The sequence below is a fragment of the Bubalus kerabau genome, chromosome 5 (assembly GCF_029407905.1).
Source record: "Bubalus kerabau isolate K-KA32 ecotype Philippines breed swamp buffalo chromosome 5, PCC_UOA_SB_1v2, whole genome shotgun sequence".
Classification (NCBI taxonomy): Eukaryota; Metazoa; Chordata; class Mammalia; order Artiodactyla; family Bovidae; genus Bubalus; species Bubalus kerabau.
The window spans coordinates 128,505,161-128,790,817 of record NC_073628.1 but is presented as its reverse complement, the minus strand read 5'-3'; the positions used below and the strand labels follow the sequence as shown (position 1 = coordinate 128,790,817).

General features: G+C 47.2%; 7 protein-coding genes and 2 long non-coding RNA genes across 18 annotated transcripts; 6 read left to right on the top strand and 3 right to left on the bottom strand.

The window, feature by feature from the left end:
- The first annotated feature begins 42,973 nt into the window (after window positions 1-42,973).
- Window positions 42,974-63,210, top strand: CAMK1G (calcium/calmodulin dependent protein kinase IG). The gene is made up of 11 exons (XM_055583675.1): window positions 42,974-43,065; window positions 48,972-49,100; window positions 52,010-52,084; window positions 54,569-54,707; window positions 55,354-55,477; window positions 57,165-57,240; window positions 58,769-58,881; window positions 59,634-59,712; window positions 61,611-61,698; window positions 61,928-62,346; window positions 63,120-63,210. The coding sequence occupies exons 1-11, from the start codon at window positions 42,974-42,976 to the stop codon at window positions 63,208-63,210; spliced, it is 1,425 nt and encodes a 474-aa protein (XP_055439650.1).
- Window positions 63,211-65,173: 1,963 nt separating this feature from the next.
- Window positions 65,174-256,449, bottom strand: LAMB3 (laminin subunit beta 3). Its single transcript, XM_055583108.1, has 24 exons — window positions 256,312-256,449; window positions 108,555-109,005; window positions 107,099-107,163; window positions 105,880-106,034; window positions 91,670-91,784; window positions 91,084-91,157; window positions 86,528-86,719; window positions 85,961-86,024; window positions 85,414-85,607; window positions 83,430-83,550; window positions 82,497-82,685; window positions 80,155-80,310; window positions 79,631-79,827; window positions 79,320-79,431; window positions 78,325-78,703; window positions 76,806-76,966; window positions 76,447-76,667; window positions 75,966-76,163; window positions 75,269-75,413; window positions 71,350-71,557; window positions 69,908-70,049; window positions 69,337-69,513; window positions 68,203-68,356; window positions 65,174-65,650 (listed from the first exon to the last, which is right to left on the bottom strand). Exons 3-24 carry the CDS (start codon window positions 107,124-107,126, stop codon window positions 65,514-65,516), a joined length of 3,519 nt encoding a protein of 1,172 aa, XP_055439083.1. The 5' UTR covers window positions 107,127-107,163; window positions 108,555-109,005; window positions 256,312-256,449; the 3' UTR covers window positions 65,174-65,513.
- Window positions 135,612-137,424, top strand: G0S2 (G0/G1 switch 2). Its single transcript, XM_055583107.1, has 2 exons — window positions 135,612-135,705; window positions 135,853-137,424. Exon 2 carries the CDS (start codon window positions 135,886-135,888, stop codon window positions 136,180-136,182), a length of 297 nt encoding a protein of 98 aa, XP_055439082.1. The 5' UTR covers window positions 135,612-135,705; window positions 135,853-135,885; the 3' UTR covers window positions 136,183-137,424.
- Window positions 142,967-216,302, top strand: HSD11B1 (hydroxysteroid 11-beta dehydrogenase 1). 2 transcript variants are annotated; one of them, XM_055583102.1, is made up of 7 exons: window positions 142,969-143,110; window positions 170,963-171,076; window positions 171,831-171,961; window positions 172,670-172,781; window positions 172,907-173,092; window positions 213,492-213,635; window positions 215,700-216,302. In XM_055583102.1, the coding sequence occupies exons 1-7, from the start codon at window positions 142,999-143,001 to the stop codon at window positions 215,915-215,917; spliced, it is 1,017 nt and encodes a 338-aa protein (XP_055439077.1). In that variant the 5' UTR covers window positions 142,969-142,998; the 3' UTR covers window positions 215,918-216,302. The 2 variants fall into 2 exon arrangements, with proteins under 2 accessions (XP_055439078.1, XP_055439077.1); XM_055583103.1 differs by lacking the exon at window positions 213,492-213,635 and having other exon boundaries at window positions 142,967-143,110.
- TRAF3IP3 (TRAF3 interacting protein 3) lies at window positions 232,861-256,207 on the top strand. Of its 3 annotated transcripts, XM_055583093.1 has the most exons (16): window positions 232,862-232,997; window positions 236,832-237,237; window positions 239,180-239,327; window positions 239,473-239,536; window positions 239,798-239,822; window positions 240,078-240,107; window positions 240,200-240,295; window positions 246,795-246,866; window positions 249,116-249,256; window positions 249,378-249,515; window positions 250,641-250,776; window positions 251,626-251,688; window positions 253,321-253,380; window positions 254,446-254,582; window positions 255,353-255,466; window positions 256,070-256,207. In XM_055583093.1, exons 2-16 carry the CDS (start codon window positions 236,893-236,895, stop codon window positions 256,163-256,165), a joined length of 1,665 nt encoding a protein of 554 aa, XP_055439068.1. In that variant the 5' UTR covers window positions 232,862-232,997; window positions 236,832-236,892; the 3' UTR covers window positions 256,166-256,207. The 3 variants fall into 3 exon arrangements, with proteins under 3 accessions (XP_055439070.1, XP_055439069.1, XP_055439068.1); XM_055583095.1 differs by lacking the exon at window positions 251,626-251,688 and having other exon boundaries at window positions 232,861-232,997; XM_055583094.1 differs by lacking the exon at window positions 253,321-253,380 and having other exon boundaries at window positions 232,861-232,997.
- Window positions 254,745-258,639, bottom strand: C5H1orf74 (chromosome 5 C1orf74 homolog). 2 transcript variants are annotated; one of them, XM_055583105.1, is made up of 2 exons: window positions 258,378-258,639; window positions 254,745-257,412 (listed from the first exon to the last, which is right to left on the bottom strand). In XM_055583105.1, the coding sequence occupies exon 2, from the start codon at window positions 257,315-257,317 to the stop codon at window positions 256,526-256,528; it is 792 nt and encodes a 263-aa protein (XP_055439080.1). In that variant the 5' UTR covers window positions 257,318-257,412; window positions 258,378-258,639; the 3' UTR covers window positions 254,745-256,525. The 2 variants fall into 2 exon arrangements, with proteins under 2 accessions (XP_055439080.1, XP_055439079.1); XM_055583104.1 differs by having other exon boundaries at window positions 258,460-258,638.
- Window positions 258,640-258,783: 144 nt separating this feature from the next.
- LOC129653427 (uncharacterized) lies at window positions 258,784-260,758 on the top strand. 2 transcript variants are annotated; one of them, XR_008715118.1, is made up of 3 exons: window positions 258,784-259,127; window positions 259,205-259,784; window positions 260,144-260,758. It is a non-coding gene; the product is annotated as an uncharacterized LOC129653427 (long non-coding RNA). The 2 variants fall into 2 exon arrangements; XR_008715117.1 differs by having other exon boundaries at window positions 258,804-259,127; window positions 259,205-259,367.
- Window positions 260,759-262,328: 1,570 nt separating this feature from the next.
- IRF6 (interferon regulatory factor 6) lies at window positions 262,329-278,570 on the bottom strand. Of its 5 annotated transcripts, none has more exons than XM_055583096.1 (9): window positions 278,374-278,570; window positions 274,143-274,225; window positions 273,442-273,618; window positions 269,580-269,784; window positions 268,437-268,565; window positions 265,957-266,100; window positions 264,503-264,895; window positions 263,669-263,787; window positions 262,329-263,056 (listed from the first exon to the last, which is right to left on the bottom strand). In XM_055583096.1, exons 3-9 carry the CDS (start codon window positions 273,613-273,615, stop codon window positions 262,832-262,834), a joined length of 1,389 nt encoding a protein of 462 aa, XP_055439071.1. In that variant the 5' UTR covers window positions 273,616-273,618; window positions 274,143-274,225; window positions 278,374-278,570; the 3' UTR covers window positions 262,329-262,831. The 5 variants fall into 5 exon arrangements, with proteins under 5 accessions (XP_055439071.1, XP_055439075.1, XP_055439074.1 ...); XM_055583100.1 differs by having other exon boundaries at window positions 278,536-278,554; XM_055583099.1 differs by lacking the exon at window positions 278,374-278,570 and adding an exon at window positions 277,967-278,101.
- On the top strand, window positions 278,272-285,007 carry LOC129653428 (uncharacterized). Its single transcript, XR_008715119.1, has 4 exons — window positions 278,272-278,426; window positions 280,905-281,083; window positions 283,752-283,946; window positions 284,606-285,007. It is a non-coding gene; the product is annotated as an uncharacterized LOC129653428 (long non-coding RNA).
- Window positions 285,008-285,657: the final 650 nt, after the last annotated feature.

The window sequence follows — 285,657 nt, the reverse complement described above, 5'->3', positions numbered from 1 at the left end:
CTCTGCCGTGTGGTGGGGTGGTGGTGGTTTAGTCGCTCAGTCGTGTCTGACTCTTTGCGACCCCGTGGACAGCAGTCCACCAGGTTCCTCCATCCATGGGATTCTCCAGGCAGGAACACTGGAGTGGGTTGATATTTCCTTCTCCATGTGCTGTGTGACCTAACGCAATTAAAAGACCTCTCTGGGCCTGGTACCAACCTCTATACTTTGGGTGAGTGTAGGTGTGTGCGGATGTGTGTGAGTATGTAAGTCAGTGTGAGTGACTGTGAGTATATATGGACTTTTCTGCACTTGTGAGTCTGTGAGTCTATATGCGTGTGAGTACAAGAGTATGTGTAAGTGTGAAGGTGTGTGAGAGAATGTTTGGGAGTATACAGCGGATATGAGCTTGTAAGGCTGTGTGCGTGTGTATGTGTACATATGCATATAGATGTTGGAAAAAGACATTCAACATGTATGGATTTTCCTAGGAGTGAAAAAGTAACCAGATATGGTTACTTTTATCAGTTGCAAGTCCTCAAATTTCTGGTTCCCGTTTTTCATCCTCCCCCATTTTAATCACCCTTCTTTTGTTTTTACAAAAGAAAAGTGTTTCCTTCACCCATTCCCAACTCCATTATGGTGTTCTCTCCAGGATGTAAAATCCTGCATCACACCAAACAAAAAGGACAATTAAAGATATTATTTTGGTGAAGTAAGGCACAAGAACCTCGCCTCGGGACTTCCATTCCTTCCCTGTTTCATCCATTCTTTTTTTTTTTTTTTTTTCCAACTACAATTTTATTTTATTTTTAAACTTTACAAAATTGTATTAGTTTTGCCAAATATCAAAATGAATCCGCCACAGGTATACATGTGTTCCCCATCCTGAACCCTCCTCCCTCCTCCCTCCCCATACCATCCCTCTGGGTCATCCCCGTGCACTAGCCCCAAGCATCCAGTATCGTGCATTGAACCTGGACTGGCAACTCGTTTCATACATGATATTTTACATGTTGCAATGCCATTCTCCCAAATCTTCCCACCCTCTCCCTCTCCCACAGAGTCCATAAGACTGTTCTACACATCAGTGTCTCTTTTGCTGTCTCGTACACAGGGTTATTGTTACCATCTTTCTAAATTCCATATATATGTGTTAGTATACTGTATTGGTATTTTTCTTTCTGGCTTACTTCACTCTGTATAATAGGCTCCAGTTTCATCCACCTCATTAGAACTGATTCAAATATATTCTTTTTAATGGCTGAGTAATACTCCATTGTGTATATGTACCATAGCTTTCTTATCCATTCATCTGTTGATGGACATCTAGGTTGCTTCCATGTCCTGGCTATTATAAACTCAAAATGGATTAAAGATCTAAACATAAGACCAGAAACTATAAAACTCCTAGAGGAGAACATAGGCAAAACACTCTCTGACATACATCACAGCAGGATCCTCTATGACCCACCTCCCAGAATATTGGAAATAAAAACAAAAATAAACAAATGGGACCTAATTAACCTTAAAAGCTTCTGCACATCAAAGGAAACTATTAGCAAGGTGAAAAGACGGCCTTCAGAATGGGAGAAAATAATAGCAAATGAAGCAACTGACAAACAACCAATCTCAAAAATATACAAGCAACTCTCACAGCTCAACTCCAGAAAAATAAATGACCCAATCAAAAAATGGGCCAAAGAACTAAATAGACATTTCTCCAAAGAAGACATACAGATGGCTAACAAACACATGAAAAGATGCTCAACATCACTCATTATCAGAGAAATGCAAATCAAAACCACTATGAGGTACCATTTCACACCAGTCAGAATGGCTGCGATCCAAAAGTCTACAAGTAATAAATGCTGGAGAGGGTGTGGAGAAAAGGGAACCCTCTTCCACTGTTGGTGGGAATGCAAACTAGTACAGCCACTATGGAGAACAGTGTGGAGATTCCTTAAAAAACTGGAAATAGAACTGCCTTATGATCCAGCAATCCCACTGCTGGGCATACACACTGAGGAAACCAGAAGGGAAAGAGACACGTGTACCCCAATGTTCATTGCAGCACTGTTCATCCATTCTTTAGGTAAAAGAAAGCCACATCCTACATTATGGATCCTTAGAGAAGTGCCTTTTTAAAAAAAAATTTTATTGGAGGATAATTGCTTTACAATAACTATCGTGCTGGTTTCTGCCACACATCAACATGAATCAGCCACAGAAATACATATGTCCCCTTCCTCCTGAGCCTCCCTCCCACCTCCCACCACATCTCACCCCTCTAGGTTGTCACAGAGCACCAGTCTGAGCTCCCTGCGCCATACAGGCAACATGTATGTTTCCATGCTACTCTCTCAATTCGTCCCACCCTTTCTTTCCCCAACCGCATCCACAAGTCTGTTCTCTGTCTGTGTCTCTGGTGCTGCCTGCAGATAGGTTCATCAGTAGCATTCGTCAGATGTATTATGGAGTACACGCAGTGGGTATGTTGGCATTTGGGGTAAGGACAGCAGCTCTGCATTCCTTAAGTCTTGTCAAAACCGCATGGCTTTGACAGAGTCTGGGGAGAGTGAAGAAAAGACAACGTTGTAAGCACTAATGAGGGCTAAAATTGGCTTTCCCTCACCCACCATAGCAAAGAAAAGTGATCCTTCTCAACTTCTCTCAATACTCAATTCTAGGATGAGCCAAAACCAAAACAGCAAAGAACAACAAAACCTTTGAGCAGCTGCACCAGCACAGGTTTGTAAAACCGATTCTTTTAAACACAACTGAAGCTTTTTCCTGGAGAAGGAAAGGGCAACCCACTCCAGTATTCTTGCCTAGAGAATCCCAGGGACAGAGGAGCCTAGTGGGCTGCCGTCTATGGGGTCGCACAGAGTCGGACACGACTGAAGCGACTTAGCAGCAGCAGCAGAAGCTTTTTCCGGGGCTACTGAAGTTGGGAAGTTGTACTGGATATAACCCACAGATAAAAGTTTTATGTGATTTCTTTTGAATGCAGTGTGCATTATTTAGTAGGTTGTTAAAATCTATTTTATCAAGTAATATAGTGAGATATGTATTCCAATTACAATCAATCCTGAGATTACTTCATCTTATAAAATGTTTAAATATTTCCCTCCTACAACTCCTATTAATCAAGAAAGAAAATTAAACGCTAGCTGCTGGACAAACTCATTTTTAGCAATATATACTTTTTCCTCTCATTAAATGTGTTAGAAAATTTATCTCAATGTCTATGAAATTAAAGGAGTTATTTCTGTGTTTTCATGCAAGATTCTTATTTATTTCCAAAAATTAATTCTAAAGTTCAGTACATACAGAATTACTCAAAAAATGCCACACTTTTTTATCATGCTTTTTGTTTCATAAATAACTTAAATTTGGGCACAAATCATTGAATTACGACAAACCGATGAAAAACAGCGAATGGGTTTATTCTTGTTTCTACAACTTTTCAGGAAATAGGTTAATTATATTCTTCGTGACCTTCATCTTGTCTGCTTTTAATAATCATTTTTACAAGGTGAGAAGCAGTCTTTTTTATGGTAGGTTTCATAATATCCCCCAAAATGTACTCTAATGTTGATTTGAATTAAAAATTTGTCAGACTTTTTCTTAGAGAAAGTAAATCTCTTTTGCAAATTGGGTTGACAAGAAAGACTAGTGTTTCTTATGGAAAATGCATAATCTATTTAATTATATATCTATTTAGATTATGCATTTTCCATAAGTCAAAAGAGCTAAATCTGAGCTCTAAGGTTTTAACCAAAAGATATTTGAACATGTTATAAAATAGAAGTATTTTATTTCTTAAAATTACATTGGGAAAAGTGGATTGAAATTAATGATATTTTAATCTTCCAATTTTTATAAATAAGTTGAACTAGACAAGGTGAAAAAATAGCAGATGTAGTTCATAGTCATTTAATAAATTTTAGAAAAGTCTTTAGGATAGTCTCAGAAATTGAAAAAGTGAATGGTTCTAATGATGGATAACAAATGCCTTAGGAAGCTTTTTCTTTTTCAACAAAATTGAAGGAGAAAATAATTTTTGAAGATGGATCACTGTGTGATTTGGGGCATTTAACCCAAAAAGATTTCAAATAATTAATGAAGTTATCAAAATATCTCCTGTTCCTATCCACTTACTCGTGTTAGTAAGATATGTCAGTGTTCACATCTAAGAAAAACAAAGCAACTAGTCTTCAGAAAAGAATAGAATTTTTTTAAAAAATTAAAAAACATAGCGTTGATGTGGCTCCCTTTTTCATTCTAGCAATATGTAATATTTGTTATCCAACTAGGACAATCCCATTAACCTCATTAAGAAATGTAGCCACAATGAATTTTTATTATTTAATTTACTATTGACAAAATTTATGTTATATATACTATATTTTGATTTTTGGTACACTGATAATAATTATAATGATCACTCATTCAAGAAATAATTTTAATATTTAGAACTTTATGGAAATATTTTAATATTAAAAGCATTATATACAACAATGTGTATATATTTAACACTACTTAAAAATGGTTATGGCTGTAAGTTTTATGTGTTTTTTAACCACAATTAAAAATTTTTTTTTTCATTTCTGACACATATATAACAGATACATAGTATTATTTCAGAAGTGTATATTCAATAGTCAATAAAGGATTCAGATCAGATCAGATCAGTCACTCAGTCGTGTCCGACTCTTTGCAACCCCATGAATCGCAGCACACCAGGCCTCCCTGTCCATCACCAACTCCCGGAGTTCACTCAGACTCACGTCCATCGAGTCAGTGATGCCACCAGCCATCTCATCCTCTGTCGTCCCCTTCTCCTCCTGCCCCCAGTCCCTCCCAGCATCAGAGTCTTTTCCAATGAGTCAACTCTTCGCATGAGGTGGCCAAAGTACTGGAGTTTCAGCTTCAGCATCATTCCTTCCAAAGAACACCCAGGGCTGATCTCCTTCAGAATGGACTGGTTGGATCTCCTTGCAGTCCAAGGGACTCTCAAGAGTCTTCTCCAACACCACAGTTCAAAAGCATCAATTCTTCGGCACTCAGCCTTCTTCACAGTCCAACTCTCACATCCATACATGACCACAGGAAAAACCATAGCCTTGACTAGACGGACCTTTGTTGGCAAAGTAATGTCTCTGCTTTTGAATATGCTATCTAGGTTGGTCATAACTTTCCTTCCAAGGAGGAAGCGTCTTTTAATTTCATGGCTGCAGTCACCATCTGCAGTGATTTTGGAGCCCAGAAAAATAAAGTCTGACACTGTTTCCACTGTTTCCCCATCTATTTCCCATGAAGTGGTGGGACCGGATGCCATGATCTTCGTTTTCTGAATGTTGAGTTTTAAGCCAACTTTTTCACTCTCCACTTTCACTTTCATCAAGAGGCTTTTGAGTTCCTCTTCACTTTCTGCCATAAGGGTGGTGTCATCTGCATATCTGAGGTTATTGCTATTTCTCCCGGCAATCTTGATTCCAGCTTGTGTTTCTTCCAGTCCAGCGTTTCTCATGATGTACTCTGCATATAAGTCAAATAAGCAGGGTGACAATATACAGCCTTGATGTACTCCTTTTCCTATTTGGAACCAGTCTGTTGTTCCATGTCCAGTTCTAACTGTTGCTTCCTGACCTGCATACAAATTTCTCAAAAGGCAGATCAGGTGTTCTGGTATTCCCATCTCTTTCAGAATTTTCCACAGTTGATTGTGATCCACACAGTCAAAGGCTTTGGCATAGTCAATAAAGCAGAAATAGATGTTTTTTCTGGAACTCTCTTGCTTTTTCAATGATCCAGTGGATGTTGGCAATTTGATCTCTGGTTCCTCTGCCTTTTCTAAAACCAGCTTGAACATCAGGAAGTTCACGGTTCACATATTGCTGAAGCCTGGCTTGGAGAATTTTGAGCATTACTTTACTAGCGTGTGAGATGAGTGCAATTGTGCGGTAGTTTGAGCATTCTTTGGCATTGCCTTTCTTTGGGATTGGAATGTAAACTGACCTTTTCCAGTCCTGTGGCCACTGGATTATCCAATACAAAAACTTACTACATTAGAATAAAATTCTGAGAAAACAGAAAGACGAGTGTAAGAAGGAGAATGAAATAAAATTCTCACTGTTGAAAGTTTACTCACAGGCTTTTTAAATGGATGAAGGTGGATATCAAATCATCATGGTATTTAGAGTCCAAAGAATATATTTAACTAGTGATGATAGTTTCGTTTAAAGAGTCCATATTTATGATATGCTGGAATCATATCCGCTGAAATGCTTTCAACTTATGCAGAAAATTGTAAATATTTACTTAAGGATGTTGGAGGCACCACCTAGATTTTAGGATGCATTTTTGGAAGGCACGTGAGCAAAATGGAAGGGCACTGCCTCTGAGTCCAGGGGTGGGGAGGGTCCTGGCAGCAGAGGCCAGCTTTAGGTTTCCCGCAGAGTCGTGATTGGCTACCTTGTTCTTCTACCTGATTCCTTAAGGGCATTTCTTTTTTCTAAAGAAAGCAGTGACTCTGTGGACCAAGAGCTTTCAGAGGCTTGGGGCCCCTCTGGCTCTGTCCGCTATTACAGCAATCTTTCTGTTCAACTGGAAGCCCCTCTAAGCCAGGTTTTTCATGCATAGACTGATTTATTCATATAGGAAAGAGAGAATGTGGGGACTTTGATTTATTGAACATCTACCATGTGCCAGATACCATGCAGGATGTTTATATATATGTGATTTCATTTATTAATAGGAATAATTAGGGTTACGATATATAGTTATAGTTATTATGGTGAATACTTACTATGTACAAGACACTCAAGGGCTTCTCAGGTGGCACAGTGGTAAAGAATCTACCTGCTAATGCAGGAGACACTGGTTCGATCCCTGGATTGGGAAGATCCCCTGGAGTAGGAAATGGCAACCCACTCCAGTATTTTTGCCTGGGAAATTCCACAAGCAGAGGAGCCTGGTAGGCGACAGTCAATAGGTTTGCAGAGTTGGACATGATTGACACGCACACACCGACGCACACCAGACACTACATTGTAAACTTTACATGAGTGATCGTAATCAGTCTTTACAATAATCCTACAGGGCAAGAGTTATGATCATTCCAATTTTACAGATGAGAAAAATGAGGCTCAAATAAATCTTTCAATATTAATCAACAGCTAGTAAGTGAGAAAGCCTGATGATGACATCAAAGTCCACACTTCTGACCTTAAGTGTTGCCATACCCACTTAAAGCGAAGCTCAGAGGGGTTAAACTTGGGCAGATAGAAATCGAGAAGTCCCAGGTCAATCTGACTGATTGATTCACTCCCTATTTTGTTCCAGAAAAGCATCCAGGCACTTCCTGATAACTACAAATACTCATTTTTTTCTAGAATTCTCCAAGTACATTATTCATCCTGCATCTCCGCCAGTTTCATAATGTGGACAGAATTGATTTTATTATAATTATTCTTTTTTATAATTGATTTTTAAATATCATCATTCTATAATTACTACCCCTCACTTTCTGTTTTCTTCCTGCAAATGAGAAAAGTAAACCACCCAGAATCTTCCCTGAAACTTGCCCCGACCCCCAGCATCTGACAGACTCCAGATCTGACACATCTGAGGGCTGTGAAAACGAAGCCAAGGCAGCTGATGGAGCGGGGCCCCCCAGAGCACGCAGGGCTGCACCGTCGAGCCGGGCGGGAAGCCCTTCACACCCTCTGTGCTCTCAGACAGCAATGCAGGCGAGGGCTCCAAATTGACCCGGCACGTCGCCGGTGCCTGTCTGTCCACAGTCTCACTCAGTTTTAATCAGGGAGCCTTCCATCCCCAGGCCAAGAATGGATACAAAGGGGCGTGCCTACAGGTCTCGAGAAAAGAGAGGAGTGTGGGGTTCACCCCTCGCTGTCATTGCCTGAACAGGGGTACTTGGTTCTTCACTGGACTTTGCAAAAGGGCCTTTTTGGTTTTTTCCCACTAATTATGCCCCAGGCAATGGCTGGGAGGTGGGGGGCGGGAGGAACATTTAAACCTCATGTAATACTAGCAAAACACCAAACCCAGATTTGACCCTGGGGGAGCCCGAGCTGTGGACAGGCGTGCTCGCAAGACAGAGAGGGAGCAAGACTAGACTTCCCTGGGGTTTGCCTATGGATACTCCCAGAATTCCCCTGTCTACCTGGGAATGTGCATCACAGGGAGAAATAAATGGTCTCATACTGGTGCTTTTTTTTTTTTTTTTTAAGGATTAGAAGAGAAGAAATAGCTTTTGTTTTCTTTTTTCCCCAGTTGGCTAACCATGACATTCGACCTACAGGCTTAGAAAACAACTTGAGTAGCAGTGTGAGTGATTAGACAAGACAACAGCCTGGGGTATTCTCTTACGGAAGGGGGGAAGCCCAGGCTGTCTTTTCTTCTAAAGTGTGTGGCAATCATCAGAAAAGAGCAGCTGTCAAACTTGCCTCCTGCCCCAGTGGGGCTGCGAGGCTGCTGCCATCTTTATTTAATTGGTTTATTAATCTTATAACGCAATACAAACCTCTGTCTCTCTGCTTCCCTAGTTAACCAGGCTTGGGTTTTGTAAATATGTTCCAAACCCACAAGCCTTCTCTCCTCTTGGTTACAGTCTCCCACCAGGCCAGACCCCAGGCGGAACTGAAATGAATAAATGGCTGTCCCTCCCAGCCCATCTGCTCCCTTTTGGGGGTGGTGATGTGAGGGCAGGACGTTTGCAGGGAAGAAATGTCCTTCACCTCATCAGAAGTTTACTGTGCTCCTTGGCGGAAGGGCTGATGTTCTGTGCAGAAGCATGAATTAAGAAGTTAAGAGGAAGAGGAGAGAAAAGGACACCATTCAAACCTTTATATATAAATCACTCCTTCTTCCAACCTCCCGTACTTTTTGGGAAGGAGATCTAATTAACAAAGGAGCAGCCCTTTTGTAGGACTCTGTGAACTCCTGAAGACAATGCCCATCAGGGAAAGAAGAGGAAATGTGAGGCCAAAGGGAGATAGATAAACGGCGGGATTGTCCAGAGACGGATCTGGGTAAAAATGTGCATGCTTTACAACTAACTGTGTGTTAACAGCTGTGTGCACATCTGTCTCACCCGATACACTGTGAGGCCTAGCAGGCTCCGACTAGCACCAAGTACAATGCAAAGAACATAGTTTTGAAGGAGGAAAATAAGAAAGGAAGGCAGGAAGCATAAAAGGAGAGAGGAAAGAAAAGCAGGAATTGTGTGGATAGATGAAGGGATGGAGAGGGGATGAATGAGTAGAAGAGTGGACAGGTGGATGGATGGATGAGGTGATAAGGATTTGGATGAGAAACTACACTCTTTACAGCCTCTGTGGCTCCAGAAAACCAAGCAATGGTGTCTCTTTCTCAGGTTGTTCTATTGGAAGACTCTTTTCTAGGAGAATCCCCAGAAAGCGTGGTCAGAGACAGCTTAGGTGATATACAGCACCCAAACAATGTCAGCAAGAAGGAAAAAAATCCCCATCTGTCTCCCAGTTATTTTGAAAACAAGATGCTAAACAACTCACTGCTTGGCCTATAGAGGTTATCTTTACTTATTCACCTATTTGTTTTACTGAATTGTGTCCAAAGGGCTTCAAGCACCCAGAGTAAGCAAAACTGCAAAACTTAAATCTACCATCTGGACACTTCTAAACATCTGGATGTTTGGCATCACGCTGACCACAACTCAGAGTGTTATGGCTGTGGAGTTATAGCCCAGAGCAGCAGTAGGGGAAAGGAGGAAGTATAAATTAGAGTGTTTAGAGTGATCATCTGTACAGATGTGAGAGCTGGACCACAAAGAAGGCTGAGTGCCAAGGAATTGATGCTTTTGGACTGTGGTGTTGGAGAAGACTCTTGAGAGTTCCTTGGACTGCAAGGAGATCCAACCAGTCCATCTTACAGAAATCAGTCCTGAATATTCCTTGGAAGGACTGATGCTGAAGCTGAAACTCCAATACTTTGGCCACCTGATGAGAAGAACTGACTCCTTGGAAAAGACCCTGTTGCTGGGAAGGATTGAAGACAGGAGGAGAAGGGGAAGACAGAGGATGAGATGGTTGGATGGCATCACTGGCTCAACAGACATGAGTTTGATCAGGCTCTGAGAGTTGGTAACAGACAGGGAAGCCTGGCATGCTGCAGTCCATGGGGTCACAAAGAGTCAGACACAACTGATCGACTGAACAACAGCAACAGACTGATGACACATCCTAGGATGCCCATGAATGTCCAGATTTCAACTACTCTGAACCATGGTCAAACCATATCTCAACTTCCATTTGAAAAATGCAGCTGCACAGATAGAGGTGTGAAAGACAGAGCATGAGGGAGGAGGGAAGAAAGGACAGGGAAGGAAAGCGAGCGCTAGGAAAGGAGCTGGCTGCGGCACATCTCAGCAGTGAGATGCGGCAGCTGGGGACAGCACGGGGCGCATGAGGTGCTCCCGACGAGGCACTCTTTCCGGAGCTGGAGCTGTTCCCCCACCCCAGTTCCACGATCCGGATGGAAACAGCCGGAGCACCAGGTCTCCTGGAGTTTACCTCACCAGTGTCAGTCGCGGCCCTCCTCTTTCTCAGCCCAGCAATGTGGGCCTCCCCATTCTACAGGGAGAAAAACTAAGGCTCAGGAGGGAATAGCATCTGTCCAGCTACGAGCCAGACGGCAGAGGTAAAGGGAAGCTCCCTGCCTCCAGGGCATCTTCCCCAGAGGGAGGAGGGACAGAGAAGCCTTACCTGAAGTCCTCACTTCCCGCTGCCCACACATGCATCAGAGAAGAGGCCAGACAGTGGGGAGAGCTAGAGATCGCTTCAGTTCAGTTCAGTTCGACTCATGTTCAGTTCAGTCATGTCCGACTCTTTGAGACCCCATGGACTGCAGCACGCCAGGCCTCCCTGTCCATCACCAACTCCCAGAGTTCACTCAAACTCGTCATGTCCATTGAGTCAGTGATGCCATCCAACCATCTCATCCTCCGTCGTCCCCTTCTCCTCCCTCCTTCAATCTTTCCCAGCATCAGGATCTTTTCCAATGAGTCTGTCCTTCACATCAGGTGGCCAAAGTATGGAGTTTCAGCTTCGGCATCAGTCCTTCCATTGAATATTCAGGACTGATTTCCTTTGGGATGGACTGCTTAGAAGTCTGAAAAAGATCGTCACAGAAATACACACACACGCACACACCCGCACACACACACATGAACACGTATACCAAATGTCCTTAAGAGTCATTTTCCTTTAAACCCATTAAAAGAAAAATCTCCTCCCTGCCTGCCAACCTTGCCTGCTCTCAGCCATTCCCGGCTTGCTGTGATGTGTTTTTGTTTTCTGTCCAGGGTGATTGATTACAGAAGAGCAAATTAGCTCCCACTGCTTTTAAGATGCATTTCCTCTCTTAAAAAGAAGATGGTGTGAGTATCACTTCTCTCTCCCCTCTGCCTGCCTGGCTGCTGGCTGCGGTCACTGCAACACCAGGGAGGCTTTCTCAGCAGGGAGGAGGGGCACGGGCTCCCCGAGAATCCACAGCCCTCCCAAGTGCCCCGTCCTGCACCCACCCTGCCTCCCCCGTCTCCTCTTCTTAGCCCCCAGGGCATCACTCTGCTTACTCCAGGCTACTTTTACCTACCTCTGTGCTTAGACCTATGCATCCAGCTGCCTGGCACAGAGCGGACACTGTTGAATGAACAAATAAATGATGGGTGAAGAATAAACACTAAGATCTCAGCTTAATGAAATAAAGGCTCTCCCTCGCCCCCGCCCCCCTCCCCCAGCTGCTCTGGGCCATACTACTCAAAGTGCCCAACCTGGACCAAAAGCATCGGGAATCACCTGGGAGCAAGGTTTCCAGGATCCCAGGTCATCTAGACCCAGATCCGACCTTGAGAAGTGTTGCTACATGCTCCTAAGTGGAGGCGGGCTGGTGGACAAGATGACCCCTTAAAAACCCTCATTGCCTTCTGTGTGCCCCCAGTCAACATGGCAGATATCAGATGGCTATGGTCATGGAAGGCTTAGCTTGGGGTCGTAACAGCCAGAGCACTGGCCTAGGAGGGGAAAGGTGGAATTTCAGCTCTTCCTCTCTGTCTAGCCCTTCCTGCTGTTCTGCTCCTTTGGGGGTCCCAGCTGACAGATCCGAAGCACAGCATGGCTTTGCTCTAACTAATTGCCAACAGTTGGCTGTAGCTACATTCCTTATTCAAAAAGCCTCATTAATCTCCTAATGCCGGTGTAGCCACAGCTGCTAATGGTGCTCTCACCTCGCAGCACCCAGTTCCCGGGGGGCGGCAGCGGGACATCCTGGCTCCTTCTGGCAGCAGAACAGCAGGAAACCGCATCCTTCTCAGAGGCCTCAGCCCGTGCCTGGGGACAGGGAGCCAGGCTGGTGTGGAACCTGGCTGAGCCCTGCCTCTGGCTGGAGTGGCCCTAGGAGGCCTGCCCCAATTCTAGGCCATCCGTGGGTCAGGAGCCCTGGAGTGGTTCAGGTGGTGTAAGAGTGGATTCCATCAACCCTAGAGGAAGGGTATCTGCAACCTCTGGGGTGAGCTAAGCTGCCCTCTCACGGCCAAATTAAGAAGTCTTTCCCTTTATCCCTTGGGTATAGGGATAAGCTCTACCTTGGAAGACCTTGCAGGATGCTTGGAGACATGGCAGAGGTACATTCTTGGAAGTTCGTGGTGATGAAGACCTGAAGAAGTTCAGAGCCTCTTTCTAAGACTTGAGTCTGAGGCTCGAACTCAGACTTGAGTCTGAGGCTTCTCCTATGGCTCAGAGAACAGGATTTAAATGTTCTCCTGCTTCTCCTCCTCAAAGTTCTGCTCCTGTGGATTTGCCTTGCCAAGAATATAAATTCTTAAGGGAAAGGATCGGTTGTGTTTTTCACACCTGGTTCCCGGTACCTGGCCCTGCTACCCCATCAGCCATCTGCCTAGACTCACACCAGGGGTGAAGAAGAGAGTGCGAGGGAGGAAGAAGAGAAAGAAAGAAAAGACAGGGAAGGAAAGAGAGCAAGATAGCTCTTGGGGGGCAGGTCTCTGAGTGGCGAGAATATGATGAATGTTAAGAATAAGATGCTTAATGAAGGCCGATGCCAACACATCCATCCCACAGCTGTGGGACTGGTCCAGATGGGTGAGCTACTCACTAGCCATGGGACTGAGCTGGGCCAGCTTAGGGCTTTATCCTCTTTCTTCTTCTAATGTTTTAATGTGAAAATTTTCAAATAGAAATTTGAAAGAATTATACAAGCAATGCTAATTGCCTAATAATATGGTGGGTATATAGAATTTTTTTTTTTTTTTTTTTTTTTTTGCTGTTTTTGTTCTTTAAATGCACCCTCTGGCCTCTGTCAATTCCATCAGTATTGCCAGGGTGGATGCGAGCAGGCATCCTGCTCCCCACACAGTAGTTGTTAGAACAATACTGCTCTCTGCTGACCACAGGCTGTCATTTCTCTGAGACAGCTCTTCTGCAAAAGACTCGGGAAGTGTTGGATCAGATTGTTCCTGCTCAGTCATCTGCTTTGTCCCTCTTGTACTGTGCATTGCCAAGATGCCTCCTTAGTGCTGTTGGGACCCATCCAGGCACAGCGATGGGCACCAGGACTGAGATGCAGCTGAGCTCAGACAATTAAATAAATGTATTAGGCGAGCTAATGTCCTTGTATCTTTATTGTTACAGCCACTTGCTGAGCCCCTGATCACATGAGGCTGAGTGCCAGGGCTGTAGTGCAACGCTGTGACTCCATTCCGTGGACAAATAACTTGAACATGCTGAGCCTCATTTTCCTCCTTGGTGAAATGGGGACCACCAGACTCTGTCCTCCCTGGGGAAAGGAAGGACTGTGGAGCAGAGAGTGAGAAAGACAGCAATAAATCCCCAGGGTTTCAGACACACTTGAAAGAACTAGAAAGCCTTCACCTTCTTAAAGCAACAATGAACCCGTTGACTTCAAGTAAATGAAGAGATTTGTTGACGTCAAGTAAAACCCTGGGCCTTGATCTGTCTGATGTTAACTATCCTGAGATGTTGTTGTTCAGTCACTAAGGCATGTCTGACTCTTCACAAGCCCACAGACCGCAGCATGCCAGGCCTCCCTGTCTTTTGCTGTCTCCCAGAGTTTGCCCAAGTTCATGTCCATTGATTCGGTGATGCCATCCAACCATCTCTGAGATAGCCAATGCTTAAATATCTCTACCAGTGGGAAAGGGTGAAGCAGAAGGGATCATCCTAAACAGCGGCCACCTAGAGGGTCAAAGTACCTGTGTAACTGGGAGCTGAGAGAGCAGGCCTCCTTTTTCCCTGGCCTTTGCCTCTTGTGCTACTCAGGATCAGTCAGAGCAGTGGTTCTCAAACTTGACCTATGTCAGATTCACCTGGAGCAGCTGTTAAAACCCAGCCTCACCCTCGGCCTCTGATTCAGTATGTGTGCAGTGGAGCCTGAAAATTTGCATTTCTAACAGGATCCCAGGTGAGCAGACCAGACTGAGAACTCCCAGGCTGGGCTGTGCTGCAGTAACGACTCTCAAATCTCAGTAGCTTCACACCATGCAAGTTTATTTCTTGTTCATGCTGCATATGGAATACGAGTCAGCGCATCTCCGTTACACACAGTCACTGGAGGACTCAGGTCAACAGATGGCTCATCATCTTATAGCTGCAATTTCTGGAACATCTCACCTTCTAAGCTTCTGTGACAAAGGAAAAGAAAGTGAAGAATCACATTTGGGCTTTTAACTGTCTCAGCCCAGAAGTGAGGACACTAATTATGCGCATTCACATTTCACCAGCCACAACCACTCACAAAACCCTGCCCATGTTCCAGGTAGAAGCCTGCCATGTCCCTGGAAGGAGAGGGAGGTGGACTGGGTGCTGGGGGTCACCTGGACTGCAACCCTGCCCGTCCAGCACACGCGCTCACTCACAGGAACGTGTGCAACCTCGCCAACGTGGAACGGTGGTTATCAGGACACGCTTTCAGCTTCTTACATGCTGGTCATAGAGCAGTGATGGCGATGATGATGGTTACGATGATGGTAATGATGGGAAGATGATGGTGATGATGGTGGTGGTGGTGATGATAGTGGTGATGGTGGTGGTGGTGATGGTGGTGATGATAGTGATGATGGTGGTGGTGGTGATGGTGGTGGTGGTGATGATAGTGATGATGGTGGTGGTGGTGGTGGTGATGGTGGTGATAGTGGTGATGATATTGGTGACGGTGGTGGTGATGATGGTGGTGGTGGTGATGGTGGTGATGATATTGGTGACGGTGGTGGTGATGGTGATGGTGGTGGTGATGGTGATGGTGGTGATGGTGGTGATGATGGTGGTGATGGTGGTGATGGTGGTGATGATGGTGGTGATGGTGGTGCTGATGATGGTGATGGTGGTGCTGATGATGGTGATGGTGGTGATGATGATGGTGATGGTGGTGATGTTGGTGATGGTAGTGATGATGATGATGGTGGTGATGATGGTGATGGTGGTGATGATGGTGATGATGGTGGTGGTGATGATGGTGATGGTGGTGATGATGATGGTGATGGTGGTGATAATGATGGTGGTGATGGTGGTGGTGATGATGGTGGTGATGGTGGTGGTGATGATGGTGGTGGTGGTGGTGATGGTGGTGATGGTGGTGATGGTGGTGGTGTTGATGGTGGTGGTGATGGTGGTGCTGATGATGGTGATGGTGGTGATGATGATGGTGATGGTGGTGATAATGATGGTGGTGATGGTGGTGGTGATGATGGTGATGGTGGTGATGTTGGTGATGGTAGTGATGATGGTGATGGTGGTGATGATGGTGATGATGGTGGTGGTGATGATGGTAGGCAATAACCACTGAGTGCTTACTATGTACCAGGAGCTAAGTGCTTCCTGTGTATTAACTCACTTATCTCTCACAACAGCACTAATGGTAAGTACCATTTACGCTTCCATTTTACGAATGAGGAAATTGAAACAACGTGTGCTGATGTAGTTTTCCCAGGCCACACAGGTAGTGAGACACGCAGCTGGGATTGCCATCCAGCCAGTCCGACACTAGAGGCCATGTTTTCAATCACTGTTCTGCCCCATCACTGTGCAGTTAATTTTATTTTTGAAGAGAGAATAGAGGAGACTCTAGTGGGAAGGCCTAGTTTCTGGATAAGCTGATAGTTCAGACTATTCTAAATATAAACAGTTCTACAGAGAGCAACACCACACCAGTAACGCTACTGATATATGGAGTTGGCTCAAGCTGGATATATTAATATGGGATCCAGTTCCAACAGAGGGTCTTTAAGGCCCTCACTGATGCCCCACAATGTCCAGAAGGCCAAGGAAGTTCTCCTAGAAGAACACAGTCTTCCTAGTAGTTTTTCAGTGATCAAAAGGATGAGATAAGACATCTCGTGACTTTTCTTATAGAATTGCCTCCCAGATCATACAGGTCCTCCTAAAATGGGGACCCAGGGATGTCCTTACTCGCCCTCTGTCCCTCTTTACCCTCAATCCCTCCCCTTGGCCTGTTCCACCCAGAGGAACATGGCCAGCTGTGATGTGACCACCGAAGTCTCAGCACCTCCTCTCACTACTGTTGAGCTCGGCTCCTATCTGAAAGCATCGTAGGAGCAGGCTTTGAGTCTTAGCCTTGTTGAAGGGCAATCCCAGTGAGTAGTGACTAAAACAGCTCTTCAGGCTAGAATACCTACATGAAAAATGAGCCTTTCTCCCACTGATAGTGATAGGCTCTCAAAACGTCATGGGTGATGCCAGTGAAAACTGTTCCTCTATGGCGTCTTATCAAAGACCCACATTCGGGCTTCCCTGGCGGTCTGCTGGTTAGAATCCACCTGCCAATGTAGGGGACACGGGTTCAATTCCTGGTCCAGGAAGACCCCACATGCCACCGGAGCAACTAAGCCCGTGGACCACGACTACTGGGCCCGCACTCTAGAGCCTGTGAACCTCAGCTACTGAGCCCACAGGCAACAGTTCCTGAAGCCCGGATGCCTGGAGCCCATGCTTTGCAAGAGAAGCCGCCACTGTGAGAAGCCCATGCATTGCAATGAAGAGTCGTCCCCCTCACTCGCCACAACTAGAGAAAGTCCGCTCTCCGCAACGAAAATACAGCCCAGCCAAAAATAATAATAAATAAATAAATAAATCTTTAACCCTATGTAAATTTAAATCCCAATTTCACAAGAAATGGGGAACAGAGGAGCTACAAAAAAGTACATCTGGGAGACAGAAATCCAGAGAGTTTGGTTTTCCCTCACCAGCGGAGTAGGTCTCAGGTGCAGAGGGCCTTCGGCTGATCCAAGAATGGCCAGCAGAGGGCGCTAGTCTACTGCCTCAGCTCAGTTTAGTTCAGTCACAGTCGTGTCCGACTCGGCGACCCCATGAATCGCAGCACGCCAGGCCTCCCTGTCCATCACCAACTCCCGGAGTTCACTCAGACTCACGTCCATCGAGTCAGTGATGCCATCCAGCCATCTCATCCTCTGTCATCCCCTTCTCCTGGCCCCAATCACTCCCAACATCAGAGCCTTTTCCAATGAGTCAACTCTTCGCATGAAGTGGCCAAAGTACTGGAGTTTCAGCTTTAGCATCATTTCCGCCAAAGAACACCCAGGGCTGATCTCCTTCAGAATGGACTGGTTGGATCTCCTTGCAGTCCAAGGGACTCTCAAGAGTCTTCTCCAACACCACAGTTCAAAAGCATTAATTCTTCGGCGCTCAGCCTTCTTCACAGTCCAACTCTCACATCCATACATGACCACAGGAAAAACCATAGCCTTGACTAGACGGACCTTTGTTGGCAAAGTAATGTCTCTGCTTTTGAATATGCTATCTAGGTTGGTCATAACTTTCCTTCCAAGGAGTAAGTGTCTTTTAATTTCATGGCTGCAGTCACCATCTGTAGTGATTTTGGAGCCCAGAAAAATAAAGTCTGACACTGTTTCCACTGTTTCCCCATCTATTTCCCATGAAGTGATGGGACCAGATGCCATGATCTTCATTTTCTGAATGTTGAGTTTTAAGCCAACTTTTTCACTCTCCTCTTTCACCTTCATCAAGAGGCTTTTGAGTTCCTCTTCACTTTCTGCCATAAGGGTGGTGTCATCTGCATATCTGAGGTTATTGATATTTCTCCCGGCAATCTTGATTCCAGCTTGTGTTTCTTCCAGCCCAGCGTTTCTCATGATGTACTCTGCATATAAGTTAAAGAAGCAGGGTGACAATACACAGCCTTGATGTACTCCTTTTCCTATTTGGAACCAGTCTGTTGTTCCATGTCCAGTTCTAACTGTTGCTTCCTGACCTGCATACAAATTTCTCAAGAGGCAGGTCAGGTGGTCTGGTATTCCCATCTCTTTCAGAATTTTCCACAGCTGATTGTGATCCACACAGTCAAAGGCTTTGGCATAGTCAATAAAGCAGAAATAGATGTTTTTCTGGAATTCTCTTGCTTTTTTGATGATCAGAGCTTCAAATTCTGCACTTCAGTTTGGCCTTCTCTAGTCACTCCTGAAAAGGCACCCTGCTCCAGTACTCTTGCCTGGAAGATCCCATGGCTGGAAGAGCCTGGTGGGCTGCAGTCCATGGGGTAGCTAAGAGTCGGACACAACTGAGCGACTTCACTTTCACTTTTCACTTTCATGCATTGGAGAAGGAAACAGCAACCCACTCCAGTGTTCTTGCCTGGAGAATCCCAGGGATGGGGGAGCCTGGTGGGCTGCCGTCTATGGGGTCGCATAGAGACGGACACGACTGAAGCGACTTAGCAGCAGCAGCAGCAGCAGCAGTCCCTCCTGGTATTTCTAGGGTTACATCATCCAGAGGGATTTGTTAAACCCAACCACAGGATATTCAATGATCCTTGTTAGTGCATCAAAGGGAGTCAGTCTTTGGCCTCAAAATGTCAGATTTCTTCCCTGGGGTTTACAATTCTCTCATTTCCTGTTTTTCTTAATAAAAGTTCAAAATCTCCCTGGCAATGATTTTTGAAACACTACAGTTTTCAAGGCGATCTAAAAATACTGGCTATTTTGTTTAGACAGCTATCAAAGATCCAAGGCCAATTATTCCATCCATCTCCCTCTCTCTCACACACACTCACACTCAGAAACACACACACGCGCGCGTGCACACTCACTCAACAGACATCATTTTCTGCTAACAGTTGAAGCCTTTGTCTACAACCTGGGGTCTGACAGAAGACAGACGACTGAAAATCAACTAAGTGCTCCAATCAGCTACCCTGCCTTGAAGGCCTGCGCAGGGAGGGTCTCGGCCTGCCCGGGGGTGCGCTTGGCACTCCCAAGGCACAGCGCTATCAAGCAGTGACTAAAGTGATTCTCTCTGACTGAACCTCCAGGTGGTCAAAGGCGTGAGATCATGTCTTTCCTTTCTTGCAAGAGTCAGATGGGCTGGCAGGGGGAATGGTGCTGTGAAAAACAAGCGATAACCACTCACTTGTCAGCTAATTCTGACATGCAAAGCATGTTGCTTACACAGCTCCTGGAGGGCACCCCATGGGCTCTGACTCCAGACTGAGAATGAAAAAATGAGGATTGAGGATTTCACATTTTGAGAGAACAAACAACAGAGACAGACCTGGGACCTTCCCCCAGCTCGCATTCCTGCCCGTGTTGGGGGTGCGGGGAGGGTGGTAGGCAGGCGCATCCGGCACTGCCTTGCTTCATCTCTGCCCAGCTGCTCGAGCTTCCTACCCCCGGTTCAGCCCCATCTGTCCCTGTGAAGGTGCAGTAGTTTGCTGTGCTGTGCCTACTCGCTCAGTCGTGTCCGACTCTTTGCGACCCCATTGACTGAAGCCCGCTAGGCTCCTCTGTCCATGGTGATTCTCCAGGGCAGAACACTGGAGTGGGTAGCCGTTCCCCTCTCCAGGGGATCTTCCCAAGCCAGGGATCGAACCCAGGTCTCCCATATTGCAGGCGGATTCTTTACCATCTGAGCCACCAGGGAAGTCCATGGATACTGGAGTGGATAGCCTATCCCTTCTCCAGGGGGTCTTCCAGACCCAGGAATCAAACCAGGGTCTTCTGCATTGCAGGAGGATTCTTTACCAGCTGAGTTACCAGGGAATCTCATTAATTTTCTAGGGCTGCTGTAACAAAGGACCGCAGATGAGGGGCTTACATAACAGACTATCTGAGATAACTGTACTATCTCACAGTTCTGAAGGCTATGTGTTTAAAACCTCAATGAGTAGTAACGCAAATGTCCCTACCGCTTCCACTCCACCCCTCCAATTCACATCAAACTGAAAGCCTTCTGCATGGAGTTGGTGGGGTTGATTCCTTCAGGGAGTCACGAAGGAAGGTCTTTTCCTTGCCTCTGTCCTAGTTTTGCAGGTTTGCCAGCAATCTCTCGTGTTTCTTGGCTTATCCAGGCTTCCTCCCAATCTCCGCCCTCATCTTCACATGGTGTACTTTCTGTGTGCATATCTGTGTTCAAATGTTCCCTTTTATAAGGGCACCAGTCATATTGGATTAGCACCCACCCCAATGACTTCATGTTGACTAATTACATCTGCAGGGACTCTATTTCCAAGTAAAGTCACACTCTGAGTTACTGGCATTGGAGGGGGGCGGTGGTTGGTGATGTACGTTAGGAAATCTCAAAATCCATATATGAATTTGAGATAAATACAGTTCAACCCATAACAGGAGGGTATACCTTCCCGCAACCACCAACTCATCTGCCAGGCCAAATGGGGTACCCATGTCCAGGGGGTAAAGAGAAAAAGAAACTACCCATTAATTAGATTCTAGATTTAATTTCTCCAGCTTGCCAGCCTATCAGTACAGAGTGGAAATCCCCCTGAGTAATAACCCAAATGTCCCCCCCTTTTCAACTCCACCCCTCTAGTTCACATCAAACTGGAAGCCTTCTGCAAAGTTGCCCCAAGTATTACTGCAAATCTTCAGGGGCTGTTTCATGTCAGCCCTTGAGTGAGTCTCACTGCTGCTGCTCTGAGATGCCTGGGGACTCTGCACATGCCCCTCTGATCTCACCTGCTTTGAGCCACGTGGCTCCTCCCTGGTGACCATCACTGATCCATCACACACCGTCTCCAGTGTCCTGACCTTCTCAGTACCTATCCTGTTGTGCACGGCCAGTTTGAGAATGAAGAGGAGTCCGTCAGAAATGGCTCTTTCCCCTTCATGGAACACTGTTAAGAGGCTCTTTGTGCCTTAACAGCTTACAGAGTTTGCTGAAATGACACTTTCTGGGTTCAGTAAGAAGCGCTTTTTCTTCTGGAGAGCACATATTAGCACCAAGCCAAAGGTGATTCCCAGTGACCGCCACCAGTCTATACTCTTCCCATCTAACAAGCAGTGTCTTTCCCAGGAGCAAGCTGATCGTGCCTCAGAGTGCCTTCTCCTGGAGCATTCCTTGGCTGCCCTGCATGTGGGCTTCTATAGAACAGTCCTGGTTTCCTAAGATGTGGCCTCTTATATCTGGACCCCATCAGCAGACATACATTGAGGTGCTTTCTCAGAATCTACTCAACCTCCATGCAAGCAGACACTGGCAGGTCAACCACGTGAGGTTCCCTGATGAGCCCAGAAGCAGCTTTCCCACACTCACATCTTTCTCAGCACGGCTTAAGAATCTACTAAGTTCTATTCATGCACTAAGTAAGAACTAAGGCTACAAAGATGAGTGTGACACAGTCCCTGTTCTCAAAGGATTTGCAGTCCAGCTGAGGAGACAGTCATTAGGAAAATACTTTCAACACAAAATCATGTACTGAGTGATAAAGGCACGTAAATAGAGTGATAAAGTGTCAAAGACTTTTTTACCTAGTCCAAAGAAGGCTCTTCAAGGAGTGGAAGCCTGAGATGACTTTTAAAGGTGAAGAACACAGGACGGGTATCCTAGGCAAAAGGAGAGGTCCTGCACGAAAAAGTCCATGAAGCATGAAACATCAGGTACATGCAGGGAGTTGAGCCAAATCATTGCTGTGCCATAGAGCTTGGATTTGGTCCTGCAAGCAGTGGGGAGCTGTGGGCAGATCTTAATGAGTGATATGTTCAGGTTTGCCTTACAGATCAAGCACTCTAGCAGGGCTAGCAAAGAATGAGGATGGGAGAGAGACAAAACTAGAGGAAGTAAGACCAGTTCAGAGCTCTTATGATGATCCAGGCAAGAGGTGGTGGAGTCAAGTCATGAAGGAATAAGGAATAGAGAAGAAAGGGCAAATTCATAGGAAGTGAAATCAGCAAGACTAGGAGATTTATTGGATATGGAAGGGTGAGGGAGGTTGGGGGACCCCAGATGACTCAGGGGACCCAGTGGATAACCAAGAGGGTAACACAGGATGCAGGCAGAGGAACCTGTCTTTCCAGAGGTGGAAAGACAATGTCACGTTTAGTGTCCTGGCTCCCTATCACCCCTAACGCTTCCTACTCCTAACTTCACATTAGACATGATGAACTTAAGGGTGTGGGACCCCTGGGGGAGGTGTTCATGTCTTCCCTAAAGAATTTATATTCTAATAGAGAAAATAGACATGTGTGATCTAAATATGTGTAGACTCAATTACCTATAATTCCACCACCCAATTACAAAATCCACAAAACCCAGAAAATACAAAAGAAAATGTTTTTTTAAAAAATAAATCTGAAGCTCATTTAGCAACAAAACTAAACGTGATTGACTTGTACTCACCACTGTTACATCAACTGGGACCAAGGGTAGGTTCTACATGTTCACAATGGCTCCCATCGGAGCCATATGACAAGAAAATGAGAATTTCCCAGCAAAAAAAGGGGTATACCCAGAAAAGACAAAGAGGGCTGTGAAGACCCCACAGGAGCTGTATCCTCTATTCTCATAAGAACCTGAATGCAGGCAAGATTACTTCCAAGTACTTACAAGATTGGATATTCAATTGCTTCAGTCATGTCCGACTCTTTGCAACCCTGTGGACTGTGGCCCGCCAGGCTCCTCTGTCCTTGGGACTCTCCAGGCAGGAATAGCGAAGTGGGTACCATGCCCTCCTCCAGGGCATCTTCCTGACCCAGGGATCGAACCTGCATATCCTGTTTCTTCTGCATTGTTAGGTGGATTCTTTACCCACTGAGCCACCAGGGAAGCCCACTTATAAGATTACTTACAAAAATTACAAGATTATTTCTCCATTGTAGAGTTCAAGAAACTGAGGCTCAGATTTATCTGAAGTCACCCCACAAGGACTCAAACCTAGAATGAAAACCTCGTCTATGAGATGAGAATTTGCAAAGGGCTACTAGGACCTGAAATGTCTTCAAGACTAAACTTACATGACTTGTCCACTTCACTTTCTGGTTGCTTTGGTGATAATTAACCACCACCCACAGACATGTTTAGCACACCTGACTCTAATCCTCCCTTCTCTAATCTGGATTAGGAGCAAGATCTCTCCTAGGAGATTTTTCCTGGATCAAGAAATTGTGTGATGCTCCCCATGGAAAGAGAAAAGCCACAGAACTGTTACTGAATTTTAAAACTAGATGTAGGCTCTGCAGAAAACACAGACAGGGAGTAGGTGTGGACGGTGCGTCCGTGTCTCTGCAGGTGTGGTTTCCATATGCTGCACGTGGCATGTCTAATATCCGAGGGAGCAGGGGTCAGTTCTCCAGGGATCCCATCGGCTGTGCCAGTGTTCCCCTGCTCTAGGCTGGAGGGCTGGCAATGGATACCTGCGTTCCCTCTGTGGAGAAGAGAGGAAAAAGCCATGGTCCAGGACTCTGCTTTGTTGATGCATCAGTCCTCCAACTGCAGCTGAGATCCGTTCAACCCTGAGCCCCCGGCGGCAGACTCAGACCCATCCCAGCTTGGACATCAGGACTGCCTTCCATTAAGGAGCCTAGAAGATCCTTTTGCTCAATGTTCCTGAAACTCAGTCAGCATCCAGCCTTTCTCGGGGCAAACATTCAACTCGGTGACTGAGTCCCTGTTTCATTCCTGCAGCAAATTCTCCTTCCTGGACCTCATTTCCAACCTGGATTCCTGTGCTGGAATCCCTGCATCAGAACTCTACCCAGTGTCCAGTTCCCGAGGGACAAGGACACTTCTTTGCTTTTGTTTCCACCCTCATCTTGGGTTTCCAGGTTTTGCCCTGATAGCCACCCCGTCAAATCTTACCCCCATGCTACCAGCCAGCTGACCTCCCTGAATCCTTATTTATGTTTGCTGAATGAATTAATAAATTACTAGCTGCTATATGGGAAGCACTTAAAGACCAAGTATCTACTCTAAGGGCTCAATATTTCATGAAATAACGTTCATCTAATAATTTAGCATTTTGAAAATGATAGCAAAAATGAATAAGAGATGGCCAAACACTGTGGAGAGAATGAATCACTTTGTCACAGAGGATCTCACAGAGGGGGTAAGATGTGAGCTGTTTTTAAAGCACAGTCAGTAATTAATCTTCCCATCAGGAAAGGAGAGGACACTCAGGCAAAGGAGGCGGCCCACACGAAGGCATATGGCAGGATGATCTCAGAAAACTGCCTGCTCCAGGACCCCAACTGCTGCACCCTGCACGCATGGCCTCTTGCGGGATATACCAGCTGTTACCCATCAGCTCCCTCTCTAGCTCTGCCTTGTTCCCTAATCCTCCCATTCTCAGCTGGTCACAGGCTGCCATGAGGTCAACCTTACCTTACAGAGAAATGTCCAAAATGACTGACATTGCCTTGTTTCAAAAAGCTTCCTGGGATTTTTCCTTCCTGGGGTTGTTCCTCCTAAAGCTTCCTAGGATTGGAAAAGGAACAAGGTCTGCCTTTGGTGCTACCCTTTCCTCCTGTACCCGGGATCTGCTGTGCCCTCGTCCAGGAGAGGAAGAGAAGAAATGCCTCCTCCCCAACCCCCTTCTCATCTTGCAGACCTGGGCCCCCAGCACGACCCTTTAGGCTCATTGAGGACTTCTGCAGCCCGAGATCAGTCAGTCATTTTCCAGTGCTACTGAGTACACTGGCCTTGCTACCACCACCAGAAGACAATCTCTTGTTCCGTCAGTAAGCTTCTAGTTTGGCTGCTTTGCCCAGAGTTTTGGAAAGCCCAGGCAGACCATTTCCTGCTTCCTCCCACCTGTAGGGGAGGTAGCAGTGCTGAAAGCTGAGTTCAAAACACCATATAACACGAAGCATCCGTGCCAGCCTGCTCCTCCCACCCCCGCCCCATGCTGCAGACTCGCCTCCAACCCGAGGTACAGAAACTAGCCTTGGATGTGGAATATATTGTCTGTTCCCAGTGCGGGACCCAGAGACAGAGACAAGGCCGGCCATTGTTCTCAGCCTGCAGACCTGGCCCTGGAGGCCTCCTGCCTGCATTCTCTCCCTCCACAAGATGCTTTCAGCGCATCTCCCAAGGTCAGATTTGGACCACAGCATTGTGAACAGTCGGACAAGAGATTCAGCATCTGAATCAACCAATGGTTTTCTTCCTCAGGACTAAACAATTTCTGCTGATTTCTATTTATCATCAGCTCTATTATTTAAGTGTTCTGCCTCAGGAACAATGGGAGATGAGAACATTTGGAGGGTGATGATGCCAGCAGCCTTGGGAGCACCTCCCTCTCTGAAACTTTGGATGCAGGGAGGACGAAGGGGCTCAGCTACCCTCGGCCGGGGTGGACAGAGGGCCGCGGAAGGCGAGCTTTTCTGTGGCGACTTTTGCGGTGGGCACTGGGGGTGGGTGTGTCCCCAGAACACTGTCCAGCTCTTAGGTCCTACCATCTACAAAGCACACTCACGTGGTCACACCTACCATCTACGAGGACACAGCCCCATCCCCGTCCGCCCAGCCTCTGATCCGCCCTCCTCTCTGTGGGGGTCCCTGCCCTGTCTCTCTCTCACTCACACCCCCAAAGGGTCCACGTCCTGAGTGCAGATCCTTTCCCAGGGAGTTCACGTACATTGTTTCATTTAATTCTTAGGACCCTCTAGCTGAGGAAGGTGGTTCCCTTGGGTGCATTTTGCATGAGAGAAACAGAAAGGTTAACAAATGTGCCTGGGACCACGCCACTCATAATCAGACACTTAAAAGGCAGTTTCAAGTCCGCTCTCCCGCCTGACGCCTAGTCTCCTCACTGTGACGCTCAAGGAGATGTACACATGTTAGAGAATTTCAGGGTGTATCCAGGAAGGCACTCCTGGAGGTGAACTTATGCATTCAGCAGACAAATTCTTCAACAGGTGGGTCCGTCCAGAGTGCCTCTCTGCTGGGCATCATGGGGATGGAGACGATCAGCAGGTCATCTCTTTGGTCCTGTCGGGTCCTTTCCAGGTCGGGGGGCCAGGGGACATGGCGGGAGGCTCAGTTATCACCCTGGCACCCCTGGAAAGTTTCCAGCAGGTTGACATCCTGCAGATGACTGGTGTGAGATCATCCACTCCTCAGAGAGACAGAACATGGGCAGGGGGAGAGGGGGAATCATCTCCATGCCTGGTACAGCCCACCCCCCATAGCAGACCCCTGACACAGCCCACCCCCATAGTAGACCCCTGACACAACCATCCCCATAGAAGACCCCTGACACAGCCCACCCCCATAGTAGACCCCTGACACAGCCCATCCCCATAGCAGACCCCTGACACTGCCCACCCCCATAGGAGACCCCTGACACAGCCCACCCCCATAGTAGACCCCTGACACTACCCACCCCCATAGCAGACCCCTGACACAGCCCATCCCCATAGGAGACCCCTGACACAGCCCACCCCCATAGAAGACTCCTGATACTGCCCACCTCCATAGCAGACCCCTGACACTGCCCACCCCATAGCAGACCCCTGACACACCCCACCCCCATAGCAGATCCCTGACACTGCCCACCCCCATAGGAGACCCCTGACACAGCCCACCCCCATAGCAGACCCCTGACACTGCCCACCCCCATAGCAGACCCCTGACACTGCCCACCCCCATAGCAGACCCCTGACACAGCCCACCCCCATAGCAGATCCCTGACACTGCCCACCCCCATAGCAGACCCCTGACACAGCCCACCCCCATAGCAGATCCCTGACACACCCCATCCCCATAGCAGACCCCTGACACAGCCCACCCCCATAGCAGACCCCTGACAGAGCCCACCCCCATAGCAGGCCCCTGACACAGCCCACCCCCATAGCAGGCCCCTGACACTGCCCACCCCCATAGCGGACCCCGGACACACATACTCGTCAGTTCCTAGAATAGCAAGGAAAAGAGCAGCGCTCACCCACCCAGAGCACACATACGGAGAATTTGAGGTGAGGATTTATTGATGAAGGATGGGTCAGAAACAGTCCTACCAGGAAAGAGGTCGGCTCCCCCCGTCAGCCAGAGGGCGGACACCACTGCTGTGCAGAAGGCTGCCGCTAGAGGGCAGTGGCGGCTCGCTCTGGGACAGAGGGGCCCGGCTACCCCACCTTCCTCTGGAGAAGCCAAGAGCAGCCCTGCTGTACCGAAACTGCCCAAGGCAGGGGACCTGGCGTCGGACACATTATTTCGACCGGAAATAGACACAGCATTACTTTTCATATTCCACACACATCGTTTCATGTCATTTGACCCTGACAGACTCATGGGGCAGACTGACACTGTTAGCCCAATTTCACAGAGCAGAACAGGAAGATCCTTGAAATTTCCACTAATCCCAGCTTGCTTAGATAGGAAAAAAAAAAAGAAGAAAAAATGCTTTGGGGACAAATGTTTGGTCACCTAATCCCCAGTCTGGGGCATCTCTGTTTGTAAACGTGGTGATGTGGGCTGAATTCTTCAGTGAAATTTTCACCATCATAATTTTTATACGCCAGTCTATTTGTCCATCCCCTGCAGGGTTAAGAAGAAACAGAAAAAGGAGATTAAAATCAAATTGCACAATAGGGTGCTTTGTAAGCAGCCTTAACAAAACTTTGAATCAGGCAAATGATACGCATGACTGCCTATCCACTACCCTCAACCCCGCCCCCTACTGTCTTTCAAGGTCACACTGGTGACCTTGGAGAGTCATGATCCATTCCACCAGCTATGGATACAGAAATGGAGTGGGGAATGGGGAAGTAGCCAGAGATGCTGACTGAATAAGCCACCCAACACCCAATTCTGTCGACCCTAAAGAAATTGCAAGATGCAACAAAATCAGAAGAAAAGAACTGTTTGGTATCTTCTTTTGATTCTGCATGTGCACCAGGCAGCTCATGGCAGCCTGTTACTAATGTACTGAACTCCATCATCAATGGTGTCAAACTCAGGACACACCAGAAAACTCTCCTTTTAGGTTTTACTCAGTGCTTTGATTTTGCAGACCTTTGTGGAACCGGTTCTCTGCCAGGCAATAGGGTCATTATAGAAGTCACTGAGGCAAGGCTCCTACCCCTAGAGAACTTGTCACTTATATGGGTCAAACTTGACATGTATCAGATGGAGCAAGCTGGATGCCCCTGCAGAGATGGGCTTTGGGAGAACAGAGAGGGTGGTCCCTTTTGCCTGTGGACCCAAAGAAAGGTGTTTAGATAAGGAGATTTTTTATAAGCCCACCTCAAATTGAAAAAAATGAGCACACCACAGGCTGCAGGAGCAATGCAGCCCATGCCTGTTCCTGGAAGCACTAGAAATCTGGCGTCTTATCTTTAAAACATAAATACTAAAGTAGCAGGTATCATACTGATTCACACCTGTGTGCCAGCCTGTCTCTGCTGTCCTATCATTTCCATTCCCTCCCTACATGCCCCCACCCCTCATGCCCACTTCTTGAACTCGTTCTGGTCTCTATTAACCAACTTCAGTGGGAATGTGTTATGACATCAGTGGGATTTGTTCCTTGGTGGCCCCACCCTGCTCATTATCCTTCCATCATACTTTGAAGATCTCACACAATTTCCTCCTTTTCGCCTTCACCAGCAGCAATTGGGGCTCCTCTCCCTCCTGCTCCCCCAGCCCAGCCACAATGTACTTCTCTGCTTTTCCAATAGGTATGGCTCCTTCCCACCCCAGAGCCTTTACATAGCTGTTCTTTTCTTTTAGCTCATTCTTCTTTCTTCTGACTCCAGTTTCAAAGTCCCTTCCTTGGGGCTAGTAAGATCCCCCTAACATACACTTTCTTAATGCCCTAAACTGTTCTTAGTACTTATCACAATTGTAATTGTCCATATCTGACGTTACTGCTGGAACACGGAATTCACAGAATTCATTAGGGGAGGCTGTGCCTATTGCGTTTATCACTGTATGCTCAGAGCCTAGCTTAATCGCCCAGGACTGAGGAGGAGCTCGCGAATATTCGCTTCATGAACAAATGGATGGAGGTTGTTTTCCCTTCCCTTTTCCTCCCTGGCACCTCATCATGTCTTGTCATTTGTTTTCCAGAAAGCGCAATCTGAGATATAATTAAATGTAAAAGGCAAATAGCAACGAACGGCCCCCACTATCTCATTTCTTGACCTTTACTGTTATTTCCTCTTTTTGAATTTATCTTTTTCCTTTATTTGCTGTATGATTCCTCTACCTACAATACTAAATTCATTTTGTGATTTGAGGCAGTTTAGTAACAGAGTTGGTGCAGTGCATGTTAACTCTTTAAGCAAAAATTAAAAATAGCCATTTTAGCATAAAAAATATAAAAGACAGCACAGACCAAGGGGAGGCAGGACTCTGCTGTTTGACAGGCAAAGGACTGCTCTGTCCTCACGAGTGCACCTCCCCTTTCTCCTCCTGACCCTAACCTCAGGAAGACCCCTTTGTTCATTTGAGGGATAAGTGTGGCCACGTGGAAGCAGCAGAGGTGAGGACCTGGGGATACACCTGACCGCTTCTCCTTTTGCCAAGGTCACTGTGAACTTAACAACTGCTTGATAAGCTAAGACCCACCAGCTATTGCGGGGTGAGAGGACACTCTGTGACTGACAAGGTCACCCCCTTCAGGCCAATTCCTCCTCCTCCCCACTCCCGCTCCCTCTTCTGGCCCCCATTGCCTCAGGTCTTGGTGACCACAAAGTTTCTCTGCTGGCTTTCCAGGCTCTCAACTCTCCCAGCATCAAGCACCTCGCCGCTGGGCTCCCATCAGTACCCTCGCTTCTGAACCTGTAGCGACGCTCTGCTGCCTTGGTGGGCAAGCCCAAAGCCCCTGCTGTTTCAACACCCTGCCCGGCCAATCTAATCTCCCGCTGCACCGCAGGCTGTCATCTCCAGCACGCGTCTTGTACGTTCCAAGCTCTGTGTTTTCCTAATCCCTCTCCCCCCACCACAGCTCCAAGATCTGGTCCTACTCGTCCTTAAGGCCCAGGCTGACTCCCATGAAACTTTTCCATGAAACCTGTCCTGACATCTCGAGCCCACAGCTGGCTCCCCATGGCCGCATCTCTGGTGACAATGGGAGTTAATAGCATCCTCGTCTCCAATTGTTGTCTGTGTTTTAGTTTATGCCTAATAAACATTTTGTTGAATTGCTGATTGGGGGAAACAGTGATAAGGCCTTACAAGAATCTGAAGGGGGTCTAACTGTAAGCGTGGATGTGTATGTGCACATGCATGCGTGTGTGTGCGTAAGTGTGCACGTGTTATCAGGCCCAAAGCTCTCTTCCACCTCCTTGGGAAACATTTTCTAGTCACCTCTGTCAGTACCAGAGCAGTGGATGCTCTGTGCCCGCTCTGACCTCTGATGTCTGGCGTGTGACCCAGTCGGTACCTGCCTTCTGAACTCGGCATAAAGAGGCGACACTGTGCCCCATGCAGTCTAACGCCTGCTGAACCTACTTGCGTTTGCACAGCTGAGAACTCAGTCCCAGCGCTGTGGCTCGCCAGCACCAGCAGCGTGCAGGTAGACTGGAGGGAATTGGCAGGAGGAGGCCAGCGGATGCTCACAGACAGGTCCTTGCCTGATTCAAAGTGGTATCAGAATGCAAAGTACTCTGCACCACAAAGCAACACATTCTGCATTACAAAGTACAGAACTGACTGGCTCCTGTTTGGACGGTAGAAGCTCTACGAGTGTGGATTCTGAGTCTGACTTCCATCTTCGATCCCTATTACAGAGTCAGCGCTTGATAAGTAGTTAAGGAGTGAGGGTACGTATATGCATGCTGGGGGAGACTTCAGAGAGGCAGAATTCAGCTCCCTACAGAACTGCTAACATTTTTGGTGCCCATGGAACTTACCGGACAATCTCATACAGTGATAAATTCCCTGGTTCCAGTGTCCAAGCAGGGAAAGGAGAGCTGCTCATCAGGGATGCTATACGCAGAGAACCTAAGCACTAAGCGGAAGCTAGACCCATAGCAATAATATGCTGTTATTCTCGTGACCAATACTGATGAGTTAGCATTTTTTGAGTACTGAGTAGTATACCTACCATGAGAAGTCCTATCTTATGTATTTGACTCTCAGAGGCATTTCCACTTCTGGTGGGACCTATCTGGTTCATCACTAAATACTGGCTGAGTGCCCGCCCTGTGCGGGACACAGGAGGGTTAGGGAAAGGAGGTCAAGAGGGTGGGAAGAGAGGCAAAACCACTCTGCTAAGAACTCTCTACCGGAGAAGGAAATGGCAACCCACTCCAGTATTCTTGCCTGGAGAATCCCAGGGACGGGGGAGCCTAGTGGACTGCCGTCTATGGGGTCGCACAGAGTCGGACACGACTGAAGCGACTTAGCAGCAGCAGCAGCAAAAACTGTCAGTCCCAGAAGGGAGACAGCAGTGGACACAGAGACTAGAATTCAAGGCAGAAAAAGAGTAAGAGAGAGAGCGGTAGACGAAAAGTTTTGGGAACCAGCACAGAGGAGGGAGTGATTATTTCTCAAGAGGTGAGGAAATAATAGAAGGTTTCATGGAGGAGATGGTATTTGATGTGAGCTTTTAAAATCTACAGCATTTCCATAGGCAGAGAATGAAGGGCCATTCTACCCTGATAGAGCTGCAGAAGCAAAGGTCAGGAGCTCTGGAAATCAGTGGCATGTTGAAATCAGTGTCTTCTATGATGTGGCTGGAGCATCGGCTGGGTGGATGGGGGGACTTGGGGTGGGGTGCGGGGTAGTATCGTGCCAGATCCTGTAATGCCTGCCATGATGGGATGAGGCGTTTGTATTTTATTCTGTAGGGAATGGATATTTTTGAGGTGATCATTCTACCAAAAATTAAAGTTGGAGAGAGAATAATAGCAGCTCACACTTACCTACAACCTACCAAGTGCCAGTCGTTGTTCTCAGCCTTCTGTCTTGCTCCACTCGACTAGTGCGTGAGACAAGTTCAGTGATCATCCCATTGACCAGATGAGAAAACTGAGGCACAGAGAGGTTAAGCCACTTGTCCAAGGTCACACACCCAGTTAATAGACAACCCAGGCATCCAACCTAGAAGCCTTCTCCAGAGCCTCTTTTAACTATCCCAATGGACTACTTCACCCAGGGACCAATTAGAATCTAGGTTATTACAACAGTAGCCAAGAGAGGAGAAGGGGGACCGGAATTAAGGTTGTGGAGATGAAAATAGATGTCCCCTTTTACATAAGAAAGGGGGGCAGGGGATATATATATTCTTTTGTTTGTATCTGCATGAAACGCTGGAGAGACACAGGAGAAACTGATAAAAGCGACCACTTGTAGAGGGCAGGTAGGGGGAAGGGGTGGGTGCGGAGTGCACGGGGTGAGACGCCTTTCTGTATGGCTTTCAATAGAATCCTGATTGCTGACCCATAGGAATGTGTTGTTTATTCAAAAAACCCAAGTGATAAAAACTGCAAAGGCACAATTTAAGAGCCTAGAGTTTCCGGAAGGAGGGGAATGGTCTCCTTGGGGGCCAACAGGTTAGGACTGAAAAGAGGATGGCAGACTTAGGGATCGGAGTGGTTTACTTCTAGAAACAGGGGACGTACCACCGATACCGGGTGAAGCCGTCCAGCGCTATGTCCCCCTGCGGGACACCCAGGTGCTTCTCCGCCCGTTCTGTAAGACCGGGGGGGCTCTGCTGTCTCTACCTGCAGCCAGTATAGATGTCTTATTGCTCAGGAAGGTATCTGAGACAACATATACCAGCTACGGAGTGGTTAAGAGGGAGACTGAGGCAAGCAGTCTCTGACTTTCTGTTACCGCCGCATTCAGGCCGATGGCAATCTTTGTCATTTTGTTTTGCCTTTGATTCCTCCCCTCTCTGCATCACACATGTCAACGCAAACACAATCACACACACAGCATAAAAGGGGCCCTGGGCAAAAGGATTTTTTCTGGATCTGTTCAGAGGGAAGGAAAGGCAGAGGAAACGAAGGAGACATGCAAGCCGCCCTAGCTCCTTTTCCTCCCCTTTAAGACTGCTTGGTTACGGTCCTGGGAAAGAAAATCTCTGCATTCCTCCCCTTTAATTCAGTGTATTGTTGAAGAGCTGGAGCCAGCTAAGCCTCCCAGACCTGTAGGAGCTGGAGTGGGAGGACCACGAGGACCATTCTCTTGGAGTCCCTGGGTAAGATGAACCTGCTTCTTTATTTGGTCCGGGGAGCCTTCTTCGCTTAGCCGGAGGCTGCTGGCACCAAGAGAGTGGGTTTGAACAGCCACTCTTGGAAACAACTTGGGTGTTTATTTCAGCCCCAGGTCCTGTCTTGCCTGACTCTGGAGGTGTCAGAAGGAAGTTGTAGCTGCCTGGGAAGATAAGTCTGAATGGAGGTCTGGGAGGGAATCTCTGGTGAGGGGGCAGACATCTGGCCATAACTTCAGGGCTGGTTTGAATGGGAACCTTCTGCCCTTCTGGGCAGAGAAAGGGGAGCAAAATATTCGTATGTGCCTCGCCTGCCATGCCCGCCTGCATTCCAGGGGCAGCCCTGTCGGCTCTGTGCCTGGAGGGGCCGTCCATGTGCAGGATGTCAGGACCGCCAGCATCCTCACCTCCCTCCCTCCTGCTCTGCCTGCATCTCTTAACCTCTGACCCATCTGTCAAATGCCCTGTTCTGGTCCTCCCTACCTGTTCGGTTGTTGTGAGGATTAGGAGAGCCAGTGTGGGGCGGGGGCGGGGAGGTGGGGAAAGGAGGTTAGTAAACAGCCTGTGGCTCCACAGACCCACGGAAGGCAGACCAGCCTCAGTCCCTCCTGGCCGGTCCCGGCTGCGTTAGGATGCAGAACCCTGCGGAGGCACCGCTGTCAGTCACGCGGCTCCTCCCTCGCCTTCACCGGGGGCGCCTCTGTCTGCCCTTCCGTCTTTCAACTTCCCTAGTTCAGTTCTCAAGTCAGGATGGTCACAGGAGGTCTGGACTCACCACCACCACCCCTGTCCGCACTGGGGCCCCTTCTCTCCACGTAACTTTGACGCACGAACATTAACCCTGAAGCTCCCGAAGGCAGTTGTCGGGGCTCTCTCACCGCTGCCCTGGCGGCACTGCATGGCTGGCCAGCTGCTTGTTCTGGAATCAGATCAACCGATGAAGAGGAAAATCTCTGAGAAGGGTCACGGGAGTCAAGAGGGTTCCCTCTTGGGTAAGGAGACCATCTTTCTCATATCAGAGGCTGGAGACAGTCCGACCCCCAGCAGTCCTACTTGACTGAAGCTTTATCTAGGATCAAAGACAAGACCCCACAGGCCATAGCACAAAGTGCTTAGTAATACCCGATATGGGGACCACACTTGACAGCGAGTAATGTGCTTTTAATTAATCATCTTTAAGACAAGCCCATGGGGTTGGGGGGGCGAATCGCATTTCTTCTGAGGCTCCACCAGGCAAAGCTGGATATGGTCGTATCCATTTGATGACAGCGGCGTTTGCGCCCAGATCTTCTGATATAATCAGAGACCTTTCCGTGATACTACACTGCAGACAGCTGTGGTGGGGGTGTGAGTGTTTGTATGTGTATTAAGAGCACTCTTTAGAAAGAGAGGGCAAAACTTTGGAAAGAAGCTCAAGGTTAGGGTGAGAAAAGGTTTGAGCTGGAGCCAGGAGTCACTTAGGCATTAGATAGATGTCCAGCCTCGGCGTAAATTTGAGAAAGCTGAGAGATCCAGGCTTCCCAGATAATGGGAGCCAGCCACATGTTCCAGGGGCAATCAGTCTGGTGGTGGGATTATAGGAGAGCACCCTGAGCATGAGGTTGGAGGTAAGTGAAATTCTGACAACCACCTCCAGGAAAGAGGCAACAGGTTCCATGTGGGGAGGGGTGGGGGTTGGACAGGGAGACTGCTGTGGGGGTCTGAAGGGCTGGGGCTTGTGCCCTGCTCTGTCCCTTCCTGTGTTAGAGTTAGGTCATTTTTCTTAATATCTCCACCTGTCAGTACCTCCACTACAAAATAGGGTTAACAATCCCTACCTTGAGAGACATTAAACAAGATAATGCAGATAAAGCGCCCAGCACAGGCATCACCCACCCAGAGGTTCAGTCTGCAGCAGTGAAAACCTGAGGGTCTTGGTGCAATTCCCGGCGGTGGCAACTGAGATGAATCCCCCTCTAGGAGGACAGCGCCTCCCTGACTCCCTGTCCCCCATTCACACACAGACACGCGGCCAGGAATAAATAAGCCTTGGGGCCCAGCCGCAGCCTGCCAGAGGCAGCAGAGTGAATGAGCTGCAGCATGAATGAGGGAGGGCGGCTGTCTGCAAACAGACTGCGAGCCGGGGCTACAACCGCATGGTCAAGGGTGAGGGGGCTGGGGCTGTGCAGCCGCCTGTGTGAAAGCGAGCTAGCGATGGGGTTGGGGGGTGGGCTAGCGATGGGGTTGGGGGGTGGGGTGGGGGCGCTGCCCAGGCTGTGGATGGTTGTCGGTGCCCCGGAGCAGGGAGGTGGGGAAGGGGAAGCATGGTATAACTCAGAGCTTCTCGAGTGGTGTAACCCACACCATCGTGAGCTCAAGATGGTCCTTCCTCCTGCTCCCACTCCCAGCAATCCATCCTCTCACCCTCCCAGGGGTGCAGTAGAGTGAGCCCCACTTGGGTACCAACGACGCCCCTCGCTCCCACCCCCCGCTTCCCCCACCTCCCTTGTGGAAATGGGTCTTAAAGGCAAAGTGTGGCAGACACAGTTAAGCCTAGGTGGGATGATGTGAGAGAATAGCATTGAAACTTGTATATTACCGTATGCAAAATAGATGACGAGTGCAAGTTCGGTGCATGAAGCAGGCCACCCAAAGCCGGTGCTCTGGGACAACCCAGAGGGATGGGGTGGGGAGGGAGGTGGGACGGGGGCTCCAGGATTGGGGGGACACGTGTATACCTGTCGCTGATTCATGTTGGTTATGTATGGCAAAAACCATCACAATATTGTAAAATAATTATCCGCCAATCAAAATTAATTAATTAATTAAAAAATAATGAGACCCTTGAGTGCCGCTTAGAACTAGAAGCCCCGATGGAGATCAGCCCACGGAGAAACCCAGCTCGGGCAGGGTTCCCTCTGTGCTCCAGTAGATCCCTTTTTGGGAGAGCAGCAGATAAAATCGTTGGTCTGCATTTCAGGACCATGATGTCTGAAGCATTATGTGTCCTCAAGCACTTTAGAATCACAGTGAGAAGGGGTCACAGTTGAGAGGCACGTGGGAGCTGAGACCCGCTGGAGAAACAGCAGACTCATGTCTCCTGCTGTGCGCTCACCCCCTATTTCAATTGTTTCCCCTCTCCCCCTACCCCCAGCGATTCATCCCCATGCCTATAAAGTGGGCTCACTTTATATGGCTTGAGAGGCTGCAGCATGCTTTTGTCCCCATTGATGTATGGGACACCCACAGGAATTCTGGGAAATGGAGACAGCAGGGATTATTAGTCCTATCCAGCAGAGGAGGAAACCGAACACATGAAGAGTAAGGAACACACCCAGCTCTCTCCAGTGACTCATGTGTCAACCCCTCAGCCACCAACCCAAACCCCTTATTTCCTCTTTATTTCCTCTGCAAGAGGCACACAATAAACCTTAAGCAGCTTGTGAATTCTGGCTTGTCAGTGCAGCAGGGTTTGATTAAACCTAAATGTGGGTTTGAGAGTGAAGTAAACCGCAGGAGGCAATTGAAAAACAACCTTCCTCAGTGACTGGGGGTGGGGGTGGGGGGGACAGAAGCTGGCGTGCAGAGATGGGTTTGGAGGCGCCAGATTAGGGGAAAGGCTGGGGACGCAGCTGGTGTTCCTGGGAGAGTCTGTCCATCAAGAAGTGTCCAGGGGCCTTTCGGGTCCAGGGCCCAGGCCCAAGCAAGCAGACCAGCCACTTGAGCTGCAGCCCATGGTTGGAGATAGGTTCTGACAGTGCGCACAAGGCCCGGCCACGTGCCCGCGCACCAAGAGGAGAGCAGGGCTGTGAGCGCTGACGGCACGCTGCTGGAAATGTCATATATTGCTCAAGCATGCGATCGCAGAGCATCAGGGCTGGCCCAGTCCCCACTTTCCCCAGCAGGCTCTGAGCAAGCCTAGATCTTCTGGATGCTCGTAGGAGTTGCATAAGGAAAGAATTTACAATTACAATCTAGTAAAGTTGGGAGACTCCAGCTTACAGAACATGAAGCAGGTGTCTTTAAAACTCTCAGAGCCTTTAATAAGCTAACATGGATCTTGACTCTCCAAGAAGGGGCGGATAGCAAATCCACTTTGGTTGCAGAGTCTCCTGGGACGAATATTCTTTAAAAAAAAAAAGTCAAGGAACCCCAATCTAGTTCATTTTCCTGTTTCTACTAAGGAAAAGGTGAAAGCCCAGAGATGTACAGAACTCTGCCTGGGGCTGCACAGCTCATTGGTGCCATGCCAAGACTGGAGCCGGAACCTGACCTCTTTCCAGTGCACTTCTCAGTCCAGGGGATGATGAGAAGTGCAATTTAGTCCAGGGAACTGTGGGGCCTGGGCCAGAAACTGTCCCAGCTTTGGTCTTTTAGCCCCTTTATGGCCAAACAATGTATATATTCCTCTGGTTCTGTGTGCCCCAGCCTGGAGACAGAGAGTACATTCTTATGAAAGATGAGCCAACTGATAACCTCCCTCCTAAGACCCACTGCCCTTTCTGAGTCATGCTCTCGAGGAGTGGAAAACCCCAGAGACTGTCTCAGGTGGGCTGATCCCTCTGAGGTCTATGAAAGAGCCGCACCTGCCCCACAGGAGGGCTCTGAGGCCTGCCCAGCATGTCCCCAAGGCCCGCCCAGCATGCCCCAGAGGCACACACACATCCTTGCTCAGAGGCCTCAGGTGAGACCCTGGGGAAGAAGGCGCTTCACAAAGACAGAGTTGAGAGCCATCATCCGTGAGTTTAGGTGGCAGACCTGCTGCTCAAAAATCCTCCCTTCCCTGTGTCCATCTCCCCCAGTTTACTCATGTCCAGCTTAGAAAGCTACTGTTGGTTTGGGAGATATACATTTGGATTGCATTGAATGCCTCTGGATTCTACCATGGTGCCCCTGAGATTTTGGGACATCCGATCAGGTGCGGTGACACTCTGAAGCAATTAGCCCTACTGATTCTTTTTTTTTTTTTTTTTAAGCACCTCGGAGCAGAGTCTTAAGTGGCTATGACTCAAAGTAGAAAACTTCAGCTAAAGAAGCCATGCAGATCAGGGCAGACAGGAATGAGGGTCCAGGGAGAGAGGGCCCAGGGCAGGGTGGGGTCATGAGGTGACTGGATCCCTTTGGGATACGGTGACGACAATGGTGAGGATGAGCTTCCTCCGCCTTCAAGTTCTGTCTGGGGCTAATACTGCCCACCTCCCCCAACCGCCCCCGGTGACCAGATGGAGCCTGGGAAGGAGAGAAGGACAGCAATGTTCCATGGAAGAAGTATGTGAAGCATGCCTGCCTCCCAGGCTCACAGCCTGAGCATCTCTCACCAGAATCTCATAAATAGCCATGCTGGATGCCACCAGCCCATTCCCAGAAGCTCAGAAAGGGTCACGATCCGGGGCAGAGCCCACCAGAAGGTTGTGCAGCCTTTAGGAAGAACTTTTCCATCCGTGGTCTTCCTGCCCTGCTCCCCCACTCTCCCAAGCTATGAAATTTTCTCCCAAGAGATCAGGAAGGGCATCAGTCTTGTGGAAGACCACACCACAGAGCAGGAACTAAAAGCCAGGCATTGTCCTGCAGGAATCACTTTAGAACCAAGTGAAAACAATATTGAAGTTTCAACCTCCTCAGAATTTGTTTTTTTTTTTTTTTTCCTCCACTGAAAGGGCCTCAATTACAGAAGTCGAGAGAGGAGGGGGAGGATTTCCAGGCAAAGAAGCAAGAGGCAGCAATAGCAGGCTGCCCCCGCCCTGCCCCAGCTCAGAGTCCAGTCAGGCCCCCAGCACACAGGGGCAGCGAGGTCCTGAGGTTTCTCCACAGTCAAGGAGGGAATGAAGTGGGACTTCAATGGGGTTTCAGACGGGGGCCCTGAGCTTTCCACGTGGCTTGGAAGATGGAACTGAATTGTTAGGATGGAGTGTATGGGAGGAGGGGTGGGCGGGAAAGATGTTTTCTTATAGCTGAGCTTAGGCTAAGAATACTGTGTTTTTAAGCTATTTAAGAGCATTGGGAAAGAAGGAACAGTGAGTACAGAGCTGCTAATGAGGCGGTGATGCCTCCTGGAGAGTGAGACCATCAATCCAAGGGGACTTCAGAAAGGGGAGTGATATGCGCCCCGTAGACGGATGGACGTGCACTGGAAAGAAGGCTCTGGGTTGGCTCCTTACCTGGAAAAGGGGTGTCTGAAGACCTGTTGTTCTATGGAGGGGGAGACACAGAGGGAGTCGCACAAACTAATGCTGTTGATTGGCTCCTTGTAAGATCCAAGCCTTGACCCTCATCCCCTACAGCCCTCAAGACTTCTCAGCTGTTGTGTGTCTAGACAGTAAGATGCATTTGGTCCAAGTCCAGCTGCCAATAACTCTGATAAGTGGAAGCTGCTAGATTTGGGGCTAAGAATCTGCAGAATAGTACCTGGCTAAAGATAGCCCTCTATTCTAATATCTCATCTTCCCCAAAGCAGTCTCTGCCAGTCAGCGTTCATTTGTCTCCACCTTGGCGACTGTGCTCTCAAAGTTGATCAGCCCATCACATTGCTGGTGGGACCTCCGCTGGCCAGTGCCTGGACCCTCAGCTGCTGTGGTCCCTCTTGGCTGCCATCCTGCCAAAAGGAACAAAGCAACCAATGGGCCTAGAGATATGAAGGAGGCGTACTCTGGGCCTACATCTGGCTGGACCCAATGCTAAAGAATGCTTATCATTGCCCACATGTGTCTTTCATAATAAGAGCCTCTATGGGGCTTCCCAGGTGGCGCTAGTGGTAAAGAACCCGCCTGCCAAGGTAGGCCTAGGCAACATAAGAGACGTGGGTTCAGTCCCTGGGTGGAGAAGGGCATGGCAACCCACTCCAGCATTCTTGCCTGGAGAATCCCACAGACAGAGGAGCCAGATGGGCTACAGCCCATAGGGTTGCACACAGTCAGACACGACTGAAGTGACTTGGCATGCATTATATAGTCAGGTTGCACATTTACACACTAGACTGAAATGTACAAAGGGAATGTAGCTTCTTTATTTCCTATGAAAGCTTCCCCATGGACTCCAGCCTTACCAGACAGCAAAAAGGGAAACTTTACATTTGCCTTGTCCATTATAACCTTGTCCGTAAACATATGACCTCATGTTTAATAAAGAGTCTCATTTAGCTGATCCAGTGTCTTTGAAGAAAACACACAGCCTTGCAACGACCTTTCCTCCCCCTGTTCTATTTCAAGGTGGCCTTCTGTGTTTAAGGTACTTACTTAGCCTGCTAGTGGCAGGGAGAAGGAGGCCCCAGACTTATCAGGGGCCTCGCATCATAGCTCTCGGGGATCTCGCCAGAGGCTGCCCAGTGGCCTCTGCAGTGCACTGGGCTCCATCTGGCCCCTAGGGTGTCATGCTGACACCTTCCACTAAAGCCCTGACCCCAGACATTTGCTTCCATCCGAGAAGCCCTGATTGTAGCTGTCTCTTCTTCTGGACTCTGGTTGACAGGCGCTCCGGTAGTTATATATCCCCTCTCCAGGGCCGTGGGCAGAGGTGAGCTGGTAGATGTTTACCATCTGGCTCTTGGGGGCTAAGAGAAGGAGTGGAAGAGAGGTCCCGATGGTAACATTTGCCTGTTTCCATTGTGTAAGTATTCCCATGGTGGCTGATTCCATGCTAACAACATGAGGCCACCGAGCATGGAGCATGGTTAGACATCATGAGCTTGTCCAGGCCAGCTGCAGCCCCCTCAGGCCCTGGGAAGCTTCTGGAGTACCTGCAGTCCATGTGACACTGCTTTACCACCCACCCCTGGCCGCCCAGAGGTGACTGTTCAATGGGGTTGCGGTCAGAGTTCCTCCTAGGCTTGCAGTCTCCCACCATCAGGGTCCTGGGGAGCCCACCCATCCACGTCCCTGATCTCCTCTGTTCCTGGATGGGTGCTTACTCCAAGAGGGTTAGAAACCAAGATGTGTGCTTCTGCCAACTACACCATCTGTCTTCCCATCTCCTTCTCAGGATCCACTTGGGCCAGAATTGTCGGTCTTTCCACGCCTCTTCCTCCTAGCAAGAACCATGCTTGGTCACATTCTTCTTATTTCCAGGGTCTTAAGCCTCCCAGGTATGACTTAAAGGCAGAGAAGAACCTAGAAGCTACTTTATGACATGAGTCCTCTTTGACCTTCACCTAAAGAAGACCAGGGAGACCTGATCGTCTCTGTAACAAGCTCAGGTTCTGTTCTTTCATGGTTTATCCAGGCTTTATCACTGTGTACATACTAGCTCACTTGCTTGGTTCCTGACTTCTCCAGTCTTCTGGCACTTTGAAAGCCAGAACCATCACCTGTGTTCTTCATCTGACCACTGGGTTATACACTGAGTACCATGAGCAACGTTACCTTACAGTGAAATGTAACAGGAACCCATTTGTCTAGAAACGCATTGAAAAACACCAAGTAAGACTGAACTGAACTGAAGACCATAGAACTAAGTGTCAAGAGGCTAGAATGCAGTATAATATAGTAGGAGATCCATAGCTTCTGTTCCTAAACTTGAATAAGAAATCTAGAATGCAAGTCATTAGCCCTATAATCTTGGCTACATGATCTGATCTTCGGATACATCCTGAATCATCCTTATAAAAGATTTGAGATCTGCTCTATCTACCACACTAGGATATAAGACCACTTCTCTGGTTCTCCAGTTCTCATTACGTCAGTCAGGAAAACAAACACACATTGACGGATGAAGAGGGTTTCCCAAAGGTACTATTTAGGGGGAGTGAGATAGGGTACATACAGCCCCTGGCACATCGTAGGTGTTGACCGTTGAATAATATACTGTTTAGTACTGAGAGAAGCCTAATATAAACTCAGGGCACATTTCAATTCAGATTTTAATGAGGAACTATTTTTACAGCACCGTGCTAAATGCTGTGGGAGTTGCAGAGGAAAAATGATGCTCATTCATCTACTATTCATTCATTTAACTCAGAATAGTAGGAGAGAAGTTAAGAATAGTAATGATTGGAGGAGGCAGCCAAGCTGTGATAATAGAAGTCCGGCTGACTCGGTAGTCTGAATCAATAAAAAAAACTTTGGGTTGTCATTTCCTTCTCCAGGGGATCTTCCCCACCTAGGGATCAAACCCGGGTCTCCAGCATTGCAGGCAGATTCTTTACTGTCTGAGCCACCAGGAGAGCTCTAGTGGTATCATAAACAGTTCAGATCCCTTTAAGGTGGATAGTCCCATGTTAATCTATTCGTAAATGTGTTATTGTCCTCAAAGACATTTGCACAAGGGGGAGTTTCCATTATGAGAGTCTAAACCCTGTGAGCATGGGACACACTCAATAGGCATGTAGTGGCCTGTCAATAAAATTTGTCATGGTCATGTAACCTATTTTTGCCAGTTATCCAGATTTTGCTCCCTGTCCTTACTCCTAGTTGTTACATGAAGGATGTGAGTATTATAGATCCTTTTTACAACTTGTTCTCATCCTATTGGAGAAATTACCTGATCAGATCCTTTCTTCCCTTCCTCAAACCAAGCATCCCCAGAAGCTTCAACTCTGGAGGCGATGGGTCGAAAGGAAGAGGATGACTGCAGTTCCTGGAAGAAACAGACCACCAACATCCGGAAAACTTTCATCTTCATGGAAGTGCTGGGATCGTGAGTCCAGGGGCCGAGGCTAGGGCGCGGGGCTGCCTGCTGGTTGGGGGCGGAGGGGTGGGGCGGGCGGGTTGGAGACAGCCGTCCTGGGCCAGCAGCAGATGATACACCATCTCAACAGGTCGCAGGAGCAGAGTAGGGGCTTCGAGGGGAGGTTCAGGGAAAGGTGCCCTGGGGTGATACAGAGGTCAATTCAGCCCTTTCCCCAAGGTTCTGCCTTCTCCCACCCCCCGAGACCCCTCCCTGCTTCCAGATCCATAACAACTTGTGAGTCCTGCCCTGGTTGCAGGGAAGAGGAGTTCTGGAGCACTTCCAGGGATCCAGTGACCTGAACCTTCCTGGGCCTCCTCACCTGGCTTCCTCATTCCACTCCCCTCACAGTGAACAGGTCAAACCCACTGTCTGCTGTCTACAGAAGGTGGTGCTTCTGAGGCTATGAAGCCAATGGGTTACACACACCTGAATTGCCTCCCACCATCACCATCCTCTAGGGCTTCCCTGGTAGCTCGGCTGGTAAAGAATCGGCATGCAATGAACGAGATCCCAGTTCAATTCCTGAGTCAGGAAGATTCCCCTGGAGAAGGGATAGGCCACCCACTCCAGTATTCTTGGACTTTCCTGGTGGCTCAGACAGTAAAGAATCTGTCTGCTGGGTTCGATGACTGGATTGGGAAGATCCCCTGGAGGAGGGCAAGGCAACCCACTCCAGGATTCTTGCCTGGAGAATCCCATGGACAGAGGAGCCTGGCGGGCTGCAGTCCATGGAGTTGCAAAGAGTCGGACACGACTGAGCACACGTGTGTGACCACCACCACCACCATCTTCTTGGCTCCATACTGAAGCACCATGTTGGAAAAATAAAGTCGAGTTATAGCCAAGCTCCCGCCCGCCTCTGGGGTGTCTGTGCCTGCCCCTGGACAGCTCTTGCACGCCTGGTGGAGCAGAGACAGCCTGCCTGGGGCTGACTCTCCACTTAGTCCTGCCTTGCCTCCAGGAGGCCGCGGCCTCTGACGCAGGCTGGCAGCGGCTCCGGGCCACCGGCTCTCATGGCCTCCAAACCCCTGCTGGTCAGCTAATTAATCTAGGCTAATTGGGCTGAGGATGCGAGGGGCCCTTCATGGGCTGTCCACGCAAGCCAGGTTTCCTTTGAGCCAACTCTGGCTAAGTTTAGCTCCCTCCACCTGGCTAGGAGGCAGTGACCTCAGGCAGTGATGCTGCCCACACAGTCTCTGAAACCAGAGAGGAGCCAGCTCGACCCTGAGAGGAGGCCTGTGGGCCCTCCCATCCCAGGCAGGGGTGGCACTCAGCACACAGGAGGGTCTCAGCGGCCACCCTGGGCCTTAGAACATCCGCTGTCCATGAAGGGCCTTTGCCAAGACAGGGGTGGTTAGCAGGGGCGTTTGGGCAGGAAAGGAGGACAACTCATGAGTGAATCAAAAATGCTTTGCTAAGCATCCCAAAAATCTCTGGATTTTTGAATCCAGAGAAAGAGGGAAAAAGAAGCCCAGGTTGACAAGAGTGTATTCACCGTCTACTCAGACTTGTGCTACAGGACATTCGGAGACAGAGGCATGCCACCCTCAAGGAGCTCAGTGAAGTCTGCCAAGCAGCTTCTAAACCCCAGGGGACAGGGGAGCCACCTGGGGAGCTTATTATGCCTCTAACACTTAACTATGAAAATGTTAAGTAAAAGGGAAATAATAGTACAATGAACTCTGCTATACCTATCACCTAAATCCAGTTGTTAGCATTTCACTATATTTGCTTTACACACACACACTTCACTTTTTTGTAATTTGTAAACAAGTTGCATATATCATGACACGTCACCTCTGGATCCTTCTGTCTGCACCACCTAAGAACAAAGGCATTTTCTCCTATATCCACAGTATCACTGTCAGAATCAAGAAAATGAATCATTTCCTAGTTTCATTTCAATCTAGGGAATTTTTGAAAAATACAGCTTCCTGGTCTCGGAATGCTAAACTGGAATTTAAAGGGGCTAGGACCGGGCGGCCAGCCATCTGTATTTTGTGTTGTTGGTGGCTCCCACGTACCCAGCCCAGCACTAACGTGAGGGGAGCAGACAGACAAGATGGGGGCAAGTCACAGCTGTGGCAGCAGCTAAGGCGAGCGGAAGCTCCGGAGAAGACACCCCTGCGGTGCTCAGGATGGGGACAGGCAACCCAGGCTGCAGACCCCGTGGCATTACCCAGGGCGGGTGATCTCAAAGAGGCAGAGAGGCAGCGCCGACTTGCCCTGTTCAGGAAGCGCCAGGATCTCATGATGAAGGCACCGTCCCCCTAGTCCTCAGCTCCCCTGGAACCACCCATCAGGGGAAAATAGGCTTTTGTGAAATCTGTCCAGACATTACCCACAATTCCAGGGCCCTGGGCAGCTTTAGGGACACTTGGCAAAACTCGTCCATTACACAGTGTATGTCTTCGAGCGCCACGCCTCCTTTTTTCAAGGCCCAGGAGGAGATTTTTCTTCTTGGTTCCTCCCTTCCTCTTCTAGCACCTCTGCTCCCAGCCAGAGCAGAAAGCTGTTCAGAGCAAATCAAGTTCTATCACGGCAAGTGCTTTAGCACTGAAGTTCGACCATCTTGCCTTCTGACCCATGCAACCTTGGCCACTCAAAACTAGCTCTCTGCTCCCCAGTCTGGCAGACAGCACAATTAAGTCCTCTAATCCCTCTCCTCTGCCCCTGCTCCACACACACACATAAACACACACACCATGCATAAAGCAGCCTGAGCAGAAGAGCAGTAATTACCACAACATTGCACAACCCTAGGAGATGCCACTCGCTGCAGGACAGATCCCCCAGGAAGCTCTTAGTTGGATCTCTTTTTCCAAGTGGACTCAGAGAGGGGGTCAGCTTTGAAATCAGGGAACCATCCTTGTGCGGTTCCAAAGATACAGGCAAAAGGAGAAATCTGAAGGCAAACCTGAGAACATCACAGGTGGGAGGAATCTTTAAGGCCATGTGGTTCGACTCTCCTTTTACAATAAGGAAAGCAAGGTCTTCCGATGACTGGAACACAGTGATAATCCCAGTCCAAACTTCCTATCCGTTCACCCATCCAACATCCCTCCCTCCATCCATCCATCACACAAACACATGAGCATTTTCCACCCAGAGCCAGGCATAGGACCCGGTGTCCCTCCACACCCATCTCCCCTGTTCTGTGCCTCATCCATAGCAAAGGGGCTGGACCACCCGCCAGCGGCCCCACCCCTCCCTTCTGTTCTGCACTTCCAGGCTTTTTAATCCTGCTTCTGCCTCACCCCCACTTGAAACATCACTTCCAACTTGTTTTTTCCCTGGGCTAACCCTCACTGATCCCTTAAAACTGAACTCAGCATGTTCTTAAGTCAGAGGGCCACGAATGATGTGATTCTCAGCCGATCCAAGAGGTCACTTTGTACACATTAGGGGGAAAAAAGGCCCTTTTCTCTAGCTCGTGGTCCAGAGTAAAAATGTTATCGTAATTATTGTATGAAAAGATACAGTGGCTCTGAGGTGACGGCCTCTGCTGGGGTTGTGCAGTGTGTGACCCACCCTCCCAAGCACAACCAAGGCCCTCTCTTAAGTGTCTGTTTCCTGTGGGGTCATAGCACTTCCTGTGGATCTGTCTGTGTCTTATTTCTGACACTAGATTCTAAGCCAGACCAGTACTAATCCCAGGGCCTGACACAGAGAGGTTCTGTCAGCTCAGCCAGCGTTCATGGAAAGCCTAACAGCATTTTTCAAAGTGAATGCTAATTGCTCATTTGTCTGGGCTCTTCAGTAATTTACAGGCTGCTTAAGAGCAGAATAAAAACTTTCCGTTTTATCTCTAGTGTCTAAGACTCAGTAGGTGCTCAATAAATCTTGATTGGAGGGATGGGTGAATGAATGAATGAATAGAGTAAGCTCTGAAAGCTCTAATTAACTTGGTTCCAAGTGCAGCTGAGGGAAGCAGGAAACAGACACCGGAAACACCAAGTGCTTTCTAATGCAGATTCTGGATGTCCTTCCGGAAGCTGGACTGCCACTGGGCCTCCATGCTAGAACCCCCAGATGGCAGGGAGAGGATGGCTCAGCTATTTCCCCCCCTAACTCGTCTCCTCTCATTACTAACCTGTGTTCTCCCTAAAATTGTACTTATAACGGTAATAGTATTTTACACGTGTAGTTAACTAGATGTCAGGTACACTTTCATGCACTTTACACCTACTAACTCACATACTCTCCTCAACATCCCTATGAATCAGATACTATTGACATTCTCATTTTTTGGATGAAGAAACTGGGTATATGACTTGTTACCCAAAATCTGAGGTTCTAACATCAGGCCCAGCCTCCACTGTTCACTAAATGTTGTTATAGCCTTGTCTTTCGAGGACCGCCTCCCCGCAACCGCCCCCGACACGGCCCTTAAACCAAGAAGCCTGCAGTTTGGAATCCTACCCTGTGTTCTCACTGGGTTCCAGCCTCTCCATCTTCAGACAGCCTGCCCAGAGCAGCTGGGCTCTGTTTTTCGTTCTCACAGATACTACTGAGCGAGCAGATGCTCAGCCCCCTTGCCGCTGATGGCTGGATCATAGTAGTCATCAGCGTCTAAAACTAACAGAGGAGTCTTTTCTCTCTCATGTTAAAGCCCCATTTCTCAGTGCTACTTCTAACTGCCAAGCAGTGACAACACCATGTTGAAAGTGAAAGTCGCTCAGTCGTGTCTGACTCTTTGTGACCCCATGGACTATACAGTCCGTGGAATTCCCCAGGCCAGAATACTGGAGTAGGTAGCCTTTTCCTTTTCCAGGCAATCTTCCCAACCCAGGGAGTGAACCCAGGTCTCCCACACTGCAAGTGAATTTCTCTACCTGTTGAGCCACAAGGGAAGCCCAAGAACAGGAGTGGGTAGCCTATCCCTTCTCCAGCAGACCCTCCTGACCCAGGAATCGAACCGGAGTCTCCTACATTTCAGGCAGATTCTTTCAGTTCAGTTCAGTTCAGTCACTCAGTCGTGTCCAACTCTTTGCGACCCCATGGACTGCAGCATGCTGGGCCTCCCTGTCCATCACCAACTCCCGGAGTTTACCCAAACTCATGTCCATTGAGTCAGTGATACCTCTCATCCTCTGTTGTCCCCTTCTCCTCCTGCCCTCAATCTTTCCCAGCATTAGGGTCTTTTCAAATGAATCAGTTCTTCACATTAGGTGGCTGAAGTATTGGACTTTCAGCTTCAACATCAGTCTTTCCAATGAATATTCAGGAGTAATTATTCCTATCAAGGAAGCCCACACCATGTTGGGAGAAGACAAGTAAATTGACTCTGTAGCTACCTCTCTCGTTCTCTCTTTTTTTTTTTTTTTTTTATTAAGTTTTCTCAGAATGCACAGTTGTAGCATTTGTTCACGCATCTTCACCAGCAGCTGGAGTGTCTCCACCATTGGTGTTTCTGGTGTAAATTACTTGAGCTCTGTGCTTTGAAAGCAGCTTAGTGAGTCCTTTACTAAGGAGCTCCTGAAGGCTGCCCTAACTGGGGAACCACAAAGCTTCAGCAGCTGGGGTTGTAAGCGTATAGTTGGGCACTTCTTTACAGAATTTGCCATATACTGCCTCTCTAAGATCAGCAGTGGCCTCTCCTTAATGGGTTTGCCAAGAGGAGAAATCTGCAGACCTAAAGCAGAGTTTCTGAGAATCATTTCCAAATCGTGGAACTAGGCCAGAGCAATCAGCCCTCTAGCCCCTGAGTCAAAAATACGATGGCATGTCAGATAGAATCCGCCATGGTGCCCACGATGACAATGAAACAAATTACCAGCCACACCTTCTTTCATCTGCCCTTTGCTTTTGTCTCCAGCAATGTTCCCTAGCCTGCCAGTACTAATGTTTATCTCTTGGTGTTTTCTACTCAGAGGAGCTTTCTCAGAAGTTTTCCTGGTGAAGCAAAGGGTAACTGGGAAGCTGTTTGCCCTGAAGTGCATCAAAAAGTCACCTGCCTTCCGGGACAGCAGCCTGGAGAATGAGATCGCTGTGCTGAGAAAGTGAGTGGGTCTTAGTGTTGGTCAAGGACAACCAGGGGATCACAACCTTTCCTTCACAAATGACCTTTGAGAGAGACTGAGGTGGGATTTCCACCCCCAAAGGTATGAACTCCCTTTGCTCGAGCTGATGAGTCAGTTTGATCCATCAGCTATATTAGCCAGACAGCTGTCTTGGCTGATTTTTTTTTTTTTTTTCATCAAAACAACTAGTGATCAACTGAGAGCAGAGCTGGTTTGTACACATAGACCACAAAGTGATTAGCTCAAAGGACCAAAAATCAATTGAAAGTCAACACCAGAAAGAAGTAACACTTAAGGAAGTAGTATAGAAATAGCAACCCACTCCAGTGTTCTTGCCTGGAGAATCCCAGGGACGGGGGAGCCTGGTGGGCAGCTGTCTCTGGGGTTGCACAGAGTTGGACACGACTGAAGTGACTTAGCAGCAGCAGCAGTACAAGATTTGGAAATGAGCCTCAATTTCTTCTAATGCAAATGTAGGTTCAGTGTTCCAACTACCACAATGGAGACAACACTAACAAATCATCAAATGTTTACAACAGGACTCATAAACCAAACCTCTATGGAACTCCTACAGTAATCCAAAAGTGATTAGGCATCAGGACCACAAAGATGAAGTCGAAAAAACTCTTTATCCTCAGGAACTCATATCTTTGTTAGCAGAGACAGAGGTGCCCATAACAAATGCCAGTCCCATTGGTTGTGAGCCACACTAGCAAAAGGCAGAGTGTAGAAGAGACAGAGATTCGTGTTGCCTGTGTGTGTGTCTTCGTGAGTATGAATGTTAGATACATTTTCAAAGACGACAGACCTTGATGGATGAGTAGAATTTTATGGAGGCAGGAAGGGCAGTGCAGAAAGAGAAGTCAGGTCAAGTGTAGCATAAATATTAACATAGGATCATGGAAGGGCAAGGGACATTAGGGGAGAGTTAGAACTGAAAAGCCCCTGAACTGAGAGTGGGTGCCGATGAAGGGACAGATGAAGCAGCGGTGAAGGGGACCTGAAAGGGTGTTGGATGCCATGAGAAAGAATATCGGCTTTATTCTATGGGCAGAGAAAAGTCATCAAGGGGTTTTAAGGCAAAATTTCCATGGTCGGTTTATATTTTAGAGCCATCCCTCTTAAGCATGGTGGTGGATGGATTGGAGGGTGCCAGCCTAGAGGGCAGAAGACCAACTGCCAAACTTTCTCAATCTTTGAGGCAAGGGATGAGGACCAGAGGTGGTGGCAAGATCACATGGCAGCAGGAAGACTGAGTCCTAGAGATATTTCAGAGAGAGAGGTGGTTGGGGTTGGCTGGAAGGAGTATAAAAGAAAAAAAGCATTAAAAAGACCTTGAGATGGAGCTGTTCTGTGGACAGTCATATCGTTCATTGCTTAGGACAGCAAATGGAAAGGATGTGTAGGCTGAGACGAAATAGCAATGGGTTGCAATATATTGAATATAAATATCCACCTACCTCTATACATATTGAATAAATATATCCAGCTATCTCTACATAGAAGTGTCTGGTAGAAGTGTTGGTCTGGGCTCCAGAGAGATTAGGGTAGAGAGAGACTATAGGTTCACTGGTCCTTCTTATCATTACATTGTATCCCAGTCCCTAACAGCATAGATATTCAATAAGTATTTGTTCAGTGAGTAAATCATCGATAAATTACTGTTAGCATCATCAGCTTATAAATGTAGATGAATCCATCACAGTCACTGCATGGAGTCTGTATTTTTTTTAACATCTTCAAGATGCTAGCTACTCCTGATTATGTGTTTACTATTCCCCAAGCGCTGTACTAAGCATTTTACATGTCTTATCACTTTTCATCCTGATATAATTCTATGGGAGGGATATACTGTATAGACAAGGAAAGCAAGGTTTTAAAGGTTTGAGTAAACCAGCCAAGATTAGCCAAGTAGCAAATGGACCTGAACTCAGGTCCAGCTGTCTCCAAGTTGAAGTTAATCCTTGTACTGCAGAGCCCTGGGTAAAACTACCTCTTCCCCTGGGTAGAGACTTTCCTCCTGGATGGGCATGCACAGAATTGCTGCTTACAAACCAACCCCTCAGCTAATATGATTATTCTGCTTGACTCAGCCTCTGAGTAATCCCAGACAAAGGTAGTCCAGGGCAGGGTTTCTTGGCCTAGGTGCTACTGACATTTTAGACCAATTAATTCTTTGTTGTGTTGAGGGCTCTCCTAAGCATTGCAGGGTGCTTAGCAACATTACTGTCTCTACGTACTGAATGCCAGGAACACATCCCCCGTCCCCAATTGTGACAAACAAAAACGTCAGTAGATATTGTCAAAGATCCCCTGAGGGACAAAAGAGCCCCCGCTTGAGAATCACTGATCTAAGGCATCCCACGGAACTGACCCTCAAAATGAGCATCTGTCTTACTCACAATATCCTGGAACAATCATCTTGCAATGCTTCCTTCTAGGTTATCCATGAGGAGGCTTAGCTAACCTACATCCCAGCTGTTGAGGGATCACACTTGATGGGATGTTTCTAAAGGAGACCTGGAGCCCCATTTTTCAAAATGAACTAATGATCACAGATCCCTCAGCTTCCCTCAGCTCTTTTAGCTTTCTCTCTCGGTAAAGTTTAAAGAGATTCCTGGAGTAACAGTGAGGTGTTTGTTCCTTGAAGTCAGGAGGATCAGTTACCCACTCATAAATGCGAATTGAATACCATGCTGGGAATCTTTTCTCTGGAATTTCTTTGTGACTGCCTACTTATCAGGAAGGCGTCACAAGGATCCTGTCTTCCTAAACATTGTCATCAGAAGTCTCTGAAAGAAATCCAAGTCCATCTAGGCTAGATCTGCTTTCTCTGTCTGGACCACGTGAACCATAGGTCACTCACGGTGACCCTCTCTCTTCCTCAGGATCAAGCACGAGAACATTGTGACCTTGGAGGACATCTATGAGAGCGCCACTCACTACTACCTGGTCATGCAGCTGTAAGTGCATGGCGACCCTCTTCCCCCACACAGGTCTGGTGGGGCCTTAGAAGCCTAGAAGAGGTTTGTCGGTGGTAAGGGAAGGAAGGTGATTAAAAGACAAATCAAGAATTAGTTCAAGAGGCTTTGACGTGCCAAGAGTTCTTTCTGGTTGTGGACGTGTTCTGAGTGGACCGAGGGTTAAAACTAGGGCTGATAATTGAGTCGGTATGAACCAGTGTAGCCTTACCACTTGTTGAAATGGCTGTAGCCCTAACTTGTCCACCCTTCCCTGCTTCCCTATGCCTCTCAGGCTTTCTGGACCGCCTCACAACACTACAGTTGAAAGGGTAGTGCCCAGCATAGCAGGAGGCCTCCAGAACCTTCCTCTGGCACTGTGGCTTGAGTCCATTTTGACCCATAAGTCCATGGTCCATAAAGAAAATGAAGTGAAAAGTGTTAGTCGCTCAGTTGTATCTGACTCTTTGCGACCCCGTGGACTGTGGCCCGCCAGGCTCCTCTGTCCATGGGATTCCCCAGGCAAGGATACTGGAGTGGGTAACCTTTCCCTTCTCCAGGGGAATCTTCCCAATGCAGGGATCAAGCCCAAGTCTCCAGCATTGCAGACTAATTCTTTACCATCTGAGCCACTAGGAAAGCCCCCCTTGTTCTCTAAACTGGGTATTAAATATTTTAGCATCACTCCAGGGTAAAATTACCATGGAAGTAGAAGCCATAAGTAGATAGATAGCAATTCAATAGAAAGAATGACTTTCTTAAAAGAGAGCCACCCAGTGTTAAAAATAAGCTGAGATTGTGCCTGTGTCCATGTATCGGATAGAAATGGTGCCACATTACAAAAGTGTCCATGTGATGGTAACATCCAGATAAGAGCTATGCCTGAGAGTGACTGATGTAGGGCTAGTCAGTGCCCCTGAGGGCTCATCCTTAGACTCAGAGATGCTTCTGTGTATAAGGTACACACACACACTCACACACTCACACGTACACATACACTAACCCTGCAATCTCAGCAAAGGTGGATGCAGTCTTTTTGACTGATAGGCTGATTCCCCAGGAATTTTATTGAGTCTACTCAGGCTGTTAACTCTTGGACTCACGTGAGGCTCAGTGAATAGTGGTAGCAAGCAGCCAAGGGAGTGAGCTTAGAGGGACCCAGAGCAGCACTAACAAGTGAGCAGGGATCACATGGCATCTTAATGAGACCAAGTCAACAGAATGAGCACACAGTCACCCAGGTGGGAGGGTGGGCAGGTTTAGATGTCACCAAAGTACTGTCAAGGGCTTCCCAGGTTGCTCAAGTGCTAAAGCGTCTGTCTGCCAGTGCAGGAGACACAGGTTCAATCCCTGGGTCCAGATGATCCCCTGGAGGAGGAAATGACAACCCACTCCAGTACTTTTGCTGGAAAAATCCCATGGACAGAGGAGCCTAGCAGGCTACAGGGTAAAGAGTCAGACGTGATCAAGCACTCACAGATGCACAAAGTCCTGCCAAGGCTTCTAGAGCACCAGCTCTAGGACCCAGGCTGCTGTGAGTCAGGAATCCACAGTCATGGACAAAGAGTATCTTTCTCATGAGCCTCCAGCTCCCACAACAGAGCCCAGAGCTTCAGGAAGAAACCAAAGGAACAGGATGGTGGTCATTTTGATTAGAGAAATCTCTGCTCCCTTATTGCTGCATGGTGCCTACGTGTGTGGATATCCACAAGCAATGTCACTTGTAGAAACTGCAGGGAGCCAAGTTCCATCATAATACATAGAAATATTAAGAAGATGACAAAAAATAAAACAACCTGTCTTAGGAGGGAGGGAGTTCTGTGCCACTGATGTGTTCCAGCACTGACAGAAAATTTGGCGAAAGTAGTTTAGAGAACATCAAGATGTGAGGGTTGGACCTGATCTTAAAGTGCCAGTGAACCCTCAGATGCTGTACCACGTGAGCCTAAAAACACTGCTATGACTCTACCTCATAATTTCAGCTTTTCCAAAATGAGGAAAGAAATCCTGGCAGAAGCCCAGTTAGCCTCATCTGGACTTCCTTCTCTTTCCTACTTTGTCTGATTTCAGCTTCACTTCTCCCTTTTATCATGGCTCCCTGTGTCCCAGGCCAGGAAAGAAGGCAGCTGTGAAATATGTCCACGGGAAGCAACAATTGGAATATAGCTGATTTACAATGGTATTAGTTGAAAATTGACTTCTTTTGAAACCCTAAACAGTGGTATTTTGCATTTTAAAAGAGAGTTTCCAAAGAGAGGTCAATGGTTGGTCAAAAGAAATGACTCCCTAGTGATAGCACTCCAGGTACTCAAAAGGATGTATCCTGAGATTGGAGTAATTCCCCGGGCACCCCTTGAATGGTGGTGGGTGGAAACCTGCCTTCTCCATCAAAGGGCCCTACGTCCCCAGAGCTCCAGAACAAAGCCATTCACATCCCTTTGATTTGAAATAAGGGCTGGATTCCTGCACTTGCGCCTGTGTCCACAGTGTTTCTGGTGGGGAGCTGTTTGACCGGATTCTGGAACGGGGTGTCTACACAGAGAAGGATGCCAGCCTGGTCATCCAGCAGGTGTTGTCAGCTGTGAAATACCTCCACGAGAACGGCATCGTCCACAGAGACTTAAAGGTGCTGAGATGGGGCCCTCCGGGAAACATGGAATGATTCTTTGGGAAGCTGCATGGATCGTGGGCAGTCTAAACTCTGTAAAATGAGAGAGTTGAACCAGATGATCCCTAAGGTCCCTTTCATGCTCGGATTCTAAAACAAATCTTGGGTGACTGAACAATCATTGTTAATTTGCACCTCAGCCTTTTTCTGATTTTCACTATCCTCACCCTATGAGGTTACCAAGAAAATCCATGCTACTCCTTGAACACAGCCTTGAATACAGTATTTAATAAATACTTATTGAGAGTCAGCATCACATCAGACACGTACCAGAGTTTAGAGAGATCAGACAAAATAAGGGTTGGTTTCCTCAAAAAACAAAACAATTTTGGGGTAGTTGGGGATGAGAAGAAGGAAGGGTTAGTACATCAATAGCTATAAAGCTAAGTAAAGTCAGGGCCAAAAGCAAAATACAAGGTGCTGAGTTATGGTGAATGAAGGTCAGGTAGGAAGAAGATAGGAAAAATGGAGGGAAATAAGTCTGGCCTTAAAGTCAGGAGCCCAGGATACAGCCTCCTAAGAAACTAGATAGGGGGGAAAGGAAATAAATGCATGTTTCAGGTGATTGCATCCTACGTTACATGATATTTCTCTTCCCTCACAGCCTGAAAACCTCCTGTACCTCACCCCCGAGGAGAATTCTAAGATCATGATCACAGACTTCGGTCTCTCCAAGATGGAGCAGAGTGGTGTCATGTCCACTGCCTGTGGGACCCCAGGCTACGTGGGTGAGTCTGGGGACAGAAGGGAGGTTGACCAGTTGGCTACATTCCTCCACGTGGCTATTACTCACAGAAAAAGACTGCTGTGAGGAGACAGCGGGATCCTAGTACAGCAGTCATGTGTGAGGTTTAGGGCCACCTGATCTCTCTGGTCTAAGGTTTGAGTAGCTCAGCTGGTAAAGAATCCGCCTGCCATGCAGGAGACCCCAGTTCGATTCCTGGAGCAGGAAGATCCGCTGGAGAAGGGATGGGCTACCCACTCCAGTATTCTTGGGCTTCCCTGGTGGCTCAGCTGGTAAAGAATCCACCTGCAATGCGGGAGACCTAGGTTTGATCCCTGGGTTGGGAAGATCCCCTGGAGAAAGGAACAGCTACCCACTCCAGTATTCTGGCCTGGAGAATTCCATGGACTGTATAGTCCATGGGGTCACAGAGAGTCAGACACGACTGAGCGGCTTTCACTTTCACTTTCAATCTAACTGAAACACCTCCGTCTGCTCCCAAACCCTACATCTTTTAAAGACATCCTAACCTGAGCCTTCCTACTGCCCTGTCTATACTTTGGCTCTCATTTTTGCAGCAAGGCTTCCTGCTTTTGTTTTTCCACCTAGACCAGGGACAGAAACAAGACCACAAACCCAGAGATCAGTAGATTGCAGAGGGGTTGGCCAGTAGCCCCCCTCTCCTTTCTCCCCATCTGGAGGAGACCTCAGCCCCCCGACTGCTGGCATCCTGGAGGTGCAATGTTGAGTTTGAATCTGAGGACTTAAATAGGGGCACCCAAATATACACCCAAGGACATACCCTAGGAAACTGGCAGAAGTGGGGCCCCCTGCTTCATAGCTCTGTAGGCTTCCAGGGCCCCCCAAAAGGTGCCAACAGGCAGGGTACCAGGAGACAGCACTCCTGGGCTCTTGGAAGGAGAAAGCCAAAGCTCAGAGCATCCACGTCTGCCCCTTCTCTCTTGGCCACTCATCAAGAGTGGTTGGGGCTGGAAGTAGGAAGTACAACCCTGACTCAACAGAGGGAATCTTCCCTCTCCCTGAAAGAGAGGTTGGTTACTTACCAATAGGTTTTGAGTCCACTGGATACAAATCACTGGTATCTGGGATAAATACCGAAGGCAGCTCACTACTGCCCCAGAGCTGCCAGTCAGAGGAAGACATGGCCCATTCCCTCATGGAGCTCTTGGGCTGATGGGGAAGATGAAGGCCTGCCCTTAGGAGGTAACAGAGACTGATGGGACAGTTCCTACCTGCCGTCTGGAAGTTCCTCAATTAATGGAACCTCTGTTTTCAGGGAGATCCCGATCTCGTGAGAGGAAAGAGTCCTTACCCTGCAGATTTCCCTGTCTAAGGATCCTTGCCCTGGGGGTCTCCCATCTGAGTGGAAAGCTACAGACCCTGCCTCCAGAGTACTCAGTCTAAACGAGGAAACCTAGCCCTGGAGATCCCCAGTCTGATGGAGGAGTCACGGGGCCTGTCATGGGGCCTCCCAGTGTATTGGAGAAAGATTTAGCCTGCTGGGAGAGACACTGTCCATGTTGAAGGAGAATGTTTAGCCTTAAACATCAACACATCCCAGGTGCTACCCTAACCCTCTTCTCTAAGCCTGTTGCTGACCTTTGACGCGCATCCTTCACCGTCTGCTCTTGCTCCTGCTCAGCCTGACTCTTCCTTTGGTTTTACTGCAGCTCCAGAAGTGCTGGCCCAGAAACCCTACAGCAAGGCTGTGGATTGCTGGTCCATCGGTGTCATCACTTACATATTGTGAGTAGAAGCTGGCGTTGGCCCAGCTCCTGAGGAGTCTCAGCGCCTGCTCACCCTCTCTTCTCTCCTCCCCATCTCAGCACCTCAAGCAGCATCCACCTCCAAAGCATGTGCACGTCCACGTGCATTCACACACACACACACACACACACACACTCATGCACACAGCTCCAGAGGATCTTGTCCTGATCGCCACTTGGTTATAAAAACAGAGTTCAGCGCGAACCCACTGTGCAGCCACACGGCACTCCTGCTTTCTGCATCCCACCCCCATTTACTGTATATAAATGTACCGAGTCCCACTCTATGGAATGAACAGTTAAAGAGGGAGGAGACATCCTAAACTTAGAAGCCAAGGGGGCACAATATTCGCGTCTCAGATTTCTCTCCTGATAACGTCAGCCCAAGGCAAAATGATGGCCTGGATGAACCTCATCACGGTTCCTTCTCACGTTCTCAGGCTCTCCTTTCCAAATCTGCTCACCACCCCCTGCCCAGTATCCCTTCTCACTGATAGCAAACTTTGCTCTTGGAAAATAACCTGAAATTAATCATTTCCTCCTCAGTATGGATGCATTTCTCTATTTCCTCAATGTATGTTGAATAACTCTTCTCTTCAATGATCTACTCAACAAATTGTCATTGGCTGTCTCCTCTGTGCCAATCAGTGGTTTAGGTTCTAAAGAATGAAGAACAGCCTAAAAAGAATCCCTTGGAAAGTTACATTCAAGTAGACATTTCTACCATCCTTCTTGAAGATAGTTTGTACGTCATCTAAAGAGTCAAAGTTCCCTGATGGCTCAGATGGTAAAGAATCTGCCTGCAACACAGGAGACTTGGGATCTATCCATGGGTTGGGAAGGTCCCCTGGAGAAGGGAATGGCAACCCACTCCAGTATTCTTGCCTGGAGAATCCCATGGACAGAGGAGCCTGGTGGGTAATGGTCCATGGGATCAAAAAGAGTTGGACATGACTGAGCAACTAACACTTTCACTTTTCAAGAGTCATGGGGGTTTCCCCAGTGACTCAGTGGTAAAGAATACCCCCACAATGTAGGAGCCACAGGAGATAAGGGCTTGATCCCTGCATCAGGAAGATTCCCTGGAGGAGGACATGGCAATCCACTCCAGTATTCCTGGGTGGAGAATCCTATGGACAGAGGAGCCTGGTGGATTCCAGTTCATAGGGTTCCAAAGAGTCCAACACAACTGAAGTGACTTTGCACCCATGCAGAGTCAGGGGAAGGGAGAAAGTGAGGGTTTGGGGGATATAATGTACAAAGGGCCACCTGTTCCAAACTTTGGTTCTGATGGAACCTGCGTCATTCCTGCATGAGTTGCACATGACTGAAGCAACTTAGCACATGCACGCATCATTCGTGAATCAGGGGCAGACCCATGTACTGGTCACACTGCTGACTGGAGACCCTTGTTGCCTGCCCGTGTATATAGTGGAGGCTGGGCAGAGGGGAGCGGCTGGCCCAGGACCAGGTCCTCCAGCAGCATATACCTTGCTGTTCCACTGCAGGCTGTGTGGGTATCCCCCCTTCTACGAAGAAACTGAGTCTAAGCTGTTTGAGAAGATCAAGGAAGGCTACTATGAGTTTGAATCTCCGTTCTGGGATGACATTTCTGAGTCAGGTAAGACCAGTCCGAGGGAAAGACAAAATAACAGGCTCAAGGCAGAGGCTGCCAAGAGAAGAGAGCTTAACCAAGGATGACAGGCCTGGCTCTTAACGGTCCCGGGGGAATCTGAAAGAACAGGCTGCCGAGGAAAGTGGAGAAATCTTCATCTGGTTCAAAGGCCAAATAAATGATTTGCATCTAAGGTTCCTGCTTTTGTTTTCCTGGAGGCAGAACCGTGGGATGCCTGGAAAAGCAGGGAGGTACTTCAGATGAGGGGCCAGGAGGGCAGAACAAGCCCAGGGGCATATTCCAAGCAGGAGGGGCAAAACCAAGGCTGAGTTTTGCCTTTCATCTGTCCAGCCGAGAGCCTGCAAGGTCTGTGTAAGTGAGGCCTTCAGTGTTTGTCCTTGGGTCCATTTAAGTGGGGATCAGAGCTAAGCCAGCATTCACGTGTGTGCCCATGTGCGGTGCTGGCCCCTGACTGGTGCAGGCGGGCACTGCGTGGCGTCAGGCACATGGGTGCCTCGTGACCAGAGATGTATCTGCAGTGCTGTGTGGGTGACACAGCTGTGTGGAGCCACACTGGTGGTTTTAGGTGGGCTGTTGCTCGGTGGTTTGGATTCTTTTTCTCTTTCAAGACTCTTAAAATTGCCTCTTTGGAAGATGAGCTAAAGATGCCTTCTGTGCCACCCACCAGCCTGGAAGTGACTCTCCATCAGTCATGAGATCTGGTCCTTAGCTGTTGTGTCTTTGGTTGCTCCCCACAGCCAAGGATTTTATTTGCCACTTGCTGGAGAAGGACCCGAATGAGCGGTACACCTGCGAGAAGGCCTTGAGGCACCCCTGGTGAGTGAGGCGCAGGTGGGCTCTACACCCTTGCTGTTGCTCCCCGGACACCACGCTGACTTTTTCACAATGCATTTCCCTGGAGTCTGCTTGCCCTGAGCTGTTTACTGGTATAGCACCCAAAGGGCACAGATCAGATCAAGCCAGAGATATAAACAGCATTTAATGAGGTAGATTCTGATACAACAGTAGCAGCTGGATCATCAAACTGGGAATCAGATGCAGCCAGATAGACAACTTTACTCTCCTTAAGAGCATCATCTTACTCTGGGATCAAAGCCTATTCCATGCGAGGTGCTTTGAGAACAATCACAAAGCAACCAATTGGTAAAGCAGGTAAGGGGCTTCCCAGGTGGTGCTAGTGGCAAAGAAACTGCCTGTTAATACAGGAGATGCAAGAGATGGGGGTTCGATCCCTGGGTCAGGAAGATCCCCTGGAGGAGGGCTTGGCAACCCACGTCAGTTTTCTTGCCTGGAGAGTTCCATGGACAGAGGAACCTGGCAGGTTACAGTCCATAGAGTCTCAAAGAGTTGAACATGACTGAAGCGGCTTCACACACACACACACACACACACACACACAAAGCAGGTAAAGAAAGTCTTGAAAACACTTCCTTTTTTGTGTGCTACCCCCCTGCTGGAAAATTTACAAGCTCCCCAGTTCCTACCGCAGCAAGCCGTGGTTTTCCCTAATCTGGCCTGGCCTGTCACCACCAACTTCATTTGTCAGGGTTCCCAACACACCTTCTCTATTCCAGAAAGGCCTAATGACTGTATTTTTCTCCTACCCTCTTCCATCCCAAGCTCTTTCCACATTTCACCTTGGGTGACACCATGTTCACCACCTCGAGGGCCCTGCCTTGGATGCGCATCCTTCAGGATCCAGAGCCGTCTGTGTCCTCCTCTGAAGCCCTGATTCCTGCAGTCCAGACAGACCTTCCCATCTCTCTTTAACAATCACACAGCTCACCATGAATTACTCTAGTTCATGGCATGAAACAAGGCTTCCAGCCTGCACTGTAAGCCCCCAGTGAGCAGGGCCACATCTGTTACTTCCCCGGGTCCCTTAGTACCTAGAAAATACTGTTCACACGGCAAGTGTCTGAGGACACCTAGAGATGGATGGATAAGAGGCTCAGGGGACAGGGAACAGGCAGCCTCTGTGGGGGTGGCCTCATAGAGGAAGGCTTCCGAGAGGAGGTGGCTTCTGTGCAAAGTTTAGAGTCAAAGGATAGTAACAGCCAAATGCCCTCTGACACTGGGCTGGGGGTGAGGGATGGGGTATCAGTAAACTTTTATTTCTGTAAAATGCCAGAGAGTAAATGTTTTAGGCTTCGCTGGCCATATTGTCTCCATGGCAACTGCTCACGCTCCCCTCGCAGCAAGGAAGCAGTATAGCCTATAGCTGAATGAATGGGCGTGTCTGTGTCACAGGAAGACCTTAGTTACAAAAGCAGCCAATGAGTAGGTTTGGTCCACAGTCTATAGGTTGCCCACCCAGCTCGAAAGCAAGTTTCTAAAGCGTAGTAATACTAGTGTTAGTTGCTCAGTCATATTTAACTTTCTGAGACCCCATAGACTGTAGCCCACCAGGCTCCTCTGTCATGGAATTCTCCAGGCAAGAATACTAGAGTGGGTAGCCATTTCCTTCTCCAGGGGGTCTTCCTGACCTGGGGATCAAACCCGGGTCTTCTGCCTTGCAGGCAGATTCTTTACCATCTGAGCCGCCTAGGAAGCCCTTCTAAACCATAGGCCCCCATGACCTGTCCAGGGGGTTCCAGCCCTTGTCCTGGGGAACTCCAGGCAGCTTACCCTGGATCTGCATGCCCAGCCCCTGCCCAACCCCTGACGGAGTCCCCGTCGCCACCACTAGCCAGGTGTCCCCTCCACATCCACAGGATTAATGGAAACACAGCCCTCCACCGGGACATCTACCCATCAGTCAGCCTCCAGATCCAGAAGAACTTCGCCAAGAGCAAGTGGAGGGTGAGTTGTCCTCTCCAGGAGGCGGGCAGGCCGTCTGGGCCCTGGAGGCTGGGCTGGGGCAGCTGGGGCGGGGGGCTTTCCTTGGGGTCTGCGGCAGACGCTGGAGCTCCCTGGACCCTTCTGTGAAATGAGAGGTGCGCACGTTGGTTTCAAGCGTCCATGGGGCAGAGGGAAGGCTGCAGGCCCTCTGGGGTGAAGACAGTCAGAGACGGGTCTCGTGTCTCCCCAGCAAGCCTTCAACGCAGCGGCCGTGGTCCACCACATGCGGAAGCTGCATATGAACCTGCAGAGCCCGGGGGTCCAGCCCGAGGCGGAGAACAGGCCGCCCGTCCCTGCAGCCTCGAGACCCACCTCCCCGGAGATCACCATCACTGAGACACCCGCCGTCCCGGGCCCGAGCGCGGCGGCCCCCGCACCGACCCGGCTGCCCTGCCGGCACGGCCCCCAGCCCGCGGCCCCCGGGGGCAGGTCCCTCAACTGCCTGGTCAATGGCTCCCTCCGCATCAGCAGCAGCTTGGTGCCCATGCAGCAGGGGCCCCTGGCCGTCGGGCCCTGCGGCTGCTGCTCCAGCTGCACAAACGTCGGGACCAAAGCGAACGCCTCCTACTGCTCCGAGCCCACGCTCCTCAAAAAGGCCAACAAAAAACAGTACGTATTTCCAGCTCCAGGCTTAGTCCTGCTCAACCTGGGGCTGAAAGAACTCAAGACAATGCAGCTAAAAAAAAATAGACCTGGGAGGCTCTCCCACTTGGAAGCAGCTCCGTGGTGTAGAAAAGCTCTGGAAAGGGTCGGGGGCGTCAATGGAGATGCCTCCAACCCAGTCCCCACCCCTCACCAGCTGTGTGGCCACCGACATGTCCATCTGTGTCTCTATTTCTAGTTTGCCCATCTGTAAAATGGTTTGATTGGATCACACCTGCTCAGTCTGCCCCACAGGAAAAGTTGAAAGTTGCTCAGTCGTGTCTGACTCTTTGTGACCTTGTGGACTATAGCCCAATGGGCTCCTCTGTCCATGGGATTCTCCAGGCCAGAATACCAGAGTAGGTACCCATTCTCTTCTCCAGGAGAATCTTCCCATCCTAGAATCGAACCCAGGTCTCCTGCATTGCAGTCAGATTCTTTGCCTTCTGAGCTACCAGGGAAGCCCTACAGTGTTGCTGTCAGAGTTTAGTGAGGCATCAGGGACTATAAACGCCTGCAGGAAAGTGTGTACCTGTGAGTGGCAGGGGTTAGATTCCAGGGACACTGTGTTTTGGGAGGACTAGGGGGCTTGGTTATCGCATCCGTCTTCTCTGTAAAGGCTTGTACTTTCTGCACCTCATGAAGGGAGGTCTGAGTGGCTGCCACAGGCACAGAGGGCTACCCCGGCCCTTCCTCCTTCTCCAAATACTCCACAGCCTGCCGCGACGTTTCCTTTCCAGGAACTTCAAATCAGAAGTCATGGTACCAGTGAAAGCCGGCGGCAGCTCCCACTGCCGGGTGGGGCAGACTGGAGTCTGTCTCATCATGTGATCCCCGGGGCCCATGTCTGTCTCACTACAGTTTTCAGGTGAGGGGACTAGAGGAAGGAAGGCCTCAAGCTCAGGGGGAGAGCCCTGTCCTGGAGTCTCCACAATGGGCTACAGAGGGTATTAGAGGCAGCAGCACCCCCCAACCCCAACCCTCAACCCCTTTCCTCTGCAGGAGAGATACTCAACTCTTCTTCACCCTTCCAGACCTGGAGTCTACCCTGCGGCAGGAGGGAGAGCGAGCAGACCAAGACCTGATTGGACGCAGCAGCCGGCTGCTGCCCAGGCCAGAGCCTCCCCGAAGGCCAGGGAGCGAGCCCCAGCCGCAGTGGAGCTTCGGGAAGCTGCAGGCAGGAGGAGTGGCATCCTCCCGGGCCTGCCTGCTCCGTGCCCCTAACCCCAACACATCCGCCCCTGCCGGGGTGGCTCTGTGCAGGGTGCGTAGACAGCTCGTGCCCAGGTCTGTGTCGTCGTGAAAAGCTTAACGGGCTGGCCCATCTGTGTTGCCATCTCTGAGCAAAGCCATATGGAGCAGCTACCCTGCCTCCCCACTCAGCACACACTCGCTCCTGCCTCTCCTTGACAGAGGGGCCTGCCCGTCTGCATGAGCGACAGGCAGCATCGCAGTCTGCCTGTGAGCTCGCCGAGTTCACCTCCCAACTGCCTAACTCCCAGATGATCCACTTCTGATCAGCCTACGCCTCCACCCCTGTCCAAAAGCAGTACTACACCCTCCAAGATGAAACAGAAACCCACCACTAGGTACTGTAAGCACTTTTTATCCTGGCCGGACACCCTACACACACACACACACACACACACACACACACACACACACACACACTCAATTAAGTAAAAATTGGAAGTCGACTGTTGTCCTTTCAGCCTGTCATTCAAATCCTGCTTCTGCTCCTTTCTCTCCCTGAAAATCAGGCTCATTGTTCTTGTCCCGCCCCTGTTTTCTTGTCCTCCGCCCCCTCCGGCTTCCTGCTCTGTGTTGTGCTGAATAAAATGGACATATTTTTCTCTATGAGGCTTCTTTTGGTCCTTCTCTAAGTCAGAAGCGGCTCAGGGGCTTCTGGGCTTTGCGGAGTGGAAGACGCATGGAGAGCTGGAGGTCAAGCAGGACCTGGCGAGGGCAGGAGCTCTGGGGGGGTGGGCCAGGCACCCAGTGTCATGAGCTATACACATCGACTCATTTTCCTCTCCAACAGCCCCTTGGAAGTAGGCACCATTGGAACCCAGACAGCCCGGCCCAGCATCCATCCTAATGCCTGTAACAGATGAACGTGGGTTTGAGGCTCAGCTCAGCCCTGCCTGCCACATCTGTGAGCCTTTGGGGCCTTGGTCTCCTCGCCTATCAAATGGGAACAGTGCCACCCATATCATGAAATAAAATGCACACGCTCCATAAATACTGTGATCAGTAACGACCAAGCAGTTAATGTAGATAAAACGATAGCATAATGCCTGAACCACGGTTAACACACAAATATTCGTGCCACTTGCATATCTGCCGACATGTACACACACACACACACACACACACACACACACACACGTTTATAGCTTCTTTTTAAAATCCCAAGAGACACAAAGTCTAGTCTTAGTTCTGCCTCTCGGAGCTGTGTGATTTCGAACAACTTCCTCCCCATGTCTGGGTTTCTATTTCTTCATCTACAAATGAGAAACTGGATAGTTGTTCAAAGATGAAAACAGCTCCTCTGGCCTCTCAAGGAAGGAATTCAGTCAGTTCCTGGAGCTAATGGGCCTCGTCTCCCTCAGTCTGGGTGGTGCGCCAGCTAGACTGGGCAGAGAGCGTCAGCCTATGCTTCATATGCCACCAGGCCTTGGGCTTGAGCAGGGGAGCACCCAGGGACCCCAGACCAGAGACAGAAACAGGCGAGAAAGGTTTATGTAACAGGGAGACAGAATATTTCCCCTCTTTGGACCTCCAGGCTCCTTTCTCAAGATTTTTATTGGACTTTTCCCTTGTGCAACGTTTTTAGTTACAATTCTGTGTGGGCCCAGGACTTCAGCCTCAGTGGAGGATGAAGGGCAAGGACACTGTCCAGCCAAGCGCCCTGCATTCAAGAGCTGCTGGTCATGGTGACACGGGCCCGCCTCCACGGTCACCGTCCCCCAGCTGTAGCTGCCCCACCGGCCCAGGCTCAGCTGCATCCTGGGGGTGGTCCCTGCTGTGCTTTAGGCTGTGTAAGAGTCTCCTGGAGCAGGAAAGTACCCCCAGCCAGCCAGGCCCCCGGGAGCCGAGAGGGCAGACGAGGGGGCGGCGGGCGAGGTCCCACCTCACTTGCAGGTGGCGTAGTAGAGCACGCGCCCGTTGATGTGGTTCCGAATCTGTTCCACGCGCTGCTCCAGCCCCGTCAGGTCCGCCGAGCGGAGCACGATGGCCTGGCTCCCCTGAAGCAGCTCTGACTCCATGTCTGAGGGCCGAAGGAACAGCCGGAGTGGTAAGAGGAGCCGGTGAGATGCACCGAGAGTCCCAACCCTTCCGTCCCCTCCCGCCCACCTGGAGCTGCACCTGCCTGAGAAACCACCTCCACCCCGAGGGGAGCCTGGCCCCCCAAGGCAGCTCTCCCCAGCCCCTTCTCCCACTTTTAGAGAAACCAGGCCAGGACTGGACCCGGGGGTCCCCTGCCCCTATGCTTCTCCTCAGCTCTAGGCGGAGCAGTCCCAGGCCGATGCTGGAGGCCCCTGGCACCAAGGTTAGACACTCACTGTGGTGGACCCGGTCAGCTGCCATCCCACCAGCGATCCTGGTGGGCACCAGGGCAAAAGAGCTGGAAGGCTGGATTCCTCCCCGTTTTCTCTCCCTGACACTCCAGATACACCTAGTCCTGCCCTGCTGGTCCATTACGCATCCCACCTCCCAGGTTATGTGTGGAGGATGTGAAGGACTCCAAAGGGATCTGGTCCAGCCTGTCCCTCCTGTTGTCCTAGGCAGCTCGGCATTCACAGGAGCTGGTACTCAGCCTCAGCCTCAATTTCCCAGAGCAGGGCGGCAGAGGGGGTCACTGCCTCACAAGGCTCCATCGTCAGGCAGTCCTCATTACAAAGTCTTCTCATTAAGCCAGAATCTGAGCATGTCTTGCTTCCACCCCGTGGTCCTGGGTCTGTCTCCTGGGCTGTTAAGACTCAATCTGCTATGCCTCCCACATGGCAGTCCTTCACATGTCTGAGCCTCGTCTTCCCCAGAGGAAACCGCCCTAGTTCCTTCCTCCATGCCTCACCTGATAGAATCTCTAGGCCTTCCCTACTTCCCAACTCTGCTCACCGCCGCCCTGACCCCTGATGTACACTGGTCCGTCAATATCTCTTCTGGAGATATACTGGCCCCCACTGAACCCCATCTCCCAGGTGAGACTATCAGTGGAGTGTAGCAGGGGTTATTACCAGGTTGACATTCAGTCAGTAGGCTCCCATATGGACCTATGGGCCATAATAAGTAGTGACGTTTTAATAGCTGCTCTTCTCCTCCTCTGTTCTCATTCCTAGGGGCTCCCTATGCATGATCTTCCCCATAACCCTGCAATTAAAGGTAAATTCCAGCAAGCAGGTAAATGCTTGCTTCACTGAGTTTTTTCCTGGCTGGTAGTAGGTGTAAGACACACCAGTTACTAAATATTTTTAATATCACCCTTGAGCCATTACTCCCCTTATTTTGGCTGCTTTGTGTTTATTAGCTCTTCTGTCAGGAGCAAGGCACTTCTGGCTTATATCAAAATTCCTGCATCTTTTTCAGGTGAGTAACAATTTGTAAGCATTTATCACTTACCAGTCATAAAGTTTTTAGCTACATTAGCCTCTGAGTAGCCGGGCCTTACCTGAGCTATACTTCTGAGTGCAGACAATGCCAGGTTGAGAGAGAATGTTTCTCTTCACTTAATTGTATCCTGTTAGCTTCAGCCCATCCTTCTGAGACTCAGAATGCTAGTTCTGTTACCCAGTGAATCTGCTACCTGCCATCCCCAGATTTGATTAGCACATTCTCTGTCTTCATATAGAACGCTGATGGACAAGGGCAGGGTAGGCACTGGCCCAGGACTGGGCTCCTCCAACTGGGTCAGCCCCTCGCACCTCCCACTTCAGGTGCGGCTGGCCACAGCCTCGAATCCACTCACTGTCGACTCACCAGCCCCCCCTTTCTCCATTCCATCCGTCTGGCTAGCCAAACAGAATTTTGTCAAAAGCTTTCTCCAAAATTCAAAGAAACTCTGGTCGTGGCATTCACAGGGCACCCCAGGGCCATGACCCCATCATCGCATCCTAAGAAACTGAGCCTGGAAGCCCCTGTTCGCCTTTCTGGGGAGCCTCAGAACGCTTTCAAAAGCTCCATTCATTACAACTTGCTGGATGGTTTCCTACTGCCTCCAGGGCTGTGTCTATCCCCCTCCTCCTGGCGTGCGGGTCGGCCATGGGCACCAGCCACGTGTCTCCTTGCTCCTTCGCTACCACTGGTTTTGTCCTCGTCAACCCTCCTCTCCAGGAGGGTGGTCCTGCCCACATCCTCTAGTTCCTCCCTAATCACCCTGTCCTGATGCCCCTCCTCCTCCTCACAGCCTCATCCTTCCAGGCCCACCTCAAATCTGATCTTTTTTTCTTTTTTGAACACTACCATCACTGAACATTTCTCTCTGACATTATGTATCCTCTGAGCCCCTCAAGCGCCTATTATTCAGGCTTTCATCACAGACCTCCTTGTACTGTTAAATGCAGTTTCATGAAGCTAATGGCCAACAGGAAAAAATGCCCCCCTCTTAATTGCAAGCTCCTCAAAGGCAGGCCTAGTTTTGCGAACATCACCACATTCCTCACAGCCCCATTCTAGGCCTTGTTCCTGTTAGGCACTCGGGAAATCCCAATTGCTCTCACTCCCCTAGCACTGCTAGCTCCAAAGGGTGGGCCTCAGAAACCCTGGGTTGGCAGCAGCCTTCAGGGATGCCCCGCGGTCCAAGGCCCTGGACCACTCCCTCACCTCTCATCCTGTCCATCATCGCCATGGTCTCCCCAAACAGTTCCTCCGCCTCCGTCTTGACGCTCAGAATCCGGCTGCCCTGTTCTCCCAGCATGGAGCTCTGATCCAACCTGTCCTTCAACTCAGCATATTTTTGCTTTACCCTCTCAAATCCCTGAAAAAAAGGTAAAACCGTTTCTGCATCACCATCATCACCATCGTCCAAAGTCCTAAAGGCCTTTGGCTAAAGGAGTTGATATCACCCACATCCGGACACGGAGATGAGGTGCCTTTTAATATCCCCCATGGGGTGGGTCTGCTCTATAAAAGCCCCTGGGCCACAAACCACACCTTAATTTCTGTACTTCCCTCCATCCGCAGAGCCTGTCACTTCCCAGCTCACTGCCAGCGCAGGGCCGGATACATGGCTGTCACGTAATAGCATGCCTGGCAGCTTGGCCATTGTACGAGGACCACCGGTACCCTGGAGATGTTGAGAATGGCTCTCTGACCTTCTCTCTGATCTAATTCTGACAGTGTTGGGGCTCAGGTTGTGCTGAATCAAGAGTGCCTGTCTGGGCTGGGAAGCCACAGACAGAGGATAAGCTCTGGGTCGGGTGTCAAGAGCCTTGCTTTGTAGACAAGCGTTGTGCCTGGACAAAATCCACTTTGTCTGTGAAAGGAGAGGAAATGGACCAGCTGTTTCCAACATCCCCAAAGTGGCTCCACCAAACACAGCCAAAGGTGTAAGAATCCAGAAGCTCCACATACCCCCCCACCCCAGGTATATTTCAGAGTAACTGGTACTTAAAGTGCTTTGGGCGGGGCGGGGTGGGGGGGATGCTTCCCAGGTGATGCTAAAAGTAAAAAACCCACCTGCCAATGCAGGAGACATAAGAGACAGGTTCGATCCCTGGGCCAGGAAGATCCCCTGGAGGAGGGCATGGCAACCCACTCCAATATTCTTGCCTGGAGAATTTCCATGGACAGAGGAGCCTGGCGGGCTACAGTCCATGGGATCACAAACAGCCGGACAGGACTGAAGCGACCATGCCCATGCAAAATGCTTTGGAGCCGTGGTCTTATCAAGTGTACAGAGCCCACTCCTGCTCCCACTGACAGTGCTTCCTCGGGCTCTCTCTGCCCTCTTCGTACCTCCTGGGCGCCCAGCACCTCCTTGCTGGCTTCCTCTGCCAGCTGTCGGGCCTGGGCTGCCTGTGCCTGCTGTTGCCTGGCCCGGCGGCCAAGCTCCTCCATCCGTGCTCGGAAGCCCCCCAGCTGCTGCGTCATGCTGGTCACCAGTCTTTCTGCTGGTCCCAGTACCTGCTGAACCTTGGTGGAAAAAGAGAGAATGGGGGTTTGGGGTGGGTCTCATAGGCAGCGACCTTCAGTCTTCTTTCCAGTTTTTGGGCCACAAAAACTGATGCCTCCAATCAGGGCATCACTATCACCCCCATCCAATCCCCTAACTGCCCCCAGCATGCAAGCCTCCCAGCCTTCACCGGCTCAGCTGACCATCCCCCCTTACTCCTGCTAGAGCTCAGAGGCCACCCCTGCTTCTGCATCAGCCACGAGGCCAGAAAACTAAAAGCTCGAAGCCAGGCCCAAGGCTTGTAGCTCCTGATTCTTTAGGGCCCCATCTCAGCTCCCAGCCAGGTCCCTTCCTGACATTGTCTCTGCCTCGCGCCCGGGTCTGAACATTCATTCCCCCACGTGGGACACTTACCTCAGCGACCCTGTCCTGGATGAGCCGCATGGAGCGGCGGGTGCCCCGCATGGTGTCCTGGGCCTCCTGCAGCGCCAGCGTGCCCTGCCTCAGGGCCCCCAGGACTTCCTCCACCTGGCCCTCCACCGCGTGGGCCCGGCTCCTGGGGCGGGACGGGCACAAGGGACAGCGGAGAATTCACTCAGGGGAGAGCTCTGAGTGAAGGTGCTCTCCAGTCCCGGACAGTACCTTCTCCAGCCAAGGAAAGAGGCCGAGAACTAACTCGGTAGTAGCTTTCCATTCCAGGACCCTAGCAAGCCCCCTCCCCGTGCCAGATGGAAGGATATTCCTGGAAGGTGGAAACCAAGCCTCTTTACTGCTGTCTCCTCTGGGGGCCAGCACAGCACACTGCAGGAGCCCAGGCCATGATTACGGCCGAGTTTAATAAAGCGCGCTTTCCCCAACCACGTGATGAAAGTGATGAACACCTCGTGATGAAAGTGAAAGAGGAGAGTCAAAAAGTTGATTTAAAGCTCAACATTCAGAAAACTAAGATCATGGCATCTGGTCCCATCACTTCATGGCAAATAGATGGGAAAACAGTGGAAACAGTGGCTAACTTTACTTCTTAGGGCTCCAAAATCACTGCAGATGATGACTGTAGCCGTGAAATTAAAAGATGCTTACTCCTTGGAAGAAAAGTTATGACCAACCTAGCAGCATATTAAAAAGCAGAGACATTACTTTGCCAACAAAGGTCCATCTAGTCAAGGCTATGGTTTTTCTAGTAGTCATGTATGGATGTGAGAGTTGGACTATAAAGAAAGCTGAGCGCCAAAGAATTGATGCTTTTGAACTGTGGTGTTGGAAAAGACTCTTGAGAGTCCCTTGGACTACAAGGAGATCCAACCAGTCCATCCTAAAGGAAATCAGTCCTGAATATTCATTGGAAGGACTGATGTTGAAGTTGAAACTCCAATACTTTAGCCACCTGATGTGAAGAGCTGACTTGTTGGAAAATACCCTGATCCTGGGAAAGATTGAAGGTGGGAGAAGGGGACGACAGAGGATGAGATGGTTGGATGGTATCACCGACTCAATGGACATGAGTTTGAGCAAGTTCCAGGAGTTGGTGATGGACAGGGAGGCCTGGTGTGCTGTGGTCCATGGGGTCCCAAAGAGATGGACACGACTGAGCAACTGAACTGAACTGAACTTCCCCAACCACAAGAGCTGAGGTGGCCCTTGGGGACGGTGTCCAGTATGGAAGGCGGGGCCATGCTGAGTGAACCTGAGCCTGGACGCTGGGTATCACCTGACCATCTGCCACCATAGTCAGCACCCCTCGTGTCTCCCAGGACCCCTCTGATTTATAGAGGTTCCTCTCTTGCTTCCAGCCACACAGCCAGGGAGCAAAACCCCAGCCCAGTCCTGGGAGAAGAGTTCAGGACGCCAGGCCATACCTGGCCTGCTCGGCCTCGGCCTGCAGCCTGCGAGCCCGAGCAACATCCTGCTTGGTCTGGGACAGCACCAGGTCCACGTTGGGGAGCCTGGCCGCGATGGCCTGGATCTCGTTCATCTTCTGCAGGACTGTGGCCGAGTCGGTGGGCAGCCACAGGGCCAGCACAGCCTCGCTGACCTCCTGGATGGTGGCCGTGTCGGTGTCGGGGTCTGGAAGACAAGCCGCCCATTGGACTTGGGGAGCCTAGCCACGTTCCCCCAAGGTCAGAGGCCTCCCCCAGGCCCAGCGGCACCCGTGGCATCTCCGTCTAGCCTGCCCACATAGCGGCCGCCCTCCCCTCCCAGGCACCCTGCTCTGAGAATTTCCGGGCACCTTGCTGTGGGAGGAGGGGTGCTGGCACAGCTGTGGCAACTATGTGGCACCACAGGAAGTTGCAGGCTGGAGAGAGGAGGCGGTGCCAGGCAGCTGGCCCCAAACAATGCCTGGAGCGCAGACGTAAGCGGCCCCGGAGTGGGGACACCAGCCAGGAACTGGAACTGCTTCCTTGGCAATAAGACCCCTGCCACGTGCCCCCTCCACCTCGGGCCAGAGTGCTCGTTTGTGCAAAGGCAGGTCAAGATCATCGGGGCTTTGCTCACATGTCACCTTCTGAGCGAGGTGGGCCCTGGCCATCTGATCGAGGGTGGTAATCTGCACCCTCTGCCAACGTTCCCTCTCCTCATACTCAGCTTCATCATTCTCCCGAACGTTTATCACCACCCACATGCTGAACAATTTACTCGTTTGTTGGATCTTCCGTCTGACTCCCCACTAGAACGTAAGCAACGTGAGGACAGGGGCTGCCATTCAGCCACGGCTATAGCCCAGCACGGTGCCTGGCACTCGGAGGTGCTCTGTATACAGCAAATGAGTGGCTGAAGGGGCTCCAGACCCAGGCTTCCCCTTTTCTACTCAAGCCACCTAGGCCAAGTTAGCTAGCTTCTCTGAGCTCAGTCTCCCGATCTGGGAAAGGAGCTGATAGGAAACAATTATCAGGAATTTCACAAACCACCTCCGGGTCAGAAAGTAAGATCAGACGTACAGAGATGGTTTTTCCTTCCCCATGGTCACTCTACAGATTCCACTGGTACCGCTGTGGGAAGGAAGGGGGCATCGCCTATCCAGATGGTTTGCCCCGTGACTGGGACTTTTCTGGGGGCCCCAGGTCTAGCCTTATTCTGCAATCAAAAGCTTCCTTACCAGGTGGCTACACAGGTCCCAGACTAAATTCCCTCCCCGTGCCAGGTGGAAGGACATTCCTGGAAGGTGGAAACCATGCCTCTTTGCTGCTGGGTTCTTACGGGGCCAGAGCAGCACATCACAGGAGCCCAGGGCATGACTGCAGCTGAGTTTAATCAAGTGAGATTTTCCCCAACCACCTGCTTTCACAAGGACCTCCCAGTAGAGACCATCAACTGCTCGCCTAACCCAGAGTCCTACTCTCAAAACGCGGCTTAGACACGCCTTCCTAGACAGCCACCCACGGCTAGCACACCCCCACCAAGCGCCTGCCCTTCCTCCATTCCGTTTCACTTCAGCTTCGCCTGAGGGCTTGGTCTGAGTCACACAGTTTCGTGGGCTTCTGAGTCTCAGGGTGGGCTCAGCAAACTTTCACTGCTCTGAGCAGCAGGACGTGGGGCGCAGAGGCTGCAAACCAGATTGGACTTGGTCCCTGCCCTCATGGAGCTTGGAATCTAGCGAGACAAGGGAGCACAACCCTGGGTGATGGGGCCAAGCACAGGGTCTGAGGGCGGCACCTGTGGAGGGGCATCTAACCACTTAGGTGCCCTTGGGGGGCGGCTAACCCGCTCTGACGGGTCCAGAGAGGCTTCCTGGAGACTGAGATACTTAGAGGATGCTTAGAGGGTGGATAGGAATTAGCAGGTGCAAGGCAGAGCAGGGGAGAGAAAGCAAGAAGATGAATATAAGCAAACACAAGGAAGCAAGTGTGTGTGTGTGTGTGTGGCGAGGTGGGGGGCCTCCATCTCAGAGTGCAGTGATCTAGAGTGTGGACCCTGGAGTTAGGCGAGCCCTACCCACACCCGCTCCAAGCTGGGTGCCCGTGGGCAGGCTTCTTAACGTCCCTGTGTCTGGCGTCCTCATCTACAAAGTGGCAGGCATGCAGGATTAAATAATGTAATACACGTGAAGCACTTTAGAACAGTGCCTGGCACTTAGTAAGAACTCCGTACACCTGATTTATTATTTTTGTCACTCCCATTAAAGACCTGGGAAAGACAGGGTCCCCTTCCTCCCCCGCTGGCCTCACGCTCTCCCGCCCTCGCTGGGTGACCCTGTGTGCCCACAGCAGCTGCTACGCATGCCGCTGCAGTAGGAGCCTGGACACGAGAACCCACGGCCTTGGAGACTGTAAGAACCGCCCTGGCTCCTTCCCGTCCTGGCTGAGGCCCCTCTTCTCCTCTCTGCCCTGCGTCCTGTCCCAGGACTCAATCTGAGTTGAGGGGGCAGCAGGCATCCCGCAGCCCGGCAGCTCCCTGCCCATTCACAGGAGCCGGGGCAGCACCCCAAGGAGAGGCTCCCGACCCCCTCTCATGTCCGGGGTCGATGCAGGAGGCGGGGGGAGGGGGGGACGGTCAGCCTTACTCGGCTTCACTTGGGGGCAAGGCCTCCTTATCTGGGAGGCTGAGCCCCAAACTCTGGCCTGCCCCTTCGTCCACTGTCAGGCCCCACTGGCCAGCATGCACACGGCACATCTCCATTCTGAGGATCTCCAGGGGGTGCTGACTGCAGCCTGCCCTGGGGCCACTCAGGGCACCTCGGGCGGATCCTTCCTGCTTCTCTCCAACCTGCCACATGCACTCAGGAGGGAGCTCTGGGCTCTTGGAGCCAAGGCACCCCAATAATAGCAGGAGGAAATACTGTTACACCAGGCCCTTGGCTCCCAGCCAAGCAAATACCCTGGCAGGGACCAGAAATATAGTAATATCGGTTCATATTCTTGAGGAACCTTTCATTTTTCAAAACACATTTTCCATCAGTTGCTTGATGCCCAGAATAAACTTGTAAAATACTCTCATCTCGGTTGGCAGAAGCGAACATGGAGGCAAAGAGAAAAGCAACTTGCCCAAAGTTCAACAAATTTCCTGAGCCCTGTGCTGGGATCTTTGCCACTCCCCAGGGCAGCTCGGGAGTGCCTCGGGCTCCTTTACTCATTCAACCAACACTGGGAGCTTTTTCAGGGACACAGTGAACAAGACACACAGCCATCCCTGGCCTCTTGGAGTTGCGAGTCGGGTGCGGAGACAAGCAACACACTCGTTGACAGAAGAATTCAACAACCACAGGCTCAGAGCGAGAAGGCTCAGAGCGGCGAAGGGCCGACTCCAGAGGGGGCTGGGGGAGGGGGATGACCAGAGAAGGTGATCAGGAAAGTCCCCTCGAGGGAGATATGTACACTCAGACCTGGAGGGCAAGAATCAGTCACCTTGGGGAGAGCATCCCAGGCGGAGAAAGAGAGAGAGCACCCCTGAGGTTAGCGAGAGCTGACCTGTTCAAGGACAGTTTGTGAGTCAAATAGAGAGCTGGCCTGTTCAAGGACAGTTCGTGAGTCAAATAGACAGGGTCCAAGCCACACCCAGGAATTGACAGAGGCCGTGGAATGAAGGACGTTAGGTGTGCGTGGAATGCCACCCCACCTGCACATGTTTCAAAGATGCTTCAGGCTGTTGGGTGGAGAACAGGCTGGAAGGAGATGGGAGAGGAAGCTGCCACCCAGGTGAAAACAGGGACTGGTCAAGGGTGAGGAGGCGCTGATGGAGGAATGGGAAGTGGAGGGTGGGGGATTGGGGGACAGCGAACAGGACCCTACGGGCCAGCAGGCGTGGACACATCAGCCCAAGGGAGGGTGAGGACCGGCTCACCTGAGAGGAACTCCCGCACCTGCCGGATAAGGAGCCGCGTGCGTCTGACATCCTCCTCCATCTGGGAGCGGCTGGCGCTCACCTGTGTCTCCAGGCGCTGAGTGTCCGACTGGACCTGCGAGGCGGCCTCCTCCGCTGCCCTGATCTGCGGACACACACTGTGGGTCAGCGGGGGTCAAAGCTCCCGAGGGAGCCTCTTGGCGGCCCCCATGGAGGGGGTGGGGGTCTGCAGGCATCGGCTACCCAGGATCCACCTGGGAGACGTGTAACTAGTTTTGTTTGGCCTCACAAGAAGTGATGTAGAAACACTGGCCTCCATCTCTCACTTGCCGTGATGCCTGCCGCCTGCTAAGTCACTTAGGTCATGTCCGAGTCTTTCGTGACTCCATGAACTGTAGCCCACCAGGCTCCTCTGTCCATGGGAATTCTCCATGCCAGAGTACTGGAGTGGGCTGCCATGCCCTCCTCCAGGGGAAACTGAACCTGAGTTCCTTATGTCTCCTGCACCAGCAGGCGGGTTCTTTACCACTGGAGTCACCTGAGATGCCCCACTGGCTGTGGGGCCATGCGGGCAAGTCAGCCGACACCTCTGGGATTGTGTCTCCTGGCTGCCAAACGGGAGCTCTGACTCGCCCGGGGGCTCTGTCCCCTCTGCCTCCCCCGACTACGGGTGCCCACCGCCACCCGCCACACCTACCATCTGCCTGGTCTGCTGGAGCTGGGCGCCGAAGGCCCGCAGCTGCTCGGCCACCTGCCCCGCCGTCCGCAAGGCCCCGCCTGCCCTGGGGAGGGCGCCTCTGCAGCGGGAGCCACAGGCCGTGCCGTTGTCTCGGGGACAGAGCTCCCCAGGGCAGGCTCCCGGGGTGCAAGGCATCTCCCTGGAGCCCCCACAGAGCTGCGGAGAGATGGGGGTGTCAAAAGGGGTCCCCGAGGCTCTGCAACAACCACTCCCATCCCACACCTGGGAAGCCAACAGACATCTCTGTGGCAACCAGGCCCCCAGAAACTGGTTGGCGTGGTTGCTGCTGAGCAGCCCATGCAGGGGCTGAGGGTCAGGATGGGTGGGGTGGCGGTGCAGGCTACACAGCCCCCATGGGAACGGCGGGGCAGCCGTTGGTGTGTGACAAGCCGGGCCAGGGGGCCAGAGGGGGAAAGTCGGGCTCTGCAACAGGCATCACCTGGTTGATGGTGGGCGTCAGATCAGGCACGGAGGCCATCTCCAGCCTCAGGGCCGCGAGCTGGGGACCACCGGCTCCTGGTCCTCCTACCACCTGCTGCTCCAGCCTCTCCGCCTCTCTCCGGCTATCCCTGAGCTGCAGCAACCGGCGGGAGCTGTCCGAGACCTGCTGAGCAGCCTGGGATGACCGCTGATGGGCTGCAGTCAGCATGCGGAAGGCTCCTGGTGCAGGAGGGGAAAGAACAGAGGTTCACTGAGCCAGCCCTGGACCCCCCAGGCCAGGAGGCGGAGGACCAGCGGGAGGGGAGCTGAAGCCTGGCCCGGCGTGGGGTCTCCATGCTCCCCCCTCACCCCGCTCACCTGAAGGGTCGGCACTGCTTATCTTTTCAAACTGCTCCCTCTTGCTCTGATATGTGACGAGGAGGCGATTGAAGCTCCTGTCCAGACTCCCCAGGTCTCCCGGGAGGGACAAGGTCTCCTCCTCCAGGGGCAAATCAAGCTGTAGGCCCTGAAGCGTCCGCCTAAGGTAGGGGGAGAAGTTTCCACTAAAATACAGGAGAGGGGCTGCCTCCCCAGACCCAGCCATGCCCCCGGAGAAACAGCTACCAAGTCAGGAGAAACAGAGGCCATCAGGGAAAGCTGCAGACGGGAGAGGATTCTGCCACGCTAAAGCCAGCATCATCTCCCTCCATCCATACGCAGGCAGATCCAGAAAAACCTCTCTCTCCTGGATGGGTGTGAGCCTAAGGCTCCCAGCTCTCCTCTGCGTCCCCACACCAGCTTCCACAAGGAGCTTCCCTGACCCTCTCCTCCTGGGGTCCCTACAGGCTGCCATCAGCCATGCCTAGACCCTGGGCACCCGGGTCTCTCCTCTCCCCACCAGGGCTCCCAGAGCTGCTGACCTGTCAGTCCATTTCTGCCCAAATGGGGTCAACTGCCCTGACCCATGGTCACTGAGTTTGCAGAGACTCCCCCCTCCCCGGCCCTCTGCAGCTCCACCTGACCAGTCCCTGCCACTAGCCTCCCTTTCTCCGTGGCCAGCCTCTGCTCCACGTGCACCATCCTTCAGGAGGCCCCTCCAGGCCGGCACGCCCAGCCCATTAGATACCCACAGGCTCCCTGCTCAGCTCTGAGACCGAGGCCAACCGCATACTGGGGTGGCTCGGGCCCCCCATGGTCAGCGAGTCAGCGAGGGCTCAGGGAAGGCAAAACTCATTTTGAAAACTTCGGAACCAAACCTCACTGAGAAGAGGCCTCTGCTGGTAGGAGGGGGCTGTGGGTGGGACCGCTCCCATTCCAAAGGCAAACACAAGTTATTTTCAGAGCCCTGCCTCTCGGATGCCCTCGACCAGGGTGACTCATCCAGAGCTGACGCCCGCAGGAGCACCAGGCGCTTGGGCTGGCGCCTGCACTCCTGGTCCCCCACTCTGCCCCTCTGTGGATAGCTGGTTCTGTCATGTCACCAAGCTGTGCCCATTCCCTCACTGGCAAGACCGACATAGTAACACCCATCCCACCAACCTCCCAGGACTGCAGTGACGATGAAAAAGAGAGGCGTCCAAGAAAAGGCTTGAAAGTGAGACGTGGAAGTTGCTCGGCCTTATCCGACTCTTTGTGACCCCATGGACCAGCCCTAGACAGACTAATCCTCTGTCCATGGGATTCTCCAGGCAAGACTACCAGAGTGGGTTGCCATTCCCTCCTCTAGGGGATCTTCCCGACCCAGGGATCGAACCTGGGTCTCCTGCATTGCAGGAAAGTTCTTTATCTTCTGAGTCACCAGGGAAGCCCTAGGAAAAGGCTTGGTAGATGGTAAAGGGCTGTAAGCAATATGGGCCCCTGCGTGGACTCCAACAGCTCGGTGGGGAGAGGGAATGACCTGATGGAGAAGACGGCATTGGCCACCTGGGCCACCTCCTCCTCCGTGACCAAGGCATCGCCGAGGGTGGCTTGGATCTGCTCCATCTTGCTCTTTGCGTCCAGCATCCGTGAGGCCAGGCCATGGTCCTCCAGGCCCGGCTGGGGCCACAGGCCGGCGGAGGCGTTGCGGAGGCCGGCCAGGCGGAGGGCCTGCTCCCGGAGGCCGCCGTCGTAGGTCTGGAAGCAGGGGTGGCAGGCCACGCACACCGGGGCGCGGTCGCAGTAGCCCCGCTGGCACTGGTCGCAGCGCGGCCCCGTCAAGCCGGGGCGGCAGAGGCAGCGGCCCGAGGCCTTGTCACAGCCTGGCCCCTCGGTGCCCCGGAAGTCGCAGTCACAGGCTGGGGCGGGAGAAAGGATGGTCAGGGGTCAGCGCTCCAGGCGCGCGTCTGCCGGGGAGCCACGGCGAGGGCAGCGGGGCTCACTCAGCAGCCCCTTCGTGCAGGCGCGGCCCCGAGCTTCGCTCCCCCAGCGCACGCGCACTCTGACCCGCACCCGCTCTGGCGGGGTGGGCACGCTTGCTCTCCCGCCATCACTGGCGCAAGCACCCGAGGCAGGGTGCCCCTTCCCAGGCGAGGAAGCCGAGGCCCAGAGACGGGGAGCAACCCCGCCGGGGGCAACAGGGCTGGGAACAGACTGGGGTCTGCTTGCTCTTGCCACCACTTGCCAAACTGACCACCGCGGGGCTCACTTTCTGCATCCGTGGAGAGGGAGGAGGGGGTTGCCCCACAGCTGGGAGACGCTTTCTCAGGGAAGAGAGGCGCAAAGCAGCCCTCCTGTCACCGGGACACGGGGACACGGGGACATGGGGATGGGCTAGCAGGGGACAAGTACTCTCACGGGCTGCCAGGGCCCAGCCCCCGTGGACCAGACACCACAGACCCACACGCCCCCCAGCACAAGCGCACCCGAGCACGCACCCCCCACGGGGTAGCCCCCGCCACTCAGACAGCGCACCTCGGCATCCCGCGGCTGCCTCTCCATAGGTCCTGTCGGGACACTGGCGGATGGCTGCGGCACGGCAGGTCAGGCCCCCGAAGCCTTCCCGACAGGCACACTGCCCTGTGAACTGCGGGGGAGAGCGGGTCAGCGAGCGGGACTCCCCGGCGCACCCGAGCCGCAGGGGCTCCCGCCAGGACACAAGCTCCGCAGTCAGACCCAGGACGGCCCCGCCGCAGGCGCACGTATTCGGGCCTGCCAAGGCCGAGAGCCACAGGGAGGGACGTTCCGGGGGCTCTCCAGGGGCGTGGGGGCCAGCCCGCAGGTACCTGGTTGCACTGGGGGCCGAGGGAGTTGTGCGGGTCGCAGGCACAGGGCTCGCAGCCCCGGCCGCTGGCCAGCTTCCAGTGGTGGGGGGCACATTGGTCACACTTGGGGCCCACCACGTGGGGCAGACACAGGCAGCGCCCAGTCTCCTCGTCACACGGCACGTCCCGCCGGGCGCCCAGGACACTGCAGTCACACCCTGCACAGGAGAGGGGCCGCTGAGCTGGGGGCGGGGCACCCAGATCTGTCCCCACCACCCCCCAGAGGACACGCATCAGGGAGGCGAACCCGGCGGGGCCGCTCCCCCGCAGAAAACCTGGAAAGCCAGGCCGCCACGCTTTCCCTCCAGTCCCAGCACCTGGCCACTTGGCCAGCCGCCCGCCTCCCCCGGGGCGGGCTCTGTCCCCCTTCCAGGCCAGGCCTGCAGGAGGCTGCTGGCACAGCCCCCGGCACACCGCGCACGGGGAGCAGGGCCGGCCCCAGGGCCGCTGCCCCGCCCCACGGCAGGCTGGGACCCTCTACTCACGGTGGCAGCCCTGCGGGTTGGAGAAGGTAAGCCCCGTGAACCCCGGCTTGCACAGATCACAGCGTTCCCCCTGCACGTGCTCCTTGCACACACACTGGCCAGTCAGGGGGTCACAGGGCGCTCCAGGCACTGCCCCGTCGGGATCACACTCGCAGGCTGCAAGACAAAGGCGGCACCAGGGAGGCAGAGAGGAAAAGCAGAGCATTGGGAGTGCATTCTGGTTCAAATTCTTATCCCCCCCACCCCACTTCCTGGCTTACGACCTGACCACCTTAGTCAAGTTATTTAAGGTCCCCTGTGCCTCAGTTTGCTCATCTATAAAATGGGGATAATTATATAACACTTATAGGGCCTCTTATGAGGAATAAAGCAGGTAGCACAGGGCTTGGCACGTGTTGCTGTGCTGTGCTGTGCTTAGTCGCTCAGTCGCTTCTGACTCTTTGGGACCCCGTGGACTGCAGCCCGCCAGCTTCCTCTGTCCTTGGGATTCTCCAGACAAGAATACTGGACTGTGTAGTCTATTCCTTCTCCAGGGGATCTTCCCAACCTAGGAATCAAACCGGGGTTTCCAGCATTGCAGGCAGAGTCTTTGGAACTCATTGCAATGTGGATTCTCCTGCATTGCTAGCTGAGCTACCAGGGAAGTCCTTGGCACACGTTATGTAGTACAAAAGTTTCAGTTGGCATGATATACTGAACAAACCACTCTGTGGCCAGCACTGAGCTGGGCACTCTTACGTGTTGCCTTATGTAATCCTATCACAACCCTGAGAATTGACCATGCTTATCCCTATTGTACAGATGAGGAAACTGAGGCTCAGAGATGTTCCAATAACATACTCAAGGTCATATGGCAAGTAGTGCTGGAAATAGAAGTCAAACTCAAGCTTTTCTCATTCTTTCCATAAGCAGATAATATCAACAGCAAGTGAACCAACTTTCTTTCACCCTAACACCAGGGCCCCTTTCACAGCTTTCAAAATAGAGACTCTTACTTCTGGAAAGTTTTGCCTGATTAATCCACCTGAATCAGAGTGCTTTCGATTCAAATTGTACAAACTCACTGGCCCTCGCTGCATGCGTACTAAGTCGCTTCAGTTGCGTCTGACTCTTTCAAACTCCACAAACTATAGCTTGCCAGGCCCCTCTGTCCATGAGATTCTCCAGGCAAGAATACTGGAGTGGGTTGCCATTTTCTTCTCCAGGGGGTCTTCCTGACCCAGGGATTGAACCTGCATCTCTTGGGGCCCCTGCATTGCAGGTGGGTTCTTTACCGCTGAGCCACCCAGGAAGCCCCACTGACCCCTGTGAATGTGTTTAGTCACTCCTGGGTCTCTTATGTTTCTTCAGTAAACATTTCTGGAGCATCAGTTATTCATCTGTCATTGTGCTAGGGCCCAAGGTTACAAGAATAATCCCTGCCATAGAGGAGTTCTTAATGCTGGCAGAAACAGAAAAATAAGCTAGCCACATTACAACCTGGTTCAGTTCAGTCGCTCAGTCATGTTCGACTCTTTGTGACCCCATGAATTGCAGCACGCCAGGCCTCCCTGTCCATCACCAACTCCCAGAGTTCACTCAGACTCACGTCCATCGAGTCAGTGATGCCATCCAGCCATCTCATCCTCTGTCATCCCCTTCTTCTCCTGCCCTCAATCCCTCCCAGCATCAGAGTCTTTTCCAATGAGTCAACTCTTCTCATGAGGTGGCCAAAGTACTGGAGTTTCAGCTTTAGCATCAGTCCTTCCAAAGAAATCCCAGGGCTGATCTCCTTCAGAATGGACTGGTTGGATCTGGTAAAGGCAAGTAAATGGGCCAAGTGCGCCTTCATTTTCCTGTGTGTATGGTTTCTACTACCAAACAGTCTGTGTGTTTCCTGACAGCAGCAACTGTATCTGATATTAACTTTTTTCTTTCCTATGTTCAAAAAGGGCTTCCCTGGTGGCTCAGATGACAAAGAATCTGCTTGCAATGCAGGAGACCCGGGTTCAATCCCTGGGTTGGGAAAATTCCCCTGGAGCAGGGCCTGGCAACCCACTCCAGTATTCTCACCTGGAGAATCCCAGGGACAGAGGAGCCTGGCAGGCTGCAGCCCATGGGGTCGCAGAGTCGGACACGACTGAAGTGACTAAGCAGCAGCATACTCAAAATAAGTTCTACGTAATGACTGACTGACCAATTGACTGACACCCAGAGAGGCTGGGTGACTCGCTTAGGAAGGCACGGCCAAGTCAAAACAATTGCCCCCAAGTCTTCATGCTTCCTGAGGGCATGTGAGTCCCCAGGGACGTGTGCTCTGTTGAGCCCAGAGCAGATTAATAGACAGATGAGCCCCTACTCACGGATACAGGTCTCCTGAATGGGAGCCCCAGGACGCCGGTTCCGGAAGTAGTGCAGCTGACAGCGTTCACAGTTCCTGCCCTCAGTGTGGTCCCGGCAGTTGTCACACACACCTCCATGCGCCCCCTGGCTGGCAGCAAACACGGCTGGGTCAAAGTGACATGTCTCTGAGTGTCCGTTGCAGTCACATCCTGAAAAAGGAGATTCCTGGGGTTGAACACTAGACCGGCATCGTTGGCATCTGCAAAGCATGCTCCATGCTAACTCGCTGGCATCCCCAGTGACTCTGTAAGATGCCCAGGTCTGAAAAACGGGAAACTGAGACCCAGGGAGGCTTGTCTAATTTATTTCAGTTCATACAGCCAGTAAGAAAGGAAAACGGAGAACATGGGCCTCCCGACTCCCAGTGTGGGGATTCATCCCAGGATGATATCCGTGTGGGGCCAAAGAGAGAGCTGTTCAAACATCCCATGCCAACCCTCCCCTACTGCCACCATGGGTCTCCTGCTGGGTCACTTTCCTTCTCTAGGCTGGGACCCTGGCTGTCCTCATTTATGGAGGGAAGGGCCCTGCCCCCAGGGGCCCATCTGAAAGAGAAAGAATGACAACAGGGAGACCAAGTGTGACCTACACAGGATAAAGCACTGGAGAGGCTGGAGGAAGGAGGACCTGGGTTAGCACAAACGGCCTGTGGCATCAGAAGTATGAACCCGCCCGTGGTCCCTGTGAGGTCTGGGCGGTGGGAGGATGTGACTCACAGGCCCTCTCCTCCCCAAAGAGCAAAGAGAGCTTTAGTTACGGGGCAATCGGTTTAGATTTAAGTATTAATAATAAAGACGAGATTCTCCCCGTGTCCCAGAGGAGGTCATCATGGCCCAGAGGGGCCAGCACCCCAGCCAGTGGTTGCAGGGGAGGTGGGGGTCCCAGGCTCATACTCTGGCATTCGTGGGGGTCCTGGTCTTCCGCGGGTCTCCAGGGCCGGTTGTTGTAGAAGGGCGCGCAGCGCTCACAGTTGGGGCCGGCGGTGTTGTGTTGGCAGACGCAGACCTCATGCACCTGGGGGCGGGGCCATCGGTCACCAGGAGGAACCATCACAGGAGCGTCCCAGGGACAGACCTGCCCTCTCCGCTCTGACCCTTCCGCTCGGCTTAGACCCCAGGGTCCAGCTCGGACCCCAGCTCCTCCAGCCTGCACTGAGCTCCTCTGACACTCCCAGAGGCCGGCTTGTGTGGTGCACATGTGCGTGTGTACGTACATGTGTGTTTGTATGCATGCACATCTACACTGCTCCTCCTGTTGGGTTTTTAAAAGCCCGGTCCTTGCATTTGGCCATCCCCATACCGCCCAATGCAAAACAGCGCCTGGAAGGTTGCTCCCACAGCCTTGTTGGTAAACTGCAATTCTTGTGGGCCCTCTGGAGATTTATATTCCAACAAGCTATGACTGCAGTTGTTTGGCTAATGAGACTGTGATGATGAATTGTTACTAGACTCATTAAGGTACAGAAATAGAATAGCAATTGTGTGCTAATCGTCCTCCAAATTAAGCTCACCACCCACTGGCTGGCATCGAGGACCTGCACTGTGCTTGCTCCATGCTCGCCCTCCACTTGCCCCTAAGAGCACAGCTGAGCTGACCTGGCTGCTCCCTGTACAAGCCCCACGTCTCCCCACCTTGTGGCCTGTACTGATGCTTTGCTTCCTTCCTAGAAGTCCCTTCCCCCTCTATTCACCAGCAAGATCCTTCCCAGCTGGAATGGCACATCCTTCATCAGGCCTGCCTGCTCCCTCTAACTCCATGGATTTCAACTCTGGATGCACTTAAGCATTATTTGAGGAGCTTTATATATATAAATGCCCAGGCCCAACTCCATCCAATCTCAGGGACAAGGCCCAGACATCAGTCCTTTATAAACTGGTGTTTCCATGGTGTAGCCAGAGTTGAGAACCACCGCGGCTGGGCAGGCCCTCGCCCTCCTCTACATTCTTATATGCCAGCGATCACACTCAGCCTGTGTTCTGGTCTTGTGTTTTGGGGCCCTAACGGCTGACACATCCGTGGTGCCAGTGTCCCTCTGGCCTCCTCTGCAGCCTGGGGGAAGCACTGGCCCAGAAAGTGGAAAGGAAAAGGCTGCACAATGTTCCTGTCCCCTTATTTTCCCTAGCAGGCCACCTGATAGGATTTCATCGTGTGCCTTTATCACTAGAACAAGTATCCTGCTCCTGATTGTTAATATTGTAGAAGCAGGAAAGTGAAATGACAGCTCCCTCTGCTTCTTGGTCCAAGGGTCTCTCTCCTCTGCTGATGGCTCTCAAGCCTGGCTTCCCAGCAAACGCCCCTGGGTCACTTGTTAAGCTGGAGCTTCCCTTTCTATCCCTGACACATCTGACTCAGCTGCTCGGGGGTAAACTTAGCATCCGTGTTAGCCGCTGTTCTCTCCTCCTGTCCCATATCTCACCTCTAAATGGGACTTCAAAGTCCCCCAAACCAGGGACTCTCAATCCTGGCAAGATGTTAGAATCACCGGGAGCTTTAAATAATAATAATACAATTAGAGTGTCTGAGGTAGGGATCCAAGTGATCTTTTTAGCTCCCCAGGAAATTATGATATATGATCAGGGCTAAGAATCAATGCCTTAAGCTCCCTGCAATACCCATGCATATACTTCTACTTACATGTATACTTATACTTACATCTATATTACTGAATAAAAATCATCTCAAATAATAAAGCAGGTCCAAAGAAATGCTACCAAATGGGACCTTGAAAACGATAACCATTTACACTCATCTTCGCCATCGCTAAAACAGTAAATACTCAAGTCTTCAATCTAGGGCCCCACCCCTCTCCAGGGGTCCCGAGGATGCCCACAGTCTGCCACGCCCACTCCCCTCTCCCTTCCCACCCTGGGCTGCCACCTGCACGGTGCTGGAGGGGCTGGCAGGAGTTCTGGAACTGGGGGCACAGCGGTCCGCATGGCCATGACAGAGGCAGCTCCCTTGCAGACGCAACTGGGACACAGCGTAGTAGGCGCTGGGAGGGTGGTAGCCCCTCTGGGGCACAGGCGCCAGCTTGGTGAAGTTGACCCTCAAGTTGGTGATCTCCCCCAGCTCTGCGGGGAACGAACAGCAAGGAGGGAGGGGGCAGGTATGGGGGGGAAAGGAAAAAAAAAAAAAAGAATTTAGACACAGAGTCTTCTAGGGCAGGACAATAAGGAAAGGAACTCTGGTCTCACTACCCATCTTCCCCAAGCCTCCTACAACAGAAAAGACCCCCCACAACACTGACTCAGGCCTTATGAGTGGTTGGCCAGCACCATACCCCTACGAGCTTAAGCAGGGCGGGTATTCAATCCAACCATGCTGACAGAGGCAGCAAAGACTAGGAAATGTCCATGATCTGAGCTACAAGCCTATTTTGTTCTCTATCCACAGTCCCACGGGCTAGAGGAGTAGCCACACTGACCTTGAATTTTTTGACTTTGTGTGGCTGGGATCCCAGAGGCTAAATCCATAAGGTTGAGCCGGACCTGCAGAGAGGTGGGGTAAGGGGAGACCCAGGAAGAGGTGAGCTGTGGCCAAGCCCAGAAGTCCTCTTTTCCATTTGATGCCCTGCCAAATGTCTTGAGGGTGTCCAGAGGGCTCCTTCCCAGGTGGCACAGGGGTAAACATATGCCTGCCTACGTGGAGCCGCAAGAGATGTGGGTTTGATCCCTGGGTTAGGAAGATCCCCTGGAGGAGGAAATGGCACCCCACTCCAGCATTCTTGCCTGGAGAATCCCATGGACAGAGGATCTTGGCGAGGACAGAGGACCCCTACAGTCCATGGGGTCGCAGCCAGACATGACTGAGCATGCACTCACACGTACTTCTCCTAGAGGGGCCACTGTTGGGGAGCTCAGGAAAGATAGCAAGGCTCTGCCCAAAGGAAGGGGAGGGTTCTCATGGATTCCCCAAAGCCTGGATGACCACGTGAGTGACGGAAAGTGGGAAACCTCTCCCCATGCCTATTTTTCAGGGTGCCCTCTCCTACCTTGGCCCCATTCAGGTGCCCGTTAGGCCTCTGGGGCAGAGTCTGGCACCGAGCATCCTGCCAGCCCTGGGGTTGGCCCTGGTGGACCCAGGGGAAGGCAGAGCCGCAGTCAGCAGCCAGGTACTGGTACACCTGCCAGGTCTTGCCGAAGTCCGAGGAGCGCTCGATCAGCAAGCCAGCAGGCACGGGACCCTGCAGGGACACACAGTCGGGGGGTGAGGGAGGCCTGAGTGATCCCGCCTGGGGGACACGGTCACAGAAAGACACTTTTAAGTGCTGGCGGCCCCTGAGAACCCCAGTGAGGAGGGAGAAGGAGGGCTGCACGGAGCAAGTGGGCTCAGGGGCACTGCGGTCTGATCCTGCTGGCAAACCACGGGCCCCAGCAGGTTTTCCCTGCTTCTGCAAACTAACAGAAAGCAGATCTGACTTCCAGAAGGCACGATCCCTACTCAGTCCACCACCCAGGCAGTGAGTCCAGAAAATTCTCCCACTGGGCTTCCTACAGCCAAACACTGATTCTGTCCTTTCCTCTTTTTTCTCCCACATCCATGGTCAGAGCTCAGGTCCCTGATCGTGCTCAGCCTGGATTCCTGCAACAGCCTAGAACTCAAGCCCAGCCTCAGCCTTTCCAAGCCACGCCCCCACACTTCACCTGCAGGGTTATCTGATCACATGGCTCCCTGCATGAGACCCTTCGACGGGTCTGCACTGGCCTACTTCTGCCCTCAGTGATTCCATCCATTTCTCATGGCTCTCCGTGTTGTCTTTATGCTGACAGCTCCCAGCTTGGAAAACTTCTTTCGGTTCAAAAACCCAGCCTCCACACAAAGAGAACTTCCTTTCTAAAATGTAAAACGGGCTATGACTCTTCTCTCCTCAAATCCTTCCAATGGCTTCCCCACTGTTTCTTTCCAAGCTTTATTGAGATATTATGGATGTGCAATATACGCCAGTTTAAGGTATATCAAATGTGATGATTTGATAGTCGTATATATTACAGAATGATTAATACAATAAAGTGAGTTAACATGTCTATCCTCTTACATAATAATCTTTTCCTGTGTCATGACAACATTTCAGGTCTACTCTCTTAACGACTTCCAGGTGTCTAGTACAGTGTTAATAATTATAATGCTCACCATGTTGTCCATCAGATCTTCAGAACTTATGCATCTTATACCTGGACCTTTATATCCTATGAGCAGCACCCCACACCCATTTCTTCCTCCCTCCAGCCCCTGGCAATCGCCATCTTCGTCTCTATGTTGATGAGTTCAGGTCTTTAAGATTCCCTATATAGGGCTTCCTTGGTGGCTCAGACGGTAAAGCGTCTGTCTGCAATGCAGGAGACCTAGGTTCGATTCCTGGGTTGGGAAGATCCCCTAGAGAAGGAAATGGCAGCCCACTCCAGTACTCTTGCCTGGAAAATCCCATGGACAGAGGAGCCTGGTAGGCTACAGTCCATGGGGTTGCAAAGTGTCAGTCACAATTGAGCGACTTCACTTTCACTTTCTTTCATATATGTGAAGACATGTGGTATTCATCTGTCTGTCTTAGTTCACTTAGCAGAATGCCCTCAAAATCCATTCATGTTGTCCCAAGATCTCCCTCCTTCTTCATGGCTGAATATTCTAGACTCCGTGTGTGTGTGTGTGTGTGTGTGTGTGTACACACATGTGTGTGTGTGTGTGTGTGTGTACATGACATTTTCTTTACCCATTCATCCATTGATAGACACTTAGGTTGTTTGCATCTCCTGGTTATTGTGAATAATACTGCGATGAACATGGGCGTTACAGACATCTCTTTGAGACAGTGACTTCATTTCCTTCCAGTATACAACCAGAAGTGGGATTGCAGGATCATATGGTAGACTTTTTTTCTAATAACCTTTTGAGGAACTTTCATGCTGCTTTCCACAGTGGCTGCACCAGTCTACATTCCCTCTAAGAGTAAACAAGTGTTCCCTTTTCTCCACACCCTCACCAACACTTACCTCATCTGTTTTACTTTGGCCGCACCACACGGCTTGCGGGATGTTCCCCGACTACAGGGATTAAACCCAGGCCATGGCAGTGAAAGCCTGGAATCCTACCTGCTAGGCCACCCTGATCTTGATGATAGCCATTCTGACAGGTGTGAAGTGCCAGCTCATTGTGGTTTCCACTTGCTTTTCCCTGATGGCTAACGATGCTGAGCATCTTTTCATGGACCCGTTGGCCCTCTGTACGCCCTCCTTTATCAGAGGCATTATCTATGAGGCATAGAGGATAGATAGAGGATTATCTATCCAAGTCCTCTGCTTGCTCTTCCTGAATAAATCTGAACTCCTGACCGTGCCACTGTGCACCTCCATCTCCTCACGCCCTCAGTCACAGCCCATTTGCTCCCTCCTCAGAGCCTTTGTTCACGTGGCTTCCTTGGCCTGGGATACTCCTCTCCCCTGGTGGGTTCTTTCTTTTGTTCTCAGCTAAATGTCACTTCCTCACAGAGATCTTTTTATACCCACCTAACCTGCGTTCTTCTGCCCACACTCTGCCCACCCACCGCATCATTTCCTATTCTGGGATCTCATCTGCTGCCGTCGTAAATGTCACCGCAATTTCCCATTACTTATCTGTTGGTTCCCTGGTTTTTTTTTTTTTTATTATTTTTCTCCCACCAGATCAGGGTTTCCCAACCTTGGCTTGGCACTGTTAATATCTGGAGTTGATTAATGCCTTGCCATGGGGACCAGCCTCGTCATTATAGGATGGTTAGCAGCACCCCTGACCTCCATGCACTAGATGTCAGTAGCTTGACCACAGCTGTGCCAACCACAAATGGGTCTATAAATGGCCAAATATAACCTGGTTGAGAGCCACGACAGTAAACCACAAGCACCCCGTCCAGCTGGTTCACAGTTGTGCCCCAGCATCTAGCACGTAGTAGTCATTCAGTACATTTGCTGAATGAATACACGAATCTTTCATCCACTCTCCTTCTCCCCATTCCCACCTGTAAACTCATCTCTCTTCAGTCTGTAGCCTCCCATATCCTTACCTCTCACCACCATATACACATTTGCCCTTCTAGACCCTGTGTGCATTCTTTTGCCCCCTCCCCCAATTATATACATTCTTGTCTCTTGCTTCTTGGTCTTTGTACTTTGCTATTCTCTTTGCCTGGAATGACCGTAACCTTCTCCTGGGCTATTACCGGCCTAAGAAGTTTCATCTTTCTGTGGGTGTATTCTCTGACCATCCCCACCAAAGAGAGATCAAGCTGGGTGCCCCCTTGCTAATGTCCCTAGTACTTCTTCCTACCAGCATCAGAGCACACGTCCCACTGTCTTGCTACTGGTTCTTTGTCTTCTATATATACCAAAGCAACTTGAGGATTGTGATCTAGTTTTATTCAGCTGTTTAGCAACATATAATCGATGTTCAATATGTGTGTAGCAAGAATGGACAAATAAACGAATGGGTGATGACAAAGCAATAAGACTATGAGTATCCATCCAAATGAATGTTGCCCTTCATAGTTGTCATCATTAGGGACTGGGCATTTATTCAAATGGCTCTAGCATTTCTCAAAATACTTGACACCTATTCTTGAGGCTTCTTTGGTGACTCAGAAGGTAAAGAATCTGCCTGCAATGCAGGAGACCCCTGCACTGGGCCAGGGGTCTTCCCTGGAGACCCTGCACCTTCCCTGGGTCAGGAAGATCCCCTGGAGAAGGGAATGCAACCCACCCAATATCCTTGCCTGGAGAATTCCATGGACAGAGGAACCTGGTGGGCTACAGTCTATGGAGTTGCAAAGAGTTGGACATGACTGAGCAACTAACACTTTCCCTTTTATCATTCTTGAGGTCAGGTTCTTACAGCAACTTCCTCAGTCATATAGGATATTAGGTCCTATTGCTTTATATTCACAGTTCAATATTACCTATCCTGATCATCTATTCTCATCAACCAAGATTTATCATTAAATATTTGAATATTCCTGTAGAAGGAATAAAATCAAATCTCTGTAAAGGAAAAGGAAAGACCCTGTCACTAATGAATGAAAATGTGCCCTCCAAAAGGCATATCTCCAAAGGCTAGACTCAAAGCAAAACCTGACAAGTAATGGCACTGAACGAGCTGATGGCTCTGAAAGCACATCTCACATGTGGCTTGGCCAGTTCCTTGCTGTTGGTTAAACTCCATCTCATCAGCAAAGTTATTAAAACAGAGTATACACAGAGTATACACAACCGTATACGCTGTCATTACACAACTGTATAAGTATAATTGGTCTTGGAAGAGCTGAATTAATTAGATGGGCTAAGGATGGGAGGTGCAGAAAGGTAGAGGATAACAGGGGGCCTGGAGGTGCCACTGATCTCCCGGAAGTGGTGCCTCTGCTATCACCATGATATAGGCTCAGAGTTAAGTGTTGCCCCAACCTGAGGAAGAGAGACCCACCCCGCATGTGGTACCATCACCTCCAGCCTGAGCTCCCCATGAGTCCAAGCCCACATGGCCCAGAGTCCCCCCTCTCTTATCCACTGCCATACCCAGGAAACACACCTTAAAATCCATCATGATGTCCTGAAGCTGGAATTTCCCGTCCAGGTCCAGCTGCAGAAAGACAGGGCTCACATCTGGAAAGACACAAAACCCAGGAACTTTAGAGCAGAGACTGTCTACCTTCTCAGGCTCCAGGAAATCTAACTCTGATTTTCCCATCTCCCTCTCAGAGAGGCGTGGTACCAGTACGTTTCTACCTATAGCACTTACTCAAGATCCCATGTCTTCTCGGCCAAATTTTCTTCCCACTGTCCCTTGATGTCTTTAAAACCTTTAGACTTTCAACTCCTCAGCCCAACACAGATCTGTTCCCAAAGCCCAGTTCCTTCAGCAAGCCCACTGTGACCAAGTAGGATGAAATGAAGGCATTTCTCTCTCTTCTCACCTTTTCATTAACCTCCAATAAATTCTTCTACCTACCACATCCGAAAGGCCTCAAATACAAAGACAGAAGGTTCTGCTCACCAGCCACCCATGTCCCACCACCATAAGAAAGACATGGGAAAACCCAAAGGGCCCCAGGGAACCCTGCACATCCTACAGGAGCCTCATGCATGGGCTCCTGGAGGTGGTGGCAGGCGCTTACCGTTCTGTGACTGCCACCAGCGCATGGGGCCCGAGGATGAAACCACGTTCTCCACTCGGTGACCGTTGTAATTGTGAGCCATCCTGGAGTCACACTTGCAGCATTTCATCTGCCACTGCGGAAGACATCAGAGACTCACAGGTGGGGCCTTTGTATACTGGGAATTCTCTCTGTGTATACTGAGAGCCCAGAACATTCTCTCCATGGAAATGCTCCCCTAAGGGATTCATAGATTTCATTAATACATTTAGAACGACCAACTTCTCAAAACAAGACTAACTGGTCATCTTTCCATTTAAGTCCTCTATGTCAGCCCCCAACACATAGCTAGGTAAATAGTAAATAGGTGCTGTGGTTGGGAGAGAGGTATGAGGCTGTAAAAACTTAATTTTTGTATATGACCTTGCCTCAGAGAGAAATGTGAAAAGAGTGCTAAGGGCGAAAAGAAGAAAGAAGGAGAAGCTCACGTTGATTTAGAAGCCCAGCAGGCTACAGTCCACGGGCTCAGACATGACTCAGTGACCAAACTACCACCACCACCATGTCCTAGGTGTAGGCTAGAGAGTTTTATCGCTCATCTCACTGAATCCTGGCAGCCTGGGGAAAGTGGAGTTTCTTAGGATTAGGAAAGGGGACAGCAAAAAGGACAAGGGAATTTGGGGTTCCAGTCCTAGCTCTCCTCTGTCAATTGAGTGGATATTGAAGTAGAGTCATTCAATCATTTGACAATATTCATTAAGGCCATACTACATCCTAGACCCTGCTCTGGGCTCTGGAGTTGTAATAGTGAACAAAATAAAGACCCAGCCATCAGGAAGCCAACATTCTAGTACCATTTAGATGATCTTAAAGGCCTTCCAGCACTTGACATCTGTGACTTTAGGATCTTTCCCAGTTTGGCATCCCCTACCCACAGGAGTCATGTATGGATGTGAGAGTTGGACTATAAAGAAAGCTGAGCACCGAAGAACTGATGCTTTTGAACTGTGGTGTTGGAGGAGACTCTTGAGAGTCCCCTGGACTCCAAGAAGATCCAATCAGTCAATCCTAAAGGAAATCAGTCCTGAATATTCATTGGAAGGACTGATGCTGAAGCTGAAACTCCAATAATTTGGCCACCTGATGTGAAGAACTGACTCACTGGAAAAGACCCTAATTCTGGAAAAGATTGAAGGCAGGAGGAGAAGGGGACAACAGAGGATAGATGGTTGGATGTCATCACTGACTCAATGGACATGAGTTTGAGTAAACTCTGGGAGTTGGTGATGGACAGGGAGGCTTGGGGCATTGCAGTCCATGGGGTCGCAAAGAGTCAGACATGACTGAGTGACTGAACTGAACTGAACTGACCCACAGGAGAGAAGCCCAGGATGTCCAACCAGATGGAGCTTTGTAGGCAGGTGTCCCAAGGTCAGGAAGGAGGAGGAAGTCTGCAGCCTTGGGGCTGAACGCAGGGTCTCTTCCCCATGAAGATCTGGGTTAAAGTGGGCAGCCAAGGAGGAAACAGCCTCACCAGGGATGTCCCCCCAAAACATAACCTTCCTTGGTCTGCCCATACCCTGGAGTGAGACAAGAGACTGAACTGAAGCCCATGGGCTCCAGAGCAGAGCAGAGGTCATCAAGGAAAAGAACACAGCCAGAGGATTGGCCCTTGTTCTTTTAGTTTGTCCATAATGTGTGAATGGGCATACATTTGCACATGTTTGCATGTGTTTGCCCTGGCTCATACACACACACACACACACCACTGAGACATCATGACCTTGCCTAGGTTCTTCACCCAACACACATACAACCTGTTTTCTCTGAGTACCCACAGTCCCAAACCTTGTGTCCAGCAGAAAGAACACTTTTCAGAGGGCTCCAGATTAACACGCATGTTAGAGCAAGGCTTGGACGAGAACCTCTCTGAATTGCAAGTCCTTCTGGGCAGAGGCGATTGTACCTCCCCACACCCCTTGCCTCTGTTTCCCCTAAGCCTCCACCCAGCAGAACCAGGAGAAAGCTCAGGCAGCCGTCTCTGAGGCTTTGCAGCCCCTGAACCTTGGTCCCATCCAGGGAAGGCCCTAAGCTGGGGAGGATGATCCATCAGAATGGGTGTTCTGGGATTCTGGGATTCTGAACACGTGGATCATCTGAACATGATCCACATGTTCAGCAGACACGCTGAACCTGTGAAGCTGACAGCTCAGTCCCGAAGAGAAGAGTTAACGTGCCAAGTCCGTGCCTTGAGTTACAGAAACTCCTCACCCAACATTGCTCTTCCCCCAGCGCCACTGAGCAAAGCCTGGAACAGTGGATGAAGCCTGGAGGGGAGCCAGGAGTCCTGGCTCTGTGAGCCTCTGCTTCCCACCCCATTTTCCAGCTCCCACCACCAATCTGCAAAACAAGAGGATTGTCCCCTTCCTGGAGCTTGGAGCTGTCCTCATCACTTCCCAAAGTGCTTTATTAAACTATAATTTTGGTATGATATAAATGAACCTATTTACAAAATGGAAACGGACTCAAAGACATAGGGAGTAGACTTATGGTTACCAAAGGGGAAAGGTGGGGGGAGGGGGTAGGAGGGTTAAATTAGGAGTTTGGGACTAGCAGATACAAACTATTACATAGAAAACAGATAAACAACAAGGTCCTGCTGTATAGCACAGGAAACTATAGTCAATATCCTATGATAAACTGTAATGAAAAAGAATTTTAAATGATTATGAAATACTTGAAATACTGTGGGGAGATGTTTAGTGCTCACTTAATGGCTGGCCGCATGCCTTATATAAAACAGCAGCCACTGTCCACCCTTTGCCGGGCTACATTCCTCTTCACAGTAAGATCTCTACTTGACACGCTGTTCATTTAGTGTCTGTGCGTTTGCTCCCAGTGTTTATTTGCCATCTGCCTCCCCCTGTTAGAATGTGGACTCCACAAGGGCAGAACTTACTTTCCTTTATGCTGTATTCCAGCTGCTCAGCAAAGTGCTCAGCACTTAGTAGGCCCTCTGTAAATACTTTTGGAATGAATAGTAAATGCTCACGGAGAAGGCGATGGCAACCCACTCCAGTGTTCTTGCCTGGAGGATCCCAGGGACGGGGGAGCCTGGTGGGCTGCCATCTATGGGGTCGCACAGAGTCAGACACGACTGAAGTGACTTAGCAGCAGCAGCAGCAGCAGGAAATGCTCAGGAAAGGCTCGCACTTTCATTTATATTATTGCTTGACCCTCCCTTCCTGAGTTTAAAGAGAGGGGTGAGAGAGTGAGGACATGACCAAAATCAACATGAAATGACTGGAGTGCCGACCACGTGCTAGGTACTGTATCAAGAGTTTCAGTGCAATAACCTATTTAAGCCTGACGACCACCCTACGTGTAATATTATTCCCATTGCAGGTGTGAGAAGACTGAGGCTCCAAGAGGCTCTGTGACTTTCCCGTTAACTGATGGCCAGTGCCGGCACCAGCGCCAGACAGGATCCCTCCGCACGCCCTTCTCTGCTCCTCCCCTCCTCTTCTTTCTCTCTCCTCCCCTCCATCCCTCCCTCTCTGCCATCCTCTATTCTCCACTAGGAAACATTTGGGAGCACTGACATTGCAGCAAGGAAGCACGGTCAAGGGTGACCATCTCTGTCTGACCCACAGGGCTCGGTCCGACCCTGCAGCTGACCACAGCAGCGAAAATGCTCTGGGAAGAAAGCTAGTTTGTCAGGCTAACCTCGCTCAGTTAGCACGGAGACTGCACGTATGTCAGCGGCTAACACAAATACCTGAGCACTTAAAATAATCCTTTCTGGGCAAAAGCCACCTCTTGCTGGCATCTGAGTCTCCTCTAGGATCCTATTCTGGTCCCTGGCAGCAGGCACGCCCTCCTCCCCACTTTGCCCGGCCTCCCAGAGGCAAACTTCTCCACCGCCCATCCTCTGTCTGCGCTCAGCACGTGTCCCGTGGAGAGACAGGGGCCAGCTGCCTTCCGGTGACCTGTCATCCGAGCTCCTCTGGGCTTGCTGGGAACGGATTCCAGCCTGTTCTCTGGCCAAGAGAGTGCCAGAGACAAGGCTCTTTTTTTCCTTGGGCCGTGGGACACGAAAGCTAGAACAGCCCAATCTGGGACTTGGGAAATGCCCTTGATATTAAATGATGGAATATTACGTAACTTTTGAAAAGACTGTTGACAGAAAGATTTTAATTGCATGGGGGAAATGCTTACAATGTTTTATGAAAAAAAATTATAATGTTTTATGAAAAAAGTTGGGCATAAGCTTGTATATATATCATGATCACAAATACATATTTTTTAAGGAATCAGTAGGTAGAAGGCAGTGCACCAATATATTAGGTTGAACCCAACAAAATGGCTAATATTGAGCTATCTTGACCCACAAAAATGGCAACTGCATACGGCTTAACCTAATTACCTCTGGGAAATGGGATTACAGGTAACTTTTTTTTCTTAGTTATTTTTTAATAACTTTCAATGCCTTGAATATATATTAACTTTTATATCCAGGCCTTGTTTTAAACAAACTCAAAAGGCCCAGGATACTCAGCATGGGCTTGCCACCCTGTGTCCTCCCTGTCTTCACAGTCAGTCTGGGGCACCCCAGGCCTCCGCCACCTGCCTCCACATGTACAGACAGTGATGACGGATCAGATGGGCTCATGAGCTGAACACCTACGTGCCTTCATCACAGTAACGTAGCTAAAGGAGGGATTTATCTCAATCCTCAGACACAGCCTAAGCCTCCAGGCTTGGGACAGGTATTTTAAGCAGCTCTGCTTGTCAACCAACTAGAGGGAAGGAGACCTGAAATAGGGCGGCTTATGGCACAAGCCCGCATGAAGACAAGCTGCCAATTCCTTCTCTTTCTGGGCCTCAGTTTCCCTTTCTATTTTATTCCTGTATGTCTACATGCAGTATGTGTGTAAGAATGTGTATGTGAGTGTGAGTGTGTGTGTGTGTATGTGTGAAAGAGAGAGAGAGAGATTCTCAACACAAGGCCCTTCCCCTCATGTGTGCTACATGCCTCTGTCTCTCCCGGAGATGGAAGCTCCCAGCCGCAGCTGCCTCCCTCTCCAGGGTCATTTGGCCAGCACTGCCCTGGCCGGACTACCTCAGAGATGCAGCGTTATTATCCATTCAGTCTGTCAGGCCTCCAGCCAGCTTGGCTCCTGCTCATTCTCCGTCTGGAAAGGCTGGGCCTCTTCCCTTATCCTGGAGCTTTCTAGAAGCTCAGCAGTCTGGCTGGAAGACAAACCAGAGAACTATGGGAGGGCAAATGAGACAGCGGGAGCCTCAATCACAGTGGAGAGGGTGGAACAAGGAAGGCAAGGCAAATCAAAGCTCTGTGTCTTAGCAGAAAAGGGAGCAAATTCTGGAGGGAAATGGGAAAACAGGCTCTGCTTAGCCATGGTCAGCTCCCTCCCCCCGAGCAAGTCAGAGACGGCCTATGTCCAGCTAAGGAGCTGGAGTCAGGGTCATGGCTGTCAGCCAGGGCCAAAAGAAAGACAGCCGGAATCAAAAAAAAAAAAAAATGCAGCTGCCTATAAGACATTCCCTCCACTTCAGCTTCCTCATTGGTAAAGTGCAGGGGTGGGATGAGATAATGAAGCTCCTTCTTGCTCTAACATGTTATTAGAATTCTCCCCAACTCCAGCTTATCTGCTCAGAGGTTAAAGACACTCCAAACAAGAATGCAAAAGAAGCAAGAGAAAAATAAGACATTGGCCAAACATGCTGCTGGAGAAGCACTCTTCCCAGCAAAGTGAGCAGGGAAAGATGGACCCTGAAGGCCTCGGTCAGCAAGGTCTCCACTAGACTCCCACTGTGATCCGTGTGTGTGTGTGTGTGTGCGTACTCAGTCATGTCCGACTCTTTGCAACCCCATGGACCGTAGCCCAGCAGGTTCCTCTATCCATGGGATTTCCCAGGTAAGAATGCTGAAGTGGGCTACTATTTCCTACTCCAGGAGATCTTCCTGACCCAGGGATCAAACTGGCGTCTCCTGAGTCTCCTACTTGGCAGGCAGATTCTTTGCCACTGAGCCACCTGGGAAGCTCCTCTGATCCACAAGCCTCATCATTTATATGTCAATGGATATTGCCAGCAAAGGTGAAAACTCAGGGCCTGTTTTGGGGCCAGGTGGGAGTGGAGCCCCAGTGCTATGAAGCACTGTCATGAACTAACATCCTGACCAAAGCCTTAACTCAGTACAGCTCTTATCTCCATCGAAACCAAGTTCAGAAAGCTCAGTTCTGAAGCTGATGACCAAAATGATGAATACCACAACACTGCAAAATTATACTGCATGAGTATAATAGCTGAGAAAAGAAGAAAAGGTAAAGGCAAAGAAGAAAAGGAAAGATATAAGCATCTGAATGCAGAGTTCCAAAGAATAGCAAGGAGAGATAAGAAAGCCTTCCTGGTGATCAATGCAAAGAAATAGAGGAAAACAATAGAATGGGAAAGGCTAGAGATCTCTTCAATAAAATTAGTGATACCAAGGGAATATTTCATGCAAAGATGGGCACAATAAAGGACAGAAATGGTATGGACCTAACAGAAGCAGAAGATATTAAGAAAAGGCGGCAAGAATACACAGAAGAACTGTACAAAAAAGATATTCATGACCCAGATAACCATGACGGTGTGATCACTCACCTAGAGCCAGACATCCTGGAATGTGAAGTCAAGTGGGCCTTAGAAAGCATCACTATGAACAAAGCTAGTGGAGGTGATGGGATTCCAGTTGAGCTATTTCAAATCCTAAAAGATGATGCTGTGAAAGTGCTGCACTCAATATGACAGCAAATTTGGAAAACTCAGCAGTGGCCACAGGACTGGAAAAGGTCAGTTTTCATTGCAAGCCCAAAGTAAGGCAATGCCAAAGAATGTTCAAACTACCACAGAACTGCACTTATCTCACACACTAGCAAAGTAATGCTCAAAATTCTCCAAGCCAGGCTTCAGCAATACGTGAACCATGAACTTCCAGATGTTCAAGATGGATTTGGAAAAGGCAGAGGAACCAGAGATCAAGTTACCAACATCCATTGGATCATCAAAAAAGCAAGAGAGTTCCAGAAAAACATCTACTTCTGTTTCATTGACTACGCCAAAGCCTTTGACTGTGTGGATCACAACAAACTGTGGAAAATTCTTCAAGAGATGGGAAAACAGAACACCTGACCTGCCTCTTGAGAAATCTGTATGCTGTTCAAGAAGCAACAGTTAAAACTGGACATGGAACAACAAACTGGTTCTAAATTGAGAAAGGAGTATGTAAAGGCTGTATATTATCACCCTGCTTATTTAACTTATATGCAGAGTACATCATGTGAAATACCAGGCTGGATGAAGCACAAGCTGGAATCAAGACTGCCGAAAGAAATATCAATAACCTGAGATACACAGATGACACCACCCTTATGGCAGAAAGTGAAGAAGAACTAAAGAGCCTCTTGATGAAAGTGAAAGAGGAAAGTGAAAAAGTTGGATTAAAACTCAATATTCAGAAAAAAACTAAGATCGTGGCATCTGGTCCCATCACTTCATGGCAAATAGGTGGGGAAACAATGGAAACAGTGGCTGACTTTATTTTGGGGGGCTCCAAAATCACTGCAGATGGTGATTGCAACCATGAAATTAAAAGATGCTTGCTCCTTGGAAGAAAAGCTATGACCAACCTAGATAGCATATTAAAAAGCAGAGACATTACTTTGCCAACAAAGGTCCATCTAGTCAAGTCTACGGTTTTTTCAGTGTTCATGTATGGATGTGAGAGTTGGACCATAAAGAAAGCTGTGTGACGAAGAATTGATGTTTTTGAACTGTGGTATTGGAGAAGAGTCTTGAAAGTCCCTTGGACTGCAAGGAGATCCAACCAGTCCATCCTAAAGGAAATCAGTCCTGAATATTCATTGGAAGGACTGATGTTGAAGCTGAAACTTCAATCCTTTGGCCACCTGATGCAAAGAGCTGACTCATTGGGAAAGACCCTGATGCTGGGAAAGATTGATAGCAGGAGGAGAAAGGGATGACAGAGGATAGATGGTTGGATGGCATCGCTGACTCGATGGATATGAATTTGAGTAAGCTCTGGGAGTTGGTGATGGACAGGGAGGCCTGGTGTGCTGCAGTCCATGGGGTTGCAAAGAGTCAGACACGACTGAGCAACTAAACTGAACTGAGACTCTGACCTGAGCATGATACATACATTATCTCATTTTATCCTTCCAAAATCTCTGAGGTAGGCATATTGGATCAAAAGTGGGTATCTTCATTTGACAGATTAGGAAGGCAAGTCCTAGAGAAGCTAAGAAATGTGTCCAAATCCACAGGACTAGGAAGAGAAGCAGCAGGAATTCCGCTCCCGGGCGCTCTGTCTCCAAACCTTCTCATCCTGTAGGGCTTTGAGGGACACAGCAGTCACGGGACAACCATGGGTCATTGCAGGAACTAGAGGTGGTTTTCAGGATGCTCCTTCTCTTCTCCCCTAGTAAGGGCAGCCTCACCCCCCGCCCAGACTTCTCCAGAAACAGAGGTGTCCTCCTAGACCTGAGTGCAGATTGTTGGTTTGCATTCCTGGACCTCTGAAAGTTCTACCATTGACAGTGATTCCTTTCACCGCTGAGGGCAAAGGAGCAAGGCCAGAGAGCTTCTAGGGACCTGATTCAAGAAGCAACGGTGTGAGAAGCCAGGCCAACAAAGTTGTGAGGCTACCCAAGTTTGTGTTCAGGTTTCCATCTCACCTTTTTATTCTCTTCCCTCCTTTTAACCCCACAAGACACACTCCCTAGTCCAAAGCAACCAGGACCCCCAAATTTCACGTACCACATCCCAAGTTTCGCTTCCCTCTGATAGCGACTCTTTCCCGCAGTGATCGTTTTCATTTTCTGCTATCTCTTCTAAAATTACTCATTCTTGGTCTCATTCTCTTGGGATCCTTTGCAAAAGCCACAGCTAATTTTCTGATAAGCAAACCCTTGTTGAAATATAAATGATGATAGATTAATATGACGCCTTTCCCAAGGGCATCTGTATTTTAAACAAAGAACTCAACGATGTTTCATCCTAATGAAGATTCACAATGGCAGGAGATTTGAAAGTTTCAGATCTGCTAAGATCTCCTGGGAAACAGGAGGGCAGATATTTTGGTCAGAGACAGGCTCAAAGTCCTCTATGAGCAGAGGACAAGGACCTCAGGATGGATATGAACACATTCTCACATTCTCACATTCTGTGTATACACGTTAGCCATGCCAGAGGTCAAGAAAACAGATGTCTGTCAAACACAGAAAGGCAGTGGTTGTTGGGTGTGTGCCTGTGGGTGTGAGTGTGCTTATGTGGGGTGTGTGTGTGTGTGTGTGTGTTAAGAGGAAGGGATGTCAACTGGCTACTGGTCCTCAGCTTGTTTCCAAGAGATAAAAATGACAGCTGTTTGGTTTACACAGCTAATTAACCTGAGGAATGCACTGTGTAAGACTGTTATTAAGGCAGCTGGATAATTAAGTTTTCCCCCAGAAAGGGAGGGAGTGGGGGATAAATAAAGCATCTAAGAGAACAGACACAGCATTGGAGGAGACTTTGTCAGGAGCAGAAATCAGGGCTGGAGAGCTTCCAGGCAAAACCCCACTGGTCCCCAAGCAGCGTGCATCAGCCCAGAGAGGACTGAAGGTCATGGCTCAGCCCCTGCCAGGGCCCACCTGGCAGAGATCATGGCTGACCCTCGGGGTCACATGCAGCCCAGCCAGAAGCCTGGCAGACGTGTGAGAGCTGAACCAACAAAGGCTGACCAGCTCCCTCATTTCATGAATGGGGAAATGGCAGTCTAGACAGAAGCCATGACCTTCTCAAGGTCATGTTCCTCTTCTAAGTGTCAGAGACAGGACCAGACCTAGAAAGTCTTCACCCCCCGTCCGGAGACTTCACTAACCATGACTGCCTCTGGGTTATCCGGCAGCCAGACTGAAAATCAGATGCTCGGTGGTCAGTGAGCCAGCCCAAGGGCAGGTTGACTTCAATAATTATGCAACTGCACGTCCTGATCCAAGAAGTGCTCAGGAGAATTCTTGACAGGTGGGGCGGCCTCTGCATGCAGACACAGGTCCCGGGAGGCCAGTGGGCAAAGGGCTGGGACATGTAGCCCCTTCCAGACACCAGGCCCACGGTCCCTTGGCTCCTTTTTTTATGTGGTCCACACAACCCTGGAGGAGGGCATGGCAACCCATGCCAGTATTCTTGCCTGAAGAATGCCGTGGATAGAGGAGCCTGGCGGGCTACAGTCCATGGGGTCACGAAGATTTGGACACGGCAGAAGGAGCTCAGCATGCGTGAACACAGCAACTCACTGAAGTGGGCGCTATCATCCCTCCTACTTTTCAAATGAGGATCTACGGCTTGGGGAAAGCACAGAAGGAAAGGAGGGTATGGAGACATCGCAGACATTTTCATCCATGCCTTGGGCTTTAGGGGGAAAGGGTACAGTGAATTTACCCAGAGGTTACCTAGGAGCTGGAAGAGAGAGAGCCAGTTTCGGTAAAGACCAGCCTGGGTTCAAGTCCGGACAGTTAATGGGTAGTCAAGGCAGGGAGACCCGGAAGAGCAAAGCTGGGCAGGGGGTTGGGGGACAAGGCAAAGCTGGCCGAGTCCTAAGTCCATTGTCAAGGCTGCAGTATGGACACAAAGGCCAATAGGATGAAGCCAGTGAGACAAAAGTAAGCAGAAGAGGCGATGGGCCGACAGGCTAAGACTGGCCCAGGAGAAAGCAGCCATGCTCTGACGTCAGGAGCTGGGAGAGGCTGTTTTGGAACTGGAAGGCGTCCCCACTGCCCCTGAGTTTCCCCAGAGTTGCCAGGGGGCAGTGAGCAATGCTACAATGTCCAAGAGTCATAAATCCCTACTGCATTTGCGTTTATGTCACCCCAGAAGGCAGGCAGGCAGCAGGGGCTGGGTGATTTTTGCTGGGCTCAGGGCCCACCATGTCACCCCTGCAAGAAACTAGAACAGAGGCGCTAACCAGGGGTTCTGACTTAACTAAGGTGTATATGTGGCAGGAGGGGCTGGCAGAGAGGGATGGGGAGGTTGGGGCTGAGGGGCAGGCCTTAGCAAGGCAGCTTTGTACCATGCCGCCCTCCTCTCCAGCTGGGCCTGGCCACTGCAGTGCCATCTCTAGCCACTCAGAAAACTCAGTTCCTATGCATTTCCATCAGTAGTCTGGGGGATCCGAGCACACACCCAGACCTTCCCATGGGGATGGGGATAATAAGAGCCACCTCATGGAACACTGTGAAAATTAATTGAGATAATTTATATAAAACAGACTCAGTCTAATGCCTGAGACATATAATATGTGCTCAATAAACTATAGCTTTACTATAATATCGTTTAGTAATAAAAATAAACTTAAAAACTGAAATTAGAACTCATCAGAGTTGTATCTGGATTCCTAATTTTCATCACACAGCCACCCGTGTGCCCGGGGAGGGTTCAGGGTCCACTCGGACAGAGGAGTATCCGTGCCTTCACGTATGTCTTCACTGCAGGCAACCAATGGCCTCTGGGAGGGGAGGCCGGGGAGAAAGAAGGAAAGAGAAATCAGACAAGGCAGAGAGGAGGCAGGTAGGGGAGAGAAGCTGGTTCCCCACGGTCAGCTCATTCCCAAAGACAACCAGAGCAAAGAGCGACACAAAAGACCGTTGGTCTAACACTCATTCACGGAAGAGGAAAGCGAGATTTAGAGGGGGTGATCTTTTGCCCAAGATCACACCATGAGTTAGTGGCAGACTTTGGGCTACACACTGCACTCAAGATGCCCTATCCTCTCCTCTTCCGAGAGGTTACATGGATTTATTCCCCCTGATAGACAAGGGGACGAAAGAACCAATGCATCTCAACTTTCACAGCAGCAAAATAGCTGAGGTTTACCCATCCAACGGGTTGCAAAAGTCTAGCCTTCTCTTCTGCAAGCTCCCACGTGTTCTCAAACTGCTGCTTAAGAGCGGGGAGGCAGTTGACTCCCTGGGGCATTTGAGAGAGGCAGAGGGCAGGACAGGATGGAGTGTGGCCTAGAGGGAGGGCGTCTGTCCAGGCAGGCCTGGTACTGAGCCTCTCTCAGCAGCCTCAGGTCTCTGCCTGATTCCCATCCCTGAAGGTGGCTCTGCCCAAAGAGAGGACCCAGCAGAGGACACCCTGAATATTTTAGACATGGCTCAGTGGTACAAAATTGGAGGGTGAGTGGGAAGGGAGCAGCTGGAGTCATTCTGTTGTCTGGAGAGCTCCCCACTGCCAGGTTCCCTGAGGCCGGTGGAGTAATCTAGGCCCACAGGGAGGACTCGCCTGCTGCTGGCTGTCTTTCCCAAGATGGGCTTTCTGACATCCAAGTGGGTGAGGTGCAGAAACCACAGCCACCTCCGCGCAACACCTCCAAAGCCAGGACCCAGTGCCATCTATGATCACAAGCGGCCAAGAGGACACAGGAGGCTAAGACAAGACAGCAGTGAGGCCAGAGGTGGGGTCAGACGCCACGGCATGGCCCTGAGGACAAGGAGCGCCGAGAGAGAGGGAACCACTGACACCCCAAGCTGGCTTTGCAGCCATCAGCCACTCACTCCCTTTCTTGCTCTGTCTTTTTAATGCCAAAGATGCAGAGACTCAAGGGAAAATGACTCCCTCACTCTTTCCTTTGTCCAAATCTGTGTATTGAGGGAGAAAAAAAAAAAAAGGCCAAATGAGACAGGCAGCTGGGAAACAAGAAAACACTGGGTAATTTCCACCTTGAGCAACACAAGGAGCAAGGAAAGACCTCAGACTTACTGAAGAGAAGAGAAAATCAAAGTTCCTACCAGAAAGGTCCAGAAGCAAAGCAGAAAAATCACAGTGGCTCTTTGAAAAACAAATCAGTTGCTTAAATAAGCAAAGCGTTCCAATGCCTGGATTTGCTCAGCTGGGTTCCTTATCAGCTGAACCGCTGAACCTTCTTGCTAACCCCAAATCACTTTGCCTTTACCTCACTGATCTGAGTCCTTTAATGGCAATTTGAATATTTTCCCAGGGGGAAGGATAATTTAGGAGCTTGGGATTAACAGATACACACTGCTGGGTATAAAACAGATAACCAACAGGGACTTACTGTATACCACAGGAAACTATGCTCAATGTCTTAAAATAGCCTATAATGGAAAAGAAACTAAAAAAAAAGACGATAACTGAATCACTTTGCTCTAACCCGAAACTAACACAACATTATTAAGCAACTATCCTTCCAAAAAAATGTTTATTAATTTTCACTGGAGGATACTTTCTTGACAGTGTTGTGTTCGTTTCTGCTATACAGCTAAGTGAATCAGCGATATTAACACGCACATATATCCCCTCTTTTTTGGATTTCCTTCCCATTTAGGTCATCACAGAACACTGAGTAGAGCTCCCTGTGCTGCACAGTCAGTTCTCATCAGTTACCGGCTTTACACACAGTCGTGTATCTATCTCAATCTCAATCTCCCAATCCATCCCACACACACACACAAAATTTTAATTAAAAGGAAATTCTGCAAAATAAATAAATAAATAAAGCCTCCCGCTTCACCCAGGGTGGTGAAACATGCAGACCAAACGTGCAGAGACTGGAGGTAAACAGGTTGGCTCTTCACACATGACAATTAGAAAACCCAGAAGGACAGCCTCCAGCCTACAATCACGCAGTCTTCTGGTAGCTGCAGCCCCACCCTTAGCCCAACATGGGCAGAAGAGAAGGCAGCAGAGAGTGGCTGGGGCGCAGCTCCGTTCCTGCTCTGGCAAGAAGACAAGCCGTGCACACATCCCAGCATCTGTGAGCACCAGCCCTGACTCCGTCCGTCAAAGACGGCACCTCACCCTCCACACACCTAAAGGACCGGTCTCGATCTACTGCTTATGCCCCAGATTTGAGCGACTATCCTGCCCAGGCCCAAGGGCTGGGAAAAACTCCAGCTTTATTAAGCAAAAGAGGAAAAGGAGCTGTTCAGTTATAAGTCATTTTGAGTACGTTTTTCTCTTGCCCATCGAAGGTGGAAATTCCTGAGAAGCAGAGATCCTGCCTTATGCTTTGCTTACATTCCCCACAGTACATGGGGCTGGGCCCACACCAAGTCCACTCTAAGTGTTCAGTGAACAGATGGCGGGCTCCTCGCATACCCCCAGCTCGCCTTCTTCCAGCCCCTGGAGGCCGTGGAGGAAGAACCTACCTCGCCATACTGGGCACAGTAGGTCTCAGGCTTGGTCAGGCCACAGGTGGATGAAGCTCGGAGAAACTGGGTCCTCCCTATGAGCAGGTCCCCGACGGGTGGATAGCAGGCCCCGCGGGAGCATGCTTGCTGGGCACACAGGAGGCTGGGCAAGCCTGAAATCACAAGGGGCTCAGGGGCTGCTGGGGCACAGCCTAAAGAGATGACAGTCTAGCCGGCCACCCCAGTGCCCCCCAAGGAAGCAGGCATCCATCGGCAAGACTAGACCCCCTTCCTTGCCTTCATGCTCTGACCCACTGGTGGTGGGAACAGCTGCAATCCTGGTGCTGTTTGGTTTTTAAAAAAAGCTGATTTTATAGTCTGTAACTCTCAGCTTTAAAAAAGTAGAAGTTGATCCTGCAATGTGGCATCCATATGTGGCTTTTAGAATTGAGCTACAGACACACGCTTGGCCACAGCTCTCCTCACCTGTTAATGGAGCAGCGCTGGCTGCTGGCCGTCTCGGGGACACAGGGAGCGACTTTCATTCTGTCTGCTCCTTTATCTCTAAAACTCGCTCCGCCTCACTTTGCAAATAACCAGCTGGTAAAGAATCCGCCTGCAACGCAGGAGACCCCAGTTCTATTCCTGGGTCTGAAAGATCCCCTGGAGAAGGGATAGGCTACCCACTCCAGTATTCCTGGGCTTCCCTGGTGGCTCAGCTGGTAAAGAATCTGCCTGCGATGCGGGAGACCTGGGTTCGAGTCTCTGGGTTGGGAAGATCCCCTGGAGAAGGGAAAGGCTATCCACTCCAGTATTCTGGCCTGGAGAATTCCATGGACTGTATAGTTCATGGAGATACAAAGAGTCAGACACAACTGAGCAACTTTCACTTCACAGCTGCAGCTCCCTGAACATCGAGAACTCAAGCCATGATGGCTCTGGGACCAGTTAGAGAGTGAGAAGATGGAAAATAAATTCAGCACCAGAGCACTGGGGCTGCCACGAACCACCCTCAGGTAGGAGGAAGACGACATTTGGGAGCCTTTCAAGAGTCTCATCTTCTTCAGAGGCCCCCAGGACAGAGAAACCTCATGGGCATCCCAGTAGATAAGTGTTCCAAACCCCAGGACCCCGGGTGATGGGTGATGTTCACGCTTTGGTAGACTGTCCTCCCACCCATGGCTGGTCCCCTCTCTGCTGTGTGACAGGCCCTGGAAGGACGGGAAGGGATACTCACCAAAATACAGGAGAAGGAGCGGCCTCATCTTCAGTTGACAAGGCGACCTCCACTTAGGACCTCACCTGGGGCAGAGCAAAGCAGCCTGTGTGAAGCCACACAGACCCCTAGGTTGCACTAGCCCTTTGCTGTTTCTGGCTCGAGTTTTCTCAGAAGCCTTTACTCAGGGCCTTGGCCTAGGACACTTCTGAACAGCAGGTGCATCTGTATCCAAAACCTGGAAGACGCTAGAGACCTGGCCCCCTGTCCCAGCTGGAACGTGACTTCCAGGCTGTCCTGGAAGAATGTCACTACATCCTCCTGGACTCCAGCTCCCCCCTCTGAAACAGATGGGAGGGATCAACTCTGCCCTGCCCCCCATGGTCAATAGAGCAAGTTGGGGAGCCAGAAAGGACTAGGCCCTTTGCAGGAGAAGTCTGTGGCCTCAATGTCACCCTAGGAAAGAAGATTGGCCTTTCTCAGGCCCTGGCCCACCTACAGGCCCAATGGCAAGTGGGCTCAAAGAGGTTGGTGGCCTGGAGGGGAGCCCTCTCCTGCTGTTGGCATGGTCTCCAGTATCAGCCATGGCCACCCTGAGGGTGAGACTGTGGTGCCCGCATCTCTAGGCTGAGCAGGTTGTGGAATACAATGGGGAAAGAGAGGGAGGCCTGGAAGTGTTTAAAAAGCGAGTGAGGAATTCATCTGAACTGGGAGCAACTCAAAATGTCTCCATTGATGCACTGGGGCTGTACAGGAGGGCTGGAGTTTGGGAGGCCACAGAGCAGGGATTCTGAAGGAGGCTGGGGTGGGGGGTGATACTCGAAGGGTCCTAGAGGCAGGGTGCTGCCCTGCTGAGGCAAGCCCCGCCCTGCTCATGGGGCGCCCACCTCTGCCTCAGATCAGATGCCCACTCTGCTCCAACAACAGCCACACATTCTTTTGGCCTGGATGGAGGAATGGGGGATTTGGCAAGACGGGGCAAGTGGGGACTGGGGACCCCTGACATCTTTAAATCAAACATCCTGAGGCTTCAAACTCTTTCCCTCCAATCCCCTATCAGAGCAGTCAGGGGCCCAGGGAAGAGACAGGTGGCCTGAGCTCACACAGCTAACTGTGGCCCAAGAGGAAGACTCATCATCTGGCTTCCTCCAGGGGCTGGAACCTCACCCCCTCCCTGCCTGGAACTAGGCACTATGAGAAGTTCTTAGAAGAGGCCAGCCCACCCTCTCCTTCCTTCTTTGTGTCCAGCCCCAGCTCTGAACCTGCTCTCTTCTAAGTCACCGAGACGCTTATCAGATGGGAGAAAGCAATCCGAACAGTGGTAGACTCGACACCCAGCCTTTGGATCCCAGTGGGCTCAGCTGAAGCTCCCAGGAAGAGGAAGGAATCTGGACCTGCAGCCAGGCCCCAGACACCCAGGTACACAAGCCTGGGCCCACCCCGTCCCCCACGGGACAGATGAAGACAGGTAACAGACCTTGCTCCGTGCTGCTGCTGTTCTTTCTCCAGATCACCTCTCCGAGACGCTCCCCTTGAATGTGGGGGTCTCCTCTCCTGGCTCCCAGTTTTTAAACAACGGCCTCACCTCTGGAGACTCCCCGGCTGGGCGTCGCCGGCTGCAGGGCGGGACTCAGGAATCTGGCCGCTGGCACACCCGTCTGCCGTCACAGCACCCCCACCCCCAACCCCAGACAGGACTGGGCAGGTGGAGGCGGTCCGGAGGCCTCATGGCAAGATCGGCGGTGCCCACCTGCTTGCTGTGGGGGGGTGGGGGCTGCAGCAGGGAAATGTGAGTGATGACCGGAGACCAGCATTCCTGGGGACCGGTGGGGTGAGGGGGTGAGGGCCACTCACACTGTGACAGCCGCTGCACTGGGTGCTCTCCCAAGGCTCGTAGAGGTCAGCCTCTCCTGGGGTCCTGGGCCACCCTGGACAGAAGACCACGCAGAGAACAGAAGGATCAGGGCTTGCATATTGGCTATTACAGCCCCAGACCTGTCAGTGAGCTGGAAGGGAAGAAGACACAAACATCGAGGACCCTGGAAAGCACCAGACCCCTCCCAAGGGAAAGCAAAAAAGTGGAAAACCCCTGCTTCTTGCGGGGCGGGGGGGATTAAAAGGCTATGGTTCATCAGGAAGGGGTCAGAGCCCAACCCACCCAAGAAAAGCTTAGGAGGACTCAACAGGCATGAACTCTAAATGTTTCCCCTCTGGCTCCCTCGCAGCCTTGGCAGGGAGCCCAAGGACAGGTAACTACCTGTGAGTCACGGCTCCCAGCTCAGGGAAAGGCTGCTCTCCCAGCCCTTCCCGCTGGGCAAGAATGCCTGCCTGGAGGGCCAGAAAACAGATCTGACCACAAGGGGTGGGAAGGGAGGGCTGAGGCACAGCTGGACTGACTTCCCCGGGCGCCCGCCAGGCCTGAGAACACAGCTGCCTTTGTGGGACGCTGGGCGGCTCCTGGTTCGGGGCTTTGGGCTGCGAGTGAGTGTAATGACAATCACGGGACCAGAGGCAGGGGCTGGTCTCGGAGGACACGGTTCCCCCCACCGGGCGAGGGTCCGAGGGCTTTTAGAGAGATCTGCAAGGACACCCGGTCCAGATCTTGGCGGGGCACAGACTACATGGGCATTGTTTGCACACGGTCACCTCCAAGTTTCTATTAAAAGATTCTCTAATTGAGCTGGTCCAGCCTGTCAGTGTCTCCTAAGCAGGAACTGGAGGGTTGTGTCCAAAGAAACTGGTTTGAGAATCCTTCAGGGCAAAATGGAGGATTTTGTGGATTAAATGGTAAACTGGGCATTTCTAACCCTCAGATTCTCATATAGCCCCAGAGATTTAGATAGGCAGGAGAAATACTCTAAGTAGCCGTTTAGATGAAAAAACAGACATTGCCATACACGTTAGCGGCTTGACCCATGCAAACATTCCTATAAAATCTGGCCTAACAAGCCAGGATCAGCACAAGCAGCTGGCCTCCCCGGGCCCTGCCTCTGCAGCAAGAACACACACACAACCCTACAGCCCCCTGCAGGGAAAGGTCACTGCTCACACCCTCGGGGCTTTAAGCCCACCCGCCTGGTCTCTTTCTCTCCACCCTGCCAACTCCCTGAATGCAGGGCTTCCAGGAAGCCTGGCTGCTCATGGAGCTCTGTCCTGTGCCCACCACCAGGAAGAGGATGTGACGAAGAGCTCAGGAATAGTTAACTCAGCAGAAGGAGCAGCTGCTGCCATCCCAGATCCCCAGACAGGCAGGGCGGGCAGGCAGCAGGAGGCTGAGCCCTTTAAACGCCCCTCCTCCTCTCCCCTTAAGAGGCCAGGAGCCCAGGTAAATAGGTGCAGGCCAGGGCAGGTCCCAGCGTGGTTTGGCTTCACAAAGGGGAAAGCCAATTGCTCTGTGTGGGCCCCTGCACCCCATTCTGCGTTCCCAGCCCAGTCCAGGATGTTGCTTTGGCAAACCCCAAGGAGGGCCCAGCCAGCCAGCCTCACCCCTCGGAGATGCTGAGCACTTCCCAGTGGGGATCTAGCCCCCACCCCCTCAGCCCCCAGGACAGCAGGGCCCCAGGCACAGGCCGTAAACTTCAGAACTGAGTTTGTTCAGAGACAAGAAGTCTAATACAGAGGCAGAAGCAAGGGTAGGACCTGGCAGGGACTAAAAGCAAGCTGGGCACTGCTCCGACAGCCTCCCCTTCACGTCCCCTTCCTCTCCTGCCACCCACCATCCTGCCCCAGAGCCCCCACCCTCAGCTCCCCGGAGCCTTGGCCTGTTAGAACCGATGCTCAGGAAAGGGGTTCTCCTTGACCCCCTGTTCCTCTCGTACTCACGTCTGTCCATCCAGCAATTCTGTTAGCTCCCCCTTCCAAAGGCAGAGGGGGCTGACAGAATTAACCTGGTGACTCAGGCGGTAAAGAATTATCCACCTGCAGTGCAGGAGACACGGGTTTGACCCCTGGGTCGGGAAGATCCCCTGACGAAGGAAATGGCAACGCACTCCAGTATTCTTGCCTGAAAAATCCCATGGACGGAGGAGCCAGGAGGGCTGCAGTCCATGGGGTCGCAAAGAGTCAGACGCGACTGAGAGACTAACGCACACAGGCCCCCAGGTTACAGAAACGACACCGTGTCAGGGCAGGCAAGTCTCCCCCTCTGCCTGCTTGTCTGCCGTCCCTCATGACATCTCAGGGGTGGCCTGAGAAGCTGCCATCTCCATCACCCATCTGACAGGCTCAAGCCATCCATGTTGCCAGGGAGATCAGCCAGGGTCTGATGAGTGAGAGAGAAAGGCCTACGAAGCAAAGAATGGAGGGAAGGAGGGAGAAGAGAAGAGAAGAGGTTGAGAAGGTAAGAAAACCTGGTCCAGGCCATGAATGCCAAATCCCAGGTGTAAGAGGAAGGGACACCGGGTGATTCACGGCTCGGGCACCAGCTGGACCCAGTGAGTCATGGCTGAGTCCTCGTCTGTGGGGCTGGGTGGGCTCCAGGAAGGGCCCTGCGGATCCGCCATGTGACTAAAGCCGGCGTGTCTACGCTCCGGCCACAGCTGCTCAGCCGCCCAGACAGTCTGTCACTCCTCATGCAGAGAGAGGAGGTGGGGCTTTCTGAACTCAGGCTGGAGCCCAGCCTCAGGCGGGGACCCGGAGAAGGCAGAACAGGGCGCTGGGCTGCCATCGCAGGGTCACTCTCTTCCACAGAGTCCGTCTTCCTCCTCCCTCCCCTTCCCAGCCTGAACGGCCATCAGACCTGCAGCACTGCGACCAGCCCAGGCCTGCGGTCTGGGAGAGACCCGGCAGTCGGCCGAAGTTAACCACAGCTGACGTCCTCTGGCGAGCTCGCTGCACGCCAGGCCCTGTTCTGAGCTCGTAAACGTATCCCCACATTTTACGCTCACTGTGTCCCCATGAAGTGGACACTTATCCTTTCTTTGAAGATGAGGACAGTGAGGTACATCTTCAAGAACTTGGTCCCCTAGTAAGTGGTCATTGGAAACCAGACCAGTTGCTCAGCACTCATGTTCTTCACCACCGTTACTCAGCCGCTCAGTCGTGGACAACTCTGCGACCCCCGTGGACTGCAGCACGCCAGGCTTCCCTGTCCTTCACCATCTCCTAGAGTTTGCTCAAACTCATGTCCATCGAGTTGGTGATGCCATCCAACCATCTCATCCTCTGTCACCCTCTTCTCCTCCTCAATCTTTCCCAGCATCAGGGTCTTTTCCAATGAGTTGGCTCTTTGCATCAGGTGGACAAAGTATTGGAGCTTCAACTTCTTAACCACTATTTAGAGTTTAAAGTGGCCCAAACTCCCTGCCTCCACACTTGGTAAGCCTCGACCAGAGTCCACCAGCCTCTGAACTTGATGTTTCCCAAACCTAATCAGGACCTGATATCTGAAAATCGTGCTTTTGGAGCACTAACGTGGACCGGAGACTCCTGGGGAAACACCAATGCTACAGAAATACCCAGAACACCCACCACGAGGTGATTTCCTGTTTGTTTTCCCATGCAGACAGTGTCTTCTGTGTGGGCACAGGTGGAGAAGTTACTGGGCTCCAGCTGCCCCATCTCAGAGCCTCTGGCATATACAGGCAGGATCTCCCTGTCATGCCAACAGGAAGCTGCTCTGAGTGAGGACATAAGCGCCCCACAAGGGGTGGGAGGACAGAGAAGGTGAGCAGACAAACAGCACGGATTGCTGACAAGATTAAACAAACAAGGTAGAATGTGAGGACCAGATGACACAACTCCCCTGTCACCAGAGGAAGGGGAATCCCCTCCTCTGAGCCCAGGGCCCCAGTTTCTTCCAGGTCCCATCTCCCAGGTCCTAGGGTGCATTGCCAAATGTCTCCCCCTCCTGCGGGGTATAGCCCAGTGCAGCCGGCAGTGTGGTGAGGTCGAAGGCTGGCTCCCGGCTCCCCCGAGAAGAAGGAGGAATATCTCGGCATCTCTGCCACTTTTGCTGACCTCCCAAATTCCTGAGCTTTTCCCAGGTGGTGCTAGCGGTAAAGAACCCACCTGACAATGCAGAAGACATAGGAGATGTGGGTTCCATCCCTAAGTCGGGAAGATCTCCAGGAGGAGGGCATGGCAACCCACTCCAATATTCTTGCCTGGAGAATCCTGTGGACCGAGGAGCCTGGGGGTACGGTCCATGGGGTCACAGTCAGACACGACTGAGTGAATCAGCACCCACGCCTTCTCAGACGGGCTGGCTCAAGCCACGGCCCCTGTCCACCCCCCACCGCCCCTCCCTCTATGGTCCAGTCATTGCCCTCCGTGAACTAGGTTCTCAGAACCTAAGTCCAACCTCTGTGCACTCTGGCCACAAATTTGCCATGTGGAGCTGGCCACGTGGCTGAGAGGAGAGAGGCTATACCTGATGCGGGGAAGTACAGCCACAGGTGAGGTCAGGACCCACTGGGCATGGCCAAGAGGGACCAGAGTCAGGGGGCAGGGGAAACCAGCCCTAGCGGAGGGGACTTAAAAATTCCAAACGTCATCCCTAAAAGGGCCACCGGGAAGAGAAACTCAGGTTCCTACTGTTCAGACTGGCGTTTGAGGGTTGAGTACGGACAAATAAGCCTCTTGCAGTTGGAGGGGGAGTGGGCAAGGGTTTGTCTGGCTTCTTGTCTGGAATCAACTGCACCTGAAGGCGTGGAATCAGCACTTCCCTTCAGTGCTTGTGGCCACATAGGGTCTCTGGATGGACTTGAACAGTTCCCGGACCTAACACCACTTCTGCTTCTCAACAGAAGCACAGACTTGGGAGAACCCTGCTCTGGGCCTCAGTTTCATCCTTTGTAAATAGACATGTTGGATTTTACCGGTTCTCAATCCAGGCTGTCCTCGGAATTACTTGCAGAACTTACAAAATCATATACTTAGGCCAGGCCCCAGCCAGAGATTTAATGGGTGAGCAGAGGGGCAGGGACATTGACAATGCTTTTAAAGCTCCCTCGAAGCCCCCTCCAGGCTTCCCCAGTGGTTCAGCAGTAAAGGATCTGCCTGCGAACGCAGGAGCCTCAGGAGACACTGGTTCGATCCCTAGATCGGGAAGATCCCCTAAAGGAAGGCATGGCAATCCTCTCCAGTATTCTTGCCTGGAGAATCCCATGGACAGAGGAGCCTAGCAGGCTACAGACTATAGGGTTGCAAAGAGTCGGACATGAGTGAAGCAACTTAGCATGCTCGAAGCCCCCTCCAGCTTTAGGATGCCCTGCTTTCGGGGCTGGTGGCCTAGGATAGCCCTTAAAAGCCTAGAGTTGGAAGTGAAAGAAAAGTTGGAAAGTCTTGGTTCTTCACTCACCAGCTGTGTGACTCCGCACCACCAAGGCTACTTGCATCCAATGGGACAAATAACAGTCCACCTCACGGATGCTTGTAAAGATCAAAGGGAACAATGCATACAGGACTCTCAGCAAAGTACCTGGCTGGCCGTGTGCTCTATCAAAGTCTGTCCCCACGTGTGCGTCACACACACAGGCGCTGGGGTATGAGCAGCAGTCTTCACAGCTGCTTGTAACAAAAGCAAACCCCATTCCATCCAGATGTCTGACAGCTCACTTACCAGGCAGTGGGCCAACTGGGAGGCCTCGGGTCCCCCATTCCACTCTGTTCCCTGGGGCAAAGGAAAATTCTCGAGGAGCAATGATCTGGACCCGAAGGGAAGAGAGGCCACTCAGGGGGCCAGATGAGCTAAGTTCCTTGAGAGCAAGTGACACTTCTGGCCTTCCTAGACAGGGAAAGACACGGGGTGGGGTGTTTACAAACAGAGGGCAGAAGAGCAAGCTGGAGCATCACCGACATTGTTTTATGGCCTCCAAGAGTTAATAAAACCAGAGTCCAACACCTGATAAAGAGAGGAGTCAAAGCTGGTCTGAACTGCAGCTTGTTCCTTACCTCAGGGCAATTGCCCAGCAAGTCTGAGGGCAACAGAGAAAAGGCACTTTTCCCCCCTGGAGCCTCTGCTTGCTGCTGCTGCTGCTTAGGCGCTAAGTCGTGTCCGACGCTTTTGTGACCTCAGGGACTGCAGCCCACCAGGCTCTTCTATCCATGGGATTTCCCAGCAAGAATACTGGAATGGGTTGCCACTTCCTTCTCCAGAGGATCTTCTAGACCCAGGGATCGAATCTGTGGCCCCTGTGGCTCCTGCACTGACCGGCAGTTTCTTTACCATTGAGCAGCCTGAGAAGTCCAAATGTGCAATGGGATAGTACTCAGCTATAAAAAAGGAATGAAATATTGCCACTCGCAGCAGCATGAATGCACTTATCATACCAAGTAAGGTCAGTCAGACAGAGAAAGACAAATATTACATGATAATACTCATACGTGGAATCTAAAAAATAGTACAAAGGAACTTGTTTACAAAATAGAAACAGATCCAGACATAGAAAACAAATTTACAGTTACCAGAGGGGAAGGAGGGGAAAGGGATCATTTGAGAATATGGGATTCACAGATGTACACTCCTATATATAAAACAGAAAAACAACAAGCAACTGTACAGTAAAGGGGACTAGATTCAGTATCTTGTGATAAACTATCATGGAAAAGAGTCAAAAAAAGAATATATGTGTGTGTATGTATATATATATATATGACACAATATTGTCAATCAACTATAATTCAATTTTAAAAAAGAAAAAGGAAAAATACCCAGAGGACAGGGAGAGAATATCCAAAATGTTAACATTTCTCATCTCTTTACAGTTCTCTGATGCTCTCATCTTCCACAATAAGGCTATTTTACTAGAACAATCAGTAAAAAATAAAAAGTAAAATGTTTCAGGAGAAGGAGAGAGATTTTGTCCACCTACAAGTGATTCATCTTTCCTCTTTGCTCCCTCCTTTGCCCCGAACCTTGTCCACTAAACCCACAGACTGCCCCAGTGATCTACAAGTTTTCCACATCTTTGTATATTTCATAACATGTGGTTTCCCCCTCTTAGGAAGTGTTGCTTCTTGAGGTTGTTAGATCTATTTCAAGAAAACACTTATCACAGTTCCTTAGTAAATGTGTGAGAAAGTAAGGCATCACTCAACATCACATCTACAATAGCTCATTCAAGCATCACAGCAGACTTTTAGGGTGGCTGTTTGAAGGATTTATTATTATTCCCTTTTTTATAGCCTCAGCATTATTTGGTAGCTTGTTCAAGGTTTCCAAGTGCAATTGACTAAATATGTATCCCCAGAAATTCATATGTTAAAACTATAACTCCAATGTGATGGTATTAGGAGGTGGGGGTGTTGGGAAATAATTAGGTTTGCATCAGGTCATGAAGGTGGAATCCTCATAGCAGGATTAGTGCCCTTATAAGAAGAGGAAGAGACACCAGGGTCTGTCTCCATCAAGTGAGAACACAGCCAGAAGGCAGGCCTCTGCAAGCTAGGAAGCCAGTTCTCACCAGTAACCCACTCTGCTGGCACCTTGATCTTGGACTTCTGGCCTCCAGAGCTGTGAAAATGAATACCATGTTGCTTAAGCCACCTATCCGTGGTATTTTGTTAGAGCAGCCTGAAGTGATGAAGACACAGAACTAGTGTTTTAGCCAATATGGGCTTCCCTGGTGGCCCAGACAGTGAAGAATCTGCCTGTAATACAGGAGACCCAGGTTCGATCCCTGGGTCAGGAAGATCCCCGGGAGAAGGGAATGGCTACCCACTCCAGTATTCTCGCCTGGAGAATCCCATGGACAGAGGAGCCTGGCAGGCTACAGTCTATGAGGTCACTGCAGTAATAAACTAACTGCAAAATCTCAGCAGCTTAACACAACCGACAAACGTTTATTTGCTGCTTGCGCTGAGTACAATGCAAGACAAGGGTGAGAGGAGGGTGCCTCTGCTCCACACAGTTCCCCAGGGATAGCTGCCATCTTGTATCAGCCGCAGCCAGGACATGTGGTCTTAACGGCCTCAGCAACAAGGTTACATGGCACCGAGGAACTCTCTCCAGTTACCCCAGGCTTCACAGTCATGCTGCTTAGGACCTCATGGGCAGAACTACTCACAGGGCTCCTAAGAGATCTTTCTACATGTCCACAGGAGGAAAAGGAAATAGGATTTAGTGACCACATAGCATTGTCCACCACAACCAGTATGTGGTGAAACCAGAATCCAACAGCAGATCCTTAAGTTCCCCAAATCCCTGCTCTTTCCACTACAATGTTTGGCCTCCCCAAACTGACGGAATTTGCTTTTCATTAAAAAAAAAAAAAGAATTTTCGTGACAGAATAATTTATAGACTGTGACTCCTCAAGGAAACTGGTAGGGAAAATGGCCATAGTGAATGTTTTAGATTTGCAAAACCAGTCACGTATGAATGTGAGAGTTGGACTATGAAGAAGGCTGAGTGCTGGAGAATTTATACTCTTGAACTGTGGTGTTGGAGAAGACTCTTGAGAGTCCCTTGGACAGCAAGGAGATCCAAACATCCATCCTAAAGGAAATCAGTCCTGAATATTCATTGGAAGGACTGATGCTGAAGCTGAAGCTCCAATACTTTGGCCACCTGATGCGAAGAGCTGACTCATTGGAAAAGACCCTGATGCTGGGAAAGATTGAAGGCAGGAGGAGAAGGGGATGACAGAGGATGAGATGGCTGGATGGCATCACCGACTCAATGGACATGAGTTTGAGCAAGCTCCTGGAGATGGTGATGGTCAGGGAGGCCTGGCGTGCTGCAGGGGTTGCAGAGTCGGACACGACTGAGCAGCTGAACAGCAACAAAGCATCACAAGATGGCCTCATAGAAAAACCTTAAGCACAGGCAGTGACATCTCTACAAGTTGTACCCAGAGGGTAAATATCTTTGAGACGTTAACATCACTCTAGACTCTAAGGGAAAACCCATTGGGGATAAGGGCAAATCTTCAAGAAGATTCTGATATGTTGTTAACCAACCATCCTAGTCCATCAGGACTCTCGCTTTAGCCCTGAGTTTCACTTCCCAGGACACCCTTCAGTTACAGAAAAATGCTCAGTCACCTGGTTGCACATTGATACTTTTTCTCCCTGACAGCTTCTGAAGACATCATCTCAAGTGGTTCAGCCATCTCTGCATGAAAATGCACAGTGATCTGAGAAAGTAAAGTTGGCCCTACATCCAAGAAAAACCCAGGAGGAAATAGCATGTGAGAATAAAATTCTACCTCAGGAAAGGGCTCGGGAAGCTATTTGGATATGGGCTCACTTCAGCAAAATGGTCCTCTTCGAGGAGTTGGGGGAAGAAAAGACTATGACTCTGCTTCTACTGCTGCGTCCTGATGAGCAGGAGGCTTTTCCCAGCCAAACATCACGGATTCATACTGAGTTTATAGATGCATCAACGCCTCCATCTTTTTCAAGTCGAATATCATTAAAACCATCCAAGTTCAGTGTCGTATTGAATTTGTGCTCTTCTTGACATGCATGTATGCACAAACGCATACACAGGTGTACACACACAGAAGCACATACAGGCCTTTGCACTTTTTCCTACTGCATTTTGTTTTGTGAGTTTTGGCTTAGCGCTCCATTTGCGAAGTTGGATTTGGTAAGCACTTTGACTCATACACGCTCCACCATCTCCAGGTTAAAGTCCAGAGTCCACAGTCAGGCTCTCAGAGTCCTGCTGAAAAAAAGCTGCATTTTTGGCCCTAATTCACACAGCCTTGCTTTACACAAGTGCTCTGATCCAGCCATTTCATTCCCTGACCACTCTTAGGCTTGATTCATCTGGCTCTGTCTGTCTATATTGCCCTTCCCACCTCTTGTGTACTTGGCCAAATTCTAAATCCAAGATTCACATTAGATTCAGGATAAGTGATGGCTTCTCTGCTATTTTCTGTAAATTCTTCCCAAACTCCAGTAGCAGATACAATTCACACTTTACAGATACAATTCAATTAACAACCAGTTCTAATCTGTCTTGTAAATCCCTTCTTTCTCATATTTACATACTTAGGGCTATTCAAGATTTAGTTACTTTGTGATTTGCTCCCAAATCTGGGTTGCAAACTCCTTAAGGAGAAGGGCAAACCTTGGCCACTCTTTTTATCTGCTGAGTTATGCGCACCCATTGTCTGCACATAGTTAAAGGCTCAACAAACGTATACTGATGTCTTAGTGGGGCTTCCCAGGTGGCACTAGGTAAAGAAATGCAGGAGACATAAGAGGTTTGATCCCTGGGTTGGGGAGATCCCCTGGAGGAGGGCATGGCAACCCATTCCAGTATTCTTGCCTAGAAAATCTCATGGACAGAGGAGCCTGGCGGGCTACAGTCTGTAGGCTCACAAAAAGTCGGACATGACTGAGGCAACTCAGCATGATGTACTAGTATGAATCCTTGATGCAAGGAAAAACCTGCCAAAACATGTTTGAAGAATATGATGTCGTGAATATCATCCTATAACTTCCTCTCAAGACGACATAGATAGAAAATCATCCAGAAAAAGAAAAACCTTTTTTATCCCCTTAAGAATTAGGACCTGAGAAAATTCACGAGGAGTCGATCCACTGATCAGCAGACTTCCACGGCTGGGCTTCCTGCCCCATCCACCATGGCTGGGGACAGAATGGCCAGGAGTCAAATTGGAAGTAGATTCAGTATTTGGAATTGAAATATTTCTGGAGTTGAGCCATGGATCCAGGTCCTCAAGACATCCGAGCTTTAAGAAGCCTGAGGTCTAACGAACTGGGTAAATATGGGTCCAAGGGAGGGGAGGGCACAAAGGGAGAGAAGGTCTTGGGAAGTAAGAACTAAACACGACTCAAGGGTTCTTGGTCACTTCCAGAGCCAAGCGACACGTGTAGCAGGAGGTCTGTCAGCCCCTACCTGTCCTTCTCCAGGAGTTTCAGGCCTATCTCAACCCTTGGCCGATGAGCGTCAAGCCTGGTCCGTTAAGAACCCCATCGCAGGGGCTTCCCTGGTGGACCAGTGGTTAAGACTGCACCAGTGCAGGGGCGTGCAGGTTTGATCCCTGGTTGGGGGGCTAAGATCCCATATGCCTTGAAGCCAAAAAAAAAAATCCTAAAACATAAAACAGAAGCAATACTGTAACAAATTCAATGAAGAATTAAAAAATGGTCCACGGTTTTAAAATATCTTTTTTTAAAACACTGGCAACTTAAAAAAAAAAAAAAAGGAACTCCATCCCATAGCTAACTGAGTCTAGATGTATGGGTTTGTCTAAGTCCATTCATTCACTGGGGACCAGCATGTCCCAGGGCTGGCACGAGCATTGTGGGGGACGTCTCTCGTTTACATCCCTCTGTGTATCCTGACAGCTGCTATTCTGGCCTTTCTGCCTGGGTCTCTAACAGGACCCGGTCCCCCCACCAGTTATCCTCGGGGCCTGAGCTCGGGTCTGAATCCTCCCGGCACAGCAGCCTGCTCACTGACACCCCTCCGCCCACAGCTTCTGCCTGGTCCTCATCCTCAGACTCTGAGCTTTTCTTCCAGTTTCTCCTCACGTCTCAGCAAACCCTTCTGACTTTTGACCAAGAAACACAAAGACATATTGAGCCATTCATTCACAAAATAAACATTTACTGAGTACCCACCCAATGCCAGGCATCCAGGGACCCTGTAGTAAATAAATCAGACGCATCCCTGTCCAGAGGGAGACTACTGTCTCATGGGACACAGACATTAAGCACATCATTGCCAAACAACTCATTAATCATGCAGCCAGAGGGATCTCATCTTCTTTCGCTATCCGAGTCACTCTTTCCTCTATTATGCAAACAACCCTAATTCTGAGAATTCTAGGGAGATGCTAACAGATGATGCAAATTCTCTCTAGTTGCTGCTTGTTCTCAAGCACGCTTAGCTTCCTTTTTACAATTTCTTCATGCCACCCCTGATCTCTCCAGCCTGTTTTGGCCCCAAACAAGAATGTGTGGTCCTTTCTACATTCTCCTAAAGACAAAAGACACAGCTGCTGAGTTTGAGAGATTTTACTGAAAATATGAAGATGACATAGGGAAATTACAACCTAAAAAGAAACATTCAGCTTTCACTGTTTCCAGAATCCATCCAACATTACGGCCAGTTCCCGCTGCCACCTCACCTCTCTCCTTAGCTCTATGTCTCCCCCGGGTTGCTGGTACCAGGGTCTTCCCTTCTTTTAACCAGCCAGGAGTCTCCTCTCTTTGTGAACTCACTTCTCCCATCTCACCCCCTGAAGACAGCCATTTACATGGTAAGAACCTAAGATGGCCCACCCACTTTGCGATGAAACTACTCACTACGACTTCCCATACACCAGCCTGCATTCATTCATTCTTTCACTTCAGAAATAATTACTGGGGCGTCTCTGGTGGCTCCGTGGGAAAGGATCCACCTGCCAGTGCAGGCAATACGAGTTCGATCCCTCGCTGGGGAAGATCCCATGTGCCTCAGAGCAACTAAGTCCATGGGCCACAACTACCGAGCCTGGGAGTTGCGAGTACTGAGCTCATGGGCCCCAACTACTGAAGCCCACACACCTTAGAGCCCATGCTCCGCAACAAGAGAAGCCACCACAATGAGAAGGCTGTGCGTCACAACCAGAGAAATGCCGAAAATAAATAATAAATAAGTACAGTTATTTTAAAAAACAAATAATTACTGAACATGAATTCTATATTGGGCATTGCACTAGGCTAGGCCAAAAAGAAAAAAAACAGCAAACAAGACAGACTAAATAGACCCTTCCCTTCCGGAGGAGACAAACGATAAAGAAGTAAACTAGAAACTTCGACAATTGAAGCTTTTAGTGCTTTTTATTAAAAATTTTTAAAAACCAGGGTGATATGATAGATGGGAGTCTCGGAATGTTGGAAGTATCACTTTGGAAAGGATAGGTAAGAGAATTCTCTCCGAGGAGGTGACCCTTGGGATAAGCCTGAGAGATGCAGGGTTGGACTTTGCAAGGCAGGACTCAATGCCCCCCTCAAAGCTTGTGCCAGCCCTGGCACTGGTAGTCCCCAGTGAATGAATGGACTTAGACAAACAGATCCACCTAGACCCAGTTAGTTGTGGGATGGAGTTCCTTTTTTTTTTTTTTAAACACGTATCTAAGGTGCCAGCAAAGTAGAGGCAACAACATTTATTTTGAAAAATTTTAAATGTAATATATTTTAAAAGACACAACAATAGGCACCTCAGGCAGAATTAGAGTTCTGTCTCCCCTACATGTATTTTAAAGTTTAATACTGTTTTTATTTTTATTTACAAGGGCAGATTAGAGCCCTCAATCTTTTCAGGGATTAGAACCTCTGAAGTCTTACTCAGCCCTAGGGGATAACAGCAAAGTGTGTCCCAGACAAAGAAAGAGAAGTCCAAAATTCCTGTGGCTGGAAAGAGTGTGGCGTCTTCTGGAGGTAGGAAGAAGGGACGAGAACTGTATGACTGAGGTGGGAGCTAAAACCAGTGGGAGATGTGGACAGGGGCATGTCTCAGACAGGGGGTGGTTTCTAAACACTGGGTTATGTGTTTAAATTAGGAGAATTCTCTATTTTTTTTTTTTTAAATTTCTGATGCCCCCAGGCCTAGGAGGGTGGGGGCTTCCCTGGTGCTTCAGATGGTAAAGAATCTGTTGTAATACAGGAGATCCAAGTTTGATCCTTGGGTCGGGAAGACCTCCTGGAGAAGCAACCCACTGCAGTATTCTAGCCTGGAGAATCCCATGGAGAGAGGAACCTGGCAGGCTACAGTCCGTGGAGTCACAAAGAGTCGGACACGACTGAGTAACACGCACATGGGCTGGGGGGTCGTGAAGTTGGTATTTTTTAAAGTTCCTCAGGTGATTCCAAGTTGTAGCCAAGATTAAGACCACTGACATGGGGCCTTGTAACCAATTAGAGAAAAATAAAACTGAAGGTGAAAAATACAGACCCTCGAGTCAGACAATCTGGTTTGGAATCTCATTTCTGCCTCTGACTAGCTGTGTGATCCAAAGCACATTACTTAAGCTTTCTGTTCCTCAGTTTACCCATCTGAAAAGTGGGGACAATAGTTTACCCACTTTGTAGAGTTGTTTGTAGGATTAATGAGGTAATACATACAACAGTCTTAGAAAGCATGTATTAAGGATGCAATGACTCTAGCTTTGACTACTCTTTGTGAGCAATAAAGGCAGCTTAGCTCAGGTGGCAGGTGCTAGAGGTGAAAAGACAGAGTCAAATTATATATTTAGAAACAAACAAGACTTGCAGAGCCAAATTACATATTTGGAAACAAACAAGACTTGTTGAAAACTGGCTGAAAGAGATGAGGCAAAGAAGGGAACACGCGTACACCTGTGGTGGATTCATGTTGATGTATGGCGAAACCAATACAATATTGTAAAGTAATTGGCCTCTAATTAAAATAAATAAATTTAAATTAAAAAAGAACAAAACAAAACAAAAAAGCTGGTTTCCATGTTTGGGACTTTAAAAATTGGGAAGGAAGTGGTTAAAATTTTACCAAGATTGGGAAGACTAGGAGAGGAATACATTTTGAAAAAGAAAATGAAAAAGTTCCATTTTTACGTGTTTATTAAGTTAAAAACACTATATTCGATACCCAATAAGAGGTACCAAGACAGCTTAATGTGTCACCCTGGAGCTCAGATTTCAGAATCATCAGCATATAGTGTTCCATCCAACATGGTAGACATTAGCCACACTTACAAGGCTATTTAATTTAAACTTAGATTAATTAAAATTGAATAAAATTAAACATTCAGTTCATCAGACACTTTAACCACATTTCAAGTGCTCAACAGCCACATGAAGCTAGTGGCTACCATGTTGGATTTAGAACATTTAAATCCAGCGCAGATTTAGAACATTTCCATCACTACAGAAATTCCTATAGGAAAGCACCACGCCTCAATCCATGGAATTTCAGGAAATCCTCTTTGAAGTGGTTCACAATTCTGGCTACACATTGGAATCACCCCAAGAATTAGGAATCGTTCATCTGGGGGAACTTCCAGGCAATGGCAATTTCTAAAAGCCGTCAGGATGATTCTAAAGTAGAGTCAGAGCTGAAAACCCCAGACTTATGGAGATAATACAGGTGGAGAAGCAGGTTATGATAGAACCCTATGGTACCCCAATCTCAAGTGCAGTGATTCTCAATTTTCGCTGAACACTGGAATCAGCTTTAAATATTACTAATGCCTGGGTCCTACTTGGAGGGATTTCTGATTTAATTGGCCTAGAATGCAATCTGCTCTTCAGAAATTTTAGAAGCTACCCAGTTACTCTAATGGGTATCACTGGCTGATAGAGAAGAAAGATGTAACAAAGAAGAGCTAGGAAGAAGCAACTAACACAGCATGATAAAAACAAGAGAGTGCAGTGACCCTGAAGCAGAGAGAAAATGTTTCTAGAAGGAAGAAATGGTTCTATCTGTTGAAGGACAAAATTCAGTTCATTTAGTAAGCTTCCCATTAGATTTTGTTGGGATGGTGCTAATGGGAGCCATTTGGAAGTGGGTCAAAGAATGAATGGTGAATGAAGAAATACAGTGATTGTAGACAACTGTTAGTAAACAGTTCCAGTTATGAAGAGGGGCAAAGAACGCTGGTAGCAGCTGGACAGTGATTTGGGGTCATGGACTAGGTTTTTTAAGACACAGATATTCGAGTATGTTTGTATGTTGATGGGATGCCATAATAAAGGAGAAAATGATTATTCAGGAAAGAGGAAGGCTCTGGCAGGAAGTTGACTTCCTATCCAAAATCCCTAGCCTCCTTCCTACTTGCTTAAATATCCCCAGGGCTTTTCAAGTCCCCAGGGCTGTTGTCCTTTCCCCAGTTCAAAGATTAGCCTTAGCCAGTGGGTCTCAAACTTTAGCATGGGTCAGAATGACCTACAGGGCTTTTAAAAACACAAATAGCTACTCTTGCATCCAGAATATCTGATTCAGTAGGTTTGGAGTAAGGCTCCAAAACAACAACAACAAAAATCTACTTTTCTCATGAGTTCTCAGGTAGCACTGTTCTTGCTCCAGGAAGAATCTTTGAGAACCACTAATCTAAGGTCATGACGGTAATCCTTTCCTTCATAAGTAGCTTTTGTTTCCCTGATAGCTCAATTGGTAAAGAATCCCCCTGCAATGCAGGAGACGCTAGTTCGATTCCTGGGATCAGGAAGATCCGCTAGAGAAGGGATAAGGCCACTCCCTGCAGTATTCTTAGGCTTCCCTTGTGTGGCCCAGCTGGTAAAGAATCTGCCTGCAATACAGGAGATCATCATTTAATGCAGTTTTAGGGATCGGCATTTAGTTCAGTTCTGGCCAATGACAGCATGTCTCTAGGAAGATTCTAGGAAAGGTTTCTTTGGTGATAAAAGAAAACAAAGAGCCTCTGTCCTTTCACCAGGGGTTGTCATAGTGAATACGATGCCTAGAACAGAGGAAGCTATCTTAAAAATAACTTGTGAGCCAGACTGTGGCAATCTCCATGCTGAAGATGGAACATGGGAAAGAACCGTGTTTTGTTTTGTTTTGTTCATAATGTTACAGTACTGAGGGCTTCCCAGGTGGCACTAGTGGTTAAGAACCTGCCTGCCAATGTAAGAGAGATAAGAGACGCAGGTTCGATCCCTGTGTTGGGAAGATCCCCGGGAGGAGGGCATGGCAAGCCACTCAGTACCAGAGCCTGGAGAATCCCTATGGACGGAAGAGCCTAGCGAGCTATGGTCCATAGAGTCACAAAGAGTCAGACACAACTGTAGTGATTTAGCATGCACGCATGCACACTTCTGAATTAAACCTGGAAACCCTGTCTTGTGAAACTAAAGCGCTTTCTTACTGTTAAACTGTTTTGGATTAGATTCTCACTTGCAGCCCAAAGCAACCTAAGTTACTCCTAGATTTCCAAGACCTTAAATAGATGAGCCAGGATGAAATGAAGGGGCAGCTCTCTATAGGAAGAACTGAGGATGCTTCCTCCCTGGTAATGGGACAGAAGGTTGAGAGTGTATGTGTTGATGCAGATAGATTTCGTGGTTGAAAAATGAAGTAGCTCCTCTCTGATTCCTCCTGTTCATTCCTTCCAGGGTGTGAGGCATGAGGAAAGAAGAGGATAATAGCCTGTTTGAGAAGAGGGGAGAAAGTCTGGGAAAGTCTTTTTAGAGAATAATAAAAATGACTAGGAAAACATTAACTTATAGCTAACTGCTCATTTTCAATTTGTGATCTCAAATGTATCGAAAATAAACACCCTAATTGGACAAATGTCTCCAATTTATTGGGTGCAAATAGATACAGAGCAGATAGCTGACTCCAACCATGGTTAAATCTTTCTGGGTAAACATGACAGAAACAGAGAAAGGCAAGGAAGTACAAGGTGTCTTCAGAAAGTGCTTATGATGACAGGCCATATAATCGAAGCCAGATTCTCCTTATCCTGGGGAATCTTCCACAATCCTCATTAAGTTTTCATTGGGTTTTCTCCCGTCATCCCAGTGGGAGCGCCTAGCATGCTCCTTGCATTAGCTCCCTATTGCTGCATAGCAAATTCACAAACTTAGTAGCTTAAAATAATATTCAATTATAAGTTCCCACTTACATAACTCAGAAGTCTGAGCACAGTAGCTCGGAGACTCCCAAGGCTAATATTCAGGTGGCTACATTCTCATCTAGAGGTCAGGGTCTTTCAAGCTGATGTACCTGCAGGATAATTCAGTTCCTTATGGTTGCAGGACACACGTCCCATTTTCTCTCTGGCTGTTGGCTGGGAGCCACTCTCACCCACATTCCTTGCCACATTGCCTCCTTCATCTTCAAAGTTAACAAAGGAGATTTTCCCTCACTTTGAACTTGTTTCACACTTTGAATTTCTTCTTCAGGAAGAGCCCAATTCCTTTGAAGCTCTCACCTGCTAGTTTAGGTCTATCTGGATAATCTCCCTTTCTTAAAAGTGGCTATGTCAGACTTAGAAAACAAACACAATTGTCAGGGATAGTTAGGGATTTCGGAAGGTCACGTACACACTGCTATATTTAAAACGAATATTGTAAAGCACATAGACCTCTGCTCAATATTATGTGCCAGAACTGTTTTGCTGCCTAAAATTCATCAATGGTTCCCACTTCCTATAAGATAACCCATTCAATCTAAGACAAACTGATCAGTTCAGTTCAGTTCAACTGCTTGGTCATGTCTGACTCTTCACAACCCCACGGACTGCAGCACACCAGGCTTCCCTGTCCATCACCAACTCCCAGAATTTACTCAAACTCATGTCCATTGAGTCAGTGACTCCATCCAACCATCCTATTCTCTGTCGTCCCCTTCTCCCCCCGCCTTCAATCTTTCCCAGCATCAGGATCTTTTCCAATGAGTCAGTTTTTCCCATCAGGTGGCCAAAGTATTGGAGTTTAAGCTTCAGCACCAGTCCTTCCAATGAATATTCAGGACTGATCTCCTTTAGGATGGACTGGTTGGATCTCCTTGCAGTCCAAGAGACTCTCAAGAGTCTTCTCCAACACCATAGTTCAAAAGCATCAGTTCTTCGGCACTCAGCTTTCTTTATGGTCCGACTCTCACATCCATACGTGACTACTGGAAAAACTGTTGCTATGACTAAAGACCTCGAGGAGCGATGCATTGTGCTAGTCTGAGAACACTGTCCTGAGCAAGACAGAGATACTTCCTACCCTCACAGAGCATACAGTCCTGCAATGGACACAGACAATAATTATGACAGGGACAATGAGGTGACTGTGTGGGCACGTGCAGCAAAGGGAAGTAGCCTCATCTGCGAGGCAGGGAATGCCTCCACGAGGAGGTGGGGGGGTGGTGACACTGGAAGGGTGAGTAAGAGTTCACAAGGTCAAGCGAGAAACATGAAGAACGTGTTCTAAGGGACACGAACAACATGAGCAAGGACCTGAAGTTGTGAAAGAACATAACAGTGTGGCTGGCATCGAGAGAGTGAAGCTTGAGGGAAATTATATATATAATGAAACTGGGAAAAAACAGAGAAGGACAAGATCATGGGTGAACTTCCAAGAATCTGGGCCATTACCCAAAGGGCAATGTGGGGTCCACTGAAGGGTTTTAAAGAAAAGTGTGACATGGTTTGATTTTTTTTCTAAGATCACACTGGATTAGATTGGATTGGATTGGATTGAATGGATCAAGACCCAAAGCAGACAGATAAGCTTGGAGACACAGTAGTACTCCAGCTAAGACAATGGGGACCTTGACTAGGAGGGTGGCAAAGAGGATACAAAGCAAATAAAATCAAGAGATATTTAAGAGGTAGAATGACAAGTCTTGCTGAGTGTTTGCATATGAAAGATGACCGAGAGAGGGGAGGAAAGGATGGTTCCCAGGCTTAGGCCTGAGCAGCTAAGTAAATAGTAAGGCCTAGATTAAGAACAGAGAAGGCAAAGGCACCCCACTCCAGTACTCTTGCCTGGAAAATCCCATGGATGGGGGAGCCTGGTAGGCTGCAGTCCATGGGGTCACTAAGAGTCGGACACGACTGAGCGACTTCACTTCCACTTTTCACTTTTATGCATTGGAGACGGAAATGGCAACCCACTCCAATGTTCTTGCCTGGAGAATCCCAGGGACGAGGGAGCCTGGTGGGCTGCCATCTATGGGGTCGCACAGAGTTGGACATGACTGAAGCAACTTAGCAGCAGCAGCAGATTAAGAAAGAAAGTTATGCAAGTTTATGGAGTAAAAATACTGAATTTAGCTTTAGACATGGTAAGCTTGATATCTGCAAGATGTCCAGGTGGAAATGTAGAATAGGAAGGGAGACACACGGGTCTAGAGCTCAGATTTGTATGTCATCTACAAAGAGGCAGTAATAGAAGGCTTGGGAGCACCCTAAATTACCTAAAGAGAGCATGCAGGATAAGAAAAGTGGCTCCAAGGCTAAGTCCTGAGAAATGCTGACATTGAGAGGTTAGATGAAAAGCAAAAGTGAGAAAAGAACTAAAGAGTGTCCATAATAGGACGGCAGGAAAACTAAGAGAATCTGATACCATGGAAGCCAAGGAGAATGTGCCTCTAGAAGAAGGGAGTGTGCGACTGTTCCCAGGCATGGCAGAAGCCGGTGATCGTTTACATAACTGCTCGCTGTCGGCCTCCTGCTTCCTACCAATACTTCCTCCTCCTCTCCTGCCATGTGCCCAAACCCAGCCTTTACGCTCTAACATCCACCTCGCGGACCTCCTCTTGGACCGTGAGATGTCTCTCAAGCATCCTCCCTTTTTCCTGTGCAGGCCGCTCTCATCCTGAAGCCCCAGTCCTCAACCCCTCCTTTCCCTCCCGGAATCACCTGGTGAACACTCTGCATCCTTTAACACAGCGGTCCCCAAACTTTCTGACTCCAGGGGCCAGTTTCCTGGGAGACCATTTTTCCACATATGGGGGCGGGGCTGGTAGGGCATGGGGTAGGCTGTAATGCAAGTGATGGGGAGCAAAGAAAAGTGCTGGATGAAGCTTCGCTCACTCACCTGCCGCTCACCTCCTGTTATGCAGCCATGTTCCTAACAGGCCGTGGACCCTGCTGGACCCTGCTTTAATACCCTAACGGCTCAGACATCATCCACTCTCAGGCCTTCTTTGACCATCTCCTCCCCAAATCGGATCCATACGTTTCTCATTCTGTTTGCTTCCCTGGCATGCAGTTCTGACTGTGCTCATCCTAGTAGACTGTCATAACTTATGTAATGTCTGGGGTCCTCTACTTGACGATAAGCTGCTTGAGGACAAGGAGGATTTTGTGCTCTGCTTTTTTTATAGCTATACTTGACATAGTATCAGACATATGGCTGATACTTCAGCAAAGTATCAGCAAAGGTCCTGGACCTTATTGCCGCCACTACCACCTAGGGAATGTGAATGTCCTGGGCCGGGATAAAGGACTACGAGAATTGCTGACATGGAGCAGGAGGCAAAGACAACTGAAGAGTAAATAACGACTGAATCACCTGCTTCATTCGCGCCAGACTGCCAAGCCCATCATAGGGCCCTAGTGCGAGCATCGCCCTCCTTTTACAGATGAGCAAATGGAGACTGGAGAAGTCAAGTCGCTTGTCCAAGGTCAGACCCTGGAAAGAGGAGTCAGACTTGAAGGAACCCAAGTCTGATTGACTCCAGAACCCCATACTAAGTCCAGCTAGTACTTGCGCTTGAAGGAAGTTCCTTGCATGGATTCAAACTTGTAAAGTATAGGGGTTATGTGGGGAGAGAGAGGTTCCAGAGAGAAGGGATATATGTATACATATAGCTGATTCACTTTGTTGTACAGCAGAAACTAATACAACATTGCAAAGCAAGTATACTCCAACAAAAAATGATAAATTAAAAAAAAAAAAAAAACTTGTAGAGTACAGTACTGGGTGTGTGCTATGTGGGCCGCAGGGCATTTCTCTTCCCAGCCCATGCTGCTGGTTCCAGCAACTAGTGGCTCTGCTTGGCCAGAAGCCATGAGGGACAAAAGCAAAATCTCTATGAACGGTCTGTTCCTCAGTATTGATTTGTCAAGGCCCTGGGGTCCTGGGAGCAGGTTGGAAGGGTGCCTGAGAGTGAGCCAATCACTGCAATGTCAGACACTCAGTTGGAAATGGAAGTGAAAGGTGAGGGAGTCAGAGTGGAAGGGACTCAGCCGAGTTGCCAGGTCTTGGGCAATTTCAAGCCTGTGGCTCTGAGCCAAGGACAAGACACTGTCCCTAAAATAACCTCCCCAAAGAGTCTTTACTGACCATTTTGCAACCATTATCTCTGCTCTGACTTGCAGGTCAATGCAACCAGCATTGATTGGACTCCTATTAGATGTTAGGACTGTGAATGTTACAAAGGCCTGGCCTTCTGTAGACACAGGGAAAGCCCCCAGGACATAAGGCAAGTGCTCTACAAAGCAGTACACAATGCAGTGCCAACCTGGGCAGTGCCAGCCACAAAGGCAGCTGGAATTCACAGAATTGGAGAGGGCAGGCAGCAGGGGCCTCTTGGAGCACCTAACCTGGAAGGAGGAAGACAGAGCAGAAAGAGGAGAGCTTCTCAGGTAGGAAGAAGAGGGGCAGCAGAGGTGAGTCACGAGCAACAAGAAGGAATTGTTTCTTGGGCTGTGCAAAACCCATCTGGGGAACAAAGGCGACTTGCTGAAGGAGATATGAGGTTGGGTGAATAGGGAAGATCAGACAGTAGAGTTCCTGGAACCAAGAATATTGACCAAATAAACTGAACATGCAGAATCCAAAAGTTCACCACATGGGCAATGAGAAACCATCCAGGCTTTCAAGAGGCACTTAAGAATAAAAACTTAATTTTAGGAAGATTCATTTGGTGGTAGTGTTTGAGGTGGATTAGAAAACAGAGAACTAAAAACAAACAAAGGGAAAAAAAAAAAAAACTGCCCCCAAAGAAAAAAAAAATACACAAATAAACCCTGAATGCTTCTTTGAGTATCTACTAAAAGTCTGACTGCAGGCAAGCTTAATAAACATAGTCTCTTCCCCTGCCAGTCCAATAGGGAAGACACTCATTAACCCCATGGACTGCAGCCTACCAGGCTCCTCCATCCATGGGATTTGCCAGGCAAGAGTACTGGACTGGGTTGCCATTGCCTTCTCCAATTAATCCCATAGTTACCTATTAAGGACGTGCTATGTGCCAAGGATTATACTGGGCCCGAGGGAGGCAGTGAAGAATAAAAGAAAGTTCTGGTCATCATAAAGGTTATCCTCAGACAATGCAGAAGAAAACACAGAAGCAAATTCATAATTACATCAACATAAATCCAAGCATGAACGACTATGAAGGAAAATAAAGCAGGGCATTGGTCAGGGAATAGTAGGATAAAGTGGTGTTTAAAATTAAGGTACATGAAATGAAAGTAACTCAAGAATTTGAATAAACTCTGGGAAATAGTGAAAGACAGAGGAGCCTGGCATGCTGCAGTCCATGGGGGTCACAAAGAGTCGGACACGACTTAATGACTGAACAACAGCAAGGGCCTCTGGATCGCCTGGAACTGTTGCAGTTTCAGCAGTGCAAGTCCCGCATCTTACAGAAATCCCTCAGCCCTAGGCAAACGGGGACGGTGTGTTGCCCTAGGACTGCGACATTGACTTAAATACTCTGTGTCTGACCTGCAGGATTCAATACAAGGTTTTGCATCTTTCAAGGGACATCAGCACAGTCAAATCACATGCTGAGTTTCCCAGATCAGATCAGATTAGATCAGTCGCTGAGTCGCGCCTGACTCTTTTCGACCCCATGAACCGCAGCACGCCAGGCCTCCCTGTCCATCACCAACTCCCGGAGTTCATTCAGACTCATGTCCATCGAGTCAGTGATGCCATCCAGTCATCTCATCCTCTGTCGTCCCCTTCTCCTCCTGCCCCCAATCCCTCCCAGCATCAGAGTCTTTTCCAATGAGTCAACTCTTCGCATGAGGTGGCCAAAGTACTGGAGTTTCAGCTTTAGCATCAATCCTTCCAAAGAACACCCAGGGCTGATCTCCTTCAGAATGGACTGGTTGGATCTCCTTGCAGTCCAAGGGACTCTCAAGAGTCTTCTCCAACACCACAGTTCAAAAGCATCAATTCTTCAGTGCTCAGCCTTCTTCACAGTCCAACTCTCACATCCATACATGACCACAGGAAAAACCATAGCCTCGACTAGATGAACCTTTGTTGGCGAAGCAATGTCTCTGCTTTTCAATATGCTATGTAGGTTGGTCATAACTTTCCTTCCAAGGAGGAAGCGTCTTTTAATTTCATGGCTGCAGTCACCATCTGCAGTGATTTTGGAGCCCCCAAAAATAAAGTCTGACACTCTTTCCACTGTTTCCCCATCTATTTCCCATGAAGTGATGGGACCGGATGCCATGATCTTCGTTTTCTGAATGTTGAGCTTTAAGCCAACTTTTTCACTCTCCACTTTCACCTTCATCAAGAGGCTTTTGAGTTCCTCTTCACTTTCTGCCATAAGGGTGGTGTCATCTGCATATCTGAGGTTATTGATATTTCGCCCGGCAACCTTGATTCCAGTTTGTGTTTCTTCCAGTCCAACGTTTCTCATGATGTACTCTGCATATAAGTTAAATAAGCAGGGTGACAATATACAGCCTTGATGTACTCCTTTTCCTATTTGGAACCAGTCTGTTGTTCCATGTCCAGTGCTAACTGTTGCTTCCTGACCTGCATACAAATTTGCTACCCTGGTTGGCCTCCTTCCCACCCAGACAGAGGAGCAGAGTCAGAAATTCCTAGCATTGGTGACCTTGGATTTCTCAACCTTCTATTCCCACCATCTTGCACTCAGCCCTAGCTACCACCTAAACCAGGAACAGCAAATCCACCAGTCACCCCAGTCCTTGCCGTTTGCTCCTTTCCTCTGCCCAGCCCTGGCCAGCAAGCTGGTAAGGCCTTCGGGGTCAAAGCTGGGTTATCAGAGAGGGAAACAGGGGAACTCATCGGAGGTGACGTGATGTGCCAGGGTTAGTCACAAGAAAGGGGAACCCCAGATAAATTACAGCTTGCTGACCTTGGGAGACGTGCGGCTTGTATCTCTTGAGTTACAGAAATACCGGAAGTGCTCACTGAAGTGTCAATTTTGGAGTTTGGGGGCCAAAGCTCCAAGGGGCTGACTCACCCTCAGAGCAGAAACCACGTGAAAGTCCTAATGTTAAGATGACAGCATACGCTCATTCAGAAGTCACAGTATTTCAGACTCACATAGTTCTTGGGAAAGCTTACAGATCACTTCTGCTGGTTATTAAAGACTTCTCCAAAATTGTAAGAAAGAGTCAAAGAAAATGCCAAGACTGATATTCATGTCCCTGGTTACAGAAGCTTCCTGCCTGACAAGGTTAAAGGAATAATAAGTAGGGGACACAAGCTCCAGGAATCATCCCCATTTGGCCCATGGTCACCTTGCCTGCTTGTGTACAGATTAAAATGTAGAATTTCAAATAAGCTCTTTAGGTAACCTTGCCCAAGCTGCACACAAATCCTACTAACTGAACTACAGGGTGAAGGGCAGGTGTTACTGTTGCCTTTTTAAACTCATTTGTCCAGGAAATTGCCTCAGACTCCCAAGAAAAATTACTGTTAAAACTTCCAACAAGCCCAATAGGTAATCCCTGCAACAGCCCTTTCCGGGTCCCTCCCTTCGGGGCTCAGTCTGACTAACTATAGCCAAGCTGTTGCAAGGTTGCATCACTGACCTTTGCAATTGTCTGGCCAGTCCAATTTCCCCATCCTCTTCCTGCCCTCTCCTTTTCTCTGCTTGAAGGGCTTTGGCCCAGGGTCTCTCCTTTTCCCCTACTTGCTAACTAACTCTGATCTATGGATAACCAAGGCTAAACCAGAACCCTCCCTGCCCCCCCTCCCCCCCCTCCCCTGCCACGCCACTAAGGTGATGAAGTTTAATCCTGGTTAAAATCAACCCTACCTTCTTCATGCTTCCAAGGGTATTCTCTACTTTTTAGTTTCTTACCTTAATCGTCTACTCTCATCTTTCTGCTCCTAAACTGTTTCTATACTAAATAGAGCTGGTACAGCCGTGCTGCTCCCCAGGTCCAGGGGAGTGGCAAATAATTGTTGAGGAACGCAGTAAATATTTGCAGTTCAGGCCAGCAAACTTTCCCCAAGGCTCACCTTTCCATGTTCACCTCGCCCCAATGCTCAACTTCACGTCTTAAGTGGTAGTGGGAAGACTTTGGATTTAATGGCAGTTCTCTGATACACAGAAGTACAAACCCCTACGGACACAAACATCACAACACACACACACACACACATCTGTGCATAAAGGGCAGCCTCAATGAATAGTTATCCATCAAGTGACCCTAGCAATGCAAGCACCCATGACTAAACCAGTTAGACCAGAGAGAAATATAACTATAAGCACAAACCGTTCGTTATGCAGAGCCTGGAGACCCTTTCTGTTTTCATAACTGGATCCCTCTTCTTTCCTTCTACCTCAAATCCCTATACGTGTGGGAAGATGACAAACTTTCTTTATGAAAACTAATTTTTCAGTTAAGTAGAACCCCGGCTTCCCTTGTGGCTCAGCTGGTAAAGAATCCACCTGCAATGCAGGAGAACTGGGTTCACTCCCTGGGTTGGGAAGATCCCCTGGAGAAGGGAAAGGCTACCCACTGCAGTATTCTGGCCTGGAGAATTCCCTGGACTGTACAGTCGATGGGGTAGCAAAGAGTCGGACACGACTGAGCGACTTTGACTTCACTTTCAGGTGTCCTCACCAGGGGTCCTTCCAGATCTCCCCGGATGAGGGAAGCTGTGATCCATCCACACCATTAAGAAAGAGGTCGGGAATGGGCGCGGATTCCTCCCGGGGCTCAGGGTCCTCACCTTTGTACTTCCAGGCCCTCCTCCCCGCCCCCGGCCCCAGGCCCCCGCCCCCCGCATCCCGGGCTCGCAGTTGCCGGGGCGGCGTGCACAGCTCGTGGCCCCTACCCCAAGGTCCCTGCCCCGCCTCTCCCCTTCCTCCCTCTCCTCTCTCTGGCCAGTGTCCCGGGAGCCCAGGAGGCGGGGCTCGGAGAAACAAATATAAGCGGCCCCGGGGCGCTAAGTCCCCATCCCGAGGCTAGGAGGAAGGCGAGAAGCAGAACGCAGAGGCGCGGGGCCCACGCACACGGCGACCGCCGCCCCAGCTCGGACGGCGCCCCTGTAGGTGAGCGCGGCGCGGAGGAGCGCGGCGGGACGCGGGGTCCCCGGTGCGCCCCCAACTCCCTGCGGGCCTCCCCCCCGAGAGAGCCGGGAGCTGCAGCCGGCCTTCGGAGGCTGAAGGTCCCCCTGCCCCGATCCGCTGCTCCCGCAGGTCACCCCCCACCCCGAAAGCCCCGCAGCCCAGATGGAGACGGTCCAGGAGCTGATTCCCCTGGCCAAGGAGCTGATGGCGCAGAAGCCCAGCGCGAAGCTGGTGCGAATGTACGTGCTGGGCGGCGTGCTGGCGCTCTTCGGCGCCGTGCTCGGCCTGATGGAGGCCGTGTGCGGCCCCTTCACGGCCGCCGGCCGCCAGCGGGAGCGCGAGGCAACCCTGGCCGAGCTGCGGGCCGCCCGGGGGGAGTCGGCCCCGCGGGAGCAAGGCAAGCCGCTGGAGGCAGTCCAGGGCTGCCGGGCCCTGTCCAACCGGCTGCACGCCTCCTAGGATCTCGGGGGCGGCGGAGGGAAGGGAAGAGACCCCGGAGAGGGGCGAGTGAGCCAGAGCCGGAAGGGCAGGCTCGAGTGGGCGTCCTGTGCTGTCTGAACTTGCTTCTGAGAAGCCACCGACTTCTAGAACTGAACTACCACGCGGATCCACCAAAAGGAGCTTGGGATTGAGTTCGCTGCTGTGCAGCACTGCAGGAAGATGCCACGTCCAAAGCTAGGTACCTTCGAGCCACCTGAGTGCATCTAGCATTTTGCACGAGGGTGAAAGGAGGAGAAACGCTTTTTTATATTATTGTTGTTGTTATTATTACAGTGATTGCGTTTTGAAATAAAAAAACGTTTTGTATATATCTCAGCATCTGATTCCTGAGGGGGGTGGAGGGGGGCACAGTTGCCTAGCATGGGCTCCAGGGAGGGCTGACGTGCTGGGGTCTTACCTAAGGCCAGTGGACTAAGCGTCCACTGAAGACCAGGCAACTTTTGCTTCACTGCCCCCCGACTCTGATATTGATGTTACAGGCTTGTAAGCCTGGTGAGAATTTATTTTTGCTTTGTGTTAGGAATGGCAAGACAGAAGCTTTTCTAAGTCCCACCAGACTTCGCATTTCAAGCTCAGAAGATAAACAAGCTAGAGTAAGTCAAAGAGAGATGCTGTTTAACTCTAGGGCAGAGAACCTGTTTGCCATCTCACACCTGTGCACCAGAGGGCCCTGTTAACAGCTCTTCCCTCCTAACTGTATTTGGTGAGGAGGGGGGCAAGGAGGAAAACTAGCTAGCTGCCAGAAGAGGGAAGGCAATCTCCCAAGAACATTTCATTGAATGTCTAGCTCCACCTAGCCTTCCTCCTCACAAACTGAATCACAGTGGGAAGCTCTCATTTAAGAGGGGGAAAGACTGGTCATCACAGGCTTGAGTGCCCTTCCTCCAGGGACAGAGGTTCCTTTGTGCTAATAACTAGTCTCCATGGCTCTGTAGGGCTCAGCATATCAGCATAAAAAGGGATAAACAGTGGGTCTTAAAGAAGTAGCTAAGGGCAGGAGCCTGAAGCCACTCTCCTCCTGCCCACACCAGGTATGGACATTTCACTCTCACCAATCCATGGCTGTGGACTTTTGCCAAATGTAGCAAGGATCCTGCCATTGCCTCTGACCAGACGGTCTCTCCACCACCATCCTCTTCTGCTCCCCCCGCCCCCCAACACACACGCCCTTCCACTTTATTTCTGCCAGCTCACATCCTACCCAGTGTTTCTGGCCCTCATCAAGTGGCATGTCTGCCTGAAATCTATCTTTATCACTCCAAACAAAAGAGCAGTGAGATTAACCAAGAGAAAAGACATGGATTTAAAGCAAAAGAATAGCAATGGAACCACTGTTCTCCCAGTTTTCAAAATGGGAAACTTGGCCCTGTATAACACTGGAGTGGGTTGCCATTTCCTTCTCCAGTGCATGAAAGTGAAAAGTGAAAGTGAAGTTGCTCAGTCCTGTCCAACTCTCTGTGACCCCATGGACAGCCTACCAGGGTCCTCCGTCCATGCGATTTTTCAGGCAAGAGTACTGGAGTGGGGTGCCATTGCTTTCTCTGAAGGAGACATAACCTCATCTTAAACGTCCAGAAAAGGTCTCAGAAGTTCAGCCCATCTTACTCTTCCCGTTTTCCTTCCCAAGCTCATCTCTTACTCTATTATTCTTCCACCGATGCAGCCGCTTCTTGGTCCAGCTGTCAACCTCTCAAACTGCCTCCCACAGTCTCTAGAATACTCGCCTCAAAACACTCACTGCGGGACCAGGGTTTCACCCTTCCTTCATCCTGCTGCTCCTCCATCGAAGGCGTCAGCGCCTAAACTCCTGTCCAAGGTTTTCCAGCGTCTCCATGATCTGCCCACATCTCAGCCCTCCCACCTGATGCCCTGTGTGAGCCCCCAGGACCCTCCTTGTCCCTTCTGGCCTTTCGCACCTTTGCTCACATCCCTCTTCCTGTGCCCACCCACAGTGCCCACACCTTTTGCAACCACAAACCTCAGGTTCCCCAAGAGAGGGATAGTTTCCAATATTGCACTTCTTGTCACACAGTACTCACGTATTCCGGATTTTGGTTTAGAAGGCAATGCCTATAATTTTTGTTTGCCTATACATAAAACTACATAAATTTTACATATGTCTCTAAATATACAGGAAATGCCTGTGTATTTTTAGCTTTGAAGGTTATGCCTCATGTCTGTACATGGAGAAACTACCCAACCCAGTTAAATCCAAGCCACCAAAATCTTATCTGTCCTCACTGACCTTGTCATTCCTCTGAGTTCATTCAGCCTGGGTCTCATAGTGGGTCACACACTAATGGACTTTGTAGTCCCTGTTGTTTTGTGGAGGTGGTCATCTCTCTCAGTCTTCTTTGTGTCTTTCACATTTTTAAAGTTTTTTTTGTGTGCGTGTGGTTTAAGTCACATAATATAAAACATGCTATCTTAACCATATTTCACTGTAGAGCTCAGTAGCACGAAGCGTATTCACGTTGTTGTCTAACTCCCAACCATCATCGGTCTTTCACATTTCTCACCTTCCGAAACTGAAACTCTGTCCCCACTAAACACGAACTCCCCATCCCTTCTCAATGGACTTTCTCACTCTATGAATTTGGCTATTCTAGGTACCTCATGTAGGTGGAATCAAACGTTATTTGTCTGCACCTTATGTATATATACACTGGAATGCACTTTTAAGGTTAATATATGTCCTACAAACAGAGTGTACCTTTTATCCCCTGTACTACTCAGTAGGTTCCTACTAGCTATCTGTTTTGTGCATGAAAGTGAAAGTGAAGTCACTCAGTCGTGTCTGGCTCTTTGGGACCCCATGGACTGCAGCCTACCAGGCTCCTCTGTCCATGGGATTTGCCAGGCAATAGTATTGGAGTGGATTACCATTTCCTTCTCCAGGGGATCTTCCCGACCCAGGGATCGAACCCAGGTCTCCCGCGTTGCAGGCAGACGCTTTACCATCTGGGCCACCGGCATAGTAGTGTATATATGTCAATTTCAATCTTTGCATTTATCTCACCCCTCTTGTCCCCTCTTGGTGCCCATATGTTTGTTCTCTACATCTATGTCTCTATTCTCTGCTTTGCAATTAGGTTTAACTGTACATTATTCTAGATTCCACACACATGCATTAACATAAAATATTTGTTTCTCACTTTCTGACTTACTTCACTGTGCTTGACTGTCTCTTGGTCCATTCACATCTCTGCAAATGGCACAATTTCATTCCTTTTTATGGCTGAGTAATATTCTACCGTATATAGGTATCACATCTTCTTTACCCATTCCTCTGTCAATGAACATTTAGGTGGCTTCCACATCCTGGTTCTTGTAAATAGTGCTGCAATGAACATTGGGGTACATGTATCTTTTGGAATTATGGTTTTCTCCAGGTATAAGCACAGGAGTGGGACTGCTGGGTCATACGGTAGTTTTATTTTTAGTTTTTTAAGGAGCCTCAATATTGTTCTCCATAGTGGCTGTACCAATTTGCATTCTCACCAACAGTGTGGAAAGGGTCCCTTTTCTCCACATCCTCTCCAGCATTTATTGTTTGTAGAGCTTTTGATGGGCCTTTCTGGCCAGTGTGAAGTATTACCTCATTGTAGTTTTGATTTGCCTTTCTCTAATAGCTAGTGATACTGAGCATCTTTCCATGTGCCTCTTGGCCATCTGTATGCCTTCATTAGAGAAATGTCTATTTAGGTCTTCTGCTCATTTTTTTCATTGCTTATTTTTTTTTTTTGTAGTGACTCCATGAGTTGTTTGTCTGTTTTGGAAACTAAACCCTCGCAAGTTTCTTCATTTGCAAATATTTTCTCCCATTCTGAGGGTTGTCTTTTCATCTTGTCTGTGGTTTCCTTTGCTGTGAAAAAGGTTTTAAGTTTAACTAGGTACCATTTGTTTATTTTCATTTTTATTGTCATTACTCTAGGAGGTGGATCAAAAAAGATCTTCCTGCAATTTATGTCAAAAAGTATTCTGCCTATGTTTTCCTCTAAGAGTTTTATAGTGTCCAACCTTACATTTAAGTCTTTAAACCATTTTGAATGTATTTTTGTGTATGGTGTTAAGGAGCATTCTAATTTCATTCTTCTACATTTAGCTGTCCAGTTTTCCCAACACCACTTATTGAAGAGAGTGTCTTTTCTCCATTGTATGTTCTTGCCTCCTTTGTTAGGGATTAGGTGACCATAGGCGCATGGGTTTATCTCTGGGCATTCTGTTCTATACCACTGAGCTCTATTTCTGCCAGAACCATGCTGCCTTGGTTACTACCGATCTGTAGTACAGTCTGAAGTTAGGGAGCCTCATGCCTCCAGCTCCATTTTTCTTTCTCAAGATTCCTTGGCTATTGGGGATATTTTGTATTTTCTTACAAATTGTCAAAATTTTTGTTCTAAGTCTGTGAAAAACACCATTGGCAATTTGATAAGGACTGCATTGAACCTGTAGATTGCTTTGAGTAGTATAATCATTTTGATTCTACCCATCCAAGAACATGGTGTATCTCTCCATCTGTTTGTCATCTTTGATTTCTTTCATCGGTATTTTATAGTTTTATGAGTACAGGTCTTTTGGCTCCTTGTTCTTGTTGTTATTCAGTCTCCAAGTCATATCAGATTCTTTGGGACCGCATGGGCTGCAGTACTCCAGGCCTTCCTGTCCCTCACAGTCTCCAGGACTTTGCCCAAGTTCATGCCCATTGAATCCGTGATGCCATCGAACCATCTCATTCTCTGTCACCTCTTCTCTTTTTGCCTTTAATCTTTCCCAGCATGAGGGTCTCCTCCAATGAGTTGGCTCTTCGCATCAGGTAGCCAAATTATTGGAGCTTCAGCTTCAGAATCAGTCCTTCCGATGAGTATTCAGGGTTGATTTCCCTTAGGATTGACTGGTTTAATCTCCTTACTGTCCAAGGGACTCTCAAGAGTCTTTTCCAGCACCACAATTTGAAAGCATCCATTTTTAGCCATTCAGCCTTCTTTATGGTCCAATTCTCACATCTGCACAGGACTACTGAAAAAACCATAGCTTTAACTATACTGACCTTCATCAGCAAAGTGCTGTTTTTGCTTTTTAATATGCTAAGTTTGTTATAGCTTTCCTTCCAAGAAGCAAGCATCTTTTAATTTCATGGATACAGTCACCATCTGCAGTGATTTTGGAGCCCCCAAAATAAAATCTGTCACTGTTTCCACTTCTTCCCCATCTATTTGCCATGAAGGAATGGGCCAGATGTCATGATCTTAGCTTTTTGAATGTTGAGTTTTAAACCAGCTTTTTCACCCTCCTCCTTCACCCTCATCAAGAGTCTCTTTAGTTCCTCTTCACTTTCTGCCATTAGAGTGCTATTATTTGCATATCTGAGGTTGTTGATATTTCTCCCAGCAATCTCAATTCCAGCTTGAAACTGGAATCCAGCCCAGCATTTCACATGAGGAACTCTGCATATAAATTCAATAAACAGGGTGACAATATACAGTCTTATCATACTCCTTTCCCAACTCTGAACCAGTCAGTTGTTCCATGTCTGGGTCTAACTGTTGCTTCTCAACTGAACATACAGGTTTTTCAGGAGACAGTAAGGTGGCATCCATGAAGGGGAAAAACCTGCTTAGATCAGAGTAATTTGGACAGATAAAAGTCTAGAAGCCCCATCACATACATAACAATTGAATGGACGTAGATAAAATCAAATACAGTAGTGTCGCATAAAAATCACTTTCAAATATTTGAAGGGCTGCCATATTGGTCCCACAAAGTCCAATAAAATACACTTATTTTATATGGCTTGAAAAATGCAGAACTAAAACTAGCAAGTAGGTGTACAAGGGAGAAGATAATAAGTCATTAAGAAATCAGAGTAATTCAAAACATAGTGAGTTGCCTTGTGATACATATTAAGCTCCCCTTTACTAAAAATGCCCAAGCAAAGGATGCAAGGCATGGTACAAACTGCAAAGGAGATTTCTAAACTTGGAGGGAGGTTAGTTATATGATTTCTGAGGTCCCATCCAGTTATTTGATGCTAGGATTCTGTTTGATATAACCACAAAATAGGGACTATATTTCCCATCCCAGCCTGCTACTCTAGAAACCACTCTCCTTTATGTTTTCAACGCTTCTTTGTTCTTTTTCTTAGCATGTTGACAAATACTTTCTTTCTTGCTGGATGACTATTAAAAGTAATGAATTTAATTAAAAATAAATGATTTCCTGATAGTTTACTTACTTCAAAAATATACTATTTCCTGATTAAGTTTACTTAACTAAAGCTCTTTTCTCTTAAAAAATACCTTAACCTCACAGTTGAATCTAATTTTCCTCACAGTTAGTCCTAGTGAAACAGTTATTAGTCACCTTGCTCTTTACAAAACACAACAAAACATAAGTAATATATATACATAGTTTTGTGCTATTAATATAAATAAAGATATATACAGAATTTAGGGCTAACATCTAATGTGAACTTGTACTATGTTCTAGTGAAAACAAATAGCAGATATTAACTGCACAAATACTTAAAAGTTTCACACTTTCTTAGGGAAAATTTGTTGTTTAATTATAGTAAACAGAACCAAGCATTAAATTCACTGGCTCCATATGTCACGACTCCCCTCAGGTAACACGCTTTTTCAAGCCAACCAATCAGAAACAGTCCCTCACTTCTGACCATCATTTAACCAGGAACTGACTCACTCCATAAATATATTTCAGAGTGCCAACCAATCAACAAATAAATATGCTGCTACAGATGAGGTCAGCCTACTTATGTCTGGGAAAGTACACCAAGCTCTGAACTTCATGCTTTCTCAAAATTCAAAAGACACACTTACTGGCTTCCTCGTGTCCAAACTCTACTGTCCTTCAGATCTGCTTCTAGGTAAGTCAGTCTCAACAATAATCTGAATTTGACTGGTTGCACTGAAGCCTCGCTGCCTCTATAATTTCTAATCAAGTATGTCTTTGTATAAAATCATTAGATCTCAGTCTTTGTGTAAAGGGATTAGAAATATTAGTTTACAGGTGCACATTTTGGTAAATAATTATACCAGGACCTTTGTATAAGGTCATTAGACATTTTATCTGAAAGGTATGTGGTGTGTGTATCCTCAGTTGCTCAGTCGTGTCCAACTCTGCAATCCCATGGACTTGTAGCTCTCCAGGCTTCTCTGTCCATGGAATTTACTATTAAGTAATCACACGACTGGGGCAACTTAGCAGCAGCAGCAGCAATCAGACATCAGTCTTGTATAAGTTCATTAGACTCTTTTGGGTCTTTTTTTGGAGGCATAATTTTGATAACTGTATTTGCTATGAAACTACTATTCTCCTGCTTCTCACTTTGCTTTTGCTTTTGTTTATCAATATTGTCAAGTTTATTTTACATGTTTTTGCTTTGTACTGAAATGCCTTGTTTCTGATATACAAGTAAAGAAATGTTCCATCTGGAATGGCTCAATAAGTCACCATTCAGTCCAAGCTGATCCTTGGGGACAATAGTTGGAACTCCATTAGCCTAGTGACCAATTGAGGAAAAGGTAAATGATCAAACTTGGCTTGGGGTCCCCTTCAAAACTTTCATGGAAGCACTCTTTGCTCACCAAGGTGTGAAAGAAAGTCATTTTCTCGTCTATATTCTGGGTGGAAAATTGTCAGGTGGCATGCATGGCCCTTTCCTAACTTTTGCTTAGAAAGGGAATCCAAGATACCCATTCAGAGGCACACATCCTTACTAAATAGCCTTTCTTGGGTTCTTCTACATCAAATCTGCAAACTTCTCTTGGAAGAATTCCTGCTTTCTTGTTGCATTATAATCCCTACTCTTGTATTTACTTTGATAAAGGGCAAAAAGTATCAGTATAGAATAACAATAGTCAGCATGGTACTTTTGACATATCAAAATAAATAAATTAATTCATTTTAGAGGAACACCTAAATAAACTAGTACATTTAAGAGGAACTCCAGGAATTTAAAGAATCAATAGTTTACTTTGATTAGTATGCTGAGGACAAAAAAACAAAATTCCAATCCAGCATGGTCTCTTTCAAAGACTCTAATATTTTCTGAAAGCAACCTTATTTCATTTCTGTCTCTTCCACTCACCTTTCCCTGACCTTCTATAGGAGCCCTTTTTTTCAGAGTTTTATTTAAAAAAGAAATAATTACATTGTAAATTTGCTAAGCCAAAAGGCAGTCTTAAAGAACTTAAAATTTAAAACCCAGGCCTGGAGCCATATTAAGAGTTAAAATTAAGGATTTTCCTAAATCTTAGAAAGTCACATAAAAATTTTTTACATAACTTAGGATTTTATTGGGTACTTGTTGTTCTGGACTAGATCTTTACCAACTAGTTCAGTAAATTGTTAATCCTTCAGCTGGAGAAAAATATTTAAAAATAGCAGGGCTAAGAAAGGAAAAATTTAAATAACTCAACTGTGTAAAATGAAAAAAGAAAGTGCCTTAAGAAGGCAAGAAAAAAATAGAAAACATAGCACAAAAAACAATTCTAAAAGCCTTTCTTTTAAAGATATAGTGGACACAAATTAAAAATAATAAATTAAAAATGAAAACAGACTTCAGGAAATTTTCAAAGAGCATTCTGGAGTAGGCCCAACAGTTGAAATAAAAGGAGACTTGTCTTTTTCATAGTTTGTTTTTTTTTTTATGAGATCAAATATGAATTAGGAATTTTAATGAGAAAAAAAATAATTGAAATCCAAACCTGGCAGCTTAGAAAATACCCAGTATGTGACCAGACAGTTTCAGAGAGCCTTAGAATGTAAGTAAGCTAGGAATCAATAGAACTTAATGGTTCTCCAGATAAAACAACTGGCTCCTGAAAGAAAAATAAGACTAAAAAGTCCTCATCCTTTAAGAATTGGGAGCCCATAGATAATGATATGTGTAGATACTGAAGGAGTAGACGGGTCTTCAGAAGAACCAATGTTCATTTTTGGCTAAGAAACAGATGACTATCCAAAATCTGCCCAGTGATGCTACTACAAGGAAGACATTCAGTTCAGTTCAGTTCAGTCACTCAGTCCTGTCCCACTCTTTGCAACCCCATGAATTGCAGCACACCAGGCCTCCCTGTCCATCATCAGCTCCCGGAGTTCACTCAAACTCACATCCATTGAGTCAGTGATGCCATCCAGCCATCTCATCCTCTGTCGTCCCCTTCTCCTCCTGCCCCCAATCCCTCCCAGCATCAGAGTCTTTTCCAATGAGTCAACTCTTTGCATGAGGTGGCCAAAGTACTGGAGTTTTAGCTTTAGCATCATTCCTTCCAAAGAACACCCAGGGCTGATCTCTTTTAGAATGGACTGGTTGGATCTCCTTGCAGTCCAAGGGACTCTCAAGAGTCTTCTCCAACACCACAGTTCAAAAGCATCAATTCTTCGGCATTCAGCTTTCTTCACAGTCCAACTCTCACATCCATACATAACCACTGGAAAAACCATAGCCTTGACTAGACGGACCTTTGTTGGCAAAGTAATATCTCTGCTTTTCAATATGCTATCTAGATTGGTCATAACTTTCCTTCCAAGGAGTAAGCATCTTTTAATTTCATGGCTGCAGTCACCATCTGCAGTGATTTTGGAGCCCCAAAAAATAAAGTCTGACACTGTTTCCACTCTTTCCCCATCTATTTCCCATTAAGTGATGGACATTAGAACCCAATGATTCCAGTCCTTCCTAACTGATGTCCCCAAGTCACACAGAGATCAGAGTACAGCAACCCATGTCAATTATACTCCTCACCAGGGCAGTTCAGGTCACAACCAGTTTCCAACCCACTGTCTGGCAATAGGCAGGTGTTCATTAAATATTTGTTGAATAGAGAATACATACACGGATGAAGAAATTACACTTTTGTGGACACATTTTTGCCCGTGCCTTAGTCCGAAAGAATGAAGACCTCTGAACTGGGATACGACTCTCCATCATTGGCTGGCGGGAATCAGGCTGGAATCACTGCCCCTGCTTGTGGAGTCCCCAGCCCATGTGCACCCTGTCTGCCCTCTGCCGTCCACGCCACACTTCCTCTGATGTGATCACCATAGTGGTCTATGAGTCATCTTGATGATTCCTAAGGAGTTGATAATTAAGAAACATGTAGGCACACAGCCTCTCAGAGTACATTCAATTGCTGGTCTTTCATGGTGGAAAGGAAAATCTGCCCAAACCCAGTTCTTGTTTTGATGCTTTCCCCTGAGGCAAAGCCAGGAATCTGAGAGCGAGCGCTTGCTAAAGGTGAGACAGGGGTTCTGTCTGGCGTGCCTCTGGCACGTTAAGAGCTAGCAGTAGTAACGGACAGGTCTCCAGGGCAACCACTGCCAGGACCACTTCCAAGCATTCCCACCATGGGCGGCCGGGGGGGCCTCTGTCCTTTGGGGAGCCCTGATGCCCAGTGCCCAGGACTGGCCCCTTCTGGCTCACCTTTGGGGTTTGACTCCTGGCGCCTCCTGGCTGCAAGCTCAGTCCTAGGATAAGGGCCTTCGTCTTGGCCCATGTTTCACCTTCTTGTATCAGGTGGCAGACTAGCTGGTTCCAGTCCCGATTCAGGTCTTCTGGCTCCTCCCAGAAACCAACCAACTTCTGAGCAGGAAATCCTGCCCCTCCCCAAAGAGTAGGAAACCACAGAGGAAGAGAGAGATGAAGCAGAAGGGAAGGCAGAGGAGGAGTGAAAGGGAGAAAAAGAAGCAAAAGGAAAAACGAGATCAATAAAAAGAAGTCAAATTTGGTTGAAACCCCAAGGTAAGACTTTTTTTAAATCACAATAATATACAATAGCATCACCATTTGTGTCAGGGCCTAGTCCATAGTAGGTCCTCAAAAAACTGCTGTTGAAATAATGCATCTATTTGGGATAAACTGGAGGGCTGGACTGAAAGAGATTTCAATGTTAAATGCTGGTCAAAAACAGATAACAAAAAACCCCAAAGAAATGCCCGATGAGCTTTGCAATGTGCAGGAAGAAAGATGTGATAAAACACAGATGTAACCAGATGTCTGTTACTGGCACTGAGTACATTCTGATCATTTTGGGACAGAAAGTTAAGTTGGAACCAAAAGTTGCAAAAATAGTTTTAAAAATGTCTGCATGTTCTGTTGAAATCATACGAAGATTGCAGGTTGTGTTTTTATAAACTGGCTTTAAAGCAATGACAGAGCACAAACACTCAGCTGTATCTTGGGAATTGCTAACAGTGTTGATATCTGCTTTTTTCGTCCAGTTATCAGCTAGTTTAATACTTTTAATATTGAGATCCAGAGCTTTGAAGAAGGCATGTTTTATCTCAAGGAGTCTTGTTCAGAGGACTAAGGGAGGCCTAATGTGATCAATCAAAATTCTTTCTGTGCTGTTCTTCTATTCCTTAATCCCAGTCCAGCCTGCTGCTCGGGATACTGACCTTCTGAGCCTTAAAAGCATCTGATCAGACAGAATTCAAACCCCCTGGTTTCAGGTCCATTAGAGAAAATCTAACAGGAACAGGAAATAGAATTCCCCACCCTCCACACCCCCATTTACCCAAATCCTCCCTTGCCATCAACAGATAGTACTATCCAGAAGGGTCCAGTCAGTTGAGAGGATTAAAAACTGCTAAACCTACGCTTTGGAAAGTGCTTATAGACGACGCCGGTGTGTTTTCACAACAGTTGGCTTTGAAGAGTCCTGCTCCCCCAAATTTTCCAACAGAGCTTACCAATTCAAAGAGACACACTTGAATTTTTTTTTCTTTTAGTGCCAGTATTTTTCTTTGGGTTCTGTGTAAGTAAATCACAGAAGCTGAAAGAAGGGCGGGAGAAGTGAGGAAAGATGGAAGAATCTCACTTCTGCTTGCTTGCCAAAATTTGAAAGCAATTGCCTTTCCCTCTTATGTATGATGTGAAAATAAAATCCAAAAATCCTAGCTCTTTCTTGATACTAATTTCAGTATAGCTAAAAAGCTCCATGCATCCAATTTCCAAGCTGGAACAAATCTTAAAGGTAATCTAATTTAATTCCTCTTGTTTGCCAGGTGAGGGAACTGAAGCCAAGACAGGGGCAGGGCCTGTCCAAGGTCACATATATGTCAGTGGAGGAGAGGGAGACTGGAACTCAATTATCTTGGTTCCACCCAGGAGCCTTGCAAGAAACTTTATACAGAAGTGCCCCAAACACCCAAGAACTTATAAACATGGCATCTTCTGATTAAATAAAATAAAATATTCAGTTAAAAGATGCTTAAGTAATCCTTATCTGGCAGAAACAGAAAGAGGGAAAAGATTTTAATAGTTAAAGCTAATAGTTAAGCTTTTCTAGAATCTGTTTTATAACTGTTAGGAAACTGGAGCGAGTAGAAGGGTTTAAGGCAGGTTTGTCATGAAAGAGATGGAATACTTTACAATCCTGCTATTGAGCCAGCATTTTACATATGTTATCTCTTTATATAATCACATGATAGCCTCCTTTTATTAAAACAAATAATTTCTTTTAATTTGCTCAAATTCACGGAGAGAAGAAGAAATTACAATTTTTGCAGCTTTCATTACTAGTCCCAGCACCATGCTAATGTGAATATTTATAGTTCAGTGACTCAGGCCTCTCCCCAGATGGACCCCTGCTCCAGCCACTTCAATCTACTTGAGGTCGCTCTGACATCTCAAGCTATCTCTAGACTCCTTACCTAATCACAGACAGTTCCCTCTGCTGGGCACAGCCTTCCCCCAATGTCTTCATCTCCATAAACTACTCATTCTTCAAAACTTAGCCCCAGGATCACTTCCTCCAGAAAGCTTTCCCACTGCCTTGGGCTGACTTGGCTACCCTACTCTTTCCCTGTTAGCACCCTATACACATTATTACACAATTGTACTGCAGCTATTATTATGCTACTGTGAGCTTTGACTTACTTGCCTACCCTCATACTTAACTACCATCTCCTGGAAGGAAGACACCAGACATTGCTCAGCTTGTACATTCCAAGCACACTGGACATTTACTAGTGCTCAATAAATATCTGGGGAAAAAGGATGAGTGAACAAATGAAAGATTCCCCCTTCTTTTCCTCCATTCAAATGACTTAATAAACAGTTTCCCTCCCACAGTCTTGATTTTTGGGTATCTTGGGAGGAACAGAAGATGGCACTACTATAGGCTTTTCAAAAAAGCCTGACAGGCTACACAAAAGAGCTTCCTAGGGTTAAACATTCCAGTGGAACAAACATTTATTTCTACTCCCTTACAAAGTACACCAATCCCAGTAGAATAATGTGCATGCTATAAGGGACAAGGACAAAAGAGAACCAGCATGGAAACAACAGATGAGAAATGTCAACGCCCTTTCAGAGGATGGAAAGTGGATAGATGAGGGAGAAGTGACTTAGCCAACTGGAAACTATTGAAGCCCAACAGCCCCTGGTAGGAGGAGGGCAATGAGAAGCCACAGAGCCCAGGAGAATCTCAGCAATCAGGGCACCAGGAACCTTGATGCAGAGGAAGAGATGGGCCCTCCTAGAAGAAGGAAAGTTTATTTTCTGGAGAAATTGACTAAAGAGGTGCTAGGTTCAGGGACAGCAGACACAGAAAAAGGTGGTTCAGGCATAGAGCTGGGAACAGGATGAGAGGAAGCCTCCACACTGAAAGATGAGATTGCCCAGCCCCTTATCCTGACTTAGCTCCCCAAACACACACCACCCAACTTATACGCCTCTTCGTTCTCCTTACTCCAGCCCACCGTAGGCAGAGGAATGAAGCATTCCTCCTTGGAGAAACTATACAACCAAAGGGAAAAAAGATTATACATACTGATATTTGAGGGTCAGAACAAATTACTAACAATAGCCCTTGACAATATTGATAGCCCCTCAGAGATAAAAGAAGGCAGTGTGTCCATCAGTGAAGATCAAGCAGTCAGTGTTTTGTTTTGTTTTAAAAAAAAAGTAGTCACGAACAGACAGGAGCTTAGTAAAATAAAAATATAACTGGAAATTTAAAAATTAAAATGAAACACAGGAAGATAAAATCGACAAAATCTACCAGAAAGTAGGACAGAAAGGTTAAGAGATGAAAATTACGACAAAAACAATAAGAAATTTACAAGACCCAATCCATCCAGAAGCTCTGACATCTTCTAAGTCCTAAAAGAGAACACAGAGAAAATGGAGGGGAATATATTAACTAGAAAGATAATTTCTCCAAAATTTCCCATAGTGAAAGATTTGAATTTCCATATTGAAAGGACCCAGTGGGTGTTCAACACAATGAACCAAAACAAAACACAAAACTGTCTCCTCAAAGCACATAATTAGGAATGTTAGAACACCAGGGGGGAAAAAAGGATCCCAAAAGTTCTAGAGAGAAGAAAAACAGCTCACAAAGCCAGATCAGGAGTCCAAACAGAAATTGAACTTCTCAGTATCCACACTGGAAGCTAGAAACTGAAAGGCAATACAGCAATGTCTTCCAATTTCAGAAGAAAATAATCCCCAATTTTGAAATCCTTCCTCAGCCAAACAATGAATCAGGAAGAGGGTAAAGTAAGGACACTGGCAGAGCTGACATCCTGGCCTGTACGTGACCAGGCTCTGGTGGATCAAAGCCCATGCAAAAGTGTTCGATGTGAGACAGCACCCCACAGTCAGTTCCCTGTTATTCATGAGGAAGCAAGCCAAGAAGAGCTGGGCTGGTCAGGTGGATGGAAAGGGAGGTCCCAGTTACCAGCCTATCAAGCTCCTAGTCTAGATTGGAACAGGAAGACCCAGAGCTCCAAGACGAATGTCTCCAAGGGAAAAAATATATAGATTATCCAATTAATTTGACGAATTTATTTGAGCCGTATTGCTTTTACCAGAGGATTTGGAGAACATGACAACTGAATAAGCAAACAAACAAAAATGAGACATTATTAACTCCTGGTTGGGGGCGGGGGGTGGGGGGGGGGTGATAGAAGAAAACAAACAAAGAAATGCAATCATAGTACATCAAATTGTTGAGCTGCAAAAAGTCAGTCATAATAATATGAACACTGACTAATGATTTAATTAAAATTGTGATTTAATAGTGTTAGGAAGCTAGCTGGAAGGGAATGAGTGTCTGTGTGTGCTGTAAAATAAAACAGCAAGTCCTAATATTCCTTAGTGGGAAATCAATAAATAATTTCTAATGTTACAAAATCAAGAATGGCAGTAAATGTTTTAAAATATGGAGTTAATCAGAGGAAAGAAATAGGATTTTAAAATGTGGCTGCCCTTGAAAGGGACCTGGGCATGGGGAAGGGAGAGGCAAGGGTAGCTGTTAGCATTATAAGCCTTTTGATATCATGTGACTTTGTAGACACTGTTCCTGTATTATAGTAATGAATACAAAAATTACTTGGAAAGGAAAGAAGGGAGAGAGGGGAGAAAAAGAAGGGAAGAAAGAAAGGAAATGACTCAGTCACAACAGCATTCATGGATTACATTCTATTGCCACTCCACATATTAATGGCTGGAGCCATTAAATTCAGTCTCCAACAAGCTCTACTTGAAGTATTTACCTAACTACCCAGAGGTGTTTGCCAGTCTGTTTGTCTAAAGGCTACTTCAGAATCTCCTGGGCACTTTGCAAAAATTCCTGGGTCCCAACCTTGATGGCTCCCATTCAACAAGCCTTGGTGGGGCCTGGGAATCTTCCCTTAGCACCCCCAGATGATTCAACTGCACAGCAAGTTTTAGGAATCCCTGGACTAAAGCAGAAACTGTGAGTGCGTGGAGGGAGGGGTGGGGAGTGGGGTTATGTGATTTTTGTGTAACTGTTTCTGTGTATCTGTTGGTGTATTATGAGCCCGTCTTTTTCCTCCCTCCTTCCCTCTTTCATCTTCTCTTATCTTAACCCATAAACCCCTCTGGACTGCTGGACCTCATTCTTGAAATTTTAAACCCAGGAGTCTGTGCTTCCCAGGTGGCACAGTGGTAAGAAATCCACCCGCCAGTGCAGGAGACTCGGGTTCGATACCTGAATGGGGAAGATACCTTGTAGTAGGAAATGGCAACCCATTGCAGTATTCTTGCCTGGGGAATCCCATGGACAAAGGAGCCTGGACTATGGTCCATGGAGTCAGCACGCGTGTACGCACGCAGTCTGAGCTTTCTCGCCCAGCCCTGGGGCTCCCTCTGCTGGCAGAAACCTGTCAAAACTCTTAACGTCCTAAACCTAGAAATTCTCTCTCCATTGCTATAAGGCCCTTTTCCAGGCTGTTTCCAAGCCCTCAAACTTCATGAACCTCCCATCAGACAGAAAAGGAAAAATTCAACCAACCTGGGAAAGACATCTCCTGCTTTACAGGTGTGACTGTTCACAGACCAGGAACAGAGCAGGGGGAGGCAGAAATGAGAATAAAAGTTACATATTGTGGCTGAACGTGAGGGAAAGGAGACCTTAAGGGATTCAACTTCCCATCTTCCTCTCCCACCCTCCAACAGAAATGGACAGATGGAGAAGTCAGATCCATGTGCCTCTCAAAAATCAAAAATCGAAGGAAGGAAACACATTAGGCTAAAAAGCTCGCTGAATTTAGGAGACTGCAAGAGTTCGATATCCACCCTCACCTTATTTCCTTGAGTCTCCACATGCCCAGTCCTCAGATCCTGTAAATCTTGCCACTCCGGTGATTCTCTAGCCAGGGACTTTGTTGGATCTTTCCCACAAGCTGAAAACACACTCACCCCAGAACTGTATCTGGGACAGAGAAGATACTCAAAACATTTGAATGAAACCTTAGCTCACTGCTGTCCTAAAGATCAGAACCCTCCTTCAGATCTGCACATCCCCCAACCCAAGCTCCTCAAAAGCTCCTCTCCCCCACACTCACACTAAACACATTCTTTCCTCAAATACATCCCTCCTCAACCCGTCACGTTCCGGCCTCAGTGCCTTCAGAGCCCTGACAGGCCTCCAGCTCATTTCAGCTCAGTCGCTCAGTCATGTCCGACTCTTTGTGACCCCGTGGACCGAAGCATGCCAGGCTTTCCTGTCCATCACCAACTCCCAGAGCTAGCTCAAACTCATGTCCATTGAGTCAGGGATGCCACCCAACCATCTCATCCTCTGTTGTCCCCTTCTCCTCCTGCCTTCAATCTTTCCCAGCATCAGGGTCTTTTCCAATGAGTCAGTTCTTCACCTTAAGTGGCCAAAGTATTGGAGTTTCAGCTTCAGCATCAGTCCTTCCAATGAATATTCAGGACTGATTTCCTTTAGGATGGACTGGTTGGACCTCCTTGCAGTCCAAGGGACTCTCAAGAGTCTTCTCCAACACCACAGTTCAAAAACATCAATTCTTCGGCACTCAGCTTTCTTGATAGTCCAACTCTCACATCCATACATGACTAGTGGAAAAATCATAGCTTTGACTAGACGGACCTTTGTTGGCAAAGTAATGTCTCTGCTTTTGAATATGCTGTCTAGGTTGGTCAGCGATTCCTATATCCAGACCCAATGTATTTTTGTCACTTCTCATCCTCCTTGACCTCTCAGAAGCTTCCAAACTGTGACCTCTGGCACCTCATAGAGACCACCCTCTGCCCACCCCAGCCCACCTCCCTGTTGCCTCAGGCCCCCCTGCTCCCTGCTTCTCCTTGCCCCTTTCTACCAGTTCTCCTTTCCTGTAACATCCCACTGTACCCTTCGCCCTCTAGATGGGGTGTCATCTACTATGGTTTTAACTTTAGTTTATATGATTTCATTCTCCCAAAGCAATATATCTAGCCTAGACATTTCTCTTGACCTTCAAATATCTAACAAGCATCTTCATCTCTATGTATGAGTCAATTTCCATTAAGCACTCAGAAAATGCTTTCTAGCATCTAACATGCGCAAGCACTGTGCTAAGCATGGGAGATACACTGGCCTCTCAGACCTGTGTGTAATGGGGAAAAAAAAATGAGCAACTGTGACTACAAAGTACTGGGAACTGTGATCAGATAAACACCCAGTGCTTAGGGAGCACCTTACACGTCCAAGAGAGGGTGACTTTGAAAGGGAGAAGAACCTGAATGGTAAGAAGATACAGGGGTAGGAATGGTGAGATGTTCCTGGGAAAGGATTTCAAAGGTTCTAAAGAGCTTGAAAAGCTAATGAGTTTGAACTTTAAGAACAATAAGGAGCCACTGAAGAAGAACTGGGTGCATTAAAGCCCACGGGGCACTTCTACAGTTTTGGCAACAGTCAGGTCTTAATTTGGATGGTCGGCCAATAAGGCTTTTGCTTTATTATTGCCCCGTAAGTTATTTATGGCTTCTTCTATTCTTTTGTACATATCAAATGTTTCACAAGCTTTTTTTTTTTTAATATATCAATGGATTGGAGAAGGTGGGGTAGGCAGAGAGAAGAGTGAGGAGGCTGCTAAAGCAGGAAGTAGCAGTGGCCCAAGTTAGGAGAGTCATAGCGAGGGTGAGGATGCGGAAATGGTTCTAGAGATATCTAGGAGATAGAATCGACTGGGCTTGGTGAGAAATGGAATGTGGGAAGATGGAGAGGAAGGAGTAAAGAAGGATTTCCAAGGTTCTGAAGCATTAACTGGGGGGATGGTGAAGCCCTTGACTGAAACACATCACCAAGTCACTAGAGAACAGTTTGGCAGTTTCTTTGAAAGTTAAATATAAATTTACCACATAACCCAGCAATGCCACACAAGGACTTTGACGCCAATGTTCCTAGGAGCACTATTCATCATGGCCAAAGAATGGAAATTCTAAATGTCTGTGAATCAGTGAATGGGTAAACAAAATGTAGTATATCCATACAATGGGAAACGACTGGGCAATAAAAAGTAACAAAGTACTGATACATGCTACCGCAAGGATGCAAGGATGAACCTCAAAACCATGAGCCAGAGAAGCCAGGCACAGGATCACATATTATCTGACTCCACTAATAGGAGAGACAGAAACTAGATTACTGGTTGGCCATGCCTGGGGAGAGGGGCAGGAAGTAATCGTAAATGGGCAAGAGGAATCTTTGGGGGGTGATGGAAATGTTTTAAAATTGGATTGTTTTGATATTTTCCCAACTCTGCAAATTTGTTTTAAAAACAAACATTGAATTGTACACTTATCATGAGATGCTTTTCTGGTCTATGAATAGTGCTTCTCAAAAGCTGTTTAAAAATAATAACAATCAGGTCAGTTTGGGCATGTTGAGCTTGAGGTGTTTAGGAGGCATGAAGAGGGAGAGGTTGAGTAAACAGGTGGTTATGCAACCTGAAGCTTAGGATACAAGGTAGTACAGGAGAGAGAGATTTTTAATACACATTAGCTTAAAGAAAGCAACTGGAACCACAAGAATGAGGGGAAATGCCCAGAGAAGATAGAAAGAGAAGGATAGAATGAGAAGAGAAGCAAGACCAACCCCAACATTCAAGGGATCCAGACCTCTAAAGGGTGCCTCCCAGTAGAGGAAGTAGTCAGAGAGGAAGGAAGAAAGCCCAGAGGCTGTACATGGACAGAAGCCCAGGGGAGAAGAGGCTTGGGAGCAGGCGCAAAGCTCCGGAGCTGCAAGCCGCCCAGGGATACAGCCAGACCCAGCACCCCAACAGCACCAGGAGAGGGAAGTGTTGATGGAGAGAGTGAGGCTGGACTGATGAGCCCGAGGTGGGCAGGTGAACCAGAATGCTCAGCCTGAGGCTGGGAGGGGTACAAAAGGCCAGTGAACAGGAAGGGTTCTGGGATGCAACGAGGGTGCAGAGGCTTCGCGCCTGGAAGTAAATGCCGGAACCAGTGGTTCCAGTGGTTCAGGTGGATGGCCTTCAGGGGTGTGGTTCCTGCCAGCTTCTCTGGACTGATTTCTCCCCATGTGACCCCACCCCTCGCAATTCAGTGATCCCTCCGTGTGGAATTGTTTGCATTTTCCCAAACACTGCCTTCTCTTCCACACCTCCTTCTCTTTTCTCACACAGCCCCCTTTGCATCCCATTTCATTGATTGCCATGTCTGTCTCCTTCTAAGGCTTGGAAAGCATTTTGCTGTTTCAGAGGTCACAGGACCTGATCTGTGGAACACCCTAAATAAATATTAGTAGATTAAATCACTCAGCCGCCATGCGGCATGTAGCCTTTTCCTCCTTTGCTACTGGCCCCGTTGGGGGCTGTCTGCAGCTGGTTGGCTGGGTCCGCCTGTGATGAAGGTACACATGGTGTTCTCACCTCTGCTCTCAGTAGCTACTACGATCAAAGATACTTTGTCTATAACATAAGGCTCAATCTCCTGCTGGGGTCCAGCCCCGGTGGATCCAGGGAATTCGAAGAGGGGACAGCTTTGGCGAACTGGATACAATAGCTTTAATTAAATATTAATTAGAGATATGAAGAGTAATAGAATAAGGATAGCTCAGTGGGAAAATTCAGTGGAGAAAAGAGACTGAATAACTTGGTTTATGCAGAAAACCAATAAAACTTCAAGACAAGAAGTTTGCACCACCCACGTAGGCCACAGGCATCTTCCCATTCTCCCAAGGGAGAGGAGACACTAAGGCCTCCCCGGTCAGATCTTAGAAGCCCAGGCAAAATTAGTAGGCTTGGCGGGCCTCCATGCTCCAGATGGGAATTCAGCCAGAAGGTGAAAGAAAGAATGACATGAGGAGACCAGTCTTTCTAGGAACTGATCCCATTTTTTATTTTCCAGGGTCCGCTTTTCATACACAGACATGTAATACAAAAGTCACGCAGGGTCAGCAGTCCTGACTTCTATCAAAATCAGGTGCTTCATACAAAGGTCTTAGGGGTGTTACATCATCTTCTGGCTAGGGGGCCTGCTAACAATTTTATGACCCTCTCCTTGTGACAGAGGTCAGTCAACCAGAACACTTATTTCTCCAGGGGTGATTATTCTTAAAACAGACGCCACCTTCCAAAGGCACCAGATAAAGTTACATTCCTATAGGGTGAGGGTGTAGTGGGTTTTAATTAAGGAAAGAATTTGCTTAGCCTAAGGTCTAACGTAATTAATATCAAGGTTAATACTTATTTCTCTTATATGTTAGTTATATTCATTAATGTGTATAAGGGCAGGGGATGTGGAGACTTAGCAGCAAACATTGGCTCAACAAATGAAAAACCCTTCACCAATACAATTTCTAATCAGCCCACTATACTATACTAATAGTTTTCTAACTTCTCAAAAGAATCTGTTTTTAGAAAGTTTAGAGCATCTCATGCCTCTCATGGTTGGGAGGCTGTGAACAATCACATGTGGCCAGACAAGCCTGTCAGGCAGGCTGGAGAACCTTCAGAGGAGTTTGTAGGTTGAAACACTCCTATCACGCCCGGGATTTTTATTAACTGGAGCTGTAACTTAACTCTCCTTCAGAGAGAGGTGGTGGGGGACAGCCCCCCTGTAAAGTCAGAGGTGTAAGTGAGAGCACAAAGCAGTAAAGTAGGCAGACTCTGGTTTTGGGGGTAGATGCTCGAGAATTTCCATGGGGACTCCTGAGGCTCAATCCCGCCTTTGCTTATGCTGAGCCTCCTTCCTCATGACCTTTGCCATGGGCAGAGTTTCTCACGCTGGCTCCCGGGAATCTCCCAATGTCCCCAAAGTTCTGGCCACTTCTAGGACTGCCAGGAAAAAGCATGGAACACCCAGTTAAATCTGACTTTCAGATAAACCATGAGTAATGTTTTAGCATAAGTATAATCCATGGAATAGTTGAGATTATGCAGATCCTAAAGAGGATGTGTTGCCTATCTGCAATTCAAATTTGACTGGCTGGCCTGACTTGCTATTTGCTAAATGTGGCAACCCTACTTCTCCCTAGAGGGAAGTGGCCTCCCTCTAACACTGTAGTCACTGGCACCCTAAGCAACCCGCCTGGCAGGGGCTCCTATGCCCACCCGACGTGCTTCCTGAAAACCAGGCTGAACAACCAAGAGGAAACACTGGGGGTGCCGAAGCTGTGTGGCGGTTTTGCAGGTCAGTGCTCTCTGCTGTGTGGGCCTCTTTCACGGTGCTTGAGCGCTACCGTGTCTCACCAGACTTCCTGGGGAGTTATTTTTAGTTACTGTGTGAGGCTACTGAGAGCTCCAGTGCAAGTTCACATGCCATCAGTTCAGTTCAGCCGCTCAGTCGTGTCTGACTCTTTGCGACCCCATGAATCGCAGCACGCCAGGCCTCCCTGTCCATCACCAACTCCCGGAGTTCACCCAGACTCTTGTCCATCGAGTCAGTGATGCCATCCAGCCATCTCATCCTCTGTCGTCCCCTTCTCCTCCTGCCCCCAATCCCTCCCAGCATCAGAGTCTTTCCCAATGAGTCAACTCTTCACATGAGGTGGCCAAAGTACTGGAGTTTCAGCTTTAACATTATTCCTTCCAAAGAAATCCCAGGGCTGATCTCCTTCAGAATGGACTGGTTGGATCTCCTTGCAGTCCAAGGGACTCTCAAGAGTCTTCTCCAACACCACAGTTCAAAAGCATCAATTCTTTGGCGCTCAGTCTTCTTCACAGTCCAACTCTCACATCCATACATGACCACAGGAAAAACCACAGCCTTGACTAGACGGACCTTTGTTGGCAAAGTAATGTCTCTGCTTTTGAATATGCTATCTAGGTTGGTCATAACTTTCCTTCCAAGGAGTAGGCATCTTTTAATTTCATGGCTGCAGTCACCATCTGCAGTGATTTTGGAGCTCCAAAAAATAAAGTCTGACACTGTTTCCACTGTTTCCCCATCTATTTCCCATCAAGTGATGGGACCGGATGCCATGATCTTTGTTTTCTGAATGTTGAGCTTTAAGCCAACTTTTTCACTCTCCACTTTCACTTTCATCAATAGGCTTTTTAGTTCCTCTTCACTTTCTGCCCTTAGGGTGGTGTCATCTGCATATCTGAGGTTATTGCTATTTCTCCCGGCAATCTTGATTCCAGCTTGTGTTTCTTCCAGTCCAGCATTTCTCATGATGTACTCTGCGTATAAGTTAAAGAAGCAGGGTGATAATATACAGCCTTGACGTACTCCTTTTCCTATTTGGAACCAGTCTGTTGTTCCATGTCCAGTTCTAACTGATGCTTCCTGACCTGCATACAAATTTCTCAAGAGGCAGATCAGGTGGTCTGGTATTCTCATCTCTTTCAGAATTTTCCACAGTTTATTGTGATCCACACAGTCAAAGGCTTTGGCATAGTCAATAAAGCAGAAATAGATGTTTTTCTGAAACTCTCTTGCTTTTTCCATGATCCAGCAGATGTTGGCAATTTGATCTCTGGTTCCTCTGCCTTTTCTAAAACCAGCTTGAACATCAGGAAGTTCACGGTTCACATATTGCTGAAGTCTGGCTTGGAGAATTTTGAGCATTACTTTACTAGCGTGTGAGATGAGTGCAATTGTGCAGTAGTTTGAGCATTCTTTGGCATTGCCTTTCTTTGGGATTGGAATGAAAACTGACCTTTTCCAGTCCTGTGGCCACTGCTGAGTTTTCCAAATTTGCTGGCATATTGAGTGCAGCACTTTCACAGCATCATCTTTCAGGATTTGGAATAGCTCAACTGGAATTCCATCACCTCCACTAGCTTTGTTCGTAGTGATGCTTTCTAAGGCCCACTTGACTTCACATTCCAGGATGTCTGGCTCTAGGTCAGTGATCACACCATCATGATTATCTGGGTCGTGAAGATCTTTTTTGTACAGTTCTTCTGTGTATTCTTGCCACCTCTTCTTAATATCTTCTGCTTCTGTTAGGTCCATACCATTTGTGTCCTTTATCGAGCCCATCTTTGCATGAAATGTTCCCTTGGTCTCTCTAATATTCTTGAAGAGATCTCTAGTCTTTCCCATTCTGTTGTTTTCCTCTATTTCTTTGCATTGATCGCTGAAGAAGGCTTTCTTATCTCTTCTTGCTATTCTTTGGAACTCTGCGTTCAGATGCTTATATCTTTCCTTTTCTCCTTTGCTTTTCACTTCTCTTCTTTTCACAGCTATTTGTAAGGCCTCCCCAGACAGCCATTTTGCTTTTTTGCATTTCTTTTCCATGGGGATGGTCTTGATCCCTATCTCCTGTACAATGTCACAAACCTCATTCCATAGTTCATCAGGCACTCTATCAGATCTAGGCCCTTAAATCTATTTCTCACTTCCACTGTATAATCATAAGGGATTTGATTTAGGTCATACCTGAATGGTCTAGTGGTATGGGCCAGGGGAAAATGTGAAAAACCGCAAGACTTGTTTAGAATTGTCTCTGCCTGCCCCACTGAGGGGAGAGGATCAAGCCAAACTCTGGGCCTCCTTTCCCAAGAGACTCTCAGCTCTCCTAGGCAAACAGACACCAGCTAGTCTGCCTCACCCGTCCCCCTGCTACCCAACTACGTGTGACCAGCAGGGTCAAGACGGTGCGTGCAAGGCAGCTTATCCCACCTCTAGTTCATTTTCCTGCATCTGAGCTTCCATTAGTTGGAAAATATGAGTAAATCTGTCTGTTAGGAATAGTGTCCTGCAGAAGGGCTGAGAAACAGAACTTTCCCTCTTGTTAGGGAGACTGGAGAGGGAGAAGGGGGTTGGGGTGGGGAGGGCAGGAAGTCCATGTTATCAGACAAAATGATGTAAAATGATAGAATCAGCTGGCCTAAGAAAGAAAAGGAAAATTTTATTTGAGCCAAATTTGAGGATTATAAGCTGGGAAGAGCATCTCAGAAAGCTCTAAGAATTGCTCCACCTGTTAGAATTCAAGGCACAGTTATGTAAGTTTTCTGAGAGAGAGAGACATTATATTGATGTACAATGAATGATGCACTATTAACAGTTTACATAAGCCAGATCTAAGCGCCATGAAGAAATGTTATCTTTAAGGAATTGTCCTACTGACGATGGGAGACTGGCTCTTTGTGGCTGAGCAGGTATGTATGTCAATGGGGGCGTTTTGGTCGATGCACAGTGCAGATATATACTGCCTAGTGGGAAGAAAGAGGAGGCCAAAGGATGGAGAAGATTCTTTTGTTTAAATTTTTCTCATCTTGCCATAAAAGATGTATACCTGTGGCGGATTCATTTTGATATTTGGCAAATCTAATACAGTTATGTAAAGTTTAAAAATAAAATAAAATTAAAAAAAAAAAAAAAAAAAAAAAAGATGAATTTTATTTCTCAGCTGTTTCCCCAGCTAGGAACAGATTTTGGTAGCCATGGCACAGCCTTGCTGTGCTGTTGCTTCAGTTGTGCCCGACTCTTGCGACCCCATGGACTAGAGCCTGCCAGGCTCCTCTGTCCATGGGATTTCTCAGGCAAGCATACTGGGGTCGGGGTTGCCATTTCCTGATGGGACAGACCTAGCAGTTCTTAACGGGAAAAAAAAAATCAGACCTGAGGAACCAAATCAGGGTGGGGAGCAGGGTGGGAAGACTGAGGGAAGGGGAGAAGTTTATGCATCCTACAACATTATGCTAAACTAAGATCTTTTCCTATCTCAGCCTGTTGGTACTATTTTCCCAGGGAAGGCAGAACCTCCAAACAGATAGGGTTCACCCACCTTTTACTCCAAGGTCTGCCCATTCACGGTTCTACTGGCAGGATGAATTTTCAGACAGAAGAGACTGCTTCCTTAACAAAGCTACCAAACAGTTCCAAAGAGCACTCTGGCCGCGGCTGCCTCAGAAATGACAGGTGCTCCATTTGTGATCTTCATGTTATACCAAATGCTCAGAAATTGCCCTGTGGCTGCTCCTGACCTCTTTTACCCTCCGTGTTTTTCTTGACCTCATTCGTTTAGATGGGGGTAATCAAGTCAGAGAGAATTCCTGGCTGGGCTCAGCCACGCACCTTCTGCTGAAAGCGACTCATTCTATGTGGGTTTTTGATCATGCACGGGTCTTGCCGAGGGCATTTCACTGAAAGCCTGCTCTGAAGTGTAGGTGGTCAGTGCCTTACGAAGGAGGAGCAACGTGAAGGGATGAACAGTTCAGGTTCGTTGCTATGGCAGTGAAAGAAACTTTACTTGATTTGTGAAAATCTAGTCCAAACAAGTACTAGGTGAAACATTCATATCTCCTTTTGTCTTTTTCATTATTATTATTTGTTAGTTTTCAAATTGTTGAGCACCGCAGAAGAGGATTAGGGGGCAGGGGGTTGATCAGTTCTGGACAAAATGCTAAATCTCAGTGACTTCCCTAGATTAAATCAGGCTCCAGAAAGATAGCAATGTTCTCTTTGCTGCAGTGCCTTGCAAACACTAAAAGAGCAAAATTTCCCTGAATGCCTATTTTGGAGCAAAGTTAGAAGGCGATGCAGAGAGACAAAGATGAAAAAGACCTAATCCATGGCCTCCAGGAGTTCCCAAGCTAACGAGAGGACCAGCCGTGTAACTGCAAGCACACAGTGGATCCAAGTAATGGATCCAAGGGTGGTCCCCATGGGTCCCTGAGACCCTCTTGGAAGTTTGAAAGGTCACAACTGTTTTCATAATCGTATTAAAACATCATTCATCCTCTTTCCTTCTCCTTCTCTGTTGAGTTTCCCTAGCCTACGAGATGCATAATAATACAAAGCTTAATACAATAATGCTTCTGTATTCTTGAGTTAAAACAAGAACTGCTCAGTTTCAATTTCTAATACATCTATATCAATAGGTAAAACCACATATGCAAAAATTCTTTGAGAGCCTTGATGATTTTTAAGATTGTTAAGAGGATCCTTAGAAGATGGAGTCAAGATGGCGGAATAGAAGGAAGCAGAGTCCATGTCTCCTCACAACTAGGGCAGCTACTAGGCACTGGCCAGGGACCTCGGACACCTAAGGGGACGGGAGGAACCCCCATGTGAGCCAGTGGGACGTGAGGGGTTGGGAAGAAAAGAAGCAGAAGTGGACGGGACCAGGGCCTCTGAGGAGTGGTGGAGGGAGATGAGAGGTTCCCGCAATTGGAGTGGCCCACAGACTGCAAGGGGGTCGGTGGGGGCAGGGAAAGGACCTTCACAGGGTGGGAGGATCAGAAGGCAACTTGGCCAGCATTTCCCCTGCCTCCTTGGGCCCCAAGGAGCTCACTGGGGTCCCAGCTGGAACCGCTGCTCTCCAAGGCCCGCTCCAGTGGTGCTGAGCCTAAACCCCATCCCTGCCACCCCAGGACCTTTCCTAGCGGCACTGGTCCTGAACCTAGGCCCCCAGCCTACCTAAGACCCACCCCCACCGAAGACTCACTCCCAACCCCGTAGCCAAGGCCTTTTCCTTTGGGGTATTTTTGTTTTTAATTTTTATAGTTGTGGTGGTGGTGGTATTTCACCTTATTGTTGTTGTTTCATGTATATTTTTATTTTTCTCTAAAGAATGTATTTTTTTATTTTTCTAATTTTATTTTTTATTCTTTGTTATTGTGTATATGTTGTTTGTTTGTTTTTTCTGCAATGCTGAGCAGCTTGCGGAATCTTGGTTCCCAGGCCAGCAACCGGGCCTGATCTCCTATGGTGGGAGTGCCAAGGCCAAATTGTTAGACTAACAGGGAACCTCAGACCCCAGGGAATATTAATCAGCATGAATTATCCCAGAAGTATTCATCTCAGCACCAAGACCTGGTTCAGTCCAACTGAGTGCAAACTCCAGTGCTGGATGCCTCAAACCAAACAACCAGTACGACAGGAACACCCTGCCCACCCATAAAAAAATGAGATGACAAAAATCTATGTTACAGACAAAGGAGCAAGGTAAAAACCTATAAGACCAAGTAAATGAAGAGGAAATAGGCAACATACCCGAAAAAGAATTTAGAGTAATGATAGTAAAGATGATTCAAAATCTCAGAATGGAGGCACTGACCGAGAAAATACAAGAAATATTTAACAAGGACCTAGAAGATCTAAAGAACAAACAATGATGGATAACACAGTAACTGAAATTTTAAAATACACTAAAAGTAATCAATAGCAAAATAACTGAGGCTGAAGAACAGATAAGTGAGGTGGAAGTGAGAGGATGGAAAGATACTCCATGAAAATAGAAATCAAAAGAAAACTGGAGTAGCAATACTCATATCAAATAAAATAGACTTCAAAATAAAGATTGCTACAAGAGGTATGGAAAGACACTACCTAATGATCAAGGTATTCATCCGTTGACTTTTTAAATAAACGCACAATTTGAGAGTTGCGAGTCAAGTTTTATTTGGGGCAAAATGAGGACAATAACCCAGGAGACAGCACCTCAGACAGCTCTGAGAAACTGCTCGAAAAAATTAGGGGGACAGGTGAGTAGATATGTGATTTTCGAGGAAGGGGAAGTGCATGCAATCTCATGAAGGTCACTGCTAGTGACAAGAAGCAGATGTCACCATGAAGGATTTCAGTGCTTTTCTAGACAAGGAGGAGATACAAGAATTGGAGTACCTGTTTCTGCTCCCCAACCTGAACTCTTTTCAGGAGGTGTTGAAAACCAGGTGTTCAGCTGAAGCAGCTTGTACAGAGGTAGATGGCAAGTGCCAATTTGTAGTTGACGTATCCAAGAAGAAATTAACAATTGTAAATATTTAAGCACTCACATAGGAGCACCTCAATACATCAGGTGAATATTAACAGCTATAAAAGGGGAAATCAACACTAACACAGTAATAGTGGGGGACTTTAACATTGCACTTACACTAATGGACAGATCATCCAGACAGAAATAAACAAGGAAACTCAAGCTTTAAAGGACACAGTAGACCAGCCAGATTTAATTGATATTTATAAGACATTTCACCTGAAAGCAGAAGAATACACTTTCTTCTGCAGTACACACAGAAAATTTTCCAGGATAGATCACATCTTGGGTCACAAGTCAAACCTCAGAAAATTTTTAAAAATTGAAATAATAACAAGCATCTTTTCCAACCACAATGCTATTAGATTAGAAAGCAATCATGGGGGGTGGGGGGAACTGTAAAAAAAACAAGAACACATGGAAGCTAAACAGTACACTGATGAATAATCAAGAGGTTATTGAAGAAATCAAAAGGAATTAAAAAAGAATACACAGAAATAAATAACAACAAAAATACAATGATCCAAAACCTATGAGACACAGAAAAAGCAGTTATAGCAGGTAAGTATATAGCAATTCAATCTCACCTCAAGAAACAAACAAAAAAATCTCAAATTCACTATCTAACCTTACACATAAAGCAACTAGAAAAAGAAGAAAAACCAAAATCCAAAGTCAGCAGAAGAAGTCATAAAGATCAGAGAGGAAATAAATGAGATATAAATAAATAAAACAATAGCAAAGATCAATAAAACTAAAAGTTGGTTCTCTTAAGAAGATATACAAAATTGATAAGCCTTAACCAGAATCATCAAGGAAAAAAAGAGAGAGGACTCAAATCAATAAAATTATAAATGAAAAAGGAGAAACTACAACTGACACTGGAGAAATACAAAAGACCATAAGAGACTACAATAAGCAACCATATGATAATAAAATGGGCAATCTGGGAAAAATGGACAAATTCTTGGAAAGCTACAACTTTCAAAGACTAAACCAGGAAGACTTAGAAAATATAAACAGATGAATCACAAGTAATGAAATTAAAACTGTAATTTAAAATCTTCCAACAAACAAAAGTCCAGGACCAGATGGCTTCCCAGATGAATTCTATCAAACATTTAGAGAACAGTAACACCTATCCTTCTCAAACTCTTCCAAAAAATTGCAGAGGGAGGAACACTCCCAAACTGGTTCTACAAGGCCACTATCACTCTGATACTAAAACCAAAGATATCACACACAAAAAAGTATAGATCAATATCACTGATGAATATAGATGCAAAATTCCCCAACAAAATATTAGCAAACCTCAGATATGCAGATGACACCACCTTTATGGCAGAAAGTGAAGAGGAACTCAAAAGCCTCTTGATGAAAGTGAAAGTGGAGAGTGGAAAAAGTTGGCTTAAAGCTCAACATTCAGAAAACGAAGATCATGGCATCTGGTCCCCATCACTTCATGGGAAATAGATGGGGAAACAGTGGAAACAGTGTCAGACTATATTTTGGGGGGCTCCAAAATCACTGCAGATGGTGACTGCAAAGGTCCGTCTAGTCAAGGCTATGGTTTTTCCTGTGGTCATGTATGGATGTGAGAGTTGGACTGTGAAGAAGGCTGAGCACCGAAGAATTGATGCTTTTAAACTGTGGTGTTGGAGAAGACTCTTGAGAGTCCCTTGGACTGCAAGGAGATCCAACCAGTCCATTCTGAAGGAGATCAGCCCTGGGTGTTCTTTGGAAGGAATAATGTTAAAGCTGAAACTCCAGTACTTTGGCCACCTCATGCAAAGAGTTGACTCACTGAAAAAGACTCTGATGCTGGGAGGGATTGGGAGCAGGAGGAGAAGGGGACAACAGAGGATGAGATGGCTGGATGGCATCACTGACTCGATGGACGTGAGTCTGAGTGAACTCTGGGAGTTGGTGATGGACAGGGAGGCCTGGTGTGCTGCGATGCATGGGGTCGCAAAGAGTCGGACATGACTGAGCAACTGAACTGAACTGAACTGAACTGAATCCAATAAAACATTAGAAGAATCATACATCACGATCAAGTGGGATTTATCCCATGGATGCAAGGATTTTTCAATATATGCAGATCAATCAATGTGATACACCATATTAACAAATTGAAAAATAAAAACCATATGATCATCTCAATAGATGCAGAAAAAGCTTTTGACAAAATTCAGCATCCATTTATCATTTAAAAGGAAAAAAAAAGCTCTCCAGAAAGTAGGCACAGAGAGAAACTACTTCAACATAATAAAGATCATACATGACAAACCCACAGCAAACATAATTCTCAATGATGAAAAACTGAAAGCATTTTCTCTAAGATCAGGAACAAGACAACAATGGCCACTCTCACCACTATTTTTCAACATAGTTTTAGAAGTCCTAGCCATGGTGATCAGAGAAGAAAAAGAATAAAAGAAATCCAAATTGGAAAAGAAGTAAAACTATCACTGTTTGCAGATGATATGATTCTATACATAAAAATCTTAAAGATGCCACCAGAAAACAACTAAAGCTAGTTAAAGAATTTAGTAAAGTTTCAGGATAAAATTAATGCACAGAAATATTTTGCATTCTTATACACTAAAACAATGAAAATCAGAAAGAGAAATTAAGGAAACAATCCCATTTACCATCTCAACAAAAAGAATAAAATACATAGGAATTACCCTACTTAAGGAGGCAAAAGACCTGTACTCATAAAACTATGAAACACTGATGAAAGAAATCAAAGATGACACAAACAGATGGGGAGATATACCAAGTTCTTGGATGGAAAGAATCAGTATTGTCAAAATGACAATACTATCCAAAGCAATCTACAGACTCAATGCAATCTTTATCAAATTACCAATGGCATTTTTCACAGAATCACAACAAAAAATTTTACAATTTATATGGAAATACAAAAGATCCCAAATTGCCCAAGCAACCTTGAGAAATAAAAATGGAGTTGGAGGCATCAGGATCCCTAACTTCAGACTATACTACAAAGCTACAGTAATCAAGACAGTATGGTATTGGCACAAAAACAGAAATATAGATCAATGAGACAGGATAGAAATCCAAGAGATTAAACCCACACACCTCTGGTCACCTAATCTAGGACAAAGGAAGCAAGAATATACAGTGGAGAAAAGACACTCTCTTCAATAAGTGGTGCTGGGAAAAGTGGACAACTAAATGTAAAAGAATGAAATTAGAATGCTCCTTAACACCATACACAGAAATAAACTCAAAATGGATTAAAGACCCAAATATAAAGCTGGACACTATAAAACTCTTAGAGGAAACATGGGCAGAACACTCTTTGACATAAACCACAGCAAGATCTTTTTTGATCCACCTCCTAGAGTAATGAAAATAAAAACAAAAATAAACAAATGAGACCTAATTAAATTGAAAAGCTTTTGCACAGCAAAGGAAACCATAAACAAGATGAAAAGACAACCCTCAGAAGGGGAGAAAATATTTGCAAATGAATCAACAGATAAAGGATTAATCTCCAAAATATACAAACAACTCAAGCAGTTCAATATCAAAAAAACAAACAATCCAATCGAAAAATGGGGGGATGATCTAAATAGATATTTCTCCAAAGAAGACATACAGATGGCCAAGAGGCACATGAAAAGATGCTCAATGTCACTAATTATTAGAGAAATACAAACCATAACTACAATGAGGTACCACCTCACACCAGTCAGAATGGCCACTATCAAAAGATGTACAAACAATAAATGTTGGAGAGGGTGTGGAGAAAAGAAACCCTCTTATACTATTGGTAGGAATGTAAACTGATATCACCACTATGGAGAATGGAATGGAGGTTCCTTAAAAAACTAAAAAATATAACTACCATATGACCTAGCAATACCATTATTGGGCATATACCCTGAGAAAACCATAATTCAAAAAGACACATATACCCCAGTGTTCATAGAAGTGCTATTTACAATAGCCAGGACATGGAAATAATGTAAGTGTCCATCCACAGAGGAATGGATAAAGATGTGGTACATATACATTGTGGAATATTACTCTATCATAAAAAGGAACAAAACTGGGTTACTTGTAGAGATGTGGATGGACATAGAGTCTGTCATACAGAGTGAAGTAAGTCAGAGAAAGAAAAACAAATGAATATTAATACATGTATGTAGAATCTAGGAAAAAAGTACAGATGAACCTCATTCCAGGGAAGGAATAGAGATGCAAGCATAGAGAATGTACATGTGCATGCAGAAGGAGAAGGGGAGGGTGAGATGTATTGGGAGATTAGGTTTGACACAGATACACTACCATATGTATCTAGCTAGTGGGAACCTGCGGTATTGCACAGGGAGCTCAGCTCAGTGCTCTGGATGACCTAGAGGGGTGCAGTGGAGGTGGTGGGAGGGAGGTCCAAGAGGGAGAGGACATATGTATACATATAGTCGATTCACTTCATTGTACAGTATAAACTATTTAAAGTAAATAAACTATTGTACAGTATAAACTATTTAAAGCAACTGTACTCCAATTAAAAAAAAAAAAGATCCTTAGACCAAAACTTTTAAAAACTGCTAAGATTTAAAGTCATCAACCATTATGTAGCATCCTCATTCTCATCAATGCATTTTACTGATGAGAAATTATTTCATTAGGGACTTCCCTGGCAGTCCAGAGGTTAAGATTCCACACGTCATTGGTTCCATCCTTGGTCAGGGAACTAAGATTCCACGGGCTGTGACCAAGAAAAGAAATATGTATATGTATGTATATATATATATATATATATACATATGTGTGTGTGTGTGTATCTTATAGTTCTGACACTATGTAATGTAATCTTCCAGTTGAATTTTTAAAATATTTTTTCTATTTTGTTCTCTGTGAACTGTCTGACCCTCAACTGTTCTCAGATCTGAACCGTTTCCTGGAAAGCAGGTGTGGGCCTTTGTTGACAAATTATTTCATCTCCTCTGGGTCTTAAATTATTTTTCCTTGCTCTGAAGTGAAAATTCAGTGAATGTTTCCAGATACTATACTTGGGAGTCATAATTCAATTTCTCTTAATCTTATGTGAATCCTTCACCCTCAACCTACATTCCTCCTCCAAAGCACTGGTTCCCACCCTTACAGCCATATTATATTGATTTCCTTGCCTCCATTGGCAACTTGCAAAATTCTGGATTTTCTCTGTGATAGGATAGTGGGTATGGTTTCGATAGTGGGTTTTAAATCTAAAAACTCAACAATTACAATATCCTAAATTCTTTGAGTATTGATCCTTGTGACAGACATACCAACGTGGCTATTTCCATATTTCTGTGATAAATTCTAAATTACCAGGGATTTCTCCCCCTAGTCCTTTGATTGTTAACTAGATAAATTTTTAACTGGATGTGGGCTTTTCAGGCTAGCTTTGCTTCAACGATGCTCATTCTTTTTTCTTCTACATCAGGTTCCCCTCTTCCTATTATCCTCTCCACATTTTTTTTGGTTCTCTATAGTGTCTAAAAGACCTACTTTAATAGCTTAGTGCCTTTTTTTTTCCTTGACACTCATCATTCCTTCTTTATTTGCTGTTAAAGTAATAAGTGCACATTCCGTTGCACTTGCCTGAGAGTCTTGACCGGTCATGGGTTTCCCGCCATCTGGGTTCTAGCTGGCTTGCATTCTCCTTTGATGTTGTAATATTGTTCATTGAACTTGAATGTGGGGTTTATGAGGCTTGTTTGCTTTTTTTTCCCCTCCAAGATGTGCACCTTTTTTTTTCTTAAGCTTATTTTTCTGTTTTGTGCTGTTATTTTTAATTGCTTCTGACTGGGAGGTGGGGCTGAGAGTGAGATTTGCTTGACTCTGGCTCTCCTTGCTATTAGTCACACTTCCCTCAGAAGCCCCACACACGCTTTCTCTCTAGCCTTTGATATACCACTTTTGAAAGGCCGTTGATTCCTGGCGTAAATGGCGTTACGAGGAAGATGGGCTCGGGGTAGGAATGCTCAGGAATCCAGTTCTGTACAGTCATGAGCCTGGCCATCTGGAAGTCTCTTCTTGCTCAATGAAATGGAGTAAACATTGTCCATTATGAAATCTACCACACAGGCTGCCAGGGACGAATGGGATCCCACCCAAAGCCAATCGCGGCTCTGACAGGGAAATTGGCTAGCACTGCCTGAGACTACTCCAGCCTCCCCCGTCCCTGATGTCACAATTCAGAGGCTGCTGCCTGCCTAGGAGGTTGTAGAAAGCTCTGTAGGTTCTCTCTGTGTGTCCCACAGGGCTCCTTGTGCCAGATCCCTGTCTGATGGCTTTTATGAAAAAATACCTCCTCCCCATCCTGGGGATCTTCTTGGCCTACTACTACTATTCTGCAAATGAGGAATTCAGACCAGGTAAGTACCAATGTGTTTAATTTTGGAGGAAAAGATTTTAAAACCCAGGGATGGCTGGAGGAATCGATTTTAACACCCAGGGATGGCTGGAATGTTTCTGAGGATCAGAAGGAGTTCTTGATCCCCAGAGTTGCTGGACAAGACAGGACCCTGAGGTAAGACTATGCTTCTGTTTATGGTGTGTGAGGAAGTTAAAAGATTGCTAAATAATCCATGTTTTATTTGGCACATTAAATTGAAAGCAATTTTAGATTTCCTGCAAAAAAAAAAAAAAGGAAAAAAATGAGGGTAATTCCAAAATTCACAACTTCACCAGATAATTGAGCTCTGTGAAGGGGTGGATAAGTGGGAAATAAGAAAGAATTCTGGAGTTGATGACTAAATAGAAGTGAGAGAAAATCCCTGGAATCTCTATGAGCACATGTGTTTTGATGACTTTTTGAATTTTATTTCAATTGAGCAATCGGATGAGTCCAGAAACGTCTGGAACTCCAGTGTTTTAGCTAAACTCTCTGTCCATGGGGGTTTTCAAAAAGGGCATCAGGGAGACTTGCTTTTGAGCCACCAAAGCAAATTCCCATTTCAGAAAATGTTTACGTAAGACGGGTCTGTCCCTTCACTGATTTATGCAGCTTGGGATGAGCTAATGTGGGCTCATAACCTTCAGACACTGAGATAAAGCTCTCCACCTCTAGAGTGGGAGGAGGAATGTTGCTGCCATGTATGGTCCTCACTTCCTTTTGGGGTTTCCCAGAGATGCTTCGAGGAAAGAGAGTGATTGTCACGGGGGCCAGCAAGGGAATCGGAAGAGAAATGGCCTATCACCTGGCAAGGATGGGAGCCCATGTGGTAGTGACAGCGAGGTCAGAAGAAAGTCTAAAGAAGGTGAGGGTCCTGTGCCCACAGCCATATGTACCTCATGTGCCCAGATGTATTCCTTTATATGCTCGCATATACATGCCAACAGAACTGGCACACTCAGACACAGATACACACACACACACACAGAGGATTCAAACACCCACAGGAATACCAAAGTATGCTTTTAAGTGTTCCTTCTCATGCATACGTATCTAGACACAAAGTTCTTGGGCTCTGCATGCTCACAGACATGCCCATTCACACACATTGACACATGGAGTTACAGATATATAGCCATGTACTTAGATACCAACATTCCAGTACCTATTCAAGAATTCACATTCTGGTCACCATGCAGACACATGCCCTCTTATATTCTCAGACTCACAAATCCAAGGATACATAAATACACACAAACCTAAGGCTATCCACATGGAAACTAGCATCCATATCAATCATGTGTTCAGAACCATCTGTTCACAGAGACTCATGAGCACAAACCATGGACTTAAACTCCAGCACTGCGATTTATCCATCTCTAACCCGACCTTGTTCCAGACAGTATTTCAAACAGAGGACAAATGCTGTGTCAGTTGCCTTTAATGACACACACGTACACACACTTTTCAGGGCTGTGAGCAACCTCTCATTTAAGCCCCCATTATGCCAGAGACTGCCCCCACCAAAGGTCTGCAGCCAAGACCGACGCCAGTTGCCACTATGCCCCTGCAGGTGGTATCCCGCTGCCTGGAGCTGGGGGCGGCCTCAGCACACTACGTGGCAGGCACCATGGAGAACATGACCTTCGCAGAACAATTTGTTGCCAAAGCTGGAGAGCTCGTGGGTGAGACAGCGTCTCCTCTCTCCCCTTCTGGACTTTGCCCTAGGGGTCACCAGGGAGCTTTTGAGACCCGGGAAGGGGAGGTATCAACCTCAGATGGTTTCTCTCACCACAGCCGTCTCTTGCAGGGGGACTTGACATGCTCATTCTCAACCACATCCACTACACGCCTTTGGGGGTGTTTAGCAATGACATCCATGTCTTGCGCAGAAGCCTGGAGGTCAACCTTCTGAGTTATGTGGTCCTGAGCACAGCCGCCTTGCCCATGCTGAAGCAGACCAACGGAAGCATTGTGGTCGTCTCCTCCATAGCTGGTGAGTGGGCCAGGGGCCAGTGTGCAGGGCAGGAGCGGCCCGAGTGCCAGGGATGATGGCGTTGAGGGCTCTGCAGTGAACATGCATTTTGCCCATTTGCATGCCGAGAAGGAACACAATAGAAACCAGAAGTTGAAATGTTTAGGCTGACACTAAACAAAAGCTGATGAACAGCTTGCCCATATGTGTAGACCGGCAGATATATGAATAAGAGCCTTGGGTAAGGAAACTCACTGAGGATCGTGCATGCTGAGAAACAGAGAGAGTGTTTAGAACAAGGGAGATGAGAGAGATGAGGACTGTTCAGAGTGGGTAGACTACAGAGTTCCTGGAAGTTACAGAGAGAGAGCAGCAGTTCAGAGAGCGTCCCTGAACTCGCCAGGTGGTTTGTGATCAACAAGCTGGAGTCCTAGGGTCATCGAAAGGCTGCCGCCTGTCCTGAGTCTCAGAGACAGACTTGGTCATCGTAAAGAAGATTTTGCTTCTTCCATGACCCAGAGTCATAGGTTGCTGAAGTTAGTTGGTGCAAAGGGAGAACTGAGAGGTAAAATATTTTAAGAACACACAGTTGACTGATAAGTGGGTTAAGCCAAGGCAAAATGAACAACTAAAACAAATAAACCAAATTATAACAGACCTGCCTATATCGGGGGTGTTCTCCAAAATCTGAACTTGCTACATCAAAAGTTCATTTTAATCCACCAACAGGGTAGGGAGAAAGTGTGTTCAGAGAAATATTCAGAAAGAGAAAGCTGCAAAATCAAGAGAGGCCCCCTGTGCTTTTGATGGTGACAGCATTTGAAGGGATCACCAGGGAAAAGCCAGAGAGTTTCCAACTTTGGGGATTCCTAGGCCCGTTTCATTATGGGTGCAGTAGAGAATTGCCACACGTGTTTGTGGATTAGTCAGTGAGAGGGACGTGGCTGGAAGACGCAAACACCAGGATCAGAATTGGCCATCTGCATGTGGCTCCTGGCAATGTGAAAACGAATCACCTAGAAGCTCTATAATTTCTTGAGTAGTTCACAAACGCGCGTTATTATTGTGACTCAGAACACCATCTATATTGTAAAGAGTCCTACTTCCCGGACGGACGGGAAAGGCCTGCATAGTGATAGGATAAAAGGGCAGTGTGTCTGTGGTACCCGCCAAACAGAGTGATTGATATGCATCCCTGTGCTTCCTGGACAACACAGACTCCCCCACCCCTCCCCAGACACAGCCTCTCTCTGCACTGAAAGGAAGGGAGAGCATCTGGATGCATACTGAGTGAGAGGATGCTGGGCACATCCCCAACCCCTCCTCGGGCATCGGCCAAAACCCGCGGGTCGGTCATGGTGTAGGTGGCTTTTATGATCTCGGTTGATTGATACAGCCACTCTGGACATAGGGTGTGCTTTATCTGGTGAGTTTAACTCTGTGTAAGATGCTGCCGAAATAGTCTCAGAAGGAACAGAATTAGCGCAGCAGGCTGGGAACATGATGAAATTCTGATAACCTCTGTCTCTGCATGTCTTCTCTGACGACTAAATGTCGCCTCGTGGTCTCTGTGGACTCTGGGAGGTAGAAACCTAGCTGGACTGCTGTCCTTCGTGTCTGTTGTTTGTATAGCCAAGAATCCAGCCTGTTTGTTTTGAAGAATGTCTGAATCTGCAAAGTACAAGCACTTTCCTTTCGCACCCTAATTGAAGAGTTTCTCTGCTCTAGACTATATTCTTTTTTTTTTTTAATTGAAGTTTTGTCATTCTTTCAGACAGTCAGCAAATGTGTTCCTTAATCCTTCCTCCTTAAAATCTGAATCCCACAAACAGGGGGATGCAAAACCTCAGATTAAACTTAAGGTCAGCCAAAGAGCATTGGGATGGCTTTTTAATAATTCTTTCCAGGGACTGCATTAAGTGGTTTATTGAATTGTAGTAATCAGCAATTGTTTTTCTCCCCAATGCACTTCCATGTATTGCATTACATAGAAATCCTACACTTTTAATATGTTCTCTAAAACATTGGCTACTTCTTTAGCATCATCAGAGACAGTACTGTGGCCTCTGGGAAGGTCCTTACTGTCCCCATCCATCTACCACTCAACACCATTTCTGGCACCTACTGCTCAAGTCTCTATGTATGTGTAATATCTAGTTACATTGCTTAGTCTCCCTCTTTTCACCATGTGCTAGTTTGGGTATATGTTGAACTAGTGTCACAAAAACCCAAATTTACAATGGCTTAAACATATCTAAATTTATTTTTCTAACATGGAACGGCCTGGGGAAGAGTTTAGAGCTGCAATAGAAGTTCTATCCGTGGAATCATCTGGGAACTTTCTATCCCAAAACCAGCATCCCTGGGCATCATTATCCTCACCTGTGTGTCCAAAATGGCTCATTATCATGTCAGAATTCTAGCTAGAGAAAATGAAGAAAGAAGAACACCTTCAAGGAAGAAGAACTTGAATGTCACACATGTCTGCTACAGCTAATTGCAGTTATGGTCTTTATTCAGGATGGACTTGTGTCCAGCTGAAAATCAGGGGTTCTATTTCTATAAAAGACACTGATGTCGGCAAACAACAGTCTCCCCTACATCAGCCATGCGTATAAGACTAGAGGCGGTGTTCCCTCTAGGACACCCCACACGTGTACCTCACACCACACACACACATTCTGGACCCAATCTCTGTCACATCCAAGATCCATCATGAAGTCAAAAAGATCAGGCAGTGAAGCAGGGGACAGTGGGGTAGGATAAAGAATGGAAAGAAAATACCTGCATGGTATTTGTGAAACAAACTGAGACAGGGAGATTAATACTCCAATATGACTGGGGGAAGGGGTGGGGGGGGGGGAAATCACTGAATTAGGCACAGAACATTTGAAAACATCTGGAGAAAGCTTATCAGCCACGAGTCAAAAAGGTTATCTTAGGTTCAGTTTTAGAAAAGTAAAAGTCATTCCATTTCTGAATCCCCTGATTCTGTGAATCCCATAACTATGTCACCTACACACACGACAGCTGGAACCCAGCATCTGATACTGCTTCTCTGCCCCTCCTTTATACCCCATCAAGGGAATCATGGACAAATCACCGCCCCCACCACCCTGGCTTTCCCCTGAGGATCCAGTTAACATCACCTCCTGTAAAGACTTTTCAGTCTTCACCAGATTCCTTTCAATGTTTCCTCTTTATTCTTACCTACTTCATTTTGCTAAGTTACCTTTAGAAACCCTACTTCCTCTCTATTTTTCAGCTTCATTGGTGATACAAATATTAGCAATAATTAGAGTACAAATGTTAACTGCATTGGGCCAGTATAAGGGTAGGGATCGTGATTCTTCTGTAGCAAGAAAAATCTAAGGCCTATTCTGAAATGAAACTAGACGAAATAAAACACGGGGCTTCTTCAAATATTCAAAATGAAAAACACACCAAAAGGAGTAAAAGAACCTTGTCAATAACCTCTGAGTGCTCATATCTCTCTTTGGAAGCTCCATAAAATGTCTCCAGTTACCTATTCATTATTCTCCAAGTAAATCTTTTAAAAAGATCAGCTTCCTATATATTTTCTAAGTATTATTCAAGTGTATTCCTTTCCCTGTTTACTCATTCCCAGCATTGTTTCCTACTATTTTTTATACATATGTGTAGTATTTCAATCACATTATAGCTGACTAGCCAGAGGCAAATAGCCTGTAAGACAATGCTCTCCTGGGAAAACTCAAACCAGTGCATGAAGTCATTTGTTGGACTTTAACCCACTTGTTGGTTGTGGACTGGCTGTGTGGTCTAAACCTATTTCAAGAATTCTACATTACAAAGAAGAAAAAGAAACAGGTTTCTCAACAGATCAGCTAACAGGATTTGGATTATGCAAAATTCCGTTTTGCATAAAGACAAGAATTTGTACAGCTGTTAATCTCAGAGCCTTCAGCTCTGACATTCATTTGTTCCTGAAATATAGGCTCATTTTTAATGTATGGATATGACTTGAGGGGAAGCAGGGAGGGTGGCAACCAAGATCTAGGATGCAAACTGCTGCTGCTGCTAAGTTGCTTCAGTTGTGTCCAACTCTGCAACCCCACCAGGCTGTCCCGTCCCTGGGATTCTCCAGGCAAGAACACTAGAGTGGGTTGCCATTGCCTTCTCCAATGCATGAAAGTGAAAAGTTAAAGTGAAGTCGCTCAGTCATGTCTGACTCAGTGACCCCATGGACTGCAGCCCACCAGGCTCCTCCATCCATGGGATTTGCCAGGCAAGAGTACTGGAGTGGGGTGCCATCGCCTAGGATGCAAAGGAGCCTAGCAAATACAGTAAAATCAGGTAATTTATCCCTCACCCAGTTGTCTTAATTTTTCTAAGATGAATCTTTACCCTTAAACCTGATTACCTCAGAAATAATTTTCAGGGCGCACAATTGCCAAGGTGAGTGGAAGTATTTCTACCTATAGATGTAGGTATTTACGTGATGAGGGGAATGCTGCAGATTTGAACAGTGTCAAGGGGCCTGGGGAGAAACACCAGGAAGGTGAGGCACGTGTGTGTGTGTGTGTGTGTGTGTGTGTGTGTGTAGATTTGTCCTCTATAGGGCTTGGGAGAAGACCAAAAGGAGTTCAGAGGAAGAACCAACCACCTGCACATAAAAACTGCAGGAGTCATTGTTGCCTAAATTCAAGAGACTGTGCTCAGACAGAATCCGGAGGACTCAAACAACTTGGCACACTGGACATTGGAGTTCAGTGTCGCATCTGCTGCCCTAGAGCGGTGAGGGGAGACTTTAAAGTGGGGGAGAAGACTCCCTGCTGTGACCGCGACAATTTAGTGCAGGTTGAAAACAATGCTATTAGTGCAGGTTGAAAAAATAATGCTATTCATGTGACCATTACTCCCTTGAAAGGGGTGGGTTGGAAAAACTTAAGTAGTCATGGCTCCTTAATCCTGCTAGACCATTATTTTCATTCAAGTACTGTTCCTGACGAAAATAGCAGAGTTCTACCATCATCCATGCCTTTATGTCCACTCACCAAAGAGTTTGAAAAGGCTTATAACAAATACACTTTATTTGGAAATACCCAAGTAAAAAACGAGGTTTTAAGAGAAGAATATAAAAATGCCAAAATTAGACTCAACATAGATGCTGTGCTTAAGTTTCTAAATTGACTCTTGAGTTTCTTGACAAAAAAAGGAATAAAACAGAATCAATGATAGACAAGATTATATTCAAAAGAAGGAAGCATCATAGGAAGCAAATTCTGAAATACACCTCTCATAAAATATTATAAATTAAAGGCACAAAATAATGGCCCTAATACTTTTTTAAAATGTTTCTGTGATTATAAAAGCTTCACATACACACACACACAGAGTATGAAAATTGGAAAAAATGAAGAGAAGCACAAAGCTGAGAATAAAACTCCTCCATAATCGTGCCAATATTTTGAAGAATTTACTTCTAGATACATATAAATACAGAACAATTATTCTTATGGAACCAAACTCAGGTAGAAGATCAAACCAGTCAATCCAAAAGGAAATCAACCCTGAATATTCATTGGAAGGACTGATGCTGAAGCTGAAGCTCCAATACTTTGGCCACCTGATGCAAAGAGCTGACTCATTGGAAAAGACCCTGATGTTGGGAGAGATTGAAGGCAGGAGAAGGGGATGACAGAGGACAAGATGGCTGGATGGCCACGTCAGACATGACTGAGTGACTGAACAACAACAACAAACTCAGGTCTGCTCACTGTTTCGCAGCAAAGCCAATCTACGGACACCAGGTTATGGTGAAGGAATGTACAGCGTTTATTGCAGGGTACCAAGCAAGGAGAATGTGTAGCCCATGCTCAAAAGACTCAAACTCTTCACTGACTTTTAGACAAGGGTTTTTTAAGACAGTGCTGTGGAAACTGTCATAGGATTAGCTTGAGGACCTTCTTCTGACTGGCTGATGGTGAGGTAACAGGGTGATGTTTCTGGGATCTCAATCATCAGCCTTCTAGTTTCAAGAGTCTGGGTCTATGTGCTTGTGATCAGCATGTACTCATCATCCTCTACTGAGTGGGGTGGGGGGAGGGGGCAGGCACAGTTTCTGCAGAACAAATCAAAGATAAGCATCAGATTATAACTTATATCCCTTTAGGAGGATATAGGAGTCCTGTGACTCTTGTCCTAATCATTAGCTACTTGTTCTTTGAAACTTGGAGAAGGCCTAAGAGACAAAAGCCTTTTTTTCTACAGATAAGAAACAGAGGACATGGAAGGCCCATAGAACCCAGGAATGCCCCACAGGGTCCTACTTGGTTTCCATCCCCCCTTTTCTTTGATACACCTCAATTCTGAGGGAAACTAAGGTGGGACAAGAAAGGGAATAAAGTTTTGAATAGAAAGGTTAATCATAAGCTCAGCAAGGGAACTCTGTTTTAGGAGGACTTGGATGTAGTTACTCTCAATGTATTTTTAAAACCCTAAAACAAGAATCTTATACATAAATCTGTGACTTGGTTGATGAGTATCTCCTTGATAAATTTCTAGTACTAGATTTACTGGGTGAAATGATAGAACTGATGATTCTAAGGCTATTGGTATGTATTTCCAAATTGCTTTATATAAAAGTGAAAAATAAAAGACCTGACTTTTTAAATACACAAAAATAAAAACCCATTTAAATGAATATGAACATCATGTTCCATTCCCACCTTGAGTATATATGAGTGTTCATCTCACACCTGCTTTGGAGAGTTAACCAAGTTTTCAGCAATTGACAGTTGTAAGTAAAGGAACAAGGCATTCAGTGGTTACAGTTTGAATTTCTTTGTTTACTTATGGAATGGAATGTGAGGTCCCTGTCCCCTTAAGAGCTGCTGCTGCTGCTGCTGCTGCTGCGAAGTCGCTTCAGTCGTGTCCATCTCTGTGCGACCCCATGGACTGCAGCCCACCAGGCTCCTCCATCCATGGGATTTTCCAGGCAATAGTACTGGAGTGGGGTGCCATTGCCTTCTATTTTTGGTTATACTTATTTACTTATTTCCTACAATAGCACCTGGCCTGTGGTGGATATTTCATAAAAGTCAGGTAATTAATGAGTGAATTTCATGTTCATGTGTTTATAGGTCATCTTATTTTCTATTCTGTGAGCTGTTTTTCCATGATATTGCCTATTAAGATATTAACAAAACTTTTCTAACAGTAAATACAGTGAATCAATATCGCATGCAGCTTCATGCTGCAAAGTCTGACAAAGGTATATCACTGAAACAGCTGAATTTAAAGTTATAAAGTGAAAAGTGAATTTGACCTGGTGACATTAGATAGCTTTAGATGGTTGAGCTTGACCCAGGGAGGTTTCTTCTTGAAAAAAGCTTTAATTTTAAAAAGAAGAAATCTACTCAAAGGTACTTCAAAATGAGGAATGGCTGGGGAAAGAGAGATTAACACTACACCTGAGAAATTTATGCTACAGGTAAATTTGCATAAATGCTTCCAAAGTGTGTCGATTCAGTTATCAAAAGATATGAATGGTGGGTCCACGCTAAGCCAGGCATAGCTGCAGATGCTGGGGCTGCAGCCATAAGCAAGAGAGGAAGGCCAGGCACCTATGACCTGAAGCCCACATCCCGGTGCAAGCGATCCTCACTGCATTCTTCATGGTCATAAAAACACCAAAAGAAACCTGAATACCCACCACTAGGGGCAGGTTCCTAAATGGAAGTGAAATGCCATGTAAATTTGTATGAGTATTGACTATAAGAACTATATGTTCACGGAACAGTATATGTAGTGTGAGTTGACCTGTGTTTAAAGAAAGGGGCTTTCACTTTTCATTTTATTCACTTTGGAGCTGCTTATTGTACAACAAGCTGGGTATGAATTTTGTTAGAATAATTTCTTTTAAAGAAAAGTAAGGGAGAGGATTCTGTACAACAAGCAAAAGCTAAATGTTTCACCTCTCGGGATGGCGAACTTTAGGAGGACAGAGATTGTGCTCAATCTCACAAGTAAACAAATAAATTCAGATGACTGAGACTACTGAAACACGGAATACCATGAAGAGGTGGGGTGTCTTTCTTGTTTAGTTGGTTTTTTGTTTGCCTACAACACTGTTGCAGACTATATTTAACTCTACAAAGTGGGTATGAGATGGGTACTCTTACTGGTTTTCACTATTGATCTTTAAAAGTCTTGTCCTTTAGTTTCCATTGTACCTAAAGCAATTTGGCAATGTGTATTCCATATGTAGAATATGAACATTCTATAGTCAGTATGTAGCCTTGAATTTTCCCATCATTTTGTTAATGAGCTCAGGTTCGGCTAGCTTGCTGCTCAAAAGCCAATAATTTTGGCTCAAAAGAGGCAAGTATCAGTAGAAAGGAAAGTTACTTCCATCAGAAAAGCCAACAATCTTGGGAGAAAGTGGACCCATTCCCTGAGACCAACTCCAGAGATTCTGCTCAGCCATGACAGTTTTTGAAGGGAAAAGGAGGGAAAGAATCTGAGTGAATTATCAAGGCAGGAGGCTGAGTTCTGCATCCTTCTCCATTGTATGCAGACTGGCTGACTCTCTTTCAGAGGTTATCTTGTCCCCATAATCTGCCTGCAGGATAAGTGAGGGGACTACTGGGGGTAAAAAGCTAGGTAGTTACTCTTCAAATATATAATTCTTCATTCTTACTTCTTTTAATCTAGGGGAAAAAATCTACAAGTTAGGCAGGCATGGTATGCATTCAGGATAGCATAACTCAGAAGTTAGTTTAAATTGCCTAGTGACCTCATTCCTATAGTTAGGTTCTTTTGAGGCTAGAGGGGAACAGAAATGGGCAAACAGGAAAGGCGCAAAAGAGCTGTTTCAATTCCTCACTGTCAAACAGCATTCCATTTCTACGGGTTTTAGGAGCGAAGGTCTGTCTTCTCTAATTTCTTTATGCTGACAAAGGACTCCATATTTTCTGAGTTCAAGATGCCATCATGGGTCTGTAGCGTCTCTTTGCTGACAGTTTTAAACGTCTGCTTTCGTGAATACGGGCAGAGCAAGCTATAATTATTTTGATGCCCAGAAAGATATAGATCATTATGAGTAATAATGTTATTCTCTTGAGGCCAGTTCTTAGAATTGTATTAGTCATAGATTCAGTGCTGCTCACGATGGAATAGCTTATGTCATGTCCCCCTGTGGCTGTTATAGCATCTGAAACACAGCTCAGGAATATGCATCAGACACCGAGACTATTAGGACTCTACTCTCCTAATCATTAACTGCTCGAGCCTGCTCTTTCGTAACTCTGGGAGTCCTGGGAGACTTCAGCTTTTCTAAAAACAAGAGGTGGGAGACATAGAGGGGATTTTGTATCTGGGGTAGGGAGGAGCCTGCAGTGTTCTGGTGGGTCCCAAATTCACCCAACAAATACAATGCTAAGAATCTATCAAGGAATAATCATCAATCCAATCATAGATATATAAACAAAACATTTTTTGGAGAATTTTTTTTTCAACCTGTCTGTACACCTATAAGCAAAACTACCAACACCTACCTGAAAACAGCCAATGGACATGTGCCTGAAGTCAGATTCCAAATTAACATATGACTGAGCTGAGTGTATTATATGAGTTTTAAATCATTTAACATTTTCCCATGAACTTGTCTTGTTCAGGAACTTCCATGTAATAAGTGCTTATCATAAATCCTTTATTTCTAGCATTAGAAAACTAGACTTTTCCGGCACTCACTAAATAATTAAATGTAATGAATGATATTTAAAGAATATTATTTTGAAGAGGCACCAAATCACTGGCCCACATTGGGCAACATCAGTCTCAGTCCTTCCCTCAGTCCTTCCCAGCTGGCCTCGAGGGAACTGCGGCTAGGCTCTCCCAGAGCTAGCATGGCTAGGCCATACCTGCTTCCCTCAATACGACTGCTCCTCTTCCCACTCTCCCTGTTAAGCTCTGCTTCACTTGGGACAGAGTCAATCTGGCCGTCACAGTCCTTTCTCAGCCCTTAGTGTACCCTTGACTTCAGCCCCATTGCCTATTCTCTTGGTCTCTCCATTTTCCAACTCTAAACTCCCTCCAAAGAAGAGGTATCTAACTGGCTCAGCTGAATTTTATAAGTCAAGCCCCCAAATCATTTATGATGACCAGCCTAGAGATGTATAGTCATTGACTCAGGTCAACAGTGAGGCGATGCTGAGGGAAGACAGAACTAGACTAGAAGCAAGGTAGGCAATGCTATAGACATGTCTGAGTTCCTTGAACAGCCTTTGGGTGTGTGTGCAGTGTGTGTGCTCAGCAGTGTCCAACTCTTTGCAACCACATAAACTGTAGCCCACGAGGCTCCTCTGCCCATGGAATTTTCCAGGCAAGAATACTGGAGCAGGTTTCCATTTCCTACTTCAAAGGATCTTCCCAACCCAGGAATCAAATTCATGTCTCTTGTGTCTCCTGCATTGGCAGGCGGATTCTTTATAACTGCGCAACCTAGGAACTTAGCCTTTGCATGATTTTCCTTAAATACTGCTTCTGCCGAGAAGCAATGGTTGCCTAACTTGAGATACTGAGACTGAGATAAGGAGGGTGTCCACACAGGGGCAGCAGTGGTGGTCTGGTGTAAAGTTTCAGAGCTCAAGTGGGCAGCAGAGGGTGTCCATTCGGCACCTGGCATGAGGCTTCAGAACTGAGGGAGGCAGAGAAGGTATGTGCAAGGGGGCTGCAATGGGGCAGCCCGATGTAGACTGCAGATGGCATCCTTGTGTCCTGGCATGGGGTGTCAGAGCCCAGGTGTGCTGGAAAGGACATCCATGTAAAGGGCACAGAAGCAACCGCAGATCAACCACCTTAATCAAATAATGGTATATGTTGAAGATAACAAAAGCTAGGTTCTCATTTCTGGAGTTATAAATATGAAAAGGAAGAAAATTAGAATGAATCATGTGATGTTCAATTGGAATTGGAGGTGTTGGTATGAATCAATAACTTTTAACCTACATAGATAGATATAGAAATATAGATACATGTGTCTATGTGTGTGTGCATATATTCTCTAGCTCTGTCATCTGAGAGGCCTTGGGAGCACACTTAGCACCCAGATCTTAGTTTCTAAATATCATTCTGTACTAAAAGAAACCAAGACTTCTCGGAGAAATGGTGTTGTGCCTATAAAGAAAAAACTGCTCAAAGAATAATGACATGTTATTAGAACACAGAAACTTTCCAAGGGCTCCCATGAAACAAATCTAGGACCATTGGGACTTTCAAATAAATAATAATGATAAAAACAGATTATAAGCTATTACAGGCAATAAGAATTCATAATGATATAAATAAATACATGAGTAAATAAGCAGGGAGAGAATAAGGTTTTCCCATACAATAAAAAGCCAAGTGATAAATACAGAAGGAATAATGAAATCAGGCAACCATTTGGCAACCATCACAGTAGACATTTATCCAAGAAGTATCAATCAATGCTAAACCTAGTGGGTAAAATTTAATAAGAAATACAGTATTTATGTAGTCTCAAAGTACTACCCTACTCAACAACAACAACAAAACAGCCTGATTCAAAAATGGGCAAGGACTTTAATAGACACTTCCCTGGAGAAGACATATAAATAGCCAAGAGTTGCATAATAAATGCTCAACAGCACTAATTACCAGAGAAATGCAAATTGAAACCATAAGATGTCACCTCACAACTGTTAGGGTGGCCAAAATCAAAAACAGAAACAAAAAATAACAACTGTTGACAGGATGTGAAGAAATCAGAACTCTTGTGCACTGTTGGTTAGAATGTAGCATGGTACAGCTACTGTGGAAAATAGATGGAGGTTCCTTCAAAAATTAAAAACAGCATTACTGCATGATGCAGAAATTCCACTCCTGGCTACATACTCAGAAGAACCGAAAGTAGAGTCTTTCTTCTCTTTCCTTCCTTTTTCAAATTGAAGTATAGCTGAATTATGGAGTTATGACATACATACAATTCAGTCTTAAAAAGAAAGGAAATTCTGATATATGCTACAACATGAATAAACCTTGAGAACATTATTCTAAGTGAAGAAAGTCAGTCATAAAAAGACAAATACTGCGTAATCAGATTTATAGGAGGTATGGAGAGTAGTCAAGATCGCATAGAAAAGTAAAATGGTGGCTGCCAGAAAATCAGAGGAGGGGGAAGAGCGAGTTAGTGTTTAATAGGTACAGAGTTTCAGGTTTGCAAGATGCAAAGAGTTCTGGAGATAAAAGACAGTGATAGTTGTATAACACCATGAATGCATTAATACTTAGTACCACTGAGCTGTAGGCTTTAAAATGGTTAAGGTCATTTGAAAAAATGAGAAAGTGAAAAAATGAAACAAAAAGTATGAGCCTACAAAATATTTATTGATTACAGGGGGGTGGGGTATGAAATGAGTAATTTTATAGTGGAGAGACCTGACAGACACCACCTGAACCAAATGATCAAATTTATTTAATATCCCAGGTTCTGAGATAAACTGAAATCATGCTTCATCTGATGGGACACAGTGTGAAGGGGAGAAGTTAATTGGTAATGATCCTGTCAAAAATAGATGCCTGAATCAAATCATAAGGAAACAGAAATCCACACTAAGGAACATTCATCAGCAGTGTGCTGGTAAATGGTTACCAACTAGCTCCCTAGAAAGGGAACATTAAGAACTCTGATTTGTAGCATTTCCATGGTGTAAATAATCTCTTGATAGCCATATCAACTGGAGATCAACCTGCTTGCAAAATTCATGATCATTGCACAACCAGCACTCATCATCCAGGATAAGCCAGCTCTGTTACAAAATGACTGGCAGTACTCTTTGATAATGTCAAAGTCACGAAAGTCAAGGAAAAATAAGAGAATTCTGCAGCCTAAAGAAAGCTAAAGAGTTATAACAACTAAAATGCAAAATATGATCCTGACTGAATCCTTTGCTGTAAAGAATGTCACTGGGACAAACTTGAATGGCACCTGTGGATTAGATGAAAGGGATAAATCAGTGTTGATGGAGGAGGTTGAATAGTGGCCCTCAGAGCACACATCTACATCCAAACTCCTTGAACCTGTGTAGGTGACCTTATTTGGGGAAAAAAAAATAAAAGGCCTTTTCAGTTGTGATTAAGTTAAGCATCTTTCAGTATATCATCCAAGATTACCTGGGTGGGACCTAAACCCAGTGACAGTTTTCAGTTTCAGTTCAGTTGCTCAGTCATGTCCAACTCTTTGCAACCCCATGGACTTCAGCATGCCAGGCTTCCCTGTCCATCACCAACTATTGGAGTTTACTCAAACTCATATCCATTGAGTTGGTGATGCCTTCCAACCATTTCATCCTCTGTCGTCCCCTTCTCCTCCCACCTTCAATCTTTCCCAGCATCAGGATCTTTTCCAATGAGTCAGTTCTTCCATCAGGTGGCCAAAGTATTGGAATTTCAGCTTCAGCATCAGTCTTTCCAATGAATATCAGGACTGATTTCCTTTAGGATGGACTGGTTGGATCTCCTTGCAGTCCAAGGGACTCTCCCCAGTCTTCTCCAACACCACAGTTTAAAAGCATCAATTCTTCAGCGCTCAGCTTTCTTCACAGTCCAACTCTCACATCCATACATGACTACTGGAAAAACTACAGATTTGACTAGATGGACCTTTGTTGACAAAGTAATGTCTCTGCTTTTTAATATGCTGTCTAGATTGGTTATAACTTTTCTTCCAAGGAGCTGGCAAGAGTGAACATCAACATTTTAGGAATCAGCGAACTAAAATGGACTGGAATGGATGAATTTAACTCAGATGACCATTATATCTACTACTCTGGGCAATAATCCCTTAGATGAAATGGAGTAGCCATGAAATTAAAAGATCTTGGTCCTTGGAAGAAAAGCTATGACCAACGTAGACAGCATATTAAAAAGCAGAGACATTACTTTGTCAACAAAGGTCCATCTAGTCAAAGCTGTGGTTTTTCCAGCGGTCATGTATAGATGTGAGAGTTGGACTATAAAGAAAACTGAGCACCAAAGAACTGATGCTTTTGAACTGTGGTGTTGGAGAAGACTGGGGAGAGTCCCTTGGACTGCAAGAAGATCCAACCAGTTCATCTTAAAGGAAATCAGTCCTGAATATTCATTGGAAGGACTGGCTGAAACCAGTAAGAGAGAACTGAAACGGGCAGTCAGAGTAGCTGGAGGAAACCCAGGGGAGGGTTTTGGTTGAAGACGAGGCAGTGCATGGTGTTCAATCAGCCCAAAATCCTTTGGAGATAAGTAAAGCCTGTTGCTTAATTTCACAAGGTGACTTTGGCAAGAACATTTCTGTGCAGGTACAGGAGGGCCTGGGAAATGTAGCTCCTCTGATTGCCTTAGAGCATCAGCACTCCTCCCACGACAAGAATAAAAAAAGAGATATTAAGAATCCCCACAGTTGAAGGGTGGACCCAAACCAATTCCACCAGCATCACCAAATCTCCCACATGAGGCCTAAACAGTTGTGCTTAGAGAGACCTGTCAGTGTCCTGTGTGTTCATCCAGGGCTTCCCTAGTAGCTCAGCTGCTAAAGAATCTGCCTGCAAAGCAGGAGACCCAGTTTGGTTCCTGGGTCGGGAAGATCCCCCGGTAAAAGGGATAGGCTACCCACTGCAGTATTCATGGGCTTCCCTGGTGGCTCAGACCATAAAGAGTCTTCCTGCGATGCAGGAGACCCAGATTTGATCCCTGGGTCAGAACGATCTGCTGCAGAAGGGAATGGCTACCCACTCCAGTATTCTGCCCTGGAGAATCCCCATAGACAGAGGAGCCTGGCAGGCTACAGTTCATGGGCTTGGGAAGAGTCAGACATGACTGAGCGACTAAGTACACACATGTGTTCATCCACCAGGGTCAGGTTCATCCACGAAGGTTTCAGGGTAGGCATTTGCGTCGCCTTCACTTTATGTCACATGAGAGGGGCTTCAAGAGGATTATTGGAGACCTTTACAAGAGTCCCTGGAGTTTGGGGATTGGTATTTGACTCATACTTGCAAGTCTAAAGGCAAGAGGCAGGGCTGAAACTGTTTTCACTTGAGAGTGAAGCTGCGTGCATCGTTGGATCAAATATATCCACACACAGCAGGCTTCCCAGAGACCTGGGAGGGGTGAAGGGGAATTGGCCTGGGGTCACCTGCTCAGAGATGGTGATGGACTGGGTCAGGAAGGCTGGACTGACTGGAGCCCTGGAATGAGGAGGGCGCTTAGGGAAGTGAGGTAGAGGAACCATTGCTCATGCCAAGGGAGTCTCTGGGGACCTCTGGGAACCCATAAAAAGCCCCACAAAATCCACTATCACTTCCTCCAGGTCACTAGAACCCTAAGATAGGGATTTTTTTTTTTTTTTGTCTCTTGAAAGAATTTCAGACCTATGGAGGAGTTGCAAGAATAGGACAAACGACTTCCCCATCTCCCAGTAACTGAATTATTTGAGAGTAATTGCTATTTTAATTGAGGTAGTTGCTGACCTGATATCCCATCATTCCTGAATATGTCAGCATGCATTTCCTACAAGTAAGGACATTCTCCTACACAACCATACAAGTGAGGAATGCAGTTTATTGGTTCCTTACACCCGCTGTACTACATTACCATAAGCCAGGACTGAGGTCAACAGAAATGTATTTTCTCACCGTTCTGAAGACCAAGAGTCTGAAATCAAGCACGGAGGCCTGCTTTTGACCTCTTCTTCTGCTCAGCTAACAAGCTCCAGCACACAGCTAGGCTGCCAGTTCCCTGGCTCTTGCTGTTTCTACAGTGGCTGAGTCCCTGCGTTTCTGGGACAGAGCTAATTGCAAACAGTCTGGCCCATTTATCACCAAGTCTGCACCCTTACTTGTCAGACTCCATGTCCTATATTTTGCTTTAGAAAATATGGTCACCATAATTCTGTTTCTTTGTGGTCTAAAACTTCCCAGAAGATAAATCTAACTGCTGGCTCCATTCTCCCTACATAAACCAAAACTTAACCCTGAGCAAAAGCACTCAGACTTCTAATCCCTTCACTTGCTGACTGCTTAGTGCATATTAGAACAGTGGTGGTGGTGGTGGTTTTTTCATCTTAGATGTCTTTCATCATTTCATATTCTATTGAAAGTGAAAGGGACAGTCGCTCAGTCATGTCTGACTCTTTGCCACCCCATGGACTATATAGTCCATGGAATTTTCCAGGCCAGAATACTGGAGTGGGTAGCCTTTCGCCTTCTCCAGGGTATCTTCCCAACCCAGGGATTGAACCCAGGTCTCCAGCATTGTAAGCAGATTCTTTACCAGCTGAGCCATTAGGCACTAAGCCATGTCTGACTCTTTTGCAACATGGACTGTAGCCCACCAGGTTCCTCTGTCCATGGGATTCTCCAGGCAAGAATACTGGAGTGGGTTGCCATTTCCTTCTCCAGGGGATCTTCCCCACCCAGGGATCAAACCCATATCTCCAGCTTGCCAGGCATGTTCTTTACCACTGAACCACCTGGGAAGCCCATATTAGAACAGTCATTTATTTATTTATCCATTTGATGTAACTAGTTTCATATTCCAGCCTATTTTTTATGAACAATAGTTGACCAAGTGGATCTCGTAGGGTGCAATCAGAAAACAAATTTATTCTTTCCTTCAGACCTGTTCTATGGGTGAGTTCTTCTCTGAACCTGGACACAATCAAGGGTAGACAGCAACACTCTAGAATAATAAAGGATCTTTTGGCTGCTTCCAGTTTCAGGAAAGGCCTCACTTCAGTAATTAAAACATCCACCCGTTTGTAATTTAACTCTAAGCAAAGCTTCTCCCAGGACTTGCCTGGTGGTCCAGGGGTTGAGATTCTGCATTCCCAATGCAGGGGGCCTCCGGTCAGGGAACTAGACCCCACATGCTGCAACTAAGAGTCTCGAGTGCCTTGACTAAGACCCAGCACAGACTAAGTATATAAATAATATTTTTTTTAAGGGGAAAAAAAAGCTTCCCTCCTCACCAAGCTTGAACCTGTTGTCTTAGGAAATCCGGGATAGAAAAGAGACATGTTCAGCCTGAACTCCTGCTCCCGGTCTCCTCCTATTCACCAGGCTCCCTCTGGCCGCTCCTAGAAAATCAAAGGGAGAATGCAGGGTAGAGAGTTCCCTGGCTGGTGCCCAGCTCACAGCCTCAGTAGCCTCTGGACTCTTTGGTCCATGTCGAAATCTCATGTTCTCTGGACTGGGAGGCTGACCACACCTGCCTCGGTCACGGTGCCTTTGTGGGTTTTGGAGGTCCATGCACTTTCTCTGGAGGTCCCTGCTGGGATATTGAATTCTCCCAGTGAGCTGGACAGCAGGTGCTCGTGTCATTTCCCTCAGACTCTGAGAACACAGTGGAAGTGCAGGCAGACACACTCACCACAAACTGCTGTCCTTTCGGGCAGGAACTGGAAATGACTCCAGGGGAGGGGGGATGAGGCCTGGGTCAAGGCCCATAGGGAGGTGAGCAGAGTGTGGGCAGCATTTCAGGCCCCTACAGGGAGAGAGCCCTTTTGTATGGCAGTTTGTACTAGCTCTGCAGGGGCCTTGCCTGTAACCAGCGCCTCCCAGGCTGGGTCAAATCCCAGCCCTGAGTGCCCCCCAAACTCCTGTGGATAAGGTCTCCATGAGATGCCCCTGAAGCTTTCTTATAAGGATCAACCCCTTCTTCTAGGAAGTTTAGCGAGACACTGTTCATTTTTTCGCCCTAATACCTGTCCTCTCTGACCTCTTCACCTTCGGCCCTTCTTATTCCCTCGGGATGGTTAAGGGTCTACGTGCTGCAAACTTGATTTTGTATTTTAGGGTTTGCAGGGCGGGTGGTGGGGGGGCGGCTGTTGTTCATGTTGCCACATCCTAAATAAGTTGCACAGGTAGCCTGGAACCTTCCTTCAGAAGGTGGAGGTATTTGAAGTTTACTACATTCTCAATCTTTGAACCTCAGCTGAAACGAGAGCAGGAAAAGTCAAATTTTAACATCCTCTTACGTATTACTTATTCGACTTTGACCAGTTCCCCTTAGCTCAAAGATCCTTTCTGAAAAATAGAAGTCTGTGTTTTTTAAAAGGGACTCTGCCCTTTTCAGCTCTCTGAAACTTCGAATGCAAGGGTCTCCTCACACAGCTAAGTGGCATGGTGTCGGGAAATGAGTGAGAAGAGTGCTTTGAAGAGAAAAACAGACTTTCGTGAAATGCACCCAGATTGTTTTAGAACAGTGAGAACCTGGGAGGCTTTTCCCTCTTTATTCTACTTTTTGATACATTTCTGCTTCCCTTCAGTGAACCTCCACTGTTTTACGATCCTTTATCTGCAGTTTCAAAACCCAAAAACTGGCGGCAGGGCAGGGAGGGGCAAAGAGAAAGGCTCTGAAAAGCAAGAACTTTTTAAAAATAATTAATTATATAAAATTAATTTGATTTGAACTGAAGTGAGGCTACTTAAAGCCTTCATCTCAGTGTGAACTTTCAAATATGTCAGTGCAGAAATCATGTGTTTGCTTACAGGATGCCTCCCCAGGTTCTACTAGAAGTGTTATACACAGAGTAAACAATACTGTACATTGTGTATGGGCTTCCCTGGTAACTCAGCTGGTAAAGAATCCGCCTGCAATGCAGGAGACCCTGCTTCAATTCGGGATAAGGGATAGGCTTATCCTGAAGGGATAAGAAGGGATAGGCTACCCACTCCAGTATTCTTGGGCTTCCCTTGTGGCTCAGACGGTAAAGAATCTGCCAGCAATGTGGAAGACCTGGGTTCGATTCCTGGGTTAGGAAGGTCCTCTGGAGAAGGGATCGGCTACCCACTCCAGTATTCTGGCCTGGAGAATTCCATGGACTGTATAGTCCATGGGGTTGCAAAGAGTCAGACACGGCTGAATGACTTTCACTTTCATATTGTATACACCAATAAACATTATTGGAGAAGAAATGGCAACCGACTCCAGTATTCTTGCCTGGGAAATGCCATGGACAGAGGCCCCTGGCGGGCTGAGTCCATGGGGTTTCAAAAGAGTCGGACACGACTTAGTGACCAAACGGCCATCACCGCCACCACCACCATATACGGTATAAGCTTTGCACCATCTTCTAAATTTCAAAAATAATTCCATAACACGTCAGGCCCTAAGGGTTTTGGACAAGTGCTTATAAGCCTATACTTTTACAGAGGAGAAAATATAACAAACTTTGTTATTATTTTTCCTGCTCTGTTGGCTTTTCATTGTAACTAACCCAATTCTCATCTCTAGTTTTTGTACAAGCCATTCCCCCACCACCCTGGCTGTCCCTGAATTTTCTTTCATCAAATCAGAGTTCAGAATTTACCACCTGCAGCTGAAGTTTCCTAATTAGCTCAACATTTTTCTTCACCTGAATATTCGCTTTAGATTTTGGACATGTGTTTACCCCAATCGTACTAGTTTGACCCTTAAAGAGATACAATGACTCATAGTTTACTGACAGCCCGTCCAACTGTCATTGTGAGAGACTGCTCCTCCTTCCAAAGACCTCCCCCCTCCATTTCTCCTGTGAGGTCTTAGATCAGGTTCAGTAAGCTTATGCCACCATGCCTTTCCTTCTGCCATAACCACCCCAAAAAACATCCTAGATATGGTTAGTGGATAGAGACCCTCTTTCCCACTGAACCCTTCAGCACAGCCCCCCAACCCAGAACACCAACTACAAGAATCTGAGGAGGAGGTGGGCTCAGATCTGCAGATTCTCCCCACATAGTCCTTGTGGGAATTAAATCTGAGAACTACTGGGTTAAAGTTGGCAGATCAATGGCAGGCCAGAAAATTTGAGAGATGAAATATGGTTATAATAAATGTTACTGACAGCTGCAGCCTTCTGAAAAACTGACAGTTCCCAGAGGTAATTAGGTCACAGTGCACCTCATGCATAATTTTTCATAATAAAGATGAATGTCTTTCAGTAGTCAGTTCAATCTTGACTCTTATCTAATAATTCAGTATTCTTCATGTATGTGTGTGTGTTAGTTTCAGGAGTACAGCAAAGTGATTCAGTTATGTATACATATCTATTCTTTTTCAGATTCTTGTCCATTACAGGTTACTACAAAATATCCAGTATAGTTCCTGGTGCTAATACAGTAGGTCCTTGTTAGTTACCTATTTTATATATAGTAGTGTATCTGTTAATCCCAAATTCCTAATTTATCCCTCCCTCTCTTTCCCTTTTGGTAACCATAAGTTAGTTTTCTTTGTCTGCGGGTCTATTTCTGCTTTGTAAATTAGTTCACTTTTATTAGTTTGTTAGATTCCACATATAAGCGATATTATATGAAATTTATCTTTGCCTAGCTTACTTCACTTAATATGATGATCTCTAGGTCTATCCATGTCTCTGTAAGTTGTATTATTTCATTCTTTTTATGACTGAGGAATGTTCCATTGTATATGTATACTACATCTTCTTTATCCATTCCTGTCTATGGACATTTAGGGTGTTTCCATGTCTTGGCTATTGTAAACAGTGCTGCAAAGAACACTGGATATGTATATCTTTTTGAATTAGAGTTTTTTCTGGATATATGCTCAGAAGTAGGATTGTAGGATCATATGGTAACTCTGTTCTCAGTTTTTAAGGGAACTTCATATGGTTCTCCATAATGGTTGTACCAACTTACATTCCCACTAGGAGTGTAGAAGGGCTCCCTTTTCTCCACACCCTCTCCAGAATTAATTGTTTCTAAATTTTTGGTGATGGCCATTCTGACCAGTGTGCAATGATACCTCATTGTAGTTTTAATATGTATGTCTCTAAAAATTAGCAATGTTGAGCATTTTTCACGTGCCTCTTGGTCATCCGTATGTCAATTCAGTATTTTCCTTCACCTTTTAAACTGTTTTTTGAAACTATACATCTATTTGATGAATTTTTTCAAAACTCTTCTGCCACATCTGGCTCCTTCCCTATCCCTCTCCTTTTTCTTCTTTCCCTTTAGGAACAACAACAATAAATTAAAAAAAAAATCTGTCTCCCTTTCTCCTGCAAAACAATTTAGAATCCTTTTTTGTACTTTGAGCATTACCTAAGTCATAATCGAGAATAGAATGTGGGGACTTCCCTGGTGGTTGAGTGGTTAAGAATCCCCCTGCCAATGCAGGAGACACAGGTTCGATCCTTGGTCCGGGAAGGTCCCACATGCTGCGGAGCAACTAAGCCTCTGCATCCCAACTACTGAGCCGAACTCTCCGGCCCATGCTCTGCTGACAGGCACTACAAGAGCAGCCCCCGCTGGCTGCCACCTAAAGAAAGCCTGTGCAGAACAATGAACATCTAACACAGCCAAAAACTAATTAATTAACTAATTTTGTAGAAAAAGACTAGAAAATAGGTACACTAAGCTCCATTAGTGGGACGAATATCACTGCTACAAGAATGCGGACTATAGGTTCACATGGTCCCTTCCCTCTGCATTTCTGTTGCTACCTGGACAGATACGTTAAGAAATGCCACAGTCAATATCTTTATCATCATCTAGAAGAGTATAAGGGCCAAAAGGTAACCCCCCCCCACCCGCAAACATTATCCACGTGGAACCTGTGAATGTCAGCTTATATGAAAAAAAGATCTTTGCAGATGTAATTAAGGATCTCAAGATGTGGTCATCCCAGATTATCCAGATGAGTCTAAATCCAATGAAAAGTGGCTTAATAAAATGAGCAAAAGACACACCCAAATCTGTGAAGATGGAGGCAGAGACTGGAGTGGTGTATCTACAAGCCAAGGAACACCAAAGATGAGGAGCAGACATTAGAAGTTTGATGAGATAAGAAAGGATTCTTCACAAAAGCCTTTGGAGGCAATGTGGCCCTGCTGATACCTTGGTTTTAGACAGCTAACCTCCAGAGCTATGAGAGAATAAATTGTTGTCTCAGCCTCCAAGTTTCTGTAAATTTGTTATGGCAGTACTGGTAAACCAATACCAAAGGACCAGGAGTAACTAGCCCTATCTATTTATGGGTACCCTCACCTGTCAGCTTTGCTGCTGTTGTTCAGTCACTCAGTCCTGTCCAACTCTTTGCAACCCCATGACTGCAGCACAACAGGCTTCCCTGTCCTTCACCACCACCCAGAGCCTGCTCAAACTCATGTCCATCAAGTCAGTGATGCCATCCAACCATCTCATCCTCTATCGTCCCCTTCTCCTCCTGCCCTCAGTCTTTCCCACCATCAGGGTCTTTTCCAATGAGTCAGTTCTTCCCATCAGGTAGCCAAAGTATTGGAGCTTCAATTTCAGCATCAGTCCTTCCAGTGAATATTCAGAGTTGATATTCTTTAAGATTGACAGGTTGGATCTCCTTGCAGTCCAAGGGACTCTCAAGAGTCTTCTCCAACACCACAGTTCAAAAGCATCCATTTTTCAGCGCTCAGCCTTCTTTATGGCCCAACTCTCACATCCATACATGACTAACGGAAAAACAAAAGCTTTGACAATGTGGACCTTTGTCAGAAAAGTAATGCCTCTGCTTTTTAATAGGCTGTCTAGGTTTGTCATAGCTTTTCTTCCAAGAAGCAAGCGTCTTTTAATTTCATGGCTGCAATCACCATCTGCAGTGATTTTGGAGCCCAAGAAAATAATGTCTGTCACTGTTTCCATTGTTTCTCCATCTATTTGCATGAAATGATGGGACCAGATGCCATGCTCATCATTTTTTGAATGTTGAGTTTTAAGCCAGCTTTTTCACTCTCCTCTTTCACCTTCATCAAGACGATCTTTAATTCCTCCTCACTTTCTCCTGGAAGGGTGGTATCATCTGCATATCTGAAGTTATTGCTATTTCTCCCGGCAGTCTTAATTCCAGTTTGTGCTTCATCCAGCCTGGCAATACGCATGATGTACTCTGCATAGAAGTTAAATAAGCAGGGTGATGATATACAGCCCTGATGTACTCATTTCCCAATTTGGAACCAGTCTGTTGTTCCATGTCCAGTTCTAACTGTTGCTTCTTGACCTGCATACAGGTTTCTCAGGAGGCAGGTAAGGTGGTCTGGTATTCCTATCTCTTTTAGAATTTTCCACAGTTTGTTGTGATCCACACAGTCAAAGGGTTTAGCGTAGTCAATGAAGCAGAAGTAGATGTTTTTTTGGAATTCTCTTGGTTTTTCTATGACCCAGTGGATGTTGGCAATTTGATCTCTGGTTCCTCTGCCTTTTCTAAAACCAGCTTGAACATCTGGGAGTTCTCTGTTCACGTACTGTTGAAGCCTAGCTTGGTGAATTTTGAGCATTACTTGGCTAGCATGTGAAATGAGTGCAATTGTGTGGTAATTTGAACATTCTTTGGCACTGTCTTTCTTTGGGACTGGAATGAAAACTGACCTTTTCCAGTCCAGTGGCCACTGCTGAGTTTTCCAAATTTGCTGGCATATTAAGTGCAGCACTTTCACAGCAGCTGCCAGCTTAAAAGTGCAAATATTTCTGCTTTTCATAAATTTTGCCTGTTTGTGGCTTAACTGTCAAGTAGAGAGAATCTTCACCCACTCCAGGAAAGGTTGGATTTGACACATGGCTCCTAAGAAACACTCATATAAAGAAGAATGACTTCTATAGAGCAAACCCCACCATATGTGTGTGAGCCACTAGAATCAAATTTGAATTCTGATTTGAATTCTAGTTCTCCAACTCTGCAACTGTAGGCAATGACTTAGCCTTGAGACTTTAAATTATATATAAGAGCTAAATAAACTTTAGCTCTTATTTAGCTCCAATTTTAATGCTCATTTGCTTTGTCTCCTCCATGTGGCTGCCTATTTTGTTTGTCTGTTGACTTAGCCCTTTCCATGACTGTAAATGGTTACTCAAGTCCCAGTCTTATATAAAGTTTTAGTTCAAAGTCCACAGCAGCTATTAGAATCCTAGAGTTTATTTCAGTTCCTTGAGAGAGACATGATGCGTGTTCAAGCCATTGTGCACATTAACCACCACTGGCCTGATCTTCTGTGCATGGAAATGCAAATCCTTTTCGAAGGGGATCCGTGTAGGAAGGCAGTGGTGAGCATTTCTAGTACACTGCCACTGTTTAAATCTCATATATTCAGATCTCTTTATCTCTTCCTTTAGAGCATATGCCTTTGAGTTCATGCTTTAAAAGTATCTCTTACCTTGACATTATATATTCACCCATACTGTATTCTTTTAGTTTCCACAAAGTACTGCCTAATATAATTTGAATCTGTTTATTAGAATGGCATTTTTCTTTTCTTTAAGTAGCTAGCTATTCATTCTCACATGATTTTTTGAACAGCTTACACTTTTCTCACCAATTTGAAATACTAATAATAGCGGCATTTCTAAGTGTTCTCTATGTGTCAGCTTGTGCTAAATCTAATACATGGATTACTTCAGCTTAGTAATATTATCATCCACATATTGTAGCTAAGAAATGGTATGCTTGGGATTTCACACCCCAGTCATCTCACTGTAGAGCTCATACTTTTAGCCATTATGCTATTCTTGTAAGCAATTTGGGTCTATTTTTGGCTTAAACAATAAGGAAAATTATTGACATGACTGGAAGTCCAGATGCAGGGCGGGCTTCACAGTTGACTTGGCTCAAGTTCAGTGTCCCTGTGACTCTCTTGGCTCTGTGCTCTTCCACGTGCAGCTTCACCCTCAGGCTGATCATGAGATAGCTGAAGCAATTTCAGCCATACACAAAAACATCCAGCAGAAGAGAAACAGGATTTCTACTTTAAGAAACTCTCCTAAAAGGACAAAGAACTTTCCCAGACACTCCAACAAAATTCCCCTCGAGCCTCACTGGTACAAAATGGGGCCTACGCCCATCCCTGTATCAACTGTGGGCACAGAGGATGGTATTAAATAAATCATACGAGCCACCCCTAGATTTAGAGATAGTATTGGTTTCCCTTTGGCACATGGGCTACATAAAAGCGACAGGGACTCTCAACAGAGAAGTGCGGCTCTCTGACTCAGAAAACCTAAAATAATAGTGGACGTAACAAGTTAAAAAGGTAAATCAAGTCTGGAGGTAAGCAGTATAGGGCTAGGATGGCAGTTCACGGTCAATCAGGTTCCTTCCTTTTCTCTAAATGCTCTGCCATTCTCAACATGAGGCTTCTTATGATCCATGATAGTTCTGGAGTCACAGCCAACAGTCACAACCTCCTTCTCGAGGAATCAAGAAGGAGGAAGGATTGAGAAGGGAGAGACTGATTTCTTCCTTTAAGGATGTATCCCAGAAATCACATGACATGCTTCTGTGTACAAATTATTGGACAGCACTGAGTCATCTGGCAACATCTGGCTGAGAGAGGCTGAGAAATGTGGACTTTGTTCCAGATAACTGTGAGCCCAGCTATAAATCTTGGATTCTACCACTAAGGAAGAGGGGCAGAAGATACATGGAGACAATACTACAGTTTCTGCAACAGGTGGAAACATGAATTCATCTGGGGTTCTGATACAGAGGAAGAAAAGGAAACTAAACTCTGGTTTGGCAACAACCTATCTTGAAGCCCTGCTTGGGTCTTGCTTTGGTTCAGCCTTAGACTAGTCAGTAACCCAGTGGTATCAGAAACTGTTTGCACATCCTTTTTTTTTTTTTTTTTTAAACTTTACAATATTGTATTGGTTTTGCCATATATCAAAATGAATCTGCCACAGGTATACATGTGTCCCCCATCCTGAACCCTCCTCCCTCCTCTCTCCCCATACCATCCCTCTGGGTCGTCCCAGTGCACCAGCCCCAAGCATCCAGTATCGTGCATCAAACCTGGACTGGCAACTTGTTTCATATATGGTATTATACATATTTCAATGCCATTCTCCCAAATCACCCCACCCTCTCCCTCTCCCACAGAGTGCAAAAGACTGTTCTATACATCTGTGTCTCTTTTGCTGTCTCATATACAGGGTTATTGTTACCATCTTTCTAAATTCCATATATATGCGTTAGTATACTGTATTGGTGTTTTTCTTTCTGGCTTACTTCACTCTGTATAATAGGCTCCAGTTTCATCCACATCATTAGAACTGATTCAAATGTATTCCTTTTAATGGCTGAATAATATTCCATTGTATATATGTACCACAGCTTTCTTATCCATTCATCTGCTGATGGACATCTAGGTTGCTTCCATGTCCTGGCTATTATAAACAGTGCTGTGATGAACATTGGGGTACACGTGTCTCTTTCCCTTCTGGTTTCCTCAGTGTGTATGCCCAGCAGTGGGATTGCTGGATCATAAGGCAGTTCTATTTCCAGTTTTTTAAGGAATCTCCACACGGTTCTCCATAGTGGCTGTACTCATTTGCATTCCCACCAACAGTGTAAGAGGGTTCCCTTTTCTCCACACCCTCTCCAGCATTTATTGCTTGTAGACTTTTGGATCGCAGCCATTCTGACTGGCGTGAAATGGTACCTCATAGTGGTTTTGATTTGCATTTCTCTGATAATGAGTGATGTTGAGCATCTTTTCATGTGTTTGTTAGCCATCTGTATGTCTTCTTTGGAGAATTGTCTATTTAGTTCTTTGGCCCATTTTTTGATTGGGTCATTTATTTTTCTGGGATTGAGCTGTAGGAGTTGCTTGTATATTTTTGAGATTAGTTGTTTGTCTGTTGCTTCATTTGCTATTATTTTCTCCCATTCTGAAGGCTGTCTTTTCACCTTGCTTATAGTTTCCTTTGTTGTGCAGAAGCTTTTAAGTTTAATTAGGTCCCACTTGTTTATTTTTGCTTTTATTTCCAATATTCTGGGAGGTGGGTCATAGAGGATCCTGCTGTGATGTATGTCGGAGAGTGTTTTGCCTATGTTCTCCTCTAGGAGTTTTATAGTTTCTGGTCTTACGCTTAGATCTTTAATCCATTTTGAGTTTATTTTTGTGTATGGTGTTAGAAAGTGCTCTAGTTTCATTCTTTTACAAGTGGTTGACCAGTTTTCCCAGCACCACTTGTTAAAGAGATTGTCTTTAATCCATTGTATATTCTTGCCTCCTTTGTCAAAGATAAGGTGTCCACATGTGCATGGATTTATCTCTGGGCTTTCTATTTTGTTCCATTGATCTATATTTCTGTCTTTGTGCCAGTACCATACTGTCTTGATGACTGTGGCTTTGTAGTAGAGCCTGAAGTCAGGCAGGTTGATTCCTCCAGTTCCATTCTTCTTTCTCAAGATAGCTTTGGCTATTTGAGGTTTTTTGTATTTCCATATAAATTGTGAAATTATTTGTTCTAGCTCTGTGAAGAATACCCTTAGTAGCTTGATAGGGATTGCATTGAATCTATAAATTGCTTTGGGTAGTATACTCATTTTCACTATATTGATTCTTCCAATCCATGAGCATGGTATATTTCTCCAACTATTAGTGTCCTCTTTGATTTCTTTCACCAGTGTTTTATAGTTTTCTATATATAGTTCTTTAGGTAGATATATTCCTAAGTATTTTATTCTTTTCATTGCAATGGTGAATGGAATTGTTTCCTTAATTTCTTTCTATTTTCTCATTATTAGTGTATAGGAATGCAAGGGATTTCTGTGTGTTGATTTTATATTCTGCAACTTCACTATATTCATTGATTAGTTCTAGTAATTTTCTGGTGGAGTCTTTAGGGTTTTCTATGTAGAGGATCATGTCATCTGCAAACAGTGAGAGTTTTACTTCTTCTTTTCCAATTTGGATTCCTTTTATTTCTTTTTCTGCTCTGATTGCTGTGGCCAAAACTTCCAAAACTATGTTGAATAGTAATGGTGAAAGTGGGCACCCTTGTCTTGTTCCTGACTTTAGAGGAAATGCTTTCAATTTTTCACCATTGAGGATAATGTTTGCTGTGGGTTTGTCATATATAGCTTTTAATATGTTGAGGTATGTTCCTTCTATTCCTGCTTTCTGGAGAGTTTTTATCATAAATGGATGTTGAATTTTGTCAAAGGCTTTCTCTGCATCTATTGAGATAATCATATGGTTTTTATTTTTCAATTTGTTAATGTGGTGTATTACATTGATTGATTTGCAGATATTGAAGAATCCTTGCATCCCTGGGATAAAGCCCACTTGGTCATGGTGTATGATCTTTTTAATGTGTTGTTGGATTCTGATTGCTAGAATTTTGTTAAGGATTTTTGCATCTATGTTCATCAGTGATATTGGCCTGTAGTTTTTTTTTTTTTTTTTTTTTGCATCTTTGTCAGGTTTTGGTATTAGGGTGATGGTGGCCTCATAGAATGAGTTTGGAAGTTTACCTTCCTCTGCAATTTTCTGGAAGAGTTTGAGTAGGATAAGTGTTAGCTCTTCTCTAAATTTTTGGTAGAATTCAGCTGTGAAGCCGTCTGGACCTGGGCTTTTGTTTGCTGGAAGATTTTTGATTACAGTTTCCATTTCCGTGCTTGTGATGGGTCTGTTAAAATTTTCTATTTATTCCTGGTCGAGTTTTGGAAAGTTATACTTTTCTAAGAATTTGTCCATTTCTTCCACGTTGTCCATTTTATTGCCATATAATTGCTGATAGTAATCTCTTATGATCCTTTGTATTTCTGTGTTGTCTGTTGTGATCTCTCCATTTTCATTTCTAATTTTATTGATTTGATTTTTCTCCCTTTGTTTCTTGGTGAGTCTGGCTAATGGTTTGTCAATTTTATTTATCCTTTCAAAGAACCAGCTTTTGGCTTTGTTGATTTTTGCTATGGTCTCTTTTGTTTCTTTTGCATTTATTTCTGCTCTAATTTTTAATATTTCTTTCCTTCTACTAACCCTGGGGTTCTTCATTTCTTCCTTTCCTAGTTGCTTTAGGTGTAGAGTTAGATTATTTATTTGACTTTTTTCTTGTTTCTTGAGGTATGCCTGTATTGCTATGAACTTTCCCCTTAGGACTGCTTTTACAGTGTCCCACAGGTTTTGGGTTGTTATGTTTTCATTTTCATTCATTTCTATGCAAATTTTGATTTCTTTTTTGATTTCTTCTGTGATTTGTTGGTTATTCAGCAGCGTGTTGTTCAGCCTCCATATGTTGGGATTTTTAATAGTTTTTCTCCTGTAATTGAGATCTAATCTTACTGCATTGTGGTCAGAAAAGATGCTTGGAATAATTTCTATTTTTTTGAATTTACCAAGGCTAGATTTATGGCCCAGGATGTGATCTATCCTGGAGAAGGTTCCGTGTGTGCTTGAGAAAAAGGTGAAATTCATTGTTTTGGGATGAAATGTCCTATAGATATCAATTAGGTCTAACTGGTCTATTGTGTCATTTGAAGTTTGTGTTTCCTTGTTAATCTTCTGTTTAGTTGATCTATCCATAGGTGTGAGTGGGGTATTAAAGTATCCGACTATTATTGTGTTATTGTTAATTTCTCCTTTCATACTTGTTAGTATTTGTCTTACATATTGCGGTGCTCCTATGTTGGGTGCATATATATTTATAATTGTTATATCTTCTTCTTGGATTGATCCTTTGATCATTATGTAGTGACCTTCTTTGTCTCTTTTCACAGCCTTTGTTTTAAAGTCTATTTTATCTGATATGAGTATTGCTACTCCTGCTTTCTTTTGGTCCCTATTTGCATGGAAAATCTTTTTCCAGCCCTTCACTTTCAGTCTGTATGTGTCCCCTGTTTTGAGGTGGGTCTCTTGTAGACAACATATGTAGGGGTCTTGTTTTTGTATCCATTCAGCCAGTCTTTGTCTTTTGGTTGGGGCATTCAACCCATTTACATTTAAGGTAATTACTGATAAGTATGATCCCGTTGTCATTTACTTTATTGTTTTGGGTTCGAATTTATACACCCTTTTTGTGTTTCCTGTCTAGAGAATATCCTTTAGTATTTGTTGGAGAGCTGGTTTGGTGGTGCTGAATTCTCTTAGCTTTTGCTTGTCTGTAAAGCTTTTGATTTCTCCTTCATATTTGAACGAGATCCTTGCTGGGTACAGTAATCTGGGCTGTAGGTTATTTTCTTTCATCACTTTAAGTATGTCTTGCCATTCCCTCCTGGCTTGGAGAGTTTCTATTGAAAGATCAGCTGTTATCCTTATGGGAATTCCCTTGTGTGTTATTTGTTGTTTTTCCCTTGCTGCTTTTAATATTTGTTCTTTGTGTTTGATCTTTGTTAATTTGATTAATATGTGTCTTGAGGTGTTTTGCCTTGGGTTTATCTTGTTTGGGACTCTCTGGGTTTCTTGGACTTGGGTGATTATTTCCTTCCCCATTTTAGGGAAGTTTTCAACTATTATCTCCTCAAGTATTTTCTCATGGTCTTTCTTTTTGTCTTCTTCTTCTGGGACCCCTATGATTCGAATGTTGTAGCGTTTAATATTGTCCTGGAGGTCTCTGAGATTGTCCTCATTTCTTTTAATTCATTTTTCTTTTTTCCTCTCTGATTCATTTATTCCTACCATTCTATCTTCTAATTCACTAATCCTATCTTCTGCCTCTGTTATTCTACTATTTGTTGCCTCCAGAGTGTTTTTTATCTCATTTATTGCATTATTCATTATATATTGACTCTTTTTTATTTCTTCTAGGTCCTTGTTAAACCTTTCTTGCATCTTCTCAATCCTTGTCTCCAGGCTATTTATCTGTGATTCCATTTTGATTTCAAGATTTTGGATCAATTTCACTATCATTATTCAGAATTCTTTATCAGGTAGATTCCCTATCTCTTCCTCTTTTGTTTGGTTTGGTGGGCATTTATCCTGTTCCTTTACCTGCTGGGTATTCCTCTGTCTCTTCATCTTGTTTAAATTGCTGAGTTTGGGGTGTCCTTTCTGTATTCTGGCAGTTTGTGGAGTTCTCTTTATTGTGGCATTTCCTCACTGTGTGTGGGTTTGTACAGGTGGCTTGTCAAAGTTTCTTGGTTAGGGAAGCTTGTGTCAGTGTTCTGGTGGGTGGAGGTGAATTTCTTCTCTCTAGAGTGCAATGAAGTGTCCAGTAATGAGTTATGAGATGTCTATGGTTTTGGGGTGACTTTGGGCAGCCTGTATATTGGATCCCAGGGCTGTGTTCCTGTGTTGCTGGAGAATTTGCTTGGTATGTCTTGCCCTGAAACTTGTTGGCCCTTGTGTGGTGCTTGGTTTCAGTGTAGGTATGGAGGCATTTGATGAGCTCCTGTCAATTAATGTTCCCTGGAGTCAGGGTTTAGACTTAAGCCTCCTGCTTCCATTTATCGGTCTTATTTTTACAGTAGTCTCAAAACTTCTCCTTCTATACAGCACCATTGATAAAACATCTAGGTTAAAGATGAAAAGTTTCTCCACCGTGAGGGTCACCCAGAGAGGTTCACAGCGTTACATGGAGAAGAGAAGAGGGAGGAGGGAGTTAGAGGTGACCCGGATGAGATGAGGTGGAATCAATAGAGGAGAGAGCAGGCTAACCAGTAATCACTTACTTATGTGCACTCCACAACTGGACCACTCAGAGATGTTCACGGAGTTATACAGAGAAGAGAAGAGGGAGGAAGGAGACAGAGGTGGCCAGGAGGATAAAAGGGGGGAATGAAAAGGAGAGAGACAGATCCAGCCAGTAATCAGTTCCCTAAGTGTACTCCACCGTCTGGAACACACAGAAATTCACAGAGTTGGGTAGAGTAGAGAGGGGTTAGGGAGGAGACACAGGCGACCTGGTAGAGAAAAAGGAGAGTCCGAAGTGGGAGACAGCAGTTAAGCCAGTAATCTCTCTCCCTAGTAAAAAATGGGTACTGAAGATTGGGTTCTTAAAGGTACAAAATTGGTAACAAATACCTAAAAGCAAAAATTAAAAATCTAGAGTAGAGTTTTGAATTTCAAAAATACAATGTTAAAGAAAAGAAGAAGGAAAAGAAAGAGAGAAAAAGAAAAAGAAAAAAAAACAAAGTCACAAAAATTATAAAGAAAATATAGGTACAAAATTGATAACAAATACCAAAAAGCATAAATTAAAAATCTAGAGTAGAGTTTGGAATTTCAGGAATACAATGTTAAAGAAAAGATGAAGAGAAAGAAAGATAGAAAAAAAAAGTCACAAAAGTTATAAAAAAAATATAGGTACAAAATTGATAACAAATTCCAAAAAGCTAAAATTAAACATCTAGAGCAGAGTTTGGAATTTCAAAAATACAATGTTAAAGAAAAGAAGATAAAAAAAGAAAGAAAGAGAAAAAGAAAAAAAAAAAACCAAGGTCACAAAAGTTATAAAAAATATATATATGAAGTTTGCTTTTAAAAAAAAAAAAAAAGGGTCTCTTTTTTTTTTTTTTTTTGCAAAGTAATAGTAGGTTATAAAAGTGAAAATTAAAGGAGTAATAGAGGACTTAAAATTTTTTTTTAATTTAAAAAAAAAGGAAAGAAAGAATGATCGTAAAAATAGTAAAAACATATATAGGACTTTCTCTGATGTTGTTGTGGGTATCGTGGGGTCAGTTCATTTTTGGCTAGTTCCTTGTTCCAGCTTATATTTCTCAAGATCTATAGGCCCCTTCCTATGTAGTCAGTACTAACCACGGGGTTTTAATCTATTGCCTGTCACTTCCAAGGCGGTTCCCTCTGTTATAGCTTCTTCTGTTTGCTGGTCTCCTCAGTGTCTGATTTCCACCCTGATACAAAGGGGGCGGTGGTGGACACTTTTTTTTTTTTTTTTTTAAGGCTCATTTGTTCAGTCATGCTGTGGAGAGGGAGGGACGCTGCAAACAAATAACACTGGAGTGTGCTCGCAGTACCTCAGCCACACTGGGCCTGCCCCTGCTCACGGTGCATGTAGCCTCCCTGCCCACACGGCTCAGGCTCTAGGTTGCTCCACCGGGAACCATCTGCGGCCGGCCCTGGGCTGCTTGCACCTCCCAGGTCTAAGCCGCTCAGGTTCAGGCACTCGGGTAGTCCTCAGAGGCACAGACTCGGTTGAGCCTCCGTTTTGTGCCCTTCCCAGGTCTGAGCAGCTCAGGTGATGAGGTGTTTGGCGAGCCCGGTTGCTGCGACTTTTCGCCTCCCTGCCACTCGGTTATCTGGGTGTACAACCAGCGCACCTTTTCAGGCGGATGATGACTGTCCAGAACCCCAAGAAGTTTTAGTTAGCAAAGAAGCCTGCTTACAGTTTTGTAGATAATGTCTCTCTGGGGCTGCTATTGCCCCCTTCCGGGTCTGGCTGCCTGTCACCGGAAGGGGACAGTCTGCAGCCAGCTATCTCTGTACAGTCCTTTGTTCCGTGCGCGGGCCTGGCGGTGTCTTAGGTTAGGGCTGGCTTTTCGCGTGGTAGATATCCCACAGTCTGGTTTGCTAGCCCAAATTATTTCGCTCAGGTAGCGCTCGGAGTATTCAGGCCAGATCCTTACTCTAAGCGATGCAGCCTGCGCCGCGCCTCCCTGCCCAGCCCCCGCTTGCTAATGGCGTGTGCAGGCGTCTGCGCTGCTTCTCCGCTGGGGGAGTTACCGTAGGGCTCGTAATCTGTGGGTTTTAATTGTTTATTTATTTTTCCTCCCTGTTATGTTGCCCTCTGTGCTTCCAAGGCTCGGAACAGACTCGGCAGTGAGAATGTTTCCTGGTGTTTGGAAACTTCTCTCTTTTTAAGACTCCCTTCCCGGGACGGAGCTCCATCCCTCCCTCTTTTGTCTCTTTTTTTGTCTTTTATATTTTTTCCCACCTCCTTTCAAAGACAATGGGTTGCTTTTCTGGGTGCCTGATGTCCTCTGCCAGCATTCAGAAGTTGTTTTGTGGAATTTACTCAGCATTTAAATGTTCTTTTGATGAATTTGTGGGGGAGAAAGTCTTCTCCTCATCCTATTCCTCTGCCATCTTAGCTCCTCCTCCCTGTTTGCACATCCGGTGTCACACACCCATTCCTAGAACTTGACTACAGAGTTATCTCAACCCAAAACTCATGACTGAGGATTGAGGATGGAGTGGTTCCCTACAGAGATTTGTTTGTATTTTTGCATTTTTAAGAGTTCTTTAAAATTAAAGGTTGAGGATATTAAGCTTTTTTCTGCCTATGCTATGCTATGCTAAGTCACTTCAGTCGTGTCTGACTCTGTGCAACCCCATAGATGGCAGCCACAGGCTCCCCCATCCCTGGGATTCTCCAGGCAAGAACACTGGAGTGGGTTTCCATTTCCTTCTCCAATGTATGAAAGTGAAAAGTGAAAGCGAAGTCGCTCAGTCATGTCCAACTCTTTGCGACCCCATGGACTGCAGCCTACCAGGCTCCTCCGTCCATGGGATTTTCCAGGCGAGAGTACTGGGGTGGGGTGCCATTGCCTAATATGTTGAAAACGATTTTCTAGTTTATCATTTTACCCTTGACCTTTATAGTGAAATTATTATAGTGACCATTGTGACATTCAGAAATTTTATATTTTCTATAATTAAATATTCTTGGCCTTAACATTTTTTAACTTTTATGCTAGAATGATTTTCCATAAATAAGAATCTGATAAGTATTTGGCTCAATTATCCTCTTTCTATGATTAAATTTTTAATCAGTCAGGAGATGCATCCTGCTGTACATGTAACAACTCAATTTACAATGATTTAACACTAAATAAAGTTTCCTTTTTCTCGGGCAATAAGTAGTCCAGAACTGGTTTTTTGGATGTACTAGATCTTCAAAAGTCTAAGCTCATTCCACATTTTTGTACTATAATCCTTAATTACATAATTAATATATAGCATTTCCTCAAGTTCATAAATGACTACTGTAATTCTAGGCATCAAATCTGTAGTCTACTTAGAAAGAAGAAGAAGAAAGGACAAAACATAAGAGCTACATGCCACCTGAATCCATCTATTTTATCACGTAATCGATATCTTTCCTGGAGACCCATCTGCTACATTTCTCAATGGCCAGGTCGAGATCACATGACTACCCAAAAGAGCAAGGGACTCTTGAGGAAGTAAATATTTTTATCTCAACACATTGCTATCCTGAATAAAATTAGATTCTTTTATTAAAGAAAGGGAAATGGACATGGCAACATCACCTGCCATAATTTTCCATGTATCATTTTTTGATATATGATATGAAACAAGGAGTTGACAATGGCAATTGGAAAAAAATAATTTTTTCCAATTAGTTAACCAACTTTCTCAACATCTTTATTGATTTGGAATGCAACTTCATTATTTTTAAAAACACACAGAGGTTCCAATTCCAATAATAACAGTGGTGGTAGTTTAGTCTCTAGGTCGTGTCTGACTCTTGCAACCCCGTGATCTGTAGACTGCCAGGTTCCTCTATCCATAGGATTTTCCAGGCAAATCCTGAAGTGGGTTGCCATTTCCTTCTCCAGCAAGAATACTGGAGTGGGTTGCCATTTCCTTCTCCAAGGCATCTTCCTGACCCAGGAATCGAACCCAGGTCTCCTACACTGCAGGCAAATTCTCTAACTATAATAGCAGGGCAAGACCTAATAGACCAACCTTCCCCAGATAGCAAACTTGGAAAAAATATAGAAAACAACCATTGAAAACACTGAAGAGAAGAAGAAAAAGAAGACAGAAACTGGAGAGCTGTTGGTACTTGAAAGAAGGAAATGACACCGGGTGATTTTCCCAATTTTGTAGCTTATGCTCAAGAGAAGGTCCCAATCAGTGCCATTTTTAGGCCAGAAATCTGCCATCTTACTACCTTGTAGAAGCAAAAGGAACAGTTTGGGGTTTCTGTAGCAGGTGGAAAGTGAAGAAAGACATCCCAGAAAGAAAAGAGCCACAGTAGAAGAACACCAAATTCTATATATAAACTTTTCTCAAATCTCTGCTCATCCCCTGAAATACTCACAGGGCAGTGTAGACATCAAGAAGCTCAGTTAAGATTCAAATAATTAAACAGAGATTTCACTTGGCACCTACTGCAAGAGACCAGAGTTTCAGCCAAGTGAGTGTTAGTGACTCAGTCGTATCCAACTCTTTGCGACCCCATGGACTGTAGCCCACCAGGTTCCTCTGTCCATGGAATTCTCCAGACAAGAATATTGAAGTGGGTAGCCATTCCCTTCTGCAGGGGATCTTCCCGACCCAGGGATCAAGCCCACATTGCAGACAGATTCTTTACTATCTGTGCCACCAGGGAAGCCAAATTAACTGCCCACCAAAAAATAAAAATCATACTCTTTGGAAGAATATGACAGAATCCAAAGTTTCTAACAATATCAAGGATACAATGAAAAGTCACTGCACATACAAGAATATGATATGTGACCCATATTCAAGAGGAAAGGCAATCAATGGAGATCAGTACTAAAATGACCCAGATTTTAGAATCAGCAGACAGGGATTTTAAAGTAGCTATTATAACAATGGGCTTCCTTGATAGCTCAGTTGGTAAAGAACCCACCTGTAATGCAGGAGACCCTGGGTTGATTCCTGGGGCAGGAAGATCCACTGGAGAAGGGGTAGGCTACCCACTCCAGTATTCTTGGGCTTCCCTTGTGGTTCAGCTGGTAAAGAATCTGCCTGCAATGCAGGAGACCTGGGTTCGATCTCTGGGTTGGGAAGATCCCCTGGAGAAGGGAAAGGCTACACACTCCAGTATTCTGGTCTAGACATTACATGGATTGCATAGTCCATGGGGTCGCAAAGATTCGGACATGACTGAACAACTTTCACTTTCACTTTTCACTATAACAATGCTCAAGGGTCTCAGGACACCTCTCTCCTCTTAGAAAGGGTATAATGAATAAGTTATGCTATCGGGCGTACAGACTAAAAACCACAATCACAGGAAACTAACCAATCTGATCACATGGGCCACAGCCTTGTCTAACTCAATGAAACTATGAGCCATGCCGTGTAGGGCCACCCAAGATAGACAGGTCATGGTGGAGAGGTCTGACAGAATGTGGTCCACTGGAGAAGGGAATGACATACCACTTCAGTATTCTTGCCTTGAGAACCCCATGAACAGTATGAAAAGGCAAAAAGATAGGACACTGAAAGATGGACTCACCAGGTCAGTAGGTGCCCAATATGCTACTGGAGATCAGTGGAGAAATAACTCCAGAAAGAATGAGGAGACGGAACCAAAGCAAAAACAACACCCAGTTGTGGATGGGACTGGTGATGGAAGCAAGGTCTGATGCTGTAAAGAGCAATATTGCATAGGAACCTGCAAAGTTAGGTCCATGAATCAAGGCAAATTGGAAGTGGTCAAACAGGAGATGGCAAGAGTGAACATTGACATTTTTTGAATCAGCGAACTAAAATGGACTGGAATGGGTGAATTTAACTCAGATGACCATTATATCTACTACTGTGGGCAAGAATCCCTTAGAAGAAATGGAGTAGCCATCATAGTAAACAAAGGAGTCCAAAATGCAGTACATGGATGTAATGTCAGAAATGACAGAATGATTTCTGTTCATTTCCAAGGCAAACCATTCAATATCACAGTAATCCAAGCCTATGCCTCGACCAGTAATGCTGAAGAAGCTGAAGTTGAACAGTTCTATGAAGACTTTCTAGAATTAACACCCAAAAAAGATGTCTTTTTCATTATAGGGGACTGGAATGCAAAAGTAGGAAGTCAAGAAACATGTGGAGTAACAGGCAAATTTGGCCTTGGAGTACAGAATGAAGCAGGACAAAAGCTAATAGAGTTTTGCCAAGAGAATGCACTGGGGTGTGTTTAAAGCAAACACCCTCTTCCAACAACACAAGAGAAGACTCTACACATGGACATCACCAGATGGTCAACACCGAAATCAGATTGATTATACTCTTTGCAGCCAAAGGTGGAGAAGCTCTACACAGTTAGCAAAAACAAGACCGGGAGCTGACTGCGGCTCAGATCATGAACTCTTTATTGCCAAATTCAGACTTAAATTGAAGAAAACCAATTAGAAAACCACTAGACCATTCAGGTATGACCTAATTCAAATCCCTTACTATTATACAGTGGAAGTCACAAATAGATTTAAGGGACTAGATCTGATAGACAGAGTGCCTGAAGAACTATGGAAGGAGGCTCATGACACTGTACAGGAGACAGGGATCAAGACCATCCCCAAGAAAAAGAAATGCAAAAAGCAAAATGGCTGTCTGAGGAGGGCTTACAAATAGCTGTGAAAAGAAGAGAAGTGAAAAGCAAAAGAGAAAAGGAAAGATATACCCATTTGAATGCAGAGTTCCAAAGAATAGCAAGGAGAGATAAGAAAGCATCCTCAGTGATCAATGCAAAGAAATAGAGGAAAACAACAGAATGGGAAAGACTAGAAATCTCTTCAAGAAAATTAGAGATACCAAGGGAACATTTCATGCAAAGATGGGCTCGATAAAGGACACAAATGGTATGGACCTAACAGAAGCAGAAAATATTAAGAGGAGGTGGCAAGAATACACAGAAGAAGTATACAAAAAAAGCTCTTCATGACCCAGATAATCACGATGGTGTGATCACTCACCTAGAGCCAGACATCCTGGAATGTGAAGTCAAGTGGGCCTTAGAAGCATCACTACAAACAAAGCTAGTGGAGGTGATGGAATTCCAGTTGAGCTATTTCAAATCCTGAAAGATGATGCTGTGAAAGTGCTGCACTCAATATGCCCGCAAATTTGGAAAACTCAGCAGTAGCCACAGGACTGGAAAAGGTCAGTTTTCATTCCAATCCCAAAGAAAGGCAATGCCAAAGAATGCTCAAACTACCGCACAATTGTACTCATTTCACATGCTAGTAAAGTAATGCTCAAAATTCTCCAAGCCAGTCTTCAACAGTACATGAACCAGGAACTTCCAGATGTTCAAGATGGATTTAGAAAAGGCAGAGGAACCAGAGATCAAACTGCCAACATTCGTTGGATCATTGAAAAAGCTAGACAGTTCCAGAAAAACATCTATTTCTGCTTTATTGACTATACCAAAGGCTTTGACTGTGTGGATCACAACAAACTGTGAAAAATTCTGAAAGAGATGGGAATACCAGACCACCTGACCTTTCTCCTGAGAAATCTGTATGCAGGTCAAGAAGCAATAGTTAGAACTGGACATGGAACAATAGACTGGTTCCAAATAGGAAAAGGAGTACTTCAAGGCTGTATACTGTCACCCTGCTTATTTAACTTATATGCAGAGTACACCATGAGAAATGCTGGACTGGATGAAGCACAAACTGGAATCAAGACTGCTGGGAGAAATAGCAATAACCTCAGATATGCAGATGACACCACACTTAAGGCAGAAAACAAAGAAGAACTAAAAAGCCTCTTGATGAAAGTGAAAGAGGAGAGTGAAAAAGTTGGCTTAAAGCTCAACATTCAGAAAACTAAGATCATGGCATCCAGTCCCATCACTTCATGGGAAATAGATGGGGAAACAGTGACCAACTTTATTTTTCGGGGCTCCCAAATCACTGCAGATGGTAATTGCAGCCATGAAATTAAAAGACACTTACTCCTTGGAAGAAAAGTTATGACCAACCTAGACAGCATATTCAAAAGCAGAGACATTACTTTGCAAAAAAAAGGGCTGTCTAATCAAAGCTATGGTTTTCCCAGTAGTCATGTATGGATGTGAGAGTTGGACTATAAAGAAAGCTGAGTGCCAAAGAATTGATACTTTTGAACTGTGGTGCTGGAGAAGACTCTTGAGAGTCCCTTGGACTGAAAAGAGATCCAACCAGTCCATCGTAAAGGAAATCAGTCCTGAATATTCACTGGAAGGACTGATGCTGAAGCTGAAACTCCAATGCTTTGGCCACCTGATGTGAAGAACTGACTCCTTGGAAAAGACCCTGATGCTGGGAAAGACTGAAGGCAGGAGGAGAGGGGATGACTGAGGATGAGATGGTTGGATGGCATCACCGACTCAATGGATATGGGATTGGGTGGACTCCAGGAGTTGGGGATGGACAGGGAGGCCTGGCATGCTGCAGTCTATGGGGTCGCAAAGAGTCAGACATAGCTGTGTAACTGAACTGAACTGATCGGGCATATGCCCACACATCCTCCAAAATACTGAGAACTAACTAAGAATTAACCAGGCTGATGAAAGTAAGAAAAGTGATTTGGGGTAGAAAATAAAGACAGGAGTTTTCATTCCCCTTGCGTAGCAAGACCAGTGACAGGTCTCTGTGCTGGTAGAGAGCTCTTGCCAAACACTTGCTTTCCAGCGCTGTTGGGTCAAAGGTGGAAGAGTTACCAGGTGTGAAACTGCATGGCTCTTTTGTAATCCTACTTATTTACCACCTTTACTAAAAATCTAACTAATCCCTCTTTAATGAAAGTTTTCCTGCAGCCCACTCTACACCATATCCCAGTCTGTGGAGAGGAGTTTCTTTGAAACCATCATGTTTCTTTCTGAAATTCAGCACAGCAGGATAATCTCTTTGGGGAGTAGAGAGAAACTAAGGGTAGAGGCACTTCATGGAGGTTACAAAGCCTGCTACAGATAAGCACAGATCAGCTTTGTCAGAGCTGCAATGGATGACCATGTTAACCCACTTTTGTATCATTCAGGGAAAATAGCTTGTCCACTTGCTGCTGCATATTCTGCAAGCAAGTTTGCTCTGGATGGGTTCTTCTCCTCTCTCAGGACGGAATATGAGGCGACCAAGGTCAATGTGTCAATCACCCTCTGTATTCTTGGCCTCATTGACACAGGTAAGGTCAAGAAATTGGAATAAATGGCCTGCAGATGGACTGTCTGTCTTACTATGATGGGTAAAGAGGGTGCTGAACTCCCTGACGTCATCGTGTGTCAAGCACTGAAAACCAGTGAGAGCACTGCTGCTGCTGCTGCTGCTAAGTCGCTTCAGTCGTGTCCAACGCTGTGCGACCCCATAGACGGCAGCCCACCAGGCTCCCCCATCCCTGGGATTCTCCAGGCAAGAACACTAGTCCCCCTTTAATGAAGTGTTCTGTCACCTGTGGAGCCTCTGACTGCTCTTTGACCCTTCTCTCCATTCTGACTGCCAACTGTGCTGAGTAACACCACATTCCTCACCTGACCCTATTCTGAACACCTTATGTCCCTCATGAAAACTCAACGGCCATTACTTTCCTATGTGAGATTATTAAATATGAGTTTTTTTTCCTTAATAACATATCAGTAATAAGTCACAGATGTCACAAATCCTTTGATACATCATGCTGAGAGGGACACAGCATCATTGTGGGGGGGAGGTATTCTTGTCGAAAACACATCATCTCATTCTAATTATGAGAACAATGGGAAAAAAAACCAAATTGAGGGGGTTATATAGATCCTGGTGGTTTCCCTGGTGGCTCAGACAGTAAAGTGTCGGCCTGCAATGCGGGAGACCCGGGTTCTATCTCTGGGTCAGGAAGATTCCCTGGAGAAGGAAATGGTAACCCACTCCAGTATTCTTGCCTGGAAAATTCCATGGACAGAGGAGCCTGGTGGGCTATAGTCCATGGGGTCCCAAAGAGTTGGGCAGGACTGAGCGACTTCACTTTGGGCTTCCCTGGTGGCTCAGAGGTTAAAGCATCTGCTGGCAATGCGGGAGACCTGGGTTTGATTCCTGTGTCTGGAAGATCCCTTGGAGAAGGAAATGGCAACCCACTCCAGTATTCTTGCCTGGAGAATCCCATGGACGGAGGAGCCTGGTGGGCTACAGTCCACAGGGTCGCAAAGAGTGGGACACGACTGAGCGACTTCACTTTCTTTCATACAGATCCATTGAACAGAACTCTTCTAAAGTGTCATGGCTATGAGAGACAAGGAAAGAGTAAGAAACTGTCACAGATCAGAGAGAAAACAAGAAAAAATTACTACTAAGTGTACTCCTGGATAAGATCCTGGAACATACAAAGGACATTAGTGAAAAAATTAAGTCTGCAGTTTCATTAGTAATATTGTTCCAATTCTATCATATCTATTGTTGATAGTTGTATAATGGTTATGTATGATGTTTTGATTGAAAGATATAAGGAAAGACTTTGCACAATTTTTAAAACTTTTCTGTAAGTCCAAATGCAAGTTTATCTAAAATATGTGATAGGTATGATTTTAAAAACTTTATTGAAGGACTTCCCTGGCAGTCCAGTGGTTAAGACTCCACACTTTCTGCAGGGGGCATGGGTTCGATCCCTAATCAGGGAACTAAGATCCCACACTCTGCACAGCCAAGTAAATTTTTTTAAAAAACTGAATACATTGAGTAGTAGTTACAGAACAAAAGAGAGAGAAAGACACAGACACACAGTGAAACAAGAAGGGGTGGAGAAACAGAGAGAAGCTGGGCAAGAAGGACACAAATCCTAGGAGGAGAGAGCAGGTAATAATAGTTTCCCTCCAAGTGAAAGTGGTTGGTGTTGCCAAGGGAGCAAAGGCCTGGATTCCTGTCTGTCTCTTCCTTTTACAAGTCAGTCCTTATTATCACACCTCACTCTGGTTTTGCTCATTGACTCTTCCCATCATATGACTTCTATCCACATTCTACTCCCCAATATTACTCTCTCACTCCAACCAAAACACCCAAGAGAGGAGTCTGATTCATTCAAACCACTCAACTAGTAACCTCCAGTTGCCCCCACAAATTTCCATCCAGGAAGACAAAGTCCATATGAACACTAAGATTCTCTTTGCCCAATAGGCCCTCAACATACCCAGTCTTCAAGCTAAGCTGCTGGTGTCTGCAGGCCTTCCATCACATAGACTCTACTCGTCTTGGATAACCACACTCTTCTCTTCTTGCTCTACAGACACAGCCATGAAGGCAGTTGCTGGGATATTTAATGCAAAAGCATCTCCAAAGGAAGAATGTGCCCTGGAGATTATCAAAGGGGGAGCTCTGCGCCAAGATGAAGTCTATTATGACAGTTCAATCTTGACTCCTCTTCTGCTGATAAATCCAGGAAGGAAGATCATGGAATTTTTCTTCTTGAAGAACTATAATATGGAAAGATTTATAAACAACTAGGCACTTCCTGAGGGCTAGGCATCATAAAGGGAGCTTGGAACAATCCAGCCTGTTATTTATCCGAGCTCCATCATGAAGGTATCTCCCCAGAGAGATAAGTGAGTGCCCCTAGGGGACTGCAAGTCACACAGCACATCTCACAATTTAAAGGAGTCCCTCTAACACTTGTGGAAAGGTGATCATAATGGATGCCATGAATCAACAATTGTGAAATTGACTGTAACCATAGATATAATTATAAGATAGTTACATCAAGTTTACCTCAAAGGTAATAAGGCTATATTTAATCAATATTAATTCTGATAAAGGTTACATAAACTTTGTAAATTCATACCTCATTGGCTTTAACTTCAGTTCATTCAGCATGATTCCATTAAAAACTATAACCTATACATGTGAGATTTTTAGTGTACATTTCTTATTTTGTGATATGAACCTCTTATCTGCTTTTGAGTTGAAGAAATCATCCTACTTCATTTAGTGAACATAGCATCTTCACCATTTTGTATATTTCAGATGCTCTTTATATTCTTTCACACTGTTCTTCTGGAAAGGAGAACATCTGAGCGTGAATAAACAGAGCAAACGCAGAGAAGTGGAGGTCCCTGTGGTTCTATGAAGCCACAGAATCTACACCTGTTCAATGTACTCACAGTGCATCAAGCATCTATAATTTACGTGTTAACACTCAGGAGTTCAAATCATGTCACTCACACATTTAGTCATTCATTCATTCAACAAATATCTATCCAACACTTGCCAGGTATCACTTGACTACAACCAAAGAGGATATGAAACACTAACAACTCCACAAAGCCCCATATTGGCCAGGGCCTCCAACAGGTGAGAGTGGAAAACTGGATAACTCTAGTAGAGTTCAATGAAAAGGAGATTCTTTACCAAAGTGTGGGCAAGGCTATAGGGAACTCACAGAGGTAATGTAGCATCCCCAGGTTCAGTTCAGTTCAGTTCAGTTGCTCAGTCATGTCCGACTCTTCGAGACCCCATGAACTGCAGCATGCCAGGCCTCCCTGTCCATCACCAAGTCCCAGAGTTCACTCAAACTCATGCCCATCGAGTCGGTTATTTCCAACCCCAGGCCCGCCATCGGGACAAGAGGAAAGAACTGTTACAAAAGCCCAGAGGGTAAAAAATGTTTGCAGAGTGCCATAGGACAGGAACTATGATACTCAGTTAAAGGACGCCACCAACCCACCAAGGACCACAAAAGAGGGATCTGGAGAAATAAATACACCTTCCTCTGATTCCCTGCTGGTATTTTCAATTAAGTGAACAGAGGGGCAAAGTGCAGATTGATATAAAGCATACAAGTCAGCATACCCAGGCACACAGCAAGGTGGGGAAGGATGGGGAGCGTTTTGGAGGGATAGATGGAATATATCCAGCACAAACTCAGCACTCCCAAATGTAGGGTTCCCATGGGAAATGATGTTGGGACACAATACATGAGCCTGGACATGTAGGGTAAGTTTCCTTTTCTGGCCTCTTAATCTAAACTGCTGGGCAGCAGAACAAACTGCAGTCCACTGAGCTGCCAGCCACATGGACAAGGAGCTGGATCTGGAGTGTGAAGATGGCTGAACTTTTCTTAAGAAAAGACCTCCTTAAATTATGCCCAGGGAAAGGAAGCAGGGGAAATCTGACTGAGACTTAGAATTTGCTTGAGTAGAGGTTGCATGTCTTACTATGTGAGGCTTTCCCCAGAATTCAAAAGGGATGATATCAGAAATTAGGTCTGGACTTCCCCAGTACTCCAATGGTGAAGAATCCACCTGCCAGTGCAGGGGACACAGGTTCAATCCCTGGTCTGGGAAGAGTGTACACACTCTGGGGCAACTCAGCCCAAGCACTGCAATACCAACCCCACGCTCTAGAGCCTGAGAACAACATCGACTGAAGTCTGTGTGCCTAGAGCCTGTGCTTCACAACACCACAGTGAGAAGCCCACGCGACACAACTAGAGCGTGGACCCCACTCACTGAAACTAGAAACATCAAAGATGCAGCACAGCCAAAAATAAATACACAAACTTTAAAAAAGAGAGAGAGAGAAAGAGATGAGGTCTGAGATCTGAAGCCACTGACACCCTCATCATCTGCTGTCTTCACTAGCTTGGACGTTACAATTCCGGGACAAGACTTCAGCGGCATGACTTTACCACTCCAAGCTGTCCAGGAAGAAAAACGGTACAAGCCAATGTAAAAATGCTCAGTTTTTCAATAGTCAGCATCAAAAGGCTATTACTCTTCAAGACTCTTTGGAATCCTCATGTCAGAACCCTGTCTTCACTGTGCTCACCAACAGGAAATGCTTGCATCATGACCCTTCTCCAGTTCTAATCAAACCACCTCACTGAGAGCCCGTGTTAAACCAGACTCCAATACTTTACAAACACCCCGTTTCGCCCTCCCATTCTGAGAGGCTGCACGTCTCCATCAAGGTAGTACCTCCTTTCACCCGAGTAAGCAATAAGCCCAGTTCTTTGTCTCACCGAGCAGTGGCTGCATTGTTTCAGGGAGCCCTTCCCAAGGGACCCTCTCAAGAGCCCTCACCCCGCTCCTCACCTGGCTCTCCTGCCCCTCGAATATCTGCCCACTCTCTCCAGAGTCAAGGGCCCTGCAGATGACACCACTCTTATGGCAGAAAGCAAAAAGGAATTAAAGAGCCTCTTGATGAAGGTGAAAGGGGAGAGTGAAAAAGCTGGCTTAAAACTCAACATTCAAAAAACTAAGATCATGCCATCCGGTCCCATCACTTCATGCAAATAAATGGGGAAACAATGGAAACAGTGATAGAAAAGACGTTATTTTCTTGGAGTCCAAATCACTGTGAATGGTGACTGCAGCCATGAAATTCAAAGACGCTGCTCCTTGGAAGAAAAGCAATGACAAACATAAACAGCATATTAAAAAGCAGAGACATTACTTGGCCAACAAATATCCGTACAGTCATAGCTATGGTTTTTCCAGTAGTCATGTGTGGATGTGAGAGTTGGACCATAAAGAAGGCTGAGTGCCGAAGAACTGATGCTTTCGAACTGTGGTGCTGGAGAAGACTCTTGAGAGTCCCTTGGAGAGAAAGGAGATCAAACTAATCAATCCTAAAGGAAATTAACCCTGAATATTCATTGGAAGGACTGATGATGAAGCTTAAATTCCAATACTTTGGACACCTGATGCAAAGAGCCAACTCACTGGAAAAGACCCTGATGCTGGGAAAGATTGAAGGCAGGAGGAGAATGGCATGACAGAGGATGAGATGGTTGGATGGCATCACCAACTCAATGGACATGAGTTTGAGCAAGCTCTGGGAGATGGTGATGGACAGGGAAGCCTGGCGTGCTGCAGTCCATGGGGTCGCAAAGAGTCAGACATGACTGAGTGACTGTGCAATAACAACAACCAGCAGCAAAACAGTTTTTATCGTTAGACGAGATCCACGTAAAAGGACCTGGCCTGCTTAGTTCAGTTCATAATAACCTTAAAAATATACCTGCAAAGGATGACTATTTTCACATTCTATGTGGAACCCAGAAGTTCATTGCTCACTTTTCACCCACATGACATGAAAATTCAGCATTCCTTTGTGGATTCCAAAAGCAATTCCACTGTCACTGAACGTATTAGTGAACAATGTCATCTTTTCCCAATGTTTCAGAGGAGGGAAGGAAGGCTGGGTTTACATTCAATGGGAGTGCATCATTTAACTCAAAAGGCCCCTCTGGGCCAGTTCTCTTTCAAAGTGCTTCCTCCTGGCTCCACCTCTTCCCTAACTCTGACCCCAGAGTGCTCAGCTCCCACCCTCCTTCTGCCCCACCATTTATCATGCAAAGTGGATTCTGACTCTAACTGGAGAACACCCAGCAATATATTTTTAGCAAAAATATTCTTTTACCACAAGGAATTACTGTACTGTTAGGAAAATTTTAAGTCACCAAAAATTACATACGTGGTTAGGGCTAATCCAAACCAAAACACCAAAAACAATTTTAATATCTACCCATAGGCTGTCAATGGGCTTTCCAGATGGCTTAGTGGTAAAGAATCCCCCAGCCAATGCAGGAGACTCAGGAGATGGGGATTCAACCCCTGGGTCACGAAGGTCCCCTGGAGCATGGCAACCCACTCGAGTATTCTTGCTTGGATAATCCCATGGACAGGGGAGCCTGGTGAGCTACAGTCCATGGGGTCTCAAAGAGTTGGACACAACTGAAGCGAATGAGCATGCAGGCTGTCAATACTATGAAATCACTGTACCGTAATAACAGGAATGAGGTAGATTTATATGTACTCACATGGAAGGACCTTCCAGACATACTCTTAAGTGTATAAAGCAAGTTGCTTACAAATATGTATAACATAATCCCACTTATGTTAAAATTATATATATACAAAATGGGGAGGTTTGGGCACATGTATGTGTGAGTATGAGTGTATGGAATGAGGAGGCTAACTTGCATGAAGCTCTCTTCTCAGACCTGACAAAATTAGGAATGGCTTCCCTCTGAGCAGCAGACTGCGATTCTTGTACTGGCAGTGTTAAGGGTTGAGGCGTGCCCCCCCTAAATATAGGTTGAAGCCTTCATCTCGGGTTCCTCAGAGAAGCATTTTCACTCATGAGTCTTCAGTCTGGGCAGGGCTCCAGGAGGACAGCTCACTTCTGCTCCACTCAGCACAGCTAGGCTGGCTCAAAGGCCAGGAGCTAGAATCATCTGCAGGCTCCATCACACCCGCGGCTGGTGCCTGAACTGGAAAGACTGACTAGCTGGAGCCTGGAACAGCTGAGGGCTCCTTCGGCGTCCCTAGCTTTGCGTGGCCCCTTCACATGGTCTCTCAGAACAGCAGCTTCAGGGCTGCCCAGACATCTTACAAGGTGTCTCTGGGTTCCTAAAGCATGTGTCCTGAGAGACAGAGCCAGGAGGAAGCTGTATGACCCATGATGGCCAACCATAAGCTGGTAGTGACTCACCCCACTTCAAGGAGACCAGGCAGACCCCCAGCTCAACTGACGAGTGCCATGTCACATCGTGAGAAGACCATAGGGCATGGGACCCATATGGGTGCAGCCACCTTGTCAGCTCCAAGAGGCAAGGAAGATCATAAGATCTGCTGTTACAGACCCAGAATCAGGGACTTCAGTGGGCAGCACAAATGGGGCAAGAAGCCAGGTTCACAAGAGCTAAGGCCCTGGAGATTGTCAATAAGATGGGGCAGGAGGTTGATAAGGAAGAAAGGAGATGAACACCGAGCAGGGGCGTGATTAGATGAAAATTTATAGCCAAAGTTGGAATAAAATTAGTTTTGCCTTCAGCCTGAACTTTCAGGGTAAACCTTGGGCCCAAAGACATATGAAAACTTCAGCCTGTGTTCAGTAGAAACCAGCTGCTTCTTGATTCTGCTCAACTTATCACGTATCAGACGGCATGGGGAAAGCAAGAGAAGCTATAAGACAATATTAAGGTAGTTAATGAACTAAACTTTTGCTCTTTCCAGAGGAGTGTTGGTAAAGGCTTGACAACTGACTCTTCCAGAAAAGAAAAAAGCAAGCAAGCAAGCCTGATACGTAACACTTGCCTACTTCAGTGATGCAAACACTCACCATGGCCAACCTGAAGCCACCGGTTGACACCCGCACGTGTGTTAGAGAGCTGTGCAGAGCAGGCTGCAGCACCCACCCTGACTTTCACTTTCCACATTCTCGACAGAATAATTCTTAAAGGCTCAGTGCCTCGCTCCTCTTCCCAGGACTTGAAAGAAACAGAACAGCTTGCTTCTATCATTACCGGAGAAGAAGAGGGAACAAGGGCTCCCCGAGACAGGGGACACCCACATTCTTTACCTCTCCGGGTGTCAGCATCTCACGTGAAGTCGTGGCCTGAACCCAAGTGTCTGAGCTCTTGAGTCCACCTTCACGTTCGCTAGCACTGCATCCCCTGGAGAGCCACAGGGAAAAAACCATGGACAGTGGGTGCATCAAGGAGAAACAACAAGAAGTCTGGGAAGTGCAGACCAGCACCTCCAGGAGCCAGACTCCTTCTGCATTTCCAACTATCCATCCTCCTCCTTGTCACTGTGGGGTCCCAAGACAGTTGCTCTACCTTCAGCATCACTCTGTGATTCAGGCCAAAAAAGAGAGAGAGAGAGAGAGAGAGAGAGACGTGAGAGGCTAAAAGCGTGCACTAACTGAGCCTGACCCCTAATAAAGAGCCAATGGGAAAGCCCCAGCCAGGACTTCCACTCACGTCCCATGGGCTAGAGCCACGTCTTGGGACCACGCCTCCCTTCATGAGAGGTTGAGAAATGCAATTTTCAGCTGAGCACAGGTCCACCTCAAACAAAAACAGGGTCCTGTTAGGCAACCATGAGTGTTGGTCACAACGTAAATCACCTCAGAGGCAAGTCTGAGTACAGAGCAGGACACAGTCCCTCAGACGCCAGGCTCCCAACCGTGGTGACGGGATGGGCCATCTGCAAGGCCCTAAGTATGACTCCTTCTCCTCCGTCAAGGATGTAAGAAAAGGCCCTCCATAGCAGGTAGCAGGGAGCCCTGGGCTGACTCACAGGCAGTGACTCACATCCATGGGGACGGGCATCCAGCGGCTGTTTCTGGAGAGTTCCCTCCCAAGGGCAGGTACGTCCCTCCTCGCCACCAAGTCTGTCCATGCGGGCTGGGCTGTGTGGGCCTTTCTTCTTGGCCGGGCAGCTCTCAGCCAGCACCTCAGACCTCCCCTAGAGTCCACAGCAAGCTCCAGAGATTCTCCAGAGCAGTGGTCTCTGAAAGTTCGGATCTCACACTTCATCGTTAAAACATGATTAGGCACATGTATTTCTGATAGATATATAACTACTATTTATATAATGTGTGCAGGCTATATGTGTGCTAAGTTGCTTCGGTCATGTCCAGCTCTTTGCGACCCCATGAACTGTAGCCCACCAGGCTCCTCTGTCCATGGAACTCTCCAGGTAAGAATACTGGAGTGGGTTGTCATGCCCTCCTCCAGGGGATCTTCCTGACCCCAGGAAACCCGTGTCTCTTATGTCTCCTGCACTGGCAGATGGGTTCTTGGCCACAGGCACGACCTGGGAAGCCCATTTATATAATGTATGTATGTAATTCACTAACACAAAACATATGCAAAAATAGAAATCTTAAAAAGACAAGATTAAAAAAATAAATAAAGAGAAATTCTAATAGTTTTCTTCCTACACCCCAGTAGTCCCTGCAACACGTCCCCTTGGGAGACTACGGCTCTACAGTTGTGTGAGGGCTTCCCCCGTGGCTCGGTGGTAAACAACCCACCTGCCAATGCAGGAGACACACGTGGTTGTATCTCTGGTTCAGGAAGATTCCATATGCCGCGGAGCAACTAAGCCCACGCGCCACAGCTATTAAGCGTGTGCTCAAGAGCCCAAGAACCACAACCTCTGAGCCCACGTGCCGAACTACTGAAGGCCACGCACCCTGGAGTCTGTGCACTGAAACCACAGAGGCCACAGCAGTGAGAACCCCGCGGACACACAGAGAAGGGCCCCCACGAGCTGCGACTAGAGGACAGCCTGCCCCACAGCAAAGACCCAGCACGGCCAAAACTACATTTTTTAAAAAATAAAGCTGTGTGAGAGGAAGAAGTCAGCATACACTACTCACCAGCCCTTTGGGACCTGAGTTACAACCTTCCCTTGGCTCCGAGTGCACTCCTATTCTTCTCTGAGGATGTTACACATTGGGTAGAACCCGTACCCCTTCTTCTGGCCCTACCGGCTGCCCAGGGACTTTGCCAAGGGCCCACATTCTTCTTCATCAGTGCCCAGCCCAGAGCACGGGGACATACGTGCTGACCTAGTCTCAGGAGCCTCCCTTCATTTCTCAAGGGAGGTATGTGAACCAAGCAAACTTGCAACATTAAGGGAAAAGAAAAACACAGCCGTGCTCATCACGCAATGTCTCCAGCAGGTGCGCCTCAGTGTCAGCCTCCCAGCACCCCTGGGTCTCCATCCCACCCAGAGGGTCGCCAGTTCACGAAGGATGCCGGGGGAAGTCAGGACACCCCTTACCTGCTGTATCCTCCCCTTCTCGTTGTTAGACTTTAACTTCATTAACTTCTCTAGTTGGTAGACTGACAAGTTTCCTAGTTAGATTCAGAATATGTCTAAATTCTCTAGTTTTTAAAGATGGGGGTGGGAGGTAGGGACGAGGACAGGGCAAATGTGAAAAGAAGAGGCAGACGAGAAAAAAAAAAAAAGAGAGAAATTTTAAATAAAAGGTGAAATAGGACTTAGAACTACAATGCCCACAGGAAAAAAAAAAAAAAAAAAAAAGAGAGAGCCAGGAGAAGCAGACCCCTGCCTGCACAGATCCCAGGACACACAGGCTAAGGATACACTCAGCCAAGAAAGAAGAAAGGAAAATGGATTCCTAAAAAATTAAAGGTACCAAATGAGCACCTGCTGAGTGGGGAGGCTTGGGAGATGGGAGTTTCTGGGAAGGGAGCAAAGGAAACAGAAGTCAAAGGGGGGCACATATTGGCTCATGGCACTACCTGGAACCAAAGCGTGGAAATGGGACAAGTCAAAAGACACACACCAACCAGGACGGAAGCTTGAAGGACCCAAGAAATGGCATTGTTGGCTGACCTGGGGCTGTTGGTGGGGGGCGGTGGAGGAGGGGGGGATGTGCTTTGGGACCTCTCTCACACTGTTCTTGACCAGCCTGTGGCCCCTGAACTCCAGGTAACAAGGTGATGCAAAAGCTGCTGCTGCTGCTGCTGCCTCTAAGTCGCTTCAGTCGTGTCCAACTCTGTGCGACCCCATAGACGACAGCCCACCAGGCTCCACCGTCTCTGAGAGTCTCCAGGCAAGAACAGTGGAGTGGGTTGCCATTTCCTTCTCCAATGCATGAAAGTGAAACAATAAAGTGAAGTCGCTCAGTCGTATCGCGACTCCTAGCGACCCCATGGACTGCAGCCTACCAGGCTCCTCCCTGCAAAAGCGACCCCATCCCAAAGCAGCAAAGCAGTCCAAAACAGACTTACCCTTTCCACGGGCCTCCCTTTTTGCAGCCAGGGGCGGCAGCGCCACCCAGTGGCTGAGTGAGGGGCATGGTGGACTACGCGTCACCAGGATTCCTTACCCCCAGGTCGGGCCCAGGTTCGGCTCAAGGGCTACCACCGCTCCTCACCGCGTGCCTTCCTTGTGCGTCAGCTCTCGGGGGCGATTGAACAGACCCAGAGGAGGCGAGGCGGCACTCGGCCTCCGGTGGGGCCACCGGGAACCCCGAAGCCTAGGACACCATTGGTCTTCAGCTGTGGGCAGCCGGATGTGTTCAACAGCGACAGCTAGCGGTCATCTTCAAAAGCAAGGTGCTTTTGAAACGTCAAGGTATGTATGGGGAAATTAAGACAAGATTCTTGGCTGCGAGCGGAGGCTGGCATATATCCAAAGCCACCCTTGGCTAAAATGGAACTGTAGCCCACCAGGCTCCTCTGTCCATGAGGATTCCCCAGGCAAGAATACTGGAATGGGTTGCCGTGTCCTCCTCCAGGGGATCTTCCCAATCCAAGGATCGAACCCAGGTCTCCCCACACTATGGACAGATTCTTTACCATCTGAGCACCAGGGAAACCCACAAGGAATGTAGGAATCCTGAACTCTTTAAAGTGATGTGCAAGGAAGGACCCTGGCCACCTGCCCAGACACATCTCAGGTCACCTGCTGGGCTTTTGATTCCCCAAGGCCACAGAACTGTTGGTCCCCTTAAGGCACCCTGCTATTCCCACAGTGCCTGTGCCCAGGCCGTCTCTTCTACCCAGGATGCTCTTCACTCTCCCCATAGTCTGCTTAACTCCTGCTCAGCCTTTAAGACTCAGCTCAGCCGTTACCTCCTCTAGGAAAACTTTCCCAACTTCCTCCAGGGCCCAGCCCTCAAGACTGGGATGGTGCTTTCCCACCCATCTCCCATGCTTCCAAAAGCTACTGTATTTGTCTACCACTTGAGTTTATCAACTCTAAATTTACCTTTTAATTGCCTCATGCAATTCCATCAAGGGACTCACTGTGCAGAACACAGGCCCTGGCGTGTTGCTGTGCTACACCGTGTTGGTCACTCAGTTGTGTCTGACTGTTTTGCGACGCTATGGACCGTAGCCCACCAGGCTCCTCTGTCCATAGCATTTTCCAGGCAAGGATACTGGAGTGGGGTGCCATCTCCTCCCCCAGGGAATCTTCCCAACCCAGGGACGGAACCTGCATGGCCTGCATATCCTGCATTGCAACCTGCTGAACACAGATCTTGGCATGTAAAAGGTATTTAATTAACATTTAAGAACTAAAGGACTCTTAGAACCTAATACTGGGAAAGATTTTAGAGGAAACGAGACCCAAAAAGAAAGCAACTTTACATTTCAGGAATAGATGGGTCTAAAAGTCATTTCTTCAAGTTCCAGACCATTCCTCTTTCACCATGCCCGTCTGGTTTTCCTCCTCGCTAACACCCGGCAGCACTGAGCCGTCGCGCTGTGGGCAGGCCCCCGCCGCTCAGCGCCCTCCTGGCTTTGCCGTCTCCAGCAGTGCCTGTACCCTAGCTCCGTTCCCTCCTGCCCACTTCTTGCAAACCTTTCTCAGGATGAAATCACTTCTTCGTGAGCAAACCCACTCCTGGATTGTTATCCTCAAGGAAGTATTTTAAAAGAAGAAAACACATAGATTCACGCATGAAGATGCTCACTGGTGACACTGTAGTAAAAGCTGTAAGTTAGGAGTTACCAAAATCTCCACACAAATAAAGTCACATCAGGCAAAACTAAAAACAGGATCAATGCTTTGGGATGCATTTTCTTCCTTCATGTATTAGCAAACACTTCCATACACTTACTATGTTCAGGCATTATTCTACGGTATGAATATTAACACATTCGATTGGGTTCAGTAGAGTGTAGACGTCAAACGGCCTACCAGACACTTCTCTGGAGGAACTCTGTGAGATGCCTCAAATAATTTTCTTCCACATAGATTGAAAAGTGAAAGTGTTAGTCATTCAGTCGTGTTCGACTCTCTGTGACCTCATGGATGGTAGCCTGCCAGTCTCCTCTGTCCATGGACTCCTCCAGGCAAGAATACTAGAGTGGGTTGCCATTCCCTTCTCCACCACATAGATTAGCGTAACACATATTCTTAAAAGAATCCAGTCAGTTGACGTGGATGAGTTTACGTATTTTCACACTACTGTGTGTAAAGCAGCTAGTAGGAAGCGGCAGTGTAACACTGGGAGCTCAGCTTGGTGTTCTGTGATGATCTGGAGGGGTAGGATGGGGTTTGGGAGGGAGGTTCAAGAGGAAAGGGATACATGTAAACATATGACTGATTCATGGTGTTGTAAGGCAGAAATCAATACAACACTGTAAAGCAATTATCCTCCAATTAAAAATAAATTTTTTTAAAAAGCTATATATTTTAATTTTTGCCATCATTTCATGGATGGACAGGTGTCACGTGTTTATTAACCTTTTGAAGTTTGATAGTTAACCTCTTGATAGTTTAAACATTAACCTTTTAATGTTTAATTAACCTGATTAACCTTTTGATAGTTTTAAACATTTTTCCCCGTAGATATAATTGGAAATTATATCAGATGAAAATTCACTAAAACACTCCTTCGAATTCATACAACTGCAGGTCCAAGTGAGGATTCATTGCCTCCGTCAATAGGTCACAAAGGCTAAAAGAGTAGTGACACCTAACATTTATGGAGTGCTACGTAAGTGTTAGATCATGTAATCCTTGAATAATCCCATCATTGTAGTCATTTTACAGAGGAGGAAACTGAGATGTAAAGAGGTAAAGTAATTTACTACCCTGAAACAGGCAGCGAAGGTGAAGCCAGGCTTACAGCTCAGGCAGGGGGCACCCTGCTGCTCTATTGCCCTAGGCTGCTGTTCAGGGAAAAATGCTTCCCAGTGAGCAACAGCCCTGGAGAGGCGTGTCAGCTGTGATACATAAAGTCATCTTGTTCCCAAGTTGAACGTTATCGCAGTTCTGAATTTACCATCACAATTACAGAAAATTATTATAACTCATGTTTTTTTTTTCCTTATGTCTATTAAATTGTATTAACCAGTGGTTAATCATTACCCTGAGCAATGCTAGGGAGGCATAGCTACCATTCAATAGTAAGGAAATTATTAAACAGATCGTAGAGCACAAACAACATTATGAAAGATCGTGACAACACGAAAAGGTAAAAATATGAAAAAAAGGTAAAAGCATGAAAACTAGTTTTAACACCATATCAAGTGGAAAGCAAACACATAATTGTAGATTCACAACACAAAGCATGTGTTTAAAAAAAAAAAAAGATGGGTGCATACAGGCCAAAAGTAGAAGGGAATGTGAAAAATATGAAATGAATTTGTGTTTGGGTGGTAAGATGAGGTCTTTCTTTTAAGGGTTATCAGATTACCACTTTTATAAAACTGAAAAAAAAAAAAATGAAAGGAAATCGGAATGCTTTCTGACCCTTTTATCCACCAGGCTGCCTTCATCACTAGTCTTCAGGTTCCTGGAATGCTCTCTGCATTACAGGCTGACAGCAGCCTAACATGTCAGCAATCTGGTGAGACCAGCCTGGAATGGTTTTGCAGCATCAGTTCAAATATTCTTGGTTATGGATAATAGATTGTGCTGAGTATAAAACAGATCAGAAAGGTAAGGGTAGAAATGTATAAGGTTTATAGAAAAGGCTCTGGAGCATATTATAGTTTGGAATGTGAGGCCATCTGCAAAATAATTGGGATCATTTAACTGAAGCTGTGGCCAAAAAATAATGACAGTTTAAACCAGGAAGGAAAATTGCCAGTTTCAGAAAGAGGATGACACTATTAAATAACCTAATTTACCAGAGAGCAAACGTCTCTGGAATCACAGCACTGGGGAGCGCGGCTACTCTTGCCGAGGCTCTCAGAATTCTTGGCTTAAGACAAAGGTAGGCTATCGCGGAAAAAAACAATACGTAAATGAAGTAAAGTAAGTGAAAGCATGTTTTAAGAAACAGAAGCTTCATATTTCTATTTTTTCTTAAATGACTTTTGGTAGTTCAGTAGTTTACGTTAAGTAGATTGTTTTTAAACCAGTAAGGTGACTTTCTAGTGATAAGCTAGGAGTTCTCAGAGTCTTGTTACTGGACAACTCCCCCTGGAGAGAGGAGGGCAGTGCTTTTTAATTGAGAAAAAGCAGTACCTTTTAGGAGAAGGCAATGGCACCCCACTCCAGTACTCTTGCCTGGAAAATCCCATGGACGGAGGAGCCCGGTGGGCTGCAGTCCATGGGGTCGCTAGGAGTCAGACATGACTGAGCGACTTCACTTTCACTTTTCACTTTCATGCACTGGAGAAGGAAATGGCAACCCACTCCAGTGTTCTTGCCTGGAGAATCCCAGGGACTGGGGAGCCTGGTGGGCTGCCATTTATGGGGTCGCACAGAGTTGGACATGACTGAAGTGACTTAGCATAGTACCTTTTAAAGTTCAGAACAGGGAATGACATACCTAGGGGGCAATTCATGGTGATATTTGACTCAGGATAAGCCTTATTTTGTACTCTGGCAGGCCCAAGGGGATATAATCTGAAATGGAGTCTAAAGGGAGAGGCTAAACTGCTCTAAAGATTAACACAATTTTTCCTTTTAGTCCAGAGGTTGGTGTCTGGGAGGCCCTTCTTTTCTGGCCTACCTTCCTCTTTGCTTTTCTATCTGTCCATTTTAACACACACACACACACACACACACACACACACACACTATCCTATCCCAGGCTTGAAGCTGCATCCTGCCCAGGCCCTTCTAGGTCAAAGCCAGTGAGATGGTCCTTCTCTGGAGCCTTGGATGAAAAGTAACTTGCTTCCTGCTCAGTGCTGGGACCCACAAGAATGAATCTGCCATTAGTTGTGTCTTAGGGTTAAGCCTTTCAGATTCTCTATACAATAGACGAATCTCACGCCAGTACTGACCATTTCTTACAGCAAACTTAGAGGTTTTATTGCAGAAAAAGGTTCTCTATCAACAATGATAACAGAAAGCAACCAAAGAGGACTGAGAATTCTGTCCTGCCAGGAACATGAAGTTGTAACTACTGAAGAGAGGCAGGCTTGCAAATGGAGGAGTTAAGAAAATATTTCTTTTCTCCTGATGAGTTTAGACTGTATCATCTCTGAGAATGAATGTTTGTCCTTGGGATGTCTATATGGACATCTGATTAAACAGTTACCAGGTACACATTTGGAAGACTAAAGAGGAAAGTCTGCACTGTGGAGAATTTGCACGCTAGCAGACAAGTATGTCCACAGGACCGATCTGCAGGACTTGGAGTTCCAAACTCCCCCCGACACACACACCCCAGCCACCTTCTGCAGAATGTGGACTGCCAAGCCCACCAGGTACTACGCTGTCAAATGTCCATGACCTTATTCTAAAATGAATAACTTAGACTTGAGGAATGCATTGCTGAGAAAATGTGGGAGGGTACATAGGGTGCAATTCTGAGGCAAGAACAACTTCTTATGGACAAGGTTGCCATTTCCCAAAAAATGAATAGGATGTCATCCAGAAGAGTGGAAGTGGGGAAAAGATTAGAACCAGTAGCTCCCATGGCGGTGGGGGAGCAGGGGACCCTATAGAGGGTTAACTTCTTAGTGCTGTTTCTTAGAGTACAGGACAAGTCATATTAACATATAATTTAAATATTTCTCTTTCAAAATTGGGATTCCCTTTTGTTACCCCAACCCTACCATGAAATCTGATAGTCCTACACATTCTCATGTGATGTTGTGAAGGGAAGGGAGCCCATAGAGGGCTCAGCATCCATCAAGGAGATCATGTTCCAAAGTTCAGGATTTGACCATCAACAAAGGGACCTGGAAACAGTGAGGAAAAGCACAGAATGCTGACCAGTAAATGCTAGGTGATCAACTCAACAGGGGCCTGACCTACATCCTCCTCACTAACCCCCACCAGAGGAAGGGAACCCTCAGGCAGAGGCAGCCTAATGATTAGACTGTCTGTGTATTAGACTATTAAACTATCTACCTCTGTGTCGTGCTGTGCTTAGTCACATCTGACTCTTTGTGACCCCATGGGCAGCAGCCTGCCAGGTTCCTCTGTCCATGGGATTTCCCAGGCAAGAATACTGGAATCGGTAGCCATTCCCTTCCCCAGGGGATCTTCCCAACCCAGGGATCAAACCTGGGGCTCCTGCATTGCAGGCAGATTCTTTACTGTCTGAGCCACCAGGGAAGCCCATCCCATGGCATGCATAGTCCTAAAAGAGATTTCAATCTTCATACTCACTTCTTTCTTTCAGTGGAACCCAAGTAGCTGGCCCACAGGAACTCCTACTGCCATCATCTGTCCTCTCTTATGTTCTTATGCCCTAAAATCCCAGAACCCTCTCACATTTCTACACCTATAACATTCTCTCATCCTGCCATCTTGGGCTCCTCAACCCCTCTGTCCTCACTCCCATCTCCATGGGCCAAGCTTCAGGCACAGGATCTCAGATCTCTCATCCAGAGGAAATGTCGTTTGCCTTCAGTCTCCGTGCTTGAGAATCCATCCTCAGCACGTTTCTCCTCAGAGAGTGGAGGTAGTAGTAGGCGACCAAGAAGACCATGACACACTCCCAGCATGTTGTTAATTGTTATCTTATCACAGCTGTTTAAAAGGCTCATTACGTGCCTCGCATGTGAAGTCTTGGACTTCGTGGGAGCCGCATAAATCATCCATTCAGACACTGAATGGACCATTCAGACAAGGTGAATTGCACAAGGCTACAAAGCTACTCAGTTAACTTGTCCCAAGCCGGTCCCCTCTGCATCATCTTACCCTGAACTTCTTGGGAATTTCCTGATTATTGCATTTGTAATAGTTCCCTTTTAAGGCACACAGACAAATTCCTTTTAGTTTTCCCCCAAATTTCCTAGTTCAGGGGACTAGGAAATTCTCATAAGTTCTGTCTGCTATTGCTCCCTTTATCCCCCAATCAATCAACCATCATCTTTTCACCTTCCCCTATCCCCTGTCCCCGATCCATTGTTTCAGAAAGGAGCAAATCCAGAGCTGGCCTCATTTCAGAGTTCTGCAGAAATACCAATACTTTAGAGGAGCAGAACCTCTTTATGATACCAGGATGGAGAAGAGGTAACTAAAGGGAAGAGAAAATTCTTACACGGAAAACTACCTGATAAAGATAAAAACCTACACTGGGAACCTCTCTTGTGGATGAAAAAGGCCTTTTTCCCCCTTTGTAGAAACTACAAGTTTTGAATACTTTTTTTAATTTGAGTATAATTGCTTTACAGTGTTGTGTTGGTTTCTACTGTACTAAAACATGAAGCAGCTCTATGTTTACATACATTCTCTTCCTCTTCAGGCTCCCTCCCCACCCCACACCTCCATCCCACCCCTCTAGGTCATCACAGAGCACCAAGCTGAGCTCCCTGTGCTTTACAGCAGGTTCCCACTAGCTAGCTATTTTACATTTGGTAGTGTGTATATATATACATATATCAATCCCACTTTGTCAATTCGTCCCACCCTCTCCTTTCTGCACTGTGTCCACAAGTTATTCTTTATGTCTGTGTCTCTTTTCCAGCCCTGCAAGTTGCAAGGTTTGAATCTGACCCAGAGATTCATCTTTGTCTAATCCTGGAAAGGGAATTTTGATGTGAAACCGTCCAAGAGTTCACACCAATCGAATAGGAAGAGAAAGGGCAGTTGGGGTACCCACCAGTGGGAGGAGCTCCTGAGCTCAGCCCTGGAGGCCTCAAGGGTTTAGGGGCCCCTCGGATCGTGCCAGAGAGCAAGAGAGAGGAACTGGGGTGAGCAAGTATTGTGGCTTTGTGTTTCCTGTTTCAGCAAGGCTGCTGTGCAAAAAGAAAGACAGTACCAGGAAGGGAAACGCTCAGGGGGCCCCAAGCCATGGATTGAGATCTTGCCCCTTTGGAGACCACAGCCAAGACCTGCCCAGGAGCTGGGATGCTTTCCTGAGCTGCTGGGGTTGGAGCCTGGGACCTCAGGTAACTGAGAAGGAGGAGGCTTCTGCATCCAGGTTGGGGACCTCCGACTCTGGGGTGGGGCGGAAGACGCTGTCTGCCAGCTTCCCTGGGCTGAAGGGGGAGACACTGTCCACTCCAGTGGTTTGAGTGTTGGATGTGGGGAACCAGAGAAGTGTCCCGTGTTGGTCTCTGGAGGCCCAGCTCCCAGTGTCCTCTGCTCCATCCATTGGATGAGACGAGCCGGGAGTCAGACGCCTGAGGATGCAGGCTCCCAGGAATGAGCCGTACACTTGACAGCTCCCTTCCCCGCAGGGACCCCGTAGCACCCAGCTGCCTTCCCAGCGGCGTGGGTGCAGGCCCTTCGCTCCACTCCTAGCTCGTGCTGAGAGCTCTGGACTAGGAAGGTCTGACCATTCATTCATGCAGGAGGCCACTCATCACACACGCAGCCGGGAAGTAGAAGCCAAGACTGGGGAGGGCAGCGACAAAGCACTGTCCGGTGAGGGCTTGCCCTGACCTCCCCAGTGGCACCGAGGACAGCGCCCCCGGGCCAGTACCACCTCTTCCCAGAGCTCCAGCTGAGGCCTGTCAAGCTGCCAAGGGCTGCCTGGGCAGTGGCCCAGTGACCTCTCTTTGAACCACACGGGGAGCAGTTCCTTTTTCTCCCACAGCCCATCTCTGTCAGTCAGCCGTCCACATGGCTGCTTGTGTTTAGAGCAAATCGGAATAGTTGAGACCTCCCGGAAAGCTGGGATGATTCTACCCAGCTGTGCCACACCAAATCCCCCTGCTGTGAGAGCCTGGGGTCCGGGAGGGTCGCCTCCTTCCCTGAGGAGCCTTTTCTACTGCCACCCCCAGCTTGGGCAACAGGTGTCAACGTCTGCCCCACAGGAAGTAAAGCAGGGCAGCCACATGTTTCAACGAACCGGTGCAGACAAAGCCCGTACACTTATCTCCCCTCCACAGCCCTCTGCTCTTCACAGCTGGAGGAGGCAGGAGTGTTCTCCCCGGTTTCCTCTACGAAGCCTGAGGGATAACCGGGAACCACACAGGGAGGGGATCTAGCGCCCCACCTTTTAAAGGTGGGAGGCAGGCAGGCGGCACACCGGTTCTTCACTCACCCTACTTTGCCTTTCTGCTGGGCCTAACTGAGATGGTGGCTGTTTCTAGACCACAAGGCAGCCCTTTCTCCCTGCAGCCCACACCCAGAAGTCAGATCAACAGGCCTAACTGAGATGGTGGCTGTTTCTAGACCACAAGGCAGCCCTTTCTCCCTGTAGCCCACACCCAGAAGTCAGATCAACAGAGCAACAGTGAATATGGTCTCAACCCGGGACCAGCATCCCTTCCGTGGGGTAAACAGTACCCCTCAAAGAGGAAGGGGGCGGGAGGGATTGGAGGACTGGGTATTCTGGGTCCTGGAGTGCTAGGTTAGCTTGGAACCTCTGTCTTATAGCACTGAGTCTTCAATATCCAAGATCAAGAGGACGGGAATAATAATAATGTTATTATTAAAAGCTAACATTTATTGTGTGTTACGTCCCTGATGCTTAGCATGCATTTTCTCTTTAAGCCTCATAACTTTAGGAGGCAGGTTCCCACTTTACAAATGAGGAGACAGAGACACAAAGACAATCAATAGCTTTTCAAAAGCACACGGGAGGTCGGGAGCAGGGCCAGGAGTCCACACAGTCTGAGCCCATGGCCAGGGGTCCTCGTCTCCCCCATCTACGGCAGAATAACCAGGGCCGATGGCCTGGGACACCACGAGCATAGCTTCTGAACATGGAGTTTCCTACACATCCATTCGTAATTTAATAGGAATGGACCTCTCAGATCCTTTCCTAAGCTTTAAATGGAGAAAGTGGTAGGTGAGATGTGAAGGGGACCCTGCAGAGTAGGAGCAAGGAAGAAAGCCTAAAGAAATGGGAGAGACACCCAGGGACGGGACGAGTGGACGGGCACTGACAACTTCACAGTTCTGCCAGGACTCAGCACTACCTGAGACCAGAGGATGCCCCCTCCACGCCTGGAGAGTCAGGCACCGGAGAGCAGACAGGGCCTGACCACGGAAGACCCCCCTATTCAGGGTGTGAGCCTGCCCCACCCACCCATGACCCCCGAGAAGGAATGGCATGATCACAGAGAGACAGCAAGAATCCTGCAGAGAGTTCCAGACTGAGCTGGGAGGCGCAGGGATGTGCCAATGATAAGGGCAGAGAGGCTGCTACCGGTTGAGTCTGTCTGACCTATAAAAAGACCCAAGGGGCCAGAGCCGGCAAACGCCTGTGGGCTGAAGCTGAGAAACCCTTCTCTGACCTACGACGCAGGAACTAGGTTCCCAAGGCGGTGCGGAGTGAGGCTGTGGATGGACAGAAGTAGCAGCTGTTAAGGGGAAGTCCCTCTCCCTTCATGAGTCTCTGGGCTGACTCCAGGGACCAGTGGAGGCAGGGACCAGAATTTCCAGGGCTCAGAATCCAGCTCAGCCAAAGTGAAAGTCGCTCAGTTATGTCCAACTCTTTGTGACCTGATAGACTATGCAGTCCATGAAATTAATTCTTCAGGCCAGAATACTAGAGTGGGTAGACATTTCCTTCTCCAGGGGGATCTTCCCAAACCAGGGATCGAACCCAGGTCTCCCGCACTGCAGGTGGGTTCTTTACCAGCTGAGTCACCAGGGAAGCCCTAAGTCCGGCCCAATTTAGCCAAGCTCCCCAAGGGTTCTGGGAAAACAGACAAAGTTGCATAAGGTAGGTGAGGGAGAGTAGGAAAGAGAAAGCAGGGCACAGAGCAGGAAGAAGGGGCGAGGGCTGGGGGTGCTGTAAGCAAGCAGGTAAGGGCGTGTTCTGAAGGCACAGCAAGTGTGGCCTCTACACCAAGCCTGGTTCCCTGGGGACTTCTGGTTACTGAGTTTGTTTGTTTACTTTTGTTTCATTTTTGAAACACAGCCTTATTTAGGTATAACCCATGTGGTTGCAGAAGACACAATTTGGCTCCGGACTAAGGAAAGCAGACATGCCACCACACTTAGCCCTAACAGGGAGGGGATTCTAAAAAGCAAAGGAACCCTCTGCTCCAAGAGATACTGAGCTGAAAGCTCTGAAGTGGCTTTTGGCCAGTAATGGACAGGTGCTCAGCCAATACTGATTTGGGTTGATCTGAACCTGAGAGTCAGAGCTCCGTTTATTGGTCCAGGACTGGAATGTCAAGGGGCCGATGTCAGGATCCCATGCCCGGAGGCAATAGTGTGGGCCTTCCCTCCTAAACCACGCCCAGAGCCAGGCCCATGAGCCAGCTGCTTGAGGCTAAGCAGAGGGCAGTGGGTGCTGCTCACGGACTGGCTGCACTTGCAGGGTCTGGCTGTCTGTCCAGGCCTCGAGAAAAGTCACTCGCCTATTAGTACTTGAGTAACTAGGCCAAGAGAGCATAAAGATGCTGGCCTTCCTTTCAGATGGAGGAAGAGGGAGCCAATTTAACTGCTTCTCTAGAAGTTCCTGGAAAAGGCACACGTCCTCATCTGCCATCCAAAGGGCTATAGGCTTTTGGTGATTTTTATCAATTATTTCTCATGTTCCCCTAACTTGGAGGCAGGCTGAGATGTTCGGTCAAGGAAGAAGTGGCAGCCAGAGGAATCTCACCACTTTACAGAAGGGGAGGCACAGGCCAGAGAAGAGCAGAGATTAGTCGAGAGACTGGACCCAGAAGTCCTGAATCCCTGTGTGACATCATCCCCGCCTGTTTTCAACCCACATGTATGGGACACGGTGCTATTTCTGCCCCCTCATCTAGAGAGGTGGTCATTTTTCTGCCCATCTCCTGACCCCTCCCCTTTGCCTCCCTCTTGGCACTGGGCAGACCCAGGGCAGCTATTCCAGGAACTGGAAGCCAAGCAACAACAGGTGCTCGGGAGGTCATCATGATCGGCCCAGACCCCAGGCCTGCCCCTGGCTTGGCCCGGTGGGCTGAGAGCTACGAGGCTAAGAGCGAGCGCCGGCAGGAGACCCGTGAGAGCCGCCGCTGCCGCCCCAACGTGACCACTTGCCGCCTCGTGGGGAAGGCCCCGAGGACCCAGCAGAGGGAACAGCTCCGGAGAGCACGCCAGCAACAGTTTTTCAGACGGAGGAACCTGGAGGTGGAGGAGAAAGGCGAGGCACAGAGCCCGCCGGCCAGGGAGCCAGGCCCCTCCAGGAGGGCAGGCCTGGCCACTGACCTCAAGGAGCCCTTGTCTTGGGCCAACAGGATCTCTTCCCCCAGACAGCAGGTGGGCCATGCTGAAGGACACACTGCCCTGGAGCGGGTGGGCTGCAGGAGCAAGGCAGGTGGGTGGGCTCAAGGTCACCGAAAACTGATTTAAATGAAGTCCCTCCTTCCTCAGTCATCACAGAGTCTCCCTTAGCCAGTTACTTGTTTTGATGTTTTTCTTCTTGTGTTTTTTTTTGGGGGGGGGGCAGGGTAAGAGGGGGCTTGTTTACCTACTTTTTATTGTTGTTGTTTTGCATTTGCCTTTTAGGAAAGAGAAAACTAATTTCACAGCTAATTCCTAGTATCCATTCCAATTCAATCTATCCAGATATATCTTCTACAGCATTCATTCATCATCGTTCAACAAACATTCACTGAATGCTTATTGTGGGCCAGGGACACAAGCCAGTTCTTAATGTCCCGCTTGACTCTCTCTCTCTCACACACACACACACACACACACACACACACACGTTTCTTGTCTCCATTCTCCTATAAGGCGGCTGCATCACCCATCTTCTCTCGGGCAATCCCAATTCTACTAACTTCACTCACCTAAGGCCACGTCTGGTCCAGGAAACCTTAGCTGCCCTAGCTTCTTCAGGCCACCTCTGCTCCCTGTGGTCCTTATGAGGCTATAAATCCTCGAAGATTGTATAACTCTTAGAGGGCCCATCAGTCTGGCCTGGGAAGGAGCAGTGTTGACAAAAAAAACTAGGGTATGTTGAAATGAGCTCAGCCAGCAAACCATCTGTGTCTTCCTATCCATGCTGTGAGCACGTGGACAGCAGGGACGGGTCCTCTAACGTCTCTGGAGGTGCCTGATATTGTCCCGTCCCCAGAGTAGGCGTTCTATCAGGCTTTCTTAGCCAGTGCATCTGTTATCCAACACAGGAGGTGCTGTTCAGAAAAAGGATCCTTGAGTCCAACTGTAAAAGAAAACCAGCGGTGTACTTTCTAAGGCAAGAAGGTTTCTGAATGCTTTCATGGAAAAAAAAAATAATTTTAAGGAGAAGAAAACACACACACACACACACACACACACACACAGTTGCCTAAAGAACTCCTCCTGAACCTGTCAGTTCTGTAAGGTTTATTGAGATTTAATCTGCATGATTAGCTGCCATAGGCATTCCTTAGCCTTTTTGTGTTACATTACAAACATAGAATTTCTTAGATTTTAGGTTTAGTTTGTAAGAAGAAAATATTTGCAGACTAATTGTGACGACTGCTGCCCATTCCTCCCTTTGCTGGCCTACCTTCTCTCAGCGACTCTTAGCCATCTTCCAGCTGGCGCTGAGAGGAAGGCGGTCCTCTTCCCTGAGAGGAAGGCAGTCCCCTCTAGAATATGGAAGGCACCCTGGCGACCACCTACTCCAAACTCATCGCTACACAGACAGGAGCCTGAGACCAAGGGAAGGCAGGACCCGACCCCGGTCCCCCTCACTCCCTCCTCAGACCAGTTCTCTTTCCACAGCACCATGATGGGGGCTTTGTAAGGGGCTGGGATCATGGTTTTGAGAGAAAGTAACAGGAGACCTGGTAAAGACTCTGCCTGCAATGAGGGAGACCTGGGTTCAATCCCTGGGTTGGGAAGAACCACTGGAGAAGGACATGGCTACCCACTCCAGTATTCTTGCCTGGAGAATCCCATGGACTGAGGAGTTCATGGAGTCTCAGAGTCCGACACGACCAAGTGACTAAGCCTTTATGCTTTTAACTGGAGACCAGCCCCGCTCCCCATCTGCCTGGCCTGAGGAGGAGCTGATCCCACCAGCCAGGACCAGTGAGGGCAGGAGCAGGGGGAAGCTTGGGACTGTGAAGGCTAGAATGGGTTCCTTTGGTGTTTTGGACCCGAAACTTAATCACTGGCTCACCTTTCTGCAGTCAGCCAGAGAACCCTGTTCTAAGATGCTCTATCTAGGCTCGCAGCAACACCCTCCTCCCCACTTGCTTTCCAGGTGTCAGGGACCAGTTCCGAGGTCTTTGCAACCCAACACCATCCTCCTTCAGGCGCCTGGAGGGATCCAGCTGGCCACCGCCCAACCCAGGCTGGTGGCCTTCCACCACAGGCCTCTTCCATCAAGAAGGCACCCAAACACCACCGTGGTAAGAGCCTCCCGCCCTCACTGGGGCCTGCAGACAGCTGGGCCCAGCTGTCTCAGCTCACTGGCAATGGAGAGTCCCTACACCTCCCCACTTCCCTCACTGCCTCTCCCAGGCCTCCTGAATCATCTTATCCCCTCCCTCTCAGGCACTCAGACAAAGGCAGGAGAAACACCGTCAACAATCAAGAATGATGCCAGTCAGCAAACCAAGTGAGTACCTTTCATGTTCCTGGCCCCAGGTCCCCCACAGCCCATCCATTCCTCTCTTCTAAGCTTTCACTTGAATACCCTCCCCCAGAATTTTGTGGAGTGGAACACAAGGAACTTCCACATCCACCTTAATTAAGAAAAAGGAGGGCCTTCCCCACCCTATTGGCTTTCCAGAAGAGATAAGAGAAGGAATCTATGCCCTGCCTCCTGACAAGCCTGTTTCTTTAATCCACTGCCGTTTTTGTTTTTCTTCTCTTCCAGTTATGGAGTTGCAGTTCTAGATAAGGTAAGAAAATCCTCATGGTGGAGGTGCAGAATCACGTGGCATCTAATCTTCTCCAAGCTCTGGAATTCATTGGTAAACTCAGCTGGGATGGATGGGGCATCTTCTCCCTGGATGAGCACAGACAAGGAAGCCTGGAGGGACCCTGAGTCCAGGAAGAAAGTTCACTTAGCACAAGCCAATCCTGGCTCAGATTCCATGTTCTAGGATTTCGGGGAAGCCACAATCTTCTTAAACACCCTTTTTCTTTCTCGCTAGGAAATCATCCAGCTTTCTGAGTACCTCAAAGTAAGTAGCATGAACTCTCCCCTTAGCTCCTCCATCTGTCTGCTCACGTCTCCTCCAGGTTAATTTTAACCCACTTGCATTTTGCCCGTCAGGAAGCCCTACAAAGGGAGCTGATTCTAAAACAGAAAATGGTGATTCTCCAAGACCTGCTGTCTACCTTGATTCAGGCCTCTGACAGCACTTGGAAGGTAAGGGAAACCTTTGTTTGAACAAAGCTCGGGGGCTTCTATATGTGCCCATCTTGTTCTTCTTTCCGTACCATTGCAGCAAGAAAAGGAGCTTTCTCACTACGGAAGAGGCCGAAGGTAGGGTTAGACATCCAACATGTCACAGTAGATATATGGGAGAGCTTGGCTGAATCCAGGGTCGTCAGCTGAGGACCATGTTGCCACTCACCCAGGGAAGACCCAGAATCAAAAAAAGGCCCTCCTTTTTTTAGTTTGTTGGAAGAAACAAAAGAAGGTCTCAATACAGCTCCTGTTACTGACTGTGGTAAATATCAACTGTTTTTGTACGGAATTCATATCAATATTAACTGTCAGCCACCATGCACCTACTTCTCGCCCCAGACATGCATGGGAAAGCAGGAAGGGACCTAGCGATTATCTAGTCTAATTTTCTCATCTTGCCCATGAGGAAACTCTCAGGGAAGTCAGGTGACTTGCTAAAGTCACAGTGCTAGTCAGAGGCAGAACTGGAACTAAATTCAGACCTCCTGATTTTAGTTCATTCATTCAACAAATATTCACAGACCATGTTCCCTGCACTGAGCACTAGAAATAATGAGATTAACCAGACAGGGTTCCTGCTTTTAGAAAGCTTGTGGTTTTCTCAGGGAGACAAGATGCCTAAACAGTGAAGAGATATGAGAAATACAAGAGGTGCTTTCAGGATATAGTAGAATGCAAGGGGAGAACCAGGGAAGTATTTATAGTTATATTTCAAGGCGTTGACTATCCATATCGTATTTTCCAGGCAAATGTGACAACGAGAACTATATTCTGGTCAGGGGACACAGCACAGGCAAAGAACCAGAGGCATGATATAGTCTCCAGCTTTTTATTATCAGGACCCCTTTATACTCTTTAAAAAATTATTAACATCCAGGGGCTTCCCTGGTGGTCCACTGGTTAAGACTCTGGACTTCCAGTGAAACAGGGTACAGTTTCAAAGCCTGGTTGGGGAGCTAAGACCCCACATGTAGCGTTACTATTAAAAAATAATATTAAAATCCAAAGAATTTTTATATTTACCATTTAGAAGTGAAAACAGGAATTTTAAAATATGCACTAAGTTTAAAATAACAGTAGACAGATTACATGGGAACTTACATTATAGACTGTTTGAAAAATATTTTTAAATAGTGAGAGAAGTGGCCCTGCTTTACACTTATGCAAATATTTTTAATGTCTGAAAAGAAGACAGCTAGATTCCCACATTTGCATCTGCATTCAATCTGTTGTTAATACATTGTTTTGGTAAAATACATGACGAAAATCTAACCTTACACAGAAATACAGTTGGAAAAGGGAAGACCTTGCAGATCCTGGATTCCAGGGGGTCCTTGGACTCCACACTGAAATTCCTAGACTGCACTGTTCACGCAGTTTAATGCCACCAGAGCAGAAAGACACAGGTGCACAGGCAGAACATACAGCCTCGCAGGCCTCTGTGAGCATCTGACCGTCCACGCAGATGGCTGTGCTTGGAAAGCCAGCCCACCCGGGACAGGAAGGCGTGGGGCAAAACTGCGAAGCCCGCAGTGATGTCAGAGACCTCCAAGGCTCAGCCAGCCCTCTTCCCGTCGGTCATTGTACCTGGATTTGGGTGTCTGTATTCAGGGCTCCTGCTGCTTAAGGAAGTGGTTTTCATAGCAGAGTAGTTCCCTGAGACAGACAGCTGTGCATGCCAGGTGCTTTCCGGGGCTGAACTAAACTGAGACTGTCTCATCCGTTTATTCAACAGACGTCTGATAAGTCCCGACTATGTGCTGGGTTGGGTGCGGCAGGCACAGAAGGCAGTAGATTTCCCACAGGAGCCAGGAAGAGAAAGACAAGTCATAAATAAACCTAACTGCTGCGTGCTCAAGCTGTAACAGCGCTTTCTACAAAGGGACCCCCCCCCCACCCCAGACAGAAGAGAAGGGAGAGATTCTTCTGCCTGTGGCGGAACAGGATAGGCTTCAGAGGCAAGGGACCACTTTAGTTGCGTCTAGGAGGAGTTTATCGCGACAGAGTGAGTCGCTCAGTCATGTCCGACCCTGCGATCCTGTGGACTACACAGTCCATGGAATTCTCAAGGCTACAATACTGGAGTGGGAAGCCGTTCCCTTCTCCAAGGGATCTTCCCAACCCAGAGATCAAACCCAGGTCTCCTGCATTGCAGGCCGATTCTTTACCGGCTGAGCCACGAGGGAAGCCCAACAAAGACAGAAGCAGGAATGATGAAGGGGAAGAGAAAGTAGAAAGGATAAGGGTGCTTACGATAAAGCAATCTAAATGACAACAGGCCTGGGAGTAACAGAGCGTGGGGCAGGGCCGAGTGTGACGGAAATGAAGGGATTGTGTCAGAGGAGCTTCAAAGAGAAGACCTCAGAGAGGTCTCTAGTATTATGGCTCTTAAATATTTTCTGCTGAATAGGGTATGTCGAACTTAAATAGTCATGGATTCCCTTTTAAAGGACGTGTGTGTGTGTGTGTGTGTGTGTGTGTGTGTGTGTGTGTGTGTCATGAGAATGCACAACACCCCAGCAGAAACACTGCTGCAGGCAGTAAGCAGGGTAGCAATGGGAGGTGCTTGCCTCAGGTCTGAAGTTCCACACTTAGCAATGTCCGCCCCATCCTGAGAAGGAGCTTGTCCAGTAGCTGTGGAGTTGTGCTCGCTTAGCAGCATATGTACCAGGGACTTCCCCTGCAGGTCCGGTGGTTAAGACTTTGTGCTGCTAAGGCAGGGGAGCGAGGGTTCGATCCCTGGTCAGGAAAGCAAGACCCCACATGGCCAATAAATAAATAACACAGCCACGGAACTGAGTTGAAAGAGATGGATCAGCTCTGCATTTTAAACGGTTCTCTGACAACAGTGAGCACTCGGGCTCCGAGTGGGTGCAGGGGTGGGGAAAGCTCTCCTAATATCCCAGGTAGGATACAACCAGAGCTTGGGGGCAGGGAGGATTTACTGAGAGACATTTCCCAGGCAGTTTCTGCTCCACTCCACACTCCAACAGCAGGGGAGGGCGCAGGGCTTCCTCCGGGGCTGTGGTTTACTCCCTTCCTCCTTCCTCCCCAACTAATACTCACTCTTCTTGTCTTCTTCCTCCCCACTAACCCTCAGCTTCCTGTTTTTAAGAAAAATCATCTCAGATTTTCAGTTAACTGCTCTTGCTTGCCCCCAAACAATTCACCCCCCTTCTTCAACAGAAGGAAAGTCTCAGACTGCAGTACTGGGGAAAAGTAACAAGAAGAGTGTGGCCAGAACAGGGTCTCTGACATTCAGCTACGTTCAGGCCTTCGTTTCCATTTGGCCTCCCTAATTTAAACACCCAGCTTCACAGGCAGCTCCCTGCAAACTCGGTTAGAACACCAGGGACCAGCTCCCTCTAGTGCCTCCGGCCTCCAAGCTGACGCTGGGTCTTTTGGATGTGACAGGCCCTGGGGCACTGCAGAGACTCCTGAGCTGGGTCCAAGCTTCAAAGCAGAAACGGTTCGGGCGGTAGAGAAAGCGAGTCCACAGTATTGGGCAATACAGGCCCTAGCAGGGCACACCTGGGTTTTTAGTTCTGCAAAGTGAAACTGAGATCTTCAGATGACAGTGCAGCGGGGGATTGGCCCTAAGCAACCTCTGCTAGAACACAGAGACGAGAAGTGGGCTGGTGCTTCTGCGGTGAGGTGGTGGTATTTCTGGAGAGCAGGTCAGAGGCGGGGGAAGCCAAGCAGCAGCAGCAGGAGCTGAAGCCCTCAGACCGGCACCAGGTGTGTATGGCCTCCACCTCATTCCCTTTTACACCCGGGGCTACTCGGCTCTCTGAAACTCAGGTTCCTGGGATGCAAAGCCCACAGCTGGCCTGTAAAAAGGGCTTTTTCCCCCGTACTGTTACCACTGGGCTTCATACAGGGAGACCTAGGGCTCAGACCAGGAAATTGCACACCCCATTTGCAACAACTTGGCTGCAACTTTCCTGCCTGACTTGGGGAGTCGAGGAAGGCAGAACTGCGGGCCAGAGATGTGTTCAAACCTCAGACTTGGGTGGCCCTTCATCCCCACCGAAGGAGCTAGCCTGAATTGTCTTCTATTACAACATGAATGGAAAAGTAATCTGGGGTGCGGCTAACATACAAAAACAGCTGGAAGAGGCAAAAATATTGGATTAAAACCATACTAAGGAAGGAGAAAGGAGCTACCCAGAAAGAGTAGGAGCCTGGGGGAAATGTAAGAATACCACCACGGACTTGTTTTCTTCCCAAACTATTGCAAGATAAACCTTCAAGCTCAGTGGGTTTGATTGCATTCTGCATAGTAAGAGTTTGTTGCTCAGTCACTCAGTTGTGTCTGACTCTTTGCGATCTCATGGACTGCAGCACACCAGGCTTCCCTGTCCTTCACTGTCTCTCAGAGTTTGCACAAACTCATGTCCACTGTGTAGAGGAAAACAGAGTCTGATGACCTGAAGTGCGGAGGAGGAGCTGGGGTGCCGGGTGGAGGGAGTCGATTTCAGGACCCTCGGATTAACAATGAACAGGCCACTGAGGGGAGTAACTTTTCCCAGTCCCTCCAAAGCCAGGAACAGTGGAAGTCTTTGTCCATCTCTTTTATTGGTCCCAAAGCCCTGTGGTTTATTGTAGATGCCAAATCCCTGACTCTCAGCTCTCACACGAGACATTACGAAAAACATTAATAGCAGAAGGTAGTTTGAAAAATTATTTTTGGCAAAGCCTTCTTGCTTTTGCAAGACCCAGCTGAGGAATACAGGAAGCAAAAAGTGTAGGGGGGGCACCCCTTGGCTCCCTGAGTTAGAGGAATCAGCCAAAAGATCAAAACAAGAGCTGTGAGATACCACTTCCTGCCTCCCCCAGGTGCCCTGAAACTCACTGAGGAGACAGACCACAGAACAGTCTCCTCTGGCCATTACAGACCAAAAACGGTACAAGAGTTGGAAATGGCCAAGCCGCACGACTGAGGGGCCTTGGCGACTCAGGCCTGAGGAGAAATGCAATTTCTAGACCTCACAAGTGTCCCACCGGGCCTGGCTGGAACAGCCCAGGGAAAGGCTATGAAAACCAGTTACCACTAACGAGACCCACGGCCTTTTCTCTGGGAAACTGGCATCCATGGCATGCCCCCTCCTCCCTCCCACATCTCCACACACACACACACTCACACACACACACACACACACACACACACACACACACACACACACACACACAAAACCTTAAATCATACTCAGGGCTGGAAAAACAAAATCCCTACCTGGGAAAAAGGGAGCCCTCTACAGGTGGGGAAATGAACAAAGCAACAAGGAAGCTGTTAGCTGCTCAGCAGAAATGCTGAAAACCAGGAACAGATAACGGGCCCTCCTGCCTGCCTTTCCCCACGCTTGCCCTTGAGATCAGCATCCCTCTTGGTGTATCCCAAATGCCACCAGATCATCCAGCTCGTCAACAAATAAAACGTGGCTTTCTTGGAATTCCTCTCACCATCGCAACCACACACGCGTACAAAACCTGCCTTAACACCCTTTCTCCCTTTCTTGCTTTCTTAAAAGAATTTCTCATCTTCAGGGGGATGTGGGTGTGTGTGTGTGTGTGTGCGTGTGTGCGTGTGGCCAGGAGAGGACAGTATTCACTTGCTAGGGCAAGTGAATATCACAGACTGGGTGCTTCACCAACAAGAATGTGTTTTTCCACAGTTCTGGAGGCTGCAAGCGTTAGATTAAGCTGTCGACAGGGCAGATTTCTTCCGAGGCCTCCCCTTGGCCTGCAGATGGCCATTTTCCTCTCCGTGTCCTCACATAGCCTTCCCTCTATGCATGCCGATGTTCAAATCGCCTCTTTTTATGAGGACACCAGTCATACTGGATACGGGCCCACCCTAATGACCTCATTTTAACTGAATTACCTCTTTAAGGACCTTGTCTGCAAATACCGTCACCTTCTGAGGTACTGGGGGTTAGGATGTCAACATATGAATGCTGGGGGGTGGTGGACAGAGGTGCACAGTTCAGACCATGTCGGGGGTAAGGGAGGGAAGGCATGTCCCCCCCGGGAGGAGAGACCCCTTTAGTCTTACTGGCCTTTAGGAGTAAAGGACGATGCACTAGACTGAGAGGAGGTGAGGAGTAGAAGTGCCTAGACAGACCGGGGAGAGGTGAAGAGGGAAGAAAAGGGGAGCTTAGAAGCTTTCCTTCAAACGGGCCCCTGCAATGATACCCTCAGCCATGTGATAGAAAACCTTGAGGTACACAGGTGACTTTGGGGAGCAGTCTGATCCTTCCTTCACCTATTCCAGGGAAAGAGGAAAAGATGCTCTTCTTTCCAAACATCCCTTGCCATCTTTCCCGCTCCCCACCTCCTAAAGGAGCCCAGTTCCACAAAGACTGTTTATTATAGGCAGTAGGCTGGGAATACACAGCAAAAGTCTCTGCATGCTATATTTTGGCCCAAACTCACTAACTCATTCCTTTTGTTCCAGGGCCAGCTTAATGAAGACAAATTGAAGGGCAAACTGAGATCCTTAGAAAACCAACTGTACGCCTGTACCCAGGTAAGCATTCCGGAGGACGCCTCTAGCCCAGGAGTCTGAAATTAAGGGAGACAGTGCTTGAACCTCAAGCCTAGTCTAGAAACATCACCTGCTAGAGATTAATGCACGCATCCTATTCACCCAGCTCTGGCCTTTACCATTTTCACTTTGGTCTGCAATTCACTCTCTCTATCCTCCTCTCCCTTTCTCCCGCTGTCCTTCCCTTTGCACCCTGGGAAAGGAAGCCCAGCACCAGCGCTTTGCCAGCTCCAGGGAAACCTTGAGAATACCTGGAAAAGTAGGGAGAGGCCCTTGGTAAAGATTCAGCTTATCTGGGTAGCACTCCACAGGCCCTAATTTTAGAAGAGATGAATTAGATATTACAGTGAAGTCTCGCAAAATGATTTTCATCCCATGGGCAACTTCTATCTAGCAATAATCCCTGGGAGCAAGTAAAAGACTGTGACTCCTGGCTTTCTGTGGCATTGTTATCCACCTCCAGTAATCTCTTGATTGCCCTGCTCTTGGATTATATGAGATAGAAAAAAAAAATCCATTTTCACACTGAATAAATGATAGATTTCTGACAAGTAGGGAGATAAGAGAATGAGGTGGACTAACTAGACTGCTCCCACTTGATGTTTGGAAAATAAGGTGGCCATGTAGTTAGAATTTTTCAGGGGAACAGTTTATCTAGTCTATAGGTTTGCTGATTCACTGCTTTCCTTTTTGCAGCATGACCTACTTTGTCAGACTCTTAACTAAAAAAATGCCAAACAAGCTTGTAAGAAACTGACATACAATTCAGGATGCCAGTCTACTCATTTTCAATGGGGAATAAAGCTGGCCAGTGACCAGCATGGTTAAGTCCAATAACCTGGACATAGGATCTCAATCAATAACTCCTGTATCTGGCTTCTAATGACAATTCCAAGAAAAGACCCACTCAATATTTAAATCCAAATTTTCAGATGATTCCAAAGCTAAATGGAAATGATTTCATAACGAACTCTAAATTTGCATTATCTAGACTATCTCTTACTCAGTTGGGTAACCCAGAATCAACAGTAAAAGCTTCTGGCTTTCCCGAAATCACAGGGCATAAAAATGAAAAGCATGGGAAGGGCAAGTGAATTTGCAAAGCTGCTCTGGTGTCTTTTTGATCTTGAAGCCAGGAGAAATTTAAAAAATACTAGGGTATTAATTTTTAAAACTTGAGATTACTGAAGATTGTTCAGATCACTGAGGCTATAAAAACAATTTTATTTTTTAAAAAATGCTCCCTGCCTCAAAGGAGTTTACAATCCCTTAAAGGAGGTAAATAATTCAATGGGTTAGAAATATAGATACTATGTGAACACCAATAAAACTACCTAATCCATAAAGAGTTGGGGGATAGACCTGGTTAGCCAAATTTATCAGAATTTTTATGATTCTTGGGCTGAATCTTGCATATGCAGAAGTTAACCAGGTGGAAAGGGTGGGTCAGGATACTCTAAGTAGAAGCTTCACGGGCAAAAGCAGAGGCTGAGAAGCACAGTGCTTAGGGGACCTACAAGCAGTTCAGCTTGGTTGGAGCAGCATGGAATGAAGTCTAGGCTTATAAGTAAGCCATGCCATGCCAAGGAGTTTGAACTTCAACCTCAGAACACTGGAAACCAATGAGAGATTGAAGCAGGTTGTGATATGATCAGATAGAAGTTGTAGAAAGAAACCTCTAGCTGCAGGACTGAAAAGAGTTTGAAGGGAGGCAAGACTTGAAGATAGGGAGACTATATAACCCATATAATAGTATTACTAGAGTCTGAACTAAGGAGGTGGCAGTCGACAGAGGATACAGGCACGAGCTGTTAGAGAGGCTGACTTGACAAAGCTTGAAAACCAACTGATTGCTTGGAGAAGGTGAGTGAGAAATCAAGGATGACTCCCTGCTTTCGGGTTTGGGAGACTGGGTAGATGATGCTGCTGCTCACCAAGACAGGAGCAGGTTTGGAAAGATGATTTCCTCTGAGAAACGTTGGATGTCAAGTGCCTGTGGAAGGCCCCGGGGAGAATGCTCAGCATGCCCGGGGCAGTTTATCATCCCCACTCACTTCTCACGTCACCTGAAGGACTCTCCCTGCCAGCCTCCAGCCTGGAAGGCAGTCCACTAGATTACTGACATCTCTGCCTTTTGGGCAAGGACCAATTCTTTTCACTTCTGCATCCCTGCTCAGGGCTTGGAACACATTAGCTCCATGTGTCTTTGTTGAATTGCATCCAATTTACAGAAATACTCCCCTTGGGGAATGAAAAAGGTGCTATTAGAGATGGAAGACCAGAAAAACAGCTATGAGCAGAAGGCCAAGGAATCACTGCAGAAGGTGCTGGAGGAGAAAATGAGTGCAGAACAGCAACTGCAGAGCACACAGGTGTGGGAATGCTCCGTGATCCTTGGGGCTGGGAGCCCTGGGGCGGTCGGGCCGCAAGGGAGCCAGTGGCATGACTCCCTGGAACCCCTGACGCATCTCCCTCTCTTCTGGTCTCCCTCAGCGGTCCCTGGCTCTAGCTGAGCAGAAGTGTGAAGAGTGGAAGAGCCAGTATGAGGCTCTGAAGGAGGACTGGAGGACCCTGGGCACTCAGCACAGAGAGCTGGAGAGCCAGCTCCATGTGCTTCAGTCCAAACTGCAGGTACTAGGCCCTGGGGGCAGGGAGGTGAGGAGGGAAGGCAGGATTTAGGGGAGGGAGGTGTCGATAGCAGTGACAAGAGAAGATCCTGCTCAGCTGGGGGCCCCAAATCTGGGTTTAGCGAGGAAGTCTACTCTGCTCATGCAAATAACCTAAGCGTTCATTGGAATGACAGCATCCAAATGCAAAGGGCTGGACTGGAAAAACCCACTCTCTGCACCCCATCCCAGGAAGGCATCCAGTTCAGAAATGCCTACTGTTGGCACAGAACAAAAGTCACCAGTTTACTTACAGGTTGAGTATCAACTCACACATCTTGCCAATGTGTTTTTTAAGCCATTATAGTGGATTCTGGGCATCCTCAAGGGTTTCACCATTTCCGATCTGTGTTACCTTGGAGAAGTTAACTAACCACCTAAGCCTTGGTTTCCTCATCTGTAAAATGAGGATAATAATAGTACTCTATCACAGGACTGTTGTGAGGATTAAGTGAGGTAATCCATGCAAAGCACTCAGCACAATGCCTTGCACATATAAGCCCTCAATAAACATTAGCTGTTGTTTTTCATTAATTTTACTTAGTTGGATTGGAATTCTGAGGACCCACCTTTACTGAAGCAGGGATCTAGGCAACCTATTTGGCAAGAGACAACAAGCGAATCATCTTATCACAGGAGAGAAACTCGCTGGCCACTGCCTTCACTGTTCTCTCCCTCAAATCACCTACCAGGAAACTCTCACCAAGTCCCTTTCCTTTTCAATCTTAATTCTTTGTGAAAAATGCACCTACTCCCTCCGCCTTGAAAAAATCGATAGCATGAGAATGAGAAGTAAAGACAAAGTGAAGTCGTCTAGAAAAGCCATGATTCGGTATTACTGAGTGTGGGCATTTATCCAAAGGAATCCATTGTGAATTTCAAAAATCTAATCCCTTATTTGTTGTTAAGCATGAGGAATAGAGCAAACTGAAGAATTTTTAAACTTTTCGTATTTTTTCCACTTTCCTCAGACTCCCTCTGTCTCTGTTGCTCTACAATTTCCTACAGTTTTCTTCTTCCTTGGGATCTGCCCACCACCTCCACCCTAGCTAGCGCTGACCTGCCTGTCTGCCCCTCCCCCTCCCACCAGGGAGCAGACAGCAGAGACTCACAGATGAACCAGGCCCTACGACTTCTGGAGAGCGAGCACCAAGAGCTGCAGGCCAGGATTGAATGCCTGCAGGAGGACAGAGACCTGTGCAGCTCGGACACCCAGCACCTACAAGGTACCCATCCCCCTGGAGGCTTAGGAGGCCTCTGGGAGCCCAGAGAAAGGGGGCTTGGGTGGAAAGGGGTCAGTCTTCCATTTGTTTGTTTGGTTGACCTGGCGATTTAATTTTACTCTGAGAAAAAGGCAGGGCTGTTTTAATCATCCAAGACCAAGACAGAAAGGATCCAGCCTATCCGTCTAAGCCAGAGCACAGTTACTCCCATAGCAGTCACATGCCAAGACCGCATTCCTAATTTAAAGGGAAAGGTCAGCAGAAACACCAAGCATAGAGGTTTCCCAGCCACGGCCCCTGTCAGCTGAGAGGGGACCAAATTATACACACATGCTGCTGTGCTGTGCTCAGTTACTCATTCGTGTCCCACTCTCTGCGACCCCATGGACTGTAGCCCACCAGGCTCCTCTGTCCATGGGATTCTCCAGGCAAGAATACTGCAGCAGGGGAGGTGGGGAGGGGGAAAGAATACTGGAGCAGGTTGCTGTTTCCTACAACAGCAACCGATATTGTTCCGGACAATACTAGGAATGTTCCTGACCCAGAGATCGAGTTGGCATCTCTTCTATCTCCTGCACTGGCAGGCAGATTCTCTACCAATGAGCCACTTGGAAAACCCTATATACACATACAAGCCTTAACTCAGCCCACTGTCGATCCAGATGAAATCCAAGGCAGTAGGGTTCTGGTTTACCTCTTCAGAACTGGGACAAGCAGAAGAAAAAGCAACTTCCACTTGACACTGGTCAGAGGCCATGGGCTAGACAGCATCTGTTACTAATTTCCAGCCTCAGGGGTGAGCTCTTTAAGTCTTAGGTTCTTCTATTTTGGTTTGTTTTATTTCATTGTCAGATCAACTAAAGAGGTCAGAGGAGGAGAAACTCGCTCTGGTGACCAAAGTACAGCAGCTGCAGAGTAAGTCCCTTCCCAGATTCTGAAAGTAGCACAGGTGGCTTTTTGGCATTCTTGGGGCCCCTGCCCCACAAAAGGCATCCAGAGGAGCGATGGGAAGCCCAGTCCTTGGCAGATCCTCTGCCTCCACTTGTTCAGACCCTCCTCTTGGGCAGTGAGGTCACTGACAGCTCTTCACAAGTTCCACATTAGCCTCTGGCTTTTTCGTTTGTTTCTACTTTTCTCCTCCATGCCCACAACCACCACCTGCATTTCCCCGAGAACTGCATATTTCACAAAGTGTCTTCTAAGGTAGTACTTATTTTATATATTCTAATTTATTATGCACGTTTGTCACACAGACCTCTGTCACTAGGAATGGTTCAGAAAATAAGCTCAGTCTACTTCCCAATTACATGTCAAGGCCAAAGAGGAAAAGGGGTGTTTCCAAAGAAAAGCTGGCAATTTCTGAAAAGCTCGAGAACCTGAAACAGTGCACAGCTCTCCTGGTTGCCTCCCACCTTAACCTCTGACACCCTGACAGAGAAGTTTCATGCAGAGAGCAATGAGTATAAAAGCCAGGCAGCCTCAGGGGTCAGGGAGAAAGAACACCAGCAAAAGCTGGGCTCCTACACAGTTGGGGCTGAATGGGCAAGTCACTTCCAAATCATGCCTTTATTTATTCAGCACTTATTTACTGAACCCTACCAAATGCCAGGCACCAAGATACACACTGAGGATACGGTAATGAACAGAACTGGCATGGTTTCCTCCCTAATGAAGCTTACATTACAGACACTATAGTGAAGTATGGAGTTTCTATGAACAAATACGTGTCAGGTATTAACAACTGCTACAGAGGAAAAATACAGCAGGTCAAAGAGAAAACAGTTGCTATTTCACACAGGATCAACTGGGAATGTCCTTCTTCTAGGGTAACATTTACGCAGAAATTTAAAGGTACACGGTAGGAAGAGATATAAGGAGGGTGTGTTTGTAACAAAGCACCACAAGCTGGGTGACTTAAAGAACAGACATTGGTTTTCTCATAGCTCTAGAGGCTGGAAGTCTCAAATCAAGGTGGCGGGCAGGGTTGGCTCCTTCTGAGGGCTCTGGGGGAGGGATTCATTCTAGACTGCTTTCCTTGGCTTGGAGAAGGAAATGGCCTTCTTCTCCGTCCAAGATGGAAATTGCCATCTTCTCCATCTCTTCACACATCTTCCATCCATCCACGTCTGTCCAAATTTTCCCTTCTTGTAAGGATACTGCTGCTGCTGCTGCTAAGTCGCTTCAGTCATGTCCGACTCTGTGTGACCCCATAGATGGCAGCCCACCAGGCTCCGCCATCCCTGGGATTCTCCAGGCAAGAACACTGGAGTGGGTTGCCATTTCCTTCACACTAGTCAATATTAAAATAGGACTCTAATGTCCTATTTTAACTTGATTACCTCTGCAAAGAACCTATCTCCAAATAGGGTCACATGCTGAAGTACTGGAAATCAGGGTTTCAACATATGAATTTGGGATGGGGGGGAGTGACAGAATTCAACCAACTACAGATGGGAACATAATAATTAAGGTCTCAGCAAAGTTCTGAAAAGATACTCTTTGCAGTAAATGCGCTAGCACAGACAAGTTCCTTGTGTTTTCCAACAGGTCTGCTTCAGAATCAATCCTTACAGCTTCAAAAACAGGAGAAACTCTTAACAAAGAAAGGTCAGCAAATTTCTTTGCACAAAATCTAAGATATTGCTCTTTCCTTGCCCTCCTAGAGGCAGAGGGATGGACTACATGACCCTGTGTCGGGGACTCTTAGGTCAGGGAGCTAAAGGAGCACTTTAAGGACTCATCATTGGCTCTGAGAACACTTTAGCTAGTTAACCTCCTATCCTGAGAGGTATATAAACTATCTAAAGGATTTCTACTTCCTCTGAAAACATATGTCTGTATTGAACATTTCAATAAATTGATTTTGAACTCAGGATTTTATGTCAATTTTTATCCTTGACTTTCCAAACCAGATCCAGCTCCCCAGGTAGAAACTATGTCACATACAACAGTCACCTCACTCTCAGCCCTCAAGTCTGCTGCCCCAGCTTCCTGAGAACTCACCACACATCTGAAGGGGGCGAAAGCGCCTCCCTTGCTCCCTGCACGTGGCCATGTTTTCTCATAACGATCACTGGGAAACACATAAAGCAGGGATTACTGTGCCCACATAGGATGGGTAAGAAAATGAAGGTAAATGAAGGTAGCTGGTCGTACAAATTAAGGCTACAGCTATGACAGCAATCCAGAATTTCTGACTCCCAGTCCAGGGCTCTCTTCACCAAGATGCAGACTGCCAAGGGGCTGAACAACCAGCTTTAACTTCATGAAGATGAATTCTAGGTTATGATTGCCATTCTCACCATTTTGAAACAAGAACAGAAGGAAAATGGAGTTATACTGAAGAATCCAGGAAACCCACTAGACTAAAAGATGTGACCTGCAACCAAAGAAGCTAAATAAGCATTTTCTAAAACCATCTGGCATTCAGCAGGACTAACGATAGAGAAAAGATACCAACCTTGCCCTCGAGGGGCTCCAATTCCAGCTCTCTGTCCAGGCTGAGCAGGTCCCAATGAGAGTTCTTTAAAAATCAGAGAACGGCCAGCCATGCAGTGTGGCCAGCGACAGGCTCCTCCTTTTCCCTCTCCCCCCAAACGGTTCTCTCGGTGTCAGGACCCTTCCTCAGAGGTGTGGGCCTCACTGTCATTGAGAATCTGGCTGCTTTTTTAGATCAGGCTTTGCCTGTGAGGAGCCCAAAGCCCTCCCATAACGAAGTGGAGCCTGAGGGTCCAGGGAAGGAGCAAGACTTGGATTTCAGAGACGAACTCCAGAAGAAAACTCTGCAGCTCCTGGCCAAGGAAAAGGAGGTGAGGTGGTGACCTCAGAACAGGAGGGACTCACCCTCCAGTGACAGGGAACCTGCTGGAAGTCAGTCAGACAGCAGGCATTTCAGAGCTGAAGTCGTGATTAGATGCCTGTAGGTATTCCTTTACCTGTATAAAAACATCTTCGCTTTCAGCTTGTCAATCTTTTCCTTCTTTATACCAATCTTTATTCAAGGTTTTACTAAAGAGTTACTTTTCAGAAAGTCAACCTAAACTCCAACACATTTAATAAATACATTAACTCCTCAAACTCTGTTGTACAATGAGTATCTTAAAACTTTACACAGGGTCTTTTACATAACAAAACTCTTCCTACCTACATACTTACAAAATACATATGTCCGGAAGTATTCACATGCAACTCGCTCCCCCAAAGAGGCTTGCACTAAGATCCCTTCCAGGTCATCTGTGCTGTAGAACTTCCCTTTTGTGTGTCCCTATTTACAAAGCACTTGCACATAACAACTATCACACAAAAGCACTTACACGTATAGTACAAAATATAATATGCATTAAATATGACATATATAATATGCATTACACTTAATGTAAAATATGCATTTAAATGAACACATTATGGATAAGCTAGGCGAGACTGTCGAAAGGCAAACTGAAAGCTCTGACAAAGGCCGGGAAGGGAGGATGGCGGTAAGAATGACCGTGAATGACAGGGGAGCTTACGCAGGGCCTTCTCCCCGACCTGGGCTCTGTCCAGAACTGTGTGATGACCTTGGTGGTGTTCTCCCCCACAGTGCGGAGAACTGCATTCGGAACTAGACAACCTCAGCGACGAGTACCTCTCCTGCCTGCGTAAGCTGCAGCACTGTCGAGAAGAGCTCAGTCAGAGCCAACAGCCGCCCCCCAGAGTAAGAGTCCGACCTCCCACAGAGCCCCAGATGATGGCGGGATGCTTCCTCCCTCCCCCAAGTCTTGCCCGTAAAATTGCCCAGCCCCTGCCAACATCTGGCCAGCCCGCTCCGCTCAGCTTGGTTTACACTGTACTGACAGTATAGCAACCATGAAAAGAAACACTGGCTCATGCCTCCAAGCCTAATTTTCATGGAACTCTTGAGCCTGAAGGGAAAAACTCAGTACTGGCTAAAGTATGAAAGGGGGTACTTTCAGTCTATTTTGAGCACAGTGGCGAGAACAGAGTGAAGAAAGCAAGAGGAGTATAAACAGAGAATAATACAATTTTGCTCAGTTGTTTTCCGCTTTTGATTTCTATCGGTTTTTGAGTGCCTGGCCCCTGCTGGCTGTGGCCTGCTGGCCCACTGACCTTTGGTAAAGTGACTGTACCCCAAGAGAGTGGCAAAGTGGCAGAGACGGGGATACAGAGAGCCTCCTCTCCTCCACCAGCCCGAGGTTTCCTACTGGGCTCAAAGGGGCAGGAGGAAGATTAGTTTTGCCTGTGTCTTCTCTGACCAACCCACGGCCTCTTTCTCTTTTGTCCCCCTCCCTCCTCACAGAGGCCCCGTGGCCGATGGCTCCTGATGCTGATGGCACTGGCTGCTCTAGCGGTGGCAGTGATGCTGGCCAATAAGGACAGCCTGATGCTCTGGTGACTGCTGCCCTGGGTGGAAATCAGAAACAAGAAATTCAAAAAAAAAAAAACTCAGGTTTGGGTACTTTAAGGTCTGGGTTTTCCCAACACAACTAAGATTTACGACTATTTTTTAACCTGCTGTAAAAATAAACAAATAAATTTCACCTGATGGTCTGTCCCGAAGAACTCTGTTTATTCCTGAAGCATCCCGGTCTACTCTCCCTAGTCCAGTTCAGCACAGAAATGATAAATGGATTACAGTATTCTTCCCAAGTGTCCTCGAGATACTCGCAATTGACACTTGAAATGATTCCCAGTTGCCATCCCTGACCTACAGCTGATCATTTACCAAGCACCTTCCACACGGGAAAAGTTAAAGTCAGAGGGCCACAACTGGCAGTGTGACTATCTCAGAGGAGATGCTGAGGTCAGCAAAATCATTTTGAGTCCTACATCGGGTTCTAAGGTCCTTCTCCCAAGTATTTAGAATGTCCCTCAAGGACAGGAACAGGCTCTCTGGCACACTAAAGGAATACAGCAAGACTGGTGGTTGACAGCATAGCCATGAGATCCGGGCAGTGAACACTCGTAGTGGAGTCTGGGCTAAACAGTTGTCCTCTCCTTGGTTCTCGTGAAAAGTATAGGGGACAGGATAGCCCAGGAGGATCCCAAACACAGTACAGAGATTCCAGGCTGAGGAACACAGCCTGCTGCAGGAGACTGTCAGAGATTGGTCCCTCTGCAGCCCCTGCAAATGTGTGATGATCTCCACCACGAGGGCCTTCGAGTCCTGAAGCTGGTCCAGGGAGCAGACGGCAGGGTAAGGTTGAGAGCCAGAAACATCCACAAAGGCTATACTACCAAGCAGCACCTGCTCCAAATGCCGACACACATACTCAGGATGGACAATCAGGCTGTTCTCTGCAATCTCGAGGACGTGAAGCCCCTGGGTCGGGAAGCCCAGGCCCCGCAGCTTCTCCAGGTAACTCTGGATTTCGGGTGCCCCTGCAGAGCTGCAATCGTACAGCAGAGCTGGCTTCAGTCCCCTGGCCACAGCCAGCACCTCTCCAGCGAGATGAAGGCAGACAGCTCTGGGAGGGCCCCGTCGCTTTCCCATGCCCAGGGTCTGCTGAGCAGCCGCCACCAGCAACTGAGGACTTGGTGTTGACATGAGATCTGGTAGCGACAGTAAGCAGGGCCTTCTTAACTGGCCACAGTTCCCTCCCCTGAGCTGCTTCTCTAACCTCCAGGCACTTGAAGAAGGGCCTAAAAACAAAGCAGAGGATTATTAACACCAGCCAGTGACTCAGCCGAAGAAGGAAATGGCAACCCACTCCAGTGCTCTTGCCTGGAGAATACCAGGGGCGGCAGAGCCTGGTGGGCTGCCATCTATGGGGTCGCACAGAGTCGGACACGACCGAAACAACTTAGCAGCAGTAGCAGCAGTGACTCAGCAGGAAACCTGCCAACAGCTTTTCCTCAAGTCTTACAGCATCTTCCAGAGGTCATTTTCCCCTCTGCTTTGGAATGTTAACCCCGCCCAGACAAGACAGGGTCACCAATGCTACTTGATTTACTCGTTGACTTAAGTCTCCATCAGTCCCAAATTCCTGTGTCTTTCTGGCCTATGGTTAGATTTATATTGTAACTGGCGTCCATCCTAAGTTTGATCTGCTGTAATTTACTTCCTCTGCTTCAAACTTAAGGGAGCTTGGGGCAGAGAAGAGAGAAAGAGCAGATTTGAGAAAAATTCTGAGCATTTCACCCCAAACTGCCTTCTGAGTAAAGTTCTGGGTTTCAAAGGCATTCTCTTTCATTTCCAACTCCTCCTTCTCTTCCAGCCAAGAACAGCTGTAAGAAAACCAATCTAATTAAACTCACACACACTAGAATGTGGCCTACCAACCATTGGCTGCGTGCCTGCTCCGTCCGGTTCAACTCTTTTGACCCCATGGACTGTAGCCCGCCAGGTTCCTCTGTGCATGGGATTCTCCTAACAAGAATACAGGAGTGGGTTGCCCTGCCCTCCTCCAGGGGATCTTCTCCCCCCAGGGATCGAACCTGCGTCTCCTGCATTGGCAGCCAACTGGGAAGCCACCAAGCATCTCACCGAGACATAAAAGTAAACAAATGAAACCAGCTAGAATTGTAAAGAGGTTGTAATTTAACTTCTGACGGTCCCGCCTTCCCCTACTAATGGACATTTTCGGACTCCAGGACAATGGGCTCACCTCAAACCCCACGCCGTTTCGTGAACATAGCATCCTGACTTGTTATATGAGGCAGAGTTGTCTCACACATACTGATACCTACGTTCTCCTACTTCCGCTGCAGGCTCGCGGGCTCAGGAACTCCTTCCAGTTTCCTGCCCCTTGGCAGGAAGGCCATGAGGCCCGTGCCCTCAGCAGCAACAAAGCTGGAAATTCTTCTCAGCATGGGCAAGTCCTTCACTGCCTGGGGGGCCCGAGTCGGCGAAGTCGGCCTGTTGCGCATGCCCGACACAACCCCAGTTCCGCCCCCTTCTGTGACGTCACCCAGTCGGCTCCCGCGCCTCGCGTTAGAACCACCCATCCGGAAGTGTGGGCGCCTGAGACCCAGCCCTTTCCGTCCAGAGAGGCATTGGCCCCACCCGTCAGCATAGGAACCGAAAGGGGAGGAGCGGAGGAAAGCAGGTGGCTGAAGCTGGTTGTCCGCCGCCTCTCCTAGCGCCCCTCCGCTTCCCGACGTTGTGTATTATTAAGTCCAGTGTCCCACCTGACCCGGAGGGCAGAAGCAGAGCACGCGGCTCCGGAACACCGTTTGATTTGTTTCTGGAGAAGTTCACTTTCCTCTCCAAACGAAACATCTCAAGATTAGCGACGTGCTTTGCAGAGCTTCACTTGTAGGTGGTGCTGTAAAGCTTTTTTTCACTTTGACCTGCCTAAGCCCTGAATCTGAAAGGCTGAATTCCGAGAAGTGGGTGGACAAGTGTCCTGGCCAAGGTTCGTCATCTCTAAATAGGGCGTGAAGGGCATGAGTGTTTTCACTCCCAACAGCTGTGTGCTATGTATGCTTCTAGGCGCTGGAGGTATTGGCAGCTAAGGAAACAGAGCAAGAAACCCGCCTTCGTGGAGCCCAGGCTGTAGGAATTCAGTTTGCTGACTTCACATGAGAAATGGGAGTCAGAGATGGAGAAGCTTTTCAATCTGGTCATAAAGAAGAAAACGTTATTTCACCGAAAGGTTTACCAGCGATATGACCCATACCACGAAGGGGAATAATTTCTTGGGAAAAATTCACATCTAAAGAAATGGCCCAAACTTGTTGATACATGAGCAGAGTAGAGGCTAAGGGGAACTGCGGGCACCTACCCTGGAAGTTTCACTCCTTGCTGTACCTTGGGTCTTCAGACTGTAAAGAGAGACCACTGTGGAGTGGAGGCGTGGCCAACTTGGAAGGAGGACCGGCTTATAGGGCTCCTATTTTAATGTTCTTAGCTCAGAGGGAGTCAGAAGCAGAGTAGAAACTAATTTCAGAATTTTTTCCTTCTCTGGGTTTATTTTCCCGTAGTAGTTAGCAATCAATCTCTCAAAGGAAAGACTTATTTAGTTCATTCATTTATTCTGACAAGAAATATTTGAGAACATACTATGTACCAGGTACTGTGCTGGGGCTGGCGGCACAGTCCAAGACACACAGTCCTTACCTCCAGCAAGTTTGCAGTCATGCAGGACACAGATACTGAGCAATTACAAGGGAATTGATTATTCTGAAAGATAAGTGTAGGGTGCTCTGGGGACATATAGCCAGGGACCTAATTATATGACAAGGGACCAGCCCAGACCCAACATTTGCCCTCTCATTTATACCTACAAGTAGTTTGGGGGGTTTTTTTCCTCAGTGAGACGCCATGAGAAGTCTTCATGCGCCATTTCACCTCAAGGTTGGGAGGGGGGAAATGTTCTTTTTTGTTTCGCTTATCATATATAATGTGGTTCGTGTCCCAAACCACATGCAGGCAGTTCCAGAGTCTGCTTTTGAACAGGACGTGCAGATCCAGACTGTGGCCAACCCAATGGGGAGAAGGGTAGACAGTGAAGAAAACCAAACGCTGGTGACACCGCCTGAAGGCGCAGAAGCAGAAAACACCCAGGGAGGCTGAGGTGGAACAACCAAAGAGAGAGCAGACTCAGTCTCCAAGAAAGGACACCTGCAGCAGGACCAGAGAAGGAACCCTGAGGGAGACCAGTGGAGAGCCCTGCACGTACTCTCCCAGTGTTCTGCAAAGGATAAACAACAAACTCTGCTATTGGGTTAAGGCCTCATAAAACCACTCATTCATTCCTCTGACATATTCATAAGCTTTTCATTACAGTCACATACTAAAAGTTCAGTCTTTCTTGGCACCTAAACACTATGCTCTACACCCTTTGCCAGCTCACATTTTCTGGGCCCTCATCCAGATGGGCAGCCTGTTAGCATCACGTAGAAAAAGGGGACGGGCCCGGCCCAGATCCAACAGTTGTCCTCCCAATGTATTTACTGTGGATTTTTTTTTTTTTTAAACTTTGAACTATACAGACACAGAGGCAGCCAGATGTCAATTCCAAATCCCTCACTTCACCCACTCAAATGCTCCCAAAGTATTAAGTTTCTATACCTTGCATATTTCCTGGTCTCTAGAAGCCCAACTTATGCTCTCAATTGAGCACTCAGATTTCTCTTGGTCATACTTTAGTAACAGTAGATCGACTAGGTCCCTTAGAGACCCGAAAACCACAGCTTAAGCATTCCGAATAAACAAGTACCATTGCTATAAGGGGAGCTTATAGTTTTTGAAATAAAGCTAGCCCAACTTTTTAGCTAGCTCAACTTCAGTATCAAGTAGGAGGTGGCTTTAAGGATAGCAGAGCAGACATGGACTTTCTTAATACGATATGGCCCAAAATAGGTATCAGTATTCAGGATTGGGGCCTGCAACCAGAGACTAGCATCTTGTTTTCCATTTGGGGCGTGGAGTTTAAATTATGTAGAATTTCACTGTAAAAAGAGTAAAAGGGTCAAGGACAAAGTGAAAGAGAATACCAGTTTGTGGTAGCCATGGCTGCAATGTTCTGCACCACTCTTCACCTTAATTGTTCAAACCCACCTACCTCCACCCAGGAGGGAAACGTGCAGGTTTGTACTACGTGAGTTTTTTCCAGAAAAGCACTGCCCAGGCCTTCTTCACGCTGCCCTTAACATATTCAACACCCTGTTTTTCCCAACTACAAAAAATCCAAACGAGAGGAAAACATGTCCATGCACAGAGGAACTGTCCTTGTCTCTTCTGTAGTCAGATGCATTTGTCCTACGGGCCCAGCTTAGTGTCAAGTCTTCCTCAAAGAAGGGAAAGAAGAACAAGGGAGCTTTATCCTCTCTGAAGGCTCTCACTGAGTCATAGACTCTCATCTATCTCTCTCTCACACACACACAGAGTGGTACAGACATACCTCATTTTATTATTGTGCTTTGCTTTATTGCACTTTGCAGATACTGTGTTTTACAAATCGAAGGTTTGTGGCAACCCTGCATCAAACAAGACTAGTGGCACCATTTTCCAACAGTATTTGCTCACTTCATGTCTATGTGTGACATTTTGGTAATTCTCACAATACTTAAACTTTTTTTGTTATGGTGATCTGTGATAAGTGATCTTTGATGTAACGCTTGCAAAACCTTTATGACTCATTGAAGACTCAGATGATGGTTACCATTTTTTAGTTAAGGTACGCACATTTGTATTTTTAGATATACTGCTATTGCACACTTAGACTACGCCATAATGTAAACATAACTTTTATATGCCTTGGGAAACCAAAAGATCTGTATGACTTGCTTTACAACAATATTCACCTTATTGTGGTGGTTTGGAACTAGCCTGGCAATACCGCCGAGGTATGCCTATATGTGGTAGCAAGTTGAACACCTGACCACAGAATCCCTAACCTTTTTCTATGTCAACAGCTTCCTTTTAGAAGCTCAATTTGTGAGCTTTTACTCCACAGGCTGGGTGACTTTCAGACTTTGGCACCTATTTCTATTTAGATATCAAGCTTAGTTCCTAAGCAACCAGCTGGCACCCCTCCCTCTTTCTTCCCCCATCAGGGACCCAGCCTACTATACTAGCATAACAGGTCAAACGGAGATCAATCCTGGACAAATCAGTGCTTCAGGGGACTTTAATGAAAGCAAAAAAAAAAAAAAATGGCGCAAGAACAAGGCAGAAGGGTTCTGTTCCAGGCAGTTTTGCCTTGTACAAATAGAATGAAGTCATCAAGTCAGAATCTTAAAGCTGGCATTATTTCAGGCATCATTCTAACTCCTTCACTTTACAGTAATGAATATGAAGCCCAGAGGTTAAATGACTTGGTTCAAGGTCACCCCCCGGAAGCAAAGCTGCAGTTAGAACCCTGTTGTCCAGACTCCAGGCTAAATCTCCTTCTATTGATACTACATTATACTGGCAGGTTTAAAGAAGAAGAGGAAAGTATGAAGGGTGATTTTTTTCATAAATTAAATCAAGTTTAAAAGCTAGACATACTTGGAGAGTCAGAGACTACTAATGCTGTTAGAAAGAAGAAAGGCTTGAAAGCTGGTTAAATCTGAAAAATAAAAAATATTCATATGTACAATATTGTAAAAAAAAGGAAGATGGCATTCATGATTACTGGGCTGGCAGAGTAGTAGGCAATTGCATGCTGGGGGCGGGCTGCATAGGCTGCCAGCTTTCCTGGGTTTGCAGGATGCGGTACAGCTGCTTCAGCTGAGCAACGATGTTATCCTTGATGTCTGGAGTTGAGATCTGCAGGCGGACACTGCCACTGTCAAAGGATCGTGTGAAGTCACCAGAAAACATCTCATAGATCATCCGAGCCACCACTGGAATGACCTGTTCAGGACACAGAGCACACAGGTATCCTCTGAGAAAAAAGTTCAGAGAAAGAAAAAAAAACCCAGCAGGAGGGACCCAAGGTTGAAGGAAGGACTAGTGAGGCCATGGGGAAGTCCCCAACTTTAATGTCTAGACACAGAATATGCTTTCGTCTCTCTGGACTATCCTGCCAAGGTTCACTTTAGAATTTGGTTCAGATGAAGGTAAAGAACCGAGAGGCAGCATCACATCACATACCTAAATAAATAGCTGCTTATTGACAAAGACTTTTACCCAAATTTCATCTGTTCACAGCCAAACCCAAGTGGTCTTGTTGCCACTTTCCAGAATATGTCCTTAAAGTAGCTCAAAAGACTTCTAAAATTAGGCTTCTGCAAGACTCTAAAGTCAGTGAGAAAACAAAGTCTCCCGTGAATCAGTAATTTGCCTTGAGGACCCTCTATTCTCCAGCCTGGTTCTACTGCACAATACAAAACTCTGTTGCTACTCCGTCTAATAGGATTAAAATCTACACAGGCTGATGGATACCTCAACTCAGAGCTCAACCCCAGACCTACGGGCTAAAGCATTGATAAAAAGGCAAAGAGTTGTTGACATTTATCTCCTCACCTGAACCAAGATGAGTTTCCTTTCCTGGGGTTTCCCATCTGGCCATTCTTCCCCGAAGCATAAGTAGATCTCAAATGGTGGCTGCTTCTCTATCTGTCCCTTCTGGTGGGCAATGAGATCTGTAGAACATGGAAGGGCAGTTTGGTATACTGGGTCATTCCATATCCATTCAGTAAATACCAGCTTATGTTCTGTTGTCTGGCATAGTAGCCACTTGCCACATGTGGCTACTGCATTTAAATTCACTAAAAGTAAATGGTTCCTTAGTCACATTAGTAACATCTACATACTCAACAGCCACATGTGGCTAGTGACTAACATACCAAACAACACAAATATAGAAGATTTTCATCATTTCAGAGGGTTTTATCGGACACCACTTAAACTAGACTTGGGGTTCAAATCACATTGGAAAATTTACATCTCATTCCTCTCCTTAAATATACCTGCTTGAATTTGCCATTCAAATATGTCCCAAACAAAAAGAAAGACTATATGTTTAACCAATTATGATGAGTAGGGTCACCTTCTAAAGTGAAGGATAAATAAGTTGGTGGACTCTGGGGAGCAATGAAAGGCTGTGTCCCTCTTCTGCCAACGAAGGAACCACAACCAACCTAAAACTGTCTTCAAATATATAGCTTTGGAGAGGAACGTCCTTCTGCCCCAGTCACTTTTATTTTTCAGAATCAAGGTTCTCTTCTACCTTGACTTCTTGCCGAAGAAACTGTTTCTTTAAGACCTTTGCAGAGCCAGGAGAGGCGGGGCAGGAAGAAGGAAGACATACTTGCAGGGAGCCGTTCCCACCCATCAATCCTCTGAAAAAAGACTCACCACTCAGGAACGTTTCCAGACAAAACAGTTTGACCTTCTTTTGTCTCTCAATCAGGTTGGGGGCAACGAGTGATGGGGCACATGGCCCAGACCAGTACACCTTGCACTGGCACAGCCTGATGGCGTAGATGGCATGCCCGCTGACCTCCAGGATCAGTCCTCTATCCATGACGTCTAGCAGCTTGCTGGTGAACAGCTTCTGCTTCTCATTGGTGATGTGCTCTGGCCCCGGGAACTTGACCTGCTCCAGGCTGACGGGACCAAAGAGCTCCTCCTGGTCAGGCATGGGACCCAGGTCCCCATAGAAGAGCCGGCAGCCTTGGGGGTTGCTCACGGTCATGGTCTGCCCATACTCCTTCCCACGGTACTGAAACTTGATGTCCAGGTCAGTCACTGCAACATAAGACAGGACAGTGAGAGTCCTGCCCCACCGCTCTGCCTGTCCATCCCTAAGACTCGTGCAAGTCCATTAGGATCAAGCCACCTTTCAGCCAGCGTCCAGGAAGGCCACTGGCATAGTTATGCTTCCTGCAACACAGGGAGACATCAACATATCCTGGGAGTATTCCCTCAAAAGGCTGCCTTGAAGCAAACAGTTCAAAGTCCATCTATACTATCTTGGTTCAATCACCACTCCCTAAGAGCTAGAATTCCTCCAACCAAAGTTCTGGGTCCTAGTCTCCCCATTTTGTTCTGAGTCTTTACATCAATAGGCGTTGGAAGGAGCTGAAAAGACTAAGGCAGCATCTGGTTTGTGTTATCATTTTTGACTCACTGTTTAAAGAAACCAGAGAGACAATAAAAAATACCAAGCCATCTTTCTGAAAAGTACACAGATGAGCACACACTCTCGATCTGTTCAATAATACATCACAAAAGGACACAGTTCACAGCAAAGTAAATTTTCACTCAGCAAATGTCTATTGAACGCTATAGGTCTTATCAAAGCTATCAGCCTCTTGGACAAAATGGTAGTTTCCCCCCACCCCCGGCCCGCCCCCTACCGTGTGTATCATGAAAGGGAGAGGCAGGACATTGATTCTTCACTGAGATGGATTTGTGCACAATTCAGAAAGAGAGATTTTCTGGATCCTAAAGCCCCTCAAAACCCAAGAGCCTCCTTGACCAAATCCACAGTTATTAACCTCCCTATCCCACAACTAACCTGGTCCCCAAATATCCTAGGCAAACTGATAAACCCAGGCCTTCCACCCACCTAAGAGGTGAGTAACACAGAGCTGCACAGCAGCCAATCAAAGGATCTTCTTGGGCAAGCAGGTATGGGCTAATGTTTCTTTACTTCCCCGGTGACTCATCAGCCAGCCAGGAACCAGACACAGAGGCTGCCTGGGGGACTATTCTATACAAGGCAAAGAAATGGAGGCAGAAGGTGGGGCAGGAAATGGACTATAATAGGAGCTGAAGATCCAGTTAGAAAACCAAGGCTTACTTACTAGGGAGTGAGCTGATCCACAACTCTGGAGAGCTATAGAAAGGCTGTATAGGCGCCTGGGGCACTTCCATCTCCAGAGGTTCCGTTTTGGGCCACACTGCTTCAGGGCTGCAGTTGCCCACACTGGCTGGTGCTATGGGAGAACCTAAAACATAAGGCTGTGGGTGAGCTGGCGGGGTACCACTTACATACCACCTGGGTTGGAGGCTCTAAAACCTTAAAGGTCTAACACTGGACCACAACTCAGTGTAGCAGCCCATCAATAATGCCCCCAACAAACACCAAAAAAAAACAAGGTTCTCCTGCTTCTATAACTTCTTGTTAGCTCTTGCATCGACTCATAATTCTGACAATGTACATTTGCTGATGACTAATAGACAAGTGAGTTTTCTCTGGGATTAAATTAGAATGGGTATGAATGTGAGGTTCCCTGTTGCAAAATTTGGGCCCAGCAATTAAATAGAAGTTGGTTGTCTTCTGTAAAATGAACTCAACTAAACTGGTTGATTAACTTTGAGTGTTAATACATAGAAATTCATTTAAAAACAAACAAATACTTTATATGCATGAAACTTCTAAAAGGATACTCAAGAAACTGGTAAGATCTGTCTCCTCTAGGAAAGGAACTGTTTAGAGAAAGGATGGAAGGAAAATCTTTCAGCTGATTTCCTTTTTGTAACATTATGAATTTAAACCATGTAAGAGTATTATTTATTCCAAAGTATCCAATTAAAGAAACTGAGGCTGAAAAGGTCAAATGACTTAATTTTAAGCCCCACAGTAGCAAAGTGAAAAGAACTTGAGAGAATGAAAAACCCATCCTATTTCCCTGCTATTGTCAAAGTTGGCTCAATCCAAAGTTTTCAGATTTCTCCTCCTAACCTCACCTTTTATGCATCTATTCTTCAACAATTCTTCTTTCTCTGCCCAACAGCTCTGAAATCACAGAGGTTAATGTTTCTTTGATCCTTTGTGTACAAGTCTGGTTAAATCTATGTACCCGTTTTACTTTTGTTTTTAATATATGCTCACATGTTTCCATAAAGGATCCAAGGTGGCCCGTAATATAAGGCCACACAACAGAATCTTTAATAAGACATGAAAACAAATAGGAAATCAGAAAAATATTTTTTAAATAGTAAAAAAAAAAATAAAATAAAGTATATATATCCTGGAAATGAGTTGTATCCTTTTAAGGGGTGAGAAGAACAGAATGAGTCAGCCAAGGATTTGGGAAAGGATCTCATGTTTCCAAATGTCCAAATCTTAAAATTTCACTAAATGGGAATGTAGCTGTGGCAATATTAGCCCGAGTGAGCTCTATGATGACTGTCTTTACTCTTGGTTGCAAAGTTATAAATGACAGAGTAAGTGAAGGAAGACAAGCAGACAGGTAAGAGTCATTTCTTGACTCTCCGAGGAAGGGGCATCATCTAGAGTAGGGTATTCCAAAATCCTAAAGGAATCATCTTGCTATACTGAATTTTCTAGGTGGCAAAATTATCTCATTTGACCCATAGCAGCCAGGTAGCACTAGTGGTAAAAAAAAAAAAAAAACAAACTTGCCTGCCAATGCAGGAGACATAAGAGATTCGGGTTCAATCCCTGGATTGGGAAGATCCCCTGGAGGAGGCATGGCAACCCACTCCAGGATTCTTGTCTGGACAATCCCATGGACAGAGGAGCCTGGTGGGCTACAGTCCATGGAGTTGCAAAGACTGAAGCAACTTAGCACACACGCACAGTCAGATGGAACTTAGAAAGGCAGTGAAAAGCTGCTCAACTGAATGCAAGTCACGTGACTAGCAGTGTGTCAATGGAAAGTTCAAGCAAAGATGCTGCAGAAGAGCAATTCACCCTGTGTTTGAAAATCCTCAGTACAACGGAAATGCAGTACCTGCTCTGTCACGCAGTGACCCTCAAACCTCTCAACTCATTTTTCCTGGGAAGCTGAATTCAAAAGGTTAAAAAAAAAAAAAGATAAAAGTCTCTCTAGTAGATAAATTTTATCAGAGCCTAGTATTAAGAGCTGTAGAAGCCACAAGGGTCCCATGATACAGTCTTAGCAGTGTAGACCCTGTTAAGGGAGTGACAGAAAATTTATACCAAGACAAACACCAGAAGAATTGGCCTACAATTCATGAAAATGATGTCTGCACTTTGACCTGAAGGAAATCAGCAAAATTTATAACAGCTGGTATATTTGTATGTGCAATTGAGAATGAATTTCATTTTTTAATTTCTCTGAATTATCGCATAAGACTCAGAAGATGCTCTCTATGCCTAGAAGCCACCCCTACAGGGATAACCGGGCCTAGGAATTCCTTTGCCTATGACCCCTACTTGCTAACAGACTGGCAGCCTGGCTACAGGGTCCAGTCACTGCTCCCAGGGCAGCAGTCGATATAGTGTCAACAGTTGCGAAATGAAAGCCCCTTGCCTCCTCTTCACCCCTCCGCACCCCTCTGTCACCCCACTCACCATTGATGTTCAGGAAGGGGAAGGTGTCCTGAATGGGGACGTGGTGCTGTGACTGGTCCAGCTCATCTTCCTCATCTTCTTCATCCACATCATTGTCTTTCTCATCCCAAGGAGCAGACCCAGTGGATCCTTCCCGAAAAGCAGACACACAAGCCCACAAGCGAGCCGCTCACTTTTCACTGTCATCCTGGTAGCTGACCCACTGTTCAAGCTAGCCACTGCCAGCACAGAGGCTCCTGGGGTTCAGCATGCACCCCCAATGCCCTAGCCAAAGTGTGGGGACCGAAGGTGTTCACCACCCCCCGCCTTCCAGCTCTTTCTCTAGAACCCTAATGTAAGCTCTCATCCCCTCCACTATCCAGGAGCTGCACACCCTATTCCCTTCTCCTAGAAAACTTTTAACTTCTACTCTAAACCTACTCTGATGCATTAACATCCCTTTTAAGGATCCAAGGATCACAGCTTCTCTCCTTTGTAAACTTAATGTGACAACAGAACCTTCCCTCATGGCAGGGCCTCCCTAGATTCACTGGAGGTCAAGTCTAAATTATCTGGCTCTCCAGTGATTTTGCCTGGAGAATCCCAGAGATGGGGGAGCCTGGTGGGCTGCCGTCTATGGGGTCGCACAGAGCCGGACACAACTGAAGTGACTTAGCAGTAGCAGTTGGATCTTACCCTACAAATTCAATGACATTCACCCATCATTTATAGAGAGAACTTATCAGCTTTTAGAATGTCATGTCAATTGATTCTTAGAACAGCCTTTGAAATAGGCAGGAAAGATGAGAGCCCAGGTTTTATAATGAAAGAAACTGAGGCTCAAAAGGTCAAAGGACTTGATTCAAAGTCCCAAGGTAGCGAAGTGGAAAGAAAGGTTTAGAACTCAGACCTTCCAAGTTTTAATCCTTCCTCCTTCTAAACTACCTGGCCTCTCTTAACATGGCTTCAGTGTTCCACTAAGTGAGCAGGAACACCTTGGTGAGTTTGTATCTTTTGTTCTCTGAGCCTTTCCAAGGACAGGATTTCTTGTTCAGCAGTCATAAACATTCTAAGCAAGGCAATTTTCAAGTCGACTATCTCTTGTAGGGTCTAGCCAGGAATGCAGCACACTGTCCACCTTCTCCCCAGCAGCTGGGGCCTCACCTGGGTTAATGATCGAGCCCTGGGGCTGGGGGATGTCACACACTTGATATATCTTCACTGGGTTCATGGGCACCTCCTTGGTGCCATCATACATCAGGTTGAATTCTCTGCTCTTGTTGAGAGCACAGCGGAGCTGGGCCTTCCATTTAGCTGGGTCGGGGTCATCCACCCCTTCCTGGTACTTCCCTGTCTCCACAGCCCAGGCCTGAAGGACAGGAAACTGCAGTGAATGCCTGCTGTTGCCCAGACACGCTGCAAAGCGTGCCCACCCTCCCGCATGCAGGCACGGACACACGCGGCCCCGCCTGGCCCAACCCCAGTGTACAGACGCTGCAGCAGGAAGCACCATCTTGGAGGACCCGGCGAGGGAGGGCCGGAGTGAGATTAAACCAGATGCAAATATCATCTTGTGAAAAGAGGAGCCTTATCTCAAGCATTGGTGCCAGCTGGTGACTACAATGGCCGTAATGAAGGGCTGAAAATAAAGAAACATCTGAAACAAATATACACTAAGATACTAATGGTAACTTTGAAAGCAGGAATGCAGATAATTTGTTTTGTTTTGTTTTACTTATTTTTTTTTTTTGACATGAGTTGCTTATATAACAAGAATAAAAAGGAAGATGGCGTATGATTTGAAGCATGTGGTCTTGCTGTCCCTCCCCTTCCGTCTTCAATCTGATGCACAAATAACTGCAGAAACCTAGTGCCTTTAGGACTAAAATAGCCTGCGGGAGGGCAGGACACGCACTCTGAGAATTCAACTCGCCGCAGCGGGCGGCGGAGGGCCTCAAGTCCTAATAAACTCACACTGCCTGCCTTTCCCTACTTTCTCAAACTCCCACATTGGGAACATTTCTCTGGAAACACCAGTGGCTGGTGGCCTGGGCCAAAACCACTGTGGCCTCACCGCTCTGGTTTTCAGTTTCCAGGTCTAACAGGCATCAGCTTTCTGCTTCATGGGCTATCTGCCCTTCCCCACCGTGAACATATTCTCCATGTCCATGCTTTCTTCGGGGCTGTGTAGTACATCCTGGTGCAGAAAAGGGGGGTGTCGTCTGCCGAGGACTCAAGATCGGGAAGCACACGGCAGCCTGTTCAAGCTGACGGGCCCGTCGCTCGTCCAGTCCCACCTCCCCGCCTCCAATCCTGACTGTGGACTTCTTCCTCAAGCCCAGACGGAGTTTTTCTACCCCGTCCTCTGAGCACTCTGGTCTCTCTCAGTCACTCCCTGCAGAGCCTCACAGTCACAAGGAAGCTTCTTCCAATGGCCAACCTGAATCCTTATCCTCCGAAGCACTCACTTTTTCCTACCTTGCTGTGCAGTATGGAGTGAAGGGGGCTGACAAGGCTGCTGCCCTCAGCATAGCAGGCTCCATTGCATCCAGCCCCGGGTAGGAGATCTCCACCTCACTGGCCCCCAGTGTCCAGAGAGTCCTATCTCCAGTTGCGCCTGGCGGTGCCTGGTGGCTACCTCTCCCTATTTTCCCCTCCATTTGTTTGACCTCCAGGTCCACTCACTTCTGGCCCCACTCAGCTGGCTTGGGCAGTGCTGACTTTGGCACAGGTCTGCAAATTTCTGTGGCTCCCTGAATCCCTGCCCCTCCATGGACAGCAGCCAGACTAACCCAGAGCCTTTTCTGCTCACAGCACAGCCTCGGCCCTGGGCCCATTCAGACCCTGTGGAGGACCTGAGGCTGATGCAGCAGAGGGTGGTATCCACCACGTGACAGCCACTGTCTTCATAAACAACCCTTGTTCAAACCCATTCTGAGATTCTGGTCACCGGGCAGGTCCCTATTTCTCTTCCAAAAATGGACATAGTCTCTGCATGTTTATGGCAATTTATGAGTCCCTTTCTAGACGTTTATTTCACTCAATTCTCACAACAATCTCGTGAGGCAGGCAAGACTGGTTTTATCCCGATTTTACCGAAGGGCAAGCTAAAACCCAGAGAGATTATGTGACTTATTCGAGACCACACATGCAAGTGCCGGTAGTGGGATCTGAAGCTGGGACTCACAGCTCCTGGTCAGAAGGGGCTGTCTGATAATGGAGGGGCAGCAGATAGGCCTGGGTTCAAATCCTGGCCCCACCACTATGTGATTTGGGCAAGTTACGTAGCCCCTCTGAGATTCAGCTTTTACATCTACAACAGGAGGGTAACGTCCTCTTTCCAGCATCGTCGAGAACTAAATGAGATAATACATCTAGAGTGTGGAGCAGACACCCTCTTAATTCTGGTCATCACCTCGACACCCTTATCCTGCCAAAGGCCTGCTAGAGCTTGGGATCTTTGAAGGCACCCTCATTCTCCTCCTGACACCCAGACCTCCCCTTAGCATGCCGCAAACAGATGCATAGATATAACTAGGACAGAGCAGCTGCACGCAGCCACCTTTTCCTCAAGCCCTAAGGATTCAGAACATTCTCGTGAGTGGAACCTTCGGGAACCAGCCTCTTTCCCCATGGCCAGCCACCATCAGGCACTTCAGTAACAAGTCCAGCTGCAGGCCAAGGCCAGAGGCCAGACCAGGCCCATCCTCCTTGATGCCAGCTCCAATAATTGGTGCTGGTTTCCAGATGGTTTCCTTACCACTTTTATATCATTATTAAATTTTTAAATTAAAAGCACTGATTTACTTTGTAAGTATTCACAGGCCAATTTTTTCTCTACCTCTTGTCTCTATACCCAATAGAACAGTTCTAGGATGGCCCTCCTTTGAGGTATGAGTCCACCTCTCCTGGCCCAATCTCAGCCAGAACCTGGGGCATCAATCTTGAGAGGTTCAGGATAGAGACTGGATTTCACTTGACTTCCAGCTGATAGTCAGGAAAAAAATGGAGAAACTCATTTCTCCGTGTTTTGGAGGTGCAGGAACTAAAGTTACTCAAGAGACAGAAGACTGACCAGCAAGAAGTTGGTCTGGAGTGGAGGCACAGGTTCCAGAGTTACAAACCACATAATAGCCCTTCCCACAACTACCTTCTCACTGACTTCCATCTTAGATTTTGGTTTCACTCACATTTTATAAAATGTTACGTGATTCAATCTTGTTTTCAGTTAAGCAAAATAACTCTCACATCCAAGCTATTCTTTAGTTAAGAAAATATTTGTAGAATAAAAACCTGTAATTAAATCACCTTTCATTTTTTTAAGATGGCTCAGGGGTAAAGAACCTGCCTTCCAATGAAGGAGACAGGGGTTCGATCTCTGGGTTGGGAAGATCCCCTGGAAGAGGAAATGGTGACCCACTCCAATACTCTTGCCTGGAAAAAAATCCCATAGACAGAGGAGCCTGGAGGGCTATAGTCCATGGGGTCGCAAAAAGTCAGACACGACAGAGCACTCATGCATAGATGGATGAGGCAAAATGTTTTAATTCCAAAAGAAACTTGCAGAGGGCCCTCAACACCCATTCTACAGGCTGTTAGGAGCCTGCTACCACTCAGTAGTTCTGCCTGGGTCTGGATAGCCATTTCCAGGCCAGAGCAAGAGCCTTGAGTGAATGAAAGATTGACTGCTGGCTGACCCTCCAGAGCTCTAGAACAGCCTCAGCATACAGGCAATTAGCAGGAGCATAGCCAGTCACACGTGCCATCCCTTGGGATGTGAGCTGAGTACCATGGACCAATGGGAAAGAACAAACAGCCTCAACCGTAATAACAGACATGCCCCAACAAGAGAAATCACTCTGCCTGCTAAGTCTGTCCCCCCAGCCGCATCAACGACATTCTGCTGCCTCAGCATCTGGGATCTAGCACCTTCTTCACGCCAAAATTGCAAACAAGACAATAAAAAACCAGAAAGGCCTGAGAACTGGAAAACGTTTCTAGTGAGACCGTAAAAGAAGACCTTTACCTTGAAAATGGTGTTTTCCTCCTCTTGCTGGGGGCTGTGCCGGGTGGCATGTTTCCAGGGGATCTGGAAGCGTTTGGAGTCCCTGTGCAGCCAGATGAGCCCTGGGTACAGGCCACTATCCACCTGGGCCACCAGCCAGGGCTTCAGCCGAACTCTGCGGGGGTGGAGGGCCATGATCTGAGTTGGGGGGAAGGGGGAGAAGTGGGGAGAGGAGAATTAGGCCAGCCCCTGGGAAAAGTTCCCAGCCACTGTTCCCGTATGATAGAGCTACAGTCTCATTAGATTACAGCAAAGAAACTAAATATGGGAATAAACTGTGCTAGGTGGGGAAGAAAAGAAAAGAGGTTAAAAGGTTCTTTTGATTCTTATTCCAAAGCCATTTATTTTTCATGCTCCAGCCAAATCAGACTTATCATGTAAGTAGATCACATTTCTTCTATTTAAATCCTGAGGCAGAAAAATAAAAAGATGATGTCATCCCTGCTGGAACACAGTCCTTCCTGAAGTACCAAGGGAACAGAAGGGAAATTGCCCTTTTCAATCTCATCTCAGGAGAGAGAAGAAAAAAGTTATAGAAACAGCAAAGGATAGACAAGAACTTGAAGCGCGTGCTCTTTTTTTAGACAACTACGGAATGACAGCATCGTGACGAGAGAGAAGTAGGCAAAGGGGTGGGTCCTGGTTGCAAAGTCCTCACTCACATAGATGAGCAGGCAGTGTATCCACAGGAATCTGAGAGCTGCGCCTCAAGTCAGGTTTCCTTGCTCTGAGCCACCCAAAGGTTCTGTACAGGGCGGGGGGAAAGGGGGGGAAGGGGAGTGTGAGCAGGTTATCTCTAGAACAATCCAGTGCTCTGTAACTGAGCTCAGAAGCCCCGGAATAATCAAATATCACAGTGCCTAACCCTAAAGTCCGAAAAACAGTCATGAGACACGCTCCCTACTGTTAGGACAGCCTCCTCACCTAGGTCTGTTTATCTCCCCCATAGAGGCCGAGTGGAACTGATTGGCTACAGGAACCAGCCTGGGTAAAGTCTGCAATTGATCCTCATAAAAATAGAAGGGCTCAGCACAGCCTAGCAGATAACATTTGGTGCCAGCGGGGGAAACAAAGGCCTGTCCCAACTGGGTGTCTACAGGAAAGAGCAATCCCTGGAGAACTGCTTGCCTGGGATGTTGCATTTAGACTTTTTTTTTTTTTTTTTTTTTTTTTTGGTGTTCTTATCTCACTTTGTTTTTACTTTTAGGTGAGAAATTGATGGCTGCAAAACAATGTTCATTCAACAAATATTTGTTCGTCAGCTACCGTGTGACAAGCACGAGGTCAGTTACTAAACACAACGTTTTCATCAGACTGCCTGAAGAAATCCACACTGGAATTGCTCAAACCCCACAAGAACCTGAGAAAAGGAAGATAAATAAGTCACCTTCCCACCCAGAAAGATTCCCACCGGGGTTGTGGTTCAGAAATCAAACCAGTTGAGTCAGCTTAAATCTCCCCCTCAGAGGAGCTTAGCTGAGGGGGTGGCCCCTAATGCGTCACTTCTTTCCCAGGCCAGCCTGCAAACAAATGGGAAAACGCAAACCCAGCTGGGTCACCGGCACTTTTAGAGCAAAGCAGGACCTGCCCTCACCTGAGCCTTCTGACCCAATTACCAAGCCATGCAACTGAAACCTGCCCCCCCTGGGAGCAGAGCTCCTCATGGGCAGTCGAGGTGGCATGGGGTGTTCAAGTGCCCTCTACCCCCAAGTTCTTGGCCTTGGTGTAGGTTGCTCCATAGGGCAGCAAATCAAGCTATCAAACCCCGGAGAACTTTTACCTTATAAGGAGGAGGGAATGCATATCCTCCGCAGGGCAAGTTCTAACCTTCTCTTCTTCAGTTCTGGCCTGTGGTGATGGGGGGGATGGGGCGAAGGAAGAACCAAGAGAACCGGAAATGGATGGCAAACGGGTCCAACCTAGTAAGGGGCTTTTGAGAAGATCTATTGCAATATGGTCAGCCCTCCTATACTGTTCCCTGGTGGCTCCGGAGGTCAAGAATCTGCTTGCAACATGGGAGACCCAGGTTCGATCCCTGGGTCAGAAAGATCCCCTGGAGAAGGGAATGACAACCCACTCCAGTATTCTTGCCTGGGAAATCTCATGGGCAGAGGAGCCTGGCGGGCTAGAGTCCATGGGGTCACAAAGAGTTGGACACAACTGAGCGACTAACACACTTACTGTAATATGGTCAGTCCTGTGTCTAGGACTGGCAGACATGTGAAATCCACCACTTGAAGGATTGCAGGCTTTGAAGAAGAGAGTTCCTCCTAGTTGATCCACGGCACATCAGGAAAAAAATTAAGGCAATCAAGCCAACACAAGGAACTGCACACAGAGTGATGGGGAGGGAGAAGTAGCCACCCATAGAGATCAGTGATTAAGATCTAGAGCCCTGTGTTCTCAGCATTCTCCCAAGATGGCAGCACGCAGGGGCAACCCTGCCCAGCCTCCTCCTCCCTGCCTCACCTCCATCACAGCTAACCCTCCCCATCTTCTCAAAGCCGACCAGTATCTTCACCTGCCATCCAGTAACTAAGACTACAAAAAAAGGCAGAGAGGGAAAATTGGGAGGCAACCAAAATAACAGGGGAAAACAGCTAATCAGACATTCATAGACTGCAGCATCAAGCAGCTATTAACATCGAGGCATCTGAAGAATTTTTATTGGATTTAGGAAAATGTTTATATATGTACTTAAGAGGGAAAAGGCATCATACAATATTAACTGGGTAGTATCTCTTCCATCTTGTAACATAACATGCACTTGTGTATACATGCACATAGAATTTTTAAAAGGAGTAGAAATAAGATATCGATGCAACGAGAAGTTCTTAGTCGTTACCCCAGTAGTTACCTTAGTGATGGTAGGATTGTGGGTGACTTTCACGCTTCCCTACATACTTTTATGATTCACATTTTCTTACAATGACATGTTTTGATTCATAACTTAAAAACAGAACACTACAAGTAATATATATATGTTTTTTTTTTAACCACAGGAAGCTAAGGCATTTCTTGGCCACTGGGAGGTAAAAAAGATGATGGCCTTCAGCTAATAGAAACCATGGTAACAACAATCCTCTATATCTACATAGGCTTTATAGTTTTCATGTACGCTTTTACTTAATGTGTCTGACCTCATCCTCATGATCTAGAAGTAGTGTTGTTATCATCCCCATTTTACAGCTGGGTTAACTGAGGCACAGCAAAGTGTTTTCTCTGGGGCCTGGACCCAATACTTCTGAGTCAGAGTGTGCTGTACCATAACCTGCCACTGCACCCAGCCCTCAAAGTCTCTCCCTTCTTCTGTACACCAAGAGAGTAAACCAAAAACATCGACAAAGATCCAAGCAGCACAGAGGGCCAATAAAGTGCTTAGGGAGGAGACTGCATGACATCCACCCTTAAACACACCTAAACCAAAGTTTTCTTTCAAAACACTCTTGCCACCCAAATCCCAAGGCCCACAGAATAACCCTTGCCTGGTTAAATTCAGCTCTGGTTATCTCTAGCCGCCATAATAGCAAAATTCAAGGCCTGAGTCTCCAACAGGTATTCAACCAGCCACAGAACAAAGATGCTCACCCAATCACTCCCCTCACACTGGGCCCTGAGCACAGATGCTTTCAGCCTCCCCAGGGCATGAACTGTCCTCTCTCACACCCCCAGTCCAGGGAACAGGCCCCCTAGAAACACCCGCACTGCCATCTCTGCAGCCCCTGCCCAGACTACTTTCCAGGAACACCCTGAAGCCGAGACTCAGCTGTCAATGATTTTGCTCAGAGTAAAACACACACACCCCCATTTCTTGCAGACAGGCCTCAGGCAATGGTCCTGCTTTTTTCCTCCCTCCTCCTGGAGGGACCTGAAATGCCATCTTCCGAGTTCCCCAGTCTTTCCTCCATTTAGTTCAGCCCTGTTTAGGGGTAAATTCTGAACCTCTAGCCATAATTCCTATGCCCTTCCCCCCTGCTGATTGAAGTTGGGGGCTGGAGAGAGCTAGCGACCCTGTATGGGGTGCTGGTGTCAAGTGTTACACAAACATCTAAGACTAAAGTACTGTCCTGGGTCGGCACCCCGCCGTCACCAACCCCTACTCAAACGCGCCTTCTTCCTCTCCCTTCCTGGCTTCCACTTTTGACAGCCACCAAGAGAGCAGGGTGGCGTCGGGATGACCCCTTTACTACACAGCAGGCTCCCTGTGAACAGTGGCACCCCGGGCCTACTTTCCAGCCCGGCCTGGAAGAATTTCCCCACTTCTCCACACCCGCCCTCCAGCCCCTTCAGGCGAAGAGAGCCTCACCCCCAGAGCAACCACACCCGGCGCCACCCTCCCCAGCACCTCGTTTGGCTACTTGGAAATCCACGGGTGTCTCCCAGGCCCAGGGCGAGGGGTCTGACGGTGCTAAACAAATTCCAGGAGAGAAAACAAACTGGCCGAAGCTACTGGTTGCCCCGACCCGCAATTTTCCAAAACACCCACCAAGATCAAGGACCGGCTGGCCGGGTGGCCGGCCTGGGAAATCCCCTCTTTGGGCAGCGAGGGCCGGCGGAGTGGCGAGCCGGTAGTACCAGAGGGGTGGAGGCGCCTTAGCGCGCCCCGACGGTGGGTGGGTGGAGGCTGGGAGCCGCGCACTCCAGCTGGGCGGGGAGGGAAAGGAAGTGGACCGAAGCGAGGGGTCGGGAAGGGTCCGGCGATCCCAAGCTGGGACTGACCATTCAGTAGCCACGTGGGCCACAGGGACGGGCATCCAGCCCTAGAGGACATCCCCCGACGCACAGATGTCCCTAGGCAAGCTCTCCTCACCCCTGCAGGCTCTGGAGGGGACCCTTCACCAGCGGGCGTGCCCTCCCTTCCCCAAGCTAGTCTCCGGACTTTGGCGTTCCCACCTGTCTTCAATCCGGCTGCCAGAAGCGAACGTCCCTCCGAACCAAGTCCCCAGGTACGATCACCGGCCGCCACCGCGCTCCTCGACCCGTAGGGCGAGCAACGCGGGGCTGTGCGCTGGTAGGGACTGCGGGCTCCGCTCCCCGCCCCGCGCCGGCCCTCACCTGCCCGGCCCAGGTGCGCCAGGCTCACGTCAGCGGCTCGCCCGGGGACGCCGCGGCCCCCACCTCCGCGGTCCGGCCCCGCCTCCCAGGTGTGGCCCCGCCTCCCAGGTGTGGCCACGCCCCCTACGTCCGGGATTGGCGGGTCGCGAGAAATATGATACTCTGTGTTCCTGGGAGGCCCAGGCCCTCGCAGCGCCTTCCCCACCGCCCTCCCCTGCTTCTTATTCAGGCTGAGAAAGTAAACGCCAGGATTCAGGTCTAGACCTGACCCCTCGGGGCTCGTGGGCTTGTCCACTGGAAGCGACTGCGAGGAAATCTAAGTCGAGAAGATTTAGCTCTAATTCGAGAAGGGGCCTCCCTTCCCTTCTGCCCAATAATCACCCCTTCCGTATGGAGGCGGTGCTAGTAGTAAAGAACCTGCCTCCCAAGGCAGGAGACATAGGAGACACGGCTTCAATCCCTGGGTCAGGAAGATCCCCTGGAGGAGGGCATGGCAACCCACTCCAGTATCCTTGCCTGGAGAATCCCATGGACGGAGGAGCCTGGCGGGCTACAACTCCATAGGGTCACAGAGAGTTGGACACGACTGAAGCGACTTAGCATGCATGCATGGAGACGGTTAACTACAAATAAGGGTTTAGAGATTGTGGGTTGGCCCTATTACCTGTGGGCCTGTGTAAATGGAGCAGGGTGTGGGGAAGGGACCCAGGACACTTGGTCCCTTCTGAGGAAAGCCCTGTGGCTTCCAGGGCAGGAATTCTGCTTCTACTCTGCCCCTTACCCCTGTGACCCTCAGTAAGTTCCTTAGACGCTTGGTTTCGATTTCCTCATCTATTCAATGAAAATAATACTTCTGTCTTTTCCAAATACTGTCTGGTAATGATTAAAAGCACGGCCTCTGCAGCCAACTATTGGGATTCAAATCCAACTCCATCAGTTACTATAGACTTGGGGAAGTTTTCCTAAGCTGTCCGTGCTTCGGTGTCTTAATCTGTGAAAAGTGAAAGTCATTGAGTCGTTTCCTACTCTTTGCTACCCCATAGACTATACAGTCCATGGGGTCGCTAAGAGTCGGACACGACCGAGCGACTTCACTTTCACTTTTCACTTTCATGCATTGGAGGAGGAAATGGCAACCCACTCCAGTGTTCTTGCCTGGAGAATCCCAGGGACGGGGGAGCCTGGTGGGCTGCCGTCCATGGGGTCGCACAGAGTCGGACACGACTGAAGCGACTTAGCAGCAGCAGCAGCAGACTATACAGTCCACGGAATTCTCCAGGCCAGAGTACTGGAGCGGGTAGCCTTTCCCTTCTCCAGGGGATCTTCCCAACCCAGAGATCAAACCCCAGGTCTCCCACATTGCAGGCGGATTCTTTACCAGCTGAGCCACCAGGGAAACCCATGTGTAGAACGATGTAAATAATCATATCTACCTCAAAAGGGTATTGTGAGTATTCAAAAAATTACTTCATATAAAGTGCTTGGAATGATATCTGGCACTTCCCAACTGCAGTTGGGAATACCATTTTTATCGATGTGAAGATAGAAGTACCATAGAGGCAGTGTCTCACTGAATAAACAGAATCTCCTACTATTAATTTTTATTTATTTATTTATTCATTTTTAAATACATATTTTCATTTATTATGAATGATTTTTATAAGCTATTATAAATGGTTCATTTATAATAAATTGTTTCTTTTATCCATTTGCAGCACTGGGTCTTCTTTGCTACATGTGGGCTTTCTCTAGTTGCGAGCAGGGGCTACTCTTCGTTCAGCGTGTGGGCTTCTCACTGTGGTGGCTTCTCTTGTTGCGGAGCACAGGACCTAGAGCACAGGCTTAAGTAATTGCGGTGCATGGGCTCAACAGCATTGACATCCGGGTTTAGTTACTCTAGGGCATGTGGGATCTCCCCAGACCAGAGCTCAGAGCCATGTCCCCTGCATTGGCAGGTGGATTCTTAACCACTGGACCACCAGTGGACATCTCTTACTATTACTTGAAATTCAAGGCCTGTATGTCCCCTAATGGGTGTCCAATAAACGTCCCCTCACCTTTCCCACTGCAGAGAACCTCAGTCCATACAGAGTGCATGCATACAGTGAGCGGAGTACCAGCACGTGGGATGCTGCAGCACTGGGCTGTCACAGGGAAGAAGGGGCACAAGCAGGGTGCTTAGAGACCATGGTGAAGTAGTGTTATGGACTGAACTGTGTCCCCTAAATCCAGATGTCGAGGTCCGATAACCCCTCGTGTCTCTGAATGTGCTCTGACTTGGAGACAGGGTCTTTACAGAGTTAAACAAGCTAAAATGCAGTTATTAGAATGGGCCATAATCAGATATGACTGGTGTCCTTATACAAAAGGGAAATTTGGATGTAGAGACAAACAGACACTGAGGGAAGAGGATGTGACGAGACAGTGAGGCGACATCCATCTGCAAGCCAAGGAGAGAAGCCTGGAACAGACCCTTCCCTCCCTTGAAGTCCTCAGAAGGAACCAACCTTGCTGAGACCCTGATTTTGAACTTCTGGCCTCCAGAACGGTGAGATAATACGTTTCTGTGGTTTAAGCCCCCCAGTCTGTGCTCCATTGTTCCAAATGCAAACTAATTTGGAAACTAGCAAACTAATATAGCTAGGATGGAGAGCTCCAGATTGGTAATAATGCAGACTGGATTCCTAGTCCCAGTCCAGACTAGGGACACAGCCAGCAAAGGCCTGAAAAGGCAGCAAGGTCCAGAGCCTGAATCAGCCAGTGCTTGTGGCCACTCTTACCTTCATGCAGGGAAAGGGGAGGGCTATCTCATCAGCACAGCCAGCCTATTACCGCTGGTGAGCTCATTGGACAAGCTGTACCTTCCATCTGGCCCAGGTCTGGGCTCCTGAGACCAAACAAACAATCCCCTGCAGGTGTATAAGTGGGATGCGGGGCGGGGAGGGGTGGGGGGGGGGAAGACCACCAGGAGAGTGTCATTTGAGGGGAACCAAAAGCTGAAAGCATGAGCCCACGCACAGACACTTACTTTTGCAGTAGCTGAAATTACCATAACTAAGGTGATTTCTTAGTGATCTTCTCTGGAAGGCACTTTCTTTTTTTTTTTTTTTTTTGGCTCCTTTGCATGGCCTGCAGGGTCTTGTTCCCTGACCAGGGATCGAACATCTGAGGACACAGCAGTGACAGCTTCGAGTCCTAACCACTAGACCACTAGGGAATTCCCTAGAGGACGTATATTTTAGAGGCAGAAAATTTGAGTTGGGAGGGCCCTTCAAATCTTCTAGTTTAGGGGGGGAATTAGAGATGTTGTTTGACCCACAGAATTGTTTAAACATCTGGAGATTTCACAAAACGTCCAGAGTCTTAGCATCTCTTAAAGAGTTAAATGCCTGGGACAGCTTGGGTTGGCAGCTCCATCAGGCAACAGCTGCCCATTTAAAGGGAGTCTACATGTAACAGTCGGGACAACCCCGCCCAAGTGGATTCACTCATTTACTTTAATTGCCTGATCCTGCTGGCATATGACTTCGCAATCTCTAGTCCAGATATCCCTTTTTTAAAGGTGAGAAAACTGAAGCCCAGAGAGGTCAAGTGGTTTGCTTGAGGTCACATAGTAAATTAGCTGCAGAGCAAAGACTAGAGCTCAAGCCCAGAGCTCTTTCCTCCTGGATCCTGTTCAGCACCTTAGCCAGAGTCCATTCTGACTGTGCTGCACTGGTTGCTAAATTTTTTTTTAACTTACCCATGCATCTGGACACTGTTGATACTATGGTGAACAAACCATGGTTCCAATTCTTGTGTCACCCTACTGAAGAACCAATGAGAGGGAATGAAGCAAGAAGAATTAAGGTAGAAATCAGGAGGAACTTCCTGGCTCTTCAAATGAGAGCTGGCAAGAGGCCATCCTGAGGTCTCTTTTGCTTGAGACATACCTTATCTGCTTGGTCTGAGGAATCAGAACATCTTATGAGTCCCTGTGACGGCGCTTTGAAGCTGAAACTCCAATACTTTGGCCACCTGATACGAAGAGCTGACTCATTTGAAAAGACCCTGATGCTGGGAAAGATTAAAGGTGGGAAGAGAAGGGGACGACAGAGGGTGAGATGGTTGGATGGCATCACCAACTCAATGGACATGAGTTTGAGTAGGCTCTGGGAGTTGGTGATGGACAGGGAGGTCTGGCGTGCTGTGGTCCATGGGGTTGCAAAGAGTCGGACACGACTGAGCAACTGAAGTGGACTGAGCGACTGAAATGACCTGAACTGTGAGGGTTCTAGAGGAATCTGTTCTGTGATCTCAAAAGAGCACTCTCAGGATTCAAACATCCCCAACGTGGCTTGAACCTGCAGTGTTCCCAGGATTTTGCCCTCTGTCCCTGCTCAGGTGAGGCACTGCTGAGTCACTCATGAGTCTGAGTTTCAGGCAGTAGGATGTACGTTTCAGCACAGGCGCCCTGATTCACAACTGTAGGAAATTGGGGAATTTCCCTCTCTGGCTCCCAGGCAACTCTTAGCTGCTAGTGTTGTTTAGTCACTCAGTCGTGTCCAACTCTTTTGCGACCCCATGGACTGTAGCCCACCAGCCTCCTCTGCCCACAGGATTTCCCAGGCAAGAATACTGGAGTGGGTTGCCATTTCCTCCTCCAGGAGATCTTCCCTACCCACGGATCGAATGCACATCTCCTGCATTGCAGGCGGATTCTTTACCACTGAGCCACCAGGGAAGCCCTTAGCTGGTGAGGTGGGGTCTTTTTCATGACCCTGAAGCTTTAGCCTCTACAGTATGAAACACATGACAGTAAAGCCACGTGACCCAAATCCCACTCTTTTCTTGGCAGGGTAGAGGGCACGGCAACTGGAACCTTTCCCAGTGGCTCAGTACAGTGGAGAGTGTTCCTGGAAGCAGTGACAGCAAATAAGCCCTGAGACGAGCCTGAGCATCCGTGGGGCTGCTAAAGAAGGGGTGGGGACTGCAAGCTAAACAGTCTGATTCTCTGCTCTGTCAGAGGAACTCAGACCCCAGCCAGCTTCTGGAAGGCAATTCTGGAGCCCATCAGGTCTACCCCCAAGTCCTTTCAATGTCCTGGTTTATCTCTGGCTCCATCAAGGGTTTCAAGGGACTAGGGCTACAAGGAGCCTAACACACTGTCTGAACCACAGCCTAAATTGTAATGCATTTTCGTGTTGCCTCTTCCTCTGTCCCCTCTCCCTACATAGATTGCACCCTGGAATGCCATCCAAATCCTAGAAGCATTGAGATTTCTGCAGCTGAAATAAATACATAAATGAATCTCACGTTCCAACCTAGACAATGACATAGACTTTGGCTCGAGACTTTAGGAGAATTCCCAAGAAAGTGTTCACAATTATTTGTTTCTGACTCTTTTTATCCACGGACCAAGCTGAGCCCTGGTAAGTGTTCTCAGAGAAGCAGCTTTCTTTATTCCAAACTTGGGTCTGTATGAGAGGAGCAGGAGGAGGAAAAACAAGACTCAGTAACTCCCTTGGAAGTACAAGAGTCCACTTCCATCTCCCCTGGCAAAGGAAGCTTTAGACCTGCAGACAAAAGAACCGAATAACAAGTTACAAGCACCTTGAACATGAACGTTCATAGTCCCCATTTCAGATACGCTGCTCTGCTGGGATAAAGCGATGTTGTGATTCTAACTTCACGGTCAGCACCAAACAACCGATCCTGTGCTTATCTGCGGCTGTGAAAGAGATCCTGGATATGAAAGCTCTCTGAAATTCACAAGTGGGTGGGAGGGCTTCTTACTGCCATTATCTACTTTTTGTTTCCTCCTGTAAATCATTCTCTCCATGCCTCAGTCAAGTCCCTGGGGGCAGCAAGGCACAGGCCAGACAGAAACTCTGGTAAGCCACGAGTTCCCAGCACAGGGCCAGGCTCAGCGTAAACTCCAGGAGCACAGGACAATGTGTTGACTTCAGAAAAATGAGTTGTCTGGGGATACAGGATCTTTGGGGGGCAATGTGGTGAGAAACTGGATTTTTTTGTTGTTGTTCAACGAGACTGATTGACCGAATGTGTTTTATCTTGTCTCCCTCCCCAGGCCATTCCTGTAAAATGACAATGAAGGAATTTAAAAAAGGCTATTAACCCTCAAGGTTAAGAGAGGACAAAAGCACGAGCAGGGAGATAAGATGGGATGAAAGATTTCAACAGAAAACATTACGAGATGAAATATTATTTCAACAAGAACAAGGAGTGGGGAGGTCTGATATTTTGATTATAAAGCTTTCAGTACTATTTGATTTTAAAGCAGACAAGACATAAAATTTAAGAAACATTTTATTACGAGGACTTCTTTCAAAAGAAAGGAGAAAGGGCCCCAGAGAGTCAGGGGAGACCTGGATGTCAAATCTTTCTTTGCTACTTGGTCACAGCAGAGCTTGTCACTGTTGCTGTCTGAGCCCAAGTCCCTTCCTCTGAAGGAGCTGAACAAATCCCACAGTTGCCCTCTAGTCTAACAATTAACCACTTCTACAGGTAAGTTCTTGGAGAAGGCAATGGCACCCCACTCCAGTACTCTTGCCTGGAAAATCCCATGGATGGAGGAGCCTAGTAGGCTGCCGTCTATGGGGTCGCACAGAGTCGGACACGACTGAAGTGACTTAGCAGCAGCACAGGTAAGTTCTATGGGCGTAACTGACGTCCTCAGAAAAACCTGTACTTTGGAATTAGTCCAAACTTGTCTCACATTTCCCTTCTTGCAATTCCTAGCTGTGTGAACTGGCTGAGCCTCGGTTTACTCAGCTCACGCACAAGGATACTGCCCATGTCTCAGACCTGGCAAGAGGATTCAATGACATAAGTCAAGCAGCAAGTGTTCCTTTTCTCCACTGCTGCACCTCCCACCTTTAGGCAGGGATCTGGCACCAGGCATTGGCTTAGTTAAAACCCAGAGGGTTCAGAAATGAGTTTGGTTTGGTTTTGGTTTAGTTGCTAAGTCGTGTCTGACTCTTTGCAACCCCATGAACTGTAGCCTGCCAGGCTCCTCTGTCCGTGGGATTTTCCAAGCAAGAACACTGGAGTGGGTTGCCATTTCCTTCTCCAGGGGATCTTCCCGACCCAGGAATCGAACCTGGGTCTCCTGCATTGCAG

Excerpts from the sequence above, each read along its gene's own strand:
- C5H1orf74 (XM_055583105.1), bottom strand. The coding sequence starts at position 257,317 with ATGTCAACACCAAGTCCTCAGTTGCTGGTGGCGGCTGCTCAGCAGACC.
- CAMK1G (XM_055583675.1), top strand. The coding sequence starts at position 42,974 with ATGGGTCGAAAGGAAGAGGATGACTGCAGTTCCTGGAAGAAACAGACC. Across the intron at positions 43,066-48,971 it reads TTCATGGAAGTGCTGGGATC|AGGAGCTTTCTCAGAAGTTT; the intron begins GTGAGTCCAGGG and ends TTTTCTACTCAG. Across the intron at positions 54,708-55,353 it reads TCGTCCACAGAGACTTAAAG|CCTGAAAACCTCCTGTACCT; the intron begins GTGCTGAGATGG and ends CTTCCCTCACAG.
- LAMB3 (XM_055583108.1), bottom strand. The coding sequence starts at position 107,126 with ATGAGGCCGCTCCTTCTCCTGTATTTTG. Across the intron at positions 70,050-71,349 it reads GCCGAGGCCGAGCAGGCCAG|GAGCCGGGCCCACGCGGTGG; the intron begins GTATGGCCTGGC and ends GTCCCGCCCCAG. Across the intron at positions 69,514-69,907 it reads TCCAGGACAGGGTCGCTGAG|GTTCAGCAGGTACTGGGACC; the intron begins GTAAGTGTCCCA and ends TTTTCCACCAAG.
- HSD11B1 (XM_055583102.1), top strand. The coding sequence starts at position 142,999 with ATGTCTGGGAAAGTACACCAAGCTCTGAACTTCATGCTTTCTCAAAAT. Across the intron at positions 173,093-213,491 it reads GGTCGTCTCCTCCATAGCTG|GGAAAATAGCTTGTCCACTT; the intron begins GTGAGTGGGCCA and ends TGTATCATTCAG. Across the intron at positions 213,636-215,699 it reads TCTTGGCCTCATTGACACAG|ACACAGCCATGAAGGCAGTT; the intron begins GTAAGGTCAAGA and ends CTTGCTCTACAG.
- IRF6 (XM_055583096.1), bottom strand. The coding sequence starts at position 273,615 with ATGGCCCTCCACCCCCGCAGAGTTCGGCTGAAGCCCTGGCTGGTGGCC. Across the intron at positions 266,101-268,436 it reads CCCCTTCCTGAACATCAATG|GTTCTCCCATAGCACCAGCC; the intron begins GTGAGTGGGGTG and ends CTTATGTTTTAG. Across the intron at positions 264,896-265,956 it reads GTGGATCAGCTCACTCCCTA|TGACTGACCTGGACATCAAG; the intron begins GTAAGTAAGCCT and ends CTTATGTTGCAG.
- TRAF3IP3 (XM_055583093.1), top strand. The coding sequence starts at position 236,893 with ATGATCGGCCCAGACCCCAGGCCTGCCCCTGGCTTGGCCCGGTGGGCT. Across the intron at positions 253,381-254,445 it reads GAAACTCTTAACAAAGAAAG|ATCAGGCTTTGCCTGTGAGG; the intron begins GTCAGCAAATTT and ends CTGCTTTTTTAG. Across the intron at positions 254,583-255,352 it reads TCCTGGCCAAGGAAAAGGAG|TGCGGAGAACTGCATTCGGA; the intron begins GTGAGGTGGTGA and ends TCTCCCCCACAG.
- G0S2 (XM_055583107.1), top strand. The coding sequence starts at position 135,886 with ATGGAGACGGTCCAGGAGCTGATTCCCCTGGCCAAGGAGCTGATGGCG.